This window comes from Paroedura picta, chromosome 11 (genome assembly GCF_049243985.1).
Source record: "Paroedura picta isolate Pp20150507F chromosome 11, Ppicta_v3.0, whole genome shotgun sequence".
Classification (NCBI taxonomy): domain Eukaryota; kingdom Metazoa; phylum Chordata; class Lepidosauria; order Squamata; family Gekkonidae; genus Paroedura; species Paroedura picta.
Genome location: NC_135379.1, coordinates 26,143,323 through 26,431,680, shown reverse-complemented (window position 1 = coordinate 26,431,680; position 288,358 = coordinate 26,143,323). Strand labels below are relative to the sequence as shown.

Sequence of the window (288,358 nt, the reverse complement as noted above, 5' to 3'; positions counted from 1 at the left end):
AAGAAAATTAATGGGCATGAACTAGTTCATTAGCCAAAATTCTCCACAAACTTGCTTGACCTGGTTTGTAGTCTCAGCCAGTGTTCGGGGAAGGCACCTTTACTGCACTTTTGTTCTGATTGGTTCAGCTGTTCAGGATATTTAAACCGATCTGAGCACGGCGGGTACCCTTTTAGCTGTTAAAATTAAATGGCTGTGAACCATATAGCCTGTCTGTTTTGCACCTCTACCCCAACACTTCCAAGCTAGGAGAAGCAAAATGGACTGGTGAAATGGCTCACAACCTATCAGCCCTGCTGTTAGGCTGAAATGGCTGCCAGCTATTTAAACCTAACAGCTTCATGGGCCCATCCATCAGCTGTTAGGTTTAAATGGCCATGAGCCATTAGAGATGCCCATTGCTTCCCCCCATCCATTTTGGTTCAAAGCTGGTAGAAAGGGGGTCCAAATTGGCCAGTTTGAGAAAATTTCAGTTTGCCTCAGAAGCCACTCTCAAGGTTTGTCTCAAAGTTTGTGTTCATCCCTACAATTCAGAACTTCAAGATCTTTGAACTAAGGTCCTTATATAGTAACTTAAAGTTTAAAATAAAATCGTTCAGACCTTGGAGGAGGAAAGGGAAGGTCCAGTGAGACATACCCAAGAAGGGCAGCTGTTTGAGGCCTGAATAAGCAGATCTCCTATTAATTTCCTGCCCCCTACTTAGACTCTCTCTGTACTATGATGAGGGTGGTCATGCTGTAATAGAAATTTTTACCATAATTGTTACAGTATGCATGTGTTCAGGTGCATTTTTTCTTTATATCTGCATACTATACACTTAATCCCTTATACCAATAAAAGGAAAGCTAAGATAACATGTGAAGTATCAGTTTCCTCATGTCTGTCATTCCCATGTTCTTAAGTAAAGGTAGCAATTAAAATGCTAACAAATATTCTCTGGGCTAAATTAGACATGTAATCAGAATCTACTTACTTTTGAAAATTTAAGCTACTGCATGGAACTTTTAATGTGATCAAGAAAGTGGCCTTGCAAGGTATTTTTCTTCCATTCTCCCCTCTGTTTTCCCTTCAGAATTTCCCCTAAGCTGTGTGTCGTCTTCCCACAGTACTAAGAGAAGCTGGGGGAGGGGGGGGGATGCCACCAAAGCAAAGGTTGATGCCTCTCTTATTTCTGTTTTCTTGATCAAATTAGAGCACGATGCAACCGCTTGGAAATGTTTAAAAACAAAAGAGCTATCCAAGTCTGCTTTGACCCTCATGCTCATATTTCCAACAATTCTGGTGGTTCACGTGTTGGTCTGTGACCTAGTTCTTACTAAGGTGATAAACTGTCCTGGGACTGTACCACTTCAGACATAATTAAATACATCACAAACAAGAAATTGTTCCACATGGTGAGCTGACAGTTATGTCCTAGATTTTTCCTTGCATGCTAGTTTTCTATGTGCAGGGATTTTTTTCTTTTATGACAAGCATTGAACATATATAAATGTGAAGCTGCTTTACATAGTCAGGATATTGACCCAGTTGGCTCAGTATTGTCTGCTCTGACTGGCAGCTGTTCTCAGGCCTTCCCAGCAACTGCTGCCCAAGAGCCTATAAGGGATTGCAAAGCCATGTGCTTCTGAGCCCCGTGTGAGTCTGAAATGATACATCTCAGTAACAGATTTATTATTGTATGGAGAAAAAGGTCACCATCACTTCTGGGGGCCAATATACGTTGGTATATTATACGTTGCTCCTACAACTGCTTTTAAGTCCAAATAAAAATGTCAGGAGACTGCATCCCAGATCTGCTTTGAGATGTATTTTGGCCTCTGATGTCTGCATGTTCTTCTAGCCCAGTCAATGTCTAGCATGGTAAAACACTGTAGTCTACATGGAATATTGGATACCAAAAGCATGGTGGGTGTATATAAATAATAACAGGACCCAAGTATATGACATTTCGAATCCTTGATTTTTTGAATTAATACTCTGTTTAGTTTACAGTACTTCAGAATGGAAATAAGGCAAATAAACATGTAGTGCCTCTTATCTGTAGGCATTTGTATTAGGCTACAGAATCAGACTCAACTGTTGAATTTTTAAAGTTGTTTCAATATCTATAGAATCTTGAACTGTGTGAGTGGAACATAATGCTGTGTCATTTCATTTAATGCATTTTCTACATATAGATAAGCTCTTGTCACCCGTGTTTAAGTTCAGAGTGTCTCTGTAGGCAGGAACCATCCATTATGTCTCTCCCTGTTTAACTACTGTGTATGGTTCACATGTTGTCCCTGCACATTACATCAGCTGTGAGTCATTTACAACTTTCAAAGCCCGTAAAATTGATTGTGTAAATGTCTAGTCAGGTATGTCCTGGCATAAAATTGCTGTGACCAGCCTCTGAAAATAAATGTGCCATTGTCCAACAAAATGCACTTACTTTAGCCTTAATTAAAAGAAAATGAACAATAAAGGTGGAATATTCCACATGGGCCATCATGAAATTTTTGCTGCTGGTGTTTGCTAGAACTAAAAATGATTAATGCTACCAGAATGTGTACCGGTTATTGTTGTGTTTTTTTTTAAGTAAAATATGGATTCCACAATCTCAGTTTTAATTTTAGTGCAATATTTTCATGTAATGCATGTGTATTTGAATAACTGTATACAAAAGAAGCTTTTTTAAAAAAGGTTTTGAGATAAAAGGTAAATGTCTTAACCAACAATGTATATTCTGTTACTGCTGCTGTGTTGGCTTATTTAAGGACTTGTTTTAAAAGTCTGGTTGTCACTCCTTGTAAAGCCCTTCTTATCTGTGCTCAAATGAGCATGGTTCTTATGTTACAAGGAGCAAATTCTAAAGAGCACATTTAATATAGCTGTTAAAAATGACTTGTGCATATCATTGTACAGTATATGTCAACTGTGTGCCTAATGGTTCTATTGATATCCCGTCCTTTTCTTTAGCAAAGAATGAAAACAAATTGGAATGGCCAGGTCATTTCCACCCCATCCCCCTCCCCTTCCCGAACAGCTAAGAACTCTTTAAGTTTTTCCTTTGGAGTTTGCATTATGTTTTGTCCAATAGAGAAAGCTCAGAAAAATACACTAATAAAGTATTAACAAGAAAGCTTTGAGTTTGTCTTTTTTTAAACTGACTCTACAGAATAAACTTGAGTGTTGCATGTGGAAAAATGTCAAAATGCTGTTATGATACTGGAAATCATGAGTTTGGGAAGCTATATTGGTTCCTGCTATAAACTTAGAGGATTAAACTCTTTGTGGCATAAGCCTTCATGAGATGGAATATCTTTCGCTTACCTGAAGTACTGTGCTCAATTGCCATACAAGAAGAGCTGGAAGGAGTTATTATGTAGAGACCAGAGTCTTGATTTCAAGAAATAGATGATTTCCATTATATTGCAGAACACACATGAACTCAAGCCCCAGTCAAAAAAAGTGCTCCCATCATAGTGGGGGTGGACCATTCCCAATGGCTGATTAATTCACACACCCCCCCAGAAAATTGAATAGTGGGGCAATTGCTTTATTTGGCGAGCTAACCTCTTCAAGTCTGTTGAACTGATACTGTGGGATCTGCATATGCATTCCAGCTCGGCAGCTTCATACTAGACTCTCCACTTTGAATTGTTTTGTTGTAGAACAGCAACCAACTTAGCCAATTTAAATGGCAGGTGGGCCTTGTTGGCTCATAGCCTACAGTAGGAGCACCTGAATGATGGTACAGCGAGTGGTCCTGAGCTATATGATGCTGTCATTTGAATTATTTAAGGTGTGTTTTCCTTGAAATTTATACCTTCCATTGAATTATCACACATGGGGTTAATTTCGAGTTTTCTCTTACTCATTAAGTTGGAATGGAATTTTGTTAAGACTTGTGCTGGACTATGACCATAATAAGGATTTTACTTACTTACTGAGTTGGAACTATTCAGCATTTCTACTGGTGGCAAAGGCAGGAGCCCGCAAAAAAGAAGCTATGCTGAGCATCATGTACAAAACCCATGTGGGAGAGGTGCTGTTGTTGGGGAATTGAGAGAGAACGAATGAAAAAGCTGGCTGGATCCAACTCATTTCTTGAAATGGTGAACAGAATGGCTTCCCTGTATAATAAATCTCCCTGAACCCTATTTCTGTTTTTGTGTTTATAAAATATATAATCAGCCTTCGTGTACTTTACAATATAATTTCTAGCCCATGAAATGCCATTAAAAATATTATCCTTAACAATATTTCGTTATATTTGGGAGGAGACTGTCTGGGCCCCCGTCCGTCCAGGTCCGTGATTGCCCCCCCCTCCAGTTCCTACCCTCCCTCCTTGCCTGCTAGAAGCCTTGTGGCTGCCGCTTCCATTGTTGCCCATGAGGAGAGAGGCAGCGACAGGGCTTTGCGGCCCACAGGTACGCTCCTGCTGGGAGGGAGCCGGGGGGGGGGAGTTTGGAGCCTCCCTGCGGGCTGCAAAGCCCTGTCACCGCTGGTAGGGGGGCTTTCCACTCCCTTTAGCCCGGGAAGTGCTCTGGCTACGGCTAGAGCACTTGCCGGGCCAAAGGGAGCCTCCTGCGGCAGCGCCACCAGTGGGAGGGAGCCACAGCCACCCTCTCACGCCCTCCTGCCTGCCGCCCCTTTCAAAGACCATTTTTAACATGCGCCTTGACAATAGTAGAATCATAAAATCATAGCGTTCGAAGGGGTCATACAGGCCATCTAGTCCAATCCTCTGCTCAATGCAGGAGGTTAGCCAAAGTTTTTCTAAATGTTTCTCAATTAAGACTGTGAGTTTTGACTACAACAGACTAGCAGACTATCGGTAAGAAATTATTATAAAATAATACATTTCTATCTAACTCGGTCTTCATGGCACAAGGGATTTCTTCTGATACAGGTCCTGAAAACAGCATTATTTAAATTGTATATAAATATAATTGTCCTATATGCACATTATTATTTTTTTAACATTGTTGAAGCCTTCGTACTATTGCTTGCGCAAGCAGAACTGCGTTAAGTATACTTTCCGCTCACGCGTCGCTGGATTCATGCCATTAGCTATAAATACTAGCAGACCTTGCACAAAGTATTATGTTATCATTAGACCCACAATGTGAAATAATGTCCTTTAGTTTTTTTTCCTTACGTTTTATTTTCACAACAGCTGGGGCTGCATGCAAGCACTATTGTTCTTCTTGAAATATGTATGCATTCCAGCTGTTTCACATTTATCTTGGATATCTTGATACTACAAAGTTGCTGATATGCCATTTGTTTGTCCCTGCAGGGATATTTTTGTTGTGGTTCTGAAGTAAGATGGTAGGAACAAATGCCATTTATTTAGAGCATATGTCGTACCATCCAACGTCCAGTGATGGCGACCCATAATAATATAGCATATATGTATAGCGGGGGTGTGATACTACTTAATTAGGCATGCAACTAAATGAATATTAAGTGATAGGGTCCTTTATCCATTATGCACCTTGTAGTTGGCCCAGTTTTCCTCTTTGGCCTGACTTTTACCCGTGAAAAGCCACATGGGGCAGGTACAGAGACCAGTTTACTCCAGATGTTATTCAAAATTGTCTCTCCGATGGTTGCAGCGGCTTAAAAAGCAAGGTTTTAAAACATACAGTTGTCTGAAGATAACTAGACTGAGCAGCAAATTGGAAAAGCCTCAACTTCACTCCTCATTCAGTTTACACAGGACTGCGGCATGATCATTTTTTAAATAACTCAACACTGTGGGAAGTGGTGATGCAAGCAAGCTAATGATCCCGGGGATCTGAATGCCGTGTTAGCCTTGAGCTCTTGACCGGCGTATCACTGTTACCGAGCCAATTCAACAGTAGTTGAGGATTTTACAGTTTTAGCTCTTTGGAAAAACATCTACCTGCAGGTGTTTTCCCTTTTTCTTTATGGGTGCTCTCGGAGGTCACAGGAGCGTGAAATCTGCCCTAATTCGGCTTAGCTGCTAATCACACAGTGAGAAAAGAAAGTGTGACTGACTTTGGGAGTAAATGTCAGTTGGCACCTGTTTTCACCATCTCAATTTGTTTTTCTTCTCAGGGCATTTTACACCTCTTAATTTAATTTGTGACCAGCCTTTTTCTTTCCAGCTGTCTGCACACGTTCCAGCTGGTGTTAGCAAGGGCTTAGCGGGGCCAGCCACTGAGCCAAGCAGATATCCAGCACTGCGAAGAACCTGTAGCCCGACTGCTCGCCCTGAATCTTATCTTGCGACGTGGGGGGAGCTCGATTCCCAGCGCTGAAATGGAGCAGGCAGATTTTAAATGCCCCTAGGAAACTTTTCTAAACCACACTTTAAAAAGCATTTAGGTGCACAGGGCAATACCATGTTGCTCCACCAGCCTATGTATACTTAGAGGTGAGATCCAATGAATACCATAGGATTTACACCTAAGTTAATATGCATATGGCTGCAGCCCAAATATAAGGTTTCTGGGACCGTTTCATTGCATACAAAATTAACTTCAGTTGAACAAATATACCTGCTGGTTATCTCATCATTCAAACCAGGGGTAGTCAAACTGCGGCCCTCCAGATGTCCATGGACTACAATTCCCAGAAGCCCCTGCCAGCAGGGGCTTCTGGGAATTGTAGTCCATGGACATCTGGAGGGCCGCAGTTTGACTACTACCCCTGATTCAAACCCTTCATAGCCATTAAACAACATCTGATACGCTCTTCTATGCCGGTTATGCTTTTCAGACAGTCTCCTCCTTGCTCTGCCCATGCTTAGGACAGGGCATATGGCAAGAGCTACATTACGGGGCCTTCTTAGTGGCAGCTCTGCTCCACTGGGATAGCCTGCCGCAGTAGGTATAGACTCTATAGTGTACTATAGAGGGCACCTTCATTGGCAGCACGTAGGCAGGCCTGCAAGGGAGTTTTATTTCAGAGGATAAACTGCTTGGGTCGGTTTGGCTGAGGTTTTAATCTTCATGTTTGTTTTGAATCTCTGCAGTTGGTTTAATGTGTGTGGGTTTTTTATCCCTTGTTTTAGTTTGTATTAGTGTTTGGCTTTTGTTTATGTCTTTTAATGTTGTTACTTACATTTTTGTTTTCTAATACATGAAAAGCAAGGTTGTGTTAAATTATAGAACAAATAGCTTGCTCGCAAACTACTGATCAATTGATTTATTGCCGTTTTGAAGCATACCTTCTAATCCTAGCCCCTTAATAAAATGCATCAAGATAGTAAAGGATTATGTGTGTGACTTAGGGGTGTACAATCTGTCCCCTCCCTCAATATTTTTCATGTAGGGTATATTGAACAAGGCGAACAAACCGGTCAGTCCTAGAGGAGAACAACCCTGACTGCTCCTTTGAAGGCCAGATCCTGAAGATGAAACTCAAATACTTTGGCCACCTCATGAGAAGGAAGGACTCCCTGGAGAAGAGCCTAATGCTGGGAGCGATCGATGGCAAAAGAAGAAGGGGACGACAGAGAATGAGGTGGCTGGATGGAGTCACTGAAGCAGTAGGTGCAAACTTAAATGGACTCCGGGGCATGGTAGAGGACAGGAAGGCCTGGAGGATCATTGTCCATGGGGTCACGATGGGTCGGACACGACTTCGCACATAACAACAACAACAAATATTGAACATGAAAAATACTGGTATTTCCTGATATTCCTCAATCCCAATACTGGTGTAGTATTCAGATTTGGTAATATTCAGCAATGTCCAACTATTTTTGGCTCTGCTAGAGCCTTTGAGGACCATTATAGTCCCCAGAATTCTGATTTCAGTGTCTTGGAGTAGTTTATTTTTGGTGGCAGCATTACGTGACACACATTCTAGTGTTTGGGAGGGTTTTTTTTGGAAACATGAATTCTTACTTCTTTCTGTTGCTGAATTAAAAGTAATTATGGATCAGGGACGAGGAAACATCTTTGTGCAAATGAGTTTTTGCTTTGTTTTCTTAAAAGCCAACCTGAATGAAGTTTTGGAAAGTCCTTTTGCAATCTATATTTTCTAAGAATAGACCTCTAGAACTGCAACATGTGATTGCAGAGGTTTCTAATCCTAAACTTTGCTTGATTTAGTACAAAAACTAACGACTAAGTCACTTGGCACAGACACTGTGATCAATGTTTCGGTGCTGTTCCTTCAGAAGGAGTGTCTAATTGATGTTGCAAATATAAGCTAATATAAACTGAGTATAAACCCTGTATTGAGTCTGCCATGAAAACGCTGGAGGGCGTCACCCCAAGGGTCAGACATGACTCGGTGCTTGCACAGGGGATACCTTTACCTTTTACTAGTGAATATTCTCATCTGATCAGTGGTTCTTCCTTGCGTTTCAGCCAGCCACCATATTCCCTTATTCTCCTTCAGCCGTTTAATTCAAGTAATCGAAATAAGCACTTCTGAAAAGAGATGTTGATGCTGTAACTACCCTTTCCCTATTGACCATGTTGCCTAAAAATCATAATGATAAAGAATGGAGGGCAGGGGAATAGGTCCTAGTTTTGGACAACAAACTCTTAACTCTGGAAGCTTTCATTTTTACATTGTTTTTTCAGCCAATAATGTGAGACGGTACAGAATAAGTATAAACTATGCCACTGCCTAATTCAAGCTTTGCCCAAACTCTTTGCCTGCTTTCCTTGAACAAGCAGGCTATTTATTTATCATTCGGCAGAGTTATACACAGGAAACATATCATCATCTTAACACCGCCCGTGGCGCCATGGGCGCCACGGATTATATAAAAGGGTAAGGGGTTCTGGGGCGGGATGTGTCCGTGATGAGGAAGGGTCCAGATTGGACCCTTCCTCTGGAAAGACAATCGGAGGGACCAATCGGCAGGCGCAAAGCGCCTGCCGATTGGTCCCTCCGATTTCCAGCCCCGAGCAACTGCGAGCCGCGCACAGCTCCTTTGCCGCCGGCCTGACGCGTCAGGAGGCCGCCGGCAAGGGAGCACCCGCCAGCCGCTCGTAGCGAGGCTGGCGGGTGCTCCCTGCCCGGCGGACTGGCGCGTCGGGAGGCGCGAAGCGCCTCCCGCCGCCTCCTACAACATCCACGCGGAGCCGCTCGCCGCACTTGCCTCCCGCCAACGATCTGCTCGCCGCCCCGAAGCCCGTGGGGCCGTCAGGACAACACTACAAGCCGCCGCCGCCAGCGGGACCAGCGCCGGAGCCGCCAGCACGCACGCAGCAGGAAGAGGCTTCTGCGGCGGTGGCAGCGCCGGCAACGCTCGCAGCCCCGTCAGCGGCGCTGCCGGAGACGTCCGCTCCGCCCCTGAAGCCCCCGCACCCGTTGTCTGAATACAGCGGGCTTATTTGCTCCCCCCCCAGCGGAGCAGCCTACCGAAAGTGGAGCAGGGAGGAAGAGCGGAGGCATTCTCCTTCCCCCTCTGAGGTCCGTCCTTCCGGCTGGCGTGTCCGGTCGTCGAGGGCTCCTCAGGCTCTTCTCCCCGCCCCGCGGAGTAGGCGCACAGGCCGCGCAGCAGGCCCTGCGTCCTTGCTTGATGAGGCGAGGTTCGCTGGGTGACAGGCGGGAGAAGGACGCTTAGTGGCAGCGGCAAGCCACTTTCAGTAGGCTGCTCCGCTGGGGGGGGGGGGAGCCTAGAGCCCGCTGTATTCAGACAACAGCGGGCTTATTTGCTAGTATCATCTATATACACAAAGAGTGATTCATACTTCTGACAACATGCTGAAGGTTCCAAAGACTCCTATTGGTGGAATCTCCCTTCTCCCAGGGCCAATTGCTGCTCTTGCTCAGTATTCCCCACACACCCCCTCCCTTCAGGCCTGCTGTGAAGAAACCTCTAGGAGCCAGACTGGAGGCAGGGAGGCATTTCTAAGAGCAATGCAAGGGAATCTATGGCCATGGATGTATATTACTTTTGAGAGGGGGAAGCTTTCCCCTTCCGCTTAACAGTTGGTTGACAGGAAGGTCACAGAAAAGCCCCTTCTCACTTAAAATACTGCTGTGGCCAGCTTCGCTACTGGAGGGCAAATGCAGCCAAGCCATGCATCTCTTTTCCACAACCCTCTCACCATTTGAGGACTACCATGCAAGGCTGTTGTGTAGATGAAACTGGATGCTGTTGCAGAGATTCTTTTGCCTCCTGTTTCATCTGCACAACAATCCCATGCAGTAGGCCTCAAGTGTTTCATCTCCACAACAACCTGTGTGGTAAGCTTCAAAAGTTTCTTCTGCACAAAAAGCCTGTCCACCCTCCAAACTAGACATTTTTTACCAGGGGAACTGATCTTTATAGACTGGAGATGAACTGTAATTCCAGGAGCTCTTCCAGCCTCACCTGGAGATTGGCTACCCCAGGGTTTGAAATGTTCCCCTGGATTGTAAAAGTTGCCAGATAGGTGCATGTTCATTCTGGAATTCCACGCTTCCTAGGTGTGCATGAACCTGACTTGGGTCAGGACTGTTGTGCACAGAGAGACCTCCTCTTAGGGTTGCCAACTTCCAAGTGCACAAACCCCACATCAAACTACTAGCTAGCACACATTGCATAACAGCATGCAACAGGCTTTAGTATAAGGTAAAAAGGCAGTTAATAAATGTTTTAAATAAATAAATTAAATAAACCTTAAGCATGTTTACTCAGAAGTAAGTCCCATTCTCTTCAGTGGAGCTTACATGTATTGAAAGTATTCTTAGGATTGTAGACAAAAAGTTTGCTTTCTTTTTGGTCCTTTCAGTCTTTTGTTCTTTCTTCTGATTCAGGAATATGCATCAGAGTTTCTTGCAGATGTTTTTCTAATGTAGGCCCCCTAAAGAAAAAAAATACAAATGTTTATGTGCCAATCATCTATTTAAATGTGTTCTGCGCACGCTATAAATTTTGTTTCAAAGTTCTGTTAATGGTCGTTTCCAAGTCTGTCCCATATGCTTGATTTGTATCTTCAACTGCTTAAATTTCCATTTCATGGATGTGACACAAATAATAATCCTATTATGGGACAGAACAGATTGAAGTGTGACCTGGACTCTTTGGTTTGATCATCCAATACTCTGTCTAATGGGAAGAGCATTCCAGCAGCTGACTGTACTAGTTGCAACTTACCATAGAGAGCACCTGCTAAGGGTCGAGCTGTGCTTTTGATGTGAAGTTTTATGTTGCCAATGAGAGCGGGCTCTACTATAGGAGAAGTTAAGCGATAAGGAGACTGATTTGAAACAATATTCAGGGCCTTTCCATTTCAGCCCCATATGAGAAAGCAGCAATTTTGCAACTGTTTGTTGATTCAGCCAACCTTTATGTATTCCAGTCCCATTCTGGAAACTGCATGTAGCCTCAGAAATACAACTAAGCAGCTGGGGAGAAGTGGCAACTTCTGGAGGATAGACCGAAGCAGTTGGGCCCCATGCTTTTTCTTTCTTTTAAATGCAACAGTCACACAGAACAATGACTTAATGAAAAGATGGTTCGCATGATGGGGCTGTAACATGTGTAAGATTAGCCCCATCTAGAATTATCAGGACATATCCATCCATCCATCATCTATATACAGCATAACACAACATGCTATGCACTGAACTCCTGTAAACCTTAGAACATAGGTTACCTATTTGATTTTCAGATGCTAAATTTCTCACAGTGCCATCTTCAGATTATGCAGGTGTCCTAAAGCTTGCTTCCGATCATAAACATTTAAAAATAGGGATGTTAAAAAAATATTTGTCTAATTCCCATATCTATTTTTTTCTGTTCTAGATGATCATGTGTGCAGGTATGTACACCTGAATATGAGTTAATTTCATCTCTGTGGTAAGCACAGCCCGAATGTAAACGTAGTAACCAACTGGGGGTTGTTCGTGATGAGCAGCACAAACATGGTATATCATGAAATTGGTATTCCTTCCTCCCCTTGGAGCTCACACAAACCTGCAAGTTAACTAATTCTGGTGTCTATAGGCAAGTGCTTTAAGAACTTACAGTTAGTTGGTTTCTCACTATCAAAGGTTCTAAACTAGATGACTTCAGATGTTATGAGGAATGTGTGCAATCTATACCATGGTTGATTGGCTTGACATCAGCTTATTTTATGGGCAAATAGCCATCTTGCTTGTTATAAATGAATATTTTCCAGATGCCACAAACATAGAGATAACTGCAGACCCTCTGCATGCGCTTGATTCTATGTAGAGAAATTTGGTAGTGTGGCCTTAATCTGAAATTTCAGTTCTGGCTTTCTGAGCTTCATACCAACTCAGACCATTGGTTCACCTAGGTCCATATCATCTATTCAGAACTGCAACTCTCTACAGCTACTGGCAAAGAAATACCAGCTACTTGATGTTCTGTAACTGGAGACACCAGTGAGGAATCTTCTGCATGCAAGACATGGGCTCTGTCACTGATGCTTTCCCCCATCTTCCTGAAACTTGATGTGGGCATGAGGAAGAATTTCTGAAATCTTCATCTGAATGTGATGGGAAATGAAAAGGTCATAGGCATCTGCAGAGACATTTGTTGTTCCTTGTCACTTAGCAAGCACAAAACGTTAGCCTTCACAGACACAAAATTCTTTCCAAGCATGGAAATATCAATTGATGTCTAACATCAATTAGAGCATTCAAAGAGAATATGATCAATAGTAAACATTTTCTTTAAACCAGAGGCACAGAATCTATCCTTCATAACTGCTGAAGGAATGGCATTTGGATGGATCAGCATAAAAGCCCTTCTGAAAAATACTCTGGGATTTTCAACGGGGGGGGGGGGCAACTAAGCAGGATGAGTCCAGGAAACACCAGGGTCACTCTGCAGAGTGAGGTCATGGCAAACCACCTCCAGCTGTCTCTTGTCTAGGGGTCATCATAAATTAGCTGTCACCTGACAGCACTTTCTTCCGCCAACAGACTTGGGCTGCAGAGGAATTAGATCTCTGTGTATCTGTCAGAATGCTGTGCTTCTGCCATTTGTTTTGATTCTGTTTGATGCGTAGAGTTAGTTTAATTTGTAGATCCAGGGAGTTTATTGCATCCAGCTTCCTTCCCTTCCTTCTCCCTTTCACTCTTTCTCTCCCCCTCCCCCCATCCATCTTCTCTGTTTCTGGAATGCAATCACCAGGACCTTGAGCACCTCGCTATCTGCCAAGTCTGTTCCCTTTGAAGATTTCCCACGTTTTTCAGGTTCTCACGGGAAGGGGATGCCAGTCAAATAGTTATATCCTGTGCTCGTTCTATTGTACCCCAGTTCCGACAAGGTACTTGTAGGGTTAACTTTCTTGTTTTAGAATAAACGCATCTTTTGCACCAAGTCAGAGACTATGTGTTCTGGGCAACTGAAGAAACTTGACAGCATAATTGTATCACTTTAGGACTGGGGCTTTGAATGGGTCAAAAAGGCAAGTAACATTTGACCTATCCTAGGGAAATGGTCTCTATTGAAAATGGCGGTTATGATCTTTATCATTGAGAATGAAAATTCAGGCAGAATGTTGGTATTTGTGCAAGCGTTCAGTCTTTAAAAAGCAAAATGACTGATTTAATTTACTCCTTGGGCGTCCAGTTTCAACAGAGGACATTGTTAGCTAGTCCCCTTGGTGAATAACACGTTCCCCCAGGGGTGGCCAACCTGCAGCTCTCCAGATGTCCATGAACTACAACTTCCATGAGTCCCTGCCAGCACATGCAGGGGCTCATGGGAGTTGTAGTCCATGGACATCTGGAGAGCCGCAGTTTGGCCACCCCTGCAACAAATGACAAATTTGGCAGTCACTCTCTCAGCTCTTTCCTCAGAGTAGCTTTGCTGGTAGGGAGGCAGCTCTTTGTTGTTTGAAACACAAATCAGGGTAGTCATAGGCCATTTTCTTTTCCAGGACTGAATCTAATATGAATGGTTGCCCATGGAGCATCTGCCTCATTAAGTAAGGAGGGAGATAAATAGATTCAAATATTACCTCCTCGAAGCACATTCCAAGATTCTGGTATAAGACCTGCTCATTTACAGAGCAAATCTGTCTTCAGTCTTACACTGCCACCTAGTGAGCATCTAGAAAAATGCATCAACTTTGTTATTCCCCAAATTTGCAAAAGCACCTGAAAGGAAATTCAATAGCTGGATAATGGAACATTGGGAAGTCTTTAGAAAACACACCAAGATCATATATACTGTGGAGAATCTGCACTAACTTTGTATAGATTTCTGTGCACAGTCAAGGAATCCCTTTTGATCAATTAATCTTAAATGGTTATGACACTTTTAAGTGGCTCCCCCATAGCCACAGTCATCTCTTTTACTGTATTAAAATTTAAATTTTTAAAATGAAAATTACCCATAGTCTGATTCTGTAGCATTGCATCGTGCAAGATATAGAATGCAATTCTAAGTGGTATTACACCTTTTGAAACCCACTGACTTTAATGGACTTGGAAAAGTATAACTCTTTTTAGGATTGCACTGATAATCTCTAAATTATGAGACCAGGATGTTCAGGGAGAAAGGACTTCTTGGTATGACAGAGTTTTACAATTGTATAAAGTATCCATTCCTTTTTTTTTGAAATACTTGATGGGAGAATACAGACCAAAAATGTACAAAAAAGTAAAAAGCTCAACATGTGTTTTGTTGCCTCTGCAGAGTAGAAGAACTCACTGTAGTTGCTGGGGGTGCTCTAGTCTGGTCCTGTGTGTTTTAGCTGAGTGGTGCATGAGTTGTGAGACTGCCTCCCTTGATTGTCTCTGGTGGGTGGGGTGCCTGCCAAGCTGTCATGGGGTTACATTGGGGAGTCCTTGCTGGAATTCTGGGGGTGAGAAAGAATACACCATGGTTGTAGGCCATGCTCTGGACCGGTGTATTTCAGCCCTTGGTGGAGGCTGTGAGAGTTGTAGGCATGCTTCTCTTGCTTGTCTTGTGTGACTGGAGTGCCCATCAAACTGCTTTGGGGTTACTTTGGGGACGCCCTGTTGGAACTCTGTCCTTTGGTGACGTGGGTGTCTGTGGGTATAGCAGAGATACTTACTACTGAATAGAGATACGCACAGGTATGTATAATTCTGGTCACCTGTAATTTCTTGCCGAGAAATGAAGATTCCAGATCAGATGCAGGAGTCCAGATCAGATGCACAGTTGTCGATTTGTCAAGTTATCAGTTGACAAATGGACAACTAAGTTTGGATTAATCCCTGTGTTTCAATGAAATGTAAATGCTATGCCTGTTTTTCACCTTATTCTAAGAGCTTGCAAGAGACCTGTTTGGAATACATATTCATTGGTCTTATACTAAGTCAGACTGTTGATGTATGAAGGTCAGAAATTGTCTACTGTAACTGGCAGCAGTTCTGCAGGGTCTTCTTAAAAGCTCAGAAAAGCAGCAGCTCTGCAGATGACTTCCTAAAAGCTCAGAAGTGCTGTACCAGCAGCTGAAGAGCTGTAAGGGGTTAATTGTTCACAGAAACAGAGAACCTTACACAACAAGCAATCTGATGGGCTAGCTTCAGCTGAGCAGAGAGAGACTTCAGAGCTGAATGCTGAGGAGAATTTCATTCAGAATTCAGCCCTGATGGAGAGCCGTTTAACACAGACAAGAGAATTGGGGAGAGTTGGCAAGGTTGAGTGGGTAGTTAGAGGGAGATCCCCATTCAGATCAAGGAAAGGGGATAGATCTTCTAGTAAGAGAAGAATTTCCCTAACCCTACCCAGTCAAACAGGAAGTTAGTCCTGAAGAGTGGAGAGTGTGGTTAAAAACTCAGGAAAAGTACTGGTGTTTTAAGAGAAGAAGGGATGATTATCCAGAAACTAGCCAGAGAATACTCAAAGAAAGTGTGTTGGAGCATTTGGAAAACACTGGGGGGGAAAGCCTCCACATAAAGATTTAAGTAACTCTGAATAGCTTAAGAAACTATCATTAGCCTGGAATGTAGGGTCTAAAGTCTGTGCATGTATTGGTTTTACCTTAGAGTTATCTATATTGTGTTACCTCAGAATTTTTACCCCTGATTTCATCTGACCTTTCCCCTCTATATTGAATAGAATTTGGAATATAAAAACTTCTCCAGTGCCATTTTCAGTAGTTTAAGTTAAAGGGGGAATCCCATTCCTTTCTTCAAGTTGTTGGGCTAAACAAATAGCTAAATGTTCATACTGAAACAGGGTGGGACAGCCAAAATTCTTCAGGAATGAAGAAAATAGACAACTAGGGTGGCTCAGTCACAAAAGGGAAAGAAAAACGGAGAGAAAATCTTGCCTCTGAGGGAGGGAAGTGGATGGGGGTGTCATAACATCATTGTGGGAATGTGTTTCAACTGTTAAAAGGAAATTACTTCAAGGTAGAATCACACCATCTATCATCACATTGACCTTGTTTAGTCTAGAGGATTCTCTTGTGCAAGAATGCCTGTGCTCGCCAGCAACCTTCAGCTGCACTCATTTTTCAGATATAATGTTTTTTGTATAAAGGTTAGGCCACGACTGTCCTATAGAGGGCATATTAATCTTTACAAGAGGAAAATCTGAACAAGCATAAATGTCGGAGGTTTACATACTGAGTTCTGCACATAAGGTGGGCTTTGTGAAGCCCTACTTACATTTGAAAATATATGCACAATAAAACAAAATATATATTTAAAATCTTAATGTTTCCTTGCTGAGGATACAGTATAGGGAGCTTATGAATAGAGTGGATTAAAGGCACCCGTGTGGTATTTAAAATGTGCTACTTTCCAAACGCCTATGATGTGGGTTGTATATACTGAAGAAAGAAACATGAACATTGTTGATATCATCAGCAGGGTCTTACAGATTTTGCTTTTGTTATGAAGTTAGAAATTATAGTAGATAGCAAGGAGTCACTGTGGCATAGTAGTTAAAAATCTGGTGAACAGGGTTTGAGTCCTCACTCTTCTACATGTAGCCAGCTTGTCACAGCAGTCCTATCAGAGCTTTCAGCCTCACCTACCTCACAGGGTACCTTTTGTAATGGAGAGGAAGGGAGGGCGATTGTAAGCTGCTTTGAGACTTCTTCAGGCAGTGAAAAGTGGGGTATAAAAACCAACTCTTCTTCTAGGTTTCTCAACCTTGGGGTCCCAACCCCAATTGGGGTCACCTGGACCCTTCTGCAGACTTGCCAGCTTGGTGGCCACTGCAGCAACGGGTGGCGGGGGGGTGGGGCGGACCACAGCGGTGGCAGGCAGCGGGCTGTGGCAGGCAGAGGGTGGCGGAGGCGGTGGGTGGCGGAGCCATGGCACTAGCTGCAACCACGCCACTCCAGAATTTTGTGAGCCTGCGAGTGCATGTGGGCATGCGGCCACACGCCTGCGCACACTGCCCCTGCTGACCATGCTGACCATGCCGCAGCTGCAGTTGGGGTCACGGCATGACGGTAGTTGAGACCTGCTGTTCTAGATGAACTTGTTTTGGGCTGACCTGAATGACTCAGGCTAGCCTGAATTTGTTAGATCTCAGAAGCTAGGCAGGAAGTCCAGGGTCACTACACAGAGACAGGCAATCACCAACCACCTCTGAACCTCTCTTCACTTGAAAACCCTGCTGGGAATCCATAAACTGGCAGTGACTTGATGGCAAAAAGAAAAAAAAGGTTTGTTTAAAATATGATAAAGTGTGTGTTGTGTGGAAAAGACCAGGGTAGTCCTCCCTTCAGAAAGCACATAGACTCCAGGCAGCTGATCTTCCACACTAGTGATCGTTCTTCTGCCCTGCATGAAGCCTTTTTGCTCAGCTGTGCAACCAAAGCATCAAGCACTGGTGTGTGTGTGGAGAGAGAATGTTCCTTTAAGTCTCACACTCACTTCTGGCCTTCAAGCCTCCCAGGATTCACGGAGTTAAATAAATTGTTTTTACACAGAGTGTGTTCCTCTGGTGAATCTTATTAAAGAGAGTGACCACAATGAACCAAATATTTGGAAATCCAGCTATCCTCTGGGAGGCAGACCTTTGTAAAGGAGGAAAAGAAATCCAAGTTGGAAATGTCAAGTGTTATTCATCCTAAGCATGGCTATTTTTCTGAAGAGACTCTGAATCCCCTTGGCAGCTCAGGCAGTCATTGCTGGCTATTTGAAACTCAGTGCGGGGGCTCACAAAAGGATGACTAATGCCATTTACTGGAATTTTACTGTTTTCTTCAGGCTGCAGTATCCATTTCATGTTTGAGAGCAAAACAACAATTGCCAGCCAGAGTCAGTTGTGGAGCTTGAGTAGGATGCAAACAATTTTTTACATGAAAGAGGTCCTCATACAGGTCCTCATGCAGAAGATGGCGGCAAAGGCAGGAACAGCTTGAGCACTCCACTTTCAAGTGGGTGTTTTAGTTTTAAAAACACCTGGAAACTTCCCAAAACCTCCCCATAACAGAAGGGTAAGGTTGGGGGCCATTATGGGGGCTTGGCTTTAAAGCAATTTTTGGCTGTGGAGCCCAGACTTCTGGGAGCTCAAAGGGACTACACACGACAGCCCAAAACAGATGAATGGTGGAAGCACTTCCACACTCATTAACTGTTTTTTGCGGTTTTTACCGAGAACAGAAGGCAGGCATTTAAAGAGACTCAGAGTCCCTTTAAACCCTTACTTTCTGCTGCAACCACAAACCACCATGAACTGCACAAAAGGTTCATGGAAGTTCACAACAGAAGACCTGTCATGAACTTCTGTTCCTAAACCATGAACATGGCAACATTTGTGACAAATGTTGCTTTGTGATCTGATTTGTCCCTATCCCTAGTCACAGCTCTCATAAGGAGAAGTGTGGAAGGATAAAGCACCAGAGAAAGGAACTTTTCTGTTGTGGCCATTAGAAGGTGTCTCTGGAAGGTGCTCATTAGGACGAGAGGCTGGAGTTCCTGCATCCTCTCATTGCTGCTGAGCAGAGCAAATTTTGACAGGTGCTTCTTGTGATGAAATTCCTTTTCCTGCAGGATGAATTTCCTTTCCTAGCATGATCAGGAACCATTTCCCAAAACCATTGCTTTTGGAACAGGGTGTTAGACTTGTGTCTCCTACTTAAAAAAAAAACCCAGATTGACAAACACACAATTAAAAATTCTTCAATAATAACCAGATAAGATCTAGCCTGAAATGCAACCCAAGTCATTTCTCCACTATGTTCTCACTGTTGCCAATGAGAACCACATGCCCAATACTTTGCATCAAAGACTTGTTTGCTTTCATGAAAGTAAAAGAAAAAAACACACAAAAAACCCTCTTAACAACGAAACCAAATACTAGGCTGGCTTTGTTCCTCCAGGAAGCGTTTCTCTTTTTAGCTTTGTATATTCAAATTGTACTTTGGACAGCCTCGTGTTTTACAAAACTCAGATGGAGAGAGGGGAGGAGGCGGTGAGGGCTGGTCTGCACAACAATTGGCCCTCTGGTCATGGGCAGCTCTACAACCACACACTGTAGCCTGGCTGGTGTTGATAACCCCCTTCTTAGTGGTAATAGCCATATCTAAGGTTCTCCCCTCAGGACTTGGGTGTAGGGTCACCAAGTTATGCCTGGCCAGTGGGAGCTTTGGAGATCAGAACATGGGAGGCCATGGTGTTGTGTACACTTGTATGTCACTTGCAGGGAAAACCCCAGAGTGATGGAATGGCATACGGAATGCCAACTTTTCTTCCCCCCCCCCCCCCACTGCCACTCAAAGTGACAATGGGCAATGAGAGTTGCTGGGGAGAGACCCGTGGCAGCCTTACTTGGGAGAGCCCTGGGAAAATGTGCCAGGGTTCACTATTGGTGAATACTACCACCAAAAAGGCCCTGTTTGGTCGTATCATGCAGGCTGCAAACACAGGCCTGATGGTAGCTTTGAAAACCTTTACTAATGGCAAAAAAGTTTCTATTTATGTTGCCGCATTAGACAGACAGACAGACAGACAGACACCAACGTCTCAGTTAAAAAATAGCAACTTTTTAGTGTAGAAGGTATATTGACTGAACTTGAGCATAATGAACTAACTAATCAAATCACATCTGTGCACCCCAACACTGTTTTCCATATGAGCTAATTTTGTCCAGAACTTTTCATCAACATATCATTTGTCACATGTGCACTAAGAATACATATGAAAACCAACAGGATGGATGTATTACAAAAATAAGTTATAAAGCCGTTAAGTCGTTTTAAGATGTTATGTACTCACTCATTAAACTGGTGGAAAATTAGAAACTGGGTTCCCATAGGTTTCTTTCAACACCATGTTTTTAGGCAACCCATAAACAAAAGCTCTGGAGAAATGTCAACGTTCCCAAACACTTTTCCATTTGCCAGCACTTTAATTTTCAATTTTCTTCTATTTAAAATTAGTTTGCAGCCACTGTGAGCAAATCATAATGTCAAATAAATCTCCCCCTCTTTTATTGGTAGAGTGACATTAGCTGGTGGCAGCTGGAAGAGAAAAAAACAACCAGTTTTGTAACAGAAACTTAACTGATGAAATTGTTGCTATTCTATTGGTTCCCAGTTCTGGGTTGAGAGATTTGGGCGAAGGAGTCTGAGGAGGGTGGGTTTTGGGGAAGCTGTTCAATAGGGTTTAGTGCCATAGAGTTCACATTTCAAAGAAGCCATCTGCTTTAGGGGAACTGGCCTCTGTCACCTGAAAACCAGTTGTAATCCCAGGAAATGACCACCTGGAGGTTACACATAAGTCAACATGTCAGAATTGCAGGAAACAAACAATCGAGGAAGCTGACAAATGGGCTACACAAGTAGTCAATAAACCTTGTGTGCCACCTGGAGATTGGTAACCCTGGATACAATTATTTGAATAACAAATGGGTGCCTCTAATCTATAATCTGATCCTTAGAAACATTCCAGGAAAATATGTAAACATAGTGATCCAGAAGAACAAAAATCTTGGTTACGGTGTGAAAAAGGTATATGCATCTTTGTGGCGTTTGTGCAGTCCTTCATGGGTCTGCATCTTCTCAGACCTGCCATGGAGAAGAGCTAGCAAGCTTAAAACAAGTTTCTAGAAGAAGAGTGTTCACCCCTCACCTCACAGACAGTGACTGTCCTGCCCAGAGTCACATGATGTGGGAGAGGTTAGCACTTCCCTCTCAGTTCTCTTTTTGCCGCCAGGGAGAGAGGACTGTTCAGCAAGCTGGAGTGGAACACATGGTGCTAACACTGTCAAACAGAATACCTGGTCAGGACATAAATTTAGACTATAAATAAGACTGTCAAAATCCAGAGCTATTAAACATGCCTTTGATTCTTTGGTACGCATGATTCAAGAGCAGTGTTTCCTTTTTGCTCACGGATGATTGCATGTTATAAACTTATATGAATGACTATGGTGGACACAGGTACCTAGAGGTCATGTCACAAGGACAAAGATTTATTTGCCTGTATCTCTGATGAGTCCAAATATTCTGAATGAATTTGTGGCATTGTATCCTCCAGTTAAAAGCTAGTTATTCAGTGGAGTGTTTTCCTTCCTTCAGTATACATAGTGTTTCCCAAACCCGGGCCATGGAGCCCTTGGTACCAGGCCGTGACAGGGGGAGGGAGGCGTGGGCACCGGTGCACCACCAGGCATGCCTCCCTCCCCCCTGCTCGCTGTGGCAGGAGCGATTGGCCACTTCAGCGCTGAATCAATCAAACCTAGGGGAGAGGGAGGCCGGGGGGAGAGGGAGAGCAGCGCTCTCCGGGAGGTGCAAACGCACAGGTAGTCTTAAAACCAAGCATGGGTTTTCTTCCCCAAGTGGTGCCTAAGTAACTCCTAGGTCAAGAGGTTTTCTGACTGGACACCTAACTCATAAGCAGAGAGGGCTCTGCATACAGGAGATGTTCTCAGGACCCTACTCTTTTTTAGTTTCATGGAATGGGCTGATCCAGGCAATACAGGAATCACCTTACTGACCTGGGAAAGTGTAGAATGGCCTTTGTACAGACATTATCATGTTGAATGTTGTTATCCATTAAACTGACTTAATCTCTGCCTGAGGTAGATGGTCATATTGGTATCTCTCTGCATTACACATATGCTTGGAGTTTTTTCTGCAGCCTTCATGGCTGGATTGCTTCTAATAGACATCTGCAGTGGGGTGACCAGGTCGAATGAGCCATATTCTTCTGCCACTATGCCATAACTGTCAACTTCTGGAGAGAGGTTACTGTGGATAGAGTGACACTTCAATATATTTTTCTGCTGTATAAACCCACACCCTCCTCCATTGTGAATAATCTTGCTATTCTCCCATGTGGGACTGCACAGAAACTACAAAGATGAAAACAGCATTGCACTTACTTGTAACTGCTATTCATTAAGTGGTCTTCTGTGCATTTACACATCCCTCCCTCCTTCCCACTGTGATTGATTGGCTTACCTGTTCTGGTAAGGAGGAAGGTAAGCAGGAAGGAGAACTAAGGGGAGAGTACAAACCCCTCCCATATCATGTGACTTTGGGTGGGAAAGTCACCCTCTGTGAGGACTTGTTTTAAGCTTCCTAGCTTTTTCCCATGGCATGCCTGTGAAGACACAGACCCATATGTGAGTGTACAGAAATCCTTGTGCTCAAATTAGTACCTGTCTAAGAACACTAGCTTCATTTTAGTTTTTTGGAACTATGTTAATGTTTATAACAATAGATGTTCAAACAATGACATAGAATAAATGGTTAGTCTGTAAGAAAAACCTTGACAAGTTTCAGAAGGCTGTGGAATTGAACTGGGCACTTTGGATGATGACTCTAATTATCTTATGTGTTAGGAGTATATTGTGCCTGTCATGTTTGATTGATTGACTGACTGCTCTGCTCTGCTGGCTCATGGCAGTTTATAACAGGTAAAAACCACAGCATAAAAATCCTCTTCAACCACCCTCACCGTTAGCCACCCCCCCCCACACACACACTCTCTCCCAGCTTTATAACCCAACCCACCCACCCCCCATTCCTCTCACCCAGCATGTCTACAATTACAGTAAAATGACAATCTCAACTCTAATCATCAAATGATCAATCAGCTGTTGTAAAGGCTTCTTGAGATGCCATGGTATTGACTCAATTGCATACCAAATAGTTTTCCTTAACTGTTTTTTCTTTTTGGCTTGGCCATCCCAAACAAACTGCATAACAATGGATTCTTATCTTAAGAGGGCTCCAAGTTTTTCCCCATCCACGTAGGTCATTCTAACAACAAATCCTAAAGCAGGTCCTAAGGAGACTGATAAGTCACATTGTTCTCATAGTTCCCATGAGATAATTGGGCCTTGCTTCATCTAACCAACAGCATACAGAAATCTTCTGGATGTCAAGCTTGTTTAGAAGGCTTTGCTTATAAAATCCTTCACTGTTTAAGAAGATTTGGTTCTTTCTTTTGTAGCATTGAGATATATTCTGTCACGTAAAAACTGTAAACATTACAAAAATACATTTTAAAATTATTCAGGGTTTTTTAATCTCTCCAGATTGCTTTTATAATGGATTTTGTTTTAATGGATTCTGCATTTAAATCCTTCAGAGTGTTTAGCTTCCTTACAACCATCTGGCTCTCTTAACCAATATCCACTAGCTCAAGATTAAATAAAAAGAGCACTTACAATCCACTTTCTCCTGATATCCATTTATTAATGTACACAATTGGATTACAAGGCTCAAAATAGATCGAGCTTGAATTAAATAAGAATTGACCTACCTCTTGGAATCCTCTAGTAAAATGGATGGCTTTTTATTTTATTGTTTTGAACTGTGATGAAGCTCTTTGTTCTCTGAGGGCTTTCACATTAGTCTCATGACAGCCATGTGCAGAAGTCATTGTCATCACCTACTCCGCACAGACTGAGCCCCACTGACATACCCGGAACCATTGAGGACACCCATGGCCGAAATGAGGCTTGAACAGTTTTGCAGTTTGAGGCTTGAACAGTTTTGCACAATTTCATGTGGCAGGCCTGGGGTGTGATGAAGGAAAGTGCCTTTAAGCACTCAGTGGACATATGCTACGAGTCATCACCAGCAGCCATGGCTCCCCTGTTGCCTCCTGTGTTTATGCAAATACACCTTTCCCTTCAATTGCTAGCGTGTTCACTGAGCAGGATGTGGTGGACATATTTGAAATAGTAAATGGTAAAGGTATCCCCTGTGCAAGCACCGAGTCATGTCTGACCCTTGGGGTGACACCCTCTAGCGTTTTCATGGCAGACTCAATACGGGGTGGTTTGCCTGTACCTTCCCCAGTTTTACCCCCCAGCAAGCTGGGTACTCATTTTACCGACCTTGGGAGGATGAAAGGCTGAGTCAACCTTGAGCCGGCTGCTGGGATCGAACTCCCAGCCTCATGGATAGACAGCTTCAGACAGCATTTCTGCCGCTTACCACTCTGCGCCACAAGAGGCTCATATATAATGCCAAATGGACTTGGTTTAGGATTTGAATCAGTGCACTATTTATTTATCAGATTGTTTAGGAAATAAGCTCCTACCGACTCATAAATTTTAAAAAATCTTTTTTTTTTAACAGTGGGTAAATCCAATACAAGATTCAATTAAAGAATTTGGAACAGTATAATATAGACTGACGCTAATCAGATCTAAGCTGTGTTGGTACTTGGATGGGAGACCACCAAGGAAGATTGGATGGAGGAAAGCAATGGCAAATCTCCTCTCCTTCTCACTTGCCATCAAAGCTCCAGCGGGTTCCTTCCCATAAGCAGGCTGCAACTTGACAGCACGTTTCAGGCACACACCGATCCAGTTTGCCTTTCCATTGGTGAATAAAGGAGGCCCCCTTTGATCCCCTGAAACTGATGTTCTGGCAAAAGTCATGTGGAAGAGGGGATGTAGAAAGGAAGGGAATTGGGTGATATTGCATGAAAAAGCTGACTGGATCTGGCCCACTGACAAAACGGCACCAAGTCAATCTGCAAGCATGAGCAACTAAATAAAAGTGGTAGGGGATCCTGGGAGGAGTTTGGTGTTAAGGGTTAGGGGCCAATGGGGGGGGGAGCTTTCCCTTTCTGCTTAACAGCTGGTTGACAGGGGGGCCACAGAAAATCTTCTTTCACTTAAAATACTGCTGTGGCCAGCCTCACTGCTCAAGAGCAGATGCAGCCAAGCCATGCATGTCACTTTCCCACAACTCTGAACATTAGAGGTCTAACGCACAAGGTTGTTGTACAGATGAAACTGGATGCTGTTGCAGAGGGTCTTTTGCCTCCTGTTTCATCTGCACAACAACCCTGTGCAGTAGGCCTCCAGAGTTTCATCTCCACAACAACCTGTGTGGGAGGTCTTAAATGTTTCTTTTCCCCCCACAGCAACCCAGTCCACCGTCCAAAGCAGCCATTCTGCCTGGGGAGCTGGTCTTTATAGTCTGGAGATGAGCAGCAATTCCGGGAGATCTCCATTCCCCACCTGGAGGTTGGCTGTCCCTGGTCTGGAAGTGGGGCCTCAAAAGTGTGTAAGGCCCTTGCAGCCACCTGTGCAGCCACCTAGCACCCCCCTGACCTATTTCAGGTTAAGAAAACATTGCCGAGAGCAGGTAAGGTTGCCAGATTAGTACAGGTTCATGTTCTGGAATTCCACACCACCTAGGTGTGCATAAACCTGACTAGGGTCAAGACTGTTGTGCACAAAGAGACCTCCTCTTATGGTTGCCAGCTTCCAAGTGAGGCACTAAACCCACACCAAACCATGAGCTAGTGCCCATTGCATTACAGAACGCAAGAGGCTTTACTACTAGTGGGGAAATAAGTGCTGGTATCAGTTTTGTTTTGTAACCAAAGAAGCAAGCAATCTTTTCAAATATTGGTTGGAATTAAAGCTATTGTTGATGTTCCAGGACTCTGAAGATTGCTTTGGAACGTTTTTTGCTCTAATTTGCCTAGAAACCTCATTTTAAAAGAATGACTTGGCAGTGCCTGCCTCGATGATCTTTAGTGCATAGTAATTAAAATCAGAACCTAGTCTTTTGCATTACTAAGGAAATTATTCTTGGCATTCAAATTACTTCCACCTATTCCATACTGAATATCTTCAAATGATTAGTTCCAACTAATTCTCCTGTAATTTAAGTAAAAGACTCCATATCTCTTAATCCTGTTAAAGAAAGAACGGCGATTATTTTGTTAAAGAGCTCATTGGAAAAATGATCTAAGGCTTGTGCTGAATCATTAAACAAAGCTCATAATTGAATTATGCAGCAACACTGGGAAGGAATGCTTATTTTTGCCAGTTCTTTCAGCAATTTGTATGCTGTGATATTTGAGCAGCCGAACTACAGGGCCTTTTCGCACGGGGATCTTTGTTGCAAATTGTTTGCGGAATGAAAAATCGCCATTTAAAATAGTGGAATTCGTCGTTTTGCACACCTGGCTTTGTAGTGGAATCAGTTGCGTTTTTTAGCGTTTCCCACAGGCTTCCGGTCTCGGCAGAAATCGCTAGAAAGGAAGCGCTATTGCCAAGCTCGTCCCGCCCCTGGCCGTCAAGCAGCCAATGGGCAGCCGTTAGCATGCTCCCAAACAGCCCCTTTCCCTTTAAGAAAGGTTTTAAAAAAAAAAACAGACCCATAGCAACGAATCTGTGTAGATTCTTTGCTACGGAGAGACCCATCCAGCTGCCTAATGTGAGCTGTCGTTTGATTGTATGATCGTTTGCACGCTGCCTCGAGTGATAAAAAAAAATCCCCCCCCCCTTCTCACGGGCTCGATTTTCGGCTGAATTTATGTGTAAAAAATAAAGGGACTTTATTCCAGCAAACGGGCTTTTAAGTGGTTTGTGCTTAGTGACTAAAGGTGAAGGAATGAAGCCAGGGAAGCCTCTAAACAGAAAGAGGCTCGCCGGTGCGTTTATCCCCGCTCGCTCCGAGAAAAAAAAATGGCGATCGCTTCGCCGGAAGTTTGGAGAAGAGAGCCAGGGGGAGGGGCTTTGAAGAACCAGCAACAATGGTAACGCACAGGTCTTTAGCGCTAGTGTTGCAGATTGGTTGCAGGAGTGTATCGCTATCCGGAGGGTGAATCCACTTTTCTGGATTCCCCTGAAAGCGCTAAAACGAAGCGCTTATTGCTGATCGGTTTCAGGAGTGTTGCAGATTGTCTACGACGTCGTGGGTAATGCCAAATTAGTAGCGTTTTCAATTAGCAACCATTGTGCTATTTTTAAGCCGTGGGAAATGGCCCACAGTACTGAAAGATACTTGTTACCCATATACCCTTATGTATATGTACAGGATGTAGTTGTATCCTACTCCATTAAGTGACTAAATTGTGGCTTATAATTGTATTATGCGCTGGGTAATTAAAATATGTAAATTTTTAAACAGAGGCTAGATAGCCATCTGATGGAGAGGCTGATTCTGTGAAGGCAAAGGGGTGGCAGATTACAGTAGATGAGCGATTGGGATGTGAGTGTCCTGCATAGTGCAGGGGGCTGGACTAGATGATCCATGAGGTCCCTTCCAGCTCTATTATTCTATGACTTCTATGATTCTAGTGATGAATTTGGCAGGGGCTTCTGGCTTCAATTCATAATACCATTCTAACCTCTGTGGCTCTTCTGTCTATTTCTGTGGATATGTATATATACATATTGTTGATAAATTGGTGCCTGTGCTCGCTTCTGCAGCACATATACTAAAACTGGAACGATCCAGAGAAGATTAGCATGGCCCCTGTGGATAAACTGCTGCCACGAGATTCCCTTTTGCGTTTGCTGAAACTGACAAAAATGGCTCCCCCTCTGTACATTATGTGAAAATTTCCTAAAGGAATAAGTGTTTACATGTTCTGTCATACTTTGGACTTATTTTCTTTTCTCAAGGACTTCAGTCTTTGGCCTTCCTCTGGTGAAGAGAAGCCTGGAATCGCTTACCACACCAAGGTTTATCACGGACTCGGTGACTGCACCAGAGTTAGATTGCTGGCAAGTGGAATTGATGTCAGTGGATGAAAAACATGTTGACATGATGATGCCTGACTGCAGAGTGAGTCAGAAAGACCCTCTCTGGAGTTCAAGCAGGACAGAAGGGCCTGGACCCTGAAGAGGAGGCACAGAAGAAAAGGGGGAGTTCTTCTTCTCCAAGCTTGGAGAAAACATTTGGGCATGAAGGACAGTGGGAGCACTCCTTGATTCTCTGGGGATCATAGCTGAGACAAGAAACAAGTCCTCCTTAACTGGAATCCTGTTGTTAAACAATACAGGGTGTTCCATTAATCAAGAAAGTAGAACAGTGAAAGGGAGCAGAGTAACACGTGTAATTAGATAAGTTATAAGACTCTTGTGAGTAGGAGCTTGTCCTCTTAGCAGGCTCCATCCCAGATGCTGGGTCTGTGTCCTCTGAGGCAAAGGGGAGGGATATGCCCTGTAGGTCACACTTGTATGCAGCAATTATAGCTAGAGGACAGAAAACTGCACATTACATCTTTGGCTGCATTAGTATGTTGGAATTTCTTTGCATTTTCATAGCAGCTTCAACTGCAAGACTTGGACTGGTTTAGAAATAAAAAAAATTAAAAAGTTAAACTGCTTTGTGGGACAATATTGGATTTGATTTCCAATTTGTATCCTGTTTTTCAGTGTTAGCATCTGTTCTGAAGGTTTTCACTAATCATATGCCAAGCAAATCTAAAACATTATTTTCAGTCAAAGGGCTGTTGCCACTTGATATTAGATTAGAGACCAACTCACAGCAACTCCACCCCATCTGGAGCTTGACTGGACTGCCTAGATTTTTTTTTTAAGTAAGAGGACCAGGGGCATAAACTTTTTTGGGGGGGGGCTGAGGGGCTTGAGCCCCCCTCCCTGGTTTGGCTGGGAGGGGGGGTGGCTCAGCCCCTCTGGACAACCAGTGCCAAATCATATTGATATAAGTCACAAGAGGGACTCAGATACAATGGCAGCTGAGCCACAAGACTGCCCTACCCTGCTGCTGTATCCATAGGCCAAAGCAACAAAACTCCCACTCTGCAGGAAATAAAACCCTCCATGTTTGCCATAGTTCCGTAGGGCCTGCAAAATGGAGCTCCTTTGCCAGGCTATTGCCTGAAGACCAACAAAGGAGGGCCTCCTGCAGCCTGGATGCATCCCTGTCAGGCAGCCCCCTTGCTCATGGTCTCCTCCATCTCAATTGCTGCAGTTGCTCACGTTTCTAAGTTATGTTGCTGTTGCCTATTAACTGAAATGTCAGAGCAGTTTCCTTATAGTCGGTGGCTTCAAATTATAGGGAGCTGATTCAGTTCTTTGAGTATGTATCTTCCTGGGAGAGAGAGGATCCTGGGGCGAAAGCAGATGGAGATGCACAATGCTTGTTGAGATTTGCTTCTTACTTTATGCTACAGTTAATGATTCTTTTGCTTGGTCATTTGGACACATTAAACACAGCTCTTCAAAAAAGTAATCTACAGTTCCATCAAGCAGAACTTCTTGCTCCTGCAAAGAAGAGTGCAAAGCAACTGTGGAACAACGTTGAGCAGTTCAGGTCCCAGGCAGCCATGACAGCAAAAAAATTAGAAGAAGAAGAAGAAGAGTTGGTTCTTATATGCCACTTTTCCCTACCCGAAGGAGGCTCAAAGCGGCTTACAGTTGCCTTCCCTTTCCTCTCCCCACAACAGACACCCTGTGAGGTGGGTGAGGCTGAGAGAGCCCTGATATCACTGCTTGGTCAGAACAGTTTTATCAGTGCTGTATTGAGCCCAAGGCCACCCAGCTGGTTGCATGTGGGGGAGTGTAGAATTGAACCTGGCATGCCAGATTAGAAGTCCACACTCCTAACCATTACACCAAACTGGCTCTCTTAGATTTAGAGAGTCCTCCTGTTTCTAGGTGCAGAAAGTCTGTCCAGTGTATTGATGCTGTGTGTGATCCTCACCAGTTTCCATCTCCTAAGGATTTCTACAGGAAAATCTTTTATGAAATTATTGATAATGTCTACAGCAGTTTACACAATCGCTTTTCCTTAGATGTGTCCTCAAATTGAAAAGTTTGCTATAGGAGAAGATGATGGTATGTACATTCTAAACTTTTACAAAACTGATTTTAATGCTGCCAGACTACAACTTCAGCGGGACATGTTTGGGGATATTGCAAGGAAGCAGAAAGTTAAACGTTTAGCTGTCTGTGATGTGATGGATCTGTTCAGTGGAGAAAAAGTAAAATGTCTGCATAAACTACTACCAGAATTCACTAAATGTATCGCAATAGGCCTTACCATACCTGCTTCTTCCTGCACCTCAGAAAGGTCATTCTCTTGCCTTCATAGAATAAAGACCTTTCTAAGGTCAAGCATGATACAAGCAAGGCTCAGTCACAGGGCTCTTCTTCATGAGCATAAACTGATATGGAAATTGAACTTAATGTCATAGCTAATGAGTTCATTCAAAGAACATCAGAACCAACACATTCAGTTCCAGTTTTTTATTAAAATGGTAACATCTTGATATGTGGATTATACTTAGAGAGGGAACTGGGACGGATATGTGGGATATGGCAGGAGAGGATGCTTCTGGGAGCTGGAAAAGGGCTAGTAATGGATTAGGAGAATATTTGATTGTGTTGTGATTTTAAAAATGTAAATAAATAGTGTTGTTAATTAAAAGTTAAAATTCTATTTCAGCTGAAGATTGTTTGTTGAAGCCAAATGTGTTTTAGAAGCTGAACCTAGAAAGCAGAAATTAATTATGCCCAGGAATGCTGTCATTTCCCATAAACGGATGAATGTGGTTTTAATAATAATTTGTTCTGAATGTCCATGTTTTTAAGGTGGACTTTTAAAGCAGTGTGCTAAGAAAGCAGGTATATCAAATCCTAGGTGACATGACTGTGGGTTTTATTTGGAGTCATGACTGTTCTGATATGCCTCAAAATATGCCTGGACTCACTCACAGGATATGAGTTTAAAGAGAGATGATAGCTACTAGTACTCTGAACTCTGTACATTCTCCATCCCTAAATCCCCCACAGCCCCACCTCCATAGGCCCCTCCCTGTGATGTCACTGGCTCCTCCCTATAGTCATGGCCCAGCCCCCTCCCTGTGAAATTGAAAAGTCTAGGCTCTCAAAGATCTTTTTTAGTAGTTTAAGTAGTTTAAGACTAGTTTAAGATGGATCCTCCATCTGGTTGGGGTGACTGGAAATGCAAGGAATTGCTATAGCTTGGAGTGGTACTGATTCTCTGCCTCTCCTTGTGATACTGTTAACAATCTAAGTAGTTTAAGCATATAGGACTCTACGCCTATCCTTTTCCAACAGACACACTGTCTGCAATAGAATATTATAGTGCAAGTCCCAAGATTTCCAAATATAAAGGCTCAGCTACTGAAATTCCGCCTCAGAAATCTAAAGTGAATATGGAGGTGTACTTTTCAAAGGAACCACCCAGGACATTTCAAAATAAGTCCCAAATAGTTTCAGCGAGGGCCAGACTAGACATAATAACATCAGCTATGACAGGCCCAACATAAGAACTGTGTTTTGCTGGTCATTTGCCACTGGTAGGCAGTAATGAGAGCTGCTGCTGTGAAATAATTGTGTTTTTCCTTCCCTTTGCAAACTTCATGCCACAGTAAAATGGAAAATGGCAGCATTCTTATTTTACAGTGCTAAGCCTAATCAAGATGCCAGGGGACAAATTCCCCATTCTAATGACATACCCCCCCCCCCCATTAACAGCAAATTAGTTAATATTATGGAGATTTTTTGAAATTTCAGCATGTCATAGATACAACAGGGAAAAAATTCTTGCAAGAGCTGTGATGGGAAGGGTGACAGAAAAGTTTAGATTGTCAATGTCTAATATTTGTAGCTAATACTGTGATAATGAAGCCAAAGGAATGCAAGCCATTTTTAGAGGGGGAAAAATCCCCAGGTATTCTTTGTACCTAGTTCTCCCCACATCTGGAAACTTGTGTTGATGAATATGACAGATATTTCTGGCCAGGCAGATGGTATTTTTTGGTAATATCACCATTCATCCATCCATCCATCCATCCATCCATCCATCCATCCATCCATCCATCCATCCATCCATCCATCCATCCATCCATCCATTCATTCATTCATTCATTCTTTTTAGTTAGTTAGTTAGTTAGTTAGTTAGTTGTTAGTTAGTTAGTTAGTTAGTTAGTTAGTTAGTTAGTTAGTTAGTTAGTTAGTTAGTTGCAGTTGCCACAACTACTCAATGCATTAAAGGTGCTTTCTTATGGTACACATCTTGATCATTATGGGTACACACAGGAATAAATATACTTGGCCATCTTTGTACTCAGTTAGAGCCCTTAAGACAGTCAACAGTTAAAAATATAATACAAATAATTTTTTTAAGTTTGGCAATTTGTTAGTTGTTGTTGTTGTTTTGCTATCAAGTCATAGATGACTCTTGGAGACTCCACAGGGTTTTCAAGGCAATGATTTGTTGTGCATCAAATATGTAAGTTTTGCTGTTGTTCTGTATTCTACCAGTTTGTTTGACTAGTCCATAAGACCTAGTAAAGATGCTTTCCCCCATCTTGATGCATACAAGATCCTAGCAACTGTTACCATACATTTAACAAACTCACTGTACATTTTAGTATCGTTTGGTACAATCTCCAGTAGCATACATGCCAATTTTATTGGATGCCTACCCAGTAAAATCACAAAAGGCATATTTTCTTCTCTCTAGTTTTATACAAAGTAACGAAAGTAATAAGAAAGCACAATTTGGTATGATGTCCATCTACCACTGTCAGCAAATGGAAATGGGAAAGGGACTGGCTGAAAAAGAAAAGGGAGGGACTAAATGGAAGGAGGTTGCTGGAGGGAAAAGGGGCCCTTCTCCCAGGGCCCACAAAATCCTTGTTGACAATTAAACGGTGCTCAAATTATGAAGTAAAGTGTAAGAGAGGCCTTAATGCAACTCACAAGCTCTATTCCCATGCTCAGTTTTAGACTATATAAGCCGCAAATCCTGCTCTGTTCCTACAGACTGCCTACAAATTATTCACATATTTCTGTGATTGTTGTGAGCCAGGCTGATGAGGGCCTCTGCACAGGTCAAGGATATGTCTTACACCATATTCAGCTGACTACAGCCAGTCCCAAGAACAACAGCTTCCTTCTATGCTTAGCAGCTTGGAAATCAGCGCTGTATTTTCCTGTCACCCAAAGACACACCCATGCCAAATCCGGTCGCAAGAACCCTTTCCCTTTGTTCACTGTTCACAGTCTATTCCTGTGAGTAATGAAGATGTCCTGCCATGCTGGGCTCTCCCCTACACAGGCTGTCCCAGGAAAGGAGTGTGTCTGAGATACAGGGTGGGTGGCACAGGATGGCAGTGCTGCACAACAAATCCTTCATTTCTCTCTCCCGCCCCTCTTAGCCAGAGGAATCCTTGCATCACAAATCTTTGCCTTGCTGCGACAGGGATGGCATTTTATTCAGGGATGGAACCTGCTGTCTTGCCATCCGCCAGAAGGGATTTCCCCCACCCCCAGGAGTTTGTTCATTGCTTTTATTCCCCATTCTGGATCCTCGCAAGGCAAAGACACCAAGCCAGCCTCAGGATTTTCCTTCTTGGCAAACGTTTTGTCCCTTCCATCATCAGCTGAACTCTACAGTCTGAGTAGATCGAATCTAGTCCTCCTCTGGCCATATCATGTGATAAATGTTTAACAAATTTAAAATATAGAAAAAAAACTGAATTAACTGTCACCCATTCGAGAAACCCTTTGAGGAAACGTCAAGAAACCCCAGGGTTTCACAAAACCCTGGTTGAAGAAGTCTGCTGTAGAGGCTGAGACATTTGGGATGCTTGGGAATATAGCAAGAGACTCCAACTGACAGGGCAGGTTATCTGACTAGTAGAAGAAAGAACATTTGTTTGTATACCCCCTTTTCACTACCCAAAGGTGTCTCAGAGTAGCAATCATCTTCCCTTCTTCTCCCCACATCAGACACCCTGTGAGGTAGGTGAGGCTGTGAGTTCTGACAGGACTGTTCAATCAGAACAGCTCTATCAGTGTTGTGACAATTAGAAGCCGCTGCTCTTAACCACTACCCCACACTGGCATTCCATAGTTGGAGAGGGGCAGGCAAGATGGTGGATCTGGATAAAGCAATGCCATGCAAGTCGGAGATCAGGTTGTCTTCTTCAGTCATGCACAGAAAGTCATGAGTGAGAGATCCAGGTAGGGAGATCCTGGAAGACACTTCAAGGACCAGATTATGCCCAGAGAGCTGTGTAATTTCTCTGCTGCTCCCAAAGGTGCTGATACGGTGCAGTGACAATAGAATTTTCACAAAGCAGGTTTCCCTGTAGAGCTTTTCCTGTTCTTTTAAAAATCAGCAATTGAATATTGTTATTTTTATAACCATCTGTGTATCACGTTCTTTGAATTCCTAGCTTTGATTTTTTTAAATTAATGACTCCAGGTTCTTTTTGTTGTAGATATATATCTTTCTCTTTGATATTCCATGATGAAAAGTGTTAGAGCAGGGGTAATCAAACTGCGGCCCTCCAGATGTCCATGGACTACAATTCCCATGAGCCCATGCCAGCGAGTGCTGGCAGGGGCTCATGGGAATTGTAGTCTATGGACATCTGGAGGGCCGCAGTTTGACTACTCCTGGGTTAGACTATCTAAAAATGAAAGCTAGGAATGCAGAGAACCTGATACACAGATTTTTTTGTCAATATTCTGATAAAAGCTCCTCCCCCAAGTGACACAGGAAGGAAATGGCTGCTGTGGGGGCAAGGCAGGGGAAATGACTGTTGTATGGGATGGAGAAAATCCCAAAAGCCATCCAGGCATTGCTGCTCCTTTTCCAAAACTTTGGTAGCAAAACAAATCATAAAAGATTACAGAAAAGCCAATGAAATCACCAGGAGGCACCTAAATGTACTACAGGTTCTGGTAAAGAAGCAACCCCACCCCCACACCCCACACACACAACATTCCCAACTGCATCAAACTAGGCACAGAAAACCCATTTGGGAATGGTCTAAAACAATACCTAACTGAGCCTATAGTGAGAGGTAGGGCTGGCACCCTTGTATTTTCAGCACTTCAATTGAAAGAGAAGGATGGGCAGGATCTAATACTAACATTGGAGTGAAACTTGAGTGAGCCCTGCTAGGAGGACTACTTGAATCGATTGCTTGGGAGGCAGTAGAAGATGTCGGCTTCAGGTTGCCAACTCTGTATAGGAAAACTCTTGGAGGAGGGAGCTTGGGAAGGGGAGGAGTTGGGAAGGGTATATTGCCCTGTTAAGCCCTGGATAGCCCAGGCAATCCTGATTCCATCAGATCTCAGAAGCTAAGCAGGGCCATCTCTGGCTAGTTTTGGGATGGGAAATCTCCAAGGATTTTGATGGAATTCCCCCAAGGAACACTAAGGGTCATAATGTGGAGTCAGGACATGGCAACCTACCTCCAAATGTCCCTTGGATTTCCTGTCTACAAGCCATGCATCATGCCAGCTCCCCATACTTGCTTCTGATTTATTATGACCATGCAAACATCCATCCTATTTTGTGTACATTTTAGTAGGTGAACATCCATTTACTTGGGCCTCGAAAGAAGCAAACTTTCTCAGTGGGCCTCTTGCTGCCCTTGTTTTTTATGGATTTCAGCCAAAGTGAAAGTTGAAGAGAGAATGACTGTTCCTCCTTAGGTGCCAAACATCTGAGGAATTCTGAGATAAGCCCAAAGCACTGACAATATTAGCAAACTTTCTTGGAGCATGTTGTGAGTGTGTATTAGGCTCTGGTTACCTCCCAGATTTCCTGGTTGTATCAGCTTTGCTGTAAAAATCCTACTGGACTCCTTTGCTTCTTTCTGCTAACAATCAGTTATTTCTTTATAATTTAGTTGTAGTAAGAAGGATGACGACTAGAGATTGGGTAAAAACTATTGTCACTGTATCGTAACGACAGATTTGAGGCCTATAAGGGAAAGAATAGGAATGAGTTGAATTTGTTCACAGATTATTTTAGATTAGCAGAGTGTGAAAGTGTTTGATTAAATAGCTCACATTACCACAAATGTTTTTATTTTACTCTCCTGCTTGCAAACTGCAGATTGACAATCAAAAGGGGGAAATGTTTTATTTTCCTTTGGGACCACATAACGGGTAAAATGGAATTGTTACTGCTGATATTTCTCGATGAGAGACAAGAGGACAATCAGAACCATTGTGCCAAATTCCACTGTTTCCCATTAATAAGTCTGCAAGTTCAACACAGCAATGTCAGGTTTAATACATCTACTGTACTCCTAGGAGTTCATTCAACCAGCAAATGCAAAGAGCTACTGCAGTGTATACTTAGTTTCTGGAGTTTGTTTTCTTTGGGAATTTGGATTGCTTTTCAATCCAATTTGACATAAACTATTTAGTTTTGATGAAAGCTTTGATCACTCAAGGCAGAAGAAAATGCTTTCAGTGATCAAATTAGAGATTTGCAGGATGACTTGGCAATAAAAATGTGTGTGCGCATGCACACATACATACACACAGGCTAAAGAATGAGAATGGTAATTCTCTACTTCCTCATCCCTACTTCTTGAAATGGAAATTACCTCGAAGAATGCTAATTACAAAGTGAGATAAATCACAAGGATTTCTTTGGCTTATTGATTTCTATCAATAAGAATCTAGTGACAGTAATTTCCCACTTCCTCAGCCATTTCCCCCCCTCTTAGTAATGATACATTATAAGTTCACCCTCAGGAGGAACTAAAGTAGATGAGCAGTAACTTCTGCACAGATTCATAGAATCTTAGAATTAGAAGGGATCTCCAGGGTCATCTAGTCCAACCCCCTGCAGAATGCAGAAAATTCTCAACTGTGTTGACAAGGAGCACTGCGGGTCCCCCAAACTGCACACTGGGATGTAGTGAGCATTCATGCAGAGCTTTGTTAATTTAGGCAGCCTTGTTTGTTGTGCCACAACTGGATAATTTAGAAGAAATCTAGTACAATAAGAATTAAGAATTGAGCTGAAATATATAAGGCAAGCTTTTGGTCTTTTTAAGCAACTTATATTAATAATAATATTAACTTTTGTTCCTAAATTTTCAAGGCACCTTGCATGGACTGGTTTAGAGCCAATGTAGTTTTTCTATGCATAGAAGGATTTCCATCCACTGCCTCCCACTTCCACTGTAGCCCCAAATGCCCTCCAATGGTGCTCCATGAAAACGCTCCATTAGTTTACAGCCATTTATTGGAATAACCTTTCCAACAGCCTTAGGAGGCGCAGCAGCCTTAGCATTCCCATATTGTTAGTTACTAAGGCTGTTTGAACTGCAGTTTGTAGAGATGAGACTGGGTGTGAGTAGCTGCCTGGGCCAATTTGAAGATCCCCATTTTTATTTCTTTTCTCCCTTGAGAGAAAAGGACTCCTGCACATTTATTTTTGCACTTTCTCTTTCATGGCACCATCCCCCCCTTCCCCGATTAAATCAAATGCATTTGGGAATGTTCTTTTAAAATTTCCATTGCATATAAAAAAGTCATCGAAATATCGTATAACTGGGGTGTATGCCTCAAAGGTTACTAATGGTGTAATATGGCTTTAAAAACTATGCTAGTAATGAAAATGATGTGAATTTAAACTAAGGACAATAACAATATATCATCAGTTGTTTGAACTGGATGTTTCTAGCTCAGTGTATATATTTCTAATTACTATACTGCTCCTGCATTCTTTCTCTTACTTTTATCAATATCTTAAAAGCCTACCAAGTCATTCCACCTTTAGAGTGGACAGGACACCACTGAAAGAGTGTGGGCAGAGTCGTACATAAGACTCTGCCCACACTCTTTCAGGATGAAGGATGGTGTTTCAGTGTTAATTCTAAACCTCCTTTCCTTGTATGTTGTAGAAACTGAACCAGACCATTAATATTAACCTTCCTGGAATATACCAATGCTGATGTTGGGGAACCAACCTTGAATACTGCTCCGATGCTGTAATATGTCCTGTCAATCATTCAGATCAGCCTTTCTCAGCTTGTTTTACTATTGAGAACCCCCTGAAACATTCCTCTGTCTTTGAGAAACACCAGAAGTGATGCAGTTGTGCATAATATTATTGTGAAACATAGCTGTGGACATGCCCACTCGGGGCCCCTCACCTTCACACCTCCTCTAGGCCCATCATTGGCCATTTTGTGAGGGAGGGAAGATCAACATGACCATATATGATCATATCACCCAATAAATGTTTAACACATTTTTTAAAAATTATCAAAATTAATTATCTCCCACCCATTCGGAAAACCCTTCCAGGGTCATCAAGAAACACCAGGGTTTCATGAAACTCTGGTTGAGAAAGCCTGATGGAAGAACCCACTGAATAAGTCCCCATGCACAAGTGCTTTGAGGGCTGTTTAAGCTCTGAGCCCCATTCATCTTTGTACACCTAAGAACTTTCTTAGATCAGCATAAGAAATTACAGCGCAACCATTAACCAGTCTTTTTTCATGGCTTTTGTAAATTAACTGAACAACAAGTACAAATAAAATGCAACTTTTATCTTAGTAGATGCTGTTTACTCCTCAGCACTAGTATAACAGAAGTCAATGTGCATATATTATATTATGTTATGTTATGTTATGTTATGTTATGTTATGTTATGTTATGTTATGTTATGTTATGTTATGTTATGTTATGTTATGTTATGTTATGTTATGTTATGTTATGTTATGTTATATTATATTATATTATATTATATTATATTATATTATATTATATTATATTATATTATATTATATTATATTATATTATATTATATTATATTATATTATATTATATTATATTAATATTATATTTATATTTATATACTGCCCTCCCCGGAGGCTCAGGACAGTTTACATAGAACATATGAACAATACATGAAACAATCTATAACTTATGAATAACCGTGCAATAATATTAATAACTAATGGCTATAACAGTATAATGATATAACAATATAATAGTATAAATAACGCAACAGTGCAAACAGGTCCAGAGTGCTCTGGTGGAGTTCTGGGAGGGAGGGGGGGAGCAGGGGCCCTTCAGTCGCTGTTGGCTATGCCTGGTCTCAACCAAATGCCTGGCGGAAGACATGAAGGAAAGTGACATGCAGAAGGAATTAGGTAATTTCAGGAATCATAATGATGAAAGAGTCAGAAATAAATGAGATCACTCTTTATAATCGGGGCCATACATGTCCAGAGTATGTGCACATAAACAACACTGTGGCTGAAGGATGGCGTTTCAGTGTTAATTCTAAACCTCCTTTCCTTGTATGTTGTAGAAACTGAACCAGACCATTAATATTATTTTCATAACATTCTGAGTTGTTCCATGAGTTACTGAACATAGTGAAGTGTGAATTTAGGGAATTGAAACCCTATGCCCCTTTATTATGATTATCCACAGGATGTGGAATAGTTCTGAGTTGTAACAAAGATTATTTTTATACTCCTCATCCTCTGAGAAATGTTCTTAGCATTTGCTTTGATTATTAGTTGGCAGTAAATAAAGAGGATTGGCATGAAGTCTGCTCTTTCCACACTCAATGGTTTGCCTGCACACTGTGGACATGTTTTCTTTGGAGGTAGCTCTTAACTCACAGCCAATAAGTAGCAGTGCATTTATCCCTTGAATCAGAGTGTTTAGCCAATTGCTGTAAAGCTGGATGGGACTTCTCATTGCATGAAGCATAGCTATAATCAAGCCTTGTACTGAATGAAGCAAAATGTGCCAACTAATCAAATTCAGTAATCAAACATCAAGCCAAGCCCATTTATTACTACAATATGTAATTCAATTTGCAATAGGTTAAACTGTTGCTGAAATATCATCTGGGCCAGTACTTGCTAATGATCACATTTCAAAGTAGAGTTAGAACTTTGACCAATTCCGCATGGAGGCATAAAATGCACGCCACCTCCTGCTTGCAAATGCAAGATATGAAACCACACGTTTGCATGCTTCCTGATGGGAGACCCCTCCCATGTTATCCTACCATCTTGTTGTGGTTTTTTGCCTCCCAACAAGATGGCAGAGAAGCAGGAAGTGTAGACTACCCAAAGTTTCCCCCAAGCTCCTCGGGTTGTCAATCAATGAAAGCCACCAATCCCTTCACAGCAGTTGTTTTAGGGACTCAAGCTTCCTTCCCTCCCCCCAAGTCCCAAAATTATTATTTTTTTAAATTACATATCCACATTGCTATGGGGAAATGCTACAACAGTAAAACTTGCACTTCTGCATTGCTTCAGGATCATGCCACAACAATAAAACATTTCCTTAAACCCCTTTGTGTGATTCTTTGTATAATGGTCTCTTTTTATGTTCAGTAGATTGGAGGATGTACCAGCAAGGGGCCAGTAAGAAGTGCTAAGAAGACTAAGAACAGCTGAGGCTAATAAATTCTTCATTGCTGGAGTCGTTCTATGGTGGTCCACTATTTTCAAAACAGGTAGGGGAAAAAAAGGATATGGCATGTGTCAAAAGAAAATGGGCTTACATCTACCATTGCAATAAATGGATGCAAGAGTAATCATGACATCCCATTCCACAATCTTTCAGAAATGTGGAAAAGCTTAATTGCAGAGGGACTGTGCATCATCAACCAAGGGTTTTAAGACTCTTCTAACTGCATTGTGTAAATAATCTGGCAGAAAACTCCCCCCCCCCCAAGTTATGATTATCTAATATGGCATTTTCTTTGGAAGGTATCCCAAGCCTCAGGCAAAGGGACAGGTGTTGAACTTGGAAACATGGTTTTATTTCTTTCAGTTGCCTTTGGAAGATACAGTGTTGAGCGAGAAACAAAGAGTTTCTTCTGTACTTTAACAAATATTTAATTGCTTCCTTGCTATTGGAGCCAGCATGCAATCTGTGGCTAAACACTTAAAACGGGTAGTCAAACTGCGGCCCTTCAGATGTCCATGGACTACAATTCCCATGAGAATTGTGGAATTGTAGTCCATTTACATCTGGAGGGTCACAGTTTGACTACCCCTGACTTAAAATATGTATCGGCTGTTCAGGCGGAATTTGCTGCTGTCACTTTCCTAATTATACGTAGATTGAACTGCAGTGAACATGAAGATGGTGGTTTATATGAACTCCAGCTAGAGCCACACATGGCTGGATATTGCTCTTAGACTGTTTATGGACTGGGAACTTCACTGGCCCAGCTCCCATGCAGGAGCACAGATTGGGGGCAGATGAGGTGCACCGGGCCAAATGCTCCCCCATGTGGGTGCAGGAAGAGGTAGGGCAACTCTAGCCTGCAGCCCGGTATGAAACCTCCAGTGCATAAATGGTCTTAGGTAGTGATTCTCAGCTACCCTACTTTGGTCCTCATTCAGCAGCCATGTGTCATATAACTGAGCTACCTGAGACAATGTTGCTTGCCTCATATCTAAATTTGCTTGGTGGCCCCAGTGAAGGATGCTTAACTTGAAGCAAGTTCATTCTCACTGACATCAATGGAAACGTATTGGCTAGGATACAGGGAGCCATGACATTAGTTCTATGAGCTCAAGGGGGCTTGGGACAGCAGACTTCTTTCTCCAGCAATTGCCATATGGTGGTGAAGAGAGTCTTTAATGCCGTTTGATACACAGCATTGTAGGGTAAGGGGAATTAACTGTTCAAAGAACAAAACTAAGAATATTCCACCACCCCGTGTAAACCCCTAAGCAGCTCTTTGGACTCCTGCCACTGACTGCATTACAAATACTTTTGTTTAAAACAGTTCTGAGTTGAGCTCTAAGACGCAATTCACATACAGCTATCACAAAAATCTGTGAAACTTCCATCCAAGCAAATGTGTTTTTGACAAGAGAGACAAGAAGTATATTTTAGGAGCACGGTTTGCAATCCAGGGAAAGATAATCATGGCTAATCACACACGGAAACTAGGTGGACCTAAGAGTTTGACTTTACATTGTTCAAAGTGATTCAGTTTTTTCAAAATACGTTGCCATATCTTAGCCCCTTCTCTTTATTTGTGCAAATCCACTGTTGGTATTAAATGGCATATGCCTACTATATACTTCCTTAATTTAAACTGGGGAACCAAACCAAACCTGAACTAAGTGGAAATAAAGGCCTGATGTTTATTTTTTCCTCCATTGGAACAGACCCACAGCCATTGTACAAAAGTCAGAATGATGACTGAACCAGAACCAAAACAAAGACAATCATGTTTACAGTTCAGTGACCTGAATTTTTTTATTTTTAGTTGTGATGCAATCATTTGCTGCCATTTTCAACCAAATGAATCATGAATACATCAAAACACTATCTAGACATCTTCTGAGATGTTTCCAGAGCTGTACTACCTTTGGAGGCCAGGAATCTGCAAGAAATACCCTGCCCCTTCAAAAAGCCAGGAAACCAAAGACACCAAAGGTCTAATTAAACAAAACATGAAACCTCAGTTGAGTTGGGGAAAACTTGAACCCAACCCGCATTTAATGTATGACCCAGCCCTCACCTAAAATTTTTGTGTGGTGGGAGAAACATCTACTGAACATGGCAGGAATGGCTTTATCTTTCCCTCCATTCCACTCCACACATTTTGTTAGCAAAAAAGGGCTATCAGGGCAAACTGTATGGCTTGATTCTGGTTTCATTTGTTTGCCCAAGATAGTTGATCCTTCTGTTAGTTGTATGTTGCTGTTTTTAAAACTCCTTTGAATCTGAAATTCAGCCATGTATGCCAGATTATTATTACAAAGTCCTCCTGTGTTCTTCTGCAGTGTCATAAAAATTACAAAACAGTATCTCATCTTACTTGGTGACTATCATTTTAATGCGTGAGAGAATGTAACAGAGGCCAAATGCATTAACCTGTGGTTCTCATTAGGGGGTTGCTCTGAGAAAACTTTCATTGTAATTTCAGATCCAAGTTCATGGAGGACATTTGCCATTTATTCCTGATCTTGGGGTAGAACAGAACCACTTTGGAATTCAAATCATCCCCCTCCCCCCAGGTTCCAGAATTTCAGGAGCATTTTTTAAGATGGGGATTGAATTTGGGCATCTGCTGTAACTATTTTAAAAGATAATGACACCAAATATAGTCCTCCCTCTAAAGCACGGGTGGTCAACCTGTGGTCCTCCAGATGTCCATGGACTATAATTCCCATGAGCCCCTGCCAGCATTTGCTGGCAGGGGCTTATGGGAATTGTAGTCCATGAACATCTGTAGGACCACAGGTTGACTACCCCTGCTCTACCCCTGCTCTAAAGCCACCAATGGACAAAGGGATTACATTTTACACACCCTTGACGTAGGTACCTCTCAGTGCACTTCTCTGGGCACCCTGTTTCCAGGGGAGGGGGAGGCAGTCCAAATGAGAAAAAGAATGTGTGTGTTTGTGTGTATGTGTGTGGGGGGAGCAATGTCTGAGAATGCCAGGTTTGAGCAATGTCTGAGAATGCACAGATGCAACTTGGTAGGAATTGGATGGCCAGGTCAGTTTTTATTATTTTAGGCCAGTTTCCAGATTTAAAAAATTTAAATAGAATTAGGGTGCTGATTTTAAGGATTTCAGGTAGGCCAGGATGGTTTGGGGTTTGTTTGGAGGTTTTCTGGTCTTAGGCGTGCACAATGGCTGCATTGTTCATCTGCTTGATGAATGGGTGCCATTTTGTCTGTATAAAAGTGCCCTGCAATCATTGCAGTGAGAGCTCCTGAGCTCCACTAGGCAGCTAACCAGCTAGCTTACTCCTCTCCCAGCTGCCAGCATGATGTCAGTCATTCATCATCCATTATGTACAGACACAGCTGTTAGAAGAAGCAGTGAGCTATAGCTAATTAGGAAGATGAATAGACTGGTGGAGGTAAGGGAGAAGTGTACATTTCTGTGCAGGGAAGAGTCTCCTTCCCAGGCTTTCATAGTAGGCCATACCATGCAACTATTGATGGTGTTTATATTTTTTTTCTAAGCTTTGTCCTCTGATTAGCATACACATAGCTGAATATTAAACACTAACTCTTGCCGTAGAGAAGATGAGTGCATGTTGCTCTGAAGTAGATAGTCCCAGTACACAAGATAATTTTTTTTTAAGGTTCCATGTTAACTTATCTTTTGACTTCTTTTCTTTCAACCATTTAACTTTTCGATTATGGACCATCACAAATACCTTCTGCTTTGGAAGTTTTACACTAGTAGACAGTCTGAGCCTTTGTTAAATGTTGCACTGGAAAAAAAACGCTATTTAACAACAGTTTTTATTGTCATCATCTTACAGTGCTCTTTAAAGAATGTTTGTAATTAAAATAATTTAGATAAACCCAAGACATTCTGTCTGGCAGTAATGGCTCGGAGTCAACTTTCAGCTGAGGAAGAGATGCACCAAGATCCTTATCTTCAGTTTACAAACAAAGCCATCTGAAAAGCAGTCGAAGTCCATTATGCTTCCAGCTCTGCTGTAGTTTGGCAAAGCATGATAGAAATGCACATCTTCCTCTTCTTGCTTGGGTTGTAGCCTTAATTGCAGGAAGTTAAACTCCCATTGATTGAATGTGGAATAAGGTGACCAGATTTCAATATTGGTAAAGCAGGACACCATTGACCAGGGGGGGGGGGTTCTTGAGTAAAAAATTGGTCTATATGGAACAACAAAAAGTTTCATAGAACACAAAAATAGTATTGTAATATATATATATTTAATTCCAACATAAGTACAATTTGCCAGGTGCCCCCAGATGTCCCACCAAAAGTGGGACAATCTGGTCACCTTAATATGGAATCCCCTTCAAAAGAAATAACCTGCCCCTTCAAATGGAACAGATTTCTGTTGTCAGAGCACATGGAACTAATACATACCTTTCCTCAAACTATTTGTTCAGTGATTGCGCCCCATTAGAAGCACAGCTAGATAAGACTTGTGAAGGTTTTGGTTTTGTATATCTACTGTCTATTGAAAGCAGGATATAATGTCAAACTTCTCATTAAAGTAGGATATAGCAATCACTAAAACATTTCTAATAATCATCATTCCGCATAATAATGCCCGGTATGCATATGCCCAAAACATTCACAGTCTGATTGGCCTTTGAGGACATTAGTTGCCCCCCGGGGACCAATCTTGCAGGGGATGCCCCATCCCCGACTTCCTCCACCTCCCTGATTGGCCCTTGGGGAGGTCACTCATCCTCCGGAGGACCAATCAGGTAGGGGACACCCCGTTCCTGACCACCTCCCCCTCCACCTTTCACTCGCGTGAAGAAACTTCTCCCATCTACTCAATGTAGACTGTCTCATCCCTCCTTAGGTGTGTATAAAATGCTGTCAAGTTGCAGCTGACTGATGAGAACCCTACAGAGTTTTCAAGGCAAGAGACATTCAGAGGTTGTTTGCCGTTGCCTGCCTTTGTGTAGGAACTCTGGAGTTCTGTGGTGGTAGGGTTTCCAGCCTCCAAGTAGCGGATGGAGATCTCCTGGGATTATAACTGCTCTAACATTCCAGAGGCCTGGTCTATTTGTAGAAAAGAATGGTCATTTACAATTTTGAAAGACCATGCACCACCAAACAGCTGTTTGCTGGGACCAGCCTCCTCTTTCTCCCTTCCTGAAAAACTCCATAATTTCTGGGAGATAAAGTTGTGTTACTCCCTAAGCTTTGGAAGGGTCCGGGATAATTTCAGATGTTCAGTGTGGGAATATCTGAATGAACACTCCTAGCCTTTCAGGATATCTCTTTAAAATCCCCAAACTAAACTAGCCATAATGATTTGCTAGTAGTGTCTACTTGTGAATTCATCTGCATGTTCCAGATATGCACTCCTGTTCATTTAAAGAGAGCAGATTCGTGCTATTTATTTTCACTGCCAACCTATGTTTTTAGGCAGGACAGTTCTCCAACATGTTCCCCACAAGCTTAGATTCATGTTTTGTTTTGATGAGCCAAGTTGCTGCTGGGATTATTTTAACCAAGTGGAATAGACATTACATCAGACCTTCAAAGAGTGCTCCAGAGAGACTCCCAAACACCTCTGCAGAAGTAAATTCAAGGCAAATCCTATAAATCCAGTCCTGTAAAACATAAAAATGGTTGGTGAAAGTGATGTAGTTTTGTCAATGCCAAGTAAAATAAATGTAATTGCTCCCAAACCTTAGGTCTGTTTTCAAGACTCACCATAAATTTAATGATTACCATATTCAAATCATATTCCCCTTAATTTTTGGAGGGGGAGGAGGATGAGTTGGTTTTTATACCCCACTTTTCACTACCAGAAGGAATCTCAAAGCGGGTTACAGTTGCCTTCCCTTCCCCCCTCACACAACAGACACCCTGTGAGGTAGGTGAGGCTGAGAGAGCTCTGACAAGGTCACCCGGCTACTTGTGGAGGAATGGGGAATCAAACCCAGCTCGCCAGATTAGAAGCCGCCATTCTTAACCAACACAAAAATAAGCACAGGATTATGCACCTAAAGATGGTTCTTTAATCATATGAACAGGAATGCTTTTGTGAGGGCGATGCTGTGTGTACATACATGCATTCACATCCATACCCATCCACCCATCAGAGCCCATGTAGACTTATGTAGAGACCTGAGAGAATCAGTACAATCTACTAGAAACTTGCTGTGCTTGGGCCACTCTTTCTTAACCCAATTCACTTAATAGAGATGTTGTGAGGGGAAAATGAGGAAAGATAAACAATATACATTACCTATATTTCCTGAGTCCTAGAGTACTAGAGTCCTAGCAGAGATAAGCCCTGACTGTTCCTCAGAAGGCCAGATCCTGAATATGAAACTCAAATACTTTGGCCACCTCATGAGAAGGAAGGACTACCTGGAGAAGAGCCTAATGCTGGGAGCGATCGAGGGCAAAAGAAGAAGGGGACGACAGAGAATGAGATGGCTGGATGGAGTCACTGAAGCAGTTGGTGTGAATATAACTGGACTCCGGGGAATGGTAGAGGACAGGAAGGCCTGGAGGATCATTGTCCATGGGGTCGCGATGGGTCGGACACGACTTCGCAGCTAACAAATATCTCCCTAGAGTGAAATTGGATGCTATATGGGATTCTTGGGATCATAAAAGTTCCAGAGCCATGAGAGATTTCCTATCATTAGATCAGATATAGAGAGTTCCTCCCAGGCAGGACAGAACTGAGTGCTCCATCCCCATCAGAGGAGAACACTATCAGTTTAGTGAGAATGGCACATCACTATGTTCTCTGGCAATTAAAGCTGGTATTTCAGTTCAGCTGGCTTAAAAAGCATCTGTTGACTTCAAGTACATATATAGATGCTAGAAAAAAATTAAATTGTTATTATCTAAAAGCCCAATGGCATCCAGATAAAAAAAACAAGACAGAATATCAAAGCTATTTCTTAGGGTCTGGACATTTGCACAGTTGAACAGTTTTTGACAGAGAAAATAATTGGAGTCCAGAGTGGCCTTTGGCAGAACTACAGCAGATCAGCTACTTAGTGTAATCCAGTAACCGATTTCCCTCCTCACAAGCTAATTGTTCTATCACAAGGGCTTTCTCTCACCAATTTGAAATTTAAATGACATTGTCACAGCTATGCGACAACCAAGTTATTATATCACTGTTGGCTATTGGATTGTGATACAATGTTTGTGGTATTCTTGCTGCACATTTTCCAACTCCACTGTTGATAAAACAAATCCCACATTGCCCCATTTAGTATATCCATCATAAAGCTTTAATGTCCACTAATACAACCTTATGAAATAACTAGGGACCAAGCCCATTGCATTCAGGAATACAACAGGCTCTAGATTAGGGGGGTGGAGTGGAAGAATGTGGATGCCCCCCTCCCCCCAGGACCTGGAAGAGCTGCAGGCAGGTGTTATGGAACTCACCAACAGGGGCAGCTCTCATGTAGCAGGGATCTGCAGCCTCCAAGCCTCAGATGAAAGTGGAAGGAGGAGGGGGTGGTCAGGGATGGGGGATGGAAGGCAATTGGCTGGCTCCTAAACAGACAGGAAAGCTGGTTGGAAGAGGAGGCACTCAGGGGTGGGACATCCACCCTGAGTGGGTGTTTAAGCCATGAGACATTTTCCTCCTCCAAGGCCTCACCAGAAATATTAAGTGGAACAGATTCTATACCTTTGATAGAATTCTAAAAGTCGAAGTTATACAAAAGATATCCAATACAATGCATCATAATAAGGACAGCACAAACATCAGTCACTTATACAAAGAACTGGATAAAGTTCATATATCTACTTACAGGGCTATCCAGATTGCTCACAAACAATATTTTTACACACATTTCACGTAGTTAGGTAAGCCCAGTAAAAAAATATGCAAACTTCTGTCTTCCTAGTCTCCACAAGTAAACAAATGAAGCTGTGCAGGTTCAATAAACTGTTTCCTGAAAAAAAACCTCCAAACTGGAGTGTACCAAAGTTCAACAATACAATACTGAACAAACAGGTCCCGGTGAGTTGCCCTTGTTTCAACATACTTCATCAGTATGTAATACAATCTGTTTCAAAATTAAAAAGTGAATGAATATTACACCATTTGCAAAAAGTCTGAAGAAATGGAGAAGAAATTTAATGATATTAAATTACTCCCTCAAAGACAGGGGTAGTCAAACTGTGGCCCTCCAGATGTCCATGGACTACAATTCCCAGAAGCCCCTGCCAGCATTCGCAGTTTGACTACCCCTGCTCAAAGAGATTACAAATCTCACAAATGGACAAAAAGAAACAGAATTGGCCAATGCTCTAGTTCTCTCTGTATCTGGGAACATGCAGTGGCAATTGCTCATGCTGTTCAAACTACAATACCAATTTTCAAGTTTCACTAGCAAGCAGATAGGCAGTCATGTGTAAACAGTGCAGGAAGAGCTCTGTTTCTTAAAGCAAAAAGCTTATATAAAATTTTAAAGGGACAGTTCATTAATGCAGAGTCCTACAAAAAAGAGAAAACCAGTCAGTTGTTGTTGTTGTTATGTGCGAAGTCGTGTCCGACCCATCGCGACCCCATGGACAATGATCCTCCAGGCCTTCCTGTCCTCTACCATTCCCCGGAGTCCATTTAAGTTTGCACCTACTGCTTCAGTGACTCCATCCAGCCACCTCATTCTCTGTCGTCCCCTTCTTCTTTTGCCCTCGATCGCTCCCAGCATTAGGCTCTTCTCCAGGGAGTCCTTCCTTCTCATGAGGTGGCCAAAATATTTGAGTTTCATCTTCAGGATCTGGCCTTCTAAAGAGCAGTCAGGGCTGATCTCCTCTAGGACTGACCAGTTTGTTCGCCTTGCAGTCCAAGGGACTCGCAAGAGTCTTCTCCAGCACCAGAGTTCAAAAGCCTCAATTCTTTGACGCTCGGCCTTCCTTATGGTCCAACTTTCGCAGCCATACATTGCAACTGGGAAGACCATAGCCTTGACTAAACGCACTTTTGTTGGCAGGGTGATGTCTCTGCTTTTTAGGATGCTGTCTAGATTTGCCATAGCTTTCCTCCCCAGGAGCAAGCGTCTTTTAATTTCTTTGCTGCAGTCCCCATCTGCAGTGATCTTGGAGCCCAGGAAAATAAAATCTGTCACTATCTCCATTTCTTCCCCTTCTATTTGCCAGGAATTGAGAGGGCCGGATGCCAAGATCTTTGTTTTCTTGATGTTGAGTTTCAAGCCAACTTTCGCACTCTCCTCCTTCACCCGCATCAACAGGCTCTTTAGTTCCTCTTCACTTTCTGCCATTAGAGTGGTATCATCTGCATATCTGAGGTTGTTGATATTTCTCCCTGCAATCTTGATCCCAATTTGTGACTCCTCTAATCCCGCATTTCTCATGATGTGCTCTGCATACAAGTTAAATAGGCAAGGCGACAGTATACAGCCTTGCCGAACTCCTTTCTCAATTTTGAACCAGTCAGTGATTCCATGTTCAGTTCTCACTGTTGCTTCTTGACCTGCATATAAATTTCTCAAGAGACAAATAAGATGCTCTGGTATTCCCATCTCTTTAAGAACTTGCCACAATTTGTTGTGCTCCACACAATCAAAGGCTTTAGCATAGTCAATGAAGCAGAAGTAGACGTTCTTCTGGTACTCCCTAGCTTTCTCCATGATCCAGCGTATGTTGGCAATTTGATCTCTAGTTCCTCTGCCTCTTCGAAATCCTGCCTGTACTTCTGGAAGTTCTCGGTCCACATATTGCTGGAGCCTAGCTTGTAGGATTTTGAGCATAACTTTGCTAGCATGAGAAATTAGTGCAATGGTGCGGTAGTTTGAACATTCTTTGGCATTGCCCTTCTTTGGGATTGGAATAACCAGTCAGTACATGTATTTAAAACATCCAAGGTCCCAAACTGAATTTAAACCAGAAGGTGATAATGTCTGCAACTTGTATATAAAAAAATGCTTCTTTTGTAGGAGTTGAGTCTTAATGTCCAGTCTGTTAAAGGGGTACAGTTTGTAAACCCAAATTTCAGGAACTTGATATCATTTTCATTGTGGCCAGCTTCTAAATAATGGCTAAAAAAAGGAGCCTCAAGTTGTTTGTTCCTGATTTTGGAGCGATCAAAAATCACACATGGCCGGGAATCTGGGGATGATGCTGGATTCCTCTCTGACTACGGAGACCCAGATCACTAGAGTAGCTCAGCTGACATTTTACCATCTTAGTCAAGCAAAACTACTAGTGCCTTATCTGTCCCAAGAACAACTTGCCACAGTGATCCAAGCAACAGTCATCCTTCAGACTGGATTTCTGTTATTCATTCTACATGGGCCTTGACCCGTAAACTACAGCTGGTGCAAAATGCAGCTGCTAGGGTCCTCGCCAGGTCATCCTGGAGGACACATATCCAGCCCATGCTGAGGCAGTTGCATTGGTTGCCAGTTGTATACTGGGTCCAGTTTAAGGTGCTGGTATTGATCTTCAAGGCCTTATGAGGTCTGGGCCCAGTGTACCTGAGGGACAATTTAACCACCTGTGCCCTGCTCAGAGCAACTGCCAACAGATTGGAGATCCCTGGCCTCCGTGAGATTTGCCTGGCCCTTGCTTGTTGGAATGAGCTCCCGGAAGAGCTGAAGGCTCTGATAGAGCTAAATAAGTACTTCAGGGCCTCCATCATAGAGCTCTTCCACCAGGTATTTGGTTGAGCCCTGGTGGATGGAGAGGGGAGATTTGCCCCTCTTCCGGTCTTTCCAGCATGGCAGTCTTCAAGCAAAGGTTAGTTCACTGTGCTGGAGCCATTCAGTGGTCTGGGGAGGGTGGTAGGGCTGATTGGCATGGTTGGGTTAGGAGGGGTTACAGTGAGGTTTTATCATTTATTTTATATGTTGCTAGCCACCGTGAGCCAACTGGCTGGAAGTGGTGATCTATAAGTATAAACAATAAAAATAAATAAATATTCATTTGTTGTCAGGTAACACATACTAAAGAAGATAGAGAAGGCATAGTTTGACAGGGAGTCTGGAATGAACTAGTTATCATTCAAAGGTAGCAAAACTTTGAAAGGAAGGTAAATCCATCAGAAATTGAGTCTCACTGGGCTTTTCAGAACAGGTGTCCCATTGTCTGGATGGAAAGGGAAAATCCCTGGTGACATTTGTTCCCGGATGCTGGCTTGGAAGCTAATTTTAAGAAACCTTCAAGGATGTTCTACAAGTGCACATACAAATACATTTGTGAATATATTTTACTCTAAACCTAGAAATATTTGTAGATCAATGAATGGAATGAAGTAGTCTAACAACATTCCATAATCAACAAGCCAGACTTTGGCTTCCTATTCTAAACGAATGTGACTGGCAGGTGAGAAGCTATGCAAATGAACAGGAAGATAAGCACATGAAATAAACTTCACCTTGACCTGATTTCCACTTCACTAAATTTGTTGTAGTAAACTGGTGGCACATAGTGAATAAACAGGAACACATGTCTGTGCTTGGAAACAAAGAACAGATGGTAAATCTGCCAATAGAAAGATTGCTATCCAAATGCACTCTAGACAAATCGGAATGGTGATATCTTTTGGAAACTAGAAATGTTTGCAAACATTTTCTTTGGAGTTGGCTCATTTTGTCTTTTAGAAAAGTTTGGACTCTTTGATGTTGCTGTGTTGTGTTTGGAGCCATAATCGTATTCCTGTTAAGGTACTGCCACTGCCATTTCTCTCACATTATTATTATTTTTTGTCATCCAGCCAATTGGGATGAAATTTGTAAGGATAGTAGGCTGCCTCACTCTGGGCAGCCTCCATTTAAATTTCGGATGATTTAAAAAGTTGCTCTCTTTTGGAATGTAGCCATTGAGACTAGATTCTGGATTCTGAAAGAACTTTATAAAACATGCAGATTCTCATATTTTGTTTTAAATGGCTGTACTTCTGAAAGCTCTGTTGGCTACATCAGTGGTCCTCAACCCCCAGTCTGGGGACTGGGACCAGTCCCGGTCCGTAGATCAGTCGGTACCGGGCTGCGGCTCCTGCACGCCCTCCTCCTCGGGGGCTGCCCTGCCACTCTGCCGCCGGCTCACCTTTGGTGCTCTCCAGCGGCTGCCATGGCTGGGGCTCCCTCTCGGCATGGCACTGTGCAGCTGCTGCTGGCAGTGCCCCTCAGCAGGCAGCGGGAAGTCAGGGGCCCCGGGGGAAGAAGCAAATGGAGCAGGGGCTCAGGTGGCGGCAACGTCCTTCGGCAAAAGACTACCCCCCCTGGGCCTCAGTAAAATTGTCAAGCGTTGACCGGTCCCTGGTGATAAAAAGGTTGGGGACCACTGTAAAAATAAAACTGTAGTGATTTCTTTAAAGTCAAGTGATGGTTTTAAAGCCATTGCTGGGAATCTGACAAATCACAGATAGGGCTCTATTAACCCTAGAACTTCCAGATGATTGTCCAAAATCTATCCCCAATTTACCTGCTTTATAGTATACACATTGCTAGTGTATATAATACAACATAGTTTTCACTGTAGCTACTGATACAGCTGATAGAATGCCACACCTCTTGCTTGGAGGTTGGATCTAATAGTTTTGCTGACATAAAGTTTAGGCATTAATTCAAGAAAAATGATCATGTGGACTGCCACATTTATGCAGGGCTTCAAAATCAGTACTTTTATGGTTCCTGTGGCACCTACAGGAAAAATAGCATTTCTGTAGAATGTTCAGCATGATCCAGCTTAAGTCAAGCATTATTATTCACATTGGTTTCGAGGGCAAAGTTAAGCACATCTTTGCAGGTGGTAACAATGGGAATTAAAGATGCTTAACTCCCTCCGAATCACTCACTTGGTTTAAGGCAGCTGAACTGATATTTTGGATGAGTTATTGCAACACTATATGAAACCTACAGCTCCTGTCTGCAGGAAATGAACTGTGCATTCCAAAAGACCTTTAAAGTGGATATCTGAGATCTGCTATTTTGTGGAACAGGAAACAAGCCTTCTGATCCATTCAAATACTCAAAACCTCTGACTTTTGATAAGAACCCTCTAATGCAGGGGTAGTCAAACTGCGGCCCTCCAGATGTCCATGGACTACAATTCCCAGGAGCCCCCTGCCAGCGTTCGCTGGCAGGGGGCTCCTGGGAATTGTAGTCCATGGACATCTGGAGGGCCACAGTTTGACTACCCCTGCTCTAATGTTTCATCTTCCTCATTGGAAAAAGATACTGTCGATGACTGCTGCAGAGCTTTATCAGGTAATTCCACACAGGCTTCTGTTTCAGCAAGAATGCGGAAGAGAATTGCAGCTGCCTTTTAAGGGGATAATGGAATTTGTAACAATCCATTCCTACGCTGTGAAAGGACTGGATTCAGCGGTGACAGAGGTCAGCATTTCCTTATGGAGCAAGGTCCAATAGAAGAAAAAAACAGAAGAAAAACAAGAAAAATTAGTAACAGGTGTTGCAACTTAGGGTAAGGTGACCAGATTGTCCCACTTTTGGAGGGAAATCTGGGGGGACCTGGCAAATTGTACTTACGTTGCAAGTAAAAAAAATATATGTTACAATACTATTTTTGCGTTATATGCATTCTATGAAAATTTTTGTTGCTCCATATAAACCAAATTTTTAATCAATGGTCCCGCTTTACCAATGTTAAAATCTGGTCACCTTAACTTAGGGCTGATTCCTCCCTTCTTAACATTGGGCCAGGCCACAAAATGGTATCAGGTAAACTGCAAAATCTCATTCATATGTATGAGATGTTAAGGATAACGAGAGCCATAGGACTGGACCAGAATTGGGGGATTTAGACTTTCAAACCAGCCTTGTCTCTTCCTGTCCTGGACCACCCTGACATAGTCCATTCCAAGGCCTAAGGCCAGCATAGACACAGTGGCCATAATAAGGCTGGAGTAGCTGTCCGGATGAGCCATTCTTGGCCCTCACCTGAGCCTGCAAGTTGTCCTGTTGGCATCTCAGAGCTATTCATATTATGAGGCTGTTTAAAAAACTCTAAGGCAATGTGCTATACAGAGTCTGATTAGTGTTGGCTGGCTTTGTGTGTGTGTTAGAACACAAATGTTTTAAATGGGGCCAAAGGCTCCAAGCCATATTTTAAAATCATTCCTCAGTGTGAAGTTAGAGTTGCAGTATATCCACGTTGGCTTCAATCGCTGCTCTCTTTTCTTCATGCAAAGTGGCATTTGTAAGGCAGAGAAGGCTTCGAAGAAACCACAATGTTTATCATAGCAGCTTTCCCTGCTAAATTCAGCTGAGTTCCTCATTCACATTTCTCACCTCATCCAGTCGAATATGTGAGCTGTGCTTTCAGTGTCCTGATCCAGCTTGGAGTCGAAATGGTAACACATCTGGTCTCCATGTCTGCTACAATGCTATTTCCCCTTCCCCCTTTTACATTCTTCACAACATCTGGCAATAAATAGTCTATTGAAGGGGGAAAAAACTGGCAGGAATAAGTAATAACTGGAAAGAGCTTGGTTAACCGCAAGAGCAGCTGATCCTAAAAACTGCGGGCTGTTCTCTGAAGTCATCTTTTTCTCTCTCTTGGAACCCAACGTCAGAGCAGGGCACTTCAGTTGATGTGTTCTTACTTTCCACTTGCCCTTACTAGATTGAAATAAGAATCAGATGGTGGCACAGGTGCAGGGGCAAAGGGAGCAACATGGAAAGGCGAGGCCAGCATTACTGTCTCCAAGCATGATCAGCCAGATGACCCTGGAAGCTCATACAGGTGATTCATGGCAATCCCCTTGGTGGTCTCCAGGGTCTGATTAGCAGAGGGACACAACATTTCCCATGTTCAGTGTTTGTAGCTAATAGCTATTGATGTCATGATTTGCCAAGAATGCGACTAAACTATTATCAGATTCATAGGCAGATATGGTTGTCAACGGGCCTGAAGAAGAGGCTGAAAGGGGTGCTATTTACCAGGTGATTTTATTTACATCTGTGCCATGGAAAGCTTCATCTACCTACTCACACAATAAATGACTATTGATGAGACAGGACTTTTTTTTACCAAGTTATTTTCAACTCTATGAACAGACCTTTTAAGCTTTTTTTTAATACAGAAGGAATATTTCTTTATTTGTATTTATTTATAATTTGATTTCTTGACTTCTCCTGTGTATGGTGTGTACCTGTTACACCCCACACAGTTTTGCAAATGGAAGCCAACTTTTCTCTGTATTGTTTTTGGCCTTGAAAAGACTATATATAAACTTGGCATTGAGCACTTGTCTGGCCATTTTGTTCTTCCAAGGCCAACCAGTGCACTGGAAGGGGGATTGATTTCAGTTGTGGAAATGATGAAGCCCCCTCTATGGCTCCAGCCCAGATCAGGGCCTTGAAGCATTTTCTTCCTTTTGTTTGTTACTTTACTTTAGGGATGCTACTGATTTCACTGCAAGCGTGTTCAGCTGTTGAATTTATCATGTTTGAAATGTCAGCTGATTGCTTGGTCTGTTCAGTTTGTGCAGAACTACCTGCTGAACCAGTTTGCACTAGATTTTCCCAATTTGGGCCTGCATAAAGATGCTGCTGATTTAACTGATCTGCAGCCATTAATGTTATTAAAGACCACTTTGATGAATGTTGAAGGGAACGATTCTTATCAAAATTCAGCATTTATTAATGACTAATTTATAGGATTTGGGAGTGATCTAATTAAACAGACACAGGACTTCTGGTGAAGGGAAAATTTCTAGCCCCTTGGAGTGAGGAATATCCTTCATATTAATAAACAAAAAATTAATATTCTTTATATTTTACCTCTCTTGACGAAACATAATGCACATCACTTAAATAATTAAAATGAATGAAATTGAAGTCACTATGCCTTACAAAAATTGTTGCGGAAGCATCTTAAAATCCAACTCTTTCTAGATAACTTCTCAAAAGCTTTAGGAGAATCCCATAATCTCTCTACAAATGGCACTCATTGCATCACCAGTACAAAAAAGTCAATGTATTTGTCACAAATAAAAATTAGTCACTATACTATCCTGGGATCTGAATAAATAATCAACAAATAAAATAATATTCATTCAAAACTATTTCAATAGAATACCTTATCCATTTCACACAATAGGGCACCCATTCTTCATTTTTTCTAAACAAAAACAAAAACAAAACAAAACATTGTTGCCAACATAGATTAGTTAATAAAAACTTGGAATTTGTTAGTTCTTTGTTTTTTTAAAAAAATCTATATCTTCTAGACAAATTCATGTGTTTTTGTTATCTTTTATTCAGCTAAAACTGAAAATTTACTGTGTGTTATCCAATGGAAATCTGTGATATTTAATAAAATATCATCCAACCAGACAACTGATAAAAGACAATACATTGGCAAATGTATTATGAAATGATAAATTCTGTTTCAGCTATATAATAAACTCTGAGATGAATCATAGGCTTTCCTGACAATTTATGACCAACCTCCTAATCAAGTGAGCTGGAGCACTTATTGTCCTTGATGTACAGGGTCAGTGATTAGATTTTAAGAGGTGATGGAGCAATTGTGGTTCACAAATCAATGTGCATGTTCTTTTGGTGAATACAATGGTATGGCCCATTAACTGGAGGGGGGGGGGGGCAAAGGTCTAACAAAGAGGAGAATTTTAGTCACCCTGATTCCTGAAAGGGATTTTACTGCTAGCTGAAAATGCTATCTTCTCCCGGCCTGCAGTTATTTACAAGACTCAAAGTCACTGCTTGTTAGTTTGTGTGTCATATGGAACCTGTTTTCAAAAGAGTCACTTGACCTCCTGGTTTCCTAGTCAATAGAGATTACAACAATTGATCGTGCATGACGTTAATAGAAATTGTTTGAGCTGAGTCCAATTTGCTTAGGTAAATATTCCATCAGTGTTTCCAAAACTTCAAGAACTGCACTAGAGAAAAAACCAAACTTTTAATAAGTCCACTTTGATTGCTTAGAATCTAAATAAATTTTTGTATGAGAATCCATGCCAGATGCTATCAGTGCTATAAGTCTTGATCCATCTGAGTGGTGATTGTTAATATCTCAAGTATTCAATTTGCCATTAAAAACCGATTCTATGGCTTGGCCCAGTCCAAAATTAGGTAAAAAGGTAAAGGTATCCCCTGTGCAAGCACCGAGTCATGTCTGACCCTTGGGGTGACGCCCTCTAGCGTTTTCATGGCAGACTCAATACGGGGTGGTTTGCCAGTGCCTTCCCCAGTCATGACCGTTTACCCCCCAGCAAGCTGGGTACTCATTTTACCGACCTCGGAAGGATGGAAGGCTGAGTCAACCTTGAGCCGGCTGCTGGGATTGAACTCCCAGCCTTATGGGCAAAGCTTTCAGACGGCTGCCTTACCACTCTGCGCCACAAGAGGCTCTAGTCCAAAATTAAGATCTGCCTATTCCCCAAACACAAACAATTTTCTGATCCAACAAATTGCTTTGGAAGGTCATTAAAAGCTTCATTTTGGGGGGGAGAAAACTGATGCAGCTGGAAAAAAGAAAGGTGTTCTATCAATTAGCTAAAAAGATGATCCCACAATGGTACCTAATAGGTAACAGTTCAGGGCCTATAATGTGCAAAACTTTGTTTTCATATGTAAGGCCCAACATCACTTGGTCAATTTACGTTTGGATCTTCTGCCTGAATATATCAGGGTACCAATTTGGAGCTCCAAAAGAATGAGAAAACTGAATAGCAAGAAAAGCAAAATGAAATAGTAAAACAGTCCTTACAATAAAGAAATGCAAAACCTTAACATCAGGTTACCTGCCTATGAGTTACTGGCTATTGGTGCCAAAACATGGGAAAAGGAGGACCAGCTAACAGTTAGGTAAACTGGGCATGTTTTGTGGGGGGGGGGGAGGGAGAAAATATATAAGCTGAGAATCCCTGACTGTAGTGTAGTGGTTCAGTTCTGGAGATGACTTTTATTAGGGGTAGAACTTAAATTAGGGGTAGAACTTTTATGAGGGGTAGATAGGTTTCCACGCACCGTTCTGCCTCCTTTCCTTTTGCAACATTATTTATACAACTTCTGCACAAGGAAAATGTAGCTGCACAGCCTCTTAATGTTGGTGGCATATAGAGGCCCCTCCATATGACGTTGGGAACATCCCTAGGCTGTCCAGTAAACAGGTCACGTTTTGGCCATTTTTAATGCGCGATACAGTAAATCAAGGAAAGTGGATTTACCACCCTCTATCCCAGGTCCCAAGAGTGAACAAGAAGTTACCAATGAGGGATAAGAGCATATGCAGGAGGAAATGTGCAATAGGCTCTTGAGCATTGTCCCGCCCTCTCACCTGCCCTCCCCTCTCCATTTCCAGCCAGAGAATTTTTTTTATTGAAACCTTTGCATGGAAATATGTACACATTGCCACACATGATACAGCACACACACACACATACACACAAATACAGTGCTGCAGGGGAGGCAGATTCCCACCCGTTCAGCTGCCATCTGCTCTCTTTGTCCCCCTACCCTGCTTGTCTGACCACCTGCCACTTAGCCCTTCCCTTCAGCACTCACCTTTGCCTCCAGCCCTCTCCCTCCATGAGCACTCTTACACTGCCTGCTCATAGCACTGTTCATAGCGCTAGCTGCAGTCCTTACACTTGATGCTCCCACTGCTCAGCGACCTGCCATCGGCCTAAGAGTGCTTGGGGAGGATGACAGTCAAGGCAGTGAACAGGCAGTAAGCCGTGGTGCTGGAGGCTTCCGTGTTTGCTGTTGGACCAAGGTGGGGGGGGCAGGTTCTGCTGAGCTCCACCCGTTATGGGTGAGGAGGAGGGGATGAGCCTGTGAGGGGCTGAGAAAAGGAATCAGGCCACAGGTAGGCAGAGAGGTGCGGAGCGATGTCTCAGCCACCTTAGCAACATCTGCCTCATCAGGAGCAGCAGCTGGTAGTAACGCTGGTGTAGAAAAAGAGGGACCAGTGGATTTTTTCGGTCACTTGCCCGGACCCCAAGTGCCAGGCACACTAGTTCTTCCTGGCACACAGGCCACTGAGCAGTGGGAGCATCAAGTGTAAGGACTGCGGCCAGGGCTATGAGTGCTTGGGGAGGGAGAAGACTGGAGGCAAAGGTGAGAGCTGAAGAGAAGGGCTGAGGGGCAGGCGGGCAGACAAGCAGGGTGGGGGTGGGAGAAGAGAAGCAGATGGTGGCTGCAGGGGTGGGAATCTGCCTCCCTCGCAGCACTGTATTTTCTTGTGTGCTGTATCATGTATGGCAGTGCATGCGCATTGCCATGTTGTTGTTGTTGTTGTTAGGTGCGAAGTCGTGTCCGACCCATCGCGACCCCATGGACAATGATCCTCCAGGCCTTCCTGTCCTCGACCATTCCCTGGAGTCCATTTAAGTTTGCACCTACTGCTTCAGTGACTCCATCCATCCACCTCATTCTCTGTCGTCCCCTTCTTCTTTTGCCCTCAATCGCTCCAAGCATTAGGCTCTTCTCCAGGGAATGCGCATTGCCATGCATAGGTTTACATTTTTTTTAAAATCATGCTTGGGGAACTTTGGAGACAAACCTCCTACTGGTCACCTCCATTGATTGACAGGCCGAGGAGTGGTGAGAGTGCATTGATCTCTCTTGTGCCTTTTCCCCCTGCTAATGAGGAAGGGAAAAGGTGAGCCAAGGCGGCAGGAAGGTTTTACATTGTGGAGGGGAGAAACGGCACGGTTTACTATCCTGCATTTACAGGGAGGAGACATCGAACAATTTGGCCCTCCTTGCAGAAATGCCTTTTGTCTTGCTAGAAATCTTTACTCTTAGCTTCAAATGTTATCAGGTCTTTTAATCCACTTATTCATTGTTAACCGTATGTTATAATCCACTTACTGATGAACTGAAAGTTTTTTCATGCTTGTAATCTATCTTGGGTCCTCAGTGAGAAAGATGGACTATAAAAGAAAATATTAATAATAGCAATCATAACTTCTACAACACACCCAAGCCCCCCAAAAAGTGAACCAGCTGAGGAATTGAATTGGAAGTCAGGCTGATAGCCAAAGGAATAGATGGTCATGCAAGTCATCTTTAAAGATAATGTCTGAACCTCCGAAGTAACATTCCTGCTAGTAACAAGAAAATGAAACACTCACATTGAAATACTCTGGTTTCTCTTCAGATCGCATAAATCTTTCGCCTTTTACTAAAGATTGAAATAGTGAATGTATGATGCAGTTCAATATGGTGAAACAATGACAGCAAGTAAACATCCTTACTTTAAAAAAAAGTCAATCTCTCTTTAACGGTTAACAAAAATGTGATAAGAAATAAATTGCTTTTCTAGTTATTACTGGAAACAGCTGCCGTCTTGGGGAAACGATCAGCCAGCATGCTGTCAGTTTTTCAGATGGAAGAACTATACATGACCATTAGAAGGGAGATAGAAGGACAATAACCTTTCAAGGCATGGAAGTATAGCTGACTGAAAAATGCTTCCTTGCAGTACAAATTGAATACAAATTTCCATATCAGGGGATCTCAGCTATTGGAATGTGACCCTCATACAACCTTCGACAATGCTTTCGAGGATCATGAACTTGTTGCTGTTCCATTTTTCTGGCTTTCTGCCAAGACAGATTTGCTCAACGGGGAAAGCACTCTATGAAACGGCCATTTCTTCCAACAGTGCCTGGGAAATTGCCATGGAAACCAATACAGTGTATTAAATGTTGAAAACTGTATGACTATACGGTTGTGGATCAAAACCAGCAAACAAATTGTACAAACATTGAATACCTAACTGCTATTGTGTAGTAGTGCATCTAAAATTTTGGTCTAACTGACTGTAAATAAAGATTGAATATTGAATACCTGCATGTGTAGTGACCAGCTGGCAACTGTGACATTATTAGGTACTGCTGGGGGGGGGGGATAGAAAGTGTCAGCGTCTGATACTTTTTGTTCCTTGATTTTTGTCTATATTGTCCAAAATAGACATGTACATCTCTTCAGCATGGAGAGAATTATAACTAATTGGACCCCCTTTTCTATCTGATTCGATATTGTCTATTCTCCTTTGACAAAGAAGTTTCATTTTTGAGCCATTCTTGCCAGATGGCTTTGTAGGTATGGCAGACAAGGACCATGAAAAATGTTTTCTTATCTTATGTTGTGAACCGCTGTGAGCCTGCTTTTGCTGTGAGCAGCGGTATACAAATGTAATTATAAATAAATAAAAATAAACATCATGTTCATAAGTAATACAAAACCATCGTTGAGACTAACTTGGGTTGATATACCACCATTTCCGTATTCTGGCTTCGGAGCCTGATTTAAGATCCTCCATCGATCATAGTTAGAACCGTGGCCCACATTCATACCGTCAGTTTACAGACTGTTGAATTAAACCATGGTTTCACATGACATCAGAACCATCCTAAATTTAGTATCCAAAGAATCAGTGAAACTGCTCTCAGCAATGATGCAATGTCTTTGAAACTTGGCTGCTCGGTGGTGAAAGGTGTCTAGTATGGTTCTCAAAACAATAGGTGTTATTAGTATTGAAAAAAAATAGCATCTGCATGCTACATCATGTCACCCCACCAAAAAATGTGCAGAAGCAGAACCAGGGCATATAGGGAATTATAAGAAAACAATGAGAAATGCCTAGGAACAGATGCAGAAATCACAATGCTCCTGTTGATTTTCTAGCACTCACACAGTCCTCTTATAGGAGTTGCACCCTTTGCAGTTACTTCAGCTTCAGGAACGGCTCCACTGGTACATCCCTATGAAGTACCTTGATGAATCAAGGATATGTGAATCCAGCTGAACCTTCACTGAAAAAGAGACTCAACAGATTACTAGCTTTGGCCCAGCCATACTTGAATCCATGTGGAATCTATAAGCACAGTTGTTATAATAGCCATGTTCCCTCTGCTGCTAACTGGTTCTGGAATCAATAATGATTCAATCACTTGTAAGTCAAATATGAAAGGTTTACACATTTAACTAATGATACTATAAACAGCAATTTCTTCTTTCCTTCAAACTTGCTTGGTGGCTCATGACATGACTTTGAAGTCATGCCTGCTCAGGAAGCTTTGCATATTACATTGTTCTTTAATGTGCTCATCATCGGCTGAGAGTAGTGACCCAGGCAGAAGGGTCATGACCCTCTGCTTCAATAGGACATACAGTCTAAATGGCTCAATTGACCTTGTGGAAGGATTTTGCATACCAAATCTATTAGCAACTTAGTCTGATTCAATAAAACTTTTTTGTGAGTGACTGTGCACTGAACTTGTGTGAATGGGTTTTTTGTCTTCTTCAATGGGCAAATTAAAGACATTTTGCAGCACTTTTTCTATCTTTAAAGAAGCCATCATAGCTGTTTTCCAATTCAAAGTAATTGATATTTATTTTTGTATTTTTGATGAATGCTATATGTAACATATCATAGCATTAACAATGCTTTAATATACAGTATTTGCTGGTGTATAAGACTACTTCCCCCCCCCCCTGAAAAACATGCCTCCAAGTGTGTGTGGGGGGGAGGTCGTCCTATACGCCGGGTACACTTCAGTTTGGATAGACATAGCTGGCCATAGTGGCCTCCGGATATCCGCCCACCTCATTCTACATACCATCCAGTATCACGCGGTATCCAGCACTGGTGCAGCAAGCATCAGCAGCAAGACAGGGGTGCCAGCCTTTTTGGCGTGACCGGCCCATTCTGCTAGGCAGGAAGCAGCGGCGCTCCGGCCCGCCCCTTGTCTACGCAGAGCTCACACATGCGCACTTGCGCACTAGTGCCGGTCACAGGGAGATGCAGGGGCGGGCCGGAGGCGTTGCGGTTGCGCTGCGGCCGTACAATGGTGACAATGACAGGTACTGTAACGTAATGTAACAAACTCTATATTTTGAGTGGAAATGTTGGGGGGTCGTCTTATATGCCTGGTCGTCTTATGCACCAGCAAATACGGTAAATTTTGTGGACTATTTTATATTTATTTATTTATATCCTGCAACTCCCAGCAAGTTGGCTCATGGTGGATCACAACAAAAGCCCCAATAAAACATACAATATTATACCATTAAAAACACCCATTAAAAAAAAAAAACTATGCTGACGACAATTCCAAAATCCTGGAAAAATCATGGAAGGCCAAGGCGGTCGGCCCCGCAGCACGGAAGGGAGGGGAGGTGCTGGCAGAGGAGCATTGTGTGGGAGGATGGGGGGAATGTAAATAATTATTTGTGAAGATTTAGAATGCTTGCAAAGCTGAACTAGAAATGATTGTAAATAGTTAATGTAAGGTGACCAGATTTTAACATTGGTAAAGCGGGACACCATTGACTGGGGGGGGGGAGTCTTGATTAAAAATTTGGTCTATATGGAGCAACAAAAAGATTCATAGAATGCATAGAATGCAAAAATAGTATTGTAATATATATATATATATATATATATATATATATATATATATATATATATATATATTTAATTTCAACATAAGAACACTTTGCCAAGTGGGGCCTCAAAAAGGTACAATGCCTCCACAGCCACCCAACCATCCACATAGTGCCCTTGGCCTTTTTCAGGTCAACAAAACTTTGCAGAGCATAGTTAAGGTTGCCAGATAGGTTCATGTTCAGGAATTCCATACTTTCTAGGTGTGCTTGAGCCTGACTTGGTACAGGAGTGCTGGGCACAGATAGGCTTCTTAGGGTTGTCAGCTTCCAAGCCAGACACAAAACCTACACTAAACCATGAGCCATTACAGCACCCAACGGGCTTTACTACTGGTTATAAAATAAACTGCTGAATGAAGAAAAATCACAGGAGCTCTCCTCAACAGTTTTAAAATGAATGAGCCTAGGTCTAGGATTCAAGAACCTTGTGTAGCTAAGTTTGGCTACAGGCATGATTAAAAATAATGGGCTTGTTAAACCATTGACAACTGACAATTTTATTATTAGGGTAGAATGGCACGCTGTCTCCATTCGGATGGACTGTCTTTCAATTGGTATTTCCCAGAACATGGGAATTTGTCTGGAGAGGTCTGTCTCTTGCTTGCACTGCAACACTGCATTTCTTTGTGAAAGCCAAGGAGTAATTTATGGGTTAAGAGGAGAAGGAAATGTGCACTTGAAAGGCTGGGATCTCTGCCATGAGAAATAAGAGAACATTTGCCACTCTAAGATTGTTGGCGTCAGAAGTATCAAGAGATGTCCCTCCAGGTTAAGCCACAGATAAGTTTTTTCTTTGTCTGTGCAATAATTAATGCTTAACCATCCTGGTGCCAGAGAGTGCCTGTGGCAAAGGAGGCTTGGCATGTACTCCCTCCATGGCTTATGCATTCCAAGGCAACTGTTTCCCATTCAGTTGTAGTGCAAACAGGGCTCCAAGTCTTAGGTGGTCAACAAATCAGCTAAATGCCCAGTTTATTGATGGTATCTGTCTACAAACTGGAAAGTTGCAGGCACAGCTTTTTAGTTTTAAGGTTCTCTTGGATCTTGCATTTTCTAGGGCGGTGGTGGATTTTTTCTTTTTTACATCCAATGTAGTGTTAATAATAAATAAAACTAAAACTCATACTAATTGCTAGTATGATTAAATGTAAAGTAAAATGACATGTCAAAAGGCAATTCATGTTGCAAGTACAGTAATACATGCATGGATTTTAATGGAGTCAGATATTAAGATAATTTGTAACAGAGCTATGGAAATCCTCAGTTCAAATACCCCCTACCTGCTGTCTCCACTGCCCTTGGCTGAAAGCCAAGGGCTAGAGTGGTACAGAGTGACAAAGGGTTGGACAGAGAAGTTGGGAGAGAAGGAGGTGGGCTAACTGGTGAGTGAATAGCCCAGAGCATGAAAAGCCCAGTGAGGGAGCGAGGGCAAAAATGGATGAGTTTTCCTTGCACTAGTCTTGTGGGTCCCCACTTGTAGCAATCATAATGCTGCCCTATCTCAAATGGTTGATATAGGATTCCTGAATTATTCCTGTAGATTAACTCCCCCTCCCCAGAACTCATCAAGTGATCTATTCTTCTATTGCAGAAAGAAAAAGATTCTTGGATGAGTATCTACGAATGCTTATGTTCTTGCCAAGCTGTATTAAGTTTTTTAAAAATCAACTGAACTTGTATAGAACTCTTGCTAAACCAGGGAGATGACAGCAGCTTGAATTAAGCCAATATTGAGATCTGCTTCAATTTCCTTCACTCATATCTTATTCAATCTCCAGAGAACCATCAGGAGTATAATACTGGATAATTCTGGAGAGGTGACCTCACTTTTCAACTATTTTGTTCAAATTTGGCACATTGCAGTTTCAATTAATTAGAGGAGAACATAAAATGCATATGGGTGTCTTCTGGTTTACTTTTTAAAAAATCATTCCAGCGATTAACTATAAATTCCTCTTCCTTTCATTGTGTGGAATTTTTGGCAGCTTTTTCTATTTTCAGAGGCAGTGCTTTGACAGCACCTCTTAATAATATTGCAAAGCTTACCATAGCAACACAAATATTACCCCATGAAAGGTCACTGAACCTACTAAGAAAAAAAATCTAAATTGCCAAAGGGGAAATCCAGATTAAAACCAGTTTTCAAAAGCTGATGTGACATACTGTCCAAGTGTTTATTCTTGCTCCATTTAAGATTATGGAAGAATTGGAGCACCCCATGAATTACTATGCTAACTATATGAGGAGAAACAGGGATTTCTTGTTTATTTTGCTTATTAGAAGGAGAACATATTTCTCATTTAAAACTTCTACTTACCTTCGAAGCATGTTTTTCCTATATCGGCGAATTAATAACAAAACCAAAAACATGAGTCCCATGTAAATGAACATCATGGATGAACTCTCAGAATATGTGATCATGATAAATTCAATATGTAAAACATGGGGCTTCAGAAACTTTCTCTCCTCCCACCCCCTGCTTGGGATCTCAAAAAACTGGGGAAAGTGGTATCAATCCACATTATTTGGCTGGTGCATTCCCCTTAGCTTTGCAGTTTGTAAACTATGCAATCCTATAGCAATTGAACGAACAGTTGTGTGAAAAAGCTATTTGTCATTGACAATTCCATTGATGTACTGTGATAAATAAATCCAAGCAAGAAAAGGGAACAACAACAACAACAATAATAATAATAATGCTAGTAATATATGAACACTCACTGTTTCGGGAACCTCATATATTTATTAAATTATTTTCTTAAAACATGTGTACCCTGCCTTTTTTATGTTTCCAGATGGTTTGAAGGAGGCTTAAAATGGGGATATTCTCTCTGACTTTCCTGGAATTTGGGAGGATGAATTCCTTTTGAGAAGGATATAATTTTCTTATAATTTCATCACAACAACAGGGGCAACTTACACATGGAAATGTGTTTTCTTTTAAACCAATAGAAATAATTACTGGATTTATTTCCTATACAGCTACCTTTAATTTTGGTGTTAAAGAGTCTGAATCAGGAGCGGACTCTTTCTTTCTTTGCAATTCCCTAATTTGTGTCACATTTCTATATAATAATTCCAAATTTAAACAGGATCATGCTTTCTCCCTCTATCTAGCCATAACTCATCCACAGGCATTATATTATTAAATATTCATGTAGTAAATATAAGAGGTGAGAGGTTCCATTGTTCTACATCTAAGCCAAGAGTCATTGACATGCTCATTTTATGATGTGTTTGTTTAAAGTCTGGCATCCAATTCTAGTTTGTATATTATTTTCATAGGCAGCATTCAAATGACAGGGCTGCACAATGACAGGGTGACCCCTTAAACCTCAGATTGATGAACCAGAAGAACCCGCATAGCTAGTCAGAAGATGACCCATGTGGCAGCAAGAGATACACACTTTTTCCTTTGTAAAGTTGACAGTTTTATTATTCTAGGTTGCAGAGTAGTAGCAGTGAAATGATACAAGCAGGAATCTAATTCAAAAGGCAACCCGTGCCCAAGTTGAAAATGTGAACATGGGTTTTGTGAACATTCAGAAGTGAGTTTGTAGAGCAAAGATTCCCAACAAGGGGTTTGTGTACCCCTGTGGGAGTCTTTCACAGCCTTTCCCCTCCCTTACTGGACTTGGCCACAAGCTAAAGAACTGTCTGGCTCTGCTCAGAGGGCTTGGTGGGTAGGCCATGAGTGCAGAAATCAAAGGGGGGGGAGGGAGAGACAGTTATGATGTGGTATGGAGGGTCCAGGCTGTCTCCTGACCTTCTTTCCAGCCTACATGAGGTGGAGCTGCTCATGTCCAGATATTCTCAACTCAAGATATTACCATTGTGCTGTTATCAGTTGTCACTCCTTGCTGTAGCCTCAGACCAGAGATCCTTTGCGTTGGGGTGCAAGGGTGGACCTGAGCCTCTTGTTTTTCATCGAGTTGCCTATAAAATACGTACAATATTTGTTCCTTACGTCCACCATGAAACCTCTTTACTTTCCTACAGTCTTTCCCCTTGCTCCAGTTCCTTGCCCCTTGTGGTCCACTGAGCTACCTCTCCTCACAGAGCTGCATGGCCATGGCCCTTTGGATCTTGGCCTGATGGTCCCTGCAATGAGTCATCCCCACAGTTCTCTTGGGCCAGGGCTTGCTTCTATCCTGAAGCCACCCTTCCCTTGTTCTAATGAAACCATAGGAGATATCCTGCCACTGCTCAGGACATATGGAGCCTACTACACTCATCTTTGTATATCAGAATATTGGGAGATCATGCACAAAAGTGTGGCACTAAGGGAAATATGAGAGGAGAGGCAAGCAGCATGGTAAAACCAAGGAGATCTTATGACCAGAGTCCAAAAGAGACTCCCTCTACCTACATGGGTTTGCCTCTGAGGTGAGATCTTTTGGTGTTGTCCTGTCCCATGTGCTCATCCCAATCAAAATAAAGCCGGGGGGCAGGGCATGCAAATGTAATTATGTGTTTATTTTAAAAACATGTATGTCACCCCTCCAGACCTTCACCAGTCTGCTCACCATTTGAACAATAAAATAAAACCAACCAAGAATATAAAAATGAGTCAGTAAGAACTAATCATGCCAATAAAAACAAGTCAATTAAAACTTGGTGAGTAGTGGTCTAAATGAGCTGGATGAATCTATCTGTAATCTGGGACTGAGAACTGCTGATTTCTATCATTTTTACAGGTTTAAACTTTAATTTTGTTGCTATGACCAACTATGGTTTCATCTCTCTTTTGCATAAAAAACACTGTTTTAAAATCTGTAGGCCATTATTGGTTATTTTCCCTAGAAAGATGAGAAAAAAACAAATAAATGACCTTGGAGAGGCCATTGGAGCACTGGTAATGTAGGGGAGTTGGAAGAATAAACAAGAATGTAATTGGTGCTACTATCTGAAACAAAATGTAAGATATGGGAGAGCAATCCCAAATTTTGCCTAATCTCATGTATTTTGTAATCAGGCTCCTGGTGCGCCTTGTGAAATGGAAATGAATATGGACATGATGTTTGTAGTTCCGCCTACGAAGCGCACCATAAGATGAAGAGGGGCCCAGGCAGCTGCTGTGTGCCCAGCAGGGGCCGAGACGGCAGCTGCCTGGCCCCCAAGGCCTTGGCCGTGGCTGTGCCGGCCCCGGAGGGCCTAGGCAGCTGCTGTGTGACTAGCAGGGGCCAAGAAGGTAAGTGGAAACAGGAAGGGGGAGGGGGAAGGGAGTGTGTGTGTGTTTGCTTTGGAGGGAGGGGGACCTGACCAAGTAGCCCCAGAGCAGGCATGTGTCCCACCTACCTTCTGAGTGTCAGGCTGTCAGTAGAATTTTTATTATTTGTTGTTGATTGTTGACAAGAAATAAAGGAACACATTTCTATTCCACCAGTGAATCCTTTTAATGTGAAATAGGCAATTCATACTGCATGAACACTGAAACAAAACTAGCCAGCTGAACCTCAATACATCTCAAAGTGTCATAAAATGTTTTGTTAACCCATCTGTTCTTGAAGCCCACCTCATAAATTTTCTGCTATAATCATAAGTGAGAGCAGGACTGGTGGTAATGCTCTCTCTCTCTCTCTCTCTCTCTCTCTCTCTCCTTTAAAGCATTTTTGAAAAGTGCAGACAATTATAGCCTATGGCTGCAGGTGCATCAGGAGATAGTGTAAGCTTTTTCCTTTGAAATACAATGTGCAAAGTTCTCCGCAAAGCTGAGAGAACAGAGTCAGTCTCAAAATGTGCAGTTCTAATTGAATTGTATAATATAGTTCAGTCAAGGCCAGTTGGTAGCCTAAGGGGGACACAATACAATTTAATCTGCTTCTCTCCCAGTGATGATTTCCCATTCATTTCATTCAAAAGGCTAATAATGTTGTTTTCAAAGGAAAGATTTTACACACTAATGTAACCTTTAATACCACAGGTATTCATGTGCTCCACAACTATGATATGATTTTTATATTACTACTGCGACTGACAACCAATGGGAGAACTTAATCGTTGCCCTTAGGAATGTTAATCCTCGGGAGCCCTGCAGGGGGAGACTTCTTGGCAGCAATTTCTTGTCTCAGAAAAGGAAGTGAAGTCATGAAGTTCTAGGAATTTCAGAACTTTTATTCTAAAATCATACAGCGATTTTTGAAATCCCTAGAGTGTCATTGACCATGGATGGGGGGCAGAGGGTATCCTCAGGTGGTCCCCCACAATTATTGGATAAGTGACAGCTCTAGTGGTTACTACTGGATAAGTGGTCACAGATGCTTCTAGCCACGGAACCATCATTTTGAGAATGCAGGGGGCTAGGGATGCTAGCTCCCTCTTAGGACATTCCTGGATATTTGAGGCTAGTGACTGAGGAGGGCAGAGTTTGGGGAGTGGAGGGAACACAGTGGGGATGTGATGTCACAGAGTCTGTCCATCAAAGCTCCCATTTCGTCCAATGTAACTGGTCCCTGTAGCCTGAAGATGTTTAATTGGGAGAACTACATGCCCTGCTTTGTGGTTTGTAATTCTAGAGCAGACTGCACAAATATAAAAAAAACTGCTATCCCAGTTCTAAGATAATGATCTGCTCTATAGTATCGTTTCCTGTTGCCTCATAATTATGATGTGATTAGAATATAGCATGAATATCACTCCAATGGAAGGCTAATTTTCTTTTTCCAGATTCGTCATTGAATCCTGCAGGGGTCTTTGGACTCTGGAAAAGTCTATAGGGGGTCTACAGAGAGTACCACTCTGCCCTATGCCTCATGTCAGTGACACTAGAGCCAAGGGCAGGCCTACTGATGCAGGTTAATTACATGATGAGCTATGAGAGGAAAGTGGTTTCAGTTTGATGTTCCACTTCAAGTAAAATTGGCACCATTTGCAGACTAGCAGCTTGAACAGACTGAAAACTTGCATTTATTGCACTTGCATTAGCTTGTGATTAGATGGGAGTGGAATTGGATTTGGGAAGCTTGCTATTTGCTTTATTGTCAGTTTCAGTGCAGATATGAAACCATTTGTTATTCAGTCTGTGAAGGGTTACCTTTGAAATTGCTCCAGAAACTCCAGCTGGTCCAGCAACTTGGGTCCTCACTGGGACCCAATGGAAAAATTCACATTAGACCTGTGCTCTCCAAGCTGCATATTGGAGACCAGGTGAGGTTCAGTGTTTTGGATTAGGGATGTCAGTCCCCAGATGGGACCTGGGGATCCCCCTGTTTTACAGCTCATCTCCAGGTGACAGAGATCAATTCCTCAGGAGAAAATGGCTGATTTGGAGGGTGGACTCCATAGCATTATACTCCATTGAGTTCCCTTCTCACCCTAAATCCTGCTCAACCGCAGTTCTACCCCCAAAATTTCCAGGTATTTCCCAACCCAGATAAGGCAATACATTACCACCCTCTATCTGAACCTGGGGAAATAAATTAACTCTGGACCACTTTGACCCCACTCCCAGGTTCTTGGGCAGTAGTCGTAGAGCATCCAATTAGGAATTTTATTTAAACTGTAATTTTAAAAGAGATATTCTTATGCATTTGTATATGGGTTATAAATGATGTTAGCTGCCCTGAAACTGTTGTCAGAGAGGAGTGGGCTAAAAAGAAAGAAATTTGTCCACTGGCACTCCATTATCCAGCGGTGGGGTGGGGGCTCAGTGATGGTATGACATACCAGGAGTGATATTATACTTCTGTAGAAATCACCAGAAACTCAACAGTAAAACCACAGAATTTCCAGTGATTCCTAGAGAGGTACAATATCACTTCTGGGGTTTCCCAGAGGTGATGTCAGACCATATCCAATGACCACCCCCTCCCCCCTGTTCTCACACCCCTATTCATACACTGGTTGCCAGGCCAAGTAACCAATGTGGCAGGGATCTTACACGAATACTCAAATAACAGTCTTCTGTTAAAAGACAGCCTGTCCCATCTCTCCAAACCTCTGGTAAGCAGTAAGAAGAAATGCAGCAGTGTTAGAATGACCAAGTTTCTGGTGGGGCCTGGATACCTCCTGGAATTACAACTTATTTCCATGTAACAGAATTACAACAGAAATCAGTTCTGCTGGAGAAAACAGCAGCTTCAGAGCTTGGACTATATAGTATACCATAAATTCATGGTTAACTCCCCCTAAATTCCACAGGCTCTGTCTTGGGAGGCTACCACCACTCCCTTCCATGCCGAAATCTGTCCTCTCAGTACATGATCCCATATCCCAAAGGATTTCCTAAGATGGAGTTGGCAACTCTATCAAGTGAGAGGCTCCATTTGTGACAACAGTGCGATAGCAAGAGCCATAGTCTGTAGACCCTAACATGTGCCAATGAAACAAACCTGTCCAACGAATCCAGAAGGAGACTGTGAAAGGCAGGAGAAAAAAGAATAAATTACACAAGAAGTAGGTGATGATTATCCTTTAATTGCCCCTCCCCTTGACTGTCCAGCTAGATTTTTTTTAAGGAAACAATCAAAGAGAAGCCACTTAAAAACTACCTGCTACAGGAAAATTAGGCTAAAACTGATTTATTTTCTCCTTACCCACAATGTTTTCCCCGAAACGGTATAAACATCTAGAACACCTGAACTGCAGTGAACTTGTTCTGTTATCATTGCAACCCGCTGGAGCTTGCTCTGTAACTCGGGGCTTTCTTCCAGGTGAAAGCACCTAAGATTTTCTTTGACTGGAAAGAGCCACTATGCGTGGGTGGGTGCACACTTTTCAAAACACTCAGTTTTTATGTTTTGAGGGTGACATGTGTGCTGATAAGAGCAATCACTGCAGGATCTGAGCTCTCTCTGGAAGACTGGCACTCACAGTTGTGTTCTAGGGAATGGACAGTCCCTGAATTTCCCCGGATTCATTTGTACTCTTTTTAAAAGTTCAGCCAAGTAAAGAATGCAGGCAACATGACCCGATGCTGTCTCTTGGTAGAGAATGACTACAGATTAATTTTCTCCCTTCTTGTTCAGATAGCAAAGCACTCGACAAGACCTATAATTATGGCAGACACGTAGCATTACCTAACAAACACAGTGTACTTATTGTATAACCAGCAAGTGCTTACATGATATTCGAGGCTCTGGAACTTAATTACCTAAAAACCCTGCAATATGTTTTTGTTTGTTTTTTTCCAACATTCTGTTGGAGAACAGCCTGCAAGAACAGGGGGGGGGGGGAGGAAGACTGGCAGATATCATTGGTTTAAGGCTATCTGATTATAAGGAGCCTCTTAAAAATTCCTTAAATATTGACCAAACGGCCAGGTTTTTGGTTAAGCTATGGGGAGTTCAGAGCCTCAGTGTGTCTTACTCCAGCACTGGTCATGCATAATAAAGACAGTCCAATCTTAAAAGGCTGGCTTGGATCCAATAAACTTTTCTGCAGGTGAAAAAGGAAGGAAGAGTCCTCTTTCACTAATCAAAATCTGTGAGCTGGCGATTATGGGACGTGCATAGACCAGCGAATGCTGGCAAGGGCTCCTGGGAATTGTAGTCCATGGACATCTGGAGGGCCGCAGTTTGACTACCCCTGGCATAGACAAATGACATGTGGGAATTGGATTGAGGTGGGGTGAAGAAAAAGTGCTGGATCCAAGCCATTTGCTTATATAGAATAGGCTGGATCCAAGTCATTTGTGTCTTGATGTTGGCTTAGGCAATTTTCATGGCTTTGCAAATTCTTACATTTAGTTTATGCCATTGCTCGGTAGCGATTATCAATTTACATTCCAATGCCTCACCCTTCATCATTGTGGCCACAACTATGTACACTGGCAATCTCTAATTGTTATTGCCAAGCCCAAATTCGCATGCAGGGTTTGAGGAGCTCAGAGGTCATAATGCATTAATGTTAGTTGAAGTCGATTGTGTTCACTGTTGTGACACTATATGGCAGAAATTTTGGGATATTCTCTTGAGTACTTTGCAGTCATCTTTTTTGACATCTGCCCAGCTCTAGAATAATTTTCTTGTCTCTAAGGTGGGTATTTTCTAGCAAGACGTTTCAATATTTAATTCCTTGATCATATAATGGACAATTTCACATACAAGGCCCTTTAGCAATTGTTTGCATGTAGATTTTACTGTCTCACACAGGAAAATCCAGGTGTTAAAGACTCCTAAACACACTGAAAGTGCATTATCCAATGCATGTGAAATTAGCCAATGGGTGACTTGACCTTTAGTTATAGTTTAGTTCACTATCTTGAAGCATGTGATTGTAAATTAATTTGCTTTCCACACTGAGTATCCACACTTTTTGGATCCTTCCATTGGGTAGCAACAAGTCTTGTGGGAGGAGAATAAGGAGGGGGACATGTGTGCCAGCACAGTGGAACATGATGAGAGTCATGCCAACAGAATCAGTTTCTTATTGCTTTGAACGGAGGAGAATGCTGGCATTCACATAGAACTGGTTTTCCTGCTAGCATAGATTTTCTCTGAACAAAAATGTCTTTGTTGATAAATAAATAGCCTATGAAGTAAAGCTTCCTATTTTAGCCCGGCTTCCTGATGAACAGTCTAATGGCCTTTCAAGCAAATATAATACTACAAACAATGAAGTTACATTAATAATGAACTTACATGGGCGGTTCTAGAGAAGAATCCCACACAAATATTGAGGGCTGAAATACTATCTTGACACAAATCGTTTATGTTATCACATATAACAGCCAGGCCATGAGATAATGAGACAACATTAACACATCTTTGGAGTTCTGGAAACTTGAGGCAGGCAAAAAAAGAAAAGAAAAGCAGCAATGGAGATGTTGTTCTTTTTCCTTTGCACAAAAAGCAGTCTGCAGATTCAGCATCTTACTTAAATAGCACAGTTCCTTGGAATCCTATTGAGCTCAGTGGCACACACGTCTAAATAAGTGTGCATAGAAATGCTGGCATACATGTTGACTTCCTTTAGTGCAAATGGCACACATGAAACTATAGGCAACAGTGGTTATGCTTGTGTGGTAAAATATAACGGAGAGACTGTGTTGTGCACAAAAGTCTTGTTTGTCTTGAAAACGGGAGAAAAGCCTGGCCTGTCCACAGGAGCATGCTCCCCTGGTTTTGATAAACAAGCAACCTTATGTTGCTCAAGCTCCCCCAATTACAAGCCAGAAAAGCTCATGATTTGATGGCCTCGGTGTTCCTCAGCACCTTGAAGACACTATTAGGAGGAGCCTGGAGATGTCCTGGAATTGCAGCTGATCTCTAGGCTATAGAGATAAGTTCCTCTGGAGAAAATAGCCATTGGAGGGTGGCCTTAGAGGTACTATACCCCACTGAGATCCTATCCTTTCCCTGGGTATACCCCCAGATCTCCAGGAACTTCCCAATCCAGAGTTGGCAACCCTACATCCCACTGATCTGAGCAGCTTTGCTTGGTGGCCACCTGCTCTACAGGGCCAGATCATGGACTCTTGTAGCTGCTTTTGACATGAGTGGAATTACATTTTTCTAAACCCATTGACTTGGATAAGTGTAGAAATATGCCATTTAGGATTGTCAATCATCTCATTGACCGCAGCAGACACATTATTCTCCAGGATAATAGTCAGGCCATTAAACTGACTGGCTTTGAATTCTAAAGCACAGAATTGCTTGCAGTTTATCTGGTCTTTGCGCCTGTAGAGCAGGAAGTATCCTTTAAATGAGCTTGCTTTTTCCACCTGTGCAGTCAGCAGCATCTATTCAAAAGTGACTGCAAGAGCATCACAAGTTTATCTGGATTAATCTTGTGTATCCACAGAAAGCACACACAAAAGACCCCTAATAGTAACAGATAGATTTTAGTCCTGTAGCATGTTAGAGACAAACAAAATTTGTGGGGGAGGGGTACAAGCGTTTGAGAGTCAAAGCTCCCTTTGCTAGGGCCAAAGCTCCCTCTATATCAAATGAAGGAGCTACAGTAAGGGTATGGAGGGTCCATTTCCATTAACCTTTAGTTAAGCTCCAGAAAACAAGAAAATAATTTAAAAGTACACAGGCATTGTCATCAAAATCAATGGACATTTTAACACAAAATTGATATGAGTAATGCCTATGTCCCAAAAAGATGGCATGACTGAACATACCTAAAACTTTTTTAAGAGAAAGGTACAACATCAGCAATTAGATGTGTTACTTAGTCATAGAATCATAGAGTTGGAAGGGACCTCCAGGGTGATCTAATCCAATCCCCTGCAGAATGCAGGAAATTCACAACTACCTGCCCATGCATACTCACCCCAGGTCCATGACCAGATGATGTTCCACCCCAAAAAAACAGAATCCCTGGTCAGTCTGGTTTGGAGGAAATTTGCCTTCTGACCCCAAAGTGGTGATCAGCATTTCTCTGGGTATGCAAGAAAGGGCTACAAGCTCAGACACAATCCCTTTCTGCCCACCCACTTACAATCTGCCTAATTTCATAAAATCAGCATTTCTGTCAGATGGCTATCTAGATTTGGTTGGACACATCCAAATGGAAGTAGAGTGGTCCTTCCTTGTGGCCAGTGAGCAGGACATGATCTTTAGCAGTGAAGCATGGCTAGTGGTGACTAGCAGATGTCTTTACAACCACAATTGCAACTACCCACATTCATGAAAGCACACAAGAAATTTCCAAGAGGTGAATAGTGTGAGATCACCAAGTCCTGTCCTATGACATCATCCCACCCCACCCAATGAGTTTCATAAGTTGCAATGGCAAGGACTTGGCAACTGTACTGTGGAACTAACATATATAATCCTCTAAAATCTGGCAGGCTTTTGTTGCATTACCTCTTAGTTTCTTCAGCAAGTCTCAGGATACAAAGAAAAGACAATGGCTGTGTTATCCAAATGGGCTTCCTTGCCTGGTGTGCCTATGCCCAACGAAGGACACAACAGGGAGATTCAAGAAACAGACAGGACTTTATTTGGAGGAAGGAAAACCCAAGCTTCCAAAGTCTGGATTTTGAAGTCCACGTAAAGTTATATGGTTTTTATAACCAGAGCCCTCCCCCCTTCACACACACACCACACAAAATGGGGCATGCGCTGATGTCTAAGGCTTCATAAAGACCATTTATGCACTGGAGGTTTCATGCCTGGCTGCAGGCTGGAGTCTTATTCATGGCAGGTTGCCCCACCTCTTCCTGTACCCACACAGGGGAGCATTTGTCCCGGTGCACCTCATCCGCCCCTGATTTGTGCTCCTGCACAGGAGCTGGGGCAGTGAAGTTCCCAGTGCGTAAACGGTCAAAGACTTAACATACAGACAATCACTCAGGCATCGGCAAGCAGGCATATGGTAATCATAACTTTTAACTTTTCCATTTATTCTCTGAAGTTCTAGCTGCTATTGAACATACTTTGCTATATTCTTGTGCCAGAAGGCTTGGTAAATTAAGAAGCATTAAACAAAAACTTGAAAACAAACCGAGCTAAGGATCAGTTTTGGCTCCTGGGAGCAAACTCTTATCATTAATGTTCATTAATTACTCGCTGACATAAGGAAGTTTTCTGTTTTTAAACCATAAATCAGCTGATGTGGCACGAAACAGTAGCTCCGTACTCACAAACCTCCCCCCCCCAAAAAAAAGAAGAATCAAATGAAACCTGAATCACTTTTCTGAAAGAACGCATAGGTCCCTCGCTAAACCACAATGAAGAATGAAGAGGTAACATCCGCCTAACGTAACAGTCTCATATACTGCAATGTTTTATTTTCATTGTAAATGCAGATGAAAACTTGGATTTTATCCAGGACAGATTACAGATTTCTCTTTAAGAAGCAAAAGCTTCACAATATGTCCTTAATAAGACTTTTAAAAGCACAGTCATTTTAGAGGCTATATTTTGCTCCAGTCCCAAAGTGATTTAAAAAAAAATTAATCCTCTTCACACAGTACTGTTTTATGCAGATGTTTTTATATCATGGGTTTGGCTTTTATTCTGTGATGCAAGAGCACACAGATGAGCCACTCAAGACACAGGAGGAGCCTATCTGAAAAACATCAGGGCGTTTCTAAGCCAAACTTGTTAAATACCCATCTCTTCTGATGCCCCTTGTAGGAATTCTTCTTATATGGTTGATTCCTGCGCACTACAGATCCTGTCCCAACAATGCAGCTCCTTAAAACCTTGAGTTTCTAGTTGCACACACAGAAACTGGAAAATGTGCATGTTGTCCCAGATCCACACAAGATGGCTACTGCATATATCCAGAGAATCATGTACAACACAGTCTCCCCTCTCACACAGTGGGGTCAGTAAAATCAGAAGGATCAAACAGATTTCAGGGGCCACTATGCCCAGAGGGTGACCTTTGTATATTGGGATCTTCATTATGTCAAACATTGATTTATTTTGAGAGTCCCCTCAGGCAGGTTCCCTGGAGAGGTGGCACCAGAATTTCTAAACACAATTTGATAGGCCATGTCAGCAGCCCCCTTGCCAACTAGTCTCTCTCACTAGCCTTAGCTCCTTATTGCTGCCAAATAGACACCTTGGGCCACTTTGGGGGCTCCTATCACTGTCTTCCACTCTCACAGTCCTCATCTGTTCAAACTGCTCCTCATAAACCAAGTTTGCCTACAACTCCTGGTGCTTCCAGTATTCTTTCCCCCAAATCTTCTGGCAAAATAATAGCTTCCTATTGCTCCCAGTTTTGCAGACTATCCCCTCTACCCCTTCATTCTTCTCCCAGACGGTCCTGGTTCTAGCAGAAACTTGGGAGGTGTCCGTGCACAGTCCAGTCTTTTTTCTAAATTTCTTGGATTCTGAGAAACCACGACTGGTCAGCCCTGCTGATTCTCAAAGAATAATGGCTAGTGTTTACATCACTAAGGTTGGCAGGTCCCCCCTGGCCACTGGTGGGAGTGGGGGATGGGTAGGGGTGCTTGATTCAGGTGAGGAAACTCCTGTAGATTCAGAACGGAGTTTGGGGGAGACAGGGACCGCAATGGAGAATAGTGCCATAGAGCAGTGGTCCCCAACCTTTTTATCACCGGGGACTGGTCAACGCTTGACAATTTTACTGAGGCCCGGGGGGGGGGGTAGTCTACTAGAGGACCTGTCATTGGATGGCACCGGAGGGGTGGGCTTAGCTGGCAGCCAGAACGGCTCCTCTGATTGGGCAAACAGACAAGAAGGACGGGGGAGCAAGCTGGCCTCTGTTTCTTTTCGCCGTGGTCGCTGAAGGCGGGAACCTCGTTGCTGCGGAGTTGTGTGGGCTGGAGTTGTGTGGCCTGGGAATAAGGCGTTCCTGGACGTGATATGAGGGAGTCCTAGTCAGAGCAGGAATGGAGAAGGGGAGCTTTGTGACCTGGACTTATGCAAAGTTGAGTCAGCATTGGTGGGCTGAAGCACCTAACTTCTTAGACAGAGCCGCGGTCTGGTACCGACTGATCTACGGACTGGTACCGGTCCCCAGACCGGGGGTTGGGGATCACTGCCATAGAGTCCAGAGCATCAGTTTTCTCCTGGGGAACTGTTCCCTGTGGTCTGGAGACAAGCTGTCATCCAGGGGATCCCCAGGACCCAGCTGGAGGTGGCCTTCTTTTGCATCACAATCCTTCTCTAGATTCATAACCCTCCAGCCACTTTCATTAAGCAACTCCAACTCACACAGTTTACATCAAAGCCCAAACCAACTTTTTTTCTTTTTTATTTTTTGTATCTTGTATCCCTCCTGGGGCTCCAAACTACTTTCAGAAGATGAGAAATCAATAATTTCCATTTTGCTGGAAAATATCAGACTACTTAAGTGACTTGTCCGCGTTATTCCAACTAGGCAAGACCAAAGCCTCCACCATTTAATCTTTTCAAAATCTCAGTTAATAGATTGTTTACAAGACAGAAAATATTGGGACTACAAAGGCCAGTCTCTGGCTCAGTGGGACACCCTTCTTGGTAGCATTATCTCTATTGAAACCGGAGGCAAGATCCATTTCAGTCTTCTGATTAGATATGTCTTCCCTTGCCTTCTGTATTTTTACAACCTTTTTCTTGTCCTTGTCTTGGGGGGGGGGGGAGGGAAGATTCAACAAGCATTGACTGTGACCTCGGTCTGACTTTTGTTTCCCTTTCAGAGAAGGAAATGCTATACAGACCCCCTATCTGAAATCTTTCTATATTTCTGGGACTGTCATCTCAAGCCTGAGGGGTGAGCTAAAGAATACAGAACAGTGCCATTTGTTCATGCTGCATTTGTTGTGGGGATTCTTCAACCTCCCCCTGCCCCTCCCCCGCTTCATCTATGCAATCAGTGCTGGGCACTAACAGCATGGCAGTTGGCAAAATGTGTCGCTCTATCACATTATTGTCTCTTTTTCCACGTTCTGCTCTCTGATTTCAAAGGCTAGGGATCAATATTAAATTTTATCCTTTCTTCGTCAAATCTGTAAGCATGTTGCCTTCTATTATGGTTTTCCATGCTAAATAAACTATTTGTTACATACATCAATAAACTAAACTTTGTCTGGGTGCTAATAATGGGCTTGATACTAGACATGCTATTTGCCTTTCTGTGGCAGACATCCCCCCCCCCCGTATGCTCTAAATCAGCGGTCCCCTGCCTCCAGGGGTGCCTCCAGGGGTGCCTCCAGGGGTGAGGGAGAGCTGGCGGCACGGGCGCTGTGCATGCTCGTTAGTGCCACCTGCTGGTGAAAACACACATGCGCAGAGTAGCCGCGCATGAGCACTTTCGCCAGCAGGTGGCGTTAACGCGCATGCACGGAAGCTCCATGCATGCGCATTTGCATCTGCTGGCATACCGGAGGCCGCGCCTGCCTCTTCCCCCCCCTCTCACAGCAAGAAGGTAGCCGGGCCACAAGCAAAGCGGCCGCTTTGGCGGCTTTGCCTGGTGAGCTTCGCTCGCAGCCTGGTGAGCTTCTTGCTGCAGGGGGGGAGAAGAGGCAGGCACGGCTGCCAGCGGCCTGGTACCGAGGCCTTTACAGCCTGGTACCGGGCTGCAGGCCGGGGGTTGATAACCCCTGCTCTAAATCACATATGCTCCATCTGCCAAACAGCAGGAAAAGAATAGGGTGAGAGTGGGGAATGACAGCTCTATGATGTCCTGGGTGGTGTCACTGAAGTAGTGTCACACCATTTTGTGATGTTCCTTTCTCACTAGGCTCTGTCCCCAAAACTCCTGAGGCTTCTAGCTGTGGGACTGGCAACCTTACCAGATACAAAATAGTATTTAAAAGAATACTTCCAGTACTTCGATTCCTTATGAACTATAGGTATTCTCAAATACAATGTCTAAGTGCCAAGTCATCCATGGAGAGTTTTCTGCAGCTGCCCCCTTCAAATTCAGAGCCTGTGCTCCACTGAATATCAATTACTGGCAGCAACTAGTCTTATGTACATTATAGGGATGTTGTGAAGATAACATGTGGAATCATACCTCGCCACTCACCTCCCTCCAGTCTGATGAAACACCATTGACAACAACTCTTTGAGTGCGGTTCTCTAACCAATTCCCTATCCACCTAACTATCTGAAAATCCAGATTGCAGTCCTTCAATTTATCCATCAGAACATCATGGGGAACCTTGTCAAAAGCTTTACTAAAATCCAAGTAAACAACATCAACCGAATTTCCATGATCCAGCAAACCTGTTAGTTGGTCAAAAAAGGAAACCAGGTTGGTCTGACAGGACCTGTTGGAAACAAATCCATGCTGACTTCCTTGGATCACCAAATTGTCCACCAGATGTTTGCAGACTGCTCCCTTTAATATCTGCTCCATTATCTTTCCCACAATGTCAAACATTAATACTGTTCTGAGTTCTAAGTGGCCCCATGATCCAATTGAAATGTTTGTGTTAATTTAGGCATTTTGTTTTACTGGATACTTGCCAAAATTTAAGGATGCCAATAGAGGTACTATAATTCAAGGATGAGATAAAATAATATAATAATTATACTGTTACCTCCCCCAACTACTTGTAGGGGGGATGTGATCAAGCAAAGAATTTGAAAGATCTTGGAAAAACCTTGTTTTCTTGTGCATCTAGCTGTTTTGTCATTTAATTTAATCACATACCATTTCTTACAGAGACAGAAACTTTTGTTTGGATGAGCTGAAATGGATATGGGCCAATATTCTCACTACTAAACACAGAATCAGGTATGCACATTTCAACTGATAAAAAACTTGGTGCACAAGGTTGGAAATGTTCTTCTCCTTATGCAGTTTTTTGTCTTGCGTTTTGGGGACCAGTCACCGATACGTGACTTTTTTAGAAAAACAATTCTACAAATTATATATAAAGACGGGATTCACTGTATCGTCATTAAGAGTCATATGACTGAGCCATGCAGCAATCACAGCAAAACTGGCTACCCACAGACAAGTTGGAGATTTCTACAGAATGACAGGATCCCTCAAGTGTACAATACATATATATTTCCTCTGCATTCCTGTATGTGTGTGTGTATATAGGGAATCATTCCACTCATTCTCTTCCCAAATGGTCTGATGAGGACTCACTATGCCCTACAACCATGGAATGTTGAGAGAAAATGAATGCCTTCTTTTGTAAAAAAGAGCTTTCTAAAAATTTAGCAAGATAAAGTAAGGGTTAAATTTCAGCTATGGCTGCAGCCACGTGTTTGAACTCTTGCCAGAATTAAGCAGCTTTGTGCCTCGTCTATGCTTGGATAGGAGACCTTCTGGACAGAACAGGTGATTCACCTGTGTCAATTTATGTTCCATGGTGAAATAAAGTTGTAGCATAACCGTAATAATTTATTAATACATTTAAACATGTTTAAAACCTGAATTGTGGTTGCAAAAAGATATTCTATGAACATTGCTTTTCTGTGGCATGAAACTGAAGCCATGAGGGAAGAGTTTATTCTGACCAAGATCTGAAGATTATTTAATAACTTTAAAAAAAAGGTCAGTATGACACATGATATTTAATTGGAATGTGCAATTCAGTGAAAATTACAATATTCCCCAAATACTTTTAAAACAGAGTAATTGTACTGCATAAAATGAGAGTTATGTAGATTATTTCCCTTGAGACCACAATTTACCGCCTTTGCAAAACAATAACCTCAGTTTATATTGTAAAACATTACTTTAACATATTAGAAGCACAGTGGGTGCAATCCTAAACAGAATTACATCTTTCTAAGTCTATTGAAGATCATGGACTTAGAAGTGTATAACTGTGCTTCAGATAGCACTATAAGATTTCTAGCTGCAGGATAAAAGAATTACATGTTTGTTCAGTTTGGATACTTTTGTACTTTTCCTTTCTCTAATAAAATGATTGCCAAAATATTTTGCTGAGTTCATCATGCTTATTGTTCAATGTTTTACTATTTTGGAAAATAAAAGCCTCAAAGGTATTAAAGGCTTTCCAAATTGGCTACAGAATATGTGCAGGAAGTTCATAAGAATTTCTTTTTTTAACACAATGGATCACAGACCCTTTACCGATGCTATGATGTGGACAAGTGTCTTAATACTGCCAGAGTGTGTGGAAGCAAGCGTAAAGATCTCTGGACTTTCAGAGAGAGATGTCATAGGGGCCAAAATAAATCATTTAAATTGGGCAGGAGGGCAAGTATTGCTTTCTGAAAACCTGATGAAGGTGAAGTCTGAGCCTTAGGAAAGAGCCAAGCAGTGGCCAGAATGTAGGAGAATGAGGAAAGGGAAAGATGCTTGCTACTTTAAAACAATAGAAGGCTGTATTCATGCCTCTCTGAAGATAATGAAGTGTGTAATGTTAATCCCATGCATCATAAATATATGCACCAAAGACTGCTTAGTTATAATATACCTTTTGCTGGATTAGACCCAGGACCTGTTAAAAGTGGCCATGCCATTCTACAAAGCCCCCTAGCATCTGGATTGTATGGACAATGGCCACTACTGGGTGAGGTCCCTGAAAAAATCAAGAAATTCCTTTGTAGCTATCACCTGCAGAAGAGAGAAAAGAATGAAATCAGGCCCCTCTTCTCCCAAAAAAGTGATCCAGTCCTGTGAGAGCAGGCCATACGGACCATCTGGTGGGCATTTGCAATATCCTTATGCCCAGGCCATTGCTTAGCACAAGGATTTGTTCTAAAAATACATTACAGCCAACCCACTGTTTTCATGTCACAAGTGATGGATTTCAGCAAATATTTATCAAAGGACACTGCCAATGTGTCCTGCCGTTTTAGTGGATTCTTCTGAATCTCACGTGAACTGGAAGAACTTCACTCTTTACTTGAGAGCCAGTATGGTATAGTGGTTAGAGTGATGGACTCTGACCTGGAGAACCAGGTCAGTCTGCTAATCACTGTTCTCATAGAGCTGTTCTCTGAGAGCTCTCTCAGCCCTGCCTACCTCACAGAAGAAGAAGACTTGGTTTTTATGCCCTGCTTTTCACTACTCCAAGAAGTCTCAAGTGGCTTATGATTACCTTCCCACAACAGGTACCCTGTGAGGTAGATGAGACTGAGAAAGCACTGAGAAAAAAGGCTCTGTGAGAACAGCTCTAACAGGACTGTGACTAGCCCAAGATTACCCAGCTGGCTGCATGTGAAAGAAGAGCAGGGAATCAACCCTGGCTTGCCAGATTAGAAGCCGCTGCTCTTAACCACTACACCATGCTGGCTCAACAGGGTGTCTGTTGTGGGGAGAGAAAGGTGTTTATAAGTCACTTTGGGACTCGTCTGAATAGTGGAAAGCAGGGCATAAAAACCAGCTCTTCTTCTCAGTGGAGCCGTTCTTTTTCTAATCACGGCAGCAAAATACTGTCTTCTTTGCTCCTGGCATATTTGACAAGATTTTGTCTTCATACCAAGAAAGGGAGGGGAAGTGTGACTGATCTGAGTGTGTAATAGAGGGAGAGTTTGTGAAGTCTGGACGCCTTTCGATCCCATCCCTGAAGGAACTCCACCCCCTGCTTTATAGAGTGAACTGAAACCCAAGCAGCAGGAGGTTGTCACAAAAGTTACGAAGGCTGCCCCCTGGCATGCTGTTTATTCCGACAGACAGATGCCACTCAACCACCCTGCCTGCTGGCCAACCTACTGAAGTAGAACCCAGTTCAACGGGGGATTTAAATTGCCTTTTGTTCATAGCCTTCTTGCGCTTGTACATCACGGAACCTCTGGCGATTGGGAACATTTAGTCTGGGCAAATCTAATAGGGAACAATGGGCTATTCATGACGAGCAAGGGAGTCACTCTCAAGGCAGCAATTTAAAATGCACCAGTTAAACTGACATGATGATCAAACGACTTTCTGTCCTGCTGACACTTCTGGCATGGCTTGTGGGTAAGCAAGCAAGTTGTAACAGCACTGGGACTGGGAAGCAATATTTCTCATAGCTGAGTAGAAATGGATCGTTTGCAGGCTAAGTAATGAGATATGTGTCCTTTCATCTCCATAGCTTTGGTTGGATTCCGTCAAAGTTAGCGGTTACCCGAAGTTTGCAAGGAAATCTGCAGATGGATTCCTTTCATGTTTGCTCAGCTGAATGAACCCATTATTTTCAGCCCCTAGAATGAAACTAAGTATAGTGTGCATCAGCAGGGCTTCCTCTGCATGCAAGGCCTCTGCAATATTGCCATGAATTGTCTCTTTAAAAATGGTCGCTTCGAAAAAGAAAAGAGAAAGAAACGAAATCTACTATGTTTACAATGTCTGGGCTCCAAATGGATCGTGATCCACTGCCAGAGTAGGGTGGGTTTTGAAGACTGAGGTCACTTGGGAAGCGACTGGCTTGGTAGAGCTGATGTCATAACAAGTTTGTATAGTTGATTGTCAAGGGTAATAGCAGGTATTATCATTTGAGGTAAACATCAATGAATGTTTTAATGACATACCTGAACACATAAAACTGCCTTATACTGAATCAGACCTTTGGTTCACCAGAATATTAGAGCCAGTTTGGCGTAGTGGTTAGGAGTGCGGACTTCTAATCTGGCATGCTGGGTTCGAATCTGCACTCCCCCACATGCAGCCAGCTGGGTGACCTTGGGCTCGCCACGGCTGTTCTGACCGAGCAGTAATACCAGGGCTCTCTCAGCTTCACCCACCTCACAGGGTGTCTGTTGTGGGGAGAGGAAAGGGAAGGCGACTGTAAGCCGCTTTGAACCTCCTTCGGGTAGAGAAAAGCAGCATATAAAACCAACTCTTCTTCTTCTATTCAGACTGGCAGCATCTCTCTGGGGGTTGTAGGTAGAGATCTTTCATGTTATTTCCTACTTGATCCTTTAACCTGGAGATTCCAGGGATTGAACCTGGAAACTTTTGCATGCCAAGCAGATGCTCTACTTATGAAATATAGCCCCATAGTATGGTCTCAGTACAGCACTGTATTGGATTATGGTCTGTAAGTATTTGCACTTGTAGAACAAGTACGGTCTACACATTACACAGAATGAGGTGGTTGTGAGTGTCCTGCATAGTGCAGGGGGTTGGACTAGATGACCAAGGAGGTCCTTTCCAACTCTACTATTCTATGACTAGGATGAGAGAATTCTGGACCATGCCAGAACCTGCTTGAATTGGCAGGGTCAGGCTTCATATGCAAACATCTCCCTGATGTAATAAATTATAGTACTATTAAACTATGTTAGCAGGGAGAAAGTTTTAACATAGTCTTTTTAGCATATTATTTATTACATGGAGGGGCATTAGAAAATACAATTCCCTATGTGTAGTATGAAATATACCTGTCCAATCATTGTGTGTGTGTTCTTTTCTGAACAGGTATATGAGTGATAAATCCCAAATACATGTGCAGATGACAAGAACCATGGGTGTTGACTGACCCATTTTGTTCCAGTTAATGGGGAAGAGACTCTCATTTTTCTGCATACCTGGCTGTTGCCCCTACATATATACAATGCTCTTTCTTTTTTTGTCTAGCCCCACTGCATGGATTTTATTATCCACACTGGGGGGGGTCAATATTTCAGAATTACAGATATGTAAACATGTATGATAATAAAGGACACCTCTCAATTTGTTTGGTGGTGCTCTAATCTTAAACGTCTTAGTCTTAAGACACTCCTGTAATACAAAACTTTGTGAAATTGTATGAGAATAATACTGAATAATACTTATACTAAGTAACAACTTTAGAAATTGTGGCCCAGTGGCTAAAGCACTTGAACTGATAAATATGGAGAAGATTTGAAGTCACAAATCTCAGGTCAGTTCTTCCATATCACGGAAATGACTTAGACCTTTTTCTCGAGATCATTATTTAGGACAACCAAGGTAAGAATGTATAATGCTTTGCACCATGCAATTATATTATAAATTAAAGGCATTAAAAATGCAACAAAACCAAATTCCCAGAAACTTGTCCCAGGAAGTTTGAATATCTATCAACAAAAAATAAATAAAAATGATGGGGTTAAAAGTTGATTTACAATTTGAAGCTGAAATACCTCATTCAAATAGCTATTATGTGCAGTCCTTATTCTGTAACGAATGGCAAGATCTGGGAACTTGCTCCATTGGTATCTGTGACTAATGTATGCTCTATTTATATGAAAAGAATAAATCCCCCCAGAGAGTTTGACTGAAGCAGGCAGAGAAAAGATGACAATAGTACACAAAGGAGGCACTATTTACTTCAGCCTAAATACAAATTCCACTGTGAGCTTTGCGGACTCTGTTTTGGCTGCAGCAGTTTGGGAGAATTCATTTGATTTTTATGTGTGTATTGTCTCTGTGTGTAATGGTAGTCTAGAGTTACATGTTTATTAAAAGAAAAGCTATAAGGCTTAGCCAAAATATGATCAGCTCAGATAAAAGCTGATTCATTTTACCCCAAGGGCAAAATCACTGAAATAAACCCCACTAAGCGCTAAAAATCAAGGAGAATCAAAGCTACAAATCTGGCAGGCAAGAGCATTAATTTAGCAGTGCTATAGATGTTGTATTATAGTGAGGATTTTAATGTGTTCATTCCTTGAGGGGGGAAAAAACAACCTCAAGCATCTGCTTTACATTATGCCCAAAGAAAGTTGATTTCACCACACTTTAGGCTCAGAAATCCAAGCAATGGTCTCTGACCCTCTCTCAAAATAACTCCTGATAACAGTAGAGCTGCAACTGTTTTTGTAACAGTCAGTTGAAGTTCAAGCATATTTTGAACAGGATTCCCCAAGGGTTGCTGTGAGGATAAAATGGAGTGGGGCAGAGATAACTGTTCATGCTGTCCTGAACTCCTTGGAGGAAGGTGGCATAAAAATGTGCTAAATAAATTCCATTCCTTTTTGCTTTCATTTCAACAATATTCTGACAATCACTTCTCTGCCACATGAGGTTATTGGTACAGAACAAATTACCAGTTCAAAGCTCAAGTTTAGGATTGGGAAATTCACAAAGTTTGCAAAACAAGGGAGGTTCAATGACTCCCTTCCACTTGGTCTTCCTTTGACAAAGAAAAAATTTCCTCCAATGGAACACTACAAGATTTAGCAGAAGGTTCCTTTTATTTAGGGTGTTTAAACTTGTTTTGGTTTTGAAGAGATCCAATGACATTCTTAAATTCCTGTTATACAGGCTTCCAGTTTGGCTTCTCAAGACAAACAGATTTTTAAAGGTTTCAGATACCTTAAGGATAAAACTGTGCCCTCCTGCAGCTAATAAAGACCTAATCTGGTGTCACAGCCAGGAGAGGACCAGGTCCCATACCCAATCCCCCTGCAGCCATTGGCACTCCCGTGAGACTCTCTCCATTTCCATAGCCATCCTAAATGAACACTCTCCAACAACAAAGGGAAATGGTGGAAAGGTGTGTTGTGAAGAAGGTAGCTTGAGGTCACTTGGACAGTGGTCAGGGCATGGAGTCACACTCTACCAATCAGAGAGTTTCACTAGATGGAAGCCAGGTAACCAAAAAGGAATCCAGACCCAAAAATAATCCCAAACAGAAATCAAGGAAGAATGTTTTATTGTTGTTGCATGTTCCAGTAGCAATGTGGTTGTTTTTTTAAAATCAATATCTGGACTTGGAGGGGGGGATGTTTAAGTCTCCTTAGCCACTGCTGGTTGCTTCCATTGATTGACAACCCGAGGAGCGGGGAATAAAGTTCTCTTGTTCTCTGTTCAGGATTCTCGGCCACCTCGTCAGGAAGGGAAAAGCCGTGATGAGATGACGGGCTAACGGGAGGGGCCTCCCGTCAGGAAGCCTGCAAAAGCATGGTTTACAATCACGCATTTGCTAGCGGGAAACAGCGCACTTTTTAAGCCTCTGTGCGGAATTGGTCTTAATGTTTGGGAAAAAATTGCATTTTATCAGAGGTATGGGATGGATATTTACTTGGGCCAAATGTGCTGAGTTTAAACTACTGATTCTCACTGGTTTCTGTATCACTGTAAAGCCCTGATATTACTGCTTGGTCAAAACGATTTTATCAGTGCTGTGGCAAGTCCAAGGTCATCCAGCTGGTTGCATGTGGGGGAGTGGGGAATCAAACTCAGCTCGACAGATTAGAAGTCCGCACTCCTAACCACTACACCAAACTGGCTCCAGGGCAGCCTTTCTCAACTTTTTTACCATTGAGAAACCCCTGAAATAGTCTTCAGGCTCCAACAAACCCCAGAAGGGGTGTGATGGTGCAGCATATGGTTGGGAAACATAGCAGTGTACACACCCACCTGGGCCCTACCCTTCCCAACCCATCCAGGCCCATTATTGGTTATTTTTGGGGGGAGGGAGCAGTTTGACATGACCATGTATGATCATTTCAGCCTTCAAAGCATTTTAAAAATTTAAAAACTATATAAAAGTTAATTAACTTCCACCCACAAAACCCTGGTTGAAAAGGCCTGCTCTAGAGCATATTAGGATTCCAGACATGTGCTCTGTTGAGCTTGAAGTAGAAACATGGGCTCTGAAACTCCTTGAAGTTATCAACAAGCTCACTTCTTGATGACCTCCCTTGCCCTTGGTATTAAATCAAATACAATGGTTTATCACGGAGCTGGGTGATCTGGAAAGTGCCAGGAGACATCTAGAACAGTGCTGGAAGAGAGCTCGTACTGAATCTGACCGTTCATGTTACAGAGCTCACTATAAGGCTTACAAAGTGGCAGTGATGGTGGCTAAGAAATGTAACTTCTCTGCTATTATTACACTGTTACTAGTCCCAGTGAGAAAGATGGCAACAGAAGAGGGACAGATCAAGATGGGTAGCCATATTAGTCTGTCTGTAGCAATAGAAAAGAACAATTGTCCAATAGCACCCTAAAGACTAATAAAATTAGTGAGTCACTGATAGCTTTGGTGAGTCACTGATAATTTCTTCAGAATGGAGGCAGAACAGTGTAGCACTTCTGTTTCAAAGAATCACAGAATCATACAGTTGGAAGGGACCTCCTGGGTAATCTAGTCCAATCCCCTGCACTTGGCAGGACACTCCCAAAGCTATCGCTCATCCACTGTAACCTGCCACCCCCCCCCCCGAATCTTCACAGAATCAGCCTCTATCAGATGGCTATCCAGCCTCTGTTTAAAAATTTCCAAAGATGGAGAACCCACCACCTCCCGAGGAAGCCTGTTCCACTGAGAAACCGCTATGACTGTCAGGAACTTCTTTCACCACATTGGTTCTGCTCCATCCCTCCGGGACAAGAGAGAACAATTCTGCTCCATCGTCTATATGGCACCCTTTTAAATACTTGGAGATGGGTATCAGATTTTGTTGGGATTAAGCTTCAGTTTATTAGCCTGCATCCATTAGCCTGTTATGCCGTGGTTTGGTGCTGAATCATAATGGGCAGCACAGGGGCACAAACATCCTGCAGACTAATTGTCATAGAATCCAACCCTCCCACCAAGCATGCCAGAGTGTTTAAACAATGTATCCTACAGTGTAGACTTTAGCCTTTTAAAACATTTCCAGTATTTGTCCTCTTTGTAGTGTTGGTAGCTATGGAAATGACTGTCATATGCCTGGATAGAATCCTTGAGTTGGCCAATTCAAGAATAAAAATTCTGCTTATGCAACTGTTTGACAAAGAAATAGAAAATCACAGGCCATAAAAGGCACAGTTCGTAAAATGTGTGCATGTCATGTTGGACAGCAGAGCTGCAGTTAGCTCTGCAATTTCTAACATCTTCTCAGTTCACCCTTCTTTCAGAATAAATAACAAACAAATGTTTCCTTTGTTCTAGATTATTATATTCCCTCATCATGGAAAAATGAGGTAAATTTCAATAATGTTGTTTCGTTGACCTACAGCAAAGTTTTGAAATCAGCGCAACCATGCTTACCTACTGGGCAGTCTACTGTTTTAATGTTGACAGCCAATGTGCTACAGCCGTTGGTTAAATTGCTGGACCAGGATCCGAGAGATCTTTCTTACCCCAGGAGCAGGCTCTCAAGGCAGCACTTAAGTACATAGCTGGGGTCTCTTCACCAATCCCCTAGATGGGCTGTGCCTCCTTTTTATGTCTTAATTTGGCCTCTGCCATAGTTTGGAATAGTAGATTGGAACGAATTTCTCTGATCTGGGGGGAAGCAAAGAAACGACGCACACCAAATCATGCTTCTTCAAAGAGAGGATGCAATGCTCCATTACCATGCTCGGGAAAAGATAAATGCAAGCCAGCTCACCCTCACCCCCCAGGCAAAGGTAATAACAGTCTCTCAGTTCATTATTTTCAGCATTCTATAGACACGAATAGGATATGTCCATTGATTAGGGAGGGTACATCAACAAATCAATCTTCCATGTGGATATATTTATTTCCTTCATAATGCCCCCTCCCCTCCAAATTCGATCTTTTTGTGCCACTTTCTCCTTCCCCTGACCGGCTTTAACCAGACTATGCTCACAGGACAGGCTAGTCTATCTTTCTCCCAACTTCTCTCCCCGTGCCTTTCACATACTCTTATGAGACATTAGATAAGTTTCTGGATCTTGATATACATCAGGCAATATGGCCCCAATAATATTTGCCCTAAATGCAGGTGTAAATAAGCTTCTAACCCCTTAGAGCAGGGGTAGTCAAACTGCGGCCCTCCAGATGTCCATGGACCACAATTCCCAGAAGCCCCTGCCAGTATTCGCTGGCAGGGGCTTCTGGGAATTGTGGTCCATGGACATCTGGAGGGCCGCAGTTTGACTACCCCTGCCTTAGAGAGAGGGCACTTCTTTGGTCAAGGTATATCTACAATTGAGTTGGCTGTGTTTGACAGGGTTGACCACAAGTTGTTGGCCCACCACCTCGCTGGGGCCAGGATTTGGGGGACAGCCCTTCAATGGCTATGCTCCCTTCTCTGGAACCAGACACAGAGGGGAGGAATTATCATGCCCTTATGGAGTCCCACAGGGGGCAGTACTCTCCCCTGCATTTTTATGCACCCTCTGGCACAGCTGGTCAATATGTGAATGACACCCAGCTCTATCTCCTTATGGATGACCACCCGGGCTCCCACCCCCGGATAAATTTGCCAGATATTTGGAAGCTGTTGCTGGATGGTTGGAGCAAAGTCACCTGAAACACAACACCTCCAAGACAGAGGTCCTGTGGTTGGGCAGAAAGGTGGAAGACTAGGAAGCGCACCTACCTACCCTGACCAGGGCGCAACTTAACATCTCATCCTCAGGCAAGAATCTCGGGATGATTCTGGATACTTCCTTTCTATGGAGGCCCAAGTCACAAGAGCAGCCCACACGGTGTTTTACCACCTTCACCAAGTGAGGCTACTAGCACCCTATCTTCCTCTGGCCTGTCTAGCCACAGTGATCCATGCAATGGTCACCTCCAGGCTGGATTCCTGTAACACGCTCTACACAGGCCTACCCTTGTCCCTGACCCGGAAACTCCAGTTGATGCAGAATGCAGCTACTAGGGTCCTTACTGGTACATCTTAGAGGGGCCATTTCCAGCCTGTGCTAAGGCAGTTGCATTGGTTGCCAGTCCAGGCACGGAGCAGGTTCAAGGTTTTGGTGTTGACCTTTAAGGCCATCTGTGACTTGGGGCCTACCTTTCTGAGGGACTGCTTGTCTCCTTATTCCTCTCGCAGGGCTCTCCGCTCTGCCGGTGCTAATCTACTAGAGGTCCCTGTCCCTAAAGAAGCACACCTGGCCTTTACCCGGGCCAGGGCCTTTTTGGACCTGGCTCCGACCTGGTGGAATGAGCTCCCAGGAGTGCTGAGAACCCTGTCAGAGTTCCACAGGGCCTGCAAAATGGAGCTCTTCCATCAGGTCTTTCATTGAGGTCAGAGCCAGGAACAACGGTGGACTTTCCTCATCCTCTGCGGTACCATCTAGCATACCCCACCCTGGGGGGTGAACAGCTGTGGGGATTCAGGGAGGGACTACACCACCAATTTTGTTTTATCTTCTTTTTAACTTATGCTCTGTAGTACTGTTATGGGATGGGGGTTTGATCATGTTTTGGGGAAGTTATATTGTACCCTGCCTTGAGTCCCTGGAGAGTGGTGTGCTAGAAATCTAAGAAAAAAGCAAAATAAAAATAAATAAATTTGGGTAACAGCTCAGGTTCAAATCCCCAGTCTGCCATGGAAACAAGCTTGGTGATGTTAAGCTTGAAACACTTTCTCTCTTAGCCTAACCTCACAAGGCTGTTGTGCAGACAAAATGGATGTCTTGCTCGTCTTGAGCATGGAACAGGTAACATTACTGAAAATAGTATTTTGAATGTCTTGGAGTAGAAATTTGGGGAGCTAGTCAAGATGTTATGGTACAGAATCTCCAAAGCATTCTTTTTCTTAGTTATATTTTCACTTCTTAGTTGGTGCTGATATACACAAATGTGGGTCCTGCAACTAAATTATCCACTACTCGCTATTCACTACCAGTCTAAACAATGTGTGATAGCTAGAACCATTGCATCAGGTGATGGTTTTTCAAAAATTCATATATTTATTTTTGTTTGACCTTTTACATTAACACCAAATGTCCTCAGACTCAATGACTTTAACTGGTATGTTGGGGATGAAACAAGTGCTACAAACAGCTTTTCCCTAGGGATTGGCAAAAGTGTTTGGTGAAAGACTTCACATAGCATGAGCTATATTTTTCTATTTTTGCTTTTACATACAACGAAGAAGAAAGTAAGTAGTTTCCTAACAAATATATCCAGGTAGATCAATTTGGAACTCACCTGCCACCTTTTGAGAACTTCGCCATTCCCCCCCACCCCCCAAGAGGCTGACTAATGCACTGTGGTAGGGCCTCTGGGGTTAGGAACTAAAGTAGTGAAAGCAAAGATGAAGAGGCAGAAATCCAGAGGGAAAGAACTCCATCCACCCAAAACTCATTTCTTAAAATAACTTTCACAGTTTTTTTTTAAGTGCCTATAAAAGGAGGCAGACATTAGACAGAATATTTTCATGGGTAACATTTACTATTAGTTGTATTCTGCATCCAGATTTTGGTATGTATGTTTAAATTTTAAATAACATTTTTTATTAAAAAATATATTTTAACTAAATAAAGCAGTGAAAATATTGAACCCTAATTTTTTTAAAAAAAGATTTTCAGATAGTGCTTTCCTTAAATTGCAGGGGAAGAATCACCATCCAGAATGACCCAGCATCTGGTACGTTCTAAATATCAGGGCAGATCTCACTCCTTGAAGTGAGCAAGCAGAGTGGGGGGACTGGCCAATGACTGTGATATTTATTGTGTTTAAAATCTTTCCACCCAATTGGTGCCCTCAGGGCAACAACCAGTTAAAAGACACTTAAAAATCAACTTGCTAGGCTTCAGACTGAAAGTACAGTCCACTAGCAAATGCTCTGAAATCATATGATTGAACCAGTTTAATCGCACACAGCGCTAATTACATAGCACAACTTATTTAGTGATCTGAGAGCCTTTAGCTATGAGTATGATGAAGCAGCAGGCACTGAGCCTCTAAGACAGAGAGAAGAGTGATGACTAGTTTATCCCTGTGATACCAAAATGGAAGTGATACCATATCAGGGGGTAGTCTAACTGCAGCCCTCCAGATGTCCATGGACTACAGTTCCCATGAGCCCCTGCCAGCAAATGCTGGCAGGGGCTTATGGGAATTGTAGTCCATGGCCATCTGGAGGCCTGCAGCTTGACTACTCCTGATTGACAAGGACTTCCCAGTGATGCCCTTTTATGAATGTTTGGGGTGCATGATACACAAAATACATGCACAACACTTTCCAAAAGGCTCAGCAGTTCTTGGCATTTAACTGTTTATGGATTTCCCTTTCTTGTTTTCAGTTTGCTATATTTAAAAAAGGTGAAGTTATTTTTCTGTTTTGTGCAAAACAATATTCTGTAACATGTATGATCCCTGAGTTAATTTCATGGCACATAAAGTTGAACGCTGCTTAATTGATGGTGCATCAAGGCCTCATGTGTGCAGATCACTTTCAACAATAGCTCACATACACTAACCCTGCCACTCGTTTCAGTTCTGATGCATCCGACTATCCTCTGTTCAGTCACAAATTACACATATGTATTTGTAACCGAAGAATGTTTCCGATGACTAAATGCAACATGTGCAAGGCTATTTTGAGAGTAACTGAGGGACAGTAATGAAGAATGCTGGAATGCAAAGTTACACAGCAAAATGATTTGAAAATATATTAACTTCCATGATTTTAAACCAACATATATAAAACAAAAAGTGGTTGATTAAATTTTGTTACAGGATTTTTTTTACAAACAACCCTATGATTCAATATATGAAAAACAAGTCATATTTCTTGTGTATGCCAGGTAAGGGGGAATAACAGTCTTTCCACAGGAGAGACATGTTTGGCTTGATAAGTTTGAATAAGAGCCAGCTGGGTGTAGAGAGCCAGCTGGGTGTAGTGGTTAGGAGCACGAACTTCTAATCTGGGGAGCTGGGGTTGATTCCGCACTCTTCTACATGCAAACAGCTGAGTGACCTTGGGCTTATAAGAACCAACTCTTCTTCAGTGCTACTTCCTAAGGCTCTTTCTGTACTCACTGTTTACTTTCAGTTTTCGCAGTGTTGGATGTAGCTTGAGTTAATTTGGTAGTTGTCTGAACAACCCTGCAAAGAAATGTCTTCTTCTGTTTTTCCCCCGTGTTTCCAGAATATAATCTTTGCATCCCAAAAGAAAATAATCAAAGTTGTTGTTTTCTGGGGGGGGAGGGAGGAGACAAGCATTTTGAATAAATGCCTGAAAAAATTAGGGGGAAGGCTGCCCATCTGCCCTTTGGAGTGCTCTGCCTCCATATCACTTAGGTGATGGGGGGGTCTCACTTATCTCTGATGCAGAAGCCAGCGTAGCACCACTGCCATGGTGCTATGACGCATTGTGCTTGTAGAGAAGCCAGGCTCTCTGCCTGCAACTGTTTAGTGGGCTGCATGTGCTCTGCACGCTTGTTGCCACTCCCAGCCCCAGAGGGATTGACAGCCCAGAACGGCCTGCTGTCAGCCACGCCCACATCGATCTTACCAGGGAGGAGAGAGGCCAGGGGACTCATCATCTGAGGAAAAGTTCTCTGAGTGGCTTTCTCCTCATCTCATGCAGCTGTGAGTTTGGTGCTAGAAAACAGTTGTTCTAGGTGCTGCCGTGGCTCAAAATGGCGGGCACAACTGCCCGCAGTTGGACTTTAAACTTTAATGTTCTTTAAAAAAAATACCTAACTTGTTTAACTGGAGAAATTAGTCAGCCCTTCTACTCCCATGCGAGGCAGGAAGTCTGAAAGGGTGCTTCCCGCCACAGAGGAAACAGGAAGACTTGGGAGTTTTCAAGCCAGAAATTTCCATGGCTGGTCAATGCAAGTGCAGTCCTAATGTGGGGCTGCACAAGAAGACAGAAGATGAAACACCAATTCTTATCTTCATTGCAGACAGAATGTAATCTCTGGAGAATGATTTGGGAGGCAGAATTGTAGCACAGGTAGATCTTGTGGAAGAAACAGTGCTATCAGTTCCCAGGGTCTTCAGTAAGGTATTTTTGAAACCACCAACTACAGTAGTAAGAGACTATATTTTGTTCTAATCATAAAATATAGTGAACTGTGAAAGAACTACATGTCAGCTATATTCAGGTGATATTTTATTACCATATATTATGCTTTACAAGTTTTATTGAAAGCCATTAAAAGCACTATAAAATTATAGCCTAACATAAGAAATTAATTGCATGATATAACACCGATGACAAGTGGAACAGAAAGGGAAGGGGAAGGGGAAGCTAAGAGAGAATTTACAAAAATAGGTGGTAATATTTATTGAATCTAAATGCTGATTTGCTTGGAATGGGGGAAAAAGTTGTGTGGGGCAGGATAATAAATGTATTCATTCTGAGAATACCTTGGTTTAGATGAACAGTGAACTACCAATATACCAGTTTACAGCATGTAAATGCAGCTAGTTCAGAAAACAAGCTGATATTATGTATATAAAAAAACTAGTTTACAATAAGGCAGCACACCAGTTTGCACTGCACTCTTGGCACTTAGTGATAGGATATTTGGTTTAGCAGAAACAACATGATATATACACAAGACTTGATTTGTTGGATTTTTCTGTATTTTTTTCTGAAAATGTACATCATCCCTTTGAGCCTTTAAGTTTTACAGTATTTCTATAACTGATTGTTAACATTATTCTTGTAAAAAACAGACAAAAATACTACAGAAACTGTTTAAAAACATGAGTACATTAAAAATTCAGGAAGAATCAAGTTACTTCTAATCTATTACATTTAGTGACAGCCAAAGTTCAAAAACTTTGAGACTAATGGCCCAATCCTACACTTCTTTACATCTGTTACTTAAAATATCATTTAATTGAAGGTATATTCTTTAACACTTTTTAAAGTTGTGATAGAATCCTAAATTTGAAATTCTATGAAGTGTTCTATCACCTTTTTGAGAAGTGCAAATTATAAACTAGAAGAAACAAAATTTAATTGCGCTTTAACACATATGGAGAAAAAAGCAGGAGGAAACCAAGCCTGAAATCTTAGTATCACAAGCTCCCCAACAATTTAAATTAACTGACCAACAAATAGTTTCCCCACTACTATATATCCATGTTCTTTGCTTTGTTTGTTTGGTTAAGTTTTAAAAATCTTGAGTTGTTAAGTTGCTCTTTCGTGAAAAATGTGATTGCCATCCTAAAAGGCATATTTATTTTTGTTTCTCTTCTTTTTAAAGAATCTACACTGTCATTTACATTATATATAGGTATGCAATAAACATTTTACATAATATAACACTTCAAAATTAATTGGTATAGATTATTTTACAAAGACATTTATAGTGCTTATTACATATGAACCATACAGCTTGTAAGAGTATGCAATTATATGAACATATACACATTTCCATCCTCCTGTTTAAACTCCTAAGAAGCACCAAACATTGGTGTCTACAGTTCTAAAATTCCTCAGATATAATTCCAAACACTATTTTCCATTTCCCCCCAAAGTTTAAATATCCTTTTATTTCAAGGATTATTTTTCTAAATTTGAACTAAAATAATTTTTCAGATTAATCTTTTGAACAAAGATCATTAAAGTGAATTCACATACATTAAAGATAGCTTTTTCCTTAAGAGTGCAATTGTCAGGGATATTTAATACCAACAGACCTTATTTTCCCATCTCAACAGCTGAAAAGTAGCAGCCGATCAAAATATGACCCTGGGTGTAGAAATCTGTACAAAAGTAAAGACACTGCTTTCTATTAGGTTTTTAAAGATTAAACTGTCAATACCCATTTTAATGGAAGTATTTGCATAGAGTGGCCTTGCAGTTTTTTTAAAGACCATTTAATAAGTACTGTAACACAAGATAAGGCACATGTTTTGTTCATTATTCAATTCAGAGCTAATCCTGAGGAAATTTTCTCCTAGAAGATATTTGTTTTTACCCTGTTGTACCTGAAAAATGCAGAAAAGAAACATTAAAAAAAATTCAGACTTTAACCATATAAAAACTCACCACATAGAGAATGATCTGAAATTCAAGATAAGTGAATACTGACTCAGAATAAATACATTGCTTTTAAAAGCCAAATCAAAGTAGCTATTGAACTGTCACAAAGTATAAATGATTATGTTTAGTGATTTCCCCCTGTACGTGCTCCTCTCAGAAATAAGGTAGCTAAGTTGTGAGGCACTTAAGGCTAACCATAAATGAGGAATGGATTTGATTGTACAAAACCAAAAATTGCATATTAAATTGCTTGTACTAAACTTTCTATTAAAGTGCTAGAACTTGAAATGTAATGTGAAAAGAGAAGCAAGCAACTAACAAAAAGAAATAGTATGCAATAAAATTCAGTGCTTTATTCATTCTTCTGTTTAGAACACTGGTTTTAATTCAAAAGCCTTTATAAATCCAAGAAGTGTCTTTTCTTATGCCACTCCAAATAAGTTTGTCAACTGTCTATTTTTTCTTCAAAACAATAAAACCATTTGCCTTATCTTATGTTCTACAATGGGTTCAGTACATCATATTGCACTAGTGCATATTTTCAATTTCTGAAGATTACCATGCACACTTTAGGCCTCGATTGCAACTCCCAACTTCCACCCTTCTTAATATTACGTTTTGGATGACAAAAATCTTATATTTACGCATGCATATAAGTGCAGCCAAACTCCATTCTGGGTTTTTAATAATCCGCTCATGATCTAATTCTCTGCAGGAATTTGCTCTTGAATTACATAAAACTACTGGATGCCAAATCCGAGAAAGGTCTGGTTTCTGTTGGATGATGAATAGGTTGAAGTTGTGTGACAGGCTGGGTGCTGACGACATCTAACTGTGGTGAATATGCATCATTCAGGCTTCCGCCATTAAAACTGTTCTGGAACTGAAAAAGAGGCGAGACTTTATTATAGATATATAAATGGCTTCCTATTCAATACTAAGTATTCACAACTAAGCAAAGTAATTTCACTATTCAACCAAGAAATACAAAGTAATTGCAAATATGTTATAATGAATCTTAGATCCCTGCATTTCATGGAATGCTATCCCAAAACTTTCCCTGATTGTTTGAGGCAGATTTTTAAGAAACCTAGAAGACTGGTACAGGGCGAGAGAACTGGAAAAGATCTGTTTGCACACTGGGCCCTTGGGATCCCAACCCTTTAAAGTACAGATTCTAGAAGTGCAACTCAAGATGATTCCGCATGGCGGTGGTTGCTGCTGGTGTGCTGCGGTGGAGTATCATGCTCCTTTGGTTTCTGTGTCACCACAGGGGACACATTTCAGCAATGGATCTGGTCCACTGTGTTTTATGTCCCTGTGGGGAACACATGTAGGTGGTGGAACCAGTCTGCAACTGAAATGTATTACCACAGGGGACTCAGACAGGTTCTGCCACATTGGGGGGGGGGGCGGCGTAGAGATTATATTTTGTGGGAAGGTTCTCACGCAATCCTACCTTCCTGCAAAAAACGCCCCAATTGGCCCCCATGGTACTGCAAATCAGCAGAGCTGAATGGGAATTTCTGGGCCCCTCCAGGCCACCATAGGAGGAGGTGGAGCTGGGCGTGGAAACCCCGGGTCTTCCTCCATCCACGCAGGGCTGCCGCTGGAAAGGCCCTGTTTATCCCCAGGGCATCTAAGGGAACACAGAAAATATCCATGTTCCCTTAACCTGGGCCAACGGTGCCGTAATACACGTGAGGTCTGGGAGAGGCCCATCCCAGTGGCAACATCATATGGAAGCAGGGATTAGCCCCACTGCCATATGACTGTGCTCCTGGCCTTTTGGATCTGTGCAGCTTGTGTGCTTTGTTTTTAGAGCAGTGTTTATTTAACTGGTGCCTGGTGATCACTGATATTTTTCCAGCGGTCTGAGTGTCCTTTGTAAGGGCAGAGGTTGAGCCCCATGGAGCCAATGTTAAAATGAAGTCTATAAGTGTTTTAGGAATGGAGATGGGGAAGGGAGTGGGCTTCCCCATCTTTCAAAGGACAGAAGCTGGCTGAGCTATTGTTGCATGTAGTCACCTAGCTTACCACTTTTCTGCAGAGCACTACTGAGAATACACATTGACAGGTTGCTGGATTCCAACAGCTCACAACTAGTACTATAATTGGTTCAATAGCACTAAGGAAGTAATTTTGTCATCAAAGGTATTTCAGGAATAAAATACAACTGGTTTGTCATTCTATTTTTACAATAGAAAGGATTTTATCACAGAGATGCCATTCTGCATCTATAGACAAAGTCATTGGTGGTTTTTAGCTGAATACCAGAAATTTGAGTTTGATACAACAATGGTATTTTTCTGTTTCTATTATCACATCAAAAAAAATTTCCAGGCCTATTTCCAACCCTGCTCAGTCAGCCTCTGGCTCGAAGACATTCACCGTTATCTGTTGACTGCAAGCAAGTCTGCCTAAATTTGCCATAAGGGTCACTCGATGGTGGCACTATATCATACTGCCTCACTGATATTACAAATGCAGCGTTACAATGAAACAATAAATAACCTAATGGTACACTTTCATCAGAATGTTATACTTCTGCCATGATTAATAGTAGCTTTGTGATCTGTTAGTTCAATTAGCCTTCTGCCTTGATCATCCAGAACCGTCTCAAATCAACCATTGATGCTCAGCTACCAGATGTCCAGGCTGGTTTTCAACATGGTTGCAGCACCCGAGACCACATTACAAATTTGTGCTGGATTCTTGAAAAAACACATGAATATCAAAAGGCCATCTATCTATGCTTTATTGATTATTCTAAAGCATTTGACTGTGTTGATCACAAGAAGCTATGGGATGCCTTACATGAACTAGGAGTGTCGTCCCACTTAACCCACCTCATCAGTTCATTGTACAGCAACCAGGAGGCCACAGTACAGACAATATATGGAGACAATGACTGGTTCAAGGTCAGCCAAGGAGTGAGACAAGGGTGTATCTTATCACCCTTCCTTTTTAACCTTTATGCAGAGGTAATTATGTGGAAGCTTAATCTGGAAGAATCTATGATCGGAGTCAAAATTAGAGGTCGTAACATCAATCATCTCCGCTATGCAGATGCTATAACACTCTTTGCTGAATCTGAGCGTAATCTGAAGACCCGGATAAAGAGACTAAAAGAAGAAAGTGAAAAGATGGGATTACCTAAATATCAAAAAGACCAAGGTCATGACAACTACTGGCAGCACCAAATTCACGATTGACAACACTGAATGTATTGATGATTTCGTCTTTCTTGGCTCTATGATCAATCAAAGTGGTGGATGCAGCCATGAAATCAAATGGCGAATAACACTGGGCAGGAATGCAATGTTAGGCATGAACCGAATATGGAAGAGTAAGGATATCAGCCTTAATACAAAGTGCCGGCTAGTCAATGCCGTTGTCTTCCCCATAACAACCTATGGATGTGAAAGCTGGACTCTGAAGAAGGAAGACAGGAGGAGAATATGCTTTCATATTATGGTGTTGGAGACAAATGCTGCAAATAGCATGGACAGCCAAAGTTACCAACAAGATAGTTTTAGAGAGGAGCAAACCAACAATGTCATTAGAAGGTTAGATAGTATGGCTAAAACTCACTTACTTTGGACACATCATGCGATCAAACTGGCTAGAAAAATCATAAATGCTGTGCATGGTCAGCGGCAAAAGAAAACATGGTCGTCAAAGGATCCATTGGCTCGACATGATCAAAGCCAATACAGGAATGACCATGAGCCAACTAAAAGAAGCAGTCAGAAACAGGGACGCATGGCAAGGACTTTCCTATAGAATTGCCGAGGGTCGGACACAACTGAATGGATGACATCATCATCATGATTAATAGGAACTTTGTGATCTGTTAAGTTTAATTGGCCTGTTGGCCATCTTTTATTGCCTTGGTCAGTTCAGTTCCTCTTGCCTTCACATCTCTCCCCCATCCATCTCCATTCCCCTCTGGAATGCAATCTTGGGCTCTGCCTCTGTTTGTTGCGACTGTCGTCTTCCTGTGTTATGTGGGTGCTCACAGGGAGGGGCATGGGTTGAGTGATTATATACTATGCCTATGCCTATTGATCTATGCCTCAGTTTTGACACACAGTATTGTCGAGTTAGCTTGCTTGCTCTGAATAAATGAAGCCTTGTGCACCAAGTCAAGGGTTTGCTTATCTGAGAAACTGAAGATCTTCACAGATTGTTGAAACTCACTATACTGGACTCGGGTCCTCCATTTGACCAACATGTCTATGGGAGAAGACTTGGACTCCTAAAACTGTGGTGAGAATGATGAAGCTCCCCTTACCCAGGAGGTTGTTGTGGGTAATGGAACAACACACTACATGACCACATACGTGGTAGGCACCCCAAGCTGTAAGCAGGGCAATGCCAGAACAGAGATGGGACATTATGTGACCAAGTGGCAAGGCGCTCGATCATCCATGGTCTAAAATCAGGATTGTGCCGACTAGACTGAAGCAGGATGGCATAGCCAGCTGGACCTGGACACCACAATGTGGAAGATCTCAGAGATAAGACTCAAGTTCAAGCCCCAGCTGGACAAGCTGATGGGGGTGATGGCATTGCTGTTCCTGAGAGATGAGGGGAAGGTGAAGGCATTTGCTCAGCGAGGTACAAGCCCAGCAAATATAAGTGCTAATGTTATGAGTGCATTCTGTACTAAGTCAGACTTGATGAGAATCATAATTCCATAAGCAATATTACAATATGTAATCAAAATCAAACAACAACCCAGGAAGGATTTCTTTAGTCATGACAGTATGTATTTCTCAAATGCATTTTGTTTACAGCACTGGTCCACATATTCTATTGTCCTCTGATAATTAATATTGATTAGAAAAACATACTAATATTTTACATATGTGCCTTACAAGCTGATCAGGACTGCATACAGAGACACTGATATAAAGCCATGGAAAAGCATTTAATTTGACAGTTCAACTTTGTAACACAAAAAAACAAAACCTACTTTTGACAGTACATAGTCAGAAACACTGTATATTTCCCCCAAACTTCACCAGTCTCCTCTCTTGTTCAATTTCTCTTTAGTTAGCATAGTTTTCATTAAAAAGAGCCATTTGTTACCACAAGCCAAGCAAATTTTGAGAATGGCATTTCTATTAAACAACTTTTGACATTTACCTGCAGATGTGCAAAGTAGTTTATTCATCATAGGGAGAAAAAAGGAAGTTGTGAATCTAGACTTCTTAAACAGCACGGTCAAGATGCTGAAATTTTCTCCTACTTATAGAGAAAGAATAATGGAGAAACCTGGCACTTAAGTTCTTAGTATGAATTTGCATGATCTCCCCTTGCAAGGGGAAGTGGGTGGGGAAATACTGAATAGGAGACAGAACTTCTGTTCAATGGAAGGAGAGGGGGGAGATCAAACTTTTACAAAGGTAGCTTTCTTGTCATTCAAATTATGACTGGCTGAAAAATATTTTAGGACTATTTGTTACTTCTGACAATACCCATCTCTCAACCGGAGCCTGCAGAAGCAAAACAAATTAAAACCCAACTAGATGATGTAGTAATAGGCAACCTCATCTCCCACAAAGAAATACTAAATAATTCTGAACACCAACAATTATAAGAGACAAATGTAGGCATCAAATTTTTACTTTCCAGGTGTAAATTGAAACATTTTGAAGGGAGGTGATGAAAACGTCAGACAAACAATAGCAAAACAAAAAATCCTTTTGAGTATCTTTTTTCCTTTTACCTAGAAGTCTGGCACAATTTTTTAAAAGAAATTGGCTACCTTCTACAGTAAATCCAGACGATTAAGGGTCATACAGGTAGCATGAAGATGTTGCATTATCATGCAGCCAGATCCAACTATATGATAATGCCATAAAATTAATTCAGAACAAGGGCAGGAGGCACTTCCCTGACTCCATACCATAAATTCACACATGTGCAACGGCAATGTTTCCTTTTATTTTTGAATGGGTAAAACAGTAAGCCAAAATGATAGCTACAAATGGGGGACTATGATTTACAAAACAGTATCTCCTCCCCTTTAGCTTAACCTTTGTAGAAACCATTGGTAAAATAAAAGATATAGGGTTTTTTCTCTGATCTTAGTGCCTCATTTTTCAGAAAAGCAAGTACAAAGATAGGAGAGGCTGAAAGCAATGTTTTTTATGGATCTGTACTCCAAAAAAAAAAAAGTCTTCTGTACATGTGTTCAAAGAACAGCCTTTCATTTATCTAATATATTCATGCCTGATTTCTGATATGATTCACATGCTTATCCCTCTTTTGTTTTTGTTTTTTTAGATTTCAACTACCATGGCTTGAACCAATCTGAAAAGCAGATACAGGAGCCGATTTGCATAACAAAAACCTGCTACTCTGACCATCTTAGAAGAAAGGCAAGATAAAAATGTAGAGAATGAATCGGTCTCACATGGGCTATCCTAATCCCCATGCATTTATAAAAACAGTGAAGGCTATAATCTCAAAGGGGAATGTTAGAATTCTGCCACTGGCAAGTTTCACCATCCAAAGGTAAAGGGAAAAAGGCAGAAGACTCTCCCTAACACTTAAGAAGGACACCAGGAAGGACTCCCTGGAGAAGAGTCTAATGCTGGGAGCAATGGAGGGCAAAAGAAGAAGGGGACGACAGAGAATGAGGTGGCTTGATGGAGTCACTGAAGCAGTCGGTGCAAACTTAAATGGACTCCGGGGAATGGTAGAGGACAGGAAGGCCTGGAGGATCTTTGTCCATGGGGTCCATGGGGTCGCGATGGACAATGACACGACTTCGCACCTAACAACAACAACAACACTTAAGAATCACTCAAAATAGCATCTTTTTTCTGTCCCAGGCCAGTACTGAACTGTTGCTTTTTGAAAACAGGTGACCTCTCATCAGAGGAGAGGTGGGGAAGATATTGGGTCTGAGACCACAAAGCAATACAGATGTGAAAAGAATTGTAGGAAACCTGTGAGTGATAGATAAGGCATAATTTTTACTTTCTCTTGAACAGTAAATCACTAGAGGATAGGTGAATGAATTTAAGGGATCACATCCAATTACCAGAGACTTTTCCAGTACAGAAGCTAAGGCCTGAACCTGCCAGCTTCAATATGGAAGAAAAGTGTGCACAGCACTGAGGCACCATGTTACTTGAACAAGGGGAAGAAGAGGCGACTCTTAAGGATATGATAGCAAGCCTGTTACTCCCCACTGAGCATTGTCCAACTGGACTAAAGAATTCATAGCCTGTGGATTCACAGTAACAACCAATTCATTTTGTTTTTCAACACAATTTCCTAACAGACCCAGATTAAAGAAACCAACTCATTACATACCCCCCAGGCATAAACTGTGAGACATATATCTGAAGGAGTTAGATTGACAAAAGCTCATCCTAAAATAAATGCTAGTGTCACTAGGCTGTTTTATTATACACAGAGACAATTGTCATTATAAATGTCGAAAGGCCTCAATTTTATAACACTTTGGCCAACAGATGCTCCAGGATAGGGTTAAAATGGTGTGTTAAGCTCCCTCCGAGGGATAATAAAAGAGCCCCATTGACCTGTTGATTAGCAACTTAAAGGAAAAATGCAGGCAGACAAATCCCACTTCCCTCCCAGGCTAATAGTTCACAGCACTCACATTGTGCAGTGGCTGAATTAGAGATGAAGTGCTATTTAACCTGCAGGCCATTAACAACAATAGAGATGACCGCTAGAATCATTAAGCATATATTTGCTAAAGGATTGTAGCAAAGGCTGTAACAGCAGCCAAATTAATGAGAGTTTACATGTCAAAGACCTCATCTGTTCTGAACAGAAAAACACGATGCCCTTTAAAATGATTGGCTTGGAAAATACCTGTATCCTATCTTACTCTTCAACAGGACTCAAAGTGCCTTGTAACATCTCCTACTTTTCATAAGAACTCAGGTGAAACCATGTTGGATTAGGCCGATGGCCCATCTAGTCCAATACTCTGCTTCACACAGTGACCAAAACCCAGGTGTCATCCTCACTGGAACCTTGTGAGGCAGGTGCAATTGAGAGAATTTGACAGTCCCAAGGTTGCAAGTTATTTTTTTCAGGCAGAATGACATTGGAAACTGGGTCTGCCAGATCCTACCTCAATACTGTTACCGCTAAACTGCACTGGCTCTCATTACAAATGGTGCTACAAAAGACAGTCTAAACCCAGTTGAAATAAGAAGAAGCAATGAGGTTGCGAGTCAGTGCCATTCCCTGGTAGGAAGAAGGGAGAGTGGGCATGCATAAAATTAACAGGAAAAAAATTGCCTTCAAAAGGACTGGGCTTATAGTAGAAGAAGCTCATTTTTTATATGCTGCTCTTCTCTACCAGAAGGAGTCTCAAAGTGCCGTATAATTGCCTCCCCTTTCCTCCCCCCACAACAGACACCCTGTGAGGTAGGTGAGGCTGACAACAGCTTTATGAGTGCAGGGGTAGTCAACCTGTGGTCCTCCAGATGTCCATGGACTACAATTCCCATGAGCCCATGCCAGAGTTTGGTGACAGAGGCTCATGGGAACTGTAGTCCATGAACATATGGAGGACCACAGGTTGACTACCCCTGCTGTAAAGAACCCAAGATCACCCAGCTGACTGCATGTGGAGGAGAGGGGACCGAAGCCCATTTTGCCAGATTAGAAGCTGCCACTCTTAATCACTACACCAAGCTGGCTGGTGAAGGTTCATCATCACTACTGAGAAAATAAAAACAACCAAGGAGCTTTACACCACCACTGAAGGTTCCAAAGGCTACCATGGAAGTAAGGGAAGGGGCACATTGTGAAAGTGTCCCTCAAAAAAGCATACTTGCTGATCAGTTCTGAGTTCCCCATGCTGATGGCAATACCAAGCCTTTCCTCTGCTTGAAACAGCACCTGTGCCAAAAGCTATTTAGAATTAAGTATCAGTGCTGAGGGACTGTAGTAACCGAGGCTGCTGTTTCACTATGTCAGTTTTTGGAACTAGGCATTAACAAGAAAGAACAGAGCTGAAATCAACAGTTTCTGGTCTTGGAACAGAAGCAATCTCAATAGACTGAGATTTGCTAAGTGGGCTAGTAGTAAACTGAGGTTAAACAGACCTTATCCATAACTAGTTTATCAGAACATAACTACTAAGAACAAGAAACTTCACCTACTTCAGCAATTCTCCACTACTACAGGGGCTGAAGTGGCTCAACCAACCCCAACTAAAAAGCAACATGTGTGTTGGTCTTATGTACTGTCAAGTCATTTCCAATGTATGGTGACCCTATGAGGTAATACCCCCCCCCCCCAAAAAAAAATCCTGCCATTAACAGCCATTTCCAGATCTTGCAAACTGAGGGCCATGGCTTCCTTTATGGAATCACTTCAGCTCATGTGGAGTCTTAATCTTTTCCTGCTGCCTTCCAAGGCGAAATTGCCCTTCTGAAATCCATAATATCTGAAGCAATGAATAGTGAAAGCTCAGGCCCTGCCAGCAGTTTTGTTAGTCTTTAAGGTGTTACTGGACTCCTGCCCTTTTCCATTGCTACAGACAGCCTTACAGGACCTAACTGCAACTAAAGTTGAGGGGACTGATTGGCTGTTTTAGCAAAGAATTATTATAAGGCTATATTTGGACGTTGTGACACAGGCTCCCATGAGGTCATACTTCCAAGTTTCTCATCTCAGAAGTAAGACAGCCAAAAAGGTGAGGAGTGCCTTCATTCAGCTTGCCATACTGCCAAAATCTTGTGGAAAACAGCCCTAGTGAAATCCAAAGCTATACAAACCACATCTCCAGGCTTTCTGACTTTGAACAGAAAACACCACAATGTGTGCTCAAATTAATCACATAATTATTATAAATTATTGTGATCAATTATTATTATAGACATTTTTATGACCACCCAAAATGCAGAAAATTTAGTGTCATTAAACACAGTTGTAACTGAAACATAATCATCCCTCTTATTAGACACATTACTGAAACATGATGTATAAAATTAAGACATTAGTGGCAGATGAAAATCAGCAAAGCCCTTGAGTGTTTAATAGGATAGCATGAGATACTTGCAGGACTAATAGTATCTACTAATACAAAGAACAGGCTTCAGGATGAGCTTTCCAGCCTTCATATATGAGGTTCAGAATGATTAACAGCATGAAATATAGCCAAGAGGAGGGCAGCCAAGTGCTATACAAGCATATTTCCCAAACTGTGCTGAAGGCATTCATCTTTACAACCAGAGATACAAATGGTACAACCATGATCTGAGTTTTAATTACACAGCATTACATTATTCCATTACTCTGAATGTGCTTTAAATAGTTTGATCAGGGACGGTGATAGAAGATAAGTATCAAAGGTAACAGGGGTTGAGACTCTCAGGCATTCCAATTATTTCATCGTAATCAGAGTTCAGATAGTCTTAGGCTACATCCAGATGTTACAAATATAGGTTTGCTCATATGAACACATATCTGGCTTCCCTCTCCTTTCCTCTCACATCTTAAGAGTGATTGAAGAGTTCCTGTTTTCATAGGTCCTCAATCTAATTCCCATTTGTCATGATGTCCACATGTGGAAATTGGACAAACTGGAGTAACAGTGAAAAATTCTATAATGAAAAAAACTGCCAACTCCTCTCCACATGTAAGGGGAAAATGGAAGCTTACAGGTACAAGGACAAGCCAGGATCAAATCTATTATAAATAGCTATTTGTGTCATCTAAATAGAGTCCAGGTAGGGTTGTGTCCAATCGGCTGCGCCCCCCCCCCCCGGTGAGGCGCTGGTTGCGGTGGCTGATTCGGATGCTGCCGCGCACAGCCCTAAGTCCAGGGCTGGAGAAATGAGTTTTAAAGTTACTGTAGTGAGGAAAAAATATCCTGAAGATCAAACAGATATTCTGCTTATGGTTTAGGCATCACATGGGCTCCAAGACTCACATACCTATAGTCCTTTTTTCTCAAATGATTTTATTTTATTGGCATCTAGATCAGTGGTCCCCAACCCGCGGCCTGCGGCCCGGGAAGTTTCTTACTGCGGGAGGGGGGGAGAGGGAATCAGGGCCACGCATGCACACGTGCGGCCAAAACTGCGCACGCGCGGCACTTTGCGCAGCATGCGCGGGCAGCCAGTTGCCCTGCCGGTCCCCAGCCTCCAAAAGGTTGGGGACCACTGATCTAGATAATATTGCCTTATTCTGTATTTTCTTTTCACAATTTCTAGGTTTTCCACCATCCTACACATACAAAGCATGTCAACCTTACTTACTGCAGCAGCTCAAAAAATGAACACATGGAACATAAACAAGCAGACAAAACCTCAAATGAGGTAGTCTTCAAGCATCATTAATTCTATGTGATTCTTGAACTGAATGATAAAGCTTACAAGTGTGAAGTCCAATTTCATTGAAACAAATATGAGATGCACTATCATTTGCTGAATTGATATTTGTTATATGGAGGAATGTAATGCACACTATAACCCAGTCCAGAGCAAGCAAGCAAGATCCCCATAAATTCAACACAATCTCGTTCCTAATCTCACATTTGGCAAGCATGTGACGAAGAGACCTTTATAAAGACAGAATTTGGATTTATGCTCCGGGAAAAGCAACAGAGTAGATACAGAATGGCAAACTAAGGAAAGGACTTGTGAGGAAATTGTACATTGAGAACAAGATTTTTCAGACATATTTTTACATGGGGGGAAGGAAGGGGGTCCAATTTTTCTCCCTGGTTTACCCTAGCCATCAAAAGAAAAACATCCAGCTGTATTCCAAGATCCTAAGGCTTTGACAAGAAAGAGAAACATTGGGGCACTTCTTATATACTTTGTTTAGTGACTCAGTCAATTAGGAATGAAGCTTGTTTGAAAGTCTTCTAAGATAGTACTGGAGAAGTCATTATTCCTGGAACTGCCTAAAATACGGGTAAACTGAAGATTGTAACAGAAATCTAGAACAGGAGCTCATCAAAGACCATTTATGCATGGGGGGGGGAAGGTCGAGCCAGCGCTTGTACAGCAGTGGGGCTTATTCCCACTTGCCCACTATGCCAACGATGGCCCAGCCCCCTCGGCCCTAGCCCACTTTAGGGCCTTCGATGCCCCATGGCAATGGAACGCTGATGCATTCAGGAAAGAACTAGGCCTTCCAGGCCTCCATTAAAGTGTGATTGGGTTGTCACACAATCCCAACCCTGTGGAAGAATGCCACCTGCACCATCCCCCTGCTACTATGGAGAAACACAACAGAAACTTCCCACTCCGACTAGCGTGTGTACATGCTGAGATCCAGGGCTGACCACTTATGACAAGGGAAATCTTCCCCCATCCGTACATGAGAAGCAACAGGGCAAGAAACCGGGGGTGGCCTGCTGCAGCCACCAACATGCATAATGGGTCAGCATGTCCAATTAAGTAGCATTAAACTAGACGAGTAGAGCCTCTTGTGGCGCAGAGTGGTAAGCGGCTGAAAGGCTGTCTGAAAACTCTACCCATGAGGCTGGGAGTTCAATCCCAGCAGCCGGCTCAAGGTTGACTCAGCCTTCCATCCTTCCGAGGTCGGTAAAATGAGTACCCAGCTTGCTGGGGGGTAAACGGTAATGACTGGGGAAGGCACTGGCCAACCACCCCGTATTGAGTCTGCCATGAAAACGCTGGAGGGCGTCACCCCAAGGGTCAGACATGACTTGGTGCTTGCACAGGGGATACCCTCACCTTTAAACTAGATGAGTAAGATAACTACTGAGTTAGAGAAAAATATAATTGCTTGAAGACAGCTACTGTTGCATTCTAAACAGAAAAATGTGAAACATTGTAAAACTACAGTTCTATACAACCTATAAATAGCTGCTACTAATTCAGTATTTTGCTTTTTGTCTGAAGTATCTAGTTCTCTCTTTATATACTTATCCTTAGCAAATGGAAGTAAATGGGTTTCATTACTCATATGTAGTACACAATTTTTTAAAATTTTTAAAATTTATTTTTATTTTTTTATTTATTATCTATGTAACGATAGTTTGATCTCAGACACCTGAGATCAAACTATCGTTACAAACCTATGGCAGAAATTATTATGCCTCCTGATTTGTAGTCTAAAGCCTGTTCATGGATAATTTGAAGCCAGTAAGAACATTAATGCTGCATTCTACATTCAACTAAAAGGTTCTTAAGCACAGCTTTTTTATGGTTTTAAAGTTAACATGGTTAACATGTAAAATTTGTTTAAAAGATGATGAAAACACAGTTCCATATGTTCTACATTCATAACTATAGCGTAACATTACATAGAGATGTATCAAGTTTCTGGAATGACCCCTTTTCTTTTCTGGTTGAATGTGTGTGGCTGTTTCTAAACCCCCTCAACCCAACAGCCAATGTGTTAAACAAAAGAACACCAGGAGTTTCACTCTGGCCCATCAAGACAGTTTCTTCGGGATTGGGGGGGGGGGGGTGTCCTTCAATTGCTGCTCGGGGTGGGGGTGGGGGTCATCCTCAATTGGTACTCTTTCTGTCTGTTCTCTTGGCCTTGTGTCTGTAAGCTTGAAGTGATGTTTACATGTCCCCTCTTTACATCCAATTGTGCTAATCTGCTAATTTTTAGCTCTCTTTTTTAATATCTTCCTGGGGCCAGGAGTTAAGATGCCGGGAAGGGTGGGCGGGGAAAGAGATCCCTCCCCCTCCCCAAAGTTGCCTTGTTCCTCTCTGTGCCCTGTCAATAAAGTTGGCTTGAAATGTTTTTTAAAAAGTGTCTGGAATGACATTATTCTATACCTAAAATATAAACAAAGTCTGTTCCAGAAGAGAAAGACTTTTTGCAAAAACACAATTTTTGTCTTCTCTCCATATATTTCTTTAGGAAGCCTCCCTTTCCAATTTTAACTGCCTCTCGTTCTGAGGATACCAACATAACTGGTGAGGGGCAGATAAACCAAAAATTGCAGACTATATGAAAAATAACTACCCACTGAAAGTGCACTGGATCCCATCAAATGCAAAGATATTATTTTAACAGTTCAAATGTCATACCTTGCTTAGCAATGTTTGCTGTCCTGATACCACAGGATTATACTGTGTTTGTTCCGTGCCGTCTGTCTGCATCTCAGAAACACACTGGTACATTGACACAGCCCCAGCATAGCATGTCTGAGAATTTATTCCAGAATCTTGATTTTCAGGGACTTGCTGCAAACAACTGAGAAAATCCTCTAAGCTAGAAGAACCTGAATATGTTGATCTGTCAAAACCTCCTACTGGAAAGTCTATCTGTGCAAATTCTGAAAGCTGTGAAACCATATTCATAGGGTGCTTGTAAGGAATAAACTCTTGCCTACATGCGTACGTTGCAGTGTTGACTTCAGACTTGTAAGGGAACTCCTGAGTCAACTCTTGAACGCCAGAAAAGACACAAGGGTGTGACGGTTGCTGGGAAGCATTAAGAGGCATGCTGCCGACTGAGTTCCAGTTCGTGAACATCCCATTGACCTGCATGTGCTTCATCTTCTGACATAGTTGCCTTTGTTCTGTCACTTGGGGCTGCTGCCCCAACTGTTGCTGCATTACACAGCTTGAGTTCTGAATCATGGACTGTTGCTGCTGGCACCACGGATACAAGACATCAGTCTTATTTAAGGAATCCTGAACATAGGTCAAGATTTCATCAGTAATGTCAATGTCTCTAATATCATCCACATCAGAAAGTTCATTTTTAAAAAATTCTTCATCCTGCTGAAAACATTTTATATCTTCGAAGTCAACGCCAAGTGTTTTCATGATGCTATACAATTCACTGTTTTTATTATCCTGAAAGAGCCCCACGCTGTCTTCTGAAAGCATCAAGTTATTATTCTGTGGACACTCAGTCTGCTCTTGTTTCAAAATGCTGCTATTGCCCACTGGCAAAATATTATCCTGCCAATCACTGGCAATAGCATTGCCCAGTTCGTCCCTGGTATCTGTAAAGATGTTCTTTTCAAAAGAAATTTTATTTGAAGCAGGTGGACAGCGGTACACAGATTCATCTTGCTGCATCAATACACCCAAAAGCGAGTTGGGATCAACAGACTGTTTGGGTGCTGTAGCCTTGGAAGCTGCTCCTTTTCCAAAACTGCTTTTAGCCTTTGCTTGAGAAGAATCCATTAAGCCAAGCTGAGGAAATGTCACTTCATATAAGACGGCTTCACCTGTAGCAAACATGAAGGGCAGCTTCATGTTTCGCTTCCGTAAGTGCTCTGACCCTTCTTCATCTCTAAATTGCAGAACACCAAGGGTAGAAAGTTTACTATAGTAATGGCAGTAAAGAAACTTAAGTTTAAAACCAATGTTCAAAAGGTAAGAGATTTTACATACAATTTACATGTGATGTACTTTATTCAGAATATTTTACTAGGAGATGGTACAATGGATCAGAAGGTTTGTTCCACTAACAGAAGAATCTTCCACCAGCAAAAGCAGCCTTCTTCTGGTGGAAGGAATACATTTGCCAAAGCAATGCTACTCTGTTACTGAATGAGAACCTTCAAACCAAATTAGTTATCACTATATCTTGAATTCCATGTCATTTATTTAACATTTAATTTCTAGACTGCCCCTCCCCACAAGCAGGCTTGGGGTAGCTTACAACAATAATTTAAACATTTAAAACCATAGCCCAATAAAACATAATAAAATACAATAAAATTTATAAATTGCTCCACCATTCTGCCATGTCATCAACCACTGCAATCTTACTGGTGGTTCTTAGAGTTATTATAGTAGGAGCAGGTGGAGTGAAGCCTATTTAGGGGAGTATAGGAGAAAGAAAGGATGCTGACATGTGCCAATTCAGCTCACCTCCAGTTCACCAGTGGTGATCAGGCAGCCAATGAATCAACATGGTGTTTGACTATTCACAACCTGTTTTGTGTATCTGCAGGAACAGACTACTTGCAGCCATCAAAAGCCAAGTCCTAGCTGATGAAGGATCCCCATGTAGTATTATAATGTTGTAATAAGCTCTCTATCATGTCCTCTGAATTCATAGCTGACATCAAAGTCAGTCCCAAGTTCCATTTGTAACAGAGATATGCCTTTTTTGATGCAAATTATGTAAAAATGTTTTATTTTTATGCCTTTCAGTTAATAACGCCTGGGAATTCTGTTTCACAGACATATTGTTACAATCCGTAAACATATCATGTGTAAAAAAGAAAGAAAAGCCGTCATGATATATGTAGGGATGTGGCAGGGAAAATGCACGGAGAGCTGCCACGTGGAAACCCTGTTTCTTGCTTTTCTGTATCAGAAGCCACAGTGAAGAAACCAAATATTCCCTTCATCCTGTGGGAAACACCTATGATTGGAGAATGTAAGGTCTACAAAATCTGCCTCAAATAATACTTACGTAAGAGGTCTCTGAGTGGCAATAATATAATCTGGTCTTCCATTTTTGTAAACCAGTCGTGCATTTGCTTGAACCCAGGCCCATCGATTTTCTTTGGTAAGAAGTCTAAATACAGTCATACCACTTTCTCCAGTTTTTATCACTAAAATCAGAAGAGTCAAGCATAGTTAATTCCCCCCACATTAACTTTACAGATTTACACAGAAAAATTTAGCAAGTGTTTTTGTTCTGTTACACATCATGTAATTTACAAATTACTGAAATATAGCCTCCTTACACTTGAGTTCTATCACACTGCAGATAGATCATAGGTCTACACACTATTTCTTGATTTAAGAAAAAAATAATTGTGGAAACTCACTTGCAAATTAGTTACAAACATATGAAGACTTTTGAAAGGTTGATATTTAAATAGGAGCTAATTATTTACTTTGGTAATGGTGATTTCGTTTTTTCTTGGAAAAGACATTTTGGCTTTTATCAACGCCAGCAAAGTCAATACATCTTCTAAGGCGGGGGTAGTCAAACTGCGGCCCTCCAGATGTCCATGGGCTACAATTCCCATGAGCCCCTGCCAGCATTTGCTGGCAGGGGCTCATGGGAATTGTAGTCCATGGACATCTGGAGGGCCACAGTTTGACTACCCCTGTTCTAAGGGGTGGAGGTGAGCAATGTCAAACATTACATTGGTCAAGGAAAAAGCACACCCTTTCAGCTGAAGTGTATACACTTATATAAAGCTTCTGGGGGAAAAATTCAACTCTATCAAGGTCAGAATACAATCTAAATTTAGCAAAAATCTCTCAAAATAGTCGCTCTGCTTGAGAAAACTGCTGAAATCACAGCAAGAGAGCCAGAGATGAGAAATTGTATAGAGTGAGATGTGACAGGAACATGGAGATTAAAGCGAAAGGAACCCACATGAGAATTTTAAAATAGTGCATTTTCCCATTTAAGCTCAATGTTTAGCAAACAAGCATGTCTTATATTAATGTCTTTAAAAAAAAGACATTAATTTAGGATACATTTCAGAATTTATCTTAGCAAATGTTCTCCAGCGCAGCACTTCTTACTTCGGACATGATTCTCAGCACAATAAAGCATATCAGCTGCATGGATAAACTGATATCCTGTTCCTCTCATGCACAATTCTGCTTCGGTGTAGCCCAGCACAATCCGTCCTCTGTAAAATAGATTCAATCATTTGTAACATTTTAACTGCCATAAGACAATACACAACATGGATACAAATGCTAGAAAAATGTCATATTCTGAAACAATTGGCTCCCTAAAAAATGGACCAAAGCTTTTTATCTGTTCCACATAATATATTTCTGGTAAGGCCTTGGAGGAGGAGCGTGTCTCATGGCTTAAGTACACCCACTCCCCCTGAGTGCCTCCTCCTCCAACTGGCTTGCCTGTCTGTCTAGCAGCTTTCCGTTCCCCACCCCTGACCACCTCCTCCTCATTCTACTTCCCTCCGAGGCTCAGATGCTGCAGATCCCTGATGCATGAGAGCTGCCCTTGCTGGTGAGTTCCCTGCCCTGGGGCCTCCATCCTGCAGCCTTTCCAAGTCCTGGGGGGAGGGAGAGGCCATCCACAGAGTTCTTCCACCTTACCCCCCCTCAATCTAGCGCCCGTTGTATTCCTGAATGCAACGTGCTTGGCCCCTAGTTAACAATAATTATCGGGCATCAGATCTACTTTCACTAACAGCATAATTAATTAATTAAATGTTGCACTTACTTTGCATCACAACCTATAGGTGTGAAGTCCAGTTTGTGCTTTGTTCTGAAGATGAAGTTTTTGGTACGTATTTCAAGGATGGATGGAGTCTGAAGGGGAGTGGCTACAGCAAACAACGCCAGCTGAGGAGATATAGCTGCCCCATCTTTCCCCTTCTTGTTCTGACCATGAAGAAACTTTAATCTCCCTTGAAAATTCATGGCCTTCAGAAAAAAGTAAAACAGTTGCATCCTTAATCATTTATTTTTTATTAGATTTATAAGCCCACCTCTCTTAGCACAGCCATTTCGCGGTGGCATGCAACAATTAAAAACCTATATTATTATTATTATTATTACAAAAACATAATATCATTAAAACTATCTAACACAACAATTGGCATCCTTTGTTCGAGGTCATGTTGTTTTATTCATTGTATGATTTCCCTGCATTGCTTGCCACGTCCAGGGTGTTACAAGGAACAGTGTTTCGGGGGGAGGGGGGAGTTCTTAGATGTTTGTCGTGGTGTGGCCTCAACCGAATGCCTGATGGAGGAGCTCCGTTTTGCAGGCCATGAGGAACTCGATGAATGACAGGGCCCATTCCTCCTCTATGAGCTCATTCCACCAGGCGGGGGACAAGTACTAAAAAGGCCCTGGCTGAGGTCAAGTGAACCTCAGGTATGCCGGCCCTGGACTGCGAATGGTCTTAAAAGTCAAAATCAGCACCTTGAACCTAATGTGGTATTCCACTGGGAGCCAATTCAGTTATCTAACTAAAGGGCGTATGTAATCCCCACAGTGTTCTGGTAAGGACTCTGGTAGCCTGCCAAACTACTTTGGTGACTTCAGCCTCCATAGGGTAAGGCATCAAATATCACCCCCAAAATCCTGGTCATTTATGCAGCAGTAAACTCAAACTCATCCCAGGGCAGGTTCCAACAAATTCCTCCCTCTGAGAAATTGTGCCTCCATGAGTACAAAGTTCCAGACACACTAATTCATATACTATTAGAATGCCCAAAATTTGCTCATCACTGATTCTCACTAGCCGACCATCTGAAAAAAATCAAGTGATCTTAGTGTAGACAAGAAACACTGGATAAAGATTATGGTAAGTGAGACAGATCCTGCATCTATTATGACAATTGTTGACAATCTATTATGACAATTGGTCCTATCGGCCATTCTGAGAGAATCTTTTGGTTTTGAGCTCTGTAACTGCATAAAATGTTAATGTCAGTGTTATGGGTTTGTTGATTCTTTATGCCAATAAGGGTATTCTATTCTATTCGGTAAACTGCACACCATCCAGGCTGTGTAAGCGTATATCCTCTACTGATCCCTTGCTACTCAGCCACAGGACCTCTGTCTTTGATGGGCTCAGCTTCAGGCAACTCAGTTTTAACAAATCAGCCACAGCTTCCAGATTGGTATACTTCTCTTTGTTTCTCTCTCATACATATACTCATCTGGGTAGATTATGGAGAAGTGATGAGACTATATTTTGAGATTTCATTCCAAAATGAATCTGATAATTTTACCACTGTAACAATAATGCTTAAGTTTAATGAACTCCATACTTAATTTACATTTTAAGATAAATATAGATGAAGAATAGCCATAGTCCTGTGAACTCCCTACTGCTGAATCCGTAACAAGATGTTCTATTTAATACCACAGTTAGAAAATATTTTTTTGCTATTTTATCTTACTTTCCTTCCAGGAGGTGTAGGTGACTCTCCCTTTTATTCTCAGAACAAACCTGTAAAGTAGCTGAAGCTGAGGGACACTGATCAGCCAAAGCCACCAGTTCGCTTTAGGCATGTACAAGGATGGGAATGAATTCCAGTCTTAGCATGTGTATGTGGGGGAGAGGTGTATAATTTTGCAGAAAGTATTTTGCCTAATTTTTATCCTATCCTTAGGGCAAGTACATGGTACTGCCTTCTTCATTTTATGCTCACAACCACCCTGTGAAGGAGTCTAGACTGAGAAGTAAGAGCTGGTCCAAAGTCATTCACTGAGCTTCAAGGCAAATCTGAATTTAGGTCTTCCCAGTTCTGATATTACACATTAACCGTTATACTACACTGGCTCTAGATTTTTAGTCATGATTGTTTCACACAAAGATTCTTTGGAAAGTACTTTCTTAAGTAATTACTTTATATTTCTTTAAATTGCTTTTCAACAAAAGATGTAGAAGACAAAGAAGAAATAGAGCTGGTTTTTATATGCCACTTTTCTCTACCTGAGTCTCAAAGAGGCTTACATTTGCCTTCCCTTTCCTCTTCTCACAACAGACACCCAGTGAGGTAGGTGAGGCTGTGAGGGCCCCGATATTACTGCTTGGTCAGAACAGCTTTATCAAGTGCTGTGGCAAGCCCAAGGTCACCCAGCTTGTTCACTAGCTAGTCACTAGCAATCGTACTTAAGCACTACACTACACTGACTCTCTGTACTGGAGAAATTCCATACTGCTCAACTTCCAAGGTTAGCACTCAGTTTGCTAGAGACTGTCAGATCCTTTCAGCACAATAAAATACTTCCAAGGCTTTCCTTTGACCTATGACTACATCTTATTCAGCGGACGTGAGCTACTTGTATGAATGTAATTCAGGAACTAGGAACCTTTCATAGTGCAGTCTTCCAACTTCTTCCACCAACAAATAGGGAAAGAAATTCATAAACTAGTAAGATAAATTCATGAACTAGTACTCAAGATAAACCCACAGTGAAAAACAATGCTGCTATATTCTATTGTAAAAAAACTCCCCAAACCAAATATGTGACTTATAAATACATCAAGTTTATTCCTCTTGGAATTCTTACCAAGAACCCAGAAGAATTATCCAGGAGGCAGCGTAATCTGCAGATGAAGTTTCGTTCCATAAAAGAAGAATTCTCTGGAGGTAGCTGTTCTGGGTTATAATATGTTGCTGATTGCGAAAAGCCATTATCTCCTACAGAAAACAGAGATTTTAAAACTTTCTGAGGAACATCTGCTCTAGTCCTGCAGAAGCAATTCTTCTCACTATCATTTCAAATTCTATGTTGAACAAGAGCACAAATGAAAGACATACCAAAAGGTCCCCAATAAAACAGAGTGAAGGGAGACTGAGGCATGCGTGTATGGAGCTACTGGGGTGGGTGTGCAGGGGCCCCAGCCCCCACACCTAGGGAAGGAGCACAGACCTGTCTATGCATGCCACTTGTGGTGGTTGCGTTGTCACAGGTGGCAGACACAGAGCAGGTGGACCTTGAACAGCTGCACTTCCATTGGGTGGGAGAAGAAGCCCCTCCACCACAAGAGAACGGGCTGGGTAGGAAGCCACATGCTCTCTGCTTTCCTCCTTTAATGAGCACAGAAGGCCAAGTGACAGGGCAAGCAGCTGCCCCATACGTTTTGTGTGTGTGTACAGAGCTTGCAGAAGAAAAGAACAGAGCCAGTGACAAAAGTAGTGGGCAGTTGCCTGCTCTTCCTCCCTCCTTTGAGGAGGGATGAAATGAAAAGGCTGGGCAGGTGAAGAGGCTAGTAAGAGAAAGGCAGGTCAGATAATGAAGTGAGTTGCCAGGACCCTAGAGCTACTGCTACTTCATGAATCAAAGCAGGTGAAGTAAGTGGGGGGAAAAGCCCAGCAGAGAAGGACGAAGCACCAGTGAGGTAGCAAAAGTGAGTTTCCTTCCTCTTAAAGCAGAAGATTAATGTTCAAGTTAAACTTTTGAGCTCCTTCTCAAGGTACCATTTAGAAATTGCAAATAATACTGATCACAAGGTTGTGGAAGGATTACCAACTAATGGCCTGTGCTCAGCCACAACATTAAGAAAAACTAAGTATCCTTTACTTAAGCAGGGGTAGCAGCAATCCCTCACATCTGCTGTAGCCTGCTGAGTTTTCTAAAATGTTGTTCCTCCAGGTTTCTGGACCCCTAAGAACAGGCTAGTGAGAATCAGCAGAGGGAGGAGGAAATTGATGGAACATAGCACAACATTATAAATAAGTACTGGCCACCTCTTTAAAAGCAAAAAGGCACTGGATAGTTAGCAAAATAAGTTATTATTTGCTACTAACTGCCTCTCTTACCTTCTACTGTCTGTCCAGAATCTGTAGATTGTGTTGGATTAAGAGCCCAGTGAAGCTGGCGCTGGAATTCTGGTCTGTCTTCTGTATGAATTAATTCAAATACACTCTGGTGTATGATGTCAGACTATATAAAAGAGAGAGCAACAATACTCAACAACTCAACATTACATTCACTCTCACTGCGGTTAAGATGGTCTCCTAAAAAGTACAGTAATTTGAGATTTGCAATTAAGAAAGGTTAAACCTGAAATAAAGGGTTAAGAAGATATTACAGGTTAGACTAGTAATTTTGCAGTTTTGTTTGTTACCACTGGGAATGAAACAAAAAGCACAATATTTTGCAATAGCCAAAATGATGCCAGGCAGATATGCAAAAGTTACCAAACCAGTTTGTATATTCCAAAAGTACTTACAGTGGCACACACTCCAACTAATTAAATGAGAGTTTAAAAAAGCAGTACCTTATTTCAGTTAAGGAACAACATAAGATATGTACTACACTCAAGTAATTTAATTAAGAAAATGAATATGTTATCATTTTAAGGGGGAAAGGGATAAATGATCACCCTGTGTGGTGTGTGTTTTGTATATCATTCACCTATACACCTTAGATAATTTTTCAATCAATTTGCCATGTCTTAATGAACACTCAACTATTTGAAGGTACAAAACTTCATCAATATATCTAATTGTTAACACTGCCCATCAATGGAAAATCCAGAGATTGGGGCCATGAAGAGAAAAGACTGACCTTCTACAAGCCTGAGAAAAGCCCCATGTTTGCAGACAAATCTGAAATCTTTTACATACACACACAAAGCAGCGCCTGGAACTTTAAAAAAATGACATCAGTGGCTGTCCAGCAGTTGTTGCTAGGCAACTACAACAGTATCACCTTAGCTTCCATCAATAAAAGAGAAGGGGAGGAGGGATACCCTTTCCAGGGGTGTTTTGGACTTTGAGAAAGGACTCTTTTTACCTACCAGCAATTCCCATGTTACTTGCTACCACATTACTTGACTCAACCAGGCCCGGCTTCTTATTACCATTTTACAGCAGCCACCTCAATGGTGGTTAGAATTCCTGACCAGGACCTGCGACCCATGTCTCTACTCTGCCATGAAAGTTTGACCTCATATTGCCTCAGCCTAACCTATCTCCTAGGATAGTTGTAGAGATAAAATGGAGGTGAGAAGAATGATGAAAGCAGTTCTGGATTAGCATGGTGAAAAAATGCGTGGTATAAATATAGCTTAAGGGGCAGATAAAAAGTTGGTTGAAAGAGGTGAACAAGTGACAGATAAGAGAAAATAGCATAGGGAGGGAATACAGGGGGAAATGAGGTGCCCTCAATAAGTCCATGTGAGTTTTTCACTCGGCAACTGGGCCTGGCTCAGGAGCCAGCAACTGGACCCAGCCTGGTAGTCAGCACCATGCCATTTTCTGAAGGAAATGCTACTAGTGGAGGGAAGGAGGAAAAACTGAAGACAGGAGGGTAGATAAGTGTAGGCTAGTTGGTGGATGGAAACGAGAGAAGGAAGCAAAAATGGGAAAAGCCTAAATGGGAAAAACATGTGGGAGCTTTCAGGGAATAGAAACAGTGGAAGAGGTAAGGATGAGATACTCTGGTGAGTCCTTGCAAGTTACTTTCATATAGCACCTATCTGAAGCATCTAATCTTCCATGGTTCTTCAAGAAGCAACCATAAACAGTTAAACCACCATGCATTACATTAATCAGATCTATAACACTGGAACTCAGCAGCTTTCTTCTTGAGTGAGGGCAGAATGCTTACCTGCTGGAAACCCAAGTAATCCTGGATTGTAGAAGAGACGTAAAATATGAGGGCATCACACGTGACCACCAAAACGAAGCCATTTAATGCCTAAGACAGGACAGCAATTCATTTAATGTATAAAGTTAATTGTTATTGCATGTTTAAAATAGGATTTTAAAACGAAATGTAAATATGTACTAGCAGAAAGTTAATGTATATACAATTATACAAAATATTACTGCCTTCAGATTCTAATTCTAAGTGGCACCTAGGAAAAACTTTTTCACACACAAGAATACTACTGCTTATAACCATTTATAATTATAATAATTACTAATTAGTTAGCTAGATTCATCATAATGTACAGATATTTGTTTCCCTATAAACCTTAAATATAACCATGAGAAATACCTGTAGTAGAAGTTCTCCTTCTAGTAGATGTATATTTTCTCCAGGTTTAGTTGTTCGGCAGTTGTCCTGGATGCCATTTCTATGAAGTTTTGTAGATCCTGATGATTTTAATGTAACTACGAAAATAAATGAAAGAAATCCTTACTTTCTCTGTAAAAGAAGTGCTCAGATGTTAATTCCTTAAAATGCATTTCATTTATTGGTAATATTCCTTAGCATTTTTATAGTTCTTTGATTGTCCAAAATGTTTTCTGTACATTATCACAGCAATAACACAAGAGAATTATTATCCCTATAATATAGGTGAAGAACTCTTAATGAGAATGATAGCACTATATAGTAACTATGCAAACATTATTATAGAATAACTATTAATTCTGTATATAAATATTCTGAAAGCTAACTAACATATTTGAAGAAGCTACCTTACATTTTTTACTTTATTTCCATTTTCCTAGGGAAAACATTTTAAATTTAAGGATCTCATACCATTGAAGCTACTACACAATCTATTTTGTATGCTTAATAAATCAATGTGCTCATTTTAAGTGACCGATTACAGAAAGACTAAAGCCAAACACCGAGCCCAATTAAATAAATCAAACCAAACAATCAGTGTCTACCACTAGAATATTTGCTGGGGGACTTGGGCATGTGGGCCAAATCACATGTTTACTAATCATGCACGCATGTTTTAACGTCAGCTTTCCATGAACATGAGCTACTGGGGGGCAGAGTTAAGGGAGGTTTAAACAATCCTTCTGGAACTAGTAGCATGTAGTCAGCTTTCTCTTGTGTATGAAGTTATTGTCAATAATTCAATTATCATATCTCCTCTGCAGGAATTGTCTAAAGATGATTTACAAAAGCAATAATTAGAACCCCAGCACAATAATTACTTTGAACAACTCTCTCTCCAACAGGATGACTATATTTGATTTTTGAGTGGCTATATTACTGTATTTAGAATTCACTCTGTTCACAAGCTAATAATTAATTTTACCATCACTGAATAGATGAATCCAAGAATTTTCTGGACATTTTCAGTTTCTTTCCTCAATAAAAACTCAAGTGTATTAAAGGCAACCTTTCAGTTCAAGCACAAATATTTTGGATAGTTTATAGGCTTTACTAAATTCTACTTCACACTAATAGAATAACACTACTGTTAGCAAGAAACAACAGCAGTCTACTTAAAACAAAGGCATTTTATATTTCACAGAGTTGCCATGAACTTTTTAAAAAGTGTTCTCCAAATTGTCAATATATTTGCTATTATGTGTTATTTTACTGTCTGTATATTTTAACTTGCACTATACAATTTAAGAGGGGAGTATTGTTGGGAAGAGAAGGGAACTTTAGAGGAGGAAAATAGGAGAAAAGATTAAATTCTCTATTGCTATGCTCCCAATTCTCTCCAAAGAATGTAGATTTTGCACACTTAATGGCTGTATTTTGGATTCTCCCCCATCCCCCAATGTAACTGGGCCTCAGCAACTGCAGAATTTGCAGTTAACCATTTAATACTGACCATTTCCAACCATTTGCCTTTTCCAGACACAGGGTAGCATTCCCACAGATGTGAAAATTCCAGTCTCTCCCCCTCCACAGACCAAAATGTCCCCTGAAGTCCTTAGAACATGACTGGGAAAGGCATTTCAGGTTACTGCACACTGGAGGGTGGAGTGGGGAAAATAGTACTTCTTTAAGGTAAAGGTATCCCCTGTGCAAGCACCGAGTCATGTCTGACCCTTGGGGTGACGCCCTCCAGTATTTTCATGGCACTCAATACAGGGTGGCCTTGCTCCCTGCAGAAATGCTTGTTTGCATCCAAACATATAAAGCAACAAAATTACAACTAATCACAAGACATGACCCACTAAAAACTCTGTTGTTTACACTAATTCCTGAATAAAACCAGGCAATCTAAAATAAGAGTATGCTGCTAAGAAGAATGAAAAATTACACATAATTTTGATATTTTAAAAGAAAGCAATAAATATACAGATTTTATTAGAACTGCTTTAAAAATCTGTTCTTTTTGATATGTCGGCTTGAAGATCTGAATAGGATCGTAAAGCTAGAGGAGACTGAATGGTGAACTGCGCCATACACCATTATGTAAACAGACAAATAAATGAACTTGTGTTACAAAGATTTAAAATAATAGCTATAAGTACATTCTACACAGATGGCTAAATGAGAGTTAAATCAAAGTAAGTGACCTAGATCAGCCTACTACAGCGTTGGTCCCCCTTCAAGGATCGCTGCCTTGTTGTGGCAAGGGGGCTTGCGTAGCTCAGTGAAGCTATGAGCTATGCCGTGCAGGGCCACCCAAGACGGACAGGTCATAGCTGAGAGCTCTGACAAAAGGTGATCCACTGGAGAAGGCAATGGCAAACCACTCCAGTATCTTTGCCATGAAAACTCTATGGACAGTTCCAATAGGCATAACGATATGACGCCGGAAGATGAGCCCCTCAGGTCGGAAGGTGTCCAATATGCTACTGGGGATGAGCAGACGGCTAGTACGAGTAGCGCCAGAATGAATGAAGCGGCTGGGCCAAAGCCGAAAGGACGCTCAGTTGTGGAAGTAACTGGTGGCGAAAAGACAGTCCGATGCTGTAAAGATTTTTATTCCATAGGAACCTGGAACGTCAGATCCATGAATCAAGGCAAGCTGGACGTGGTTAAACAAGAAATGAGAAGACTGAACATCGACATTTTAGGAATCAGTGAACTAAAATGGACAGGAATGGGTGAATTTAATTCAGATGACCATCAGGTATACTACTGTGGACAAGAATCTCGCAGAAGAAATGGAGTAGCCTTCATAATCAATAAGAGAGTAGGAAAAGCAGTCTTGGGATACAATCCCCAAAATGACAGAATGATCTCAGTTCGAATCCAAGGCAAACCATTCAACATCACAGTGATCCAGGTCTATGCCCCAACCACTGCTGCTGAAGAGGATGAAGTTGATCAGTTCTATGAAGCCCTACAACACCTTATAGAAGTAACGCCAAAAAATGATGTGCTTATCATCATGGGGGATTGGAATGCTAAAGTAGGAAGCCAAAAGATAACTGGGATAACAGGCAAGTTTGGCCTTGGAGTACAAAATGAAGCAGGGCACAGGCTGGTAGAATTTTGTCAAGAGAATACAATGGTCATAGCAAACACTCTTTTCCAACAACCCAAGAGACGACTCTACACATGGACATCACCAGACGGTCAACACAGAAATCAGATTGACTATGTACTCTGCAGCCAAAGATGGAAAAGTTCTATACAGGCAATAAAAACAAGACCAGGAGCTGATTGTGGTTCAGATCATGAGCTTCTTGTTGCAAAATTTAGGCTTAAATTGAAGAAAGTAGGGAAAAGCACTAGGCCACTCAGGTACGAACTAAATCATATCCCCGACGAATATACAGTAGAGGTGACAAATAGATTTAAGGAATTAGATCTGATAGACAGAGTGCCTGAAGAACTATGGACGGAGGTTCGCGACATTGTACAAGAGGTAGCAACTAAAACCATCCCAAAGAAAAAGAAATGCAAGAAATCAAAATGGCTGTCTGAGGAAGCTTTACAAATAGCTAAGGAGAGAAGGGAAGTGAAAGGCAAGGGAGAAAGAGAAAGATACACCCAATTGAATGCAGAATTCCAGAGAAAAGCTAGAAGAGATAAGAATGCCTTCTTAAATGAAAAGTGCAAACAAATAGAAGAAAACAATAGAATGGGGAGGACCAGAGATCTTTTCAAGAAAATTGGAGATATGAAGAGAACGTTTCATGCAAAGATGGGTATGATAAGGGACCAAAATGGTAGGGACCTCACAGAAGCAGAAGAGATTAAGCAAAGGTGGCAAAATTATACAGAAGAACTATACAAGAGCGAGCTTAACATCCCTGATGACCACAGTGGGGTAGTTACTGACCTGGAGCCAGACATCCTGGAATGTGAAGTCAAATGGGCCTTAGGAAGTCTGAGCAACAATAAAGCTAGTGGTGGTGACAGCATTCCAGTTGAACTATTCAAAATCTTAAAGGACGATGCAGTAAAAGTGCTACACTCAATATGCCAGCAAATTTGGAAAACTCAGCAATGGCCACAGGATTGGAAAAGGTCAGTTTACATTCCAATCCCAAAGAAGGGCAATGCCAAAGAATGTTCAAACTACCGCACCATTGCACTAATTTCTCATGCTAGCAAAGTTATGCTCAAAATCCTACAAGCTAGGCTCCAGCAATATGTGGACCGAGAACTTCCAGAAGTACAGGCAGGATTTCGAAGAGGTAGAGGAACTAGAGATCAAATTGCCAACATACGCTGGATCATGGAAAAAGCTAGGGAGTTTCAGAAGAACATCTACTTCTGCTTCATTGACTATGCTAAAGCCTTTGATTGTGTGGAGCACAACAAATTGTGGCAAGTTCTTAAAGAGATGGGAATACCAGAGCATCTTATTTGTCTCTTGAGAAATTTATATGCAGGTCAAGAAGCAACAGTGAGAACTGAACATGGAATCACGGATTGGTTCAAAATTGAGAAAGGAGTTCGGCAAGGCTGTATACTGTCGCCTTGCCTATTTAACTTGTATGCGGAGCACATCATGAGAAAGGCGGGATTAGAGGAGTCACAAATTGGGATTAAGATTGCAGGGAGAAATATCAACAACCTCAGATATGCAGATGATACCACTCTAATGGCAGAAAGTGAAGAGGAACTAAAGAGCCTGTTGATGCGGGTGAAGGAGGAGAGTGCAAAAGTTGGCTTGAAACTCAACATCAAGAAAACAAAGATCATGGCAGCCGGCCCTCTCAATTCCTGGCAAATAGATGGGGAAGAAATGGAGATAGTGACAGATTTTATTTTCCTCGGCTCCAAGATCACTGCAGATGGGGACTGCAGCAAAGAAATTAAAAGACGCTTGCTCCTAGGGAGGAAAGCTATGGCAAATCTAGACAGCATCCTAAAAAGCAGAGACATCACCCTACCAACAAAAGTGCGTTTAGTCAAGGCTATGGTATTCCCAGTTGCAATGTATGGCTGCGAAAGTTGGACCATAAGGAAGGCCGAGCGTCAAAGAATTGAGGCTTTTGAACTCTGGTGCTGGAGAAGACTCTTGCGAGTCCCTTGGACTGCAAGGCGAACAAACCGGTCAGTCCTAGAGGAGATCAGCCCTGACTGCTCTTTAGAAGGCCAGATCCTGAAGATGAAACTCAAATACTTTGGCCACCTCATGAGAAGGAAGGACTCCCTGGAGAAGAGCCTAATGCTGGGAGTGATCGAGGGCAAAAGAAGAAGGGGACGACAGAGAATGAGGTGGATGGATGGAGTCACTGAAGCAGTAGGTGCAAACTTAAAAGGACTCCAGGGAATGGTAGAGGACAGGAAGGCCTGGAGGATCATTGTCCATGGGGTCGCGATGGGTCGGACACGACTTCGCACATAACAACAACAACAACAGCGTTGGTAATACTGATAACTAGCGTAAATTATGGTGAAAGTATTTTACTGGAATCGATAGATGATTTGCATATTTTTATTATAAATAGAAGAATGAAATGAATTAAACAGAGTAGGAAGTAAAATCCTATCCAACATGAGAGAAATAAGTTATTTGGAAATAACTTATTTGGTTTTCTGAATGCAGAACTGCAGAAATGATTTACAACATATTTATTGTAAAGGGTATGAAATTCAATTTCTATTCTAGTAAATAGATGAAAACATTACCATATTATTATATTTTCTGCTAGCTTTTTGCTACAGATAATACAACACAGATAGTTTGACACTATTTACAGAACTGCAGTGTCCTCCAACAGAGAATTTCTTCATGCCCAAATTAATCCAAGATCACACTACAAGATTCAAGGAACCTTGCAGGCTATAATTTAAGACAATGGGGGCTGGATGTTTGTGCAAAAGGACTGTAGCCTAAAATGCCAGTTGTTCCAAGTATAGAAAGGAACTGATTTAATATTTGGCTCTCTTCAGTCAGCTTGTATAGATTATAATCAAATGGAATATTTTGCATTAATGTGCTGTGACTGTACAATGAAACTCCAGGCCATTAAATAAAGTAGCTTAAATATCACCTTGAGAGTGACAGAGCTGTATACAGATCTCAAGAAGGTGCACAGATTTTTCTTAGTTCATTTATGTGATGCTTAGAAATGAATGAGTCTTGCAAAGCATGTGACTAGGCATGAGCTGCCTTTGGGGTGGGGAGGGGTGAAATACCTATTATGAAAGAGAAAGGGGCTAATGGTGTTTTCCACAACTATACAACATATTTAGGATTGTAAAGGCCGCCAATTAAAAAAAACACCTTAAATAAATGCTCATCTTCAAATTATGCCACAGAATACTGGCTGAGGAAGCACCAAGGGAAATGAATTTAAGACACCACCTAAATATTTAATGAACCACCAGCAATATGATTGACATTCTACTAGACGCAGCAAGAAAGCTCACAACCTTAGCAACTGGCAGCCTGAAGGGCAGCCAGAAGGACAGTCATACCACACAAAAGATGCACTAGGAAGTTCTGGATTGCACACATCTTCTTCGAAAAGGCTTTCGAAAAACAATGAATTTAGGAGATAATTAACGAAATAAACAAGCTGACAGCAAAACACTGGTTTATAATCTTCCAAGGCTTGAAGCGATTTTTCTGGCCAGTTTAGAATCAGCGTATCTTACCCCTCTGAAATACTTCTTAGAAGGATTGTGTCCTAGTTTCATAGGAAAGTATTTCATGGTTTTAAGCAGGACTTCCAAAAAATTGTTACAATTTAATTTTTTATTAATATATTTGTTCAAGAAAAGGCTCAGGGTGGGAACTCTGCCACTAAATGACGCAGAAGCTGCTGGTGGCCTCAACTGCACATTCCTGTTTCCTCTTTCTTCCCATTCCCCCACCCCCAGACTAAAATACATAAATCTGAAATCTCCACTTTTACAAATCCTTGATTGCATATAGGCTGTTTGATATTATTTTACACAGGAGTCTTTATCTTTCTCTATAGCAGTGTTCATTTTGAAAAACGGAACTAGACTTGAAAATTTATTGGACAGACACTTTGAGTCATTTTTATGGATACAGATGTCCTTTAGAAAGGCTATATAATTATTATATGACATGTTCCAAGTTAGCAGGTGTTGATTTAGTATAAGTCTATCAATTATTAATACACAATTTTGTGTGATAAAACCATTTCGTTTTTTGGACTGTTAAGTAGGTCACTGTTTTCCAACAGCATGTCTAAGTGCCAATATTACAGCAAATTTTACACTTAATACAATATGAACGTTGCCTGAAATGTAGAGAAATAGTTGTTAAATTTAAATTCTGAAATAGAACACAAAGCTTTCTATAATTTTTTCCAGTGCCCCAAATTAGGGCCTGATCAAAGCTGATACGTATTTCTAAACATTAGTAAAAAAACAAACTTAAAAAAAATCAACAAAAAAACTGAACTGAGATAATTTATTACAAAAGAACACAGAACGAGGTTCAAAATGTTATATTCTAATGAGAAATGTTACATTTGTAACTCAACTCATACAACTCAACTATTATCAGCCAGCCCAAAAAGCTAAGTACAATACACCACTATTCTAAATGTTTGCAATTTTATATTTACCACATCCCTCATAAGGAAAAGTTAAATTCCTACTCCAAAACTGCCCAACATGATTGGCACTGTTTCCATGCATTAGGCTTTGTACAATAACGCATTTTAATAAAGGAAATTTATGTACAGAAAAACAGAAACTCCACATCACTGCCAACTTAAAACCAAATGACACTATTCATTTAATGTGGTGTCTAAAACAATGCAACCAGCATATCAAAATCATCTTATCGTACTCCTCAATTAAGTCTCCAGGGAGGCCCTTTCCTTCAAACACGAAGTACACAAAAGTTTTGCAACTGAGGTATACTCTTTAAGTATACCTTAAAGAATGATAAACTCTTTAAGATAATAGTGAAAGAAGAACCCATTAGACAGAAGCAAACACATGAAAGCAAAAAGTTATCTTGTTGGATTGGAGCCAGTAATAATAATTACTTAGAAAACAATACTCAGAGTTATTAGTTCCGCACTATAACAAACAGTTCACACGAAGTGATCTCAGTCATAGAACATTTTTAAAGTCTAGGACAGCCTTTTTCAACTTTTTTACCATTGAGAACCCCCCAAACATTCTTCAGGCTTTGAAAACCCCCAGAAGTGGCACAACAGTGCAGAATATGGTTGGGAAGCATAGCTATATACATGCTCACTTTTGCCCTTCCCCTTCCCACCCCCTCCAGGTCCATCACTGGCCATTTTGAGGGGGGGCAAGTCAACATGACTATATATGGTCATAAAGGTAAAGGTATCCCCTGTGCAAGCACCGGGTCATGTCTGACCCTTGGGGTGACGCCCTCCAGCGTTTTCATGGCAGACTCAATACGGGGTGGTTTGCCAGTGCCTTCCCCAGTCATTACCGTTTACCCCCCAGCAAGCTGAGTACTCATTTTACCAACCTCGGAAGGATGGAAGGCTGATTCAACCTTGAGCCGGCTGCTGGGATTGAACTCCCAGCCTTATGGGCAAAGCTTTCCGACGGCTGCCTTACCACTCTGCGCCACAAGAGGCTCCATATATGGTCATATTACCCCATAAACATTTTACAAAATTAAAAAATACATACAAAATGATGAATTCCCACCCATTTGGGAAACCAGGGTGTTACAAAACCCTGGTTGAGAAAGCCTACTCTAGACCATGTCCAGAGTCAGGAATTGATGTCTAGGATTCACATACCCCTTTTCCTAATGACTTAATATTCCAAAGACAGTGAACATGGCAGATTTAAATAACCACAATCTTATCTCCTAGTTTCACCATAGAAGCATTCTGTCATAATCCTGTATTTTTACATTTCCCCATAGTAAAAGCAGCTGAAAAATGTATGGAACTCCAGAAAGAGAGCCAGGAGAAAGAGAAGTCGTAACAATCAGCATCCCAACAAGCTTAACAGTAAGTTCTGATGGAACAATTATTGAGCCATCAGTTAAATACACAGGACAAATATTCAGCTGGCTGATTAAAAATCTGGCCTCCAAAACTGCTGCATAATTAGCAAATATAAAATATAAAAGCAGTTTTCCTATTAACTTCTTTTTCATACATTCTAGTGAGTAGCCGTGTTGGTCTGAAGTAGCACAACAAAATTAGAGTCCAATAGCACCTTTAAGACCAACAAAGATTTATTCAAGGCATAGTGTATGCATTCGAAAGCCCACGTCTTGAATAAATCTCTGTTGGTCTTAAAAGTGTTATTGGACTCTTTCTTTTTCATACAGACATATTTCCCCAAGTTTCTTCACATTATCACATTCTAATATCAAGTGCTATATAAGCCCAGTTCTGATCAAGACAATGGTACAGGGGTAGGAGGAGCTCCTTCATTTCTTCCCTGTGATCTGTGTGCACCAAGAGACATTAACATGACAAATAATACTCCTGGCATTTCAGCTTGAAACATTATTGTGATTTTGGGCTCTGCCTCATCATAAAACTATCTCTCCACAACACTAATACTTCAGGTCAGATAACATATGGACTTCTCTCTGAGTTCATCCAGCGAATCCCCACAAACTCTAATTGGTAGAATAGTCCCGAGGTAGATTCATCATAATTATTTTTGGTAGGAAAATGGTTCTCACTGTTTTCCAGTATTCTGTTTTCATATGATTGCACATTGGTCCTACTTGAAGTTTTCTTTTTTTCAGTGGGGTGAAGTCATCCAAGGATAATTTGGTCATGCCTCTTCTCCCCCAGGCAGGGCTATTCAAATGCAAAATAACTGGGTGGTCTTACTGGGTAACCAGGGGCTGGCCTTCTATTTTTTTAACAAGCTCCACTGTGCATCTAGATGTCCTGTTGTCCTAGATCGTCTGTGTCCTCGTGTTGCAGTTCTGGTATTTCTCATTTTGGGGTTTGTTTCTTTGTTATGGGTGGGAAGTGGATGACTTCTGAACAGAAGAAACTTTTAGGTGAGACCAAAGTTTTGTTCTAGAAGAAGAAGAGTTGGTTCTCTACCAGAAGGAGTCTGGTAATAAATTGCCTTCCCTTTCCTCTCCCCACAACAGACACCCTATGAGGTAGGTGAGGCTGAGAGAGCCCTGATATTACTGCTTGGTCAGAACAGCTTTATCAAGTGCTGTGGTGAGCCCAAGGTCACTTAGCTAGCTGCACATGGAGGAACGTGGAATCAAACCCAGCTCACCAGATTAGAAGTCAGTGTTCCTAACCACTACACCAAACTGCCTCTACTTCAGTGGGGGAAGTCATCCAAGGGTGGTTAGCTATGCCCACAGTATGCTCCTTAGGTTAGGAAACAAGTATCATTTGAGCACTACCCATTAGTCCACCACTTGCTGTAGCAGTTGCCTGCCAAAAGCCGTCTCCTCAGAAGTCACTTGGTCCACCTTGTAGTGCCTAACAAGGGTCAAGGAAGTCAAGTAAGTCACTGCTCTGCACATTTTTTACACCAGGGCCCTGGTGATAAAGGCTGCCAATGTAGCTGCCACCCTCACTGAGTATGTGGTCACTTCAAATGGTGAGTGCAATCCCTGGACCTCGTAGGCCTTGTGGATAAAGCTCTTCAACCAACATGCAATAGTGGATTTGGATACTGACTTTCCCAAACTCTGAATACTATGGGAAAGAGTGTGTCCAAATTTCTAATGGGTGCTGTCCTCTTCAGCTAGATCCACAGAGCCCTGCGAACATCTAGGGTATGCCACTCGGTGTCTTGTTGATATTTGAGCTACAGATAGAAAGCAGGCAGAACTAGATGTTAACTCCTGTGGAACACCGAGTTCACCTTGGGTATGAAGGAGGGGTCAGGGAAAAGAGTCACAGAATCATTTTGGAAGGAGCACAATTCCTTCCTTGACAGCAATCTCCAATACTTGACATGCGGAGGTCACTGTGACAACAAAAATGACCTTTCGGCTCAGGAACATGAGTTTCACCATACAAAGTATTCAACAGTGGAAAGCTTTCAGGATGGAAAATGGCATCTCACTTTTGTTGACTACACTATAGAGCAAAGATCTGCCAGATACAGTATGCTTGACTAAATGTGTAATCAAGTTACTTTTGCTACACTTTTATATCCAGCGCCAAAAAACAAAATTGGACTAAAAATCCTGCTGAAGCTTGGCATAAATATTTTGGATTGTCCTCAATGGAAATCAAAATAGCCCACTTATAAATATCACATGTTAAATACCATGTGGTTATGTCATATCGTAGCAAAATGTAAACCAGATGCTAACATTACATTAGACTGGAAGAACAACAAAATTCACAAAACCATAAGAATTGATATGGAAAAATGTTTTTATCCTACAAAAATGTGCATATTCTTAATATACATAAACTCATATTTGTGATTTAGTTGAGGGTAAATCATTATTTTAAAAAGGAAATAAGCCATTTTTTCAAATTATTACCAGAATGTGTCAGCCTTCACTGTATTTTTATTATTATTATTATTACTAGTAAGCAAGCCCGCTGTACGTACAATACAGCAGGCGCTAGCGGGGCAGCGCGCAGCTGGCGAGTTGGCAGGCCGCCATGTCCTGCGTGCCGGCAGCCAGGGAGCAGCCGCCAGCCGCGCGCAGCTAGCAGGGCTAGCAGAGACCCACTGTTGCAGCAGGCAGGCAGCAGAGGAAGCAGTGGTGGTGATGAGGTGATGGTGCAAAGTCTGAGGTGATGGTTCAAAGTCACTTCCGCAATGACTCCTGTTGCATTTCCTCCTAGGGAAATATGTATATGTATATAATAAAATATATATGCAATAACATTAAACTATCTACCCACTCTGCAGCTCATGCAGAATTCTGGCAATTCCAGATCCGGTAAAAACCATGCATGCTATTGGAATTCTGTCAGGCTGTGAAACAACAGCCCCAGTAATACCTCTTCTGTGCTTTTCAGAATCACTGACTGAACATAGTCAACTTCTTCACTTCCAAGCTTTGTGTGATAGCAGCATACTTAACTGCTTAAATCTAAGCCTGTAAGGCTCTGACAAGAGGTGAGCTCCTTCTCCCCCAAGAGATAGTCTGGGAAGGTACACCATGAATATTCAGTTCTCTCACACAGGAGCTACTTTAGCTCTTACAATGGACCATTCAATCTGGCTTTTTATACAACTGAGGTAGAGCGAAAGAACCAACAGACTAAACGAGTAAGACTAAGCCATCATTGTTGCTACTGTGACCAATTGGTTACCAACTATTGTAATTTTATTGGATCTTATTGTTATCTTGTGGATTTTAGGGGATGTGGTTATGTAAGCCGCTTCGAGCCTTTGTGGAGAGGCGGGATATAAATACAACAAAAACAACAGCAACAGCAGCAGCAGCAACAGCAGCAACAATAGCAACAACAGCAACAACAACAACAACAATATGTGAAGGACAATTCACACATTTTGGAGTCCATGTGTCCTGTTAACAGATGTTATCTGAATGGTCCAAGCTTGATATTTAATTCAAAGGTCTAAGTGGACACAAAAGACTGGGACTATGGTGCACTGGAACAGGTGGTTTAAGCCCTCCCAATATCCTATTTTCCTGAAATGATCCTGAACTCCCACTATTTATACTGACAGGCTATATGTAAGCTGCTCTGAGAGCAAAAAATGACCCCCCTCCTGGACTATTTCAGGTTGGGAAAATACTGCTGTCAAGAGAAGGCTTAAAGTCCCTCCCACGGAACACACAGACAAAACAGGAAGGAGGAACAACAGAGCTAAGGCAGGCACCTTAGCAATGAATTGATGATTATCTTTAAAGGAAATTCAATTCACATTACCTCTGAGAAATTATAAATAAACTATAATGTCAAGGAACCGAGGATTTTTCAAGTTTAGTAATTTCTAAGGATTTCTTTACTTATGGATTTCTAAAAACATGGTGTTTTATATTCTATTAAGCCGCACACAAAGAGCCTCTTGTGGCGCAGAGTGGTAAGGCAGCCGTCTGAAAGCTTTGCCCATGAGGTTGGGAGTTCGATCCCAACAGCCGGCTCAAGGTTGACTCAGCCTTCCATCCTTCCGAGGTCGGTAAAATGAGTACCCAGCTTGCTGGGGGGTAAACGGTCATGACTGGGGAAGGCACTGGCAAACCACCCCGTATTGAGTCTGCCATGAAAACGCTAGAGGGCGTCACCCCAAGGGTCAGACATGACTCGGTGCTTGCACAGGGGATACCTTTACCTTTAAGCCGCACACAATTCATTTAGAAGATAAAAACAAGCAATGGTATTATAACAAAGACTCTTTTCCCTCCCTCTTTTTCTTTTTTAGTTAAAACCAATTGCAGCAACTTTTATAGTATATCATTTCATCAGAATAAAGATGATAATGATGTTAATAGCAAACGCTTATTAATTACAGAAATGTTGCATTTTAGCTCTGAATTTTAAAAGGGCATTTTTATTAAACATACTATTACATTAACAAAATACAAACAATCAAAAAGGAAAATGGGAAACAAAGAAACTAAAAAAAATGTTTAGACTTATTGCCATACATTTAGCTTTAACAAGTTTAGAGCTTTAACAAGATATTGCTACAACTCCACCACTTACGCTTACTTGTCAGCCACATATCTTTCTACTGATTCCTAGTATTAAGTGGGAGATGAAGAGTTGTTGACTATTGATGAGAAAAAATATGTGGATTCCAAATGGCATAAGAAGCATCCACAATTTTACTGTTTGCTAATCTGATGAGTTAATTATTTCAATTAAGCTTTATTCTACAGGTGCTTGTACAACACACTAAGAGTAATATAGTAATTGATAATGATGGATTTATTTAAAAATACATCATAGTTGTTTATGTTTAAATTTAAGTTTATGTACAGTTTCTACAAGCAATTTTAATTACCCAATATAAAAAGCAAGCATATGACAAGGACTGTAATGCAGGGGTCGTCTGGTAAGCCTTGGCACCGGGCCACCAGCAGCAGTGCCTGCCTCTCTGCCCCCCCCCCCCCCCGCAGCGAGAAGCTCACTGGGCCGCAAATGAAGCGGTTACCAAAGCGGTTACTTCGCTCGCGGCCAGGCAAGCTACTCGCTGCAGGGGGGGAGGGAAGAGGCAGGCGCAGCTGCTGGCATGCCGGTGGGCGCAAACACGCATGCGCAGCGGTGCCATGTGTGCGCAGCACCACTGCCCAGGCTGCCCTCTCCCTCCACCCCCGCAAGCAGTCCCCAGCCTTAAAAAGGTTGGGGGTCGCTGCTGTAATGTATTGAAAGTACACACTTACTGATTCCCACAGCATACTGATAAGCAGATAGATATATTTCTGTACACTGGACTACATAAATTTATTTTTCATATTGTACATCCCATGTCTTACTTTGGCATTACTAGACAGACCAGTAAAAATTATTTATTAGTTGTTAAATTCATCTAAACATAGATTATATATCCACACAATGATTTCTTACTTTTGCAAAGAAAAAATAATAAACTTAAGCATTTGTTATTGTAGGAAATGAGGACCAGCAAAAGCCTGCAACATTACTGGAGAAGGCTCCTTGGCCTACAAGGAAGTGCCACTGCTTCTGGAATGGATCCAACCCTAAGCTGTGTATAATATTTAATATTTATAACATGCCATAGTTATATTTTAATAATGCCACAATGACTTTTAACAGTCTATTCGCAGCTATCTGGCTCTTCAGCTCGTGCTTTACAAAATCATTTACATTTGTTTCTTGTGAATGTTCTTATAAGCATTTGGTTTCTCAGAGCTGGAGCACTTGTTTACATAAAGAAAACAGATTATGTTATAAATGGCTTCAATTGTAAACATCCACAAAGTTCAACTACACAAGAAAGTCTTTCTTCCTTATCAGAAGTCTGATAGAATCAAACAGGAAAACTGGCATTTCAGAAAGAAACAAGAACCACTAAGTAAAGATGCTGAATCACAAAGGAGATACTGATCTTGAAAATATGCTCTGACTGGAATTGTCATTTCAGTTAAACAAAGGGTATTATTTTAATAGCGCCATTTAAAATGAAACTTCAACTCATCCGACAACTATATAAAAAATCTGAATTGTACTTGTACTGTATTTACGACCCCAAGCCAAATATATCACAGAAGAGTCAAATGTCATACAAAAACATATCGGCTAGTATGTGTCACAACTTCCACAGCAAGTTTCAAGCACCAAAGGTTTTGGTAATGCTTTCACATGAGGTAGAATATTTCTTTTGTTTAGATAACACCTCTCCACTTCCCTGTTTGCCTGTTTAATAACTTACACCAGTTCTGTGGAATGTTATCAGGTGATCTTTCTAAGAAGGAGGGGCTGTCACTCTCCAGAGTACTTAGCAATGTTTCCCGGGATCTTTTAAAAAATAATACAGGATTTAAAAAAAATCTCAGTATCTTTAATGTGCTAACATTCTGGGCTGAAAAAAAGGGGAAATCACATCAAATGCAAAATGTCAAGTTGATTTTCAGCATCTGTTTTATGCCTTTCTTTTCTTTTGTTTTACAAAAAGAAAACTATGATGCACATAAGAAAATAAGAGCCTCTTGTGGCGCAGAGTGGTAAGGCAGCAGACATGCAGTCTGAAAGCTTTGCCCATGAGGCTAGGAGTTCAATCCCAGCAGCCGGCTCAAGGTTGACTCAGCCTTCCATCGTTCCGAGGTCGGTAAAATGAGTGCCCAGCTTGCTGGGGGGTAAACGGTGATGACTGGGGAAGGCACTGGCAAACCACCCCGTATCGAGTCTGCCATGAAAATGCTAGAGGGTGTCACCCCAAGGGTCAGACATGACTCGGTGCTTGCACAGGGGATACCTTTCCCTCTACATAAGAAAATAACAGAAGCCATGTTGGATCAGGACAATGGCCCATACACAGTGTTATACACTGGCCAACCAACAGGTACTATCAGGAGGTTCCCTAGCAGGGCAAGAACTCCAGAAGACTTCCTACTGTGGCCTCACAAGTGAAAATAATACAGAATGACTTTTGGACCATTGTATAATTTACTATGATATGGTCCTTCTCCTTGAGACCAGGAGGACGTCTTGGTGACATTAACTGGGAGGCAGCACTAAAATTCTTTTAGCTTCCTGTCCTGTGTGTTGGGAGGCACCCTGCTCCAGGCTGAATATCGAGCTTCTCACCAATAACAAAAACTTGAAAAACATTAACACTATCTTCCTACTGACTAAGAGTCTCTCCCCAGAAAAAAACATAACTGATTTTAGAACCTCAGAATTAACTCAGTAAACATCATGTCCTATCTCTAGAAAGATAGAGAAGAGACAAGACATCCTCCTGGCCTCAAGAAGAAAGACCATATCATGGTAAGTTATCCAATGGTTGTTCTCCCTTGAAGTCCAGGAGGAAGTCTTGGTGGGACATAACAGAGCAATTCCAAAAAAAATAAGGGAGCAGAACCACATGCTGCAAGATGCACCTACCAAAGGCCGTCTCAGATGTGTCCAGCATATGTAACCTATAGTGCCTTATAAAGGTAGAAATGTTGGACCAGGTTGCTGCTCTACAAATCTGAACTGCTGAAACCCTCTTGGCTAATGCTGCGTTAGTGGCTGAGCCCTTTGTGGTGTGGGACGCTATCCCTTCAGGAATTGGAATTCCCTGTGATTTGTATGCCTAAATAATGCAAGCATTAGGGGCTCTGCTAATGGATGGATTCATTCAGAAGCTGGAACTTCTTATGCTGATGGAAAGGTATGATCTAGTAGTCATTACAGAAACTTAGTGGAATGATTCTCATGACTGGAATGTAATAGTGGATGGATATGAATTGTTCAGAAAAAAACAGAACAGATTGAAGAGGTGGAGGAGTGGCACTGTATGTGAGGAAAGGGCTTACCTGTCAGGAAATTCTAGTGAAGGAGAGTATATCTCCAGTGGAAAGCATCTGGGTGAAAATAAGCGAGGAGGAAACCAACAGAGTGGTGGTTGATGTCTGCTACCGACCGCCTGACCAATGAAAGGATGTGGATGCTGCACTTTGTGAGCAGCTTGGGGAAATATCCAAGCGGCAGGACCTTGTCATCATGGGTGACTTCAATTTCCCAGATGTGTGCTGGGAAACAAACTCTGCAAAGCGTCCTCAGTCATGCAACTTTCTAACCTGCCTGGCTGACCATTTCATTTATCAAATGGTAGATGAACCCACAAGAGGTTCAGCTATATTGGTCTTAATACTGACTAACAGGCAAGAGTTGGTGGATGCGGTGAAGAAGGTGGGGACCCTAGGGGGAAGTGACCATGTCCTCATAGAATTCCTTTTGAGATGCGGGGGGGGGGGGGGCAAGGAAGCTTATAGCCAGACATGGATGTTGGATTTTTGTAGGGCAAACTTTAAGCTGAGAGTGAGCTAAGATTGGCCAGGGAAGCCCATTGTAACATTTTTTTTCAATTATGTGAGGAGCAAACGTAAAGTAATGGAGGCAATAGGCCCACTCTTGGGTGGAGATGGACAAACTCTAACGGAGGATGCAGAGAAAGCAGAAAGGTTCAGCACCTATTTTACATCTGTTTTCCCCACAGGTCAAAGGGTTCTGTAAGAAATTACATTTTTAAAAGTTTCTATGCCTAGATAACAACTATTTGATAATTCCAGTGAAAATCATATATAGCCATTTTCAAATACTCTCAACAATGCCCTCAAAACTACAGAATATGGTTAATACCTTTTAAAGGCTGAGAAGCAACTGCATTTTAATGATTTTTTATCAACAGTGCTAATATGCACTCTGCATGTTATAGGTTACATGTTCAATCCACATGCTGTGGGACAGCTTATAAATTTCTCTCATTAAATTCTGGACCAAGACAGATAATTAAATGACCCATTCACACGAAACGCAGCAACCGATCTTTAAAAAAATCTTTTAAAAAAATCAATGTTGCTTCATCTTCAACATTGGTTCAATACACCAACGGAAAAAGTCATGACAGGGCAAGTTTACACTCTGTTTTTATGAATTTGTACGTGCCTAACCTTCGCTTTAGGAAATACACAGCAATTAAACACGAAGTTATAAGTCAACGCATGTTTTAAAAACTCCGTAAAATGTTAACCTACATTGACAAAAAAAGTACCTTTTAAACCAGCTAAATTTCAAAAAGCTGAAACATTTATCCATCTCTTCTGAGGTTACTGCCATCACATCACAGTTGCACATAAAGCTCTGAAACACTGACAGGTTTTAGACCACTAGAAATCCAATAATAAGAACACTCTTCTAGGAGTAAGCCCTACTGAGTAGACCACTTTAGGAGTATTTTAGACACTAAATGTCTAATCCAAAAGATGTCAGCTGTTGTATCTTGTGGCACTTTTCCAGCCGTATACAGTATCTGTACACCGCCCGTGGCGCCGCGGGCGCCACGGACTAAATAAAACAGTAAGGTGTTCTGGGGCGGGATGTGTCCGGGATGAGGAAGGGTCCGGATTGGACCCTTCCTCATGACAGACAATCGGAGGGACCAATCGGCAGGCGCGAAGCCCCCGCCAGTCGAGTCCCCGCCAGTCGCACGGAGCGCGGCTGCCGGGGGCTCCCTGGCCGGCGGCCTGGCGCGGCTCATTCGCTGCCACCCCGGCCCGGCCCCGGCAGAAGCCGCTCCCTCCCACCTCCGACGTTCTCCTGGCTTCTGCCGGGCCGGGCGCTCCTTCGCCTCGGCGAAGGAGCACCTGGCCCGGCAGAAGCCGCTCCCTCCCACCTCCGACGTTCTTCCGGCTTCTGCCGGGCCGGCCGACTCCAGTGAGGACTGCAGCTGCTCGCCAGCCGCCTCTGAAAGACCAGGACTCCAGCAAGGACTTCAGGTACTCCCCCCCCCCCATACCTACTCTCACTTCTGGGAGCTGCTAGCGCCCATTGCATTTCGGACTGCAATGGGCTATATTTCTAGTACTGTATATAAAAAGTTTCCAGAGACATAGTTTCCCTTGCATATGAATGTTATTCTTTAATATTCCTCAAAACCATCTACTACAGGCATTTAAAATGAAACCCAGAATTTAATGTGATGGTTCATTCTGCTTGAAGCAGAAGACGACATTCTGGGACATTTGGGTACTGTCCTATCCATGATTCCTAGTGTCCCAAAACGTCTTCCTCTTCTCAAGCAAAATACACACTGAAGTTCATTGAAAAGAAAAACACATAATATCAAAATAAAGGCAGATTAAAGAACAGCCAATATTCACTTAAGGAAGTTTCTTAATTCTGCTGTAATTTATGTATGGATAAATTCAGCAACTGACAATGTCATCCTAAACAGAGCTGCATCTTAATAAACCCACTTAGATCAAAATTAACATTTAAATGACAAATTACTCTAAGATTACAACAGACTTTTCTAAATTAGCTTTAAAGAATACGTAAAACATCACTACCATACAATTTATACCATACAATATACTTCCAAGTGAATCTTACATGGTGTCTGACTAATCAATTTCCCAATTAGATTTAAACTTGGGGGAAATGTGTGTGTGTGTTTTTTTTAATCTATTGTTACTGCGAAAACTTCGGTTTCCTTTCAAAGACGATCATATGAGTGCACGTTTATATTTTGCTTTCCTCAGGAATTCACACACCCCTCATTTGTATCCTGTTATTCATTTAGCATTTCCCTTTACTTCAGCAAACTGTTAAGAGCCTGCTAGCTCAATCCTTAAGACTAAGCCACAATGTTCATTTCCACATTTAGAACAAGAAGAGCAGCATGGCCACTGCATATTTGTTAGTTTCACTGTCTGTTAGTCTCTGCAAACAGTTGCTACTAAACTGCAGAGTACAGAAGTAGGGTATGCTGGAAGTGGCTGGAGTCGGATTTCTGTGTGGTGATTACACACTTAGAAGAAAGCAGAGTAGCAAGCAGTACAGCAATGGCTTTGTTCCAATGCCTGAAATATGGAAGTCAATGGACAGGCATTTCTAAACTATTTGGTCCACTGTAGACATTGCAGGTTTACGTAGCTGGATTGCAACTGCATGTTGAGTTTTTGTGGCAAGTATGTCACAAATTAAGACAAGCAGCATCTAAACCTATATCTGAGAAGACTGAATGAATACATTCTTATGCCAACACTGATTCTTATGCGTTAAAACTTTACTGGATTTATTCACTTAACAATTTGGAATTTAAATTTTTAGCTATCACCAGAGTTCTGTGTTCTTTGGCCACAAACTACACAGAATTATACATGGTGCTTGAATCTTCAAATTCCAGCCACAGCTCCTCTCCTAGAAATCAAGGCTAGCAGATACACAGAGCACTTAATCCTACATGCACACAGTTTCTATCCACAATTCCTCCCCACCCCCAGCCTGTTTTCCCCCAAGTCCAGATTCTGCAGCTCCGTTTGTGACAGAAAAATTGGTCTGAAGCCTCTGGCTAACAGGGAGAGTTTTGCTGGAATAGATGTACACTTAGAGTGTAGAAAAGGTGAATCACTCCTTTTTGTGTGCTATCCTAGTGGCAAAGCTTTGAAGGTATCAAGTGAACATCTTTTCTTTCTAACCAAAGAGTATAGGTAAAGGTATCCCCTGTGCAAGCACCAGGTCATGTCTGACCCTTGGGGTGACGCCCTCCAGCGTTTTCATGGCAGACTTAATACAGAGTACCAAAGAGTACAATAAAAATCCAACTCTCAAAGCTGAAGTAAACCTATTCAATTAATAATTGGTTCAACTGTGACCATGTTTCTAAATAAAATATTTGCTCAGTTTACAATTAATATTTCTTTCTTAACACAAGCTCAAGGTAACCAGGAGGAATTTACTAAGTTGTTCGGGGTTCATAGAATTCTGGGGAGGGGAGGATCAGATTAGCATAATGGCAAGCACCCATTGTTTGACAATGCTATATGGTTTCTACAGCACCAAAACCAGATTTATATCCTTATCCTTTTTTAAAAAGATAAACTATAGAGATACTTAAAATATACTTCTATATAAATAGCTCCTAAATATATAAATAGCTCCTAAATAGCTTCTATAGCTCCTCCACCAGGCATTTGGCCGAGACCAGATGTAATCTACAGCGACCAAGGGCCCCTGCTCCCCCCCACCTCAGAATTCAATCAATAAGCCACCCCCCTCAGAATCCCATCAACAAGCCCTGGACCTGTTTGTATTATGATTGTTTATTGTTATACTGTGTTGTGTTTGGTTGCAATTGTTGGTTATTGATGTACATGTTCTACAGACTGTTTTATGTATGGTTCTCTGTTATAATGTAAACCGCCCTGAGCCTCCGGGGAGGGCGGTATAGAAGTATGATAAATAAATAAATAAAATAAATAAATAAATAAAAATACAGAAACTTTGGAACTTAAGTTCTACACTTGTACATCCAAGTACTTTTACATAAATTAATAGTCAAAGGACATCTACTTTGTACTAGAACTGTTCCCAACTATTTAATGCTTCTAACTTCTTTACTACTTACTAATAACCATTTTCTTTCAGCTGAGATCTAATAATCAGCACTATTTTTAACTTTTTAGTTGGGAAAGTACATTAGAAATACAAACAACTAAATAGCATGAAATAATTTCAGAACATCAGACGGTACAACAAAACCAAGTCCCAGCTATGTTATTGCATGATTATCAGAATACTCAAGTATTTGGATTTTGCTGTCCAACAGAGCAAAAATATCATTGTACCACAACTGACAATTTAATCCAAGATTTCTTTTTCTTTTTAAGGTTTCCATTTTATCTGCTAGCATCCTAACTATTAGCCGGGACTGGAGCCCCAACCACGCATGCACGCCCTTCCGCACCTGCGTGGTTGCCTCCGCCATCACGCCCCCGCCTGCACGGGCCATGCCGCCTCGCTACGCCGCTGCCCGCCGAAACGGCCCACCAACGCGCAAGACCATGGCTGCCACCACTTCCGCCGCTCGCCCCGGCATGCTTCCGCCCACCGTCGCCCCGACGCCCGCCCACACAAATGCTGCCCACACCGCCCACCCCCAGACACCCTGCAAACTGTGAGTACGGCCCTGCACACTGCAAGGCCTCCAAAGAGGCCAGCTATGCCCTGCCCATTTTTATAAATGGGCTTTACCTCTAGTTTTATTATAATTCATAACAACAGTTAGAGGGTTATTAACGGCCTCAAAAAGCACTTGTAGAACTCTAGTATTAATCCATCTGAAATGAACTTTTCTATTCTTAAATTTTAAAATCGATTTTAGTGCTTCATGTTAGAATGGGGCCTCCAGCTTGTCAATCACCTTCTATGACTCATGGTACCTTATCCAGATACTCCCCCCAGACTTTTCTTCCTGCTTCCCCTTCATGCTAGTTATGATTCTCCAAGTAGGAATGTGCTGCACTATCAGATGCTTTTATTCGGATTCCCATCACATACAATACAAATTGCCCTACTATACTTGCAAACAGCTTTTCTACCCATAAGAGAACTTCTGCTTCAACCCTTCCCCACCCCCTACTTGAAGTAAGTAAGCAAGTCTGGATAGGATCATGCGTTTCTTCGGAACTTTTTCTTTTTTGAGAAACAAGCAGTTTCAGGAACATGGTAAAATAGAAAGAGGGCGATTCACACTTTGTTTCAGAACAACAAGTTTAGGAATTTAGTGAGACAGTTAGAAAGGGGAAAGGGATATGATACTTCATCAAAAGCAAGCAGAAAGGGGTGACAGTGGTAAGGCTTTACTCTAGAGTTCTTCCCACATTCTCTCTCAAACATTGTAGACAATCATTAGCAAGTGTGCTACATACATGATCAGGCTGTGCTAATAGGCTGGCAATGCAAAGGCACTTGGGCTAGCACCAGGGACTCTGCTCGAAGAAGGAAAAGAAGTTGACTAACAGGGATTTATGAATGGACTGTGGTCTGTTATGTACCGCTGGTGGATTAATTAAATTTGTGCAACAAACAACCTGTGTTTGTCTCTTTATTAGGACATCTGAATGCAGCCAATATTCTGCAGCCCACCTAAACATGAGATGAAACACTGAAAGGGTCATTGCCAACATTTTAAAGCACTGCAATGCATACTTACAGACATACTCAGCATTTCAGTCCTTTTGCATAAAACTACTTCAACCAAGAGTACAGTGCATTTATAGTCTGTCAGGAAAATAAACTGAAATTTCTTACCGTCAAAGAAACTTTTGGCTCTCAGGTAACTTACACTGAGCCTAAGCACAGACAGTTTATCCAGCTTGGCAATAACATCCTGAGGGAATGGCAGAAGACCAGCCAGGCGATCTAACTCTGCATTCAGTCGGTCTCTATGCCTTTTTGATGGGTTCGACTTCGCTCCTTCGGGAGGGGAAGGTTTCACTCTGCCATTAGAGAAGAAAATAGCATAAGTTTTAAAACATCAATATAAAATGTGTGTCAATTATTGCATAAAACAATAAACATTAATTTCAGGAATTATTGTCAATGTAAGGCTATAAGACTCCTAGCCACATTTTTACTTCCAAAGGAAGCACTTTTCTCTCATATATAAGCTATACAAAGAGTTCTGCTGTCTTCTTCTTGCTCCTGACATACAAGCAAAGGCATCATCATTCCTTAGAGACTGGAGTTTCCACAAGTTTTTGAAAATAATACAAATAAAAATAAGTGCCTCAAATTCCAGTTCACAAGGGTGACTGCCAGAAACTACAATGCGTGGCAAGCTTTGTGAGGCTCTAGCTGTTTGAACCATAGCATTGTTCCCATTCATCGTGTGAATGGTTAGTCACCACGGTGGGAGTCCCAGGTATGAACAACAGTCAAATGAAGCAGCCTGAACACAGTTATGGTTTCAAGCAACTATAAATATGGCAGAAACCTGTAAACTGGGATTCAACTGAAGCCCAAAGAGAACTAGGAATACCGTATTTGCTGGCATAGAAGACGACTGGGCGTATAAGACGACCCCCAACATTTCCACTCCAATTAGAAGGCACAGTAGAGCACCAAATGAAGTTGATGAAAGGAATTTCTGGTCCCAGATGCCACTGAAACAACCTAAAAACAGATGCAGGAACAGTCCCAAACTGTCAGCTTTATCCTTAAAATAGTAAAAGGAACTATGGCCAAGACAGGCCAAATAAAGCCTTCATCATCATTGTTGAACCACCAACCAAAATAATCTCTGAAGTGGATCCTATCTTACCAGTCCACTTGGCAAAGTTTGTTTACTGTCCTTACTTTGTTAGCCTTTCCTTTTTGCTTGTGTTTCACCGTCCTCCAATTTAAGGTCCCTTCTTCCCACTTAACTGCTCCTCCTGTTCGGAGGCCTGTTACTTGGAGGATGGTTGAATCTCCCTATCTGGTCTGATGGTGTTTCAGTTTGTTAGCACAGGGAGTTATATGCAGATTTCCTCCCTCAGGTATGCAGATAACAAATCATTTAGAATTTTAAAGGTCAATAAATATATTCATATTTTTAAAAATGTGAATTTGCATAGCTATAACTGTTCACCTAAACATCTTGTTACGATTGTCCTGTGCCTGGTTTTAGCAACAACTAAATATAGTTGCTCTCCAATCCTGCTTCAAGACGTACCCACCCACTGTTTTTAAAGATACTGCAAGTTTCAGGGTTATGCGAACTGGCAAATAATTTTGGGTGGAAGATATATATTTTTTAATATATATATTAAAAATTAGCACTAGGATAAAAGTGCTGATATGAATGTATTCCTTAAGCCACAATGAAAAGGCAGACTATAAATGCACTAAAATAAATAAATATAGGAGCAACAAATTCCTTCAATACTGTCTGTAGAATATAAGAGCAATTATAGTTCTATACTGCTTAAATCTTCACAGTTTTTAGATAAGTAAATACTAAAAGATGGACAAGATATTATTTAGAATGATTTATGGATTATCAAGGAATAAGAAAAAAAAGTCCTGGCCATTGGTTAATTATTAACAATATTCAAACAGGCTAGTCATTTTGTACAGTGTTTAAAATCTGAACTATCTACCCTTAACACATCTATTAATGTCTATGAAGAATATATAGAAGTCAAATTCATTTTAGTTAACTGAACAGAAGCAGTGAGATTTAACAAAGTTCATTCTAAGTACCTAAATGTAAGAGAAACTTGAATTTTCAGATCATAATTGCATCCTGGCATATAGCAAAAATTACAGGTTATAATTATTTATATGCCTTGCAACTGTTAAAAAGAATTGTTAAATCGGGACTATTGATAAGATGACAATTCCATGAGGTACAATTATATTATAGAATTTGTCACAATGATGTCTCTATTTTTCTTTTCTGCTAGTGGCTTAGATACACCAACTGAAGCACAATGCAAAACAAGCAACTGACAGTCAATTGTGTATCTCTGATTGGGCCTGGGAGAAAAAGGGTGCCAACTGTTACTCTGGATGGATTTTAAGTAACTTATATTTACTGTTTTTATTGCATTGTTGCTTTTAAATTGTTGTACACAACCCTGAGATGGCTGTGCTGAGAAAGGTGGTTCTATAAATCTAATATAACTATTATACATTAGGGAACAAACATGAATTAAGATGTAAAACTAGATCACTCCACTTTATAATAGCCTTCAATACTGAAGCCAAAAATGCTTACAAAGCAGAAATAGCAGCAGAAAATACCCAACCAAGAGAAAATTCAACCTATGGATATGTAAGAGTTAACTGAAAATTGGTTGCATCTCAGCTGTACTTACATTTTGCTATTTGTCATTATGATTGCAATGCAGTGCCTGAAACGTGGATCTAAACTCGTGTAATATACTAAATAGCTTATTACATCACTCTACTGCTAAACAAGAAGAATCAGCTAAAAATCTCTAAGCATTCAACTGTAATAATGATGTTATGATGTATGATCTAAGGATCGACTCCTTCTCTTTTTCTCACAGCAAGAGACCATACATTCTATCTATTATGACAGAAAGAGAAGGCTCAAGAGACACAGGCATACAGCGCTGTAGGGAGCTGACAGAACATTACAGACAAAAAACAGATCAGAAATTGTTGGGTATCCAGAGCAAAATCAGGAGCACATCAATGTGAACACATCAGTGGCTTTAATGTAATACGCTATGTTTAGAAAAAGGCTGTAACTATGAGTCTTGAGTTTCCTAGGACTAATCTCAACAAGATAATCATTTGCCCTAAAGGAAAGCTGTCTGTTATGAATACTGCACCAACACATCTCTTTAAAGAAAAAAAAATTAAAGAGTTGTGATGTCTTCAGATAAAATACAAATCCATTATGCACGAAAAGCAAAAACTGGCAAAGACTCCATTCAGTAAGAGGATATTCCCAGTTTCACACCCAACAAAAGCTCTTAAAATCTGAACTGTTTCAAGCTACATATAGAATTCGAAGACAACAATATATTTCACTTAGCAACATGCTTTATTTTATGCTGTTTTGAAACGATTCCTATGGCCATATTTAATTTTCCAGTAAGAAAAAAGTTCATCGACACCTGCTTAATACTGCTGTTACTTAAACAGGTATAGTCACATGCTTCCTAATTATTAACTTTATTCTGTAAATACTTATGCTCCTATTGTTCAACCTTCTCCAAGGACCAGACTGCTTCCTGCTACTGTATACATATTTTAAAGGGGGGGCCCAAATCTTAAGATTTGTTTAAATTGGAATTTGAGAAATGTTGAGAAGTTCCACGATTTAATTTTTTTAAATTCATATGACAAATATGGAAGAGAGAAGTTACTGACAAATCAAATTGAGAGCATTTTAAAAAATCTAGCTGTCTACTTAAAAATGACCAATAATCTCTAGCATCATCATCAATTCAAATAATTACATAAAGAAAGCATTTATGTATCTTATTGTCATGAAATGACATCTAAAAATGATTGTTGATACTATGCATTTTGAAATGGAAAAGAACCATTATAATGTCAATTCTTAGCCAATGAAAGGAACCCAAAACCAACAGCCTGAAAAAAAGCAAGCAAGCAACTGGAATTCCCAGGACCATGCTGCAATAACACTCAAAGTCAGAGAATGGAACAGCAGCAAAATAAAGGGCGGGGATATCTGAGCCTCACAGACTGTAACAAACAAATCAATCCGATGATCCACTGAACTCACACAGTAGCTTGTCACATCCCACAGCCAGTGAATCTCCAACATATAGTTGCAAGCTACTGAAAGTATTACATCCAGCTACAGTTCTGGACTATAACTCTTCAGTAAGGCTCTAGAAAAACCAGAACTGACCATTTTTGCCCCTTGCATGGTATTTAGTGTCCTGGGAAACCTGACACCATCCTCACGGTAGGTGTAGGCAAGAAGAGTGCAAAAAGCCTATTTGTCAGGCAGTCAAGCCAAATAATCCTACTTCCTGAACAGGCACAGAACGCCTATTTATTCCCAGGAAGAATGTATAACCCTACAAGAGAAAATGTAAATGGTGACATCTATAATTGATACTGCAGGAGCAAGGGAAAGGGACAAAAGAAAATCATTTGCGAGCCATAGTCTATTTTGAATTCTTAAGTGAAGCGAAGTAGCCACAAGCTATGTAAAAAACCAAGGTTCTCTTGCCTCCCTCCCTCAATAAGCAATCAATATCCATGAAGCTGCAAAGTATTACATAAATGCTGCAGCACAATGGGGTGTCTTTTCCCTAGATTATGCCCAGAGAATGTCCTAAAGGAAACAAAATTTTCATCTTAAGTAGAGTTACACCGAAGACACTAACTAGGCTTTAGAACGTTAATTCTTCTTCATATTCAAATGGTGTACTCTGCACACCAATGCTATTTTACACTACAATTTGTTGTTGACTTCTAAAGTGTTAATTTAATAGCAATTCAATCCAAAACTGAAACACTGAATCTGGGACTATTTTTCTATCATCATTTATTCACCCAGATTTGCATAAAGACCCTTCCACATCCATTAACAAACTATTAGGTACTTTGTCAGCCACTGGGAAGAGACCATAATATTGACAGTCCAAGTCATCTCAAATATATTAGAAAAGGTAGATCAATTTACACTATTAAATAACAGTAACAATTCAACTATGTTTCCATTTGATGAAATGGGAAGGGTAACTGTCACATCAAAAATAGGGTTTTCCCCCTTTTAAAGTTGCAATGTTTAAGAAAACGTTCTGTCCAAAACATAAGCACTTTTAGTTTGAAACTTTGCTTCTACACACTGCTCCAAAGCCTAACTTTAGCTCTCCTTATGTTAATTTATCACTTATGTACTGTATTAGTGTCTGTACACTATACTACAGACACAGGAAGATGTTCTTGTCAAGTTTAAGAAGCAACTGTGTTTACTCCTCCTTTAACACACAGATAGCATAAATCAAAAGGAGGTCTCTATGAATTACATCTATCAATCTGACTTGGTTGTGACTATTTTTCATGTATACTTCAAGAGTCTACTATTACAGAGCAAACAAAAACCTATATCCCATGAAGCTACAGGGAAGTCAAAGAAGCTTGTGCATGTTTTCAAAGACTTCTACATGAAAACCAGAAGCTGTTCTTCATCAGCACTCTTGAGTAGAGGTTTTTCATCTTCTCGAAGGAAGAGGATCACTAGGTCAATAGTCACTATGAGAACTATCCTGTTTATTCTAGAAATGATTGCAAAAAGGTAACTATTAGATGCCAGTAGTCACTCTAGCTTACAAAACAAACTACAAAAAGTTACTTAACAGCAATTGTTGCATAACCAACCACTGTCAAATCTAAAGTAAACTTTGAGCTCATAGCTCTTCTTTTTATATGTGTACATGGCTGTTCCACAGGCCTCTGAAAACAGAACATGTTCTTCCTAACACAGCTTAATAAGCACAGACAAAATTCATTTAATGAAAGCAGGTTAAAAAAAAGTCTCAAGCAATTACTTCTTTTCTATACCCACATAGTCAACATTCGACATTTTCATTTCAGAGACAGATAAATTATGGTATTTAAAAATATGTGTCTAAAAAGCATTTGACAATACAATCCAGTTTGTATTAACTGAATCATTGTGTTTGTAGAGAACCAATTTTAATAGAAAAATGCAAGCATTACAGTCTGAAACAAGTACATAAATGCTCTAAACTTTGAAACTGCTAACTCAACAGACCCCAGACAATTCCATTTAATATACCTTGAAGTCCTTTTGGAAAACAAAACTCAGCAGAGCTATTTCACATCAAAGAACAATATTTCATCCAAAGTCCCATAAGAATAAGAACTATATAAAACATTTTCCCTATATGCTAAAAATAGACGAAAGCTCTTAAAACATGTTTCTTTATATCTAAACTTTTGTCATCCATTAAAATAATCTTAGTGTGTTTCTCAGAATCCACTCCAACACAAAGAATTAATTTTACATATTGCATCCAACTATTTCTAAAAACAGAAGAGTTCACTTGAAAACATAAAAGGCATAAAGCCTCAAAAACATACATTTAGTTGAAATTTTTAAAAATGCTTTATGAGCTTTTGTTTGTGAAATGACAAGCTGTGAGAAGATCACTGTGTTTGGGGTGGGGGTGTTACAAATATATGGCTATCTTCCAATGGTGTTCTTAGTCATAGTACACGCTGCAAGTATACAGCTATCTTCAAAAGATTTTTACACGGCATGGTACATATACCAGAAGACCGCCATCAGTGGGACCAACTTTTCTCCGATGCACAACCTTCCAAGACATGGACAACTCCAGGTAGAAGTACAGAGGGCATATTTTGTCCTTCCACAGTCAGTCAACAACAAAAGCTACATTGATCCATGTGGTCTTTTGAAAATTATTTAAAATGTTTGTTATGATTATTTTAAGCTACCTTGAAGTTATCACCTTAAATGCCTTGCCTTCATGACAGCCCAGATACATGCAAGACACATTTTCTTTCATTCCCCTCCCCACCCCTCCTCCTTCTGATTTTAATCAGCTGCTTGAATTCAAGTGGGTCATCAGAGCTTTGTAAAAATAGAGTCCTGAATCAGGGCTTAATGTGTACTGGGTCTCAGCTGACGAATAGGCAGGAAAAAAGCACTCAATGTATACACCGACTGCACGTTTAAGACTGGAAATAGGTTTTCCAGAAAAATGGCATTTCTCCAAAGCAGAAGCTTGAGCGATACGATCTCGTTTAAAAAAAGAAATAATGGGGGGGGGGGGTTGCTCTCTGAAGGCCGTCTTCAGTCAGAAACACTCCCTTGGAACCTCACAAATTATTTACAAACACCGAAAGAGTCACTGCAAGTGTCTGTAAGGAAGCCATGAAAGGGAGGGGCGACACACAGATTGCGCAAAACGGCTAACTCAGGCCACCAAGAGCTTTTGCTTGCACATGTATCAACATCTCCCATGCTCTTCTGCTTGGGCGAACTGCGACCCGACCGTCCTTCTCTCCTGACTGCCCCAACCACTCTCCCAAAGCCAGAGAGAAGCGAAAGGTGCCTTCATTATCAAGAAGGCCTTCCATTTAGATTTCCTTTCCCCTCCCCCCAAAAAAGTTAAGAAAAGCGAAGAGGGAAAGGAAGGTAAAGAGAAGCTGCAATGCGGCTGTCGGAAGGAAAAAGAAGAGGCAAGGCCGCTGTAAGAAGCATATCGAAAAGAAGCAGAGAAACAGCGCGGGGGGCGAAGCTGGTGGGGTGGAAAGAGCGAGCGATTCGGATCCTGAAGCAAGAGGCGGCCCAAGGAAAAAGGCAAAAGCAAGCCAACAAGCCCTGCAGCCCCCCCCCTCGCAAGAATGCACGTAGCTTAGGCGCGCAGCCCCCCCCCCCCCCCATCATCTTACATTTTCTGCACGGGTTTCCGCCGCTTGCGGCTGGCGTAGGTGACATTGGGGTTCATCTTGCAGCCCACGATGCCGCTCCAGCTCCCCTTTGCGCCAGCAGCCCCGGGGGCAGAGATTGGTCTTCCTCCCTCCGGGAGTGTGGGGGGGGGGAGGCCCCCGACAAGTTGCCTCACAGGGACGGCTTAGGAAGGTCCCTCCGGGCGCCTGCCTCGGCGAAACAGGTCGCGGCTCCACCCGCGCCTTCCCGGCCCTGCCGCCCCCGCCTCTTCTTCTTCTTCTTCTGCGGGTCCCCCTGCTGCCTCGGCTCGGACTCCCCTGAGAGGCTGCCGAGGGAGGAAGGGCGGGAAGGGAAGGCGGGGAGCGAGCCAGGTGCTCGGCGGCGCCGGCGACACCCACTCTGCCCCGTCTCTTGGGCCACCGGCTCGGAGACAGGTGCGGAGGCGGCGGCGGCGGCTCCCCAGGCAGCTGCCCTCCCTCCCTCGCCTCGTTCTCGTCAGCCGGGAGGCGCCTGAGGCGGCGGGGAGCGAAGCGTCGTCGCCTCCCCTCAGAAGCGCCGCTGCCTCCCTGCCGTCGTCAGCCGCGTCCGACGAGGGGCTGCCGAGCGCGGCCCCTGGGCGACAGTCGCCGTCTCCGAGTCGCCCGCTCCGGCAGCCGAGCCCGCGCGCCGCCGCTTCCCTCTCCCCGGCGCCCGCCCCGCCACTCACTGAGGAGGCCCCTGTGGGGCTCGGGCGGCGGCGGCGGCGGCGGCGTAAAGGGGCGGCGCGCCGCCATGTTGGGAAGGTCAGGCTGGGCGGAGGCAGCCTACGGAGACGGGCTGCGGGGGACAGGGTGGAGCGAGGAAGAGGCACCGTTCCGGTCGGGGCGTCGCTCCGCAGGGCTTTGTCGCCGCGAGAAGCGGAAGGTTTCTCGAGGAGGAAAGGCTCGAGAGCGCCGTGGCGACGGCATCGTTAACTCCGCTCTTGGAGCCCCTCCGGATGCGATGAGGGCAAGGGCCGCTGTACCTGCCGCTGGTGGCCACTTAACATTTGCAGAGACAATGAAGCGACCGCTTTCTCGCGGATGGGGGATTCGGCTTGTTCTGTGGAGACATGCTGCGGCAGCTGTATTTAGTTAGTGAATTAGTGCATTTGGAGCTAATCTAAACCACAAGACCAATTATTGATGGTTAATGATTCACCTTTTCCACAGCAAAAACCATCAGAGGTCATTCCTTTTACATTCTTCCAAGGACTGTACATCTGCAATAAAAACAAAGAGTCTTGTGTAACTGTAAAGACTGGCACGTTTATTGTGGTACTAGGCAAGAGGATGTCAACAAATGTGTATCATTTACAATCCTGAATGTGCTTATTTCAGTGCAAGCATGACTAGGACCAAATAACCTCAAGGAATTAATTGTGTAGTGCACATGCAGCCCCTGTTGTTCCTATTGCCGCTTTCTAGGGCAGTGAGTTAAAGGACTCCAGCCTTCCACGGCATGACAGAACATCAATGCAGACTTTTGGAAAAGGAAATGAACCAAAGGATTTTGCAACACTTTTTCCTCTGCAGCCCCTGAGAAATCTGTTCTTTTAATCTTATAACCTTTTATCTTTAAGGGAAGAAGAACTGAGGAGTCAGTGAATTACATGTGATGGGGCAATAGCTAAATCCAGCCACAGATCAAGGAACATGAGAAATAGGGACCTGTAGGGTTTCTGTATTAATCCTGTGGTTACAGAATACTATAACAGAGTGTCTGTATGGTTGCTGCTGCTATTATTAGTCCAAGACAAGAACTGCAAGTGTTAACATAATTCAAGAGTGCTTGAGAAATAACAGTAACAGGATTGTGCAAGCAAGGCTGTCTGATCTGCAAGAAAAGAAATAACCAAGAATAACCATTGTGGGTCAGCTCTGCTGAGGTGATAGGAGCCTGGATGTAAACAGTCCTGCTAACATCAAAGCTACTGGATCTGTAATAGGTTTCTACAGGACAAAAGTTCTGAAACGGAAGCAGGGATGGGGAGTGATACCAAAGATACCAAAGCAAAACTCAGAGTCCAGGTCAATTTTCAAATACAGGAATGTGGAGAGAATTCAGACAGGAAATAGAAGCAAGTCCAGATCTCTAAAATCCTAATGCATTGCTCATAGAATGTTCCATTGTCGTGAATCTACTCACTCTTCATGTCCAACAAAATTTGAGTCCAATGGCACATTTAAGTCCAACAAAGATTTATTCAAGGCATGAGCTTTCAGGTGCATACACATTTCCTCAGACAGTGAAACTAATGTATGCATGCACACAAAAGCTCACGCTTTATAAATCTTTGTTGGTCTTAAAGGTGCCATTGGACTCAAATTTTGTTGTACTGCTTCAGACCAACATGGCTATCCACTTGAATCTCTATGTGTAATGTAAGAAATTAAATAATCTGCCTTGAGTACCGTGTGAGAAATGTAGGTGATAAATAACATAAATAAATAAAATCAATCAAGCCATCAGATACTACCAATCCTGGAAAGCTAGTAAAATCTCAGCATATGAAGCAACTCATACTGAAGAAAAAAAAGAGCCTCTTTAGGACATTCTCATCAACATAGGAAGAAACACATAGTAAGGTTGCTTCTTGGATATAGTATTTCTTTTTTAAGTTTTTTATTTTATAATATATATAGCGAAAAAGAAAAACAATTACATTAAATACATTAAGTCTCCATGCCTCGACACCCCCCATCCCTGTTATCTTACATCTTCATGTGATAAGGTATTCCATATAGAAGCTCAATTGCTCTTGGTAGTCTTCCATTGACTTTTTGTTGACTATGGAAGTAAGTTTCACCATTTTCGAAAGATCAGGAACTTTATCCAGCCATGACGCAATAGTTGGTATTTCTAAAGATTTCCAATTCTTAGCCAGAACTAATCTTGCTGTTGTTGTTGCATAAAAAAGAAAACCGTGGCTCGTGAAGGAAGGAAGTCTGGGCACAACATATATTTTGCACTCAGGAAATTTAACCTTAAACATCTCTTCTAACATTACATGTACTTTTACCCAGAAATTATTCACTTTCCCATACCTCCACCACATATGAAAAAGGACTCCACTTTATCATGACATTTCCAACAAACATTGTTATATCCTTTCGCCATCTTTGCAATAGCTTTAGGTGTTACATATCAACTATAAAACATCTTGTACCAGTTTCAGTTTAGGCACTTCAACCCATTGGTTTCAAAATTCTGCATCCACTTAACCATGCATGTCTTAACCTGTTCTGTTTCAGTTTCATATTTTAGTAGCAATTTATATATTTAACCTTGGAAGTGTAGACTGAAGTAAAATATTCTCAAATTCAGAACTCCACCTGTCTAGTAAGTCCTGAATTAAATCTAGAACACAGTTGATTATATTCTAACCACTGTATTTCTACCCCTTCGTGTTTTTTTTTAGTGTGGGATATCTTTGAATTGCCCTGTCTTAGATAACAAATCCTTGTATTTTAGGCAAGTTATCCTTTGCTGTGTTCTCATAAAATAGGCTTCTACCGGAGCCCCCGCCAGCCTCAACGAAGACACCACCGGGAAAAAAAATGGCCGCCGGCAAGAAGACACCGCCAAGGAGCCGCCCGCCCTCGCAAAAGGCCTCTAATGGGTAAGCCACCTTTCCTCACCCTACTCTCGCCAGTCCCTCACTCTGCCCCCACCTGCTAGCGCCCATTGTATTTGTTATACAATGGGCTTTTTTACTAGTCTTTCAATAAATCAAACAGCATTTGGATGGAAATTAATGGATTGGTTAAAACACAAACCACATCATCTGCATAGCTTTTGAGTTTAAATTCCTCTCCTTCAACGTTTAGTCCAGTTAAGTTGTTCTCTGCATGCATCTTAACCACCAGCATTTCCGATACCAGATTGAACAGTAATGGTGAAAGGGGACATCCTTGTCTAGTTCAATTTCTAATTTGAATAATGTCTTTAGTCAACATTCCGTTCATCAAAATCCTCGCTTCTTGTGCTGAGTAGATATGTTTGATCCAACTCAAAAATGTGTCTCCACAATCTAGAAAGTTTAATGTTGCGTCCAGAAAGTTCCACTGAACATTGTCAAATGCTTTTTCAGCATCTAGAAAAAGAAATGCTCTCTGCAGTCGCTGTTTTCACGCAAAGTTCATTGCAATCAGTACAAATTGAATATTGCTTCTTATATATCTCCTTGGCATAAAACCAGTCTGGTCTGGATGTACCACAAAAATTTTGTAATCTGCATTTAACAATGAAATTGGTCTTTAACAATGTGGGACTGCTGCATATCACAAAAGTAGCTATAGTTTTCTTTCCCCTCTTATACCCCTCTATTGAACCATCTCACCTCTGTCTTTTCTTGTGTGAATGCTTAACTTAAATTGTGAATGCAAATCTGCTAGTTTTGTTTTTAATTTGTTTTTCAATAGAAATCATTTTCATTTCTTTCAAACTGGTCTCCGTACAAGTTTCTAAGGGAAGGACCTTGGTGTACACAAGTGGAGAATCCTGTTGTTACCCCTCTCACAAGCTCAATTCCCCAACTCAGTTCTAATTTGGGTAACAAGACTGCCTGGTCTGCCTACTCCATGGGCCTGTTCAAAATTGTTTCCTCACAGCATTTTCAAAATTCTTCCTTATAATGGTGAGCAGCAGTCCCCAGCCAAAGCCATGGCTGCTGTAATATCTAGTTTGGCTCTCAGAAACCTATCAACCAGATATTCTGCCACAGCTCTCTGACACAGAATGCTGGGAGTGCCTTATTTAAACTGCTGTGCTACTCCCTTCTTTTATGCAGGCTGCTGGTGAGCACCATCATCACTCCCAAAACCTTAGTAGGGAGAGGCAGAAGTATTTTAGACTTTAACATTTCATAAAGAAAAAATATCTGTAGAAGTTCTTTGTTTTTTGTTTTTTTACATGCTTGTGTAATATTAAATGCCAGTCTGTTGCAACATACTCTCACTTTGATGTGATTCTGGTAAATTGGAATATTTATTCAGTTCAAGCCACAGCTTTCCGATTATTATGTAAGGCAAATATTTCACATGTTTCTTTGTTGCCTACCCTTTTCAATAGTTCATCCCAAGGCCATTATTATCATAAAAACTTTAAATAAAAAAGGCAAATCAGTATATCCGATAAACTATCTAATTCAGAGCCCAGATTTCAGTTTGTGAGAGCTGGAGCCAGAAGAAAGCAGAATTTTGGGCTGTGGGTAGCATTTTCCCACTGGATTTGACACAAAAGTAAACCATTTGGGGAATCTTCTTCAAGGAAAACTGCATTGCAAAATAATGCTATTGATAATATTCTCCAGAGTATTTTTATACATGAATTCTGAAGCAGTTTTCACTTTAATCACTTGCTAATGCAAATATAAAACCTACATTAACTGCATTCTTAATAAATATTGTCTTTTATTGTAATAAACAGAAATACCAAGTTGGAGGCAAAAGTGTTTAAGATTCACATAACATAAATATGTATGTAACATTGTAATACAAACGTCCATAATCTTGAAACCAATTTTGTCTACAGTTGTATTGAAACTAATAGAACCAGTCCCCCAAAATTGGCATAAACAACCAAGGATTTAAAGGATTGCAGTTAGAGACTTTGCATTTTATTTCATTAAACACCTTTGAACTAAAAAGATATATTTCCCTCATTATTCTTTCTTAAATAAATAAATCCATTACCGCATGGGCTTTTTCCTTTTAATGAACTCTTTACTATTTTAAATGCTGGTAGTTCTTCTGTACCACTTAGACACCTAGCATTTGAACATACTATCAAAAAGATCACCTGGGAAAGGATGTAGTATGAGATAACTTCTTCAAGAGCAGGATTTGCATTGCTTGGTATTGTGGTTAAGAGCAGTGGCTTCTAATTAGGTGAGCCAGGTTTGATTCCCTGCTCCTATATATGTAGCTAGCTAGGTGACCTTGGGTACGTCACAGTCTCTCAGTCTCACCTACCTCTCAGGGTGTCTGTAGTGAGGAGAGGAAGGGAGGGCCACTGTAAGCCATTTGAGATTCCTTTGGGTAGTATAAAAAACAAGTCTTCTTCTGGCAGTCTTCAAGCAAAGGTTGGATACACACTTTTCTTGGATGCTTTAGGATGCTTTGGGCTGATCCTGCGTTGAGCAGGGGGTTGGACTAGATGGCCTGTATGGCCCCTTCCAACTCTATGATTCTGGATGGAACTCATGGGCCCATTATGCACGGCCGCCGAAACAGCGATTTCGAGTCACATGGAAAACATGGAGGGGGAAGACGCGAAGCACACTGGTTATGCACGGGAGGGGGCGCGATGGCGGCAAAACCCAGAGTAACCGATTTATGCACGCGGCGATCCTGGCGCCGCTTCTGGTTGTGCCCCGGTCACCGGAAAGTTGCGCTTTCTTCCGCGTTTCGCTGACGCGGCTTTTTCAGCGGCATGCACTGAAGCTGTGGCTGGTTGCAGCTGGCTCCGTGCGTTATCGGTGATTTTAGTCACCGCCATTCCACCCCGAATGTGCGTTATCCCCCCTGTGCATAATGGGTCATGATGAATACTGGTGCCTAGATGCTTTGGGGGGCCAAAAGAGCATGGGACCAAAGATCAGCTGTTCTGTCCTGTCACAATGTTCATTTAAAAATATGACAGGGCTGAGAAGACTGATGCTACCTGAGACTTTGGAGAGCTGTTCATAGTCAATAGACAATACTAAGCTGACTTGGCACGAAAAAGGCCATTCTGTGAAAGGAAAGAAAGTAACCAGAATTAATTAACAGTCACCATGCAATGCATCATACAGTTGCTGCTGTTCAACAGTAGTAACCAGTCAGGCCTAGATGAGTCGTAGAAGCTGAGTGAAATCAAGTCACCAGAGGTTTCTTTCAGGCCTAGAGTTTCAAAACTCCAGGTGAGACCTGAAGATCTCCCAGAATTACAACTGAACTTTTGATGGACTGTCTACCTGGTGAAGATTACTTCTTTGAAGGCTGGCCTCTATGGCATAATACTGGATGAGGCCTCTCCCCTCCCCAAACCATGACTTCTTCAGACTCCACCACAAAATCTCCAGGAATTTTGCAACTGGGAGCTAGCAAGTTGCTAGCCAAGCCTGCCTTTCCTCAAAACCCAAAATAGGTCTGGAAAGGCCCTGCCCTCTTCCCCTGCCTTTTTATTCACATAAACCCTGCCTGGAATACTGTGGTTGCCTAACAACAACCATTGAGGGAATCTGTTGCTTAAAGGTACAGGTGCGCCTTTTATCATTGCTACTTTTAAAAAACCCACCAATATGTGTTTGTATGTGTGTATGTGGATTTCTGCAGTGAATAATAACTTTGTGGCAGCACCCATAAAGCTTTGTGGAATTTCCTTACTTTCACATGAAAATCTCCTGATTCAGGCACGGCTCTGACTGCACTCCCTGTTTGCTGCGTGTTTCATGAATCCAACGAAAATACGAGTTCCCCCCTTCCCCAGCTGTGTCTCTGCCCACCCTCCTCCACTCTCCACTGTATTTTAAAAAATTGAACATGATTACATTGTAATTCCAAAGTAGCACAAGCATGACACATATACCTCACTGTCTCCCCCACCAGCAAGATTGAATTTTTCTTGTCAATTTCATGAAGAGAAATTGAGCCGTGGTCAGTTTCAGGCAGGCCGGCTACTAACTTTGTTAATTTATAGCAGCCTCCTGCAGCTTTCCCAAAGTACAAATAAAAAAATCTTCTTTGTTTTACAACATAGGAGCAACCTACCCTAATGACTGGGTTTTAAAACAATAAATAGCATGCACTATATGGGGGGGGGGGAAGGGGGAGGATATTGATGACACAGGATGCTTGCCTGAAGTGACATATTTCAAACAAATGTACAAGCAGGCACCATTTCCCCTAAGGTGTCTTTTGATTTGAATTGCTCTGGAGAAGGCTTGGGGGGGGATGGATGAACCGCATAGCATATGGAAAAGGGGAGTACTTGAGCACTTTTCCCATGGGAGGAGGAGGAAGGGAGAGGGGAGGGAGGTTGGTGATGCAAGCAAGACATGAGAACAACAGGGAATTCAGTGGAGCAATCATTTCCAATATTTTGCAAGAGCGTTACATCAAACTAGTGTTATTGCGTATGCATCAAGCAAACAAAAAAGGAAAGGGGGCAGGACTGGCCTCCCATGCCTGCAAGAGAGGCATGAGAGGCGGGACTGGCTGCCGGCACCTCCAAAGTATATGTGAGCAGCATGACACTAAACCAATCCTCAGTATTCCTGAGGATTGCAGAGAGCCAGGCACAAATTGAATGCCAACTTCCAGAGACTAGTATGAAGGAAACCTAGAGAATACCAACAACTGTGGAAAAGCCCTCTGTCTTGACTCTTCACTGCTCCAGTTACTGGATTTACATATCCAAAGGTTGGCCGGCTTCACTTTTAGAATATACGCTAAATCAGTGGTCCCCAACCTTTTTATCACTGGGGACCGGGCAATGCTTGACAATTTCACTGAGGCCCGGGGGAGGGGGGTAGTCTTTTGCTGAGGGATGTTGCTGCTGGCTGAGCCCCTGCTCCACTTGCTTTCGCGCTGGCACCCCTGACTTCCCGCCGCCCAGCTGCGCAGTGCCAGGCCGAGGGGAAGCCCCAGCCATGGCAGCCACTGGAGAGCACCAAAGGTGAGCTGGCAGCAGAGTGGCAGGGCAGCCCCCGAGGCAGCAGCCAGGGAGGAGGACGATGAGAAGCCGCAGCCCGGTACCAACTGATCTACAGACCGGGACCGGTCCCCGGACCGGGGGTTAAGGACCACTGCACTAAATAGTTTAAAGATAGCCAGAAGAAAACTGAGTGCAAAGGAAATAATGTTATTGTTCATCATTAGCCAAAAAATAAGTAATAAATATCGGTATTAGAAACTGAAAAACTATTGATAGCCCAATGCTATATAAGTCTATTTTATAGATCCAGCCTGGTGTAGTGGTCAAGAGTGGCAACTTCTAATCTGGAGAACCTGGTTTGATTCCCATTCCTCTACACACAGCCAGCTGGATGACCTGGGGCTAGTCACAGTTCTCTTAGGGCCATTCCTGAAGAGCAGTTCTGTTAGAGCTCTCTTGGCCCCATCTACCTCACAGGGTGTCTCTTGTGGGGAGAGGAAGGCAAGGCAATTGTAAGCTGCTTCGAGACTCCTTCAGGTAGTGAAAGGTAGGGTATAAAAAACAACTCATTTTTTCTTCTTCTGCTTCAGAAGTAGTTTCACTGGAGACAGTGGTATATGCATTCAAGTAAGGACTTCAGCTTTAAGACATTAATTTCAGAATGTTCCATGAATTATTTGGTTCCATTGGCTGTCAAAGTATCTTCGAGGCCAATGACTGGGAGCTGTTTTTGTTAATGCTAGACCCACCAATAATAGCTGGATATAACATATAATAGGTACACATCTTTGAAGTGAAGATCAATCAAAACCTTATTATGCAGGAATTTAACCTGGAGAACAATCATTTAAGGATAGCAGCTCTTGAGCAATATGATAGTCTATCCACTCATAACTGAAAGAATGTTACCTGAAGCAACTTTACAAACTGATCGGACCATGATGCTTACTTAATGAGATCATTTCACAATGAAATAAATTATTAAAAAACAGAGAGAGCAATTTAAGTAGAAATCAATTATAAAAAATGAAAGTAACAACCTCTAATGCACTATGAAAACAAAGAATATAAAGTAGAATGAAAGAATTCACAACATGTCCAATTAATATATGAATATCCAACAACTGTTAGGAATATTTTAGGTTCTGGTTGGATGTAGTTGTTAAGAGACCTTGAACAGAGCATTTCCCCTAACATTGCATACAGCCTTTTCCCTCTTGCCTGCTGAAGACAATTTGCTTCCATTTTGCTTGACCTGAGAGAAGGGATAGAATTGTGGCTTCAGGTGTCCTATCACCTTCGCTTGTTGGCTTGTTACACAACCACATTTTTATTGCCTCTTTTCTGCTCTGGTCAAATGGCCATGACACAGGAAGCTAGTTTCCCCGAAGAAGCAGAACCACATGGCAGCGTGGTTTGCCTCTTCATGCGCTCCCTTTGTATGCTTGCCAGTCACATTTAAAAGAATACTGCAAAATGCACCGAGTCCTTACAAAAATGTTTAAAGGTTCTGAAAAGGAAAGAGATGAAAAGTTTCTTAGGTGAACTTTTTCTTCCACTTAGGCTACATGACAGTTAAGAACATTCACTTCATCCTTGATTTCACTGTAATGTTCTCTCCACCTAATCACCATGTCTTTGCATAAGTGTAATTCCTTTCAGCATTAATGAGCTTAATGCTTAATTTAGTACTGGTAAACTTAACTGCTATACATAGTCCTGTGGAAGTGAATCATTCTCTGTACAGCATGAGATACATATTATACCCTTAATAGATGGGTGTGACTAATATTCATTAAGTCTGTAAGAAAAGAAATTCACATATTAAATTCACATCTCTGAGCCTACGGGGAGGGCGGTATATAAATATAATAAATAAATAAATAAAATAAATATTACAGGGCAGAGCAAGACAAGTCTTGTGAGAATTTTACTCACTACATACTTCTAATGTTCAGAAGTATAACATCTTTTACTAAAGAATTACAGTTTTCTATACAAGTAGATGAGAATTAACATCAGTTTACATATTTGGGATTCTAGATAATCATATTCTAGTGTGAACAATGTTAATCTAAACAAACAAACAAACAAACAAGTTAGTAAACCCTTTTTGATAATGCCCTAGCCCTTCTTCCTGGTTTTCCAGTGCTGGCCTCTGTAAATACGTCTTTGTGATCAAACCCATAACTTTCTCAAAGTCATTTTTATGACATATACTTTAATTCACTTGTCCTACGTTTACCAGCTGTGTCTTCAAACCCTCCGACACTTTGCAGATGAGGTGCTTGAAACATAATGTGCTCATATCAGTAACAAGCCAAACTTTTCCTACTAGGAATTAGCAAGGCATTTCCAATAGTGCCAAATTCCAGAAAGCCATTACTCTCCCTGTTGAACAGGGGCATTTAGAGTGTATGTGCACCTTATTTTAGATGCATGACAAGTGTTTATTCTGCTGAATCAGCATTATTGTGTCTAAGAAGCAAAGAGAATGTTCCTGAGAAAGAAGATACTTTTCTGCTGACCCCGTGTCAAAAGCATCCAGCCAGCTGTGTCCGTGCTAGTCCTACCATCACCCCTGTTGGCAGATGGATATTAAGCAATTCCAGTGGAGTGAAGGTTGCTGCATGCTCCCTTTGGGAATCAGCTCAGCTCCAGGGCCATGTCTGATTCCCTATATCAATATGTCTTATCCCTCAGATCCATAATGTACATGCCTTGAGACTTTTTTGCGTTATTTACTCACAGAGTTCAACTGAATGACTCTCCATGAATTAAGCAGAATATTTCCCCTCATTTTGTCAAAAGTCACGCACAAAAACCAGACAAGGAAGGAAAGGAGAAAACAGACTGGCTCCTCCATCTTATTGAGAATTCAAGGAGGAAATAAAGCCTTAAAAGGCCATTTTTAAAATTCACCATAAATTAATTATAGCAATATACTAATTGCCTGACTGGATGCTGGAAAGCATGTTACACTCCCACTAAGCTTCGACATTGAACAACCGCTGCCCATTTCAACCGGGTTTGTAGGCAATTATTTTAAATTAGTGATCTGTAGTTCTTAAACTTGCACAGTGTCATCAACATAAATTATTCACACACATACCACATATATTATATATTTCATGGGGAGGAAAGGCCCACATGAATAGAAAATTCTTAAGAAGGACAACTATTATCAGGGTAAAGAGGCATCAGTACTATGATCAATAACAAAGCAATACTGACCAGACTAAACTAAGGAAGCAACTAAAAGTATGTGGTAAGTAACTGATCTTTGACAGGCACCTCAATAGCACCACTGAAGTCACTAGGTGTACCTTTCAAGGGAGGAGGTGGTAAAATCCCCCCCTCTCCTTGGTATTTCAAAAGGGCACAGGTTTCCCCCCACTCTGTGCTGTGGAGAAAAGGGAGGGTAACTTGCTCATCTCCTTTCAAATGCTGATTGGCCTAGCCAGGAAGCAGGCACCTGGAAGGGGTCAAGGATAGACTTCCTTGTTCCCAGATTTCCCTGGGAAACAGGAGTATCCTCTGGGAGGGACAAAGAGGTATACCTGCTGCTGACCATCAAAGAAGGAACTTGATCTGACTTAGAAGAAGAGGTGAGCAGCCATCTTGGACCATGTGGCCTGCCAGGGAAACTGAGAAACATGCCATAAGAACTGAGAACTCCTTAAGCAAAGATACCTACCCTGTATTTAACATCAGATAGAGTATGTTTTACCAGAGGGACAGAACAATTGCATTTCATTCAATGTCTTTTGACTCTTTTGCTTAACTCTGTGCTGTACTAAAGATTTGATCATCAACCTTGTTATTTTAATAAATCCTTTATTAATTTGAAGCTGGCTATGGTTCTCTGACTACATCGAGCTCCTCATCTTGGAAATGCTAATCTAGTGCAAGGGGAAGATCCACAATCAGAGGAGGGAGCTTGGCAAGCAGTTACTCCTCTGGGAAGGGGGGGGTGCATCCTACAATAAATTTTACCCACGTGGTCACATGCTGGGGCTATAGAAGACACAGAGGTAAGGCCTCAGGAGTGAAAAGTGTGGCTATGAGTCCTGATCCTCCCAGCTGGCAGCCCTATGCTATGACCAGTTGGTGGCAGTGTCTTACCCAGAGAGACCCTTTTGCCATGCTCCTAGGTTTGGCAACCAGCCAGAAAAGGGGTGAACAAGGCAGAGCAGAACTTTCAAGGCAAAAGCTGGCCTGTTCTGTCACAGAGGGCATTCTACAGGTATCTTATCACAACACAAAATACCCTTTCTTTCCTGCCTCTGAAGGCAGTGGACCTTAGAGGAGGGCCCCTGAAGTGAGTTTAAGTGGGAAGGCAAGATTATATGAAAATGAGGCGGTGTTTACAAGCTAAAACAAATACTTTAGTTGTGCTCAGAAACAAGCTCCAAAATAGTGAGTGTACATCTTGCAGAGCAGACATGGTCTGTTGATTGCAGTGCATCCCAATAAAGAGTCTCTCCATAACATTTTGATTCAATTAAAATGTCCTAGTGATTTTAGAAAGCAGCCCTCTCAGACAATGGAATATAGTAATTCAACCCTGACAGGCACAGAACATGGATAATTTCCAAGAAGTCACACAGTATACTACTGAAGTTAGTGGAAGCAGCAGCAGCAGCAGAAGCGCTGGCTGTTATACCCTGCTTTCTTCTACCTTAAGGAGTCTCAAAGCAACTTACAACTGTCTTTCCCATCCTCTCCCCACAACAGGAATTTAGTGAGGTAGACTTAGAGAGTTCTGACAGAACTGTGACTGGCCCTTGGTCACCCAATAGGCTTTATGTAGAGGAGGGTGGCATCAACCATGGTTGTCCAGATTAGAGCACATTGCTTTGAAACACTACATGCTAGCTGGAGGATCCTTTGATCCAGCGATCAATATACAAGACTAGATCTAAAAGTTTCCCTTATCTGATTATTCTTGAGAAATGCACTCCTGTTCAATCTAGGCTGTCGATAATGGCATTTTTACCACTACCAACAGCTCCTTCATCTTCACTAGACTGCATTTCAGTTCCTTATCTCACACAGTTTATTACTAGAAACCTGTTTATCATGTCTACTGGATCATGGCTCTGATGAAACCAAGAAATTGAGCTGGAGGTCATCAGCACACTGATGGCACATAACTTTAAATTTCTGGACAAGCATAGCCAGAAGATCCGATAATGATCATTGTTGTTAACGGGAGTATGAAATGAATGTATTACTTTATGCCTTAAAACAAAAAGGCATAGCTTTCAAGAGGGTGCCAAACAAAACAGAAGGATGAGTTTTCATGGGAGACTCAAGAATTTTGCTGGCTGTATGAATTTTATTAATATAGCTCAATCCTGCCACTTTCTTTAGGAAACTACCCCCTTAAGTCCAAAACTTAAATACGTAGGTTGCAGTTAAAAAATGCACAACCAGATCCCATTGTCAACTGGATCATGGCCATGACTTGGAAGGAAATGCCATTCAAATCTACTTTTGTTTCCAAGTTATCTGTCTAGGATTGCAGTGTAAATATACCATGTCAGTGCAAAATGCTTGTGGTGGAACCATGGAGCTGATTGGCTTTCAGACCTTAGCATTTTTTTAAAATGAAAGGCCAATTTAAACCATGCAGGAATGTTAAATAGGTTCTTGTAGAATAATTTATTTTGGAAAATTCTATGCAGCACTGGGGAAAGAGTATAAAAATTGAAAACAGACAGGATAATAGTTATGTTTAATAGTCTGGTGCTGTTCCCTTCATTACTGACAATGAGCATGCAGGCCCTGACGTTTAACAAGAGGGGATGTGTGTAAATAAACATATGGTAGTGTGGCCCCAAAACATATAGAGCTGCCAAAAGCGTAACAATATCCTCTTTTTTCCTTCACCATTCTAGATTACCGGAATGGGGAATTCTTCCTTTCTTCCACTCTTCCTTCACCATCAAGTTCACACAGGGACAAGGTAGTTATCTTTCCAGCTTTATAATCAGTGTTTGAGTTGCCTGAAGCATGTGTATTGGAAAGCACTCCTTGCAAATCAGAAGCAGGCCCTTCATGTGGGCTGTGTATTAGCAGCATTCCCATGACACCTCATCAAACAAACACAAATCCTCCAGAGGAAAAGTTTATATTAAAATTTCAAAAGCAGCAGCAATGTGTTCCTGGAAGCCATTTTCATTTGAGTTCTATTCCCTTCTCTCTCTCCTCCACATCCATTCCTCATAAAATAAGCTCAGGCAAAAAGTATGAAAGCATTGTGCACAGCAGACTAATCCTTATCTCCTCAATGTTAGAACATTTGTTGCTCTCTTGGGTTTTCTCTTGCACAGGTTCAGTTTAAAAAAAAAATCTAAAGCACATTTTATTTTTCTTCTTCCAATATTGTTTCAGAGAGAGCATATTCCTGTAAGGATCATACCAAAGACTAGTGTCCTTATTGGGCACATGCTGCCTGCTTTTTGTATCTCGTTGCTGAGGATAGCTGTAGGAAGCCAGTACTTTATAGTGGTTGTATTTGAGGGCACTGACAGAAGAAGTCTATCCACTAGCTAATTATGACTCTTTTCAGACTTCATCTTTCAGGGACAGTACACTGCAGCATAATAAGCTATTTTATTTTATTTTATTTTACACTATTTTATTTTATCTTAAACCACAGTTCGTATAAATAAAAGCAGTAAGGAGATAGTGTTAAGGGTTATGGGCCAATCAGGTCTATCATTGGCACCTGTATGCCTCTGATTGGTTGTCCATCCATGGGCTGCCCAATCAGATTCTGCTCAATCAGACTCCTGCCCCTAATGGTCTTCCCACAATTCTACCACTTCTTCGCAGTCTCTGGCCACTCAGACATGTCTCCTGTGGTGAATGAGCTGCCAGGGGTACTTGGGGGCTCTTCAGCTTCACCCTCCTGAGGCAATGGCTCCTGCCAACAGAGCTTATGGAAGCCAGCCTGTGACATTTCTGAGTGGGAGTGCCTGCCCCCCACCCCCCAACTGCTGCCTTCCCCCTCTTATGGACCTCCCACTTGCCTGACATGGAGGCTGCCAGCACCTGCCTCCATGCCACCCCCCGCCAACTCTGAGGCATGCCTGCAGGCTGAAAAAAGTACAACAGCCCCAGCCTCAATGGCAAATAGAGGGGAGGGCCAGGAGGGAATGCCAGGGAAAGGTTGTTTTGAAGGGAGAACTCTCTGGTACTGTAATTGGGGATGTGGAGCTTGCACAGTGTCTCATGAGAAATTATAGAAAGGACAGATCCAGAGTCGACTTTCATGATCCAGTGACCTGGATCTTTTTCTGTGTTGCCCTGGTAGACTGGATGATTATTGAAGTTGGCCATTGGCCATGGAGCCGTGGATATGATGGCCGCTGAAGTGTGATGCTGCTCTATGCTCTGAAATTGATGGGGGGGGGGGTTGTTGTTGCATTTGACAAGGCTGTGGGCGGTCTTCACCATGGTCATTCTGGAATGATGTATTGGACTGACAGGCTCAGGCGATGTGGCCGAGCTTTCCACATAGCTGACATTGCTTTTCCCAGAAATGGCAAGTCTTCCACGGATGTGGCCTGCCACAACTGGCGCACGAACTAGCAGCCTGCTTAATCATGGTGCAGCAGCCAGATGTGGATGGTCTGAGCTCTTCTGTCTCCTCCTCAGAGGTGCTTGCCTTGCTCTCAGTGTTCTCTGGGTGGACAGGTGCCAGCTTGGGTTGTGTAGCATGACTCTTGTGTGACTCTTGCTTGTTGGTCTTGGTGTTAGCTGCTGCAGCCTCGGAGGTGAGGGCCTCATCAAGGGCATGTTGAAAGATCAACTTGTGCTGCAAGAAGGAGGGCTGAGCCCAGTCTCTCTGGGTGGTGCTCTGCTGAGCTGTTCATGGGCGGTCCCTGTGGTAATAGGGCACCATGAGACTTCCCTCGTTGTGATGTGGAGTGAAAGGTGGGTGCGCTTGATTGGTTGGTCCCTTCTGGCAGGAAGGGCATTCGGTGCAATGCAGGTAGGTTCACCAATGGCTTCAGTTGAACTGTCGCTTCTCAGGGCAGGCTGTCTAGGACATCTCTTTATTAACAACTCTACTCCTACAACACCAAGCAGAGAAAAACAGGCCCACAGGGAACTTATATACATTTCGGGCAGCCCGCCAAAAGCTCTGATTGGTCCTTAATGTGAAAGTCTGATTGGCCCTTAACTGGGCCCCCGGATTGGTTCATTATTAATTTTCAGTTCTGTTTGCTATTGGTTGGCCTTCAAGCCATCATTTGCATATAGCATGGACTGTCCACATATATAACAGTGAACTAGAATGGTATAGTGGTTAGAGTGTCAAAATAGTACCTGGAAGATCGTGGAAGCTTGCTGGGTGACTTTTGGCCATTCACACACTTTCAGCCAAATGTAGCTCACAGGGTTATTGTGAGGATAAAACGGAGAACAGGAAAACTATAATAAATAAAGTAAATTAATACAATAAAGAGAGAAGAGCTGCTTTTTGGTACCCAGCTTTTTGCTATCCAAAGGAGTCTCAAAGCAGCTTACAATTGCCTACCCTTCCTCTCCTCACAACAGACACCCTGTGAGGTAGGTGAGGCTGAGAGAGCCCTGAGAACTATGACTGGCCCAAAGTTACCCAACTGGCTGCATGTGAAGGAGCAGGGAATCGAACCCAGTTCTCCAGAGTAGAGGCTGCCACTCTTAACCACTACACTAAGCTCTTTAAATAAGCATGATTTAAAAGTATTTAAGGTCTTTAAGACCGATCATGCATGGGGCAGAAAGGCCACACTGGAGGCGGCACAGCAGTGGGGCTAATCCCCAATTGTGCATGATGACTACACCATCCTGGCCCTGGCCCTGGCCCAACTCAGCGCCTCAGATTTGACACGGTAAGTGAATGCAGATACTTCTGTGTTCCCTTTGATGCTGCAGGCACCATCCATGGCCCTACCAGGCCCTACCCTGTGCATGGCCCTACCCTGTGCATAAACAATTTGGCTAAGAACTTCTTATGGATGAACAGCTGGGTCTATAGAATCAAAAACAAAACAAAACAGGGATCTCTAGCATGACTATTAGCCAATGGATACACATCACTGTGCCCAGCTTAATTATCCAATTACTGGAAGCCAAGATTTAGCAACAGGAGATAATTCTTCACCACAGATTTCCTCATTATCTGGAGCTAGCAACCAGCTAATACATCATCCTCACTTTGCCTGACCTGTTAACACTGTTCTTGCATTGATAGTGCAGGAAGTGGCAAGAAGTCTAGAAAAAGGCGTGGGAGAAAAAAACCTCATGTGACTACACTACACATTCTGCGTAACATTGTGTCTCCAGTTGTTCTTGACTTCTGGGACCACTTCCAGGAAACAACAGCCTGAAGAAATAGTACAATTGGTGACTATGAAGCCCCAAAATCATGAATGAATCTGGCACAGAAGTTAGTCATTTTAAGGGGGGGAAAGTCCAATTGGGAACTGCTCTGTAGACCTGGCAACTGATGAATAGCCCCTATGTGAAAGAAGAAATGATACCTTTGGCAAAGAGATGAAACAACTGCATTAGAAACTTTAAATTAAATGTTTTCAAGGCAGAGCATGATCATGTAACGCATAACAGAACTGGATGTATGGAAAATGTGTAACTTGTGACAGGCCAAACGATGCTGACGTAGCAAAGGGAATCATGATACAAAGGAAGCTGGAGAAAGAGACTAGGAATGCAGTTGCCAAGGCTATTCAAAATGTCCAAAGACAACTTCACAAAATCAACACAGCTGTGAAGACAGAGAATGAGTTCCAAATAGTCATTTAGCCAGTGTTTCATCTGACACGGTGCACATCATATATGGCAGTGGTCCCCAACCTTTTTTCGGCTGGGGACTGGCAGGGCAACTGCCCCGCCCACGCAGTGCGCATGCGCGGCCAGGCCACGCATGCGCGCTGCGCGGCCCTGATTCCCTCTCCCCCCCTCCCTCAGTAAGAAGCTTCCCGGGCCGCAAGCTTGCGGCCTGGGAAGTTTTTTACTGCGAGGGGGGGAGAGGGAACCGCGGCCCGGCGCCCTGGCTTTCGCGGCCCGGCACCAGGCCACGGACCGCAGGTTGGGGACCACTGATATATGGGGCACTGGGACTGGACTGTCCCTTTCGTTTTTCTTGCCCCACCTCTTAAGACCAAACAAGCAACACACTATGAAGGGGGGGAAGGCCTTGTGTGTTTATTGTACAGCTTTATAGTTGCATTATAGATACTGGAATGGAAATATTTCAAAAGTCATATATTCCATGCTTTGCATAAACCAGTTTTAACAATGATGTGTCAATCAGATTGGAAATATTGGAGCACATCTGGCACCTCGTAAAAAAAAACATCCCCCCAGTAAAATTACACTAATAGACATTTTACCACAAGAGCCACACTTCAAGATGTAGGAATGATCATTTCTTGACAGAAATGGTGAACCACCACTGCCCCAACAACAGTTGCTCTATTAGTTGATAAGATTAAGAAAATGAGAGTAATCCACCAAAAAAGAAGCATGCTTTCTGGAACCACAGAACTTGTAAATGTCCCCACTACTTTTTCAAAATTACCAAGTACCCTTTAAACTTATTTTTCTTTCTTATTCTACCTATGATTTTTTTTTTGTAATGACTCCAGTACTATAAATATATTTGGGTATGTTATACCCAAAATGTATCTTGAAAAAATTTATTCCAATCCATTTTGAATAAAATAACCCCATATCTAAATGCTCTGGGGTTTTTTTTAACATGGAAGGAGAGAAATACTATCTGCAGCTATATCAATATTATGCGATAAAATAAATAGAACAATGCTTTATGGAACAGGTGTATGACTAGAAGGTATCTTGCACTATGTGGGCCTTCTCTTATCCCTAACCCAGAAATTACAACTTTTCCAGAATGCAGGTGGCTGGGTTCCAGCAAGAACTCTGTAGAAAGTCCACATTTGACCTGTTCTCCAGCAGCAGCATGAGCTGATAGTCGAGTCTTGGATCAAGTTTAAGGTGCTAGAAGAAAATCTGTAGTACATGAAGAAGAAAAGTTGGTTTTTATATCCTGCTTTTCACTACCCATGGGTATCTTAAAGCAGCTTACAATTGCTTTCCCTTCCTCTGCTCACAACAGGCACTTTGTAAGAGCTGAAAGAGCTCAGATAGAATGGCTCTGCAAGAGCAGTTCTAATAGAACTATGACTAACCCAAGATCACCCAGCTGGCTGCATGTGGAGGAATGGGGAATCAAACCTGCTTCTCCAAACTGGAGGCCACCACTCTTGACCACTATGCCAAGATGGAGAAACTTAACAAACAGGTAAGAACCCCCCCCCCCCCCACACACACACACACACTATATTCTTAAGAAGACTGGATCTGTCTTTGGAAAAATGTAACAAAAATGCATTAAGCACAGATCTGAAAGAAAATTTTTCAAAGCCTGCATCAATGAAACTTATTTCCTTATACCTTATAACAATTTACAGAACTGTTAAGCCTGAAGGAGATGCAGTACAAAAGAGATTTTAAAATATGTTCAGTTATTAGTACATATTTGAAAGATATCCTTAACGTTAAAATATCAGTTTTCTCATTAAATTATGATCCTGAAAAAATCCTAAGGAAAGCGTGTGACAGACAAGATAGATTTGAGGCTTATTCTTTCCTTGTGCAAAATCATTTGAAAGCGATTGGATCATCAGATTACATTGGTTCACTTGTATTTGGAATGACATATTGATGCCTAATTTGTAAATTATATTCAAGTCAGAGAAGGAAGACAAAAGATAGTAGAATTATTGGGAAATGATCTTTAATTTGTTCAAGCAAACAAAAAAAGTCTAGCCATATTCTTTATTACTGTTGTTTCTTGTAATGAATGGAATTGATCCTTTGTTATTTGGATTTACTGCTGTCTTCCTAGCTTTGATTTTATATTTATTTATTAAGATATTTGAATCCAGCCTTTTTTCTTGGCTCAAGGTAGCTTACAGGTGAAACATTACAGCTTAAAACCAAGTCGAAGAAAACTTCCCCCAGTACTTCTCTTCTCCTCTAAAGATGCTGCTCACATCCCATCAAAAGCCTCAGCAAAGGAACAAGACTTGCAGCACCTCCTGAAGATTTCCAAAGAGAGGGCTCCCCTCACCTTCCCAGTGAACCCATTTTAACGAGTGAGAGTTGTGACGGAAAGGTCCATCCATACTCCTGTAGATGGCCAGGTGGCATCAAGCAGCCAGTAGGTGGCAGCCTGAAAACTTTATTTGCTGCAAGAGAATTTTTTTAACTTATTTTAAACCCCAAACATTTATTTAAGTATACTATTTCTATGCAGCTATAATTCAGTAGTTATATTTCCATATAATTCAGTATGCAATAACATTTGATGATAATTACTTTATTTACTCAAAAGGAAGATGATCCTGAATGTAAAATGATCCTGTCCCACCCACCTCCAAAAAGGTATCTCCTCCAAATAATTACTGAGCATAAAGGAATATGTAAGTGAATGCAAGATAATCTTAGATTTTTTCATGACATAGCTAGGGTAAATAAAACCCTAACCTTGCATTTTAATATATACAGTGCTTTACAGTTTGAGGTATTTTGCTTGGCAAATAGGTTAGGATTTTGCATTCCTTAGCTCCAACAACAGAGTATGGCTACTACTGCTCTGCTCACTAGAATTTGGCTTTCCCTAGCTCTGCAGTGTTGAAATATAACAATACTTCAAGATAACAGTGCTTGCACAACTGTGTCTTTTGTACCAATGCAAGGCAGATGGATGGTAGATAAACATACTCAAAAATTCTGAAGTACACAAAAAAAGCTTGAATGGAGGGATCTCAAGACACTGCAATAAATGACGTTAGACACAGATTTGTGGGAAAATAGCAGCAGAATCTGGAATAGGATAGTTTCAAGTTCCGCCTTCCAGGAGCCTCAGCTAATCTCTTTCAAATGGTGGACTGGATTGGGGGGGATTTTGGAATTTAACTGCTTGCCAACTGACAAGAGTTGAGGCTGTTGGGTTTTGATGGGAGAAGAGCTAGGAGGTCTGCTGGTTAGGCAGGCAGTCCTTTAGGGACTTGAGGTATTTTGAAGATAGATAGAGCCTGAGTGCTGTTCCTGTCAAAACCTGTTTAAAAAGGGAAGCCTATCTGCTCTATGGTATAAAGGTTTGGGTGTTGTTCCTGTAGTTGATGTAAAAGTCAATGGCTTGATCTGGCTTTTTAACCAAGAACCACAAGTGCAGTCCAGGAAGTCTCTCAAAGTACTCTGGCTCAAAGTTATAGCATTTATTTTAGTTGCCTATCAATTGTATCTACCATCTTTCTAGTCACACTATAGGATGAAGGTGCTATGGGAGAGATATCACCTATGTCAATTTTATGTGTTACCAATTTGGTTTTCCCTGGCACATTAGAAAACACATGGCTATACCTTCAAAATCGCTGTGACCCCAACTTTGTTGCTGAAACCAAGCGGGGACCCAGCTGGAGGAGCTGCCAGCTAGCGCTGTGGAGGCGCTTCCACTGGCCCCCCAGCCATGGCCACAGGAGGTGACTGGAGGGGGAGGGTGAAGGCTTTGCCCGGGGGAGGGGGCTGCCGCCGCCACTGCAACGTCCACATTGCTCACTGTCCCGCTCCAGGCTGCGCTTGGGTGTGCATCTTGCTCCCTTGGCTTGCCGCTTCTCCCCTTTCTCCCTTCTTTTAACCACGGGGGGCGGGGGGTCCGCGGCAGCATGCGCACAACAATCGAGGCAGCATGGAGGCAGCCATTGCCATGGCTCTGCCACCATTGCCCACCTCCACAGGCCACCACCTCCTCCCACCTCTGCCACCACCACCCACCTCTGCCACCACCACCCACCTCCACCCACAACCGCCTGCCACTGCTGCAGCAGTGGGCAACCTGGTGACCCCAGGGAATGAGACTAATAGTCTAACCTTCTGTTTTGCAGAACAACCAACAATATCAACACACCGAGGTTGGTAGATGCCTACCAACCCTCGTCAACTGGCATCAGCACTAGGATTATTGCCAAAGGATTATTCCCTTTGACAATGAAGACCTCATTTATAGGGCAATACGATGTAGAATTACTCCAGTCTAAATCCATTGAAGTAAATGAGTATAGACTGGAGTAACTCTGCACAGGATTGTACTGTTAGCCACCAACAAAAATATCCTACATGAATTTGTCCAATCTCCTTTTAAGTCAACTGATCTAGCAGCCATCGCCACATCCTCTGACAGTGCATTCCACAAACTACCCATAGGCTGCATTTAGAGCCTTCTTGTTTTCTGCCCTAAATCTGCTGTCCACCAACTTTATTGGATGCCCGAAAGTTTTAGTATTGTGGGAGAGAGACTGGAAACATTATCTGTCAGCACTTTCCTTCTCAAGCAGAATTGAAACTTCTTGCATACCTCCATTAGTTGTTTTTTCCTCTAAATGAAAAAGTGCCCCCAAATCTTTAGCCTTTAGGGAATGTGTTCTAACCTCTTGAGCTCACAGGTCTAACCTCCTCACAGAGGAGAAGGCAATATTTCAGTTATTCTGCTACCAAACAATGTTATATGACAACACAGAGATATGATGCTAGAACTGTTAGGTTTATTTCAGATTAATTTTAAACCACTAGAACGGTCTCCCCCCCTCCCCCCCCCCCAGTTCATTGCCTGTATTTTAAATTACGTGGTTTTATCAATGCAGATGAATAAAAAGGCATCTGTAAAAGAGATACGGTTCACTATGACATTAAAGAAATGCCTAGATCTAATTTTAACTTCCCTGTTAACTGCTTCACTGCTGAATGGCTTAACAGGTGTATCTAGGAAATAATACTAGTGTAGTATGTGTCGAGTGACTTGCCAGATTCCTGACCTTCTGTGCCTTGGGGGAACATATCAGCCCAACACATTCTCACTGCAGCTGCAAATGAGAAAGTTAAAAAAGGAAAATAGGACAGCTGAGTCCTGATTTAGATGAGATAAACAAAGAGGGAATAGCACACCATCTGCACAGTGATTTCTGTTCACATCAAATCTTGGTTACAGGTAACCATTATTGTTACCAGAAATGAAACGAAGGCACTTAATAACTCCCAACCCCATGCTGATGACATTCCTAAGAGCATCTTTAGCACAGACACGGGGGCATTTATTTTATAAATAGCTCTTCAGACTCCTCCCACACAGATTATTTTTAGACCTCTGAACTTTCCAAATGTTGATGATAAGAGCTTTGATTTTGGAATGTCACGCTTCATCATGAACTTCAGCCGAGATGTCACGCCATCCCGACAGCCACATGGTGTCCTGCAAGGCAGGAACAGGATGTCAGGAGTTTGGCCTCTGCAACAGATAAAGAGGGTCACCAATGGCAGCGAGCCTAAACATCTTGGGGAGTAGAAGAGGAACTGGATGCAAAATTGCCAGCTACCTGCAGATGAGAAGTTTGGGGCATTGGCAGATGTTCTGGGTTTGGCTCTGGCCACTCCGCACCATCAGTGGCCCTTTAGGGCAGCATCCCACTGGGAAATTTCCGTGCATTTTGGGTTGTAAGCACTCCTTTGGAGTTCACATCCTGTCTTGTCCCAAGCCTCACGTTATTTCAGCGGAATGTAATATTAGGTCAGCATGCTTAGTACTGAATTTTTAGTGAGCATGAAGGTATACAAAAAGACACCCCCTCAGTTGATGTACCCGTTTCTTTAACCAAGTAAAATGTGTCTGTAAAGCAGCTGCTTTCAGTGATGCCCAGTGATATGGCTTCAAAGAAACACGATGGTTTCCATCTGCAACAAGAATCTGTGAGAAAGAAGAAGTTCCTGTTCCAGAAGAAGTTTCTTTTGTCTGTAACCTTCCAGATCCTTAATACAGTGCTCTTAAATTCCTGGTCCCGAGCAAAAGAAGCAGAAGCACTGAAAAACATTGCACAATGCCATGGAGGAACTTGTATGAGATAATAGTTTGAACACTGGTCAGAACATTCCCTGTAAAAGAAGAACTTGGTATTTGTGAAACTAAAATACACACAAAAGCAGTTCTATAAGCTCCAGCCAATAACAGAGGGGCAAGTGCAGAGGCATGGCAGGGGATGGATTTATAAGTGGGGAGCCCAGCAGGGCTGATCAATCAATTTCTCCGGAAATTTACTGGTTCGTTTAGAGAGTCATGGGAAAGCCGTCTGGGCCTGAAATTCACTGGTTGCTATACTGTTTCACTGACTGTCCTTGCTCTTTTACATCTTCTTCTTAAATATGGAGCTAGGATTCAGACTTCCTGGTTTCTAAAGCCTCATAAAGACTGATGGACTGACTTCCTGGTTTAAGCAACCCACAGTCTCGCCATAGCTTGCTTTGATGCCTGAATGTGGGCTCTTCATGCGTTTTGTTCCATGCCCTCAAGCTGGATCCATGAAAACATAGGCACCAAGCCAGTGCAATCCTAAACAGAGTTAGACCTCTCTTAGACACTGTGGATATAGAAGAAGAGGAAGAGTTGGTTTTTATAGCTCCCTTTCTACTGGGGAGTTCCCAGAGGAGCTGAAGGGGATGGTGGTTCACCCTTTGCGGGAAAATAAACTCTGGAACTGTGGGATCCAGCCAGCTACTGCCCAGTCTTGCATATTGCATTTCTGGGAAAGATGGTTGGAAGGGCTGTGGCGGACCAGCTTCTGGTGTACTTGGAGGAAGCTTCGGTGCTTGATCCATACCACTTGGGCTTCCGTCCTGACCATGGGGTAGAGACAGTGCTGGTTGCCTTGACGGTCCCAATGTGACAACCAGGCTTGCCATTATGAGGACTGAGCTCCAGTCCACTCTCAGCACACTCAGTGGTTTCTCCACCTTTAGAGATTTTTAAACAGAGGCTGGATTGCCATCTGATAGAAAGGCTCATTCTGTGAAGGTTCAAGGGGGTGGCATGTTACTGTGGATGAGTGATAGGGTTATGAATGTAATGTATAGTGCAGGGGGTTGGACTAGATGACCCAGGAGGTACCTTCTGTGATTCTATGGTCTGTTGATCAGAGGTTTTCTACACATGAGGGTTATGTACATAATAAATGATTCTAAATACTATACCCTCTGCACAGGGTACTTGCCACTAAGATGCTACTTGCCACATTACTTAGCAAGAGTAATGTGTAGACTAGTCCTTAGTGTCTCAAGATCCACCAGCACTTTTTCTGTATAATCCTATGCATGCCTGCTCAGAAGTAAATCCCACTATGTTTATTGGGGCTTACTCCACAGAAGAACAGGCTATGTAACCTCTCACTAGTAATGGAATGAAGAGGCTCCAGCCTCTAGATGCAGAAAGGGCACCATACTGGTGGAAAGCAGAGGAGAGATACAAGACTGCACTGCTGGGGAGTTTAAACCATCATCATAGGCTCTTAACACCCTGTTTATGGCCTGTGGTATTTACCTGGGAATTCTTTTGGGATCCTCCTCTTGGAAGCTGGTCCATGGTGGATTCAGCTGGAGTCTTCTTGGGCCACCAGCAAGCTGAAAGAGATGGGCTTTGAAGGTGGCAGGCTGTGAAGGAGGGAAATGTTAATTTTTTGGACTTAAAGATTTCACTGTTCTGTTGAGTTGAGATCTAAGTTTTTGTTACATGATAAGTGAAAAGTAAAAAAGTGTTATTATCTTTGAAGTACTGCAAGCTTCATTTGAAGTCCTGCCCCATAAACTGAGCTTACAAATTGTCTTCCTGTCATTTCCTCCCTTTAGCTCTTTTCTTGTACTATCATCAACAGTTTGTTTAATGTCAAAAATTAGTCACTGGTGTTTCAAGTAATCATTATGAGTGAACAAAGTCTAGGTAATCTCTGGCAGGATATCCTGTACTTAAACAATGCTGGCAGTTTGCCTATGGACCATGGTCAGCCACTTCGCAGTGCAGAAGCCCTTGGGGCAAAAGTGGTCATTTTGTTAGGCTAATAGAAAAGTGCAAAAGAAACTTGTGGGAGTTGAGGCTCAAAATATAACCCATCTGGAGTGGTTGTATAAAAAGCAATGAAGGGGGAAATCCCACATTGACTGGCAAACAAGCTGTAAACAGGAATATTGTAGTGTATGATTCAGAATGTGTATAATCCCACCCCACTCCCCTTACCCTGCGGCCATAAGGACGAAAGGGCCTGTTTCCAACCACATCTTTACTATTGCTTTGACTTTATAATGGTTATGTTGTGACATTTCAGTTCTATTAAACCAGAACATTTTGACTGCATTATTATTACATGTTCATATATATAATCTGGATTACAAATTGAATATGTACATACGTAACAGCAATCCACACTTGAAGGCCTAATTACATAGGATTTATTTAGATAACTCCTATTATTAGATATACTAGGGGGGTGGGTGTCATGTGTTATTACCACCATGTTTCATTCTGTTGTATTGTGCTTTGGGGTGTCCTGTTTTAAAGGGGGGTTTATTGGGATTTTTATCAAGGACTATTGTAATCCATCACGAGCCAGTCCTGGGAGTGGCGGGGAATAAGTGCAATAACAACAACAACAACAACAAGTTAATGCTGTGCAAATGATAATATCAGGCTTCAGTTCTTCATTTCAAACCACACCAAAACTCCCTTTAAAATTATTTGCAATTTGGAGTGATGGATAACATTCTGCTATGGCCTTCAAAACAGTCTTTTAAAATGGTATCTGATTTGAGTTCTGGTAGCTTGTATGCCACCTCAAAAGTGGTTTTCACCTACAGATGTATCATTTGCAAATCCATGGGTTGATTATATTGGCATTTGGGGGCTGTAGCCCAGCTCCCTGCCATGTTTACCCTCTATACTAGAATCATTGAGTTGGAAGGAGCCATATAGGCCATCGAGTCTAACTCCTGCTCAATGCAGGATCACCCTAAAGCATCCAGGATAAGTATCTGTCCAGCTGTTGCTTGAAGTAATGGGGAGCTCATCAACTCCTTAGGCAGTTGATTCCACTGCTGAATTACTCTGAACATTTCCCCCCTGATATCTTGTTTCTCATTTTTGTGACCCAGATATAGAATTCCATACTTCTTATTGAATTGCATCTTGTTCTCATTTGCTCACATTTCCAGTGTGTTCAGATCTCATTGAACTCTGTCTTCTGGGATGTTTGCTACTCCTTCCAATATGGTGTCATCTGTAAATTTAACGAAGAGTCTTCCTACCCTTTCATCCAGATTGATACAAATGTTGAAAAGTACTGGGCCAAATACTAAACCCTGTGACACTCCGCTGTTCTCCTCTTTCCACTCTGATAAAATCCTCCATGGGTGCAGACAACCACTCCATGGGTGCAGTTTTCTAGCCAGTTCCCTATCGGCCTACCCACCTGAAAATCAGTCTACAGTCTTCCAGTTTACTGTGCATATTTACCCTATACTGCTTGGTGGCTTAAATTACCACATAAATTCCATATATGGCAGAGAGGAGAAGGAATTCTGTAGACATGGATATTGGAATGCTCTGAACTCTTTGTAGGGTTACCAACCTCTAGATGGGGCCTGGAGTTCTCCCGAAATTACAACTGATCTCCAGACTACAGAGATTAGTTTCCCTGGAGAAAATGGCAGCTTTACAGGGAAGACTCTATAGTGTATCATAGAGTCTTAGGAAAAATCTCCAGGATTTTCCCAAGCTAGAGTTGGCTACCCTAACTCCTTGGTATGCTTATGGTGAAGAATAGATGTCATTGTGGTATTGCAGGCAGAGCCAGTTACAGCAGCAGAGGTACAGTTACTGAGGGCTGTTTGTATCTGGAATCCTGAAATGCCATATACAGTAGGCAGGATGACCTTCCCACTTTCTTGTGAACCTAAATTGCTTGTGTGAAGTTCCATTTCAGTCTGCTCTTCAGCAGTTCAACTTTGGGTGCTCAATGATGCAGCTGCAGGCCATACTGCTTAATATATGAGATCAGTACTCCATGGTTGGGCTGTGTACTAGCATGGAAGGGTGCCATTAACACAGTTAGTTGCGAGCTTACCTTCCCTGTCGCTGGGCAACCGGAGCAGGTTGAAGTAAAGGACCACTAGTTTCATTGGGAAGGTTTGAACTTATTCCACCCATTTTGCAGGTGTAACATTATGTCATCTAAGGAGTAACAAAGTGCCCAGAGCTAACATTGGGCTGCTCTTCATTTCTGCTCTTCAAGTACCACACCCCTGCTTTGGATGTTGTTTGCCTTTGGCACTGGTGGTATTCTGTAAGCAGAAGCTTTTTGTTGGCAGTACATATATATGTGTGTGTGTGTGTGTGTGTTTCTTTGCCAAGTATGGCAATTTGCCATTGATGTAATGCAGTGTTCTGCCAGCAAGGAAACAACCCTAACTGTGCCCAGTGGGCATAACTCAATTTTGGTAAGTATATCACTTTGATTTCAATACAAGGAAGTTAAACACAAGTTTTAATGTTTGTCTTTGAAATCAATTGAACTTAAACAAAAATTCAGTTTTAGCTGGATTGTACCCAATGCCTGTTCATCAGGTGGGACCTGGTTTTAGAATGCATGATATGATGACAAAACAAAACACTTATCCAAGGATTATAGCACAGATTATTCTTGTTGTGAAACTGCTGGGAAATAAGGAAGAGATTTGTACCTGCATTAGTAAGGATGTTGCACCCATGCTTTAAGCTCTGTGCATTATTACTTATCAAAATTACAGACATATCAAAGGTTCATTGCCAGAAGGCATATTTCTCTCTTTTAGGAAGTGCGCATGACGTTAAACCTTAAAGAAGAAAATGATACTTTCCTAACACTTCTGAGGCCACATCTATAGCAACCAAGAACTGTATATCTTAATGTCTCATAGACATTTAAAAGAAAGGAGCTAATTTTAAAGCCATAAACCCTACTATAAGAAATAGCATCTGTTTTCTGAATTGTCAAAGGCTTTCTTGGCTGGAGTCAACTGGCTGTTGTGAGTATTTTGGGCTCTGTGGACATGGTCTAGTAGTTTTAGTCTTGATGTTTCACCAGGAACTGCATGGCAAGATGAGAATCTCTCTCTCTGTGATTCCCATCTTGCTGTGTCTTATCTATGAAGATTCCAGCCACATTTCCTGGCAAAAACTACCTGATCACGGCCACACAGACTGGAATACTCATAGCATCCAGCATTTGTTTTCAATGTTTTCTTCCAAAAAAGCCCTTTACTATGAGAAGTGAAGCCAATTTCAACTTCTTCCTAAATGTATGGAGGTTTCCATGGGCCCACTGAAGGCTCTGAAGTGCAGCTGCATTCTTTTCTTCAAGTGTATTTGGAACTGTATTTATTTATTTGGACCCCAGCCTATTTCCAGGGAGTTGGGGGTGGGGTGGGCTAGCATGGATTTCCCTCCAATTTATTTTCAGTACAACCCTGATGAAAAGGGTTGCCAACCCAGGGTTAGCAACTGAGTTTTCAAAGACAGGGCAGAATATAAATCCCAAAATAGAATCATAGGATCATAGGATCATAGGATAATAAGATCATAGGATCATAGAATCATAGAATCATAGAAACATAGACTTGAAAGTGGCCACACAGGCCATCTAGTCCAACCCCCTGCTCAATGCAGGTTCAGCCCAAAGCATCCTAAAGCATCCAAGAAAAGTGTGTATCCAACCTTTGTTTGAAGACTGCCAGTGAGGGGGAGCCACCTCCTTAGGCAGCCTAAGGAGATAAAATAAATAAATAAACTGGCAGGAGAGAGTGATGGGTGGGAGATGTAAACTGCAATCAATGGCACAGTGTTACTTCCAGGGTGAACCTGGAAGTGATGTAATTGGGGCAATGTTCCAGTATTGCCCCAATGTGATAATGACTATACTAGCCAGCGATAGTTTGCCAGAGCAAGAAGTTATAGCCTAGGGATGAATTTGAGCTAATGTGATTCATACACTGATTGCCATTTAACATATGATGGCTTGATCATGTCAAGCACTGTGCTGCTGAAACTCTGCTTTAAGAACACAGATTTGGGGGCATACCTGACCCTGCTCCTTTCCCACAATCTCTAGATTGCAAACAAGCACAAAAACTCATTGCAAAAAAATGTATCTATAGTTTTATTTTATCTCTCCTGTAACTGCTAATAACAAATCAAAGTTTGTCTGAAGAGCTACTTTATTGTTTTCTTTTATATGCTATTAAATGTACATTTTAATTTTTTCTCCTAAAGATATCTCATCCCAGATTCAAAACTGGAGTTGCTTATTTCTGAAAGCCAACCCATCGGCACTGCTATTTTCTTTCTCCATAGTATGACATATCGCAGTCCACACCCAAGCCAGGGAATATTTCCTTCTCAACAGCTGTTGCTAGCTGGATCTTGACATTCAGCATCTCTGCTTCCCACATGATTTGCCAGCATTTCACATCAACACTTAGGCGTCCGTGCACATTCATCAAGCAACAGGGAATATCATTCTGTAATACCACTCAGCTGTGAGAGATTCCATTACCGTCACTCTCTAAAGTATGCATTCATTCTAGATCCCATTTTGAAGAGCTTGTGTGTACTTTCCTCTAGTGGAGGGCTTGGAAGCCACTTTTCAAAAGAGTGACATATTGCACAAATATATGTTTTGAGTTATCGTACCACTCACAATGTAATGCAAAATAAAAATAACAGTGATGATGCCATTATAATTAGAACTGGAATTCACATTGCTCTATTTCATTTTATATAAAACATTTGTATCCTTCAACTGCTGTTACTTGATGTGGCTTACATTCAGAATACATACAAATCCCATCTCAGAAATATAGCAACAATGACTCTGGGCCAATAAAACCAACCAATCAAGGACACTAAAACTTTGCAAAGGCTCATTAAACTCTGAAACAAGGACAATTGCCATTGGTACATAGTCAGGATTCACCCAAAAGCTTGTTGAAAATAGCCTTGCCTAACTCATGAAGCCTCACTAGCAGTGCAACCCTATTCACAATTAGCCCAATCTAATCCCATTGATTTCAATGGGCTTAAACTGGAATAACTCTGCAAAGGCTTGCTGTAGAAAGGCAATTCCATGAGGTGGTTCCTACCACATGAACAAACATGATTCAACAAAGACCTGATTCAACTCATGAAAGAAAAGCACCTTCTAAAGGACCTAAGGTTCTATGAAGGGAAATGTAGTCCTGCAAGTATATGAATCTTACGTTCTTACAGACTTTAAAGGTTGTAACCAGCACCATGAACTCAGCAGGGGGGAAAATAAGCAACTACTATGGCCACTGTGAATACTATTAAGCTGTCATCAGAAGACAAGCTGATAGAGCTGAAGTTTTTGGGTTATCTTCGAGGATTAACCCCACATTATCTTACAGCCATTTGTTATGAGTCATATGAGTTCTTGGATAACTTCTTTGGAATCAACATTAATGATATAAAGAAATTCATAAATCATATTTCTGTCACTTCTTTGACAAAACCCTTACAGCACAGAAAAGGAGCTGAACTCAAGACACTAATATCCTGATCCAAAATTTTGTGGGCTTCTTATGTACACATGAGGTTCCAAAGTCAGGGAATGTGTTGTATTTGCCATGTGTGGAAGGATTTCCTGATGGTGGACACAACCTTCCAGGAAGATTCCTGGAAGAAGCCGCTCCTGATGGCAGTGGTGTCCACGTGTGGGGGAGAGATTTTCAATATAGTTTTCATAGAACTTCTCAATGACCCATTATGCACGGGGGTTTTAGCGCACATTCGGGGTGGAATGGCGGCGACTAAAATCACCGATAACGCACGGAGCCGGCTGCAACTGGCCGCAGCTTCGGTGCATGCCGCCGAAAAAGCCGCGTCAGTAAAACGCGGAAGAAAGCGCAGCTTCCGGGTGACCGGGGCGCAACCAGAAGCGGCGCCCGGATCACTGCGTGCATAATTGGTTACTCTGGGTTTTGCCGCCGTCGCGCCCCGCCCCGTACATAACCGGTATGCGTCGCATCTTCCCCCTCCGCGTTTTCCATGTGACCCGAAATCGCCGTTTCGGCGGCCGTGCATAATGGGCCGTTATATTGCACCCTCTGGAAAAGTTTTATGTGTTCATCAGATGGATTTCAGACACGGAATCCTTTGGCTTTGAGCCGCTCTATTCCTATGTTATGATTGGTTATGATCATATAGCCTGATCTTGTCAGATCTCAAAAGCTAAGCAGGGTCAGTGCTTGGAAGGGAGACCACCAAAGAAGAGTCTGCAGAGGAAGCCAATGGAAAAGCACCTCTGCTTTTCACTTCTCACTGAGAGCCCCTTGCTGAGGTCACCAATCACCATAAGTCGGCACTTTACACTTTATACAGAATAACATTATTAAACAATAGCAAGGAAAACATTTCATCTATATTCATTTCATGCTGCCATCAATCATTTCGTATCTATTAGTTACTCACTGCCTCAAAATACTGTTGATTCCATGATAGGTCGTTGAGTAAAAGTTTTTGTTTCAGGGCAATGAAACCCTTTAGCTAGCAGACACTACACTAGGATTTAGGAAAGATTAAACTTTTACTATCCTGCCAAAAGCAATAATTAAAGTAACTGGGTCCTGCTTGTCTAAACAGCTGTCATTCTGTGTTAACTAGGGCTTTTTGCCTTTTACCAGTGTCAAACAGAATAAGCTTTCACAAGACTCAGCTTTCAAGAGGGTCTCTTAAGAAACATTATATTTCCTGAAGCCTATGCTGGACTACTGTAGAGTGGCTGCTATCAATGATATGATCTGTAAATGGTGGAGGAATAAATGTCATTGCTTTTATGCCACAGAGCTTATATGGCAGCTCTATAGCTAAACGAAGTTGCTCTGGAGCTGGAAAAGTGGCATATAAATCAGCTAAATAAGCCAAAGAAATAAATTGCAGGTGCCAATCTCAGAAGAGGCTAATATCCATTCTTTTCAAACAAGCAAGCCATCCTATGTGCCTGTTGGTACAGTCATGATGTACAGAATCCATATCACAATAGTTAGAGACTTTGCAATGTTTTGTTATTTATATGATCCTACTGTATAATATGCCCTTACCTGAATGGGATGGGCTAGCCCAGACTTGTCAGCTCCTGGAATGCAATGCAAAGAAACTGCACTGTTGATTTCCCCGTGTTATAGATAAGCCAAAAAAAAAAATCCAAAATCCAAAATAATGAGTCTCTCATCCACTCTTATATTAGATATATTAATCATTCAACTTATCCTGGAATTTAGTAAAGTTGGCTTGTTGGAATATGCAAGATCTAGTGTACATGCAAAAACATATGAAGAATACCCTACAGGGGGCATTGGAGGAGTTGTCTATTTAGCATAATTAGAATAGGAACCTGATATTTTTCAAAGAGTCTCCTGCTATGTCCTGATTAGCTCTTTTGGAGACTTCCTGATCCTTTATTATTATTATTTATTTTATTTTTTAGATTTATATACCGCCCTCCCCGAAGGCTCAGGGCGGTTTACATTAAACTAATCAACAATACATGAAACAGTCTTTGTTAAAAACATACAGTAATTAATAACAGTATAACAGTATAACAATATAACAGTATAACAGTATAACAATATAATAAATAGTATAACGATGCAACATTGCAATACCACAACAGGTCCAGAGCGCTCTGGTGGAGTTCTTGGAGGAAGGGGGGGGGAGCAGGGGGAGCGGGGGCCCTTCATTTGCTGTTGGTTGTGCCTGGTCTCAACCAAATGCCTGGCGGAAGAGCTCCTTTTTGCAGGCCCTGTGGAACTGTTTAAGCTTTGAGCAGACTTCCTCCCTGCTTGCCTCCACAACAGACAAAATGAAGAAACAGACAGATTGTAGGCATCTCTCGCCTCTCCTCTTTCTATACAAAGTTTGTTTCTCTTCACAATACAGCTATTTTATTATTTAAAACAGCTTGGTGCTTGGTTCCTCTTTGCGTATTTAAACTCTGCCAACATGACTCTGGTTAGTATCTGGATAGACCACCAAAAATGTCCAGCATTTCTATGCAGAGATAGGCAATGGCAGATCACATCTGTTGGTCTCTTGCCTTGAAATCCCAATGACCGATTATGCATGGGCTGGAATGCTCATGACGGCAGCAACAGGGCTTCAGGGGAAATCCCTGATTATGCTTGACATCGCCACCATCCAAGCCCTGGCCTGACCCAGGCTCTCGGAAAACTTGTGTTAAGGAAACATGGATTCTTCTGTGGTCCTGAGTCTGCCACGGGTGCAGGTGAGGGCAGGTTGGGCTAGCCCAGTGCATAATCGGGGGGACCTACGGCGTCCCTGTAGGGACGCCTCTTGCCCCTGCCAGCTCCATGGCTCCATGAAGCTGACAGAGGTGTCCCCCCACCCCCACCATGGTGGGAGAGTAGTATGCAACTCCCCACCATCGTGCAGTGGGGGCCCCATGCCCCCAATCCCCCCACCATCACTGCCATGATTGCGGAGCACTCTCAATTCTAAAGAGAGTTATAGTATTCTAAACCCACTGACCTCAATGGATTTAAAAAGTTGTTCCTCTGTTTAGGATTGCCCTGCCTATTTCCTAAATGTGTGTAAAATAGACAACAAGAAGTGATATTTATAAATGTCTCTTCCAAATTATGAATATCATAGTGATATTGTAATTGTAAATACATTTGTGGATGTAATATTGCCTTACTTATTGCTCAACACATTTTACAATATGAAACAGGCCAAACTGTCAGTAGTCAAGGAATCACTTTTTTACTTAAAAAAAAAATCTGGCTAATAGTGTAATTTTAAACTCTTCAAAATAGAGATTACATTTCAGTTCAATGTCCTTATTGACTAAATGGTTCCAGTTAGAAACCAGTCAAGTAAGCACAACTGTGAAAAAAATATGGGGTAAAATGGTTACATTGACTGGATGAGTCATAATGAATTAAAGGAAGAAAAACCAGCTGCTGGTTGCATATGGAAGTCTATATTGAAAGCTTTTTCCTTTGTTGCTCAATCAGACCCCAACTAAGGTCAAATCACTAAATGTCTTTTACCATTAAGCTGAAGCTCAGTCAATTAAGGTCTTTCAGTGTCGGGGTATAGTTAGAAAAAGAAATCCTTTGAGTGTTAGATAAAAATTGAAGAGGAAAAAAAGCATCCTGGAAACTCTCTGCTTATGGTTGGAAGAAAGCAGCAATAAGAAGCTACAGGATGAAGGCTAAATCTGCAAGAAGAGGGGAAAATCTGACATTCAAATATAAAAGCCTCAAGACTATTAAAAGAGGATGGTCTGTGATAGGTGTTTTTTTTTAATGAGATTTCACAGAGATCTGTTTCAATTCTCATATTGAATTGACAGATCTCCAACACATTTCAAAAAGCAGATGCCCAATGAAAGACAGGAAGCTAGGCCTACACATTTATATAATTTGTGGAAGCAACTGGAAATATCTGGAAAGTGATGAGTACTACAGAAAAAACCTGAGGCCAGATTCCAAGTTCATTGACACAATGAAATGCGCAATGTATTCCATTGACTTCCAGTTCCATGACATTTTTACATCTATATCTATCTCATTTTATATATATAAATAAATAACGAGAGCCTAAGAGGAGGGTGGTATATAAATGTAAGAAAGAACGAAAGAATGAAAGAACGAAAGAAAGAAAAAATTGTTGTGATCATGATACCTAGGTGCTACATATCAGTCTTCAATGTCTTGGAATTCTTTGTCCTTATACATGTAGATTTGTTTTTTATTTCAGAGGCAGCATTAGAGTTGCCACAAGAGGCAACTGTAGGTAACTGCGGATTTAAGACAAAAACATTTATGTCCAGGACATCTGTCTTAAACAAACAAACCAAATAAGTGTTTACTGATTGATTTTCATCCTGCTTAAAGTTAACTTTTGGTACTCAGCATTACACACCCTTGTAATTGGACACTGAAGTCAATTGGCTTAGAATTGTAGTATTCTGCTTAGAATGGCTGTTAGTTAGCTTTGCTCCCTTCAGGTTTGTCAGGAAACCATTTTCAGGGTCATCCATTTTGATACTGCTGACCTTGGGAGGTGTTAATCACTGGCTGAAGTCAATGCTCTGTGGGATGCACCCTATGCGGTTTTCAACATTAACACTTGTGCTCACCTGGGGCATAGCTATCCAGCCAGCAGCCAGACTGCGCTGACATAGCTGCCCCAGACTAAGCCCCCTCTCCCATCTCCTTTTTGGATGAATGTGTGGCCCCACTTCGTCTTATCCGTAACAGCTAAGCATTGACGCTGGGCCAATGTGTCACAAGCTGCACCATTAACTGCAAAGGGAACCTCAGCTGCAAATACATTTTAAAAAAAAATTCTTTTGGTGCATGAAATTCCTTTGAGGCACACTACCAGAATCACTGGCTTTAAAAATCTAAAACGAAGAACTAGAAGGCAGGGAAAGGCTTCTCATTCCAGGCTTCACTGTTGTTTCTTTGACCTTGTGTGTAAAATCCCCATAAAGAATCAGTTTGGGTAAAAACAATGAAAACATGAAGCTCTATTGACTCTGAGCAGTTGAGTGACTGGGATGAGTTGCTAAGAATATCCAAGCCCCTACCACTAAAGGGAGAAAGGGAGCAGTTATCCTTACTGACAGGCATTGAGAAGCAGTAAGGGAGCTCCCAGGGCCACAGCCGCAATACTGCATGAACGTGCAACAACTAAGTGACTTGCAGAACTCGGTGCTGTAGGTGTTGCAGCTGCAACTCATGCCAGGTAGCTGTGTGCCTGAACAGCCCAAATGTTATGGCTCTGGCTACACTGCAACCTCCCAACACTCTGTGCTACGGGTGCTTCCTCCCTGCCCCCCATAAGGGCTGCACGGTGGTAGTGGATGGGATCTTTTCTGCAATCCGTCCTACAAAACGCTATTAGACCTAAAGTACTTTTAACTGCAGATGGTGGAGATTGAACTGAGGATTCCGAGTATGCAAAGCATGTGCTACCACTGAGACACATCCCTCTACCAAGGAATAGGCCTCAATATGAGTCAGGACTGTTTGCTAGAATTCATGACAGCAGTTGTCTTTTCCCTGTTTTCCTGAACTCTGGTGAACAGCTCAGTTAAATGGAACCTTATTATTATTATTGGCTTTGAAGCCTCATGGGCCCCACTGCAGGATCACATGATGAATCAACTAGTAACCCACCCCAGAGGAACACCATTCTCTTCCATTGTTCTCATATGAATTAGAATTACTGTTCCAACTTTTCATAGACATTCACAAGGCAACAGGAAAATCTGGGGTCTTCCTCAAGGCATACCAGCTGCCTTCCTCAGAACAGGTTGAGCTTCCAACGATTACCTCCAGAGTGCACCTGAAACTCCTGAAATTCTATTTATCACTTATTAATAAACCTGAGACCCACCTAGGTACTCAGCTTTCAGATTTATTGAGAAAGGGACTACTGGACAACTATGCTTTCAAGTATCTTGCATTTATATGGATCCCCCCCCCCCCTTTATTTGATCAAATCCTGGGAATTTTGTAAAATTCAAGATTGGGTTCGTGTGAAAGATGCCTTACATTAGCGATCCCCAACCTGTGGGCTGTGGACCACATGTGGTCCTTCGACTAATTGGAGGTGGGCCCCGAAGGATGCCTTCTCCCCCCCCCCCCCGGCCCTTTACAACACAGTTCATTGTTGTGGCATGTCTGTATCTTATTTTGAAGGGATGTTTAAATATTACCATAGCAATCAGAGAGCGCTAGGGCAGTGGTTGAGAGTAGAGAAGTAAACTACCCCCCCCACTGGGCCTCAGTAAAAGGCGTTGAGTGGTCCCCGGTGAGTGGTCCCCGGCATTGAGTGGTCCCCAGTGATAAAAAGGTTGGGGACCACTGCCTTACATGACAGGGATCTGATCCAAAATGCTAAATTTGTCAAGTGGTATCTGAGGCTTAAATAGGCTGAATCTTTCTCCGGATACCTAAATGATGTAACAAATGTCCATCTTCAAAAAGGTTTCAGACCTTCCCTTCTACATATTTTTATCGCAGATTTAATTGGGTTCCACCAGATTGTCAGTTGTGCCCTTGTGTGTTTAACCAAGTAGAAGACCTTATCCACTATGTCCTGTACAATGATGTTCGAATCGGGCTGAACACAGTACTGTTCACTGTCTCTGGATCTGACGATGATACAATAATATTGCTCTTGGCAGATGTTTTCCCTCCTGTCACTTTAATGGTTGCTAACTTCATTTCCTCATCCATTATTATTAGAAAAAGGTTCATTTCAAGTATAGCTGAGGAATCCGTATTTTGGTTGATGAATAATTTTTATTTCACTTCACTTATTTTATTCTGCATTTGCAATTTTCTTATTGTGATCACCTGTTTATACTGTGGCATATATATGTGTGTGTGTATTCATTGTATTGTTTCAATGCTTTGTTTGCATGATTGTTATGGCTTCAGCTTCAACAATAAATTTCAGTTCATACCCCTGAGCACTTTGTTTGAAAATGTTCTGCCCCCAGGAAAGGGATGCTGCAACCTCTTGGGTGTGGCTTTGTAAAAATCAGGGTCAGCATCATTTCCTGAGAATGATGCTAGTTTAGGAGAAAAAAACTTCTGAATGAGGCCAACTTGTTCTTTTGCAGTTCTCCAGACCATATCAAATTAACTCATAGGTCAAACTCACTAGCATCCTCCAGAATGTTTTCAAGTATTCACCCTTAGAACTGCAGACTTGCAGACATACATACAAACAAACAGCATTATCAGTATAACATTTCCATTCATGTGCTTGTATACCTGAATGAATCTTCCCGGATTCATCTATTTTCAAGAGGTCATATATCCAGTTTCAAATGATTGAAGCTCCTCCCTCCCTAAAAGGAGATGTATGATTGTATGGGGGGGGGGGAGAACCTCAACAACCTCATTTCCATGAACACTGAGCATCTCTCGGGTGAGCCAGCCACGAATCAAACAAATATGCAAGGGAGGAATGGTTCTGAATTACTAACTGCTTTGTCAGAAAGGTTTCATTGATCTTCTTGACATCAACCATCATCTCTTTCCAAGGTAAAGTGCCAAAAACAATACCAAAATTGTGTAGGCAGTTAGAGAAAAGACATAAAAGCACATTCCAGCAATACTGTCATGCAAACATAGACATATGCATTGCTGTTCTGTCTAAGCCTCAATGACCTTTGGAAAGTCACTTCAGGACCTGCATTCTGGCTGGGGCTGGAGCATGTGTCAAAGTGAAGTGACTTGGGGTGATAGATTGCTAGGTTAGCCTCTGGAAGAGGAAAGCCATTTCCTTTCAAAGTTGTCCGTCTGATTTGAGTACTGGTATTTCATGCGGAGATTGCTGACTTTGGCTGAACAACCCCAGCAACGAAGGAATTGGGAGGCCACGTCCAAAAGAGTCTGTGTCTGAACTGAACTTTGGAAATGGATGCATTGACTCCGTAAAACAAAACAGAAGTGCAAGTGTGTGGAAGATGAGACAGATCTTTTAATGCGGCCATGAATTGTTTAGATATTGCTCTATTTCGCTGGGCTAAAAATCGTTGAAGCTACTTTGATTAAGCACCCATGACCCTGGCACTTCTTTTTTGTGGCTACAGACAATAAGCTTTACTGTGCTAGTTAAAAACTTCTAATCCTGGTATTTTTAACTGAACGATGGGTGCCTACCTACAATGTTATACTTGATGTGCTCGTATTCCCTCTTGCTGGTTTTGTTGGTGTTGTTTTAGGCTATGCCCATTTGAACCTTCCAGAGAGTTTCATCATAACTTAAGAGCTCCGAATTCAGCAATGGAGTGTCTGATATCACTTCAACTCTTCCCATAATACATTAGTGTTCAATGACCAAAGCGGTTAGGCAGCAATATGTGAACTTGATGCTTATCCAACTTCAGTTTGGCTCTTGCAAACGATAGATGTGTCTTGAGACACTGATGGTTGGGATGCTCAAGACAAAGTGGTCCCGCGTATAAATAAAACTCCCATGAATACAGATAGAAAACTAGCATTTCACTGATCACTTTATCTGCTTGCTTCTTCAGCTAATTTTTCATAGCATCAGAAGAAGTGAGCAGTGACTGAAGGAAGCTGATACCCTGCCACAGACCTGTAAGGTGCTATTGAGCTCTTACTCGCTTCTCCTAACACTGAGCATGATGTTGTGACCAAGAAGGCAGTGACTGAGAAGTAGGAGCAAATAGCTCCCTTGTATGTAGAGCAAAGTAGTCTTTTTCAAGGGCTGAGGGACTTCAATAGTTTCTCCAGTCCACTCTTTTCTGCAGGTTTCTTACTAGAAGTCATTGTGTGAGAAAGAGGATATAACTGAGGAGATAACATCTTCGCAGTGTACATTTCAAAAAGCTTGTTGCCAAGAAAAAGCACAATTCCATTTACTTCATCTTAGATGAAAACTCTGATGACAGAGTTAATCCTATTATGCTGCCCTTGTAAAAGAACATTTCAGTAGAGGGACATTGAAGACTTCTCACTGAGTATATCTGGTGGTACTTGCCAGCAGTACGTCTTTCACCTTTACTGAATAAAGCGGTTATTTTCCGTTCTGCTCCATCATTTCGGCTTTGTCTTACAAACAACTGGGCAACATGCTATTGTTGCCCTGACTGTTGGTAAGCAAAGATCTATTTGCTTCACTCAAAAGATTCAGCAGAACGAAAGAAAATTACGTCAGACCACACACAGTCTTGGAAACTCTCTGTTCTCTACCTGGCACTGAAAGTCACTCAGATCTCACAGCTGAATCCATTCGTAGTGCATTTGAAGTTTGTTTTAAAAAAGTAATTAGAACAGTCATGCTGAGAAAATCTTCTATGCATGGTTTTTATCTCTTATAAAATTATACTCAGAGACATCTGGCAATGATTTCATATGTATCTGTTTAACGCTGATATGCAACTATATTCTCTTCACTGGCTAACATTAACTAATGGAATTTTCTGCTCTTGGTACACCACTGCAGAGAGGAAAACACATAAGACACAATTGGAAAGCATCGTTGATGAAACCTGCAGAGCCAGTTGCATAAATATAGGCTCTGCTTGAACAATGAACAAAAGGAGGTGTCAAACCCAGAACAGAGTTTACGTGAGCAGATACATTGGGCATTTTTTCCAGTGCCACCATCTTGTTCAGTAAGCACCAAGAGAAATAGTGAATGGCACGGTGCTGTAAACTATCCAGTCCCTAAACTAGAACAGAGAATGAATGCCTTACTGGTGATGGGGAACACAAAGATGGCTTCCCCAGTTTTTTCTACCTGCCTCAGTCCTGATATCCTACTTTATGTGTTTTGTACCAATCGCTCTCCAAAATGTTATCTATAATGATCTGCATTATACGTTCCTGATTACTCTTCTGGTTCTTTCTCATGTTTGATTCATATGTCTTGGTTCTCAAAATCACCAGCTAGAAATTTCGCACATAAATGCAGAGCAGCCCTCTGACCCACCACCTGAAAGAGCAATTACAGGGAGGGCAGGAAGCAGCTGGGCATCCTTATATCAAGGGGTCTTGGCCCAGCTCCCGCTGCCCCAGCTTCCATCAGTGATGCCATGAGAGAGTGGCAGGAAGCAGATATCTTGGTGTAGAGGTTGGGGTAATATACTGAGAAATATACATTGTTCAGTCATTGCTGTGGAAATAGCAGGAAGAGTCTTGACTTGGATGGTCTATCAAGTTGCAACATTTTCAACACCCATGCTTGACACCATCACCAGTCACAGCTTTTCTTTGATAATTATTTAGAAGCTTGTTCACTACTCTTCACCAAAACGGCAACAATATGTTCAGTATGTGAAAAATGTCATGATAAGGACATCTGAGGTGAAAAGCATGAAAGGCCAATCTACATTTAAGGGAATTACAACAGGTGTAAAGAAAACTTTACAGTAGCTTGGGAAATGACTTTTCCATTTGTTTTGGAGGAGAAATAGGGAAATGAATTTTATTATGTTACATGTTCTATGGCCATTTTTAAGGCCTGCATTTTTGCCCTTCAGTTTTGTCTTCAAGGAAACAAACTGAATTTCCTCATTGCAAATGGCGAACCCTGCTATTACATACTTGGTGATTTCAAAGAGTATCTGTCATCACACACACTCAAAATTCATCTCTCAAAGAAACATCTGGTGCTTTTTTAAACAAGCCTCAGGCCAGGTCTGCACAATGAGTGAAATATATCCTAAAGACAGAATGTTTTTAGCACTGCCTTTCATTTAATCAACTGTGCATGGAATGTTTGTGTTGAGTTAACTATCTCTGAAATATTGGCTCTCCAAACATTCTTGATTTTTAAAAAGAAATAATTCACTTTGAGGAGGACAACAAAGCGTCATAAATAGACTCCTCTTCATTTCCTGAGTCCCTAGAAGATATTTCAGAATGCAAACAGACATACTTTCACTTTAGTACTACAAAAGGAAATCATCCTAGCTATAAATTCCATTTGTAGAAACTTAACTCAAGGATCTCAGAATCAAATGTGACACTTTTGCTCTGTTTGGCATAAGAAGATATCACTCCAGCCATATAGTTGTCCTCTGTCACTGAAACAATGGAGTATAATTTAACATTTCTGTCATTTCCTATCTGGCAACTAGTCCAGAGTTTTTTCAACATTTTCTCCTCCAGTCCTCCTTATGATGTTCTTATTGTTTCTCTGAATTTTAGGAGCAGGCTATTTCAGAAATGAATCAGCTCAGGTGAAACAGGTGAAACAGCCTGCAGTGCTTGCACGCCTTTAACAGCACGTACAGGGAGACCAGAACTGCTTTCAGATGGGATCTTATTATGGCAGCAGCAAGGAAGGTGGAGCAGACAGGACAGAAAGAGCACCCATACACACCAGTTCTCAGGCTGCTTTCTGATGCTATTCCATCTTCTCCGTTTCTTTTTTCTCTGTCTTAACTTTCCAAAAGTTCAGTCACTATGACTATTTTGCTGGGACCCTAGCTTATGTCCCCAAACCTGGCTATACCTCTACAATAGAGCTCAGCAGGTAAGGGGAAAGGAATTTATTTAAAGCAGGGGTAGTCAACCTGTGGTCCTCCAGATGTTCATGGACTACAATTCCCACGAGCCCCTGCCAGCCCCTCATGGGAATTGTAGTCCATGAACATCTGGAGGACCACAGGTTGACTACCCCTGCTCTAAAAGCCATCAAGTATGACTAGTTCCATCAGCTCCATTCCATGTTGCATTTCATCTCCCCAGTGTTTTAAATTAATGTGGATATTTAAATTTGGCTCCTTTTTTTTCCATCCCTGCACTGCCCAGTCACAATTAAAGAAAAGAGTTTATGGTTGGTTGATAAGCAGAGTATTTAGGGGTAATAGTTGACCTTAACACAAAATGTCATTGTGGTTGAAACTTCAGCTAGACAAGCAGGAGCTTGGATAAATGACTTCCATTTTAACCACTGACCTTTTCCATTTGCCTTTTATGATTCTACTTTCATTTCATAGTATGGAGAAAATAAAAAGAAGTACTGAAAAAAGAAAAAATGGTGAGCCAGACAGCTTGAAATCCAGCCACCATCACTATTACAGTTTTGCAATTTGAAGCTGCAGATGTTTAGACTTCTTACGTTTGGATTCAGGTTCACATGTAATTTAGACAAATCCAGTTATACAACTGGAATAACAAACTTTCTTTCATTGATGTTCTTCCCATCATGTAAGACTGTCAAAATGAGCTAAACAACCTTAAATGGGCAACATTAACCTGATCATAATCTATTTTATTGCTGTCCCACCTTTTGCCCATCAGGGAACTCACAGAAGTATACTCTGGGTTCACAGGATGGAGATCTTTCAGCCAGATATGGGCCAGACTCAGACTGTTTTAACAGCATCAGGAGTCCTCTATCATTTATTCCTTAGACTATACTTTATATATCAAAATACAGACCCCAGCTTGCTTTCTGTGCAGATAGTGCAGATAGTGCAGTTATAGCTGGTAATATATCACTAGTATTTGGAGATGGTAACAGCTTTATGGCATCAAATATGAAATATGAGGGTCACCCAATGTTTGAACATATGTGACCATCCCCTTTGGTCTTTGTTGCTGTCATCAGCACATGTAATTCTCTCCTTCTTTATGGAACAAATTGGAACTTTCATCCTTGCAGATATACAAATTTAGAGTCCAGTGGCTCCTTTAAGAACAACAAAGTTTTATTCAAAATATGAGCTTTCATGTGCACATATATTGTATCTGAGGAAGCGTGCATGCACACGAAAGCTCATACCTTGAATAAAACATTGTTAGTCTAAAAGGTGCCAGTGGACTCTAAATTTGTTCTGCTGCTTCAGACTGACATGGCTACCCCCTTGAATCTATCTTGCAGAACTAGTTATCCTTCCTTGTAGAGAGGTTCCCTGTCCTCTACTGTACAATATTACTGGGCAAGAAGTGTCTAAGCCAGGCTTTCTCAACCAGGGTTTTGTGGAACCCTGAAGTTACTTGACAGCCCTGGAAGGCCTTTCTGAATGGCTGGAAAGTAATTAATTTTATATATTTTTAAAATTGTTAAACATTGCAGGTGATGTGACCATAGATGGTAATGTCAACCTACCTACCATCCCAAAATGGCCCTTGATGGGCCTGAAGAGGTGGGAAGGGAAGAGGCCTCAGGTGGGCATGTACACAGCTGTGCTTCCCTACATGATTGTGCCGTTTCTGGGGTTTCTTGAAGAATGTTTCAGGGGTTTCTCAGTGGTAAAAAAGCTGAGAAAGGCTGGTCTAAGCAGTCTCTTAGCCCACCTGATTCCCATTGCTTACTCTAGTCTGAGGTGCTCATCATATCCCACTCCCAAAATTGACATCAAACTGGCAAAACAACAGACAGGTATGATGGAGCCCCCCAAATGTTGAAAATTTGGGCCTATTCTGCAAGGACAGCCTTCTCTACATAGTGATGATGGCAAGAAGGTAGGAATAGGGCAGGAAAGGATCCTGATAACTGAGCAGCATGGGGCATCTGAAGAACACTTGGCAGAGTTCCCCCGCCCCTCTAAATTTACAGGTATTTAAAATCTGGCTCTGCCAGACACATGAACTAAAGAAATCTTGTTCTTCAGTTCTTCACCTCAGGATCACAGCCTAAAATGAGAATGAAGATCTGCCCACAAAAGAATAAAGCAAATTCTGTCTGTTTCTACAGCTGAATGGTTAGAGAGTTGTTTTGTAGAGTGGGAGGAACAGGTCCACCCCCTTCTCCTTTTCTTCCTGCTGGCACAATTGCTGCTGGCCAGGTATCCAAACGGTAAAGTGCTCCCTAACTCCATATTTCCCACTAGCAAGAGTTTCAGGTGCCTCACTTCTGTTTCAGACTTATACCCTACTGAGCTACTGAAGATGTCACAAAGTTGCTCTCTGCATATATGTAGTGGTGGCTTCCATTATTGCTTGTCTCCGAATCTCCTTTCCCCTTTCCTTACAACAACTCCTCAGAGGAATCCCCCCCCCCCCCGCCCAGCAGGAGTGGCCATTGGTTCTCCATGAATAGCTGAGCCGACTGGGCCATGGGCTTGTTTTTGCAGTCTGCCTCCAGCCTGATAAGTGTTTCCTGATATTTATTTCAGGCTGCTCAATGTTTTATGCTGTGGCTGTTAATATTTAATTGTTTTAATGTTTTATTATTTTACCATGTTTTATTTTGTAAGCTACCTCAAACAGGTTCTCTGGAGAGGCAGTAGACAAATTTCCCAGATACATAATGGATAGAGAAGAATGCTTGCTCTTGGAGGGTCCCAGTATGCTTTCTTGTCTGAAGGGCGATGGGGCTTCATGCCTCAACTGCAGGAGGGTAACAGGCTCTTGCTGTTTGCACCACAGATGGTCATGGGGGTTCTGCACACAACCCCCCTACATGTTCGCTGGCCATGCAGAAGGAGAGAGCAGGCATGAGCACACTGGCCATGAATGTTTCCTCTGTATGGCTGCTGGCATGTCAGCTCAGGGCCTATGTGCAGAAGCATTGTCTCTGTGATCACAACATCTGGAAAGCATCAACCCTGATGGTGGGGAAGGAGCCAGAGCACTGCATCCATGTGTAGACACTGTGTTCATGAATCAGCAGTCATGGGGGAGGGGAGAATGAGGCAAGCAGAAGATCCTAGGTCCAGTTCCTGTCATATCCAGGTGAAAAGATCTGGCAGTAGGTCTCTCTCTGAGACCCCAGAGAGCCACTACGGGTCTAAGTAGACCACACTGATTTTGATGGACCAAGGGTCTTGTTCAGTAGAAGTCAGCTTCATGTATCCGTGCATGTTCATAGTCATGAGCATTCTCCCTCCCTGCATGTGCCATCAATGCATTAAGGAATTGTGTGTATAGGGCTAGTGTGGCACAACATATTCTGGTGTTTATGCCTTCCAATGTACATCAAGTCTATGTGGGGGGCATATGGTGACATGGAAGCTAATGGAGGCTAATGTTGCCGTATGCGGATTAGTTTCTTTCATGGATGTCTAATATAGGAGCATCATCCATCTAGCTCCCCATGGTTGGTAGAAGGCAGGAGGGTTGCTATGGTCTCTGGGAATATGGTTATGTACTCTGCTGTATAAAATGCTGGTTTTTCATTCCAATTTTCTGCTGGAAGTATATCGGGCACCTGTTACACTACAATGAAGTTACTCCCCAGTAAACAGCCCTCAGGATAACTGGGACCGCTGCACTGTCCACCCTCTCCAATCTAACACACACCAACAAATCAGCCAATGTGATTATTTCAATAGGATCAGAGACCAGTTTGAGGCCTACAGCAGTAATATGTACTCGTGGTCATCCTCTCCCTGATTTTAAAAAGCAAAGTTTTAAAACAAATTATTTTCATTACTTCCTAAAATATCTTCCCACTCAGGCTCACTGCTAATCTGTAATTTACATTCATGTAATTGCCCTCTGTAATAGAACAACCGACATTATTTTAATCCTCTCTGGAGAAGTTCTGTCTCACATGCTCCAGTATCACTGGATTTCTTGTTTATTTTGGCTAATGCTGGAAGTTTTGTAAATGGGGGGGGGGGAGAGAAATAACATAGCCAAGACTGTGCAGGCAAAGAGCCTGATGTGGTCAAAACAGGAAGCCTGTGAAATTGCTAGAGTTGATGGTTTTATTTGCAAAGATAAGAAGCCAGTAAGAAAAGGAACACTTTTAGGTGAAGAAGAACTGAAATTGTTAAGATTCAGGGGAGGACCAGCTTTAAACTATACAAGATAAAGTGGAATTCAGCACAGATTTTGCAAATATTTTGGTTAGGACCATTTATTATTTGCAAATATGTTATTTAATTCAAACAATAAAAAGTGACCCAGGAGTTTTATGTGACTTATATTCACATTATCATCACAAACAATATATCTTATTCACAACATGCCCTCATCTGCAGATGGTTAAATCCATGTCAAGGCCATGTAGAAAGAAGGGACAAACATGGGGGTGGGGGGAGTGCAGAGAAATGTGAAAGTTCAAAGAAAGAAGGGGAGTAAAATCTCTCCCAACAGAGAAATGTCAGCATTTTCTCAAGCAGCACTTCTCCACATTCTTGGTGGCGCCCACCCTCCTTACCACAGGAGGGGGAGGGCCCATATCCTTCCCCTCAGCGCAGAAGAGAGAAGTACAGGTGGCTTCCCTGAGTGTCAGGAGTGGCAGGACAAAGAGGTGGGCAGAGAAGGGAACATCCCAGAAAAAGGTGAGTTAGGAAGTGGAGGGAGCAGCAGTGCAAACAGATGGGAAGGGTGGTAGCCACTGCCTTTCCCGTCACGTGGAAGAAGTGGCAGACTGAATGGCAAGCGAGCAGCCAGTGGGATGGGCAAGTGAGCTGGTCTGCAACCAAAGTGGAAGAGGCCGTGTTAGAAATATTACATATGTGACCTCAATGGAGTGAAAATGGCACTGGGCAATTCGTTCTTTCACATAATAGGTCCTGCTGCGGATTCTTTAGGAGTAATCCAAGTGAAATGGAGATTGCTACAAAGAAATTATTTGCTTTTTTAATATTTGGCCTCCTGTGGGTTTGAACAAACTGGCCAACTTCAGTAGCAGTTGACGCAGAGGATTATCACTGCTGTAAACCATTTTCCGTGGTGATTTATAATATTTTAATTATGTTTAATACAGAGATTTCTAACACAGCTGGAGCAGGCACACTGGGAAACAGCCTGTGCTGGCAGCTCAGATGGGACTTTCAGCCAGCAAGATATTTATCAGTGACCTAGTCCTTTTCTCATTAAGAGGGATAATGCTATAAATACACTACATTTGTACGTGCCTTTTTAAGCATACTTCACTCACAATTACAGCTTCCAGGAGCCAATGCAACGTATCCTATGGTGTAGGATTTTATTGACGGTTTTACTGTACCTTGAAAACATAATAAAGAAATCAAGACTAAAAATAGTGAGCACATCCCTCCCCCCCCCCCCAGATTTCTGCATATGTGATACAATGAAGTTGTAGCTGATCTTTACAAAGTTCTCAGTGGACCTATCCTAAAAGCTCCTAGTCCTCAAGAAAAAAAAATATTTGAGAACGTTTCTAAACAAATACTTTCATCTATGTCTGTTCCATTTCAAAATCTGAATATTGCAAACCTTTTCTAAGGAATTTGGACCTGAAGGGAAGGGAAAGCATTGCCAAGAGGTTAGAGACATTGCATGGGAAAATCTAAACAATTCAGCTACATCCAAATTTTGAACTATTTTGTCTGCTAAAGGGTAGTCCAGATCAAATGTTGCCCTCAGATCTGGAAGACGGGGGCTCTCTGGGAAAATAATGGACAGTCTTGCCCTTGTAACTCCAAATCCATTGCTTAAATATACTATGATAAAAGTCACCACGATAACATTTTATTTTAAAATCAAGATACTATGTGTTTGGGCAATAACATTTATGCTACTCCTCATAAAGCTATGCAGTTGCTGGCAGCAGCTCATGTTTTATGTTCAAAATAGATAGATGTGTTTCTCTAAGTAATCAGAAATGGCTCAAAGAACAATGAATTGCAGTCAGTGGTGTCTTCTCATCCTCTTAGACCTGCTGCCAACACATATCAAGCAATGTGTCATGGGAATGGTTCTTTGATCTATCCTGTGTTTTTCTCCTTTAAGATGGAAACTAGAAACGAAAGATTCTGTGTTCCAAAGCACATAAACAACATTTTGTACAGGAAGGGATCGTTCCTACTCACTCTTTTGCTTCAGATAGTTCCTGTCCAGTTCCTGTGGTACATCCTTGACTGCAGTTTTGTTTGTTTTGGTTGCATTGCTTCTTTTATACCAAGTGCTCATTTCCCCAGTAGGACTACTCTCAAAGTCAGCCTTTGGCATGTTGTTGCCCTACAGCTCTTTGCAGCCTCCCATCACCTTTTTCAACTTGAACTGCACAATCCCAAGGAAGTCCAAGGTTGCTGTGCCAAGGCATGCAAAGGCAAAGCACCTCTGTTTGTCTCCTGCCTTGAACACCCTGTCTGGTCACCATAAGTCACCTGCAACTTGATGGCACTTTCCATCACCCCTATCAATCATACCCAGGCCATATATTTGCTACTTTTCATCAATAGCTGTTTAAACATGGGTGCTCCTGTTTCAAATGACCACTGCCAGGAAGGAGAAGATAAAACATGAAGGAGACAACAAAAGGGATGGGCATAAACTGGGAAAATGTGGTTCGGTTCATGGTGTGTCCTGTTCGCGAATCATGAATTTTCAGCTGCCTTACAAACTGGTTTGGTCCATGAGGTTTGTGAACCAGTAGAATTCCCACCCCAGTAAGCTAGAGACATCAAACTCCCCTGGGATCTCCATCTGAATCTCATCTACCTGCCCGCCAACTTTGGTCAGGATTGAATATACAGAGTCTGAGTTATAGTCCCCCAAAGAAGGTACCCCCAGGAAAGTACTTTTTGGAGAAATGAGAGGTGATGGTTTACATCACCTGCTGATAGCTCCTTTCACTGGAGATGCCAGGGATTGGACCTGTGCCATTCTATATGCTAAACTGATGCTATGCTACTGAGCCATGGTTTCCCCCCATCTGTAGTATTTCTGTCCTGTTGGGAATAAGCTTCAGGTTGTTAGCCCATAACTACACGAAAACTGCCTTCAGCGTGGACTCACAGAGTAGAGTATTGCCAGCTGTGATTTTTCAGAACATGTATATGTAGTCAAATACAAACAATACTATCTTGTGATTCTCCCCCTCCCTTCTGCTGGGATTGGGCTGGCTGAGCTACCACTTTTATGTCCTGGGGTGGAGCCTCCAGGTAGTTGCCTCTGTATGGGGGGAGGGGAGAGGACGTCCTCATCTGGGTTCTCCTCCTTCTTGTCACTGTGCTCTGGGGACGCCATGGGGGTGGTCAACACTTAGCCCCAGCTGGCTTGGAATCTCCCCTGTGCTTTTCTTTTCCCTCTGGTCTTTTGCCAGATTCCCTTTTCCTTTTCCTCACTCTCTTCCCTCCTGTCTCACTATCTTCTGGTAACATTACTGCCTTAATATAGATTTCCTGGGTTGTTTGCTGCTTAAAAATGCTTTCTGTATAAGATATGAAATAACTTTAAAAAATATCCACACTGGCAATTTGTGTGCATAGTTTAAAAATATATACATACATATAGGCTGGAAGTGACCTTGTGACAAGTTCTTAGAAGGTATTGATGCTGGGATGACCATTGGGGGGGCATATCTGTGACCAGATGTATACAAAATATGTGGCAGAAATGCTTTCTACAAATGATAAATACATATAATTACACATCATAACAGAAACAAGCAAAGACTTGTTCAAGATACAAAGAAGGGTAATTAAATGTTAAGCAATGCAGGGAACAATTTAGATGAATTTCAGCAAAAATACCTAGACTGCAAAACTTTCCTTTCAGGGCATGTTGTTACAGTTCCATTGTTTTAACCACTGAAAGCTAGAATCAGAACACATCCTGCTGGGGAAAAATCCATGCTGATCTAGAAGCCATCATTAGACCTCTAATATTAGTTTTCCATGCACCTCCCCCCAAAGCCCAGTTGTAAATGCATGTTGAATTAAACATACTGGCTGCAATCCTGTATGTAGCTAGACTTCTGGAATCCCAGGGACTTCTTTGCACAGGACTCTTTTTAAAGCGTTGACATCATTATGATTTAGACAGACAGGCCTGTAAAATGAAACAGGAGTAGACAGAGTCTCCTTTAAAAAACGCTATTTCATTATGATTTAATTACTCTCAAGTTGCCTTGCCCCCAGACAAGGATCAATATGAGCTTAGCCTCAGTTCTTCAACAGCTGAATCAATAGGAAAGAGTTTGCAAGAAAGTCACGTGTTCAGGTATGTCCTCCAGGCCAGGAAGAAGGTGATTGATCAAGAAGCCCTGGCAATGTCTCTGGCGTCTGTGGAGCAACCTGCTGTTTCCTTCTGCAGGAATATTTGAAGGGGCAGAGCTCTGGCCCTTTTGTGTTTTTTCTGGACTCAGCAGTACCAGCTGAGAGCACGGAACACTTGCCCCAGTGCAGCTACCTTGGGGAGGGGGAGAGAAATCTCTTGGGGAAATGAGAGAAGTGTCTGCAGAAACCCATAAAACAATTTCAGCCACTCCTCTGGTCAGATTTCCAGTAACCAGTTCCTAGTTATTTATTAGTTTCATCAGGCCTTCAGAAGCAAACATTTGAATTGGGATACATTAGGTCAGGCGAGGTAAAGAAAGATCATTGTTTGCTTCCCTTTGCATGTTTGAACAGCTAAGCTTAAATCCTGGAGCCAGTTTGTTTCAATAACTAAGGCTCCTCCAAGCACAGAGATCTCCCTTGCCTTTATTTGCTTCTACCCTCCCTCCACTGTTGTCATTGATCTTCTTACTGACCCCCTGTCCCACTCCTAACAACACTGTGATCACTTAGGAAACACAGGGCAAGATAGTGAGTCAGGCAGGTTGTGTTTGCTCTGGACTTTTGCAGGGCAAATTTCACTCTCCAGCCACTTGACTCCTGCCTGCCATCTCACCTGGTATTTGTTTAACACACATACATGAAATAGTCCTGGAGTGGTGCTCTGCAGTGAATCACTCAAGTTGACTAACACATTATCACACACACACACACACACACGGAGGAATAAATAGCAAACATTGTGGGACTTACAACTGCAATACTCCAAGAAGCAGTCTGCTAGATGTGAGTGTCCTGCATAGTGCAGGGGGTTGGACTAGATGACCCATGAGGTCCCTTCCAACTCTATGATTCTCTGATTCTGTGATTCTAGATCTGGTCCAGTCGGGCTGTGGGTTGAGACTGCCATGCCTATTTCCACTCCTCCTCGATTGATCTGGAACCCAATTTGGGTTTCCTTGCTCACCATGTTGGCATCCAGTGGTCAAAACCACAGCACCGGATGTCATCAGAACGCCATTTGCAACCCCACTGCTGAGAGAGTACATCAGCAGCAAGTGCTCTGGGGCCCCCTGCTGGCTGGAAAGTCACCTAATGTAAAGCAGAGGATTAAAACCTGGACTGGCAAAAGCCTACTGAATCAGGGCAGTAACATTGGGGCTTAAATTGCTAATAACACAGAGCCTGCCATCACTCTGCAGTTCCATCTTGAACTCAACATGTTATTGGTATTAGTTGTATTACTATTGCCTGAAATTAAGACTGCAATTAAACTATGATTGTAATTAAACTGATAGCTCTCATAAGCAGTATAGCAGTGTAGAGACTGCAGATTAACTGAGAGCCCCCCAATTAGCAGAGGAGATTAATAATCGCCTGTAGGATTCTTCACTGTCTTCACTATTTAACTAAATTGCAAAAAATAGTATGGGAAGAATAAAGAAGGGATTAGGTCAGGAAGGTAGATCAGGATTAGGTTATTGGGAGGGAGATTAGAAATTTGGGGGAGAATAAGGAGATAGTTGAAGGTACAGTATGTGCTTGTGGGTAAGAGTAAGAAGAGGAATGAAGAAAGCAGCCACCAAAGGCTGACAAACTGAGTTGATATCAATTACTATCACAGAAGAAAAGCTGTTTTTTTTGTAATCCAGCTTTTACCACCTGACGGAATCTCAAAGCAGTTTACAATTGCCTACCTTCCATAGCTAGCATGTTGTGAAATGAATAGGCGTACACTGAATTATGGGAAGTCCAAAGTGTTAGGCCCATTCCACACAAGGACCAATGTTGCCAATTGGTTCCTGAAAGCAGAAACGCTATATTTAATAGTGCAATTCGGCGTTATGCATACCTCACAAAAATCGCTATCCAGGAAGCGATTTTTTCTGTGCTTTGTCCCACCCCTGGCCATCAATCAAATGAACAGCCAATGGGCGGCTGTTATCGTACTCCCAAAAAGCTCCTTTCCCTTTAAGAACAGGGTTTTTTTTTAAAAAAAAAAAAAGAAAAACACACGTTGCAACGATTATGCCTTGATTCATCCTAACGTTGAGACCTATCTAGCTGGCGTGTGAGCTGGCGAGTCATCGTTACCACGCTCCCCCGAGCGAAAAAAAAATCCCCCCCCTCTGCACGGGCGCGATTTTTGGCCGAAAATAAAGGGAACTTGCAAACGGGGCTGTGTTGTGCTTGGTGACTTGAGGGGAGCGTTAAAGCAGCTCTGTGGAGGGACTGTAGCCGGAGAAGCCTCGCTGGGTGAATGAAGGCTTGCCGGTTCATTGCTTTCTGCTCGCTCCGAGAAAAAAAAATGGCAATCGCTTCGCCGGAAGTTCGGAGGAGAGAGCCAGGGGGAGGGACTTGGCTGGAACCGCAACAATGGGAACGCACAGGTCTTTTTCGCTACTGTTGCAGATTGTTTGCGAGAGTGTCACGCTTTTCGGAAGGTGAATCCACTTTTCTGGATTTCCCTTTAAGCGCTACAACGAATTGCTTTTTGTGGGACTGTTTCAGGAGTGTGGCAGATTGTGTGCGACGTCGTGCATAACTGCAAATTAGTAGCGTTTACAATTTGCAAGCCTTTTGCAACATTGAAGTCGTACGGAAAGGACCTAAGTTTTGACAAAATGACAGAAACCTTATAATTGAAAATTTCAAGGAAATAGCATCGAACAAGTTAAGCACTTCAAATGTTTGGGAGTAGATTTTCATTACAATGCGAGCTGGATTGTACATTGGAACCATATAATAAATACTGCAAAGAATAGCACCCTGGCCATTGTCTGATTTTTCTATACTAAGGATAACCAGTTTGTTCCGGCAGCACTTGAAGTTTTTAATGCTACGTCATGTTCTCAGCTTCTCTATGGAGTCCCGTATAGATAAGTGTTTTTAACCAAGCAGCTGAAAATATTCAATCCTCTTTCTTACATAGAATCTTAGGCATCTCCAGCTGTGTACCCTATGCCACAATCTGTTTGGAAACAAACCAAAGATTGCTACAGACTAGGACATGGCTGTTAACCATTAACTTTTGGCTGTGTCTAATTTTTAATTCTGAATCTTCCGGCTTTACTTACCGAATGCTCTCGAAACAACAGGCCTCTATCTAGTTAAATTATATTGAGCAAAAAATCAAAACACTTGCAATTTCCTTGGATATGTTGGTCTTAGTGCCAGCAACATCAGTATATATATAAAATTATAAAATGCAGAAGAATCCTAGATATTGAACTTCAAGCTCTAAATGAATCAGCCAGGAAAAGCTGCTCTCCACTCTTCTTAGGAATTAGAGATTGCAGAGCTTGGCCAACAAAAATTAGAAACCAGAACCTGGATGCAATTCCGTAAATACTGGTTAAAGACCCATTTCCAAATAGCTTACATTAATTTCTTGGAAGATCACTATTCACTCTACTGGTTTAACAAAGCCATTTACAAACTGCAGACAATTGGTCTCAATATTCCATCGCTGATTGTCCAAGAAGGTGGTTATTGCAAAGCTAATAATGCAGCGATCGGAAGACATCGAGGCCCAGTTATTGGAATCTCTTACTAACAGTGTATGCTCACCTCAATTTTGGGACATCCCTATATCATATAAGACTATCTCAGTATACCTCCTAACTTTGGAAGTATACCTTTTAAGAAGAGCATATCTGTTAGCACATTTAAATATCTTCCCCTCAAATGTAACTCAGGGCAGATTTCTCCAAATTCCTGTTTCTAAAAGAATCTGTGTATATGGATGTAACATTAGTTACACACTTTACCATATACTTATTGAATGTCCTAGGTTTGTTCAATTGTGTCATCCTTTGAAGAAAATAAATTTTTTCTGTGTGGGTGAGAAACATGTGATGAATGTACTATTTCTTTCTTTCTTTCTTTCTTTCTTTCTTTCTTTCTTTCTTTATTTATTTATTTATTTATTTATTTATTTATTTATTTATTTATTTATTTATTTATTTATTTATGTTTAGATTTCTAGACGGCCGCTCCTAGCATGCTAGCTCATGGTGGTTTACAAAGAGATCTATCCTAATCCCCGTAAAAACATACATAATAACAATTTAAAACCAAACCCTAACAGAACACAAGATGGCGGTTCCAGTATGACCCAAAAAATCCCTCCTTATGCTCCGGGAATTGGTCTTGGTGTAGATAACATAACTGCTCCTGGTATAGTCTAACACCGTACCCAGGAGCGGGGGGAGGAGGCTGATCACAAAACCCCAAGGCTTTCCACCCGGTCTCAACCAAAAACCTGGCAGAAGAGCTCCATTTTCCAGGCCCTGCAGAACTCAGAGAGCTCTGACAAGGCCTATAGCTCATCCGGGAGCTCATTCCACCAGGTAGGGGCCAGGACTGAGAAGGCCCTGACCTTGTTCAAGGCCAGGGGTGCCTTGTTAAGTAATAAAGACCCTGCATTTATTGTGATGGTAGCTATTCTAAATTATACTAATGATTTCATGAATTCTGTAACCCTTTAAATGTCTAATTTTTAATATGTTGTTTTATATATGCCAATAAAGGTATTCTGATTCTGATTCTCAGTACCCTATTTGTTAACACAGATTCAAGCAAATAGTGCATGCCTATTAAAGCCTATATGATTAATATATGTATCAGGGCTGTCATCCAAATGATCTAAAAATATATCTGACAGTCTTTTCAGGGTAACTGTATACTGCATCCCTCCCTCTTAGAGGGCTTAAAATATCAGATCCGATACTCGCTACATGAACCTGTTTGTATAATGTGTAATTACAGTACAGTCCGTAAGCTCACAAGACAAGAATTCTGCTGAAAAGTGTCCTATTGCTGATCAGAACACAATACTAAAGTTGATCTGTTGATCTGATCCATAAACACACACACACACACTGCATTAGGCTTTTAAATATTAGAATTAAAGCCGATAATATTAGAAAATCAATCTGATGGTTGTTTCTACTGATTTCATTAACCCTTCCCCAATCAAATGAATGCTTGCAGCTCCTACTTGCCCAATTGCCTGCTGTTGCCATTATATTTACATACTGATTTTTTTCTTCCTTGTGAGAAACATACCTGTCTTTATTGTTGCACTAGTTTCTCTTTCTCTCTATTGAGTTTTCCATGTAAAGGAAATGAGTTTCCCATTATTCCTTTTGTACCAAATTCCATGTCAATGTATATGTGCTTATATAAATATGTAAGGTCAAAGTGGCACATAAATGGCACAAGGAACCCTAAAGAATGATCAACAATATGAGGTGAATCCATACTGATGAAAATTGCACTTGTTACCTTCAAGGCCCTATATGTCTTGGGGCCAGAGTACTCGAAGGACATGCCTATGGAACGCCCACCCCTTTGGGGCTCTCCTGACACCCACTCAATTATCTTTTAAACTCCAAGCCCTAACATTTATTTTTACATTGGCTTTTTATTAAGGGGCTGGTGTTTTAACATCCTTTTTATAGTCTGTTTCTCTCCTGAGAACTGATTTAAGAGATGCATTTTAAGCAGTTTAATGTTGTTTTTATGCTCTCACTGATATTTTTAAGCCAGATTTTCTTAAATTTTAATGGCTTTCTGCCATTGGTTTGATCATGTTTTACTTTGTAAGCTACTTTGAGAAGGTTCTTTAGAGAGGCAGCATAGAATAGAAATAATATACAATAAAACAGGGGAGGAGGGGAATGGACAAATCACCTCATGCCCAGAATAAATTTTATTTTCATGATGGATGCAGTTGTAGATCTTTTGATTTCAAAAGCTGAAGCAATTTGAACATACCTGTGCTGACAAGCTACCATTTGTGGGTAAAATAGAGCTTTAAAAACCCTGAGGGAGGAGAAATCAAATTCTATTAAAGGAATTGTTATGAACTTTCAGGATTATAAGAGGGAAGCAGTTATTAAGAACCATCATGAAGTACTTCTGATCATGCCATTGTATCTATGCCATCTCTGATGAAGGAAGATTATTATTTCTTTGAAAAATGCAGACCAACTTCCATTTCCAGGTAGGGGTTTACAACTTCCAGGTGGGGAATGTCTTTCTCCTGGAATTTCAACTGATCTCCAGGCAACAGAAATCATTCCCCATAGAGCTTTGGAGGGCAGACTCCGTGGCCTCCCATTCCCAATTAGCTCCCTCTACTCTGTAAATCCTGCCCCCCACAGATGCAACTCCCAAACCTTCAGAAGTTGGCACCCCCCGTTTCCAGGCATATCACTTTTGAGTCAGCAGTCACATACCAAATATTTCCAAACTGACATCCAAGGCAGCTCCAAAGATTCATGTTGCTAGAAGACAACAAAAGGAAAAAAATATGTCAGAGATCTCTTAGTTTAGGGTTCGGTCTTGTGATTTCTAAACAATGGCAAGACCGGTTCCTCATTTGATTCTTTGCCCAGTCTTCTAATCTGCTTTGGCAGTACATTCTCCTCCTTTGTATCTTCCTTTCTCTGTTTGTGCAGCAGCTTGCAGGTGACAGGAATTAGTTCCTTTCCTTCTTGATATATTCCTATCTAGTGATGTGGAAATTCCTTTGGAGTGGGTTTGAATTTTGGAATGGTAAACTGAGCTGGTTTGGATTGAAAGTCTATCCCACATTATTTCTGGCAGAGTTTAGATATGCAATAGGGCAAAGCACCAGGCTGCTTAAAAGAATAAAATATTTTATTTAGAAGAGAAACAAACAGTTAAGAAAGCGGAGAGAAAGTCCTAACTAACTGTCTGTTCTGAAAGCATGCAGGGAAGAAGAGTGCTCAAAAAAGCAGGATGTCTCCAGTGAGCCAATCAGGAAACAGAGGAGATTATTTGAAAAACATCAACAACTTATCCTAACTATGCTAAATATGCATCTCTTCTGATGCCCTCTGTAGGTTATTCTTTATATGCTGTTGAATCACACACACTATAGATCTTGCATATTCCAACAGTTATTCAGTGGGGCAGATTTTCAGGAAAGTTTAGTTAAAACTTCTGCATAAAATACAAAAAAAAAAAAAATTGGGGGGGGGGGGAGAGAAAATTGCTTAGTTTAAAAAAAATTCTGGACCCAATTACTAATGTCAGAAATGTCAATATTAAGATTTAGTCTTTAAGAGTATGGCATTCAAAAGCTTGTGGAGCCTAAACAACAAGCTTTGAAATGCAAATTGTGAGTAGGGTTGTACGCAGTAATGTCCAAATTGGCCATTTCAGGCTGACGCGGCCAGCACCGTGCAGCAGAGGGGGAGGGGAGGCGTAGGCACTGGTGCATAACTCGATGCGCACATGCAGGCGTGGAGCTCCGCGATTTGGATGCCACTGTGCACAAACCTAATTCTGAGGTTTCCCAAGACTTCATCGCACTTGGAGCACTTAAAACAATGGCAGTGAGCTAGAGGGCATTATCTCCTCCCAGATAGAGGGAGCCTCTCTCGCCACTTAGAAGAACTAGATAAAAAATAATGCTTTACACACACAAACACAATTCCTTGCCAAAATCCTAGAGCTTGCTTTCCACAATATGTCAAAAAGTATCAGACAATCAGGCGTCAGGATGATTAATATCCCTACTACTTCATTTTCTCCTCAGCTTGACCTTTGGGAGCTCTGGCCTTTTATGAATAAGCTTGCCATTTCAGCATGTTAACGGAAATGTTTGTAAACATATGACATCCTTTTCTACATTAGTTTCTCTCCTCAGACATGAATAATACGAATGAGCTCAGAACATTGCTGTGAGTTTTAGCTTTTTGTCAAGAATTTTTTTCCTAGTGAATGGTAACTCCAAAACTATGCTTGCTTCTTGTGGCCATCATCTGATTTCTAACTTTGATTAGTTCATAATCTGGAATTCCAAAAAATCAACAATAACCCAATATTTAATTAATATTAATACCATATTTAAAGTGGTATTAATGAGATTCAGTAGCAGCCCATTTGTTCTTTATGCATACAAGACTGGTACAAAATATCAAAATATACTGGTTTAATAAACCATGGCAGTCCATTCTAAGGGAGGTAAAAGTGAACACTATCTTATTGCACCTATTTACAAAGTCTGCAACAACAAAAGACCTGGTGTTGAAAATATACACCCCAGGTATAGTCCTGCCTCTTTTATTTACCTCATTTCTCTCCTGCCTTTTTTACCCAATGGGGACCCAATCATCTCTCATTCTTCTCTCCTCAATCTTACCTATTCTTCTCTACCCAGTTTAAACATCACAACAAGTCAGTGGAGAAAGATTAGGCTGAGCCAAGATCATCCAGCAATCTCTCATGGCAGAGAGGAGATTTGAAGCTGGATCACCCAAATTATAGCCTGACACTCTAACCATTATACGATGGTGACTCCCTTATATGGTTCCTGTATGGAAAAGTTGAGAGCCTCTTGTGGCGCAGAGTGGTAAGGCAGCCGTCTGAAAGCTTTGCCCATGAGGCTGGGAGTTCAATCCCAGCAGCCGGATCAAGGTTGACTCAGCCTTCCATCCTTCCGAGGTCGGTAAAATGAGTACCCAGCTTGCTGGGGGGTAAACGGTAATGACTGGGGAAGGCACTGGCAAACTACCCCGTATTGAGTCTGCCATGAAAACGCTAGAGGGCGTCACCCCAAGGGTCAGACATGACTCGGTGCTGGCACAGGGGATACCTTTACCTTTACCTTTTTATGGAAAAGTTGAATGGTTATGTCAGGGTGTTTTGCCATATGAGATAAAATCATGGATGTTCAGGCCAGGAGGCTCTTTATTCTTCAGAGAGTGAATGGAAACCCAAGTTTCTTAAGCATGGCCAGATTCTATGGGGTCATTTTCTTAACCCTATCTTGGTTGAAAACGAGTGAAGAGATTCAAGAAGTCAATTTATTCTGTGAGCCATCCCTAAGGGTCATTCATTGGACAAAGGGATTTCTGTCTGCTAGGTATGACCAAAATATTTTCCCAGCCCCCCAAAACAACATGGGGAGACTCATGTGGGGTCATCGTTGGAAAGAGAAGCAAGAAAGCTATGCTCCACAAATAGCAGCTATTCCATCCATGGAAATGCTCTGGTGGATATAGATATTTGTTTTTAACATTTTAGCCTTTGGAATTTAGACCTTGCATGAAAACCTCAACTCCTAATTCCAAAAGGGTGTATTTTGGGTTTGTTTGTTTGTTTTGTTTGAAGCATATACCACCATAAAGTAAAAAGTTTCCAGTAAGAAAACAAGTAGAAATTTAATGATAAGATGACAAACTGAACAACCACAAAACCACAAACATAATTACAAAGTGTGAGGGGACACAGTGCAGCTTGGAATGCAAAAGTTCTCTCATTCTTGCCCTATTGATAGATCTTTGCTCCAATGAAATTAAATGGGCATATCATTATCTTCATTAACTAAACCGTGAAAGCTCCAAATGTTTGGCTCCAAAGGAGGAGCGTATAATAAGAGCAGACTGAAGTGAGGCTGGAGGAAATAAAAGGCTTTCATTCATATTTTTGTCCTTACTTACGTCATATTTCACTTTCTTTGTGGTTAACATTGCAATAGATCTGTCACAGCAATCTTTAGTCATGGTTATTTCTATATGTATTAGCTTCAGATTTATCAGTAAAAAGATAAAATAACCCCAGTAACATTTTTGTAGATTTTTGTAGTCAGATAAATACCCAAATACTACCTCTTGTATTGTGTCAGTTAAGGTTGCAGAATTGGGTAGAGTACAGCATAGAATTTTTTTTTAAAGAAGACCTGATGCCCAGGTGACCTTGCTGCTGTGTAGGGCTCTTGTGAGTCCTGCTGGTTCAAGTCAGTGCCCCCCCCCCAGTGCAAAAATCTACTGGGGGGAAATCAGGGGGACATTTGTGCACTCCCCACCTGTCTGTAGTGTCCAGAAACCTGGATCAGTTGACAGTCCTATCACTCCACCATCCTCACAGAAGTTCCCCAGCTTGCTTTTTTAGAGTAATGTGAGTCTTTACACAAGTTTTTTTGTGGATACTGCCATTGTTTCACAACTGCAGTTCCTAAGACAACACACAAGTTTTTCCTTAACCCAGAAAAATTTGCTCTTAATTTCGTTGATGTATATGCAGTCAGAGTGAGTACTTCCTTGTGGAGTACTGCACAGCTCAGTTCTCTCTCCCACTTTATTCAATATCTTATGTGCCCTCTAGCCCAGCTAGTTTGGGGTTTGGGGCTAGGATGCCATCAATATGCAGATGACACTGAATTCTACTTCTTAATGGGCAGCCAGCTACTCCCCACCCCCACCCCAGAAACGTCCAGCAAATATGCATGACTCCTCACTCACATACCATAGAGGAGTCACTAGCTCCCAGTTGAATTCCGAATCCACTTTAAGGTTTTGGAGCTAGCTCTCTAATTTCTCTATCACAGTGAGATGTGTAATACTTGTTCTTGACACACAGACCAAGAAGATAGTAACCTAAACATTTTTCAGTTATTCCTCAGAAAGGAAGGAAGGAAGGAAGGAAGGAAGGAAGGAAGGAAGGAAGGGAGAGAGAGAGAGAGAGAGAGAGAGAGAGAGAGAGAGAAAGAGAAAGAGAGAGAGGAAGGAAGGAAGGAAGGAAGGAAGGAAGGAAGAAAGAAAGAAAGAAAGAAAGAAAGAAAGAAAGAAAGAAAGAAAGAAAGAAAGAAAGAAAGAAAGAAAGAAAGAAAGAAAGAAAGAAAGATTGTGAAATGTATTTGATGTGTTCCTGTTATAAAGGCCAGACTTCAAAGGCCAGGCTTCAAATGGGTGCTTTCCATGTTTTTAAATGTAAACTGGCCTTCTTGTATTGCATCTATGAAAGCCAGGAATCTTTAGAAAAACAAAGAAGGTTAAGATGATTTGGTGATTTTATATGCACTTAAAAATGTGTGGGAGTCAATGCTCTTTTATATTGTTCTGGGGTTTAAAAATGAGTTCTGTTAAATATCAATTAGAAAATGTGTTGCAATAAGCTAGTTTAGCCTGGGGGGGAAATGAATGTACTCTCTATGCTTAGTTTCTGGGAAACTGTGACCTTTATGAGTTGAAAGAGGATATTTTATTATATTTCATTTTGGCATGATAAAAAAAGAAGTTTGGGAAGAAATTCAGACTTTTACATAGTCATTTGTCTGGAGAGATGAAAGAGGTTGTCAGTCTAACTTACGTCATATGATTGTTCTGAGGATAAGGAGAAAAATTGCAAGTCACTTTGGGTCCCCAGTGGGGACAAAAATAGGCTATAAATGAAGTAAATAATACATAATTTTAAAGCTTAAAATTAAAACTAGTTGTAGCAATCAGAATCAATGCTAGTTTACAAATAATAGAAGTAAAAAAAAAACAGGTGATGATAACATACTTCTTAACATTCAACATTTTACCTGAAGATCTTATAGTGACTTCAGAATCTGCACGTCATATTGACTGTCCCTTTCCAATCTGAGCACAACTTTGGATTCAGTATGCTTGTCTGATACACTTTCTATGGATGAGATCCCACATTTAATGGCCTACATTGAGGAATCCCAAGCACACTCCGTCAGCTTCATTAACACTCACTTTGCCATGTGTATTTATAGCATTTCTTTGTGAAATAAGTAAATCTTACTATGAAGTCTGATATCTTACTAAATCTTACTATGAAACCAGAGAGTAGTATCTCTCTGGAAGGGAGTAGGCAGCATGTAGGGCTTTCTTGTGTTAAGAACACTTTCTTGGCTGTAAGTCCCATTGAATAGACCTAGTCTATTCTGAGTAGATCTACTTAAGCTTACTCCCATGATATCTGACCAAGTTCCAGGATTTTTTCTGCTAACCTACACAGAGGCATGCTGATGTCACACCCTAACTTACCAGTGGGTTGTAGTATTTCCTTGTTTGTGACTTTTGATGCCCATGGAACCCGCAGAAGCCTTCTCCAACACCAGAGTTCAAATGAATTGATTCTTCCCTTGTCCAATTTTTTCATCGTCCAAGTTTCACAGTCATAAGTGGCTATTGGAAAAGCAATAGATCTAACTCATCTACATTTGGTAGTCAGCCTTATGTCCTTCCTTTGCTATGTTCGGTACTAGCTCATCATTGCTGAATGACCCAGAGCAATTTGACATTTTATTTCCATACTGCAATCGCCACTCACATCAATTTGTGATCCAAGAAAAATGAATTCTTGAATGCATTCGATCTCTTTACCATTAATTTTATTGTGACATGTCTGTTTTTGTAGTGGCCATTATTTTTGTCTTTTTAGTGTTTAAGAAAAGGCCAAATTACTTTCTTACTTCATTGATCTTTGTACTCTGCTGTCTTAGGCTTCTTTAGTTTCTGACAGGAGGGTAGTGTCATCAGCATGCTGAAGATATTCCTTCTTCCAACCTTAATTCAGTGTTTGATTCTTTGAGCTCAATCTGTTTCATAGATCCATTATGCACAGCACTGCTGGTGGGCATTGCATCAGGGCAGCATGCCCTGGCACTTCCCGCATATGCATGAAGAAGGGAATCCCCTGGCATACGCGGACTGCCCCGGCGTAGGGTGCGCACAAGCAAAAAACCAGGGCTGGAAAGCCTGGTACACTGCCTGGAGGCGGCAGCAGTGGTAGGGCGGGGGGCACGGGGCCTCCACTGCATGATGGTGGGGAGTGGCATGCTGCTCTCCCATTAAGGTGGGGGTGGGGGGACTCCCCAGACAGCTCGGGATATGCGGTGTCCCTGCAGGGATATCGTAGGTCAGAGGAAGAGCCAGGCCCCAACGCCCGGCTGTGCCGATTATGCATGGCGCTGGCCTGGCCTAGCCTCCACTGGAACACACGGCATACCAGAGGGCCTTCCAGGGCACTGTGCCAGGCTAGGGCTGGGATGGCAGCAGCATCATTCACAGTTGGGGCTGCCCTGCTGCCACCACCCTGGATTACCTACCCCATGCATAATCGGTCAATATGATCTCAGCCTACAAGTAAACAGGAAGGGTGGAAGAATACAACCTTGGTGCATTCCTTTCTCTATTTTGAACATGTCAGTGTTACCAAATGATGTACCACAAGGGCTTCTTGGTTTGTATAGAGTAACTGTATCAGTTTGCTCAAATGCACTGGCACCCTCAAATCTTGTAGGGTTTCCCACAAATTTGTTGTGAACCACACAATCAAAAGCTTTCTTAACCCTGTTGCAGAGTTTTGTTTTGATTTTAGCCAGTAACAGATCATGATCTGAACTGCAATCAGTACCTAGATATGTTTTGACAGCAAAGATTGAACTGAACCATCGTTGACTATATAAGATATAGTCAATTTTTTTCCTGTGTAGTTCATTTCATGATGTCCAAGTGTATAGGCAACACTTATGCTGCGTGAACCAAGTGCTCATGATGCAAAACTGATTTTCATGACAAAATTGTGCCAGAAAAATCATCTGCAACATTCCTTTTTCCAAGTCCAAAGTTGCCAGTAATGTCTCTCTCTGCTTGTGTGCCAACTTTGCATTAAAGTCACCCATTATGTAAATGACATCTTTTTTGAGTATTTGTTTTAACATGTCTTGAACTGCAGTATAGAAATTTCCGCATCTGTTGCATCCGTTGTTGGAGTGTATACTTGGACAACTATGATTTTTATTGGCTTGGTACAAATTCAAATTGTTATTATTTGATCATTGATCATCGAAAACCACTGCTCGAGAAAAAATTTTGTTTGACATGAAAGAAGAAGAAAGAAGACATGGTTCTTATATGCTGTTTTTCTCTACCAGAAGGAGTCTCAAAGTGGTTTACAACTGCCTTACCCCTCTTCTCCCCACAATAGACACCCTGTGAGGTAGGTTAGGCTAAGAGGCCCCTGATATTACTGCTCAGTCAGAACAGCTTTATCAGTGCTGTAACAAGCCCAAGGTCACCCAGCTGGCTGCATGTGGGGGAGTGTGGAATCAAACCCAGCTTGCCAGATTAGAAGTCTACACTCTTAACCACTACACCAAGCCAGCTTCTAACCACTACACCAAGCTACACCATTCCTTCTCAGTATGACTTATTGCATGACATATGTATGCTGAACTCCAAATCCTTTGCTAGTACTCCATGTGCCTCACCTTGTACATTCACTCATGGCACACCTTATGTTTAGGGTTGTCACTTTCAAAGCAAACCATGTAGTTATTCCTTTATAACAGTTTGATCTGCAAGCAATTATCATGTGGTATTGCTTAATTTCATCCCATGAAAAATTTCACTTGCCCATTCCCCCATTAAAACAAGACTCCCCTTCCCCCAATCCAACTGGCAACCTAACTTATGTTGCTGCCTCTTCCTTAAGAAAATGATTTTGCTACATAGATGTGATTTAGGCCTTGGTTAATAGAGAGACTTTCAGTAAAACTCTTCCCTCCAAAAACTGTATATAATGAAATGCTGTTGAGTGATGGCACAACAGGGGTCAGACAGTGGCACTGCAGCACAAACAGCCTGAGCAGAAGTAGAAAAGCCTGGGCTGGAAATCCCAGTGTACCACCAGAGGGACTGCCCTGTCCCTTCCACCCAGTTAAAACATCTGGTAAGGCCAGTGCTAAGTGGAGAGTCAGACAAACTAGCAGAGACAGTAGAAATGTTGAGTTGAGCTTCTCCCACTTTTTTTCCCCCAACACCCCGGCAGAGTTCCTCGTCATCAAGAGACAGCCCAGTGAGCCCAATGCTGCATCAGCTTTCCTCTTTGCTTCCAGGCATTCCCAGTGCAGAGGCAGACTTGGCAGTTCTATACCAAGATAGATATCTCTATTGGACTGATCCAGCTTATGAGTAAAACAACTCCCCTGTGTTCGCTACACAGAGAGACTTCCCTGAGGAACTGGCTCATGATGAAGGTCAATGATTCACATCTCCCATGAGTGAGCAGGCAAGCAAACCCTGCACTGAGGCTCCTATAAAATCACTGAGGGTGACAGAAGCCCATGTTAAAGAAACCAAACACACATTTGACCCAAAACTGTGTATCTGAGTTGAGTAATGCTTTCAGTGTTGTTTGTAACATGAAAGTGGAACAAAAAATGTCTACAGCAAACCATCAGTATCCATTTCTGAGGAAGAACAGCTATTGCCACAAGGGTGGGGAGAGCCAACCCATCTTGGTGTTGGACAAAATTCTTGGGATCCCAAATTAGAGTGCACTGAACTGAAGATTTTGATTATGGACTGACACAAAATGATGACATTAATGTGCTTTTTTCATACAATAAAGAGGTTTTTTTAAAAAAAAAAATTCAGAACTGATTTCCTCAATACTAAATCACCCTAATTACCCAAAGGTTTAAGATGTACCGTAAATATTTCTGAATTTCCCTTGAACGTTTGGTGGTTTGTACAATAGTAAAAAGCCTGTGCTTGCTAATCTTCACCAGACATTACCATTTATTAAGTCCAAGGATGGAGACAGGATTGCTGATGCACCTCCATTAGATCTCTACAATGGTCTCCTAAACCCCAGCAGCCAGACTCTGCTGTGATTTGTAATGAAACGCTCTCATTAGCACAGCCTAGCATTAAAACACTTTAATCCTTTCTTGCAGCAAAACAACTGCAGCCCTTACATTTAAGGTCATCTGCTCTTGCAATTCATCATAGGGTAATTTGTGTGGAGTAAATAAGCCAGATGGAATTGTTAATACCAATTACATAGTACCCTGCCAGATAATGAGTTAGCCACATACTTTCCTAACAGACAGAAAGTATTTGTCTAAAGGGCAGAAGACAATGAAAGATTCTGCCAAAAGAGATACCTCCCAAATTAAACTGGAAGCTGTTAATAGGCAGACAATAGTTTTAAAGGGGAATTTACCTCCCAGTAAGAAGTGCGAGATTTGTGCCTCTATGCTGTGTAGTCTTTCCCTTTGTTCTTACTTTTAACCATTATTTTTGTTAAAGATAAGGAATTCTGCATATATAACTTGGTGCAATGAGTGAGGAAAGCCTTTTCATCCTGACAAATCCCTATAGTAAAAGGGCAAAATGGATCCCAGAGGGAAAATGTCAGTTTGGGAAATGTCTTTCAGGCTTATGAGTCAGTGCAACAGGGTCACAAGCAACCAGAGCACAACAAAACAGAGAAGCTGAGAAGACTACAGAAGCAGAAATGCAGCAAAGAAGCCTGCTAGAAAGACAGTGAGAGAGAGCGAAAGAGAGAGTAAATGAAAGAATGGAGAAAGAGAAGTAGAAGGCAGTTTGAGAGAAAAGGGAAAGTCAAGAAAAGCACGCTAATTACATTTTAGACAAGCAATTTTCCTTTCCTTTTTAAAATAACATCATAGAATCATAAAGCTATGTCCATGGAAAGACAACCTGAATGGCAATGGAATTCCTTGTGGGTGGCTATCACCATGTTGAGAAAGGCAGTAATAGCAGGAAAAGGTCATGATTGTTCAGATATCTTTTTATTGGTGTGAAAACCAAATGTAAAAGTACAGTGGAAGGAAGGATATACTATTAAGGATGAGAACATTTGGTATTCTAGTAGCATAGTGGGTAAAATCAAAACAGCTGTGGTCTAAAACAGAGTAGCCCCTATTGACAGGTTTTGTCTGTTTTTATAAGTAACACAAAGGGTTGGTGCATAAATCTTAGAAGGAAGTGGGAAGTTACACATGGTCCATTTCTTAGGACACTGATGAAAAAGTAGAAGAATTAACTTCACCCATGCCAAGGGCCCATGTTAACAAAAAATGGGAATGATAAAAAGGCATCCCCCAGCAACATCCAAAGAAGGATGAGGACAAGCCACAGCTGGGGATAATGGAGCATATCAAAAAACACCAATTCAGCTTGAACGAACTTAAGTCATTGAAGCTTACTGAAATTCACTTCAGGCATCCTGAAGGAGCTGATTCCTAGAACTACTGCCTGTCACTCATGAAAAAAAATGGATTAGTCACCAGAGTGGACTTTATAAAGACCAAGGCTCACTACAACCATCTGCTTTCTTTCAATAAAGGAACTGACTGTGAATATTCAAAGTTTAAGTTATCAGTTTATGCTAGCAGTAAGAGATGTTCTGAAATGGCTAATAATGCTCAATCCAGACTCACTTCCAATGAGCAAAACTGTTGTACAATCTGGAGGCTAACCCTCCAAAAGATCTGTACAAGTTCCATTGTTGTTACAAAGCAGGACAATTACAGCAGAATAATTACAAGAGCCCATAAGAGCTTCTTAAACCATAAAAATAAGGCTACAGGGAAAGAACTGCTTAGGGAAAAAAGCTCTCGATCAATACAACCTGCCCTATTTAGTAGATTTTAAAATATTCTCCAAACAATAGCTAACTGTTCCATTTGATAAGTCCCCACATTCTTGGCTAACTTTTTATCTTATAACTTCGAGCACCATACAAGATTATTTTTATTTAAAATACCTTACTGGAATATATAAAAATGTTAATTCATTCTCACTTTGTTGTATCTATTTTAAAAAATGATTACAAGTGTATTTGTTGGGGAGGAAGCTGGATGGGAAAGCCTGTGATGATGGAGCATGGATTAAGCACTTAGGCCACCCTGAGCTCCTCCACTGGAGGTCGGTAGGGTAGGTTCACAAGATAATCCTCCTGAGGAGAATGAAGGTGTCCATGTGACACTCCCCTCTTGCTTTCTGATGCTACGGATGGCAGTGAAGACAGCGCTTTGTATGAGAACAATAGCTGTGATGGCGGTGACTGAAAACTCAGGGGCTTTTTGCACGCCTTCAAAATAGCACAATGGTTGCCAATTGAAAATGCTACTGATTTGCTGTTTTGCACAACGTCATCGACAATCTGCCACACACCTGAAACCAATCTGCAAAAAGCGCTTCCTTGTAGCGCTTTCAGGGAAATCCCCAAAAGTGGATTCACCCTCTGGAAAGCGATACACTCCTGCAACCAATCTGCAACACTAGCGAAAAAGACCTGTGCGTTAACATTGTTGCGGTTTCTACAAAGTCCCTCCCCCTGGCTCTCTTCTCTGATCTTCCGGCGAAGCGATCGCCATTTTTTTTTCTCCAAGCGAGCGGGGATAAACGCACCAGCGAGCCTCTTTCAGTTTAGAGGCTTCCCCGGCTTCAGTCCCTCCCCTTCAATCACTAAGCACAAAGAACAGAGAAGCCCGTTTGCTGATGTATTTTCCCTTTATTTTTTACACATTCATTCAGCCGAAAATCGGGCCCATGAGAGGGGGGGGGATTTTTTTTTTCACTCGGAGGGAGCGTGGCAACGATCAAACGACAGCTCAAACACACCAGGCAGCTGGATGGGTCTCTCCGTTGCAACGAATTAACACAGATTTGTTGCAATGGGTCTGTTTTTTTTTTTTTAAACCTTTCTTAAAGGGAAAGGGGCTGTTTGGGAGCATGCTAATGGCTGCCCATTGGCTGCTTGACGGCCAGGGGCGGGACGAGCTCGGCAATAGCGCTTCCTTTCTAGCGATTTCTGCCGAGACCGGAAGCCTGTGGGAAACGCTACAAAACGCAACTGGATTCCACTACAAAGGCAGGTATGCATAACGAATTCCACTATTTTAAATGGCGATTTTTCATTCAGTGACCAATTTGCTACAAAGATCCCAGTGCGCAAAGCCCCTCAGTCTATGCTGATAACCTCACACCAGCTACAGCTGAAGCTCTGTTTGGACATACAGATGATGATGAGGAATTCAGTTTTGAAGGATTTTAACTCTTCTATTTTAGCTTGGTGCTGATTGAGCTAAGGTTTTTGCACTTTTAAAGTTATTGTTGATACCATATTGTTCTTGTTCACCCTCTTTTGCACTTACAGAGCTAGTTTACTTTTTTCTTTGAAATAAATATTCAAAAACATTTAACCTACTGATGCCCCAATTAACGTAAATTTACCAGTAGCTGCTGCATTTCCCATCCTCAGCTTATACTCGAGTCAATAAGTTTCCCCAGTTTTCTGTGGTAAATTTAGGTGCCTCAACTTATGCTCGGGTCGGCTTATACTCGAGTATATATGGTAATTTTTAATTTAACTCTCTGGTCTCAGGACAAGATAACTTGCCAGCACAGCTTGTCATTTGCAGGGATGCTTCCACACTTGGGTGGAGATCGATGAGGCCAGCAACTAGTCTCTTTTAATTATTTATTTTCACAAATGGGAATGTGTCTGCTATTAATTACTAATGTGGACAGTTTTATTTCTCCTATGTTTTTGAGAACTACAACTGAATTCAAAAGGACTGATTAGCTGTTTTAGCAAAGATGGTTTAATTTAGATATTATGATATTATGACACAGCTTACTAATTTGCCACAATTTGCTCTGCCTTATATCTCTACAATTATGATGCTTGTTCATGTAGTCTGAGGAAGAGTGCATGCACTCAAAAGCTCACACCTTGAATAAATCTTTGTTGGTCTTAAAGGTGCTATTGGACTATCTTTTTGTTGTGGTACTTCAGACCAACATGCCTACCCACTTGAATCTATGTCAAACAATGTTGGGTGAAATTAGTTCTCATGAATGATAGTTTAACATCTGATTTAAAATATTTGTAGTCACCCAAAATATAGCTACCTATATCCCTTATTTCATCTTATTTCTTGTTGGCCACCACTAATAAAGGCTACTGAAAGACAATAGATTGAGCCAAAGACTTCTTTAGTGAATGGTTCTTTGCTCAAAGGACAGGCTCCACCCTTAGTGGAATGGAACTTTTAAATCCATCCTAGTCTGCTTTAGTGTGGTTCACTGTTGGGGGAAAAATGGAATGTTCCCTTAGACACAATGCTTGATTATGTCGAGTTGTTAAGTGAGTGAATAGATGTCTCAGAAGACTGAGAGGTGTCATGCAGGTGTTCAGTCATAGTCATTAGCTAGGCTCGCAGCCACAAAAACAAAAGACCTTTGAAAAGAAAGCCTTTCATAATAACCAGTCTGGAAGCTTTAAAAAAATTTGCAGCCTTGGGAAAATTTGTTTTGATATTCCCGAGGAACAGAGCACCTTCGAATGGAATGCTAATGCCACATATTTCAAAAAGTTGCAATGTCATGTCAAATCAGAATGTATGACTTGGAGAGGCAAAGTCATTAGGCATACCAAGCAACTTAGCATGTGCAAAGTAGATCACTGCAGCTAAGAGCTGCTTTTGCACTGCGCACAAACTAAATCAGGTCATTTACCAGAAAAGAGACAGTCTTCCCTGGAGCCATAGTCAATTGGGTCATCGAACGAACTGCTTTGTATAAATCAGAGAATCTTCCTCTTTGCACCTGGGGCAGCCAGATGCAATTTTAACATCACTGACACTGAGTGTCATTGTATCTCAGAAACCGTTACTGGCATACATATCTGGGGACATGTGTATGCACATGAAATCTCATACCCTGAATAAAGATGTGTTGCTCTTAAAGGTGCCACTGGATTCTCCTGGGAGCTCATTCCACCAGGCTGGGGCCAGGACTGAAAAGGCCCTAGTTGAGGCTACGAAAATGTCCTGGGGGGCCGGGACAACTAGCAGATTCGTACCTGCAGAACAAAGTGCTCTGCAGGGGGCATAGGCAGACAAGCGGTCCCACAGGTAGGTACTACCCAGTCCACATATAGCCTTGAAGGTTAAAAACTTTTACTCATATTTATTATTGTTAGATGAAGATCGGTAGCTATATTAATCTGTCTGTATCAGTAGAAAGTGAAAAAGAGCCTCTTGTGGTGCAGGGTGGTAAGGCAGCCGACATGCAGTCTGAAAGCTCTGCCCATGAGGCTGGGAGTTTGATCCCAGCAGCCGGCTTAAGGTTGACTCGGCTTTCCATCCTTCCGAGATCGGTAAATGAGTACCCAGCTTGCTGGGGGGTAAATGGTAATGACTGGGGAAGGAAATGGCAAACCACCCCATATTGAGTCTGCCATGAAAACGCTAGAGGGCGTCACCCCAAGGGTCAGACATGACTCAGTGCTTGCACAGGGGATACCTTTAGCAGTAGAAAAGGGAGTCCAGTAGCACTTCAAAAGCAGTGACTCATAAAAGCTCATAACCTGCCACAAATTTTGTTAGTCTTTAAGGTGCTACTGGACTCTTGTTCTTTTTCTATTGCTATTGTTATTAGAGAAATGTCCATTGCCAGGGTGAGGGTGATTTGGGGGTGAACAGAGAACTCTGGTCCTTCCTAATCTTGCTAACAGGCCGGGGGATTTACCTTTTATTTCACATAGTCAAGTCTCCTCTTGGTGCTATTTCCAACATGCAATGAATGCTTCCAATTTTTTCCCATCCCTCGATTGAAATGTAGATTGTGATCTCCTTAGGGCAGGGATGTATCTGTTTGCTTACATTATTTTGTAAAGAACTGAGTACACTGCTGGCTGCCTTTCTTGGCAAGCTTTACTCCCCTATTAACCAGTTCCTTGGCAAATCTTGAATTCAGGGGATGCAAGAGTAGTGTTTCCAATTAGCATGAAAGAAATGAGCAACTAGAGTCCCCAACTCTGAGTTGGGAAATTCCTGGAGTTAGTGTGTAGAGAGGCAGGATCTGAGGAGCAGAGGGCCCTATTCAGGGTAGAATTCCATTCCAAAGCAGCACCAATTATTCGGGTATTAGTTAAGACAGAAACCATCTAAAGAGACACCGTTCCTCAAGAGTCTTCATTGTTCTACAGAGCTCCCTGATTTATTGCAGGTGCTAGGTACCTGGCAAATATTTCATAAGGTCATCCATCCAATCCTGATAATTAGGCTTATTTAGTTCAACTGTAAGAGCCTCTTGTGGTGCAGAGTGGTAAGGCAGCAGACATACAGTCTGAAGCTCTGACCATGAGGCTGGGAGTTCATTCCCAGCAGCCGGCTCAAGGTTGACTCAGCCTTCCATCCTTCCGAGGTCGGTACAATGAGTACCCAACTTGTTGGGGGGTAAATGGTAATGACAGGGGAAGGCACTGGCAAACTACCCCGTATTGAGTCTGCCATGAAAAAGCTGGAGGGCATCACCCCAAGGGTCAGACATGACCCGGTGCATGCACAGAAGATACTTTTACCTTTTAGTTCAACTGTGGATCTGGTATGGGAGGGGAGGAATTTGCTATCACCTGGAAGATTCCATGGATACTGTCCAGTGATTGGCTGAGAAAGTTAGAAGGCTGTGGCCTACAGTTTTCTGTAAAATTGGTTAGTGAGAAGAGTTATCTTTTTCTTTACCCGTTTCGTGCCTCCAAGAAGACATCTGTATAATGTTGAAGGATTCTTTGCTTCCCAAAATAACAGTGCTGTGGTAAGAGTCCAATAGGAGGTACCTAGTTAGCTTTCTTGGTTCTCTGTGCATTTTACTGCCGCTACACTATATACTTTGTTTCAAAACCTTTAAAAAATTTCTTCAATAAAGCTCCATTTTACTTTATTGATGTGTGTGGCTTGTGGAGTTTCTGAGACCAACCTCAGGAACAGCTTGATCATGATCCGGTAGAGGTGAACATTCTTGTACATTTCCTCAATTCTTCTGTATAGTATTGAGCTTTCTCAAAAGAATAGAATACATTTTGATATTTACATTGGAATATTAACAAAATACCTTGAAATGGCACTTTAAATATATTTCATATTACAGAGTTTTTAGGCACTTTGAATATATTTCATATTACAGAGTTTTTAGCCATATAGCTTGCCACATTTATTGATTTTCATTAACTGCAGTTGCCATACAAAATACAGGATCCAGAAAAATAACCCGTATGGGCAATGTAAACATTTCTGCAGACTTGTGCTGTGTAACAGGAGCAAAAATTGACAGAAAGATCTACCAACAAAGGTTCAAGAGCCTGTTGTTTTATAGTCTTAAACCCTTCAGTAGATGACTACTGATTTGCACCGAAAAGGAGCAAGTTCCTACAGGTCTTTCTGTAGTTTAACAGATAGAACAACAGAAAAAAGCTTTAAGGAGTTTTAAAATGGAATTGGAATGCTTTTCTCACTCTCCCACAGTCTACGTCAGCAAAAACTCCATTACTATTTGTAAAGAGAGGTAGGGGCAGTAAAATATTTATAGGAGTCAAAGTAAATATATGTTTTGATTCATCCTTTAAGAGTGTTTAGGGGTGACTCATGAATTCCATCAAGTGTAGAGAGTACAGGGCTGAGATAAAGTGAATTGAAAGCTCCCAACAAGAGTAAGCCAAAGGGCAGGCTTTGTAAAAGATGGTTTAACAGCTTGAGATAGTTGGCTGCCATCCAACCACATTGCCTGCTGGCTGACCTGGCATGGCCCAGGGCCAATGGCAACCACACAGAATATAATTTACATGTTCTTATTTCAATTAAACACATAGAAACTCCACAGAAGTCACTAATAAGGTTCCCAACTGGCTAGGGGAAACAAAAGCCCTGTCTCTTTAACGGAGCTCTGTTTTCATGCCATGGAGCAAAAGAACATCACCTGATAATTGCTGTAGATCCAACTGATATTAAAGGCACAGCTGGAGGGACTAGTTTAAAAATTGGCAACCCCAACTCAATAAGGAATTTCCAGAGCTATACAACCACAAAGTGAAAAATAATAAAACACACAGTTTTGCTTTGGCAACCTCTATCTAAGTAAACTGGCAAATACTTTGTAAATAGTACTGCTGCCAAGGAAATCATGGGCCCATTTTACACTTACAGTAACAGACATGCAAGTATCATCCATTGTTTCACAAGCCAGTTCCTGGTGGTTCTGTTGCTACTATTTCCATTGGATTCAGTACAGCCCATAGACATGGCCTTTATGAATCTGAGAATGCTGGCATGAGTAGGAAAGAAAAGAAGGCTCGGTTTTGGCTCGTGTTCTATAAATGTCTTTTATGTCTTTGTCTGAGCAAGACTGGAAAAAATAACTGGTGCAAGGTCAAGTTATTTTAATAGTTCAAAAAGCTACTGATGAATGGAGGGTATGACAATCTGATTCTGTGTAGAAACCTATTGGTAAATTAATAAGCCCCATAAACAAATGGAGATGTGATCGCAAATTATATGTCAAAGTCTAACATGCTCATGGGTCATTGATTGAGAGGGTCACCTGCAGACGATGTCACCGAGACAGCCCATATATAAAGAATGTTTGAGAGCTTTTTGAATCCTCTCCATTTTCCAAATCCTCCAGCCTCTCAATTCTTTCCAGGGCTTCCTTCATCTCTAAGTTTTTTGCTTGTCCCATCTCTCTCAGTTCTGTTGATTGACTGATCTGTTCTCTTTTGTTATGGTGGACCTGGGCTCATTCCGCTCCTGTAGGATAATGCACTTTCAACGTGCTTTTGCAGCTGGGTTTTCCTGTGCAAAACAGGAAAATCTACTTTGAAAGTGCATTGAAAGTGTATTAACCATTGTGTGCAGAATTGGCCCTGGAGAGATTGTCTATTGGTTGCTCTCCAGAGGACTGAATCGGCTAGTAGCAAGAGATCTAAATACTACATGCGATATGGAGGTGTTCAGAATTTGAATTCCAGGATCCACAAGGAACTTTTGTTAAAATGCATAACCACATCCTGAGCTTTCCTTATAGGTTTTTTTTTTATCCACGACAATTAACCAGGCATGGAATTACTACTGTGTGTCTGTAACAATTAGTTAAGCTGGTTATTTGTGTTATCTTGTCAAGAAATTAAAAATACATCACAATTCACCCAATTCTCTGACTGTCCAATGAAGTGCAAAGGTGTGGTTAGAATTTTCTCATGACTTGACAGGACATACAGATGGTATACTAAATGGCTGTATGTACGTACAGCTGATAACATCACCTAGTAGATGTCTACCTAGCTGGATTGGAGACTTTGAAGGAGATCATTTGTTGATCACATGTACAGCATGTTAACTGGATAAATTTTTAGAACTACTTCTGAAGAACTAGATGAAATGAAGGTGAGAGTAATAATGGGTGGGGGATCAAATACCATGTCATGTTACAAAAAGCAACTCATCTGAGCCTTCAGATTCTTGTCCTTATGGCTTTAAAGGCAATTTGCCCAGGTTGGTGGTTGTTGATGGTTGCTCAGGGCTTTGTGGATGACTGGATGTCCCCCAGACCTATATTGTATGGCTCACTTGCTCATTCTCCCTCCCCACTGTCCACATTGCGCCACAATGCTGTGTGGTGCTTACTTTGAGCTAAGCATGCATATTATACATGACTATATGAATCATCGTTCCTTCTCCTGTTGCTGTGACCACATACCAGCCTGTGCTCATTTCCCTCTTCTGTCCCTCTCTCCAATTATGTCTGCTGCCAATACTGCAGCTACTTTCTCCTTCTTGGGTTAATGAAACCAAAACCAAAACCAGAAGATCACCCATTTTCAGACAATATGAAAACACTCTAAAGGGAGGAGGCAAAGATTTAGCTTGCATCTGAGGGCTGCTTGCTGAGCCACAGAGTTTTGGAATGCTGTTCCTTAAAGTCCAGGCCTGACCACACCTCTAAGCTCGATCCTGCAAACCAAGAAACCCACAATCCTTTCAAATCTTATTGGTTGTCATGACAATCATACTTTTGGATCTGATTCTTCTAAAAAGTAATTTAAAACTTTGTTTTTTATTTAAATTTAAAAGCTTTGTTATGCCAAACAACGTTTGAGGAAAGCAGTCCTTGCTTTTGTCAAGGGACTGTGGCTTAGAGCCAAGTTTGGCAAGTGTGTGTCCCAGACATACAGTCTCCAGATAGTAAGAGAAGTCTTCTACCTGATACCCTGCACAGCTGCTCCCAGTCAGAGTAGCCAGCACTCACCTTCTTAGACCAATGGTCTGATTTAGTAGAAGGCAGATTCACGTGTTCAGTATTACAGCCCAAATGACTGCTAAAGTCCCAGAGTTCTTTCATCCATTTTGATAAGACTTGACACTGAAAGTTCTTCCAGAATTGCACAATGCAGATCTTGGCAGAAATAGATCACATCTACTTTCTAGCCAACATAGTTTCCACAGTTCAGTTACAGATGTGGGGAAATTCAAAAACCTGTTTGGCATATCTCATGAAAATGTCCCATCACCATATATTCGCCTGCTGCTCTTTATTCAGGGGTGGGGGGATGCAAAAACATAGTGATGCAGCCCCAGCAGTTCTAATATTTACAATACAGACTTAATTGTCTATATTAGCTATTAAGTTTTCCTTAACAAATTAACATCTGAAAGACCCTTTAGAGGGTCTGTTGTGGGAAAAACAACCCCCTACAAATGACTGAATTCCTCATGCTCATTGCAGTCATAACCATTCGACGTAAGGTACAGATTTCCTTTGTGCTGCCCTAAATGGAATTAATGTTGGGAGGATTCAGTAGCTCCTCATTAACAGGCAAAATGACTGAGTGCAAATGACTTCCAACTAATGGCTTGGGTGCTGTTAAGAGTGTGCCAGGGCGATATATACCCTAAATGCTTGAGCTGGTCCTTTCAGCTTTCCTTAGGCCTTAGATTTGAAAGGATAAAAATAGGGTACATCAGTGTAATTGCCAAGTAATTCTTATTATCTCTGCCTAAATCTATGAGGGGACTAAACAATAAGGGAGAACTCTAAATGCTGTTTCCCATATGTGTAGGCAGAAGCTGTAATATAAACAGTAGAGATTATTACAAAGAAGATAGTCTAACACTTCAACACGCTAACCACAGTGTCTTCCTCGTGTTTATGGAGTGTTTTTCCTAATGTTTGTTGGAAGCAGTGCCAACCTCCAGGTGGTGGCTGGAGATTTCCCACTATTACAACTGGTGACAGAGAGCAGTTCATCTGGGGGAAACAGCTGCTTTGGAAAGTGAACGCTGTGGCATTGAAGTCCCTCCCCTCCTCAAACCCTCCCTTCCTCAGGTTCCCTGCCCACAAAAGCCCCAGGTATTTTGCACTAGAAAACTGAAAGGGAATATTGAATATCTAATTAAGTACAGATTGTTTTAAGGTGCTGAAGAAGATTGTAACTGTGACTGGAGGGGCTGAAAAGAATACTTTCATTTATCCAGCAGTTTTTGTTCCTACACTTTCTCTCTTGTACACACACAAAGCATACCCACATCTGAAAGAGATAAAATAATTTGGTATATATTGCTGCGACCAATGATACCCAGACAGAATGTGCATTCCGTTAGAAACATCATATTCTTCAATTTAGCACTCAGATGCTTACTCTATTTACTTGGAATGAATCTGTATTGATTTCCAGTCCAACCCTCACCTGGTCTGGGGAGGAGGGAACTGGGGGAGAAGGAATAAGTACTCATCTTTGCATGTGTGCATGTTGTAAGATTCCTGCCAAACACTGTCAGGTACCCCATCACATATTTTTGAGTGTCCAACAAGGACACTTGCAAAAACTTGTAATTGTCAAGTCAGGCATTAGTACACAGTCAAATGTATGCCTGAAATAACCCTGCATCAGTGTTTTCAGTGGGTATATTGTGTCTAAGTGTTTCATGCCATGAAATTCAGTTTTTCATTGTGCCATCCTAAGCAAAGGTATACACTGCAATGTATTTAGAAGGGTATACACTCTGTTTAGGGTGGCACTGTCAGTGGCCTAGTTTAAAGAAGAAAGGATTATATACCTACGTGATGTGCACTGAGGTGGTGACAAGATCATAACTGAATGGGGAAAATTGTAGGAGAAGAGCTGAGTACTCCTTTTCCTACTCTCCCTTTTCCAATGCAAATCATATGTACACTGGGCAGGAGGGGAAATGAGAAAGATTAGTAGTAGCTGAGAAGGGATGCCAGTCCGCAGGTGGGACCTGGGGATCCCTCAGAATTACAGTTCATTTCCAGACTAAAGAGATCTGTTCTCCTAGAGAAAATGGCTGCTTTGGAGGGTGGGCGCCATAGCTTTATACAGCCCTCCCTGCCTCAAATCCCCCCCCAACCCAGCTCCACCCCTAAAGGCTCCAGGTATTTTCCAACCCAGAGATGGCAACTCTGTTCCATTTGAACTATGTTTGTCCACCTTATCTTGCACAGATTATAAAGTTTGGGCATGGCTGGAGCCCTTGGGTGCTGCCTGTACCACTTGACCTGGTTCTGCATATTCATACTGTATTAAAATATGCTAAAAGCAGATGGACACAAATAAGCCAACGAATCATAGACAGCTGCAATTCAAGGTCCACTATAAACAACACGCTAAGAGCTCACATGGAAAAGGACTAGTAAAACAAGGAAGCTTTGCATGTTTTTTTAAAATTTTTCAAAACAAGTCCCACCCACTGTGTGCTTCCTCTCAAAGTCCATTTGACAGAACAGGAGGCAAGACATAGAAGTCCATCAACTTTGCTACTGTTGATCAGATCTGCCAAAAGGAGGGCACCTGCAGAACAAACAGTTGGGCAGATCTAAGCTGTCAAAGGGTTTGACATAGGTGTGCTCCATATACTAGTAAATGTTGATTGTGTCATTACATAGTTGATTTGTTATACATGGCAACAACGTAATATGTAATAAAACACAACTGTGGTAAATTGAGCAATGATGAAATGCCTTCAGAATACTACACTAGTCATCTGTGAACTGCACTTTGGCCTGTCACAGTTATGGGAAGATATTTGCATGTTTAGAGCAACTAACAATTAATGCAGTATTATATCAACTATTTATTCATTTATTATATGATTTATTACCCACCGCTCCTGGGCTAGCTGGCTCATGGTGGGTTACAATAAAAGATCACTACCGTAAAAGAAAAAAAAACCCAACCCTTCAAACAACAACAATGGCAGCGATCTAATCCCTGAGCCTCCCACCCACTACCCAAATTCAGCAGACCCCCCACCATATCCTGTACCTTGACAGGGGGGGCATAAGTGGGGAGATAGCATGATGTTACTGCTATAGCAAGGAAAGCCTATAGATCTTAATCACTCCGGCCTCAACCAAATACCTGGCAAAAGAGCTCCATCTTGCAGGCCCTGTGCAACCGAGAAATTTCCTAGCAGCTAATCACAACCTACACCAGGTTATTAAAGTGGTGGCCTTTCAAATCTGAGCCATCACTCCCACTGACAGATGATCCTGAGGTTGATCCTATACCGAGAAAAGGTGTCAATTCCTGAAGAAGAAGAAGAACAACAACAAACAACAAACAACAAACAACAAACAACAAACAACAAACAACAAACAACAAACAACAAACAACAAACAACAAACAACAAACAACAAACAACAAACAACAAACAACAAACAACAAACAACAAACAACAAACAACATGCATCTGTTGTCTGCTGTCCCACCTGGAGGCTGGCATCACAGATATAATACTATGGAATTCCCTCTCCAAAGAAGACATTTGCTCCATGAGGACAGATTTTTGTCACCTGGAGATAAGTCCTCATGGGACCATCGTTCATAACTCCAGTAGCAGAGGAATATCAGAGCTCAAGGCTTGAATTTGGCAGCTGCCCACTACTGGTAGGGTTGATAGCTCTGGATTGGGCAATACCTGGAGATTTGGGGAGTGGAGCCAGGAGTGGGTGGGATTGGGGGTGAGGAGGGACCTCAGAGGAGTATAATGCTATGGGGTCCACCCTCCAATGCAGGCATTTCCTCCAGGGGGACTGATCTATTTAGGCTGGAGATGACCCCAAGGTACCAACTGGGGACTGGCATCCCTACTGCACTGCCCAGTCGAAGCTCCAGATCTTACTCCACAGAACTCACATGGGCCTGCCAGCTAGTGCTGCCTTTCAGGGTGCAATGGGATTTACTGCCATATATACCGTATATAAATCTGTATTTAATGTTTTGAAACTATTTTAATGTCAAAAATGTTTTTTAAGGTTTTGATGTTTGCCACCTTGGGAACCATCTATTAGGTAGAAAGGTGGGATAGAGCTGTTATAAATGTATAAATAAATAATCCATGGACCCAGCTTGTTGCATTGAAACATAATTCACATTCCTCACTATGAAAGTATCTTCTATGAAGCCACATTGACATTTGGATTCTGTTGCATCTGATACTTAATTATATTAAGTGACTAGATAATAGAACGTCAAACATCTGGCTACCAGTGTCCATGCATGCGTACACATTTGAGTTAGGGTAACCAGAACATCCGCTAATCAACATGACTTTTTCCTAATGCTTTATTTGTCCACAAAAAAACCTAACCTTAATGTCCAAAGGACCAAAAAACCAGAAGCTTATTAGCAGAATTAGCTGGACTACAGAGATGACTTTGTGTGCGTGAGAGATGCCGTGACTTCAATGTGATCTCAACAGGAGATGTGTTTTGCTAAACTGCAGATCTGCTTTGCATTCAGCCTTGGGGAAAACACACAAAAATCTCTGTAAAATCCAGATGGCACTTCAGTAACTGAAGAGAGGGCAAATTCATAGTTTCTTCATATGGAAGAGGCCAAGATATTGGTCCAAGAAGGAGACAAAGAAGTCTTTATCTGCCCCAGCAAGAGATCCCTTTGAAGCTCTGCCATTTCAAGAGGCCACACTTATATGTGGTCAACATTCTCTTTGGAATAATGGAGACTGGGAAAGGAAAGCAGCAGAAACACATGGGTGGTCACAAAATGTCTGGTTGAGACACAACATGTGTACCAGCTTCAGACCCAACCTTTGCCACTTAGAGACATAAAACCAGAGAATTACAAACCAGCTATTGATGACTCCTCTACTCAAAAGAGTTCACTAAAAAGAACTCACACTAAAAAATATGCAGCTTTAACATAATGCATATCTTATCAGTTGAGTGATGTATTAAAATGATAGATTTTGGCACAGAAAACTTAAGCCCTCCAGAATGATGTCAACAAGTCAAAGGAAACCAAAAGGTGGGGGAGTACACAGACAAGCCAAAACTGGCATCCCTTCTACTGAATGACGTGGCAGAGTATCATCATCATATCATCATAATATTATATATAATAAGTGGCCAGGACATCACCCCTGGCTGCCTTTGATGACGCAACGAGCGGGGCCAGCAGCACGCCACTTGTGGCATGCGTGGGAGGAGGGGTCATGTACGGGTCTTAAATAGGCTCCACATGCGTGGCCCTTCCTCTTTTTGTGGAGTGGCCGAGCAGCTTTCCTCCCTCCCCATGTTCGTTTGGGTAATGAGAGTGGCTCATCATCGCAGTCAGGTGAGGCACAGTAAGAGCATGTTGGCAGGGAGCCCAGTCATTCATAATTTATCACAAGGGATCCCAGTCTGCGTACTGGGATTCCCTGGAGTTGGGGAGTCTCACTAAAGGGATCGGGTACGATCGAGTGCAGCTTTCCAGGTTGGGTAGCCAGGGGCTCGTAGCTGAGCAACACACAAGGCACCAAAGTGAGGTGGACACCTAGTGGGCTTTGTGAGGGTCGCTTCCCAGTGAGGGATTCCAGATGCAGAGGACGTGCTCCCCCAGCTGGGATGGAGCGATCTGGTAGAATCCAAGGTCCCTCAGGTTAAGCAGGCTGATGGCTGATGGGTCAAGGCTACTTACCATGCCAGGCCACCACCACCTCTTTTTCCAGGAGGGTGACAGAATAAAGGCTGCAGCCATATTTACGCCAAATAGCGAGTCATGTCCTCCTTGGCAGAAGTGCCACTACTGGTGACCGCACAAATCCTCTTATGGCCCTCCGCATCCTCTTATGGCCCTCCCCACACTGCTTCACACCTCCCCCACCATGAGCACCCACCATGGATAGGGCAGCTCCCAGTCTCCCTTCCCCAGATCCTGCTGGGCAGCCTGGTGTCTGCCCCTCCACTACCTGCTTTCACTGTGGCCTGGAAGCTACAGCCACTTCCCGTCCCCAATGGGGCATGTGGAGAAGTTGCCGGGGAGCCCTCTGCCCACTCACATCTCTGATGGGCTCCTCTTTGTTTGTTTCAAAAGTTAATTCTTTGTTATCTGTTCTGGCTTGTGTTCTAATACTTTACTCAGGCAAGTTTGAACCCTCCCCTATACTATACTACTGTCCAGTATCTGGCCACAAAAGGCTTATGCATTTTATTTGTATTTGCTGTAGCTCACATGATGTCCTGGTTTTGTATCTACTACGGGCCCCAGAAATCTATATGCCCCTGAACCCTCTATGAGCCAAAAAGAAAATGAGATTCCAAGAGATAGAGATCAGTCTCCTGATACCTTTTTGAAATGCTGAATCAGGGCTATAGGACTAGAATATACATGACCAGCTCAAAGTATGAACAGTTTCAAATAAATTGAAAGACAGGTTAATTCCACAAACTGCTGTCTTTTGTTCCTAATAAAAGCCAGGCAAATCAAACAGCACCTCATTGCCAAAGAGGATTCCCTTCCATTCCCAACCTCTTACTTCTTATATCTGTTGAGGTGTAAATCCCAATGTCCCCAGTCAGAACTGCACCCAAGCAAGTGTGCACTGGGTGCTGACTTGTCAAGATATCGAACAAAGTAGCCAGTTCATTTAACACGCAAAATGGATCAAAGACAAGTTGGAGCAACTCTCCCTTCCTCTCCCTCTTTCCATCATGATCACACTTACTGAAGTTATGCATGACACACTCTACAAAGGAGTCCCTTTGATCTGGGAGATATACACATGAATCACACTCCTAAAACCAAGCTCAGAAATGAGATGCACATATCAGGAAAGGGAACCCGTGTCAACATTAACATACACTGGAAGAAAATGTTGCATATGCCTGCTAATATGAAGAATGTAGGCAACAGTCTATAAAAATCATGATGGCACATCATCATCTATACTTGAGCTCTGCCCATAGGACTCTGTGGACTTCTGGCAGATGTTCAGGAAGAGTGTTGTTTTTCACTGGACAGGAAAATTTATAACACCATCAATTTAAATTATTTAAAACAGTTTCAACTCATCTCTCCACCCAATGAGGGCCATTAAGGCACCTGATAGTTAAAAAAAACATTAAAACCCACTTTAAAAACAATACAGTTGTATTCCATAGCAATAGACATGAACAAGGCAACTTAATAAGGGAACACTAAATGAAACAAAAAGGTCTTCACCTACCGTCAGTGGAGGGCGATAACAATAAGGAGGGATAAAGAAGAGTAGGGGTTCAAATTCTCTTTGATCATGTCTATTTACCCCATAAAGGCCTGGATGTAATTGTCACATTCATAACTATTTCCTCATATCATTGCCATGTTTTCAGCCTCTGTTTCCATGAGAGACATGAGTTCACCTCCATTTTGAAGAAATGCTGAGAAATGATGACTAGAAGCAAATGACCTAAGAACAGTATAATTGTATTGTGCCATTTCTGACTGGCTCTAGCCTCTTCCACATTGTCCTAGAAAAGCGGCCTTTTTAATCACCACACTTTCTAGTTAGATTTGAAGAAGAAGAGTTGGTTCTTATATGCTGCTTTTCCCCTACCTGAAGGAGGCTCAAAGCGGCTTACAGTCGCCTTCCCTTTCCTCTCCCCACAACAGACACCCTGTGAGGTGGGTGAGGCTGAGAGAGCCCTGATATCACTGCTGGGTCAGAACAGTTTTATCAGTGCCGTGGCGAGCCCAAGGTCACCCAGCTGGTTGCATGTGGGGGAGTGCAGAATCGAACCTGGCACACCAGATTAAAAGTCCGCACTCCTAACCACTAAACCAAACTGGCTCTCCAACTCTACAACCCTCAAGGCCTACCCAGAAGATCCTCACAGGTAGCCGATGGGTTCTGACTTGCCACTTGTACACAACTGCTCGAGTATACCCATTGCACAATGCTAAGCAGAGTTACAGCCTCTAAGTCTTCTGATGTCAATGGCCTTTGAAGGATCACTTTGCAATTGAAACCACCATTGGCAGTGCCAGAAACCATGCATAACAGGATTTACAAGGTGATACCTGGCCTCCTTCCTGCCACTGGGTTCAAACAGACAGCCCTTGTGAATCTCATACAGCAGCATTTCCCACAGCTATCTCTGCAATGTATAGGTCTACGGTATCATGATAACTTCTTTTCAGTTCTATCTCATCTTTATCAGTGTTGCGAACAGAACTGAAATCCTACCTCTGACGTCTCAAGATCTGATCTGAGTACAGAGTTGATTGGGGCACAAAAGAAACTCTGCAGCCATATACCTCAGACTTTGACTGAACTATCAAATAATAAGGATGGGAGATGAAAGCTCATAATGGGACGTTCACCAAGCACCATATGCTGAATGATGCACGTTCAATCCTCTTCCAATGCACTTCAGTGATCATATGCAAGTGGATTTTGCCATTTTATACAATACAAGCCAGTTGCAAGGAGAGTTCCCTCCAGGGGTAGTCAAACTGTGGCCCACCAGATGTCCATGGACTACAATTCCCATGAGCCCCTGCCAGCGTTTGCTGGAAGGGGCTCGTGGGAATTTTAGTCCATGGACATCTGGAGGGCCGCAGTTTGACTACCCCTGTGTGAGTGCACAGCCGCCGAAACAGCGATTTCGGATCACATGGAAAACACGGAGGGGGAAGAAGCGAAGCAAACCGCTTATGCACGGGACGCGACACAATGACGGCAAAACCCAGAATAACCGATTATGCATGCGGCGACCCCGGCGCCACTTCTGGTTGTGCTCCGGTCACCCAGAAGCTGCGCTTTCTTCCGCAATTCGCTAACACGGCTTTTTCGGTGGCCTGCACCAAATCTGCGGCCAGTTACAGCCGGCACCATGCGTTATCGGTGATTTTAGTCGCCACCATTCCACTCCGAATGTGCACTAACACCCCCCCCCCCCGTGCATAATAGGCCCAACACAAGAAGCTCTTCTCAGCAGCGATCTGGACCCACACAGGACCTTGCACTGCCCATTGGTCATTTAAACAACAAAAGAGGGAACAAAGAAACCCAACCTGTATGCACAAGCTAGGAACCTGAAAGGTTGAGCAGCAGACTATATTTAATATTAAAATACAAATATTTATTTCAATACATGTGCACATATAAATTTTTAAAACATCAACATATATCACGCACAAAACATTTCGACACATGGATAAATTACAAAAACAAAAACAAAAACAGAAAACCATGTGTTTCAACCCCTCTTGGGGTCTTCTTTGGTGGCCTAATATTTAAATACACTCATGTGATGTAATAATGGGGACTATAAGGTGGTAAACAAGATGAACGAAGAGGCTCCCACACTTATAAAATGTATCCAAATATATCGCTTGGAGCCCCACCCCAATTAAAATATTTATTCTTCAAAGTGCCACCCTTCTGGAAGCCCTCTCTCAGCCTGAGTGTCTTCTCATGTGTCTCATGGTTTGAGATGCTACCAGAAATATGAAGTCAATTGGGTACATATTAGTTTTGCTTATAAAGTCCCATGATCAGGAGTGACAGTTCTCCTCCTAGATTTAATTCTAGTTTCTGATGGTTCACTTTGACCGTTTATGCACTGGAGGTTTCATGCTGGGCTCCAGGCTGGAGTTTTAGTCATGGCAGGTTGCTCCACCTCTTCCTGCACCCACCCGGGGGAGCATTTGGCCTGGTGCACCTCATCCACCCCAATATGTGCTCCGGATAAGGGGGTGGGGCAGTGAAGTTCCCAGTGCATAAATGGTCTTTGACACACTAAATACCAGTCTCTGAATTAAATAGACACTTGGAAGAAACTAGCCTGGAAAAAAAATCACTCTCAGGGGTATTTCAGTGCATAAAAAGAATGTAAGATTAGAAACTAAGAAAACATAACCTATCAAAAAGTGTGATTGATACACAGCTGCACTTCTAAGAACTGATGCATCAAAGATATTACAACTAGTATTAATTCACTGTCCAGATGCCAGCTATGGGTTTTTTTTAGATAATTAGGTATACCATTGCATTTTAGATAAAGATGTACAGTCTGTAAAGATTTTCTAGCATATCTACCATTCTGAATTACTGCCAGGGCTAGAGCTCTTATTGAATTTCTCATCTCAGTTGAGCCAGTTGGGTAGTCATGTTGGTCTGAAGCTGCAGAACAACGCTTGAGTCCATTGGGTTACAGAGGTCAGTTCTACCAGAGGAAAGGACAGATTTGCCAGATGCGTGGTAGGACTGAAGGATCCCATGCCAGTATTCCCCATCTCTCACTGGTTCTCAGTGGAGCAGCAGTGGATCAAAACTGGCATAGTGTATAATTTTGACTAAGAACCTGGCTTAGCATCACTGCATGATGCTCTAGGAATTTCCCCCATGCCTGTCATTTGGAGGAAATCCTGGCATTGCACAATGCAGTAGCATCACTTCTGGTTATGCTGTCAGTGACATCAGGACACTTGCAATGCCATTTCACCAATCGCCCCAGTCTCACCCCAGTTGCCAGTGCTGGGCTGCAGAACAAAGGGCAATACTTCCCTGCTGAGTGCCCTTTCCAAACCCTCCCCTCCCTAGGAACTGTTCTCCAGTCGCCAGGATTTTCCAGGCCAAGGAGAAATTTCTCCGAAGGCAGAGGCTGCCGCTTCCCAGCAAAGCTGACCATTGGCACCTGTCATGTTAGAAATGAAGGAAATGCTACTCATTTATACGCTTGGCTTATAGAAAGTGACAGCAGCAACAGCTGTGTATAAATGAACAACATATCTGCATAAGCAATGCTTTTGGAGAACCTTTTCAAATCTTTACAGCATTCCTCCAGCCCCCCACCCCACCCCCTTTAAGCATCTAATTCCCCTGGAAAGTTTATAGAGTTAGACATCTGTCTCTAGAGCAGGCAAATAAAAAGAATTTATATGAGGATCTAACGGCTTATTATCTGTCCTATTCAGCTAACTGTCGTGTTTTAGAACATCATCCATTTATTACGGGTGTGTATTTGTATGTGTTTGTGTTGAAAAGGCTGGGCAATTACACAGCCATAAATAATGAACAGCTTGAAAATCGTTTTATAGATCATTTGATCTTATTTGGACTTCGTACTAATTGGTATAAGTAGTTGCCATTTTATGGGAACATTTTTTTCCCCTTCCACCTAAATAGCTATTTGAGTTGAGAGGATTTTTAAAAGAAGAAATTAGCCTAAAACAATTTACATCTGGCGCCCTCTAGTGACCAACACAACGTTTCATGTAGAGCACTTTCCAAAGCTATAAAAGGTAGGGATACGTAACTTCTAGCTTCATGAAGTGTTCCAGACTGCGCTGTGTTATTTTGGTTGGTTTTAATGAAAGCTATTACATGGTGTTTGTTTGGGGAGAATTGGTATAAATAGTTGCCATTTTATGGGAACATATTTTTCCCTCCATCTAAATTGTTTTTTGAGTTGAGGGGATTGTAAAAAAAAAATCTTGCAGCATACTTACTATCTTGCAGCACACTCCAGTCTGGTGTAGTGGTTAGGAGTGCAGACTTCTAATCTGGCATGCTGGATTCGATTCTGCATTCCCCCACATGTGGCCAGCTGGGTGAACTTGGACTCCCTAGGGCAGGGGTAATCAAACTGCGGCCCTCCAGATGTCCGTGGACTACAATTCCCAGGAGCCCCTGCCAGCATTTGCTGGGAATTGTAATCCACGGACATCTGGAGGGCCGCAGTTTGACTACCCCTGCCCTAGGGCACTGATAAGGCCGTTCTGACCGAGCAGTAATCTCAGGGCTCTCTCAGCTTCACACCCCTCACAGGGTGTCGGTTGTGGGGAGAGGAAAGGGAAGGCGACTGTAAGCCGCTTTGAGCCTCCTTCGGGTAGAGAAAAGAGGCATATAAGGACCAACTCTTCTTCCTCTTCTTCATCTTCCCTTTAAAGAGATGGACCTGGATGTGCCATTGTGGGGATCCCTAACAAAGCATTCACAGGTCCAAATCAGATGTGAAGAAGATCATGGATCTTTACCAGTCTGGATATAGTAAACTGAATACACAGCTGTGCAATCTGGATGCAAAAAGATAATTTCACCCATCAGGCCTTGTTCAGTTTTCTAATTGAAACCAAGCTTTTCATGGCATGATTAGCAGTTTTAAAAAAAAAGCCATGTCCTTTTAAACCCTAAGTTATTTTCTGAAACTGCTCATAGCAGCATGAGAAACCTGGTTTTGATTAGCCAAACCAGATTTATTTTGTTTGTTTGTTTTTTAATTTAGCCATTTCTTTGGGTCCCTAAAAGGGACTATTGGATAGTGGGTTCAGTACGGCACAGAGTCACTCGTGTGTAAAAACAGCGCTTTATTAAATTGCACACAACTGAACTAATTCCATAGCCCACCACCCGAACTTATACACAGCACAGTGTTTCCACCAAAGCCTGAGATTGGCCTGGCGTGAGTTCCCCAAGTTCAAAATGATTGCACCATTTAAACAATCCAGTACCAGGATGGATCCTGTGCAACAGAGAAGGAGAAGAAGATTTGGACCATTTTTGAATTGGTCTGAATCAAATCGGACCAATTTGATTTGTCTGTATCACCTATAATATAGATTTATCGGAATCGATCTGGTACCGTTGAAACCAGTGGTGCCATTCAAGTCTATGGAAGTTTCCCCCTTTCTGTCTTTCCCAGGCTCTGGGGAGTGGAAGTTTGAGGTAGAGGCATCAAACTTGCCATGTAGCTGCAGGAGCATCTCCTCAACAGAACCCTGAAGTTGCAAAAAGGTTGGACCAGAGGGTCCAATTCTAGGGGCACATAAAGAGAGAGCCCACATCCAATCTACATTATTCTGACCCCTTGGTTGAATCCTTTTGCAACTGGCAAGCCTGCCCGGAAAAGCATGCATATCATTTCTAGTCTATCTGATTTACCCCTTGCACTTTTACATGTTTCCAAATTTAGAGCAAATTTTGCCTTTCAAATTCAAATACTGATTTGTTAGTATTTGCATTTCCAGCAATATGTGCATAATAAGAACAGAAAGGGAGAACTTGCCTTTCCCTCTATGCCCACCCGGAATACCAGCCCCACCATGCACTGCTTCCATTCACTGCCATAGTTTCATCCTGGTGGCCAAATCTAATGATGGCACCACATTAGTAGAAGTTATCCCTTTCCCAGTATACTTATGACCAGAAAGTGCCCAATAAGTACCAGTTAACTTTCAGGAAACAAACTTAAACTGAGGTCCATTCCGCACAACTTAAATGTTGCTGAATTGTAACACTTTGTAAACGTTACATTTTTTACATTATGCATGATGTTGTACACAAACCGCAGCACTCCAGCAACATTTCCACAACATTCGCTTTATTATAGCACTTTGGGGGGGAATCGTAAAAAGTGGATTCCCCCTAAAAAAAGCACTTCTCCTGAGAACAACCTGCAACACATCAGCAAAAGACATGTGAGTTCTCAAAATAGCATTAGGAAGAAGGTCCCTCCTCCACTCCCGCCCCCAAGCTTCCGGGAGATGGAAATGCCTTCCCCCCCCCAAAAAAATGTATAAAGCAATGAACAAGCGAGCACACTTTTCATTCAACAGAAGGTTTTAAACTTTAAACTTTCAAAGTGAGCTTCATAATGTCACAGAGTCCCTTGCTTACTGTGTGCCTGAATGTTGCCCTGCCTGCATTAACATGCATTGTATGTTTTTTTATTCTTGGAGACGCATGTCAACAATTACACGCATGTCTGCCAGCAGGCTGTATTAATTAGCGTGGATAGAGGAAATATGAAAGCCCCCTCAGCGGGCTTTTTCCCATCTCCAATGAATACCTCCCCTCTGGTTTAACCTTGTGTAAAAAGCCATTGGGGGGGGATTACAACGAAATACAGTTCCGTGTGAAGCAAAGAAGCAATGAATTAACACATATTCATTGCCACGTTTGTTTTCAGATTTAAAAAAAAATTTAAAGGGAAAGGGCATTTCAGAGCCACAGAAGTGCCACAGATTTAGAGCACCTTGTTTGCAGTTCCTGCAAGACCGGAAACATGTGCGTTACCGAAAAAGCGCTATGGGTACATGAATATTGCACTACAATTTGCACTGTGCGAAATGTCAAAATTCCACTACAAATTGTAGTGGTTTGGGCTGCCATGGACATCCAGTAACATTGGTGGATGTGCGGAATGGACCTGATAATTGTTTCACTGAAGTTCAATTGATTTAAATCTGGTGGTGAATTATATTGTAGGTTATTTTACAGTTGTATATTGGATTGAAATTTTAACTCTCCATTTTAGTCTTGCATGTAATTTTATGTCTTCTTGTTAGATGCCCTGAGCCTTTTGGAAGAGCAAGATCTGAATATTTTCAGTCTCAATAAATGTGCAGACTTACAATGAAAGGTGGCATGGATTGGAGTGCTGCCCAACACATATTCACAAAATCAATTAACTTCCTTCCATGGAAAGTAAATTCACCATACATAACACAATCATTCCCATAAGATCAAATCCATGCACAACTGGCAGCTGCTAGCCACATGTTGCAGTGAACAGGTTATATTCAAGTGGCAAGACCATTCTGCGTTCACTGGGGGAAGATTAGCTGTTGCCACTCCCGCTGTTCTTTTCAGCTGTTCTTTCATTCTGCGAGCTGTGTCTAGTACAGGGAGAAAGAAGAACTATGCATGGCTCCTTGTGCTCCTCAGAGGAAGGGCAGCATAATAGTGCACTAGACAGAGAAAAACATATGTTACTCAGCAGAAGGAAAGCCCACCAATGGAAGCTAGAAAAAAGAGGCAGAACTTGAACACCTGAAGGACATAATCAGTCTGCTAGCTCCCTGACAAATAACAATGAGATATGTAAAATCAAATGTAACCGATATATGCACATGTACTGATATTTGCACATTTTAAATTTACTTTATTTATTACCTATCTTTTTACCCACTGGGAATCTAGAATAGTGTACGGCATTCTCTTCTCCTTCATTTTATCCTCGAAACTATCCCTTGAGGCAAGGGAACCTGAGAGTCTGTCACTGGCCCAAAGCCACTGAGCAAGCTTCCAGAGCAGAGTAGGGATCACACCTGGGTGTCCCAGATTCTAGTGCAACAACTAGACCAGCGGTCTCTGTACCCTAGACTCCAATCACAATATCATCGTCTACTTACAGTGGGCATGTAACTTAAAAAAAATTATAGAAGGTTGCTATTAAAAGGATTATTAAAATAGCAGGGCTTTCTTGCTCAGGGTCCCTAATGGATACTGCATGGAAAGTGGATATACAGTGCAATCCTAAGAAAGTCTTCCTAAGAATAAGTCAGACTGAGTAGACTTCAGTGGGATTGTAAAGATAGAAATCTCTAGAATAGATTTGGTTCTATGGATTTCGATCTATTCCAGGGTATGAAAGACAAGCATTTGGACTTAAGATGTTTCCAGCATTTCCAGTAAGGCAACTGAAAATTCATAACATTGTTGAGTACATCAAAGTGATAATATTCAAGGCCTGAATCTCTACAAATTTAATAAAGTCTTGGGGCCACATCCCAATAGAGAGGATATTCAGTACTGTTTCCCTGTATATACTATATGGGAAAAGTTCTTCAAATGAAGTCAGACATGGAGATTTACCCAACTCTTTTATTAAGTGCCAATACAGAAGAATCATCTAATAAAGTTCATCTAACTGTTTGACTAAAGTCAGATTTATGCAGGAGAGAGTGTGACTGGAAGATGTTTTCCCTCTATGTGTTAGGCATGTGAAATCATGCAGACTTTTTGTCTGAATGTATTGGATCCGACAGGGCATATGACAAGCTCTTTCTTTTAGATCCAGCCTGTGTGTTAGCAGTGACAGTTTCCCAGAAAATGTCTGATGCATGTAAAACACTATTTGTATTCTTAATGTGCTTGCCTCAGCAAAAATACTGGCCAGACAAAAGTGGACCCTTACGTCTCCCCCTTCCCCCCATTCAAACCACACAAAGTTATATCTATTTCATTTTCTTATTTAAATAAAATAAACATTTGTTAAAAAACTTAAAAGTCACGACTCTGTTAGTGAAGTTAACCAAGTTCAGTCCTGAATAAAACTGTCTTTAGCTGCTTCCTCAGGCTTGCTTCCCTGGACAGCCATAACTGCTGGGCTGCTACTGAAAAGGCTGCCTTTCAGGTTTCCATAAAACAAGTTTCTTTGATTGCTGGGAAAGAGGGTCTTTCCCTGAAATCTTAGGGCATTTCTGCACGTGCAAAATGTAGCTGGACAGCCTCTGAATGTTGGTGGAATATTCAGGCCCCTCCACATGACATCAACATCCTGAGGCTGTCCAGTAGCCAGATCACCATTTGGCTATTTTTAAAGCACAATGCAGTAAATTGCGCAAATCACCTGTGAGCCACCAGTAAGCAACCAGGGATAAGACCATATGGAGGGGGAAACAAGCAATAGTCTCAGCAGCTTTGTCTCACCCTCATTCCCACCCTCCCCTCTCCATTTAATGCTTTGAATATTTTTTTCTTTTTTAAAATGGTGTGGTTCCTGTTGCAGTGGGACCACAAACCTACATTATCCAAGTGCCAGCAGCTGAAACTGGTACATTGGACTCCTTATGGAGCCTTTTAGAAAACAATGGTATAAGAAACTGCCTTCCATAGTACAACAAAATTTGAGTCCAATGGCACCATTAAGACCTACAAAGATTTATTCAAGACAAGAGCATTCGTGTGTCTGAATACTCATTTGGTAAGACACTGTGGAAATGGCTGCCCTGTCATATTGAATATAGGCTTGTTATGGTTCCTTATTACATAAAGACTAACCATACTTAACAGACAGTATCATCTGGTTATAATAACTTTCCCAAGCTGAAAAGATCCAGCATCTGGCAATGGCATAACTAGAGACAGAGTTCTGATTAGTATTGGATGATATGTTGTGTCCAAATATCATGTTTTTCTGGAAAACTCAGTAGGCAGGTTTGTTTGCCCTGAATGTTCTCCCATTTCAGTATCTGAACGGAAAAATGTTGCTGTCGGAGGAGAGAAATATGGTCCCCAAACCTCTTGTGAAAATGGGAACCTTTTCCAGTTCTGTCCATCACAATTGTGTTTCCTGGGCTGCAGCTTTGGTGCCATCCACCCCATCAATGACCACACATTTCCCCAGGATTAGTCACACAGATAATTCCAGACATTATGAGATTGTTTAATCAACAGAATGATGTCACAATAGCAAATACAGTCTTGCTATATTCTGATAATACTAAGGGCATCAGTGCTTTGTTTGTTTGCATGATTGTTATGGCATCAGCTTCAACAATAAATTCAGATTCAATACTGAGGGCAAACAAATATAATCCATAGCAAGGGTGATCCTTCTTGGGTGAATCATATGGACAATCACAGCCAACTGGCAGCTATACAGTAAACACAGTGAGCTGCAAGACTATGTGAACAATCAGATTTCACTCAGTGTTGCAGGTAAGTGAATCCCAGTTCAAAATTATAACAAGGCTGGCCCTGCCTTACCTGAGGTCATGCCATTGCAGATACAGTGGGTAGGGCCGGAATAGAGCAAGAGCGTGCCCGGCCACCAGAAGCCTGTCAACGGTGCAGGTAGTAAAGGGTGCAAGTTGTCACTGGCCAGCCTCCACACTGATAGGGGTGAGGAAGAGGGGGATGGGCAAGTCTCCTTCGATTGGCACCTCTTCGCTCACTCAGCCCACATAGTTCTCCATGCCTGAGGGGCAGGTGCTTGCTGCAGCCTAGAAGGGAACTATTCAACGGGACTGGGATTGGCCGATCCCACAGGTCATTGAGGGTTGGAGGGGGGACCGAGGACATTCGGAGCAGCATGGTCAGTGCATCCTTTTGTTCTCAGGCTCCCCACTCTCACCAGGCATCGCAATCACATGTCACTCTCTGGTGATGCCTCCTCCTGTGAGCACAGGTGTCCAGCCTCTGTCACCTTCCTGCATCCTTTCTTTACCCTGGCCTGTCCCTACTGTCTCTACTCCCCAAATGGATGTGCTGCCCTAACCGGGCACATGCAGGGACAGTCCAGATGAACACACCCTTGGCCAGTAAGCCAAATTCAAATCGCATAGCGGAAAGCAAAGTCAAGAGTCCAGTCCAGCTATAAAGCTGTGGCAAACAAATTCCAAGGGAGAACCAAAGGAGAAGTCAGTAACCAAGCTGAAGTGAACAACAGGAGGAGCACAGTTAGAGCCGAATGATGACCAAAATACCTAATCTTAGTCCAAGAAGCCAGATCCAAGGTCACAAAGCCATGAAGCAGTCAGGCAGAGCTTTGCTGAAGCACAGGCAGGTCAGGAACCAGGGTCACGGTGACGGGTAGGCTTGTGCACAGGTTGCTCCCACATTGAGAGCCATCTCTGCCTTGCTTAAGTGCAGCCTGAGCTAAGGAGTTCAGTGGCTGCACCTGGGAGCTCAGTCACTGTCCGTTAAGTCAGCCCCAGCTGGGCCCCATCTCGCTTCATACCATGCTCTGAGCCTGGCACTTCAATGGCATGTTGTTAAATCGCTCCTTCAATCAATATTTATTTATGGTCATTCAGACCAAAATTCAAATATATTGTTCCTTCTGCGTTCCCTCCTGCTCTCTGGTGATGAATCCGGACTGAGAAGGGGTGTTGCTTAAGGCTGAGGTGATGTTGGCGCAGAGAGCACGATGTCTACCTGTCCAGGACCTGGCTGTGTGTCCCTATCAGGGCATTTCTCATTCAGCAGCATCTTGCTGCTTTGCCCCAACTCCTCCTCATCTTTGTGCTCCGAGGGGTCTGGCAGCAAAGCTTCTGGCAGACGCACTGATGCAGCCTCTGGCGACGGGGGCATGACAATGGATTTTGAATCATAGAATCATTGAGTTGGAAGTGACCTCCTGGACCTTTGAGCCCCTTCTCAAGAAATTTACAAGGGAAAAAAACTTGGAGAAGGACCTTTCTAGATGCTGATAAAAATATTTGTAATGCATGTCCCCTTTGAGTCTGCACATTTCAGAGCCCAATTTTCAAAATAAATTCTCCCAGGCTAGTAATTATCACACAGTGGATCAATTGATGCACTTCTTTGCCCTTCCCTGTAGCGTGTAGTTTTGGTTTGGCTGGCTTGCTTAAGTTACCTAGAACTAGAGTAGTGTATTTAGAATGTTTAACTACAATTCAAGTTCAAATCCCATGTCAGCCATAAAACCCATTAGCTGATCTCTCTAATCTACACCCGAGGATATTGTGAAGAAAAAATGAGGAGAGAACTGGGTCCTTTGTAGAATGGTTAGAGATAGGGATGGGAAAGACAGGGGAACAAGGAAAGGAGTGGGAGGGAAGGAGACAGAGAGAGATCAGAATCTGATTTGCACTTATGTGAGAAACTGTACCATTAACCAGCTGAAGATATGTGAGGAGCTGTAGATCACTGGCAGAGCAACTGCTTGATGTACAGAGGGTATCAGGTTCAATGCCCGGCATCTCCAGTTAAAAGGATCAGGTAGGAGGTGATGTGAAAGACCTCAGCCTGATTCTCTGGCAAACCACTGCCAGTCTGAGTGGACAATACTGACTCTGATGGACCGAGGGGTTGATTCAGCTGCCCTGACCCAAAAAGGAGGGTGGTCAATAATAAATGAATGTGTTCATTTTATTAGCTACACATGCCTCTGAAGATCATTTGTATTATGCATTAATATAAACTTGCTACTCAAGCATTTCCACTGGCCCTGGATATTTCATTTGTGACTAGCTATCTCTGATATCACCCATTTTTATAGGGCCAGCTGCAAATATGCGCTCATACTCAACAGAGAAAAGCCAGAACTATTTAATTTTGGCAGATGCTACACTACCATGAAAATTTCCCAGGAGCACCATCATACAGCTATTTAAAATTTCAGCATGGTTATGTTCTATATTCTTGTAAAGACTATATGTATTTTTAAATAAAAAATCTAATAACTATTTTGGTGTGGATTTCTTTTTTTTAAAATTATTCTAACCATTACTTGGTATATGTTAAAAGAAAACTGTTCTGAAAATGGCTATTAGAGAATTAAAATCAGATATCAATGCTGAACTCCTCATTATCAAAGATTTTCTTTTAAGTAGTTACTGTGAAAAACCCTTTGAAGAATAAGGTAGGGTTCAATGTTTTTGGAAGTGAAGCATTTTTTAAAGAGTGTAAAAGTGAAATAATATTTTTAATTTGTTTAACCCTTGGGATCATATTTAGTCATATATGAGCTATAGAGACTCAGTAGAGGGCTGGTACAAGACACAAACCGTTTATGCACTGGGAACTTCACTGCCCCAGCTCTCATGCAGGAGCACAAATCGGGGGCGGATGACGTGCACCAGGACAAATGCTCCCCCATGAGGGTGTAGGAAGAGGTGGGGCAACCTGCCACGACTAAAACTCCAGCCTGCAGCCTGGCATGAATCCTCCAGTGCATAAATGGTCACAATGTGCCTTTCTTTAACGGTATCTATGACAGCTGAACTCTCTTTTGGGACTATGGTGCTGTTATGAACTCTATGTGCCACACCTGGGACGTCAATGAAGGAAGACTTCTTCTTTGTCAAAGGTGTATTTCAGCTATGTGGGCCCTCTCTTCTTTTATTCTGGAATCTTTTAACTCAAATGAAGAAGAGATTCAATTACCTTGTCTGTTTTTCCACTCTGAATAATTTACAGTTGCTCTTTTGTGAAGCCAGCATGATCCACCACTAGCCTTCACTGGAGGGAGGCAGCATTAAGAAAAACCTTTTTACAGCACACCCATACACCCCTCCACACACACGGTCCTAGTCAGATCTTCATTTATCCTCCATACATCATAGAAAGTTTATCCTCCCCCTACCATTCTACTTCAGAGTAGTTTTCAGTTACAGCAGCTGGCCTGTAGCCACATCTTATCAGCAGCCATCTTGCTTGATGTTTTCTCTATTGCATACATGTCTGAAATGAGTTTCTGTTTTAATGTTTTGTTTTATTGCGTGGATGTGTTAGGAGCCCTTGAGGAGGGGTGGCATTAAAATCTGAAAATACGAATACTGAAGATAGCCATGCTTTAACAAATTAAATTATAAATAAAAATATAAATAAGTTTCTTGCTTGGAATTTTTTGCTTGAAGCATAGTTGGGTTGTACTACATTAAAAGAGTTCCATTTCATGATAAAATATTTTGGCATGTCTTAGCATCTCACAAGGACTAACTGCTTCTGAAATAGCAAGGCCTTCCTGCTCTGCCAACCTTTAGCATGGAACGATTTCTGACACATTTCAGCAAGCTTTTAATGAGAAGATGCAATAAAAATAGGCAGAGCTGAGGGTTACTGTGGATTAGGGCCATTAGTATTACTAATACTGAGCTGCAGAATACTTAAGTAATGGCGGTAACTGTGGACCATTTTAACAAGACCAATTATCTAAACCAAGGAGACCATTTTAACAGGAGCAATTATCTAAACCAAAATTATACTGATGGGTGTGTGTGAAGAATATACATGGAATCTCATCAGGTCCACTTGAGTTTGTAACTAATATGTGGAAGTTATGCCTGTGGAGCTGACACAGGAATAGACAGTGCCTTCTTCAGAATGGCTGGGGCTTGCTTGTTCACGTGTCCATTTTGTTGGCCAAAATCAAATGTACATTTGTACATTTTTGTTCCATAGCAGGTGTACCCAGAATAAACCTGTTCCTGCCTGGGGTGCTGTAAATAGGGAAACAATCATGAGTTAATAGTGTCGAAATATTCAGCCTGTTGGCATGAAAACAGCTAGAGTTATAACTTTCATCTCCATAAGGTATTGATTTTTGCAACTAGGAAGTTGGTCTTTTCTTTTAAAATATATATAATCTATGTTCAGTTAGTATGTCAGAAAGCAGCTTAATCTAGATAGCATTACAGAGAGGTTTGGACTAGATGACCCTTGGGATCCCTTCCAAATCTATGTTTCTATGTTTACTGGTGTTACTCTACAAGGAGTGCATTTTAATGACACCATTAAATGCCGTGGACAGCATCAGGAACAAAAAGATGAAGAATCATACAACTGGCTGCCGAGTACCGAACATCCTGTCTTTAAGGAGTTATTTGTGGCAATAAAAAGAAAATGGAAAATGAACAAAATGTGATCCAGACGGGCGTACATTTTCTAACAATTTTTAAATGTTTTCCATGAGACATCAGTTGATCATTAAAACACCCAAGTACAAGAACACACACAGTCCGTCAGAGTTTGTATGTAGAAGCTGGCTTTGCAGTCCACGGCAGGACGTATTACTGGACAACTTGAGTTTTCAGGCCAAACCACTTAGAGGAGAATCATAATTAAAGCAAAAGAATTTTAGAACTCTCAGAAAGCCATAAGGAAGTGGCTGAAGAGACAAGGCAGATGACAATGTGGACACTAATACCATTAAATGAGATCCAGGACTGCGTCAGACTAGGCAGTGAGCAATCAAGGTTCAAATCCCTACTCAGCCATGAAACAGACAGGCTGACCTTGAGTTGGTAACTCAACCTAACCTACCTCAAATGGTTTCTGTGTGGACAAAGGGAGAGTGAAATCATGTACACCATCCTGAAGAGAAACTGGATAAATACATGATAAATTAGATATATAAAATACCACACACACACCCATAAAATAGTTAAGCCACTGCAAAAGTCATTCAGTCATAAAGTTGGAACCAATGTATTGTCTGGTATCAGTCCCGGTGGTTACTGGAATAAGGCGATATTGGAAGATAACTGCTGTGTTGTGCTCATTGACTAAGATATTCCCTACCATTTTGGTATTTCGGAGGCCATGTTGTGTTGTTAGGCTTTTATTTATTTATTTTCCTACTTGAAGTATTTATGGCTTTTTGATGTTGCTGTTGCTTGATATTTTTATTACTGGTTTCTATCAGCTTCTGTTTTTTTCATTTTTAATAATCTTCTGATGCTATTTGATCTCATATGGATTAATTTTATTATTTCATTTGATGATCTGATTCCTTTCTATACATTGTGTGTTACTTCTAAAGCAGAAAAAAGGAACACATGTGCCATTTAAAAAAAAATGAAACAATAGTATGTAAACTGCAAAGAGTTGCATTGTGCTGGCCAAACATTATAAGATGCTTATCATAACTGCTTTTTAACACCCCCAGTCTCAAAAGGCTGAACTGTAATGCTTTAAAATAATGCCATCATAGACTTACAACAAAGCCCCATTGAAAAATCTACATGCTAATTTCCCTAGTGATCAATAAGGAACACACACAGAATAAATAATTGTGCTAAAGTAAATATAAATGCTTCACTGGACACATGACAAATTAGAAGCTAAGAAGAAAGAAAACAAACCACTGCATAAAGACAACTATGACACACAAACAATGAAATCATAAAGACAAATAGTGGATTGGTTTACAGCTGTTAGTTGATCTTGTTTTGGTCTTGTCTTACCACGGTGGTATTCTCTAAACAGGCCTGGTCTTTTGACTGGGCCGGCTATACAACTAATGATGAGAATATAGTAAATTGCTAGAATCTAGGTAGGAATAATTGGCAAACACCATGAGCCATCTATGGGACTAGGGTTGGGCGCTTTGGTGTCCGAAGCGGCCGTCTGTGCCCGAAGCAGCCAGTGGCATGGCGTGGGGGAGGGAGGTGCCAGAGCCAGCACGCCGACGCCTCCTCTCCCTCCCTCCCTCATGGCACAATCTGTTTTGGGCAGGAATGGCTGCTTCAGACACCAAAGCACCCAATCCTAGATGGGACTGTTCCCAAGCAAGGACTGCCAACCTCCAGGTGGGTTTTGAAGGTCTCTCAGATCTCCAGAATATTGAAATCAGTTCTAGGGTTGAGTGCTTCAGCAGCCAGTGCCACGCATCCCCCCCCACTGTGCAACATTGGCTGCATCGGGAGCAACCAGCCATTTTGGTCTCCAAAGCACCCAACCCTAATTAGTTCCCCTGGAGAAAATGGCCACTCTGGAAGGTGGACTGTATGGTATCACACACACTTTGAACTTCCTCCTCTCCCAAAACCCACTCTCAAACTGCACCTCACAATTTCCAGGAATTTCCCAAGCTGAAGTTGCCAAGCCTGTTCCTAACCCTGTTGGCCATCATTGGCTCCACAGTCCAGGTGGACTGGGGAAAGAATGCCTTTGGAGACTGAGCAACATCAGCCAAGCCCTTAGATGCTGGAGCAGCATGTGGAGGATGAGGCCTATTAATCCTAAAACCTCTCTGCACAGTTTTGCATGGAGGAGAGGATAAACAAAGCCACCAGTAATGCTGGCTAAATTTGGAGCCAAAGTAGACTTGCCTCTAATCCTGGTAGCTACATTAGATTCCTTGGTATCACCAACTAACACTTATTCGGGGATTAGATTAGCCATTAATCAACTGCTTAATATACATCAGGATTACCAGATCTCATTGTAGGGAACCTCATACTGCCCAACGCTCATCCTACCACCACTTGTTCAAGAGGTGGGAGGGAAAAATAATTATTGGTGTCACAGATGACATGACATCACTTCCAGGGAAAATGCTGAAATTTCTCTGGAGCCCGTTGAAAAACTGCCAAAGTTACCAATCACAAAGCTTTGTGCTGCCACTCTCACCCAAGATGTTAAAACAGAGTCAGTCAGAGCAATTCCAGTCAACTGAGCAATTCCACCCAGCACAAAGAAGCTATAAGATCGCTATAATAACCTCCACATTCCAATTTTCCTCTGCTTTACTCCTCCCGCCACCACTTTTTATTAACTTTCTACCAGCCCCTCTGTAAGAACCTCTTGTGGCGCAGAGTGGTAAGGCACCCGCCTGAAAGCTTTGCCCATGAGGCTGGGAGTTCAATCCCAGCAGCCGGCTCAAGGTTGACTCAGCCTTCCATCCTTCCGAGGTGGGTAAAATGAGTACCCAGCTTGCTGGGGGGTAAACGGTAATGACTGGGGAAGGCACTGGCAAACCACCCCGTATTGAGTCTGCCATGAAAACGCTAGAGGGCGTCACCCCAAGGGTCAGACATGACTCGGTGCTTGCACAGGGGATACCTTTACCTTTACCTTTACCAGCCCCTCTATAATCTGTGCTACTGTTGGTGAAACACTAATGGTGCTTAGTGCCTGGCCAGATTAGATCCTAATGAAGCAGACCCAGCAGGCAGGAGAAACACATTTTCATGGCAACCCCCCTCCCCACCCCCAACAAGAAAAGCCTGTCCAGACTGCCTCCGGGCTGCTCCTACCTGGAATTTGCATCTAAATTTTTTCTTGTTCTTCCAAAAAAGCACAAAGTGGCTCACATCATAAGTTAAAACAATTCCTAGATAAAACCTTAGGTTAAAATCACCCATCATCAACAAATTGCAACATCAAAAAGAGTTGTTTCACAGAGTTATTTGCAAAACAACTTTTTTACAATGCAAAACTGTGAGTGATTTCAAGGCAAACCATCATTGGTTTTAATTGCATTTGTTATTTTTGTAGGATACTAGAGATAAAATTGTGGCAAGACAGGCTATACTTGCAAAAATAATGCTATAAGGCTGTTCAGGTAGAATGACTCAAAACAGTGATCATAGCAGACATTCCAAACACACTAATGGAGTCTTCTCTCATATTAGGTTATAAGTGATTCAGAAAAAATTAAAGACAAATTCAAAGAAATGTGGTAAAGAAACAAAACATTGTGTTGTTGTTTTTTTGCAGAAATAACACTGAGCAAATTTCAGACAGACCATAAATACCCTTTTACAGATTTTTATCACATGTATCCTATGATCATCCCTTGTTCTATAATGCCTTTACTTATAATCTAGGATAAATATTTGACTTAACAGATGGAATCCATTTGTTCAAGTTAGGAAGTTATATTGGTTCAAACTGCAGCTGAACAGGTGTATCCTGCAGGTTGATTCCCAATACAGCTGTAGAAATAGAGGTTTCAATAAGGCTCATTATGCACGGAGTGGAAAGTCTGCATTCAGGGTGGAATGGCGGCAGCTAAAATCACCAATTATGCACGCTGCAGGCGGCAACCGGGTGCTGAGTCAACGTATGCCGCCGAAAAAGCCACATTAGCGAGATGTGGAAGAAAGTGGAGCTTCCTGGGACCAGGGCGCAACCAGAAGCGGATCCGGAGTATCTGCGTGCATAATCGGATACTCTGGGTTTTGCCGCCGTTGTGTTCCATCCCGTGCATAATCGGTTTGTTTCGCTTCTTCCTCCTCCTCGTTCTCCATGCCACCGTTTCAGCGGCCGTGCATAATAGGCCTAAATGTAGCTTTTTTTTCAATGATAGGGATTAATGCAAAAATATCTGAAGGATTTCCAGCACAGACAAGAAACATTTACCTAGTCTTCTATACACAGTAAGCATGGTGTACTGGTGAAGAGAGGTGGCCTCTAATCTGGTTTGATTCCCCAGTCTTCCAAATACAGCAAGTGGGATGATTTTGGGCCAATCACAGTACTCTCAGAGCTCTCTAAGCCTCACCTATTTCACAGAGTGTCTGTTATATGAGAGGAAGGGAAGGCAATTGTAAGCCGCTTTGGGTAATAAAAAGCAGGGTACAAAAACAGTTCTTCTACCCATTTCAAGAGAGATCTGCTTCAATATGCCTTGTTCTCCTGCTTGTTTTAGCACTTATTAAGCATGTTTTGCCAATTCTTAGTTGTTTTTTAAATGCTTTGGCTTCTAAGGCTTTGTGATCAGCATTAATGAGACAGAATAGCTGATGATCCAATCTGCTTTTCTCCATTTCTTTTATTTTTGTGTGTGATCCTGCCATCCTGAAAGCATATTCACAAATCTGATTTCCTCCAACAGAAACATCTGTGATACATTTCCTGCAATCGTGTGGTTGAAACTACTTGCCTTATTAACATGCCGATATTCTGTGGAGCCAAAAAAAGATGGCAATTAACCGGAAGACTCTTTCTGTATGTTGTGCTGCCAAGATAAGAAGAACAGATTAAGACAAAAGGGGTCATCTGACAGAAAGAGAACAACCTAACACATTTTGTGCCATCGATTAAACTAGACATCCAGTTTGATGCTATCTGGCAAAAAATCTGCTTAAAGTAATCTGTTTAAATCTTTCATTGGAACTATGGCAAAGCTGTATACTTCATTTCATTTTGTTGTGTTATTACAGACTACCTGGCCCACAAAAATAGCTAAATTAGTTCCACTGATGCTGATTATATCTGTTTGCTTAGTATATTTTTATCTCACCTTTCCTTCAATGAACTCAGGACAGCATATATTCTTTCCTTTTTACCTTCACAACAATTCCATGAGGTACTTTAGGCTGTGAGTATGTGGTCCAAAGTCACCCAACAGGCTTCATGGCAGGATGACCATTTGAACTGTTAGAATGTGCAAGATGTGTAGTGGGCATGATTCAACAGCACAAATGCAGAATATCCTATGGAATATTCAGGGAAGATCAGGGAAGATTCAGTTGCTGAATAGGGGTAGGACAGTACCATTGCACAAAGGATAGAAGAAGAAGAAGAAGAAGAAGAAGAAGAGTTGGTTCTTATATGCCACTTTTCTCTACCCGAAGGAGTCTCAAAGCAGCTTCCAATCGCTTTCCCTTTCATCTCCCCACAACAGGTAACCTGTGAGGTAGGTGAGGTTGAGAGAGCCCTGATATTACTGAAGAAGAAGAGTTGGTTCTTATATGCTGCTTTTCTCTACCCAAAGGAGTCTCAAAGTGGCTTACATTTGCCTTCCCTTTCCTCTCCCCACAACAAACACCCTGTGAGGTAGGTGAGGCTGAAAGGGCCCTGATATGACTGCTCAGTCAGAACAGCTTTATCAATGCTGTGGCAAGCCCAAGTCTCAGGAGCATTCGCAAAAGGCTGTGGAGGAAAAGCATACCATGGCAATTTCTACTAATTTACATGGCTTTTTCTCTGGGTGGCTCTCTAGTAGCCAGTTTAGAGCCAGTTTAGAGCAATTTCCCCCAATAATCTTACTTTGTAGCTTGATTTCCTCAGACCAAGGCTCTCTATCTTAAAGATACTACCATTGAAATGCTAATTGTGTTAGTTGGAATGTGAATGACATTGCCTAGCAACCGAATTCCCTCCTTAAACTCTCAGCCCCCTCCAAGAGTTACTGTAGGAACTTTTTGTAGGAACCCATGCCTTGTCCACTTAATAGCCTCCAATGCAAAGTGACTCTTGTCCTCCTTCTTTCTGCTAGTGCCCTCCCCACCTCCAGCAATGGCAGCCCCAAGTGAGTTGAGCCATGACAGGATTTAGCATATCTAGATCAGAAACTTCCTGGTATTATTCAAGTAATCTCCACCTGATTGGCTCAGTTGGAGACTTCCTGCTCCATTGATCATCCTTCCTCCCCTGTTAACCAGTTAGACTGCAAGGAGTCTCTCTCCCCTCTCTGTCTTTACAACATTGTTTCAGTTCTCAATAAAGCTATTTATTCATCAAGCAACTGGTACTCCATTCCTTCACATAGCTGAACTCCTCCAACATGAACTGACACCTCCCAGTCCCAGTCCAACAGCCTAACTGCCATACTACACAGGTGGTGTATCTGTCTCTGCCCTCCCATGACTTGAAACAACCCAGACAACATTTGTATTAGGGAAACAGGACAGGGGCAGAGACCGAACCATGTTTCCTTTATCCTGTGCTATTGCACTGATTCATCTCCCCTGGCTGCTAGTTAAGGCAAAGTTTCACATCTGGGGATTGAATCTAGGGTGTTCAGCCACATGTGTAGTGTGGCTTTTGCTGTTTTGGTTTTATAATGCTACACTGGAAATGTTACACTGGCTGGAAATGTTACAAAGCAGAAAACAATTATTTCCAATCCACGGTGTGAGAAAGCATTCCTCATACATGAGATGCTTCAGGCAACAGTATGTCCTTCCTGTTTGAGAATCCTTGAAAGGTCTGCATCTAGAACAATGCTTGCCTAGTTTTTAGCTGTCAACAATTAATTAAAATATTCACTGTTACTCTATGCGAAGCTATCATGTTCTGTAAGACAGCTCCTAAGTTTTTCTTTCTTGCTTATAAGGCATAAGCAATAATCTGAAAAGATCACTGTATAATGCTTTTAGAAAATATATTCTTGTTTTATTATTACATTACTCCTGTCTCCACAGAAAAGGTAGGAAGCTATGGCTTCTATAATTCTTAGCATATAAAAATGCCTGGAAACTCGGAGCCAAATTCAACATCTTGCTTCCCCAGGATATTATATCAAGACATCAAAAGAAGCTCTGCTGATACATCCCCATAAATAAATTCAGCTTTGGAAACTGTTGTCAATGGCAACTAGGTACTAAACAAAATGTTAACAGAACCCTTCCTGTGACCTTTCCATGTCTTGTATGTCTAAAAACCAATAGGGGCACCAACTACCTACCTACTCAGCAAGAACCAATGTCTACGATTCAAGAGTCCTGATGTGAAAATGCTTAGCAAACAATTAAAGCTATGGACACTTTTTAAAAAATCAAAATGGCAGCTTTGCAAACAAAAAAAAATGTGCAGGAAATAGCTGTGGTAAGGGTGGATGGCTTCAGAGATGGCAGAAGACATACTGGGGCCTGACGAAGACTCAAGTAGGGAACGGCTTCCAATTGTATAAAGCTACTTAAGGAGACAGAGATTTCAAGTATCAATTAGATAAGCCATTCCTTAAAATGCAGTTGCACCAGAGCTCCTGTTTTATAATCACTAGGTTCAAAGCCGGGACAATCAAAGAGCAGCACAATAATCTCATCCAATAACCTCACTGCCTATTTGATAATGACCAGACAGAAGAAAGATGGGAGAATAGATTTTGAAGTTTGAAGCGGGGAGGGGTGATAATTTGCCAGACAGGAAACTAATGAAAACATTCCTTCCAATAATACAGCAGCTTGCAAAGTTCATATCAATGCAGTTTGAAGAAAAGGACAAAGAGGTAAGACTAGTGACAAGTGAAACAGCAAAGTGCACCTATCAAATCTCTCATTGGGTGAAGTGAGCTGATTGACAAACTGTCAAGCTGGTGTATGATGAAGATTTAGTGATGGAATCAGTATAAAAAACCCTTCAATTTTTATCCACAAAATGCTTCTGGTCAAGCAATACACAAGAATGCCACGAACAAGCGTTTTCCCATATATCTCAAAAAATAAAAGTATTTAAAGAGAGTTACATTTCAAGGAAGGTGGCTGCTGAAGACAAAGCCCTAGAATACACAAAAGAGGACCCCAGCAAGCCACCCCTCCCCCCCATTTCTATAATTTCCCTCCATGGTTCTCATCTTGCACGGTTAGTCAAACTGTGGCCCTCCAGATGTCCGTGGACTACAATTCCCATGAACCTCAAGGAAATTGTAATCCACGGACATCTGGAGGGCCGCAGTTTGACTACCCCTGTACAGGATCTACTTAATGCAGAGGAATAACTATCTCAATACAGGAAAAGCACCCTTGACACTGCAATGAACAGAATCCACCCACAGATGCCTGGCTGGCTCATGTCATCACAGCCACAAAGTATTCCAATCTGTTTCTGCAAAGAACTCTCGCTTGTGAAGTCTATCCTGGGACATTTTAAACTCAAGGAAATGAAGATGCTTTCCATTTCTTGTGGTCGTCCGTGCATTTCATTGGGGGCACTCAGTGGCTTCCCAGCACATACTCATTTCCTGCCTCTTGACCTTCAAATCTGGTTTGGCTTTTCTGCCATGACCTGTAAATTACTTTACTCTTATATTACGCACAGTTCTGCCTCCACTCTTAGAATCTGTGTTCCCATGTTTGTGATGTTTCATGAGAGGTTTTCATGAGAGTTTGTCATTTCATTTAATCATGTTCAAGTACAAGAATATTTATGAAGAAGCCTTGATGAGCATCCCTGAGGTTAGGTTTGTTTGTTTGTTTTCCGATATATGCCCCATCCCTCCCAGCATGCCGGCTCAGGGCAGCTTTCAACATTTTTTCATAAAAACTTAAAATTTAAAATGGGCCTCAAGAGCAATACCTCTGTGGTGTACAAGTGAGGAGTTGTGCCACTGCATTTTGGACCAGTCATTGATTATTCAGACTCAGACTCAGAAAACCTTTATTGGCATACATAATCACAATCCAAGGAAACAAAATGGATTAGACAAGACTACGTTCCCACACTAGCAATCATAGGTAATTTATTTGGAATATGCTTCCAAGGGCATCAGCTATCCTGGCAAGACCATTAATCAAGCAAGTTCAATATCCATCAAATTCAATATTGCCTACTTTGATTAACAGCAGCTCTCCAGCATCCTGGGCAGCGTCTTTCCCAACACCTGAAATACCCGAAATGCTTTCTATGGGGATATCTGGGGCTTCCTTCAAGCAGTATGAGTTCTGCCATTCACCTGTGGTCTCTCCCAAATCACTCATCTGCTATTCTCATTGGCAACTCAGCTCTAATGAAGCTGTACTAGAATTACAGCTTTAAGCAGAGTATCACTAGGGTTTAAGTGGAGTATCAGTATAATTTCTTTCTTTGAGTGACTTCAAATTACATGAATTAATGCTGGAAGCATCACAGAGTCTTCTTTCCTGACTCTATGCTGACACTTAAAATGAAAAAGTCCCAAAATAGTCACCACCAACTGTGAATTTTCCAATTTGATTCTCTATCTCAAGTTTCTTTTCTCCCAGTTGCATTTCAAAAATGATTTTTAAGTAATTAGAATGTCATTTTGCACGCAGAGTATGGCAGTTTTAATAGGTTAATAAGAATACAGCTGAATGAAGTTTGAGTGCAGTGGCATCTTTAAAACCAACAGAACTTTATTCAAGGTATAAGCTTTTCGTGCATGTACATATCTTCAGATTCAATGAAATGGGAATTGATGGGCAGATGTATCCTTGATTGTGGAATGCTGAGAGTAATTAATTGGGAGCTAGCCATTCTGAACCTTTTAAAAGCTAATTTCCCATTCTCTCATTCCACTTTGGGTAACAACTCCTTTTCCCACTTAGGACTTCTCAGTTCTTTTGACCCTGTTGTGAGGTCTGGGTTTTTTGGGGGGAGGAGTTGCTCCCTCTATACCAATGAACTTGGCTGCCACCAGATACATCTTAATATAATGTCCCTTCTGGGAACAATGACTGACTAATCTTTTCCCCCAAAATCTTTTACCCAGTGGGAGCCCCTTCATCCCCACACCCAAACACACTGAGACTTGTATCCATTTAATAATATAGTTATTTATTTTTATTCACTTAAAATATGTTATGCTATCTGTTCACCTAAAATAACATTTAAAATAATAAAAACATATCAACATGAAAACACACAACACCAAAATCAGGGAGAAGATTTAATAATAATTACTGGAGGTTTTGTCAAACAGTGGCGGAAGACAACAATAGAGGAATTGGTACAGGCAAATCTCCCTGCAAAGACAGTTCTGAATTTTGGCACCATAGCATGCTCAACTCTTTTTAGATTCCATATAGCATGTTCAACTTCCAGTGCATTATTGATTAAATTAATTAAATATGCATAAAAGAACAAAGACAAGGAGGAGTGTATTCAAAAGTCACAGCAAAACCCTGAAACTAAGAGCCAGCTTGGTGTAGTGATTAGGAGTGCAGACTTCTAATCTGGTGAGACAAGTTTGATTCCCCACTCCCCCACATGCAACCAACTGGGTGACCTTGGGCTTGCCACAGCACTGATAAAGTTGTTCTCACCGAGTAGTAATATCAGGGCTCTCTCAGCCTCACCTGCCTCACAGGGTGTCTGTTGTGGGGAGAGGAAAGGGAAGGCGACTGTAAGCCGCTTTGAGACTCCTTCTGGGAGAGAAAAGCAGTATATAAGAACCAACTTCTAAGTGAGAAGAACTATATCAGGGGAAATAATTATTCAAACCAATGATATGTTTTAGCTTGGTTATTCTTTGAAATTTTAGAACTTTTGTCTCTTTGGGGTTCAACATTTTTTTAACCTTCATTTCTTAATTACATTCTTGTGCACAAAGTAACTCTTGTATCTTCCTATTAGTTTCATACCTAATCTCAGAGTCCCACTGAACTCAGCCATTCATTGGGAACAATAGTACCTACAGTTCCAACTTTCATTGCTGGTTTCTTATTTCACTGAACCTGAGCCAGACGTGAACCATTTGGGAGGAAAAGTCACCGACTTACACAAAACACCACTTTTTCTGGTTCCAATATAATGATACCTGATACATGCAAAGATGAGAGAGAAATCTGAGTATTCATTCAATATGCCAGAATTAGTACTCACAGAAGTCGATCTTCACGAAGGGGGAGGGAGGGAGGGACAGGATGGGACAGGACTAAGTATTTCTTTCCCTTTTATTGCTGTACTAGATAAACTGCCTGGGTTAGTCAGGTGCTCTTGTGTGTATAAATCACACCCACTTTAAAATATTCACTTCCCTGACAAGGAACTTTCACCAGCACAACTGAACAGCTAAGGTGAGCAAATCCAAGATTGAATGTTTTCTCTGGAAAATTCTATTAACCAAAATAAATAATACAGAGGGGGGAAATGAGATACAGTTTATCAATCTCTTAGACGTAAGCAGAACATTCGAAAAAGATTACATAATACCATATCTGCTGACAATTGATATACATTCGCCTAAGAACAGGCCAAAGGTTTCTTCGGGAAGCCATTGTAACTTCTATAAAGGTAGACAGACTTTGGGGGAAAAAAGCATTGCGGCTTTACTAGCATGTTCAGCATATGTGAATGTGAAAGTTAGGGCTAATGGTTCAGGGACTTCATTTCTTTAACAAATGTTTAAACTTTTGTGCATAAAGGGTTTTTGAAGCTTCTTTAGTAGCTGAAACTATTTCTCAGGAATATTTTGTTCAGTTCTTCATCTATAAAGGTGCTCTAGAAGTTATTATTACTTTTACATCCTTTATCAGGTAGCTTAAAATGGTTTAAGATTATATTACCAGTAATGATCCACTATGTAGAGGATTTGGAGTAAACTTTCCTGGCTCCTTTGTGAGATTTCTTGACAAGAGGAGAAATAGAGCCACTCGCTCAATTAAAACTCACCAATAATGTAAACAGCAACTTCCTGAGATGTTACAATACCAGCTATTTGACTTTTTTAAAATGTGGTAAATGAGATATATAGACCCAAACGGGTATTCACAAGACAGAATTAAGAACATTTCAAGCTGCAGAATTTGAACGGAAAAAAAGATGACACAACATTTGTAACAACTGAGGCCTATTAAGATCCTTCAGGAAAATATATTTTGAAAGAATTCAACACGAAAAAAAACAACTGGTAGTTATGACCCATTTAATAAAACAATTTTATTTTTATAACCTGCCTTTCCCTAGACAGCGAGTAATAACAGGTTTTAAAAACAGCCAATACATATTTGAATAAAAACAGTCAAACAGAACATCCGTTAATTGTAAATTTTAAGTGTATGGAGCAATGACAAAGTCATACTCAGCTGTGCTCTCGAAAACAAGATCAGTGCTCATATATATATGATTGACATCTGCAATAATTTCTCTGTTATTTAACAGGAAATGGATTGGGGAAATGGAAGGCAAAATTGAGATTCTTTGCCAGAAGGTTCAGTGTATTTTCTGTAACTTATTGTTGGCCTTGCCTAGTACTTGCACCTCTAGTTAGATTTGGTCTTGTGTTATGACTAAGAAGATATGTTGTGCTATCACCAGATCTAGCCTCTCCTCTGCCATCAATTATCGAGGTAGCCTTAGGCAAGCTGCAGCTTCCCCCATCCACCCACCTGCAAAAATGGAATAACAATACTCACTTTCCTTTGGGCTGTTTTCAGAGGGACTGTATATATATCATGCTCTTTGGACATTGGATGTCCTTTTTCACATGTTATCTGCAATAACGCTAAGGATGAGCAGAAATAAATTAACATCAGAGATATCTTCAGAAGGTCTGAGGATCTGATGTCTGTGAGCAAGGGCACAAGCAATGGCTGTTATTAGTTTATTATTTTGTTGCTATTAAAATTTCTCTTTGTAAATTTTGATTTTTCCCCTCTTAGAAAATGAGTTCATAAACATTAGAGACTGAAACTTTTCTCTATGGGGCCAATGCTACTTTTAAAAAAAGTGATGTAGAAATATAACTCCTGGGATGTTTACTTGAGCCCCAACTTCCTCAAGGTTAAACATTTGTCATACCTGAAGAATTCTTGTATGGCCAGTTTCAAGAGCACATCTTAAAAACACCTGCTGCACACCAAGTCATTGCAGCCACCAATTTTGAAAAGCAATGGCTCCTGTGCATGTCATTATTCCTTTGTTTTCCCCTTGTAAATTAGGTCTCACGCCTAATTTACAGTTATTTTTAATAGTCCAAATTATAGCATGAGGGTTTTGGAGGCATCTTCTGGAAATGCAGCTGCTGGTCACAAGCAAAGAACAAGCAAACGTATTTCTCTGGATTACAGTAGCTAACTGAAAGCACAGGTAATCAGTGCTGATCCTGATCCAACAAAGAGATTATAAACAGTATATATTTGTAATATTTCAGTTAGTGATAGTGGTAGTTCAGGGAACATTTTCAGACTCAGAGCTTCAGGATAGAAAGAAACCCTGATAAATGTTGGTTTAATGCAGAAATTAATTCACCATAAAACACTTAACAATGATTCTGTTGATTCTTCAAAATAAACTATGTTTTCATTCAGGAGACCACTATAAAGGAAATAAATCCTTTGTTTCTAGTAACAAAAACAAATCTCTTAATATCTTTTATTAACAGGAATTCCCCTGAGGAAGGCTGCAAAAAGGAAAGAAGATGCATTCGGCATTGGGGTTATCTTTCCTGCTCATTGCTGTGTCCTCCAATTTTGCAATGGCAATCCAAAAAGAAAAAAGAGTTCCACAGACCTTGTCAAGAGGTTTTATGTTTTCCCTTTACTCGATTAACTCCACATAAAAGCTTTCATTAAAAATTGGTTAACAGAGGCAAGAAGACTGAAAAGCAGCACCGATAAACTATAATACAATGCTGCCTTTTTGTGAATTCAGTTATACATTTTACGGTAAAGATAATCAGTGGCAACAACAGATATTTGCTCACTGGTGGTCTTTAAGCAGTGGTTGGACAGATACTTATCATGGATGCTTTAGACTGACCCTGCAGTCAGCAGGAGCTGGACTAGATGGCCTGTATGGCCCCTTCCAACTCTACGCTTCTATGATTTGAAACAGGCTATAAAATACAAAGTGAACCTGTATATATTCCTTCCAACTGGCTTTAGAAACATTTTTTTAACTACTATGTCTTTAACTTTTAATGCTGGTTTATGTAGCAAACATGCTTCCCAGGTAGTGAGCCCCAACTAACATGTTAATATTTACTCCTGTGTAAACAGGCATAAGATTGGACTATAAGACTGTGATCCTATACAAATTTACATGGAAGCAAGGCCACCTCACTGAATTCAGTAGGACTTACTTCTCAGTAAACCTATGAAGGATCAGACTGATTTTGTACAGTAAATGATTGCCCCCACCCCCACCCAATGGTTCTCCTCTTCCCACCCTTCCAGCCAGTGGGTCTGATTTTCAACATGGTGGGAATGCTACTCCAAAATCCCAGAAAACAGCCAGAGAATGTATTCCTACAGCTTCCATCATTTTGCTACTAATCTTCCATGGTTGCTGCAAGTTTCCATGGGAGAAAGAGTGTTTGGATTTCTGAACTGGGAAGGCAATCTGAAAGATGGACATTGTAGAGAGCCAATGTGGACTATTATGTCAGATTAGGCTCTGGGAGAGCTTGTTCAAAGACTCATTCTCCCATGGAAACTTGCCAGGTAACCTTGGACAAATCACATACACCCAATCTAAACAATCTCGCAGGTAAGGTCCGCTATGGCAAGCAAGACCATAGAGCTATGGTCATCCCTACAGCTACCTGTCATCACTTGCGGGTTGTTCCTAGAAATGATGTAGTAACATCAGTAATGTCAGATACCACCACATGTTCCTGCCCCCAAATCTACTCACAGAAGTGTTATGAGGAAAGAAGAAAGATGTAAGCTTCTTCAGGCCCCCATTAAAGAGAAATAACCTAACTGAAATAAATAAATCAAATACATAAAGCCTGTTTGTGGCTTAGGGAATTACAGCATCTGAACCCATAGGATAGCGCGCCTTCTGCACTATTATATAAGTAAGTTAGTACATTTATTTGATACAGCACTATGGCCAGATGCAAACATTTTCTAAAACAAGCATTTACTAAAATACAGTAAAGAAAGTAAAAGAATTTCCAAATTTAAAATTACAAAATACAAATTTAAAACATAAGGTTACAAATTTAAAATCTGATAATAAAGCACATCTAGATCAACACTGATATAGCTTCAGCTGTCTTCCCCTTGAGATATATATGTGTGCATAATATCTGGCAACCTGCTTGACTATGACCCATTATGCATGGGCCGGCATGCCCTCGCTGGTGGTGGCAGGCCTTGGGGGGAAATCCCCGATAATGCACGCTTCCACCGCCAGCACAGGCATGTCCCAGCCCAAGCCCTCGGAAGACCCACGTTAATGAAATGCGGGTTCTTCCGGAGTCCCAGAAAGAGAGCACAGGCGAGGGCACAAGTGAGGGCCAAGCCGCCAGAGCCCCATGCATAACCAGAAGAGCCGGATTCAGCCTGGCTCCTCCCCCGACCTACTGCATCCCTGCAGGGATGCCTTTCGCCTCTGCTGGCTCCACAGAGCTGACAGGGACGACCCCCTGCCCCCGCCATGGTGGAAGAGCAGCATTCTGTTCCCCACCATCCTGCAGTGGGATCCCCCTGCCCCCAAATCCCCCTCCCAGCCGCTGCCACCGTTTACCTGTGCTCCTGGCACTTCTGGCTCCATGCTGCCTGCGTGGGGCTGTTGCGCCGGGACGGCTGGTGGATCTCCGCCCCCATGCATACACGGGGGACGGCGGAGCTTTTTGCCCCACCACAACGAAACAGAGGCAACACAGAGTAGCTGCCGCCATGCATAATGGGTCTTCAGGGGCCTTTCTACTCCACAGGAAGAATCTGACTTTTCCTCTGCCCATGCTGCCTATGATCGGATGGTGTTCCTCATTGAGTAGAAAGAAGCATTTTTAAAATATGCATGTTCTGCATACTGTTTTTTTAATGAATAGATGCACAAAACATAGGGTTGAATCTAAGCTTGTATTACAGAAGCAGAAGTTTTGGTTGCACAAGGAGAATACCAACGATTAGTTGAGGGAACAAAGAACATTGCCTGTTGTTTGGATCCATCCTATAAAATAAGAAGTGGTTCTTAATGGATCATTTACAGGCTTCTACTCACCTGAATGAAAATTTGACAGATTGCACTGTAGGTTTAATTCAATACCTGAGTTGTGTAATAGCCTTTTAATATTCAGTTACAAAGTACATATGAGAAGGCAGAATGGTAACAATCCAATTCTATTTGTATTTTAGGATGGGGAGATGACATAATTTGGGTACAAACTTATGAAGAAGGACTTTATCAAGCAAAGAAAAGGTAAATAGTCATTTGTTTAGAGAATAGTTTTCCCAAATTCTTCCAATACAGCACATACAACACGGCTTATTCCCAGATTAAAATAAAGTGCATAAGTTTCAAGGTTCTGGCCTTACCATTAAGGCTATACATGTCCTGGGCCCTGCCTCTCTGATGGACTGCTTATATCCTTATGCCCCCCACAGGGTTCTTCACTCTGCGAGTATGAATCTGCTGGTGGTCCTGGGCCACTGGGAGGTTCACCTGGACTTGACCAGGGCCGTTTGTTTCCTGGACCCAAACTGGTTCAATAAGCTCCCAGAAAAGCTGAGGGCCCTGACGGAGCTTTCTGGGTTCTGCAGGGCCTGCAAGATGGAGGTCTTCCACCAGGCATTTGGTTGAGGCCGGGGTAGTAAGATCAGGTCCTTCCCTCTGTAGCCTCTGCAGCCTTTGTAGCCTGTGCCCCCCTAGGTTAACCATTGTGTGTGAACATCTACCATGGTAACAACAAATGCTAGTGGAAGGGTTGAGGGTGGGTTTGGGGGGGAATCTTAGATAGTTGCCATTTTGGATGTACTGTGGGTTTTATTGAGTCTTATGATTTAAGGTCTATGTTTTTATGTAAACTGCCAGGAGCTGGCCGGGCCGAGAGGGGTAGTCTATAAGTACAATAATACATTTAAATAAACAAACAAACAAACAAATAAATAATAACTGGGAAAAAAGGGGGAATTAGTCTAGTGTTGCTGAAGCAGAAGTAGCTGATAACAGAAACAAAAATCTCCATCTTTAATACAAAGTATTGTAATTGTGAAACATTCTGGCATAGATTTGGATAAGACGGTAGCCAAAATGCATGTCACTTTATGGCTGTGCTCTTGTACTATGACAGGTATCATGTACAACGTTCAAAGACAATGAAAAGTCTTTTTCATCCAACAGGCCTGTCAGTACTAAAGCAAAAACAAATGTTTCACATGTTATCCTAGTTACTTTTTAAAAAACTGTATTTCAGCAGCTGCAGTTCTATAAATCAATGGAGATGTCTGTTTTCCATTTTATCCAGTTTAGAACAATGATCTGGAAGATAGATTAGGAATCAAGATAGATTAAGAATGTCAGCCTCTAGGTGAGACCTGGTGTGTCTCCTGGAATTACAGCTCATCTCCAGAATGCATCTCCAGAATGCAATGATCAGTTTTGCTGGAGAAAACGGAGGACTTACTTTTGAGCAAAAATGTGTCAGGTTGCTGTTACTTTATTTAATTTTATTTATTTATTATTTAATTTATATCCCACCTCTCCCGACAAAGTCAGCCTGAGGCAGCTTACAAAAGATAAAAGGTAAAATACAAGATACAGTGGAATATTGATTGCTTACTCCACTGTCACCACCCTCAGTACTTGTTTCACCTCGTAGAACACTGAATCTTAATGCAATTCATTTTTCCCTTTTTGAAAAAAGCAATAAGCCACTAATGGTCATTCATCATTTGGAAGATTGTCAGTATTGCAAAGGTAAGCCATGCCTGTTTAATTTAACATAGCTACAAAGACATACTGCAATTGATCTATGTGCTGTCGTTATTAGCCATACCAAGACTCCAGTCCATAATTCTAAAAATATCATAACAGTAGAGATATCAGAGATATCTGGATCAAGTGATTCAAGATTTGTTAGTCAAGTCACCACAAAGTTTCATTAAAGATGGGCTGTCCCCCTCAGCCTCAGAACCAAATGTGATTACAAACTCTTCCCTTTGTACAGAATTATTAAGATAATGTCTTCTTTAATCCATGTGTACAAAGTATTTTCCCTCCACACTGAGGATAGATTCATACAATCACAGAACCCAAGGGAGCCACTCAGTACTAATGAGTACACGTGCACACACACACCCACACACACACAAAGAAATCCAGACCATTTTGAGACCCGATTCAGACCATTTAAAACCCATCTGAAACAGCTGCTTTGGATTCAGGGCTGGCCCATCTTGCCCCTTTGTGTCCTTATGATGGAGAAAAGATTCTCTGTTGTAGTCTGTAGGACATAATGGGGCTGGATGAGGACACCCTCTTTGGTTGCCCCTAGAGTGGGTGAAGGGTTTATGGGTTTTTATTGGATTATTTTATTATTTTACTGTTGTTTTTGATGGCTATAATGTTGTTTGTGCACCGCTTGACTAGGTGAAAAGAAGCTTTAAAATGTTTTAAATAAACCAATAAGGCAGCTTCACTATTAGGGACTGCATGTGAGTGCCTCATAGGCCCATTATGCACGGCCGCCGAAACGGCGATTTCGGGTCACATGGAAAACGCGGAGGGGGAAGACGCGAAGCACACCGGTTATGCACGGGAGGGGCGCGACGGCGGCAAAACCCAGAGTAACCGATTATGCACGCAGCGACCCCGGCGCCGCCTCTGGTTGCGCCCCGGTCACCCAGAAGCTGCACTTTCTTCCACGGTTTGCTAACGCAGCTTTTTTGGCGGCATGCACCGAAGCTGCGGCCGGTTGCAGCCGGCACCGTGCGTTATCGGTGATTTTAGTCGCCTCCATTCCACCCCGAATGTGCGTTATTCTCCCCGTGCATAATGGGTCTTAGTCACTACTGTCAGAACTGGTAGCACTATGATGTAGTGGTTTGTACACTCTGCCCATTCAGGCATGCGTGCATCTCAGAATCAAAGCCATTAAGTAGCATTCCTGTAGAGCTTTGGGGTGCTAAGAGCACTACAGGCTTATTATTGTAAAACTCTGTAATATAGGTCAGCATTATAAGTCCTATACTGCAAACCGGAGAGGGGAAGCTGAAGATGAGAAACTGTGTGTCACCTACTAAGTTCATGGCCAAAGAAAAATTAAACAGGCAACTTCCTGATTCCTAGCTCAGCCTCTTAGCCATGACACCAACTCATGCACATCCTACCTACTCAAGTAGACACTCAGTCAATCGACATTATTATGCCCATTGAAGAAACATTTGACTCCCTATATTTCTTTGAGCTGTCTCTACAGAGTGGGGGGAGGGGAACAGATCTGAGCATGATAAGCCCACCATATGTTGCAGTAATGAAGCATATGGTTAAACTGGCCATTGTGTTTACAAATGTGCCATTCAACCAATGCAATGATAATCTTCTTTCACTTTTTCTAGCACTGAAGAAAGTTTTTGCAGAAAACCAAGAAATACAAGAAATGTGTCAGAACGATTTCATCATGCTGAATCTCATGGTACAGAGACACATATATGAAACGTTTGCAGGTTTCACACAATCTTCAGTTGGTGTAATAGATTAATATGATTTTAAGGCCTTTAAGGCCATCTGCAGCTTGGGCCCTTCCTATCTGAGGGATTGCTTGTGTCCTTATGCCCCCCACAGGGCTCTTCACTCTGCAGGTACCAATCTGTTACAGGTCCCTGGCCCCAGAGAAATATGCCTGGCCTTGACCTGGGCCAGGGCTTTTTTGGCCCTGGCCCCAACATGGCAGAATGAGCTCCTGGCAGAGCTAAGGGTCCTGACGGAGCTATCAGTGTTCTGCAGGACCTGTAAGACAGGTCCTTCCATCAGGTTTCTGGTTGAGGCCGGGTTCTTAAGATCATTGGGTCTCCCTCAGGCTCCAACAGGTCATCAAGCGGACCCCCTGGTGGTTGTTGGTAGACGGGAGAAGGGAATGTTCACTATCTTGATGTTTTATTGGCATGTTGATTTTAGGGGGGGGGGTTATATTGGGGGTATGACTTCTTGTAACCTGCCTTGAGCTTTGGAGTAAGGCGGGCAATAAACTGAATAATAAATAAAAAGTAAAAATAAATGATGTCAACTTTTCTCACTAGCATGAAACAGCTGACAAGAACTTGTCACCTGATGGGCAGTACGTGCCTCGCATCATGTTTGTAGGTATGTCTCCCTAAAAAGAAGCTTCACATCAATGCAACACACCTAACGGTTACAGAGAAAGTGGTCCTTCTTTAATAAAGAATTCGCATGGTAGTTTATTTCTATACATTTGATAATATCCCAGAAGTCACAAATAGTCCCATAAGCACATCAAATGCCTCAAGCAGACATCTTAGAAGTAGTCTGGTTCATCTATATCCAAGTCTTTTGTTACAATCAGACAACAACATCATTGGGAAAACAAAAACCTTATGCTATTGGTTAATTCCCTTAAATTTCTTGTCCTCATCACTTTAAATGGCTAGCCTTTGTGATTTGCCCTAACAGCTTAAGTATCTAATCAAAGGGTAGAAATGCATGCTTTTTTCATACATGTGTAACGAAAGTTTAACAGCTGCTTTGAGACGGATGTAGTGGAATGGAGAAGCCACAGGGATAGGACACTTAAACCTTTCCACATGTGCTTGTCTTCCATTTCAAAAGTCCTGCCCTCCACAAAATCATTTGTCCCAGTGGACCCTGAGGGGGTGGCAGACCCATGCAATGGAAGCAGAGGGGAGGGGGCATTTGTTGTAATGTAATGATAGGAAGGGAAAGATCAAATTCTTCACTTGTGGCTTCCCTCCTCTCACCATGACTTTTCCCTCAGCAAAGGAACCATTGGGCTTAAAAAAAAAAAAAAAGGTTACACATTTTTAACAGAAGTAAGTCCTGAACTGAGATCATATTTTACGGATGATAATCTTATCTGGACTCCTGTCCTGATTTTTGCCTGTAAGTTGGTAATACTGAGTAAAGGTAAAGGTAAAGGTATCCCCTGTGCAAGCACCGAGTCATGTCTGACCCTTGGGGTGACGCCCTCTAGCGTTTTCATGGCAGACTCAATACAGGGTGGCCTTGCCAGTGCCTTCCCCAGTCATTACCGTTTACTTGCCAGTGCCTTCCCCAGTCATTACCGTTTACCATTACCGAGTACCCAGCAAGCTGGGTACTCATTTTACTGACCTCGAAAGGATGGAAGGCTGAGTCAACCTTGAGCCGGCTGCTGGGATCGAACTCCCAGCCTCATGGGCAGAGCTTCAGACAACATGTCTGCTGCATTACCACTCTGCACTACAAGAGGCTCTAAATCTATACTGAGTAGATAATAGCAAATTGTGACACTCAACCTGCAATGATCTTGCATAGGAGCATAATACCAGGGTCACATGCGATTCGCAACTGCTACATGTGCTTCAGGGGTGCAAGTGAGATGCCAACTTCTTTAAATAAAGAACTGTGACTGGAATGTTGTGGGGTGTCCTGAAGGATTAGGAGAAAATACCTTCATCCTTGGAAAAAATACATTTTAATATATCATTCCTTTTAAAACTATTAAAAATAACTATGTTATAATTACTGTCACTTATTAGAGTCCTTCACAACATTCTTATTGTCTAATTTATAGACTTTTATAAAGATGAGTGGTTGTTGCTTAGAAGATAATGGACACTTTGATGACTTTTCCAGATCCCTCTCTCACGGTGCGAGCTGACATCACTGGACGATATTCTAACCGACTCTACACTTATGAGCCTCAAGACTTGCCAGTGTGTAAGCTGAACTAGGGGCTGCTGTTGAAATACAGCCCTCCTGTTACTTGACAGCCTAGAGTTAAAAGAAGGGGATATGTTTCCGTGTGTTAATCAGTGGGAATGACAAGCACAAAATCCCAAATAGAAACAATGCAAGACATGTATGTATCTATGTATATGTGGTTCAATCAGTTGGGCACAATAGGGTCCTGCACCCTCACAACTTACAGTAATGCCAATCCACAGTGGTAATACATGGTGGCTCCAAAAGCCACCATGTGAATCTTGTGCATGCTTGCTTCCCCAGATATTGCTTCCTCTATGTCCCATGCAAGGTAGTCATGCTCTGGTCTATGAGCAACTAGCCTGGCAGTGTTAGAGGAGGACATAGGAGGCCCACAGATTTCCATTTTTCTGTGACTGTTTCTCACTTACAGTGGAAAGAAGGACTCAAAAACCAGCTCTACTGAGCTGCATGAGACTCCTTTCCTTGATGTATGCGACCTGTGCCTATACTTGACTGAATCAAGCCCAGCTCTTTATTCTCCACAGGACTAAAGGCAGATGGCAATAAACACATGAGAACAAAAATGGAGACCATAAAACTGGCACTAATCCATCAATAAACATAAAACAAGCAAAGCAACATTCAGCCATCAAAAATGTCCTCCTGAACTATTTCATGCGAAGCTGTGACAACTCTGAAATGATGAGAACTGTATTTGGGTGCAGGAGGCCTCACTTCAAAAGGGATGTGGACAGAGCAGAGTGACAGAGCAGAGCAGAAAAAGAGCAGTGAGGGTGATCAGGGGCCTGAAGCCCTGAAGGGAAAGGCTGAGGGACTTGGGAATGTTCAGCCTGGAGAAGAGGAGGTTGAGAGGGGACATGATTGATGTCTTTTAGTATGTGAAAGGCTGTCACAGAGGAGGGCAGGAAGCTGTTCCTGTTGTCAGCAGAGAACAGGACTTGCAATAATGGGTTTAAATTACAGGGAGAAAGGCATCAAAAAACTAGGACAAAAAAATTACAGTAAGTGTAGTTCAGCAGTGGACTTGGCTACTTAGGGAGGTAGTGAGCTCCTCTTCTCTGGCAGTCTTCAAGCTGCAGCTGGATGAAATTTGTTAGCAATGCTCTAGGCTGATCTTGCATTGAACAGGGGCTTGGACAAGATGGCCTTTATGGCCCCTTCCAGCTCTATAATTCTATAACTGCTTGTACTTCCTCTGCACCAACTCTAAGCCAAACCATACATGGCAACAACCACTTCAGTCAGTTTTGCAAGATTTGTGAGTCTTGTACAGGGAAAAGACAATGAGAACAACCACTAACAATGAGAAATGTATGAACAGTCTATTTTGGAAAACACACTGTTACAGAGAAGAATTATATAGCATTAAATACAAGCAAATGCAGTGACTATTCTTATGAAAAAATTAATGAAAACGTTACATAAGAACTGAATGATATTACTGAAAAGTGAGCCATAAATCACAAAGCCTGAGGAATAGCATATATTACTACTGCTTGCAGAATGTTTAAAACTTTCTGATTCAAATAAACCCAGGTTATTATTTTCTTCAACTATGAAATGTGGCAGCTTTTAGCAAGAAAGAAGCAATTACATGAAGAGCTATCTGTTTCTAAGAGGTTCACTCAATGCAAGGTTGCATAAGTAGAAGATACAAAGTGTCTTCAGTTCATCATGTGATTGGTAGCCTCATGAAAGAAAGAAGCACGCTTCATTTGTGAAGAAATGAGTACCATTTATTTGAATCAAATAATCTAAAATATCCAATAGCAGCCATAATACCTATTATTCCTCAGACTTTGTGATCGTGGCTGACTTCTCAATGATGCCATTCAGTTCTTTTTCTTTGTATTGAGATCTATAAAAGGCATTTATATTACACCTTTTATTCCTTTCCCATGGTCTTCCAACCATCCAAATACTACATAATCAACATTCACTTTACTGTCTTTTTTCAGTAATAGAAAACATGAAGAAAGCGTTGCGTCTCATTCAGACTGAACTGTAAGCGGTAGCTGAGCGATCATCATCTCTCCAAGTTGAAACACTACAATGAAATCCACAATTTTTTTGGGGGGGGGGGTATATATGTAGTTTTTTCTCAAATGAGAAACATTGTCCATTGTTCAAGGGAAGAGTCAAGAAAAAGATGGTCTAAAGCAATTTTGAAGTGCTATATTCTTCGATATAGAAATTCTTTCTTTTTACATCCAGAATTCTGTTGCATTTGTTAATATAAGGTAAAATACAATAAAATTAAATAAATGGAACAAGAGGATAACTGTTCTTTTTATTAACTAGAAAAGCCAAAATGACTGATAACCATCCCTGAAAGACAGTTCATCAATCGCTAACTATCTTTTTCTGCTGTATCCAGCTACAGGAGCGTGTAATGTATTCTAGTTCATGCTGATTTAGAGCAAAGTCCAAAATATGTTCTGTGAACTGAGTGTGCACTCTAGAACATGTCCTCAGAATCTGATGTAGTGAGCTAAGATCCTGTAACAGATGGCTATACAGGGGTGCCTAAGCAAAGAAGTTACTGCCTGCATACCAAGCAGATGCTCTACCATTGAGCATGGTGACACAACTCTTATGTAGAAGGGGAAATGCTCTGTTTCATGGCAGCCCGAATCATACAAACAAAGTATGCTTCATGCTGGATTAACAGAGGTTCTTAGTGAACCAGTGGGGACTCTACACTCTTCATGGTTGGCTAATGCTCAGAGAGGGAGGGCATGGTGCAGTGGTAGAGCATCAGCAAGTCATGGAAATGGTCCCAGGTTCAGGCCTCAGCATTTCCAGCTAAAAAGAGGCCAGAGACCTCAGAGAGCCCTTTGCCAGTCTGTGTAAATGTATTTATTTATTTACGGCCATTCTGACTTTGATGGACCAAGGCAGCTTCGTGTGTATACTGAGGATTGTGTGTATGACATTTCTTTTTCTAGGGATCCTTCTGATATTCTTGTACATACTGAAGTTCACAGGCTTTGTACCATTTATATTTCAACATGCTCACAGCATACTGTAGAAACCCACTATGATTTTACCAAATTATGTGATTTGCCATATTTGCATGTAGCATACTTGGGAAGGTTAGTAGATTCTGATGTCTACAACAACAGCATGTGAAAATTTGGAGGCATGAATGAATTACACAAGCCACCATCTGACTGAAAAGCCCCCATCACAGGAAGTTTCCAGACCTCATCATGGGGTTGTTAGCTGCCTAGATTTTTTTTTAATGTCCTGTCCTTTTAATAGTGGCCTAATAGGATGTTACTTCTTTGCCGTGAAAAGTTTCTGCTACCCAATTCCAAACATGATGCTTCTATTAAAGGGATACAACATTTTTGTCCAGGTCAGTTGGCAAACATAAACTTCACTCAACTAACTGTCATGGTACAACCCACACAACCCTAACCTTGTCTTATGTATCAGCTGACCAAGCTACCTTTTAGGGCCTCAAAATTACCCCTTTAAAATTACTAAATAACCAATTTGTGGTGGGGGGCAATGCTATGAGGTCTTAGCATGTCATGACCTGACCTTGGCACAGTCACAGAGAAGTGCTGTTATTAATAACTGCTGTCCAATTATTGCTGTGTGAAGCATTTTACTGAAGCTGTATTCAGAATTCAGGAGGTTCAAGAGTTTTCAGGAACCCACCAATGAAGTCTCCTTATTTTCAGTGGTAATTATTCTTTTCAAACTTCCAGTGTGGATGGGGATTGAGCTACAGAATGAAAGGGAAGAGTGGTACAGCTTCCCACAGTAAAGTAGTAAAGACAACATGGCATAATACTGCCTCAGCATACTAGAGGATCTGCAGTCCCCTATCAGCACCACACAGAGGCACTGTACTAATACCAAGGATATCCCGGGCGGAAATCAGTATGACCCCATTGAAAGAGGTAGTAATCTGCATCCCTAACAATAAAACACACTGGTTCTGCTTGTTAAACCACTTCCCCTCCTCAGTCCATCCCTTAATTCAGTATTTATTTAGTTCACCTCCTCAGCTACTCCATTAACGACCCAGTGGCCTCATTTTACCATCACAATCCCCTTTTCTAACCTCCTCTCCTCTCTCAAGTAGATTGTAAAGCTTCCTTGCAGTAATTCTCAAAGTGGGAATGGGAAGAACCATATATGCTGTCTTGAAGAGATAGTGAGGTAAACTGTGATATCTACCACAGAGAAATAACTTCCCACTCATGTACTATAGAGCAGCGGTAGTCAACCTGTGGTCCTCCAGATGTCCATGGACTACAATTCCCATGTGCCCCTGCCAGCATTTGCTGGAGGACCACAGGTTGACTACCCCTGCTATAGAGCATTCTTCTGCAGAAATAGCAACTTCAGTCTTTTGCAGTGTGAACAGAGCTGTTTTGTACAAAAGACCACCTTCCTATTTACCCTCACCTGATATATCTATTTATGCTCCCTGAAATCCCCCCCACAATTAATTGCTCTCCCATGGGAAACTCCCAGAAAGATGATAGAGGGGCTGCAAAGATTGTCTTCCTCCCTCTTCCATGAGCAAAAGAGCTTACCACAAGGACTAGAATAAATGAAAACAACACTAGAGGATTACAATATTTTTCTTTTGTTTTCAAATACTCTCCATGCGTTCTTGTTCCAACACAGGTTCCTCTTGCTCAAATTTCAGAGCCTGTAACTGCAACAGGAGGTATAATAGTACAGACCAATAGCACAGACCAATCAAATCAGACCTCAGAAGGTAAACAGTACCTGGAAGGGAGATAACCAAGGAAGACTCTGCAGAGGAAGGCCATGGCAAACCACCACACTTGCCTTGAAAGTCCCTCCTTCAAGTTGCCATAAATCAGTTCTAACTTGACAGCACTTCACACACACATAATAGCCCCCCTACTATGCTGTGTGGAATGATGTTCCAGATTCTTCTGTCAAAGGAGCCATTAGATACAGTGGTCGTAACACCTGGGGCCCCTTTAATATCACCCCTATCCTTTGTTCATCTGTGTTCAGCAGCATTAGCCAATCCTCTGCAGAGTCACTCTGATCTAAGCCCACTGAAATCAACAGGCTTAGACCGGAGCTAGATCCAAATGTGATTGTACTGTAAAACACTCTTAATTATGGTATTTCCAAATCCTAGACTTCATAGGATGATGGTTAAAGGGGTCTTTCAATAGTGCAGTCACACTAGAAGCAAGACAATTGGTAGGATGTTGTCCCAGGGCAATAACTCATTGGTGCATCTGAATCATGTGAAGCTTTAGACCAATGAGGTTCAAGCAGGAAGAGTGGTCTCTTCCAGCAGGATTCCTTTGCAAGCATTTAGCCCAGCAGTCATGATGTTCAGCTCAAGGGAGCAGCATAGTGATTAGCAACAGTGCCTAGAGCACAAAGCACTGCCAGGAGATGCTGAGGGTGCTGCAGCGGTAAAGCAAAGTCCTGTAGAATGGGGTTGTATGTGAATCAACCACAAAGAAGCTGGGGACAGATTGATGGAGGATGGAGGATGTTGGAATATGCAAGATCTGTAGCGTACATGAGTCAACACTATATATGAAGCTACCAGAGATTTAGCATATTTAGTCTAGCAAGTTCCTGGTATTTTCAAATAAACTTTTCCAAGCAGTAATATGAGGGCTCTCTCAGCCTCACCCACCTCACAGGGTATCTGTTGTGGGGAGAGGAAAGGGAAGGCTGCGGGCCCTGCGGGATCTTTCAACATTCCGCAGGGCCTGCAAGACGGAGCTCTTCCGCCAGGTTTATGGTTGAGGCCGGGGCTGATAATAGATCTATGCCTCCCCCAGGGACTCGGGTTCTGGACCTGAAGCAAAACATCATCAGGACCTCCTCTCCACCCGCTAGTAGTGGGAGGGAGGGGGGGGGAGTTGAGCTGCCATTCTTGCCATGCCGGCAATATTGGCAATGTTATTATTGTTTTATGGGGTTTTAATGGGGAATTGCGATATTGTTACCCGCCACGAGCCGCAAGGGAGTGGCGGGCTATAAATCTAATAATAATAATAATAATAATAATAATAATAATAATAATAATAATAATAAAGGCGACTGTAAGCCGCTTTGAGACTCCTTCTGGTAGAGAAAAAGTGGTATATAAGAACCAACTCTTCTTCTTCTTCTAAAATTATATTCTCATCCCTAAGTCATTCCCTTTTCTTCACCAGACTTAAATTTGCAGGAGGTGAAATTGTAGCAGTAATTAACATGCCAGTCAATAAATGACATATTATCAAGATAATTAAAAGGTACGTATTTGCTTCTCTTATCTGATACATTTTTATCCCACCTCTTCCTCCAAGAAGCTCAGGCAATTTCCACACATCAGTAAAAATAGCGTTACACCAGCTGAATGGTGTAGTGCTAAATCATATTATGCCTCCCAGCCCCTCCTCACCTTTCTGAAGTCTGCCTTCTTTTCACACATCTTACCCTCCACTTCTGCTGCTGGAAATGGTGGAAGAGAGCAATGCACTTTATACTCATTGCACTTCCACCTGCCAATCAATCCAAGCAACCAATCCCCTTTCTCCATGTTTTAAAGGCCCCACAATGCCCACTAATTTTATTTAAAAAATTATACTTCTCCATTGAAACGCCTATGCATAGAACCACAGATGCCTAGTGCTTTTTGAATGCCACCCCTTATGGGATCACGAGTCTTTTGATACTTTAAAAAATTAATCTCGTTCCTGATTTGGGGGAGGGGGAGAGAAAAATTTAGAGAAAACTGGGAAATTTTATTTTATTTCTGGTATTGTGTGCATGCTTGTCCACCTATTCGTTACTCCAGGAAGTTAGTCATTTTTAAAAAGAAATTCCCATCCTGGGAACAAGGGAGAGGGAGGTGGGTATAAGGGTGGGACAAGGCAGGCGCCTCTAGCACATTTGAGCCTCCATACCTTCCCTCTTCTGGTTGCTCTCCAGTAGCTCGCACTAAATAGGTTGGTGAATCCACTTTATGCATTTCATCAATTTGTGCTATAAAATGGAGGATGTAGAGAGCTGGTTACTGCCCAGACGCTGGATGTTGGTGACATCAAATGGAGTAGCCGGAATGTAACGACTACATTAGATAAGCATTTCACTACATTTAACAGGTGTGGAAATGCCCTCAGAGTGTAGGTAGCTTAGGCGGAGAAAGACAGTGGCTGGTCCAAGACCATGCAGTGAGCTTTATGACAGTGTGGGGATTTTAATCTGGGTCTCCCAGATTCTAGTGTGACACTCTAATTACAATGCACACACCAGCTTGCCCTTCTGCCCCGATGAATTCAGTAATATTGACTCTCTCTCTGAGCTATTCCAATTTCACTTTTCTGATTCCTCAAATCTTCATAATGAATGAAGCGTTTCAAAGTTAATTCTCACAAAACGACACAGGAACATACTGATTGCACTGGCATTCATTGCCCAGAGAACTACAGTCTTTCATTCCTTACTTTGTGTGCCTGATACATTCAATTGATGAATCTGATACCTACAAACGAGCACATTCTCAGTCTGTAAAGCTTTTTTTCCAAAATTGCTAATAATTTGGAAGAAATGAAGAAAGGCTCTTACACCATTCTCAAGTCAATGCATATACACCACATTCTTTCTTGTACTTATCGGCTACAATCTGAACAGGAAGCAAACACTCCAGCTCCCAGAGAAGGACAGAGGTCTAGAAACAAGAAAACTGACGGAACAAGTCCTTGCCCCATATCCGTCTCCTACTTGGAGGGCGGTGGCTCCCCTAAGCAGCTGGCAGGTGCATACATGGGGCCCGGCTGAACATTTCCCATTGTACAAATATTTGCTGCGAGCTATAACAAAAGCCAGTCATTTGCCATGGTGACCAAAGACTTTGGAACACCTCAGCAGTTAAGCAATAGGAATAACATGAAGCGGATGAATGAACTCTGAATCTGATTTACTTTGGATTGTTCTAAGTGCTACACCTTTTGCAAGAGGGAAATTCCAAATGCTGATGTGTCTTAACTGAGTGACCAGTCAGATCAAGACACATAGCCTTCCTTTATCTGAAGGGAGCAACAGTATAGAATCAGTCTTTGCAGCCACATCTGCATTTACCAAGAAAGAAAGCCTATTTGTTTTATGGGATTACTTTCCATTAAGTACCTTAAAGAACTAACTTCCCAACAATCTTTCAATACAGGCAATCCACCAAAAAGATTGTTGGGAAGTTTGTTCCTTGGACGCTTCCAACTTTCAACTCCTACTATTTTCCATGAAGTTTCAATGGGATATAATTCTTTGCCCAGTTTAGTGTAAAAATACAGGTGCGTTCTATCACCAGTTGTCACAGTCTTTTCAAGTAAGTATCCTCTTCTGCAAACGTACAATGAGAGAGTCTAATATAAATGGTTTGGCAGTTTTAACATTCAACTGGGCCTACTTATATATGTATCCTTTCTCTGTCACCTTCCACACAACTTCCCTTTGATATCAACAGCAGGCACATATCTTTAATTTGTTTCAGGATAGTATTCTATAGGAGCACCTATTGGGTACGATTTCACTTCTCTCTGTGCTTCGGACTAATTACATCAGTTAAAGGCAAGGAATCTCTGGGATACGTGTTCATCTGAAGAATGACTCACCAGAAAGGGAGGGGAGAGAATATAATTGGTCTCACAACACGGTCTACTGAACCATGAAACTACAAAAGACGTTAACAATGTCATTGGGGAAGGAAGAATTCGCAAACTGGATGTGGTAAGCTGGTGATAATTACATCCTACAGAAGTCCTTGGAAAAATGCTAAGAGACATATAATGGTCCTCAGACTGAAGCTTGGAAGTAGTTAAGGTTTTGATAAAGCCTCTAGTTTGTTTCCAGGGTTTGGGGTTAAGAGACCTTATTGTGAGTGTGCTAAGAAGTTTCAACTCAACAGTAGACCTAAGTCCAGACAATTTTAATATCTGAAAACAGAAGTTCATGGATGTAGAGAAAACCTGAATTTCTTTCTCAGTAGCCCACTTCCTTCTCTCCAAAATAAGGTTGGTAAAATGCATGTCCAAATATGTAAACAACAAAACTAAAGGACTGATCTTCCATAATCAATCCTATATTTCACAATTTTATGAAGAATTAGACTGGTGTCAGGTAGCACAAAACATGGACCATTTCCACACTGAGAGGTAAAATGTGAGTGGCTTCCTGCTTGCAAACGCAGGGTGGCAAATCTTGCATTTGCAGCCCTCCTCATGGGGAGACTCCTCCTATTTTTTTCCTCTGCCTCATCACAGCTTTTTGCCTCCTGTCGAGACTGCAAGGGAAAACAAGCTGAACTTCTCCCTCCACTTGTCAATCATGGCAAGCCACCAATCACAGCACAGCAGTTCTCTTGTGCACTGAAAATTTCTCCCCACTGCAGCCCCGAATATTTTTATGATAAAGAAGCAGGGAGAACTACTGATGTTTGGCAAATAGTGAACAAAAGGCTTCTTTATCTTAAAAGATTTATATACTACTAAAAAGAGGATTGCTCATTATATCTCACCTTGCTTCCATAATGAAATTGAAGACACTATACACTGGGTTCATTGGAAGTCTTCCAGCCAGGCATGGATGAGATTCAGGTTCGCTTAGCTTCAGCAAACTTGCAATATAGTGTGCTATTCAACATCTTTACAGAAGAAGTTGATACTCTGAGCATGAGCAGCAGGGAAGTGGAACACCTGAATCATCTCAATAGTGAAGAAGAAATTTGCAGGTGTGCAAATTCTGGCTGTGGAAAAGGTCACAATGGGATGAGAACAAAATTCTCAGTGACATTAATAACATCAATCTATAATACATATAATAAGGTTTATTAAGGCATGTAGCAACTTGAATAGCCAAGACCAGCCTGATCTCATCGGAGCTTGGAAGCTAAGCTGGGTCACTACTTGAAAGGAAGACTGGGGCTGCTATGCAGAGGAAGGCAATGACAGCCTACCTCTGCTCATCTCTTGCCTGGAACAGCTCGGGAGGCAGAACTTCTTGAAATTGCTATGAGTCAGTTGTGACTTGGCCATGCACTTTAAGATGTGTCCGACAGGTAGCCATTTAAAAACTCACCTTAGACGTGTGGACCTACTAGATAGGCCCACTTCATTGTGTATTAATTAATTAACACGACCGGGAAACCAGTAAGAGAAGTAGTGATCTGGAGGTACTCCAGGTCACTGCATATTAAGAAAGCAGTTTCTGGGCAGATAAAACAGCAATATATTGACATTCCCAGCTTTTACATGTTAGACTAATCACCTCCCTTCAAAGCTGTCTTGGCAAATGCATTCAGCTCTCAGATCCAGGCATTCTGAACTGGCCTGTTATCACTTAATGAAATGTGTTACCAAGTGAGCCAACGTTCTCAGCAACTGTGTTATCCGACTCCCCTTGTTCAGCTTACAATACTGAACACAGAGATTGCAGAGATAATGCAGTCATTTCAGCCTAGCTGAAGCACCAGGCTAAGTTATGGAAAGAAAGAGATTTTAGCCAATCAGCTCTGTAGGTAAGCAATAAGCAGGAACTGACTTAAATGAAGTTCCTGGAAATTTGTGCTAGAGCCTTGCTCATGAACACTCCACTGCACAGGCAACTAGTAGGTAGTTCTCAAGAGATTTTCTTTGAGGTTAATAATTATGCTGTCTTGTGAAGGGGGGGGGGAAGAAAGCCAGAGATCAAGATGTAATGATAAAAATTGGACAGTAATACTACCAGGAACCTCCTTTCATAAAAAGATCTGCTACTTAGTAGTGTGAATATGCTATTACATTTCACACTCTATCTTATCCTCATTTCTTTGCCTGAATTCTTCTAGGTTGTTACTGACAAATCCCATTCTCTACCCTTCCTGATATTTCATGAGTAGCATCAATGGCCTGGTAGTGCAGTGTTTAGAGCTTCAGACCAGGATCTAAGAAACCTGGGTTCAAATCTCTACTTTGTTACTGGGTGAAATTGGGACAGTCACATGTGCTCAGCAGAACTTCCCCCACAGAGCTGCTGTGAGGATAAAATGGGGAAGAAAGAATGATGTACACTTCCTTGACTTTAGGATTGTCAGGCTGGAGGGGGGGGGGAGAGGGAGGGGGAGAGGGAGAGGGAGAGGGAGGGGGGGAGGGGTTGGAATTCTCCAGTTTCCCTGGAAAAAACAGCAGCATTGGAGGGAAGATTCTCTGGCTTCAAATCATGGCTCAGCTCCATCCCAAGATTCTACCTTCTTGAAGCTCTGACCAAAAATATCCTAGAATTTCCCAGGCTGGAACTGACAACCTTATCTGAGTTCCTTTGAGGGAGCCTGGGATAAAAACAAACTATTCTGTATCCCCCCCCCCCATATAAGACCATAAGATCCCAGCTTGAAAGTTAACACGTTTAGCCATCAGTGCTGTGTACCAATTAAACATTCCTGAATTAGTGCAAATTTCTACTAAGAAGCAACCTACATGACTACCAACATTTTGGGCAAACACAGCGGTCACTACCACTGACTTTATTTAGCCTCACCTGCAGGCAAAACAGTGCTGAGAGGTGTTAAGGGTCAATCCTCCACCCCAAGGATATCCCTCCCCAGCCCAACAGGCTGTTTGTACCAATGATGGGCTAGCTTGGAAAAAGACCCTGCCAATTGGTGGCTTGGGCTGCTTCCAATTGGCACAATTAGCTGTTTGAAGGAGCCCTCCCCAAATTCTGCTTGTAGGCTTGCCAGGTTGGGAAATTCCTGGAGATTTTGTGATAGAGTGTGAGGAGGCCGGGGACTGAGAAGGGTAGAGGACTCAGCTGGATATAATGTCATATAGTCCACCTTCCAAAACAGCCGTTTTCTCCAGGAGGACAGACCTCTGTCATCTGGCGTTCAGTTGTAATTCCAAGAGCTCTCCAGGTCTCACCTGGAGGTTAGCAGCCCTCTCTGCTCAGCTGCTCAAATGCAGACTAGCTGCCTCCACATAATCCAGAGGGTGAGTGAGGGGACCAGCTTGTAGCAGTGCAGAGACGATAACTTTTCCAGCACCTTCTGATTGGCTGCTCCACAGGAGGCTGCAAACAGTTCAACTGCCAGTGCTCCTGTGCCATATTTAAAATTCAAACTGGCACAAAGTTATCCTGTTAGAATAAGGAACTGTCTGGTATACATTAATGGACATTTTGCTTGTCAGAACTGAATGACAAACTCTACACAAAGATACTGTGATGAGGCAAGGCAGTGTAGCAAGGAAACAAATGTTTCCTTACATGAATCCTGTTGTTAGAGAATGACTTTTCACATAGTCTGATAAGACTATGACAGAAATTGCCAGACAGAAAAAAATAAAGTTCAGGCAGAGGCAATTTAACAATTTATGACAGCAGCCTGAGATTTCTGTCATACTGCCATTTCTGTGACACCATGCAAAATTCAAGCACCAAAGACTTGGCACTTAAGTGAAACTAAGCCACTCCTCGTTGGCACATTTTATAAAAACCAAAAATTCCCACAGCAGAAAAGAACATGAATTCAATGAGACAATGAGAGGTGGGAAGGGCTATGGTTAATTTCACCTATACACGTGTCCATCAGATTCTTCATGATCCACTGAACTTCATAATGAACCTCCTTATTAATTTTAGAAAAAAGGGTTATACTGGACTGAAATCCACTGCAAAAGAATCTCAAAAAGAATGCATGCTAGCATTAAAATACAAGTC

The 288,358-nt window shown here is 41.9% G+C and overlaps 2 protein-coding genes, 4 long non-coding RNA genes and 1 other non-coding gene across 8 annotated transcripts; 4 read left to right on the top strand and 3 right to left on the bottom strand.

Moving 5' to 3' along the window:
• The first annotated feature begins 27,505 nt into the window (after nt 1-27,505).
• LOC143821182 (U6 spliceosomal RNA) lies at nt 27,506-27,608 on the top strand. The gene has a single exon (XR_013225722.1). It is a non-coding gene; the product is annotated as a U6 spliceosomal RNA (small nuclear RNA).
• A 17,575-nt stretch (nt 27,609-45,183) lies between these two features.
• Nucleotides 45,184-56,405, bottom strand: LOC143820237 (uncharacterized). The gene is made up of 3 exons (XR_013225276.1): nt 56,363-56,405; nt 47,732-47,842; nt 45,184-45,921 (listed from the first exon to the last, which is right to left on the bottom strand). It is a non-coding gene; the product is annotated as an uncharacterized LOC143820237 (long non-coding RNA).
• A 40,282-nt stretch (nt 56,406-96,687) lies between these two features.
• On the bottom strand, nt 96,688-154,536 carry AHR (aryl hydrocarbon receptor). The gene is made up of 11 exons (XM_077304263.1): nt 153,847-154,536; nt 146,215-146,402; nt 122,975-123,090; nt 122,582-122,671; nt 120,787-120,910; nt 119,534-119,664; nt 116,724-116,926; nt 116,051-116,160; nt 114,978-115,119; nt 112,625-113,843; nt 96,688-99,474 (listed from the first exon to the last, which is right to left on the bottom strand). Exons 1-11 carry the CDS (start codon nt 153,900-153,902, stop codon nt 99,322-99,324), a joined length of 2,532 nt encoding a protein of 843 aa, XP_077160378.1. The 5' UTR covers nt 153,903-154,536; the 3' UTR covers nt 96,688-99,321.
• On the top strand, nt 121,342-145,963 carry LOC143820907 (uncharacterized). The gene is made up of 3 exons (XR_013225594.1): nt 121,342-121,974; nt 131,934-132,021; nt 144,792-145,963. It is a non-coding gene; the product is annotated as an uncharacterized LOC143820907 (long non-coding RNA).
• LOC143820906 (uncharacterized) lies at nt 153,264-160,468 on the top strand. Its single transcript, XR_013225593.1, has 3 exons — nt 153,264-153,644; nt 157,371-157,484; nt 158,287-160,468. It is a non-coding gene; the product is annotated as an uncharacterized LOC143820906 (long non-coding RNA).
• Nucleotides 160,469-174,710: 14,242 nt separating this feature from the next.
• LOC143820607 (uncharacterized) lies at nt 174,711-287,685 on the bottom strand. Its single transcript, XR_013225418.1, has 5 exons — nt 287,563-287,685; nt 285,183-285,410; nt 212,166-212,213; nt 179,970-180,079; nt 174,711-174,795 (listed from the first exon to the last, which is right to left on the bottom strand). It is a non-coding gene; the product is annotated as an uncharacterized LOC143820607 (long non-coding RNA).
• AGR3 (anterior gradient 3, protein disulphide isomerase family member) lies at nt 264,970-277,929 on the top strand. Of its 2 annotated transcripts, none has more exons than XM_077303629.1 (8): nt 264,970-265,095; nt 267,402-267,540; nt 270,109-270,172; nt 271,617-271,669; nt 273,310-273,386; nt 273,991-274,054; nt 275,564-275,643; nt 277,615-277,929. In XM_077303629.1, the coding sequence occupies exons 2-8, from the start codon at nt 267,438-267,440 to the stop codon at nt 277,615-277,617; spliced, it is 444 nt and encodes a 147-aa protein (XP_077159744.1). In that variant the 5' UTR covers nt 264,970-265,095; nt 267,402-267,437; the 3' UTR covers nt 277,618-277,929. The 2 variants fall into 2 exon arrangements, with proteins under 2 accessions (XP_077159744.1, XP_077159743.1); XM_077303628.1 differs by having other exon boundaries at nt 264,972-265,095; nt 275,564-275,647.
• Nucleotides 287,686-288,358: the final 673 nt, after the last annotated feature.

Coding starts and splice junctions, on each gene's coding strand:
- AHR (XM_077304263.1), bottom strand. CDS start 153,902: ATGAACCCCAATGTCACCTACGCCAGCCGCAAGCGGCGGAAACCCGTG. Junction 119,665..120,786: donor TTCTGGACAGACAGTAGAAG/GTAAGAGAGGCA, acceptor TGTTTTCTGTAG/GAGATAATGGCTTTTCGCAA. Junction 116,927..119,533: donor ATAATTCTTCTGGGTTCTTG/GTAAGAATTCCA, acceptor TTTTTTCTGAAG/GCCATGAATTTTCAAGGGAG.
- AGR3 (XM_077303628.1), top strand. CDS start 267,438: ATGCATTCGGCATTGGGGTTATCTTTCCTGCTCATTGCTGTGTCCTCC. Junction 270,173..271,616: donor CTTTATCAAGCAAAGAAAAG/GTAAATAGTCAT, acceptor TTTTGAAAAAAG/CAATAAGCCACTAATGGTCA. Junction 275,648..277,614: donor GCCTCAAGACTTGCCAGTGT/GTAAGCTGAACT, acceptor GTCTTTTTTCAG/TAATAGAAAACATGAAGAAA.